The 284,869-nt window shown below is 38.1% G+C and overlaps 3 protein-coding genes and 1 pseudogene across 4 annotated transcripts; 1 reads left to right on the top strand and 3 right to left on the bottom strand.

The window, feature by feature from the left end:
* Window positions 1-10,658: 10,658 nt before the first annotated feature.
* On the bottom strand, window positions 10,659-17,576 carry LOC149832979 (NEP1-interacting protein-like 1). Its single transcript, XM_090012663.1, has 5 exons — window positions 17,313-17,576; window positions 15,005-15,186; window positions 13,102-13,185; window positions 12,704-12,865; window positions 10,659-10,903 (listed from the first exon to the last, which is right to left on the bottom strand). Exons 1-5 carry the CDS (start codon window positions 17,440-17,442, stop codon window positions 10,769-10,771), a joined length of 693 nt encoding a protein of 230 aa, XP_089868789.1. The 5' UTR covers window positions 17,443-17,576; the 3' UTR covers window positions 10,659-10,768.
* Window positions 17,577-33,697: 16,121 nt separating this feature from the next.
* Window positions 33,698-59,427, bottom strand: LOC149832978 (RNA pseudouridine synthase 2, chloroplastic-like; annotated as a pseudogene).
* A 28,873-nt stretch (window positions 59,428-88,300) lies between these two features.
* On the top strand, window positions 88,301-215,727 carry LOC149832977 (V-type proton ATPase subunit a2-like). The gene is made up of 18 exons (XM_090014817.1): window positions 88,301-88,620; window positions 89,719-89,763; window positions 118,134-118,256; window positions 118,341-118,448; window positions 123,491-123,601; window positions 123,693-123,866; window positions 148,505-148,642; window positions 149,001-149,108; window positions 149,300-149,407; window positions 149,558-149,706; window positions 186,581-186,734; window positions 213,185-213,345; window positions 213,428-213,634; window positions 214,367-214,550; window positions 214,632-214,715; window positions 214,796-214,989; window positions 215,062-215,121; window positions 215,210-215,727. The coding sequence occupies exons 1-18, from the start codon at window positions 88,474-88,476 to the stop codon at window positions 215,412-215,414; spliced, it is 2,460 nt and encodes an 819-aa protein (XP_089870943.1). The 5' UTR covers window positions 88,301-88,473; the 3' UTR covers window positions 215,415-215,727.
* Window positions 215,728-227,339: 11,612 nt separating this feature from the next.
* LOC149832976 (putative protein phosphatase 2C 60) lies at window positions 227,340-268,479 on the bottom strand. 2 transcript variants are annotated; one of them, XM_090014815.1, is made up of 4 exons: window positions 267,712-268,479; window positions 266,814-267,181; window positions 228,800-229,036; window positions 227,340-228,080 (listed from the first exon to the last, which is right to left on the bottom strand). In XM_090014815.1, exons 1-4 carry the CDS (start codon window positions 268,058-268,060, stop codon window positions 227,808-227,810), a joined length of 1,227 nt encoding a protein of 408 aa, XP_089870941.1. In that variant the 5' UTR covers window positions 268,061-268,479; the 3' UTR covers window positions 227,340-227,807. The 2 variants fall into 2 exon arrangements, with proteins under 2 accessions (XP_089870941.1, XP_089870942.1); XM_090014816.1 differs by lacking the exon at window positions 228,800-229,036.
* Window positions 268,480-284,869: the final 16,390 nt, after the last annotated feature.

Here is a 284,869-nt window from a genome sequence, read left to right as displayed (position 1 = left end):
ACGTTATTGAAACGTTGGAGGATAAAAGAGGAGTTGAAATGGAAGCAACGTGCTCGGGTGAAATGGTTGGAGGCAGGGGATGAAAATACTCATTTTTTTCCATTCATTTGCTTCTGATAGGTTTAGACAAAGTATCCTTCAATCGATCACAATTGACAGGGTGTTATGGGAAGGGAAAAATCTTGTGTCAACGATCTCTAACTATTTCGAGAAGCTTTATTTTGTTCTGCCAAATACGAGAGGTAATATTGGGCATAAGGTATTTCCTTCTCTTCAACCAGATCAGGTCTTAACCTTGCCACGTAGGTTTTCAGAAGTAGAAATCATGAACGCAATTAAAGATTTGTTAGGTTGGAAGGCACCAAGAGTAGATGGTTTTCCTGTAGAATTTTTTAAAGTTTTCTGGCGAGTAGTGAAGAGTGATTTGTGTACAGTGTTTGATGAGTTTCATCGTAACTCTAGACTGCCTAGGCAATGTCATGTCAGATTAATCTCTCTTATTCCAAAAGAAAGCATCGCCACAGATATTTTGCGCTTCCGTCCCATTTTCATAATGGGAGCCTTGTATCGTATATTCGCAAAGGTCTTAGCATCAAGACTAAAATTGGTGGCATCTAATCTTTTTTATGATTTTCAGTTTGCTTTTATTTCAAATAGGAGAGTTCAACAAGCATATATATCGGCTTCAGAGGTCATTCATTCCATGCACGTGAGTCGTACTCCTTACTTCGTGTTGAAGCTTGATTTTAATAAAGCATATGATTCTGTGTAATGGCCTTTTCTTTTGCAAGTGGTGAATCACATGGGATTCGACAGCCATTTTTTCATATGGGTGTCAGAGCTCCTTACCAATGCACAAGCCATGGTGTCCATTAACGGGATAAAGGGTGAGCAGTTTTCATTGCTGCGTGGCCTACGACAGGGATGTCTGTTATCTCTGCTTTTGTTTAATACAGTGGCAGAAGGACTTGCGGTGGTTCTTAGACGCACGCGTATAAGGGGCTTCGTACAGTCGGTGGATATCCAAGGTTTTTCTGGGCATATTATACAATATGCAGACGATATGCTAGTATTTGGAAGGGCTTCAATGCAACAGATGCTCCGCGTAAGGCTTATTCTCATGTTTTTCGCAGCTTTGTCCAGGCTGAGGCTCAATGAAAATAAGTGTTCGGTCACACTTCTAAATGGCGATCCAACCAGTCAAAATGCGGCAAAAAAAATTTTCAACTGCGCTTTAGGGTCGTTGCCGATTAAGTACTTGTGGCTACCCTTACAAGTCAAGGCAACCTCTAAAACATCATGGGCACCGGTTGTTGACAAGGTCAGTCTTAAGCTCCAATCTTGGCGTGCCAGATATTTGTCTCTTGCAGGCATAATTACTTTGATCAGGCATGTTTTGTCAGCGATTCCAAAATTCTTCATGTCAGTTTGTGTCATGTCAGTCAACGTTGAGCAACAACTTAAGCGCGTCTTGTCAATTTTTTTGTGGCGAGGTGTAAATGGATCTTATAAGAGGCACTTGGTGAGATGAGACTCTATCGTTATGCCAAAGACTATGGTGGGCTTAGGAATTTTCGCTTTGCGTAAAAGGAGTGTTGCATTGGCTGTGAAACAGTGTTGGTTGACTCATAATTCACAGGATGCATGTGCAAACTTCCTCCGACTGAAATATGGTCTAATCGATTCACTTGCTGTTCGTTGGGAGGCTCGTGGACCATACACATCGCATTTGAGGAAAATGTGGTTTAAGGCATTGCGTTTGTTTCTTGATAGAGATTTGGACGTGGGGGTGGACAGATCTTGGCTTCAATGGGCAGTCTCAATTGCGGGAGTTTTCCAAGTCCACAAGGTCTACCGTTCTCTTTTACCTATAGGTCTGGGCTGGATCCCCAAACATGCTTTATGGGCGAAGGGACCACCTCCGAGGACCAAGGTATTGGCTTGGTTGATTTTTCATGACCGGATACAAACCCATAACAATATCAAGAGGATGGGGTTTCAGTTTCCCAGTTGGTGTGTACTTTGTCGGCAGGCTGAAGAAACCACACATCTTTTTTGGTCGTGTGAAGTGTTTTAGAAATTGTTTTCTAAAACTTGGAGGGCTCCATCAGTTGTTGTGCGGGAGGGCTGTTTTGCGTTAGATCTTATCCTCGACTCTGCTATAATTAGACGCGAAAAGAAGTGGAGGACTATTTGGAGACTCTGGTTATTTACAGTGTGGTGGTTCATATGGATGGCCAGAAACGATGCTACTTTTCGAGATGTCCCGTTCAACTTTAACTGTTTGACTCATAGGGTCTTGGATGATGTGTATGCTATCTTATGCATATATATCAAAGACCTCCCTCTGCCTACAACCGATCCTCATCTAGATGTCTGCGGTCCTTGATGAGTTTTCTGTTTTGTGTTCAGGTTTTTTCTGTTTTTGTGTAAATGGTGTTTTCATGTAGTGTTGTTGTATTTGTGCTTGTGGGACTCAACGCTTTGTTGAGTTTCACTTTTAAGTAAGGTTGATGGCTTTTCAGCTCTCTCTCTCTCTCTCTCTATCTATCTATATATATATATAATCATTAAATATGTACTAATATATGAACCACCATTTTCATGGACATTTTGTTCTTTTCTCTTGAATTTAACCCTACCCATGTCTCATTTTCATGCATAAATGAGATTTTTTTAAAGCTTTAAAATCAATGGCTCATAATCTTCATAAATATCCAAGCATTCAAAAATTATATTTTTCATAAAAAATACACGATCCAATGATTGATTCGTAGCAAATTCACCATGCCAAGCCCATCCACATGGTTGGATTTGCAAAAAAAAAAAAAATTGAAAATAAGGATATTTCTAGTTCTCATATTTCAGTTCTTAAAATATATATATAGTTTTATTTTAGAAATCATAAAAATTTGTTTTTCTTAATTAACTACAACATTGGCTAACTAGGGCGGAAAAAGGAAAGGAGCCACTCGTGGCTTGGCTTGTATTCAGGCTTTTAAAGAGCTCATTTGAACTTGGAAAATATGCTCTGCAAGCCGATCATGAACGGTTGTTCAGCTCGGCTTGACTTGTATAAGCTGCTTAACTACTAATAATCAAGCTATATGTACAATCTAATTAAAAAATCATAGTTGCAGGCTGTTTTGACTCAATCTAATAACACAGATGTGTTCAGCGTGATGGGTTTGTTAGGAAACAACTATTAAACCGTGTTTATGGCTGTTGATTTTTAAATCATCAACACCAAAATCTGGCGATTTGGCAATCTAAATACCTATGTCAACTAAATGGACCATTTAGATATTGATCCAACTCTGTGATACATAACACAGCTTTGAATACACACATAAATAAATAAATATACTTACATTTATATAATTTTACATTAAACTTAAAATATAAGACTGAACCAACAAGGACACAAAATGTGGGTATTTCGGGGCAAGACATTAAAAAATTAATAATGCAAGTATGACCACAATTAGGGCCGATAAACCCGCTTAACGAGCCACAAGCTTGGCTCATTCTTGTGGTGAGCCAAGCCAAGTTTGAGCTCATAATGAGCCCGGGTTAAATTAACCTAGTTCAAGCTGGCTTGTCTATAGAAAAAATTGCATTGGTTTAGAGATGAAAGAAATAGGATTACAAAAAAATTACACATAAAATATATTTAAATATATATTTTTAATACCTAATGTGCATACAAGTCGAGCTGAGCCAAATACCTCTTGTTCATATTCATCTTGTCGAGCCTAGTTTACAAATTCGAACGAGCTCTGTACGAGTTGAACATAAGCCGAGCCGCGAGTGGTTCGGCTTGTTTGCCAGACATAACCACAATTTGTTTGTGTATGTGTATTACAGAGTCGACGGCAGATCAGGTGCCATGCCATTGCACACTTTAGTGTGAAGCCGCACCTGATCTGCCCTCCAACTTCTGTTAGCCCCACAACTGACAGGCTGTACCCGAGAGATGGAGGCCGGTTACACTCAAAGTATGCAATGTGATTTGCACCTGATCCAGACTCTACAAATTACAACCTGTTATTGAATTGATTGCTAATGGTTCAGAGTATTATACATTTTATGTACGGTTTTATAAATTATTGCCATCAAGTAAAAAAAAGAAGAAAAAAAAAAGAAATTTTATAGATTGGTGTATTCTTGCATGCCAGGAAACATGAAATCACATGGTAACAAGTGAAGGTCACATTAGGCTAATTGGAATAAGTAAACTAACAAAATATATAAACCGGTATGCACCAGATTTTTATATGTTTTTTTTTTGTTTTTTGTTTTAATTTTCACCGTATGAATGTGATCTAGATGCTTGGTTTTATAGAAACACTTTTAGATAATCCGATTATATAAGAAGGGATCTTTTAAGACTTGAAAATCAACGGCTCCTAATTTTCATAAATACTCAAGCATACAAAATCCCATTTCTTGATCTGATTAAGATGATATGCAATAGTTGATTCCAAGCAAATGGACCAAGCCAAATGCATTGGCAGGGTTATATATATATATATATATATGTGTGAGTAGACTATATACAATTAACTTGTGATCTTATAGGTGCAAATTGTTGACTTAATGCATCACTGTACATGTGTTCAGCATCACAGATTTGTTGGAGACAGACACTTTGGATTGCATTTTTCAACGAAAAAAATAGATTTTGTATATTAACAAATTTTGATGCATTTATAATGATCAAATTTTGCATCACAAGAAGAAACTGCAAGAATTCCGGCAATCTAAACGCTGATCTCCATTAAACAAAGCGTCTAAATGGCATTTGCAAAGTTAGATTTACCAAAAAATAAAAGCAAAATGACTTGCTAGGTCGATTATACACAAGATCATCAGTCGTAGAATGGATATATAGAGAGAGACAGAGTATTTGGGTCGGTCTTAAACCCATTTGGTGCTAAACCTTATGCTAAATAGGTTTTTCGGGCTTTTTTCATTTTATGTTTAAATTCTGACCGTACAGATGTGATATATGTACTTGATTTTATAGGGATCAGCTCTTGAAAAGTTTGATTCAACACATGGGTGGGTTTTTATAAATTTCGAAAAATCAATGGTCCAAAATCTTTGTAAATTTTTGAAGCGCCAAACATCATTATTTTCATCGAAAACACAGGACCCAGGAGTGGAGGGCCCGAACCGCATAGAAAGCACCAAAGCACCGGAGAAGCTGAGAAACCCATTTAGCATGCTGTTTAGCACCAAATGAGTTTAGCACGGACCCTTTACTCTATATAGACATTTTCTTGAAAACTAAATTTTTTTATTTCTTGAGAACAAGGTTTGTGACTACGACACAAAATAAATCATGTTTGGAGTTAACACAAAAGCTCTAGGAGATTATGGAAAGAAAGCTTGCCAACTTCAAAGGTAGCAGTCAACTTGTTAAAATTTAATTTTCAAGCCAAAAACCTGGTCAACATGCCATTTTTCATATTATTTAAGCCTTTGAAGAGTTGCTGTGGATGGAAGGGCATGCATATATATATATATATATATATATATTCTTATTAAAACATGTTCAAGGAGGACTGGAGATCAAGTGCCATTACATTGCACACTTTAGTGTACCGCTGCACCTGATCTGCCCTCCATCTTCTGTTGGATCCCACAGCTGAAAGGCTGTATCCTGGAGATGGAGGGCAGTCAGGTGCAGCAGCATACTCAAAGCGTGCGATGTGATTGCACCTGATCTGCCCTCGCAACAGAGCATGTGTTTTGAGCATAGAAATGGAAGGACTGATTAGCATATGCTTATGTTGGCCATGGCTGGGCTTTAACTTGCTGAATGGGCCATATCATAGCCTTATTATTTAGGTAAGATAGTGTGGTGCATTCTCTTAAGGTATTACTCAGAGTGATCATGCCAATAAAATCCATCTCTGGCACAATCTACGTTCAATGTGTTGTGCTTGGTGCTGGATCTGGATCCGATTGGATCTAACTCACTAGATCAGACTCATTGAAGGAAATGTGCCAGTTACTAAACTGATCAGATATTCTATGTTCCTCAACATGGATGACTGTTGCATGCAAAGATTGAAGATACTTGAATTACAGTCTGATCCAACAGTCAAGCTCCATTATGTCATTGTTGCTATTTGTAAAAGAGGAAAAACTGTCAGGGTTTGCATTTTGAACTCATCTCTTGGTTAGATATCTGTTATGCAAACCACAAAGCAAACCACAAGATAAAGAGAAAGGAGAAATGAGGGAAGTTACCAGATTTAAGAGCTTCATCCTGTTTGGAATCTCGGCGCTGGGATGGGAGTTTATGCATTTGGTGTTCCCGAGGCCAAAACTTGGTCAAACGCCCATGGTGGTTCCGTTTGGAATCTCGGCGCTAGGATGAAAGTTTGTTATGCATTTGGGGTTGGAAGTGATGCCCTTTCTCCTTTGTATTTAAACTAAAGGATGGATTTGGCAGCTACCACCTGCTAGAGGTGGTAGCCGGCAAAGCAGCAAACACTTGCTCAAATGCATAAACTCCATAAACGCCCATCTCAGCTACTGATCCCAAACAGGCCCTAAATAAGAATGAACTCCACTAGCAAGATGTAAAGAAATACAAGGACGAGATACAAAGCATTTAAAACCTTAATTCCCAATAGACCTAAAAGCTCTCCATCCTCAACTCCTAAAGGAAGTAGCTATATATATATATATATATATATATATATATATATATATATATATATATATATATATATATATATATATATATATATATATATGAAAAAAAGAAGAAAATTTTAGCTGGTTCGAGGGAAAAAAATTACAAAAACTGACATCAAAATGACAGGAATTCAATGAAGTCGAGATGGACATGGTTGAGTATGAGATGCTAAGGTATCAATTCCGTCTATGTTGGCTGATGCTGCTGCAGTTTATAAAGCTCTGTGTCTTCTCAAAAGATCAACTGTTGGACCATAGTTACTGAAACACTTGCAACGACTCATGCTTCTTAAGAAGCACAAACTAAAAGTGAATGGAAATCACGATTCCTTTGGATAAGAGTCTTGTCCTAAACATAAAAATCGTGATCCCGTGACTAAAAAAAAACCTCAGTTCCATTAAAAATCTTGATTCCTATGACAGGAGAATCTTAGTTTTCTTATGTGAGAATCCCGATTCTCGTAACTGGACTCGACCTTTTCAAGAATCATGATTTCTATGTTCAAAATTCTGATTCCTTCAACAATCTTCTTTTTGAATTATCAAGGAAAAAACCCTTCATCACCAACTGCACATTGGCTGGCCTCGGGTTGGTAAAACCTTTGAGGTCACCACTTACCCACCCGGGGGTACACCCAGCTTCGACCTTGCGGCAAGGGACACCACATGGGGTTTCGAACTTGTGACGTCCCCTCAACTTTGTGACATTAGCAAGCAGGGGCGTAGCTAGGATTCATGTGAGGGGGGGGGGGGGGGGCAAACAGGTGTGTAGCCAAAAAAATTATTTGTGTGATAGTTGGGGGTTCGGGGGCAGCGCCCCCGGAAAAATTTTTTTTGAGATAAAATAAAAAATGGCTACAATTATTAATAAAAATTAATTTCATATGGACAAATCAAACTATTTGCTGCAGTCAGGGCTGGGTTAGGACTGGGCTACAAAAATGGATAAAAATCTATTTCATATGGAATCAGGGCTGGGCTAGGACTGGGCTTTAAAAAAAATTAACTGTTTCGGGAGGCAGGACTGGGCTACAGCCCAGTCCTGCCCCCCCCCCTAGCTACACCTTTGTTCACAAGTCGCCCTTACCAGATAGGGGAGCCCTTGTGGGAGTTTTCTTCAAGAATATTGATTCCTATGTTCACACGTTGTCACATAATTTTTTATGCGATTTTCTGTACTACTTTCTACTTTTTGGATGTGTAACTCAGATCAGTGGCGTAGCTAGGATTCATGTGATGGGGGGGGGGGCAAACAGGGGTGTAGCAAAAAAAAAAAATTGTGTGATAGTCGAGGGTTCGGGGGCAGCGCCCCCGAAAAAAAATTGAGATAAAATAAAAAATGGCTATAATTATTAATAAAAATCTATTTCATATGGATGAATCAAACTATTTGCTGCAGTCAGGGCTGGGCTAGGACTGGGCTGGGCTACAAAAATGGATAAAAATCTATTTCATATGGAATCAGGGCAGGGCTAGGACTGGGCTTTAAAAAAAAATATTAACTGTTTCGGGAGGCAGGACTGGGCTACAGCCCAGTCCTGCACCCCCCCCCCCCCCCCGTAGCTACGCCTTTGTCGAAGATACTGCACCCGGAAGGAATACCTGGTCGCTCTGGCTCAGCCTGCCATACCTACTGTCATCGTGCCGGCAGCAGCGTAAAACTTCAAGGCTAGGACCATTCCCTGTTTTCCAAATCCTTTAAAATTTTGAAATAACCATGCTGTTTCTCAATCCCGATTCCCATGCTGTTTCTCAAGTCTGATTCATGCTCCTGCAAATGTGTTGAACAAGGACTTTCGAATGCACACTTGCTACTATGAAGAAGATATGTTATGAATTTCTAAATCTCTGTGTTACCATATTCACCACAGTCAATGATCGATGTTTGTTGTAACTGATTCCAGCTACTCTCAAGTTTCTCTTCTTCATATCAGGAGAATGTGACTGAATGATAGTAGATCTCCACTAGAAGGTTTAGTTTGGGGAAGCTCACAGGTGTCAACCTGAAATAGAACACTCATCAATTTGGTTTTGCCCCAAGAATAGGGATGACAATGGACGGGGGCAGCTCCACCCTCGCCCCGTCTCAAAATCCGAACCTCCATCCCCACCTCTATTTCTGCACGGGTTTGGATTTTAACCTCCATCTCCTGTCCACCATCCCCGGTCCAAACGGGGCAAGGCGGGGCGGGGTCCGTTTCCCCTCGGTCCATTGCCATTCTTAGAAGGATTGAGGACGGGGCGGGTGGGGAAAGGCAGGGATTGGGATGGAGATGGGGCGGGGCAAGGGAAAGCGTAAGTCCATTATCGCATGGGTTTTGATTTTAACCTTCATCCCCGGTCCAAACGGGGGGCGAGGCGGGGTGGAGCCCCGTTTCCCCCCGGTCCACTGCCATCCCTATGCAAGGACTATGCCCACACGTAGGGATGTGAACAGTTGGCATTCAGGTCGGCAACCAATACCAAATCCAACTAATCAAATGTTGCCTAAATGGATTCAGTTTCGAATTCATACTCGGATGGTAAAAAAACCCTGGACCGCATTTTTACATGTAAATGGATTCAGATATCCACTAAATCAGAATGTTCATCGGTAGCAAAAAATCAAAACCATATCTGCATCCGATTATAATTGGATATGATTTCAGTTTGCTAAATTTGACTAAATGAAGTCAAATTCGGTCCCATATCAGATAAAATCCAATCTGTTGACATCCGTATCCACATGCTTCCTCCTAGACCTATTCTGATCAACATCATTATGAGGCTTCATCATCCATGGGCAAGAAAATTACTTCAAGTGATGTAGGGTGGAGCTCATATTTTGTGCAACAGAAGTTGCAGCAGCTACAACATTTGGAATTCATCTCCTTGTTTCTCCTTCGGTTTACATTGTGACTGTCAAAGTTAAATCTTGTCTCTGACAAAGTCCAAATCGTCTCAAGGCTAAGGACGGGGTCAAGGGGTGGTTTGGATCCTGGTGGAACTAGACCTGGCACTGATTTTCAGGTATGGTATCGGGTCTGGACCTGAGTCTAATCTAAGAGAAACCTTACCCATACCCAAAAGAAATACATGAACCAAATCCGGGCCATACCTGGTAAAATACTATTTTTTATCATTTTTACATTGAAAAATTGCAGGTCTTAATCGGAGCTCGGGTTGAGCCCAGGTCTGGTATAAAATTTCACAAACTATACTCGGATCCAAGTATTAATCAGACCTTCAGGTCTGGACCCGTGTCTTAATCAGGTCTTATTATTTATCACCACACCCGAACCCTATAGGGTATGGTACGGGTCGGGTCTGAGTAAACCCGACCTGTTGACACCCCTAGTGGTGGGTGCAGGACATGCGTTGGAAAAATGGATTCGGTTTTGCCGATCTTTCTGGGATCAATAACAGTTGAGATTGGAGATGGGTGCTCAACCAGTTTCTGGTGGGACGTGTGGGAAAGTCTAAAATCTTTTCTTCAATGGGATGTTGAACCTTCTGAGTAGGATTATCCAATTGATCTGGATATTTAGGAAAACTGGGTCCACATATCCAGGAGACAACAAACCACTGATATCCACTGGATCTGGATCCATGCCCAGATTAACTATTGAAGTCCACCCCAATCCATTTACATCTCTAGCAGGGATAGACTATATAACTAAGCCTCTGCAATGGACGTAATATGATGACAGTCAGTGGATTTTTAACATTTGATCCCTCTTTCGATTACACGATGTTAAGCATCATTATTTAAACATTTAAACAGATAATTGCGGCCTTTTGGATCAGAACTGATTGGCTAAATGTCTTTATGTTAGTAGGTCCAGACCCAAATATTGTAGGGTCAGTACCAAGGTTGGGTAAGACCTGACCCATTGACAGGCCTTGTTTTCATCAGTCCACAAAAAATGAACATGGAAAGATAAAATGCTAAGTTCCACAAATAATAAAACAAAAGATACAATAATAAAATGATAAAATACACCTCAATGACCAACAAGGATCCGGGGTTCAAAATTTGAAAAAAGAGGTGATGGGCCTCATCCTCTGCAAATATTTACAAGTAGTGACCAAAATGTTGTCTACAAAGAGGGCATGTGCTATGCTTGACAAGCCAAGTATCTACACAAGGAAGATGGAATATATGGGCACAAAGAGGCAATATCCTTATGGTCTCTCCTTGTTGAAAGTCCTTCACATACACAAAAAAAACAGGTTTCATTAGCCACATAACACAAGCCACAGACATTGTATTATATATAAATTTGCAAAGTAACAATCACAGGTGTTTTGGCATGTATGGGGTAACCATGAACCATAGCAAAATGGTTATAAATGGATTAAACATTTATAGGATATTTGAATTTTAAAATTAAATCTGGGTCATAAGATGAAATTTAATTATGCTATTCAGATGATGTTGTAATTAAGGACTTCACATAGTGCCGCTTGCATGTTAACCATGCCCATAACTGTCATTTATGTTTACTCCCATACATCACAATCACTTGTAATCGGTATTTGTGGATTACCATTTATACTTTCAATCTGATCATGCGACTCATAATATCATAAGTGCTCATGTAGAGCTCTCTCTCTCTCTCTCTATATATATATATATATATATATATAGAGAGAGAGAGAGAGAGAGAGAGAGATGCTACGGTGCTCCTGCTCCCATATACTAGAAATCATAATTGTAGGTTGCATCTTCTCAATGAAACCTTATAGATGTACTTAACACAGTTTATTTGATAGGAATCATGTTTGGGACCACGTTTTTGGACTTCAAAATAGGTTTTTTTAAGTCAAGAAATTTTGGTACATTGTGAGCCGTTAATTTTTAAAGATCTTAGAAAACCTACATGCATGCTATAATCACATGATCCAAAAAAAAAATTACTAAATAATGATTGTAGATCATATCTATGCGCCCAACAAAAAAGCACTCAAATTTTGAAAATTTGAAGCGTATATGTATATATATATATATATATATATATATATATATATATATATATATATATATATATATATATATATATCAGGTCATCATTATGTCATAATAAATAATAAATAGAAAATTGTATCAAATACTTTTCAGTTTTTTTTTTTTTTGCAGGTCACCCTATGGACATGATCTGCATGGTTTGCTCAGTAAGAAACGGGTTCTGAGAAGTTTGATCTAAGGGATGTAAGCGGGGCAAGCCACCCCTCCCGGAGGGTGGATCTATGATCTATCTGCTATGGGGGCCGATTTCTCCGTGTAACAAATCAAAAAAAGGGATGTAAGTGGGTTTTCCAGCGGTCTAAAAAAAACATGGAAATCATGTTTTTATGTCGAAAAAATATGATCTAAGGTGTGTTCCCTAGCTAACAGACCATGCTTAAATCTCACACCTATGGTTTCCAGCTAGGTTAGATGGGCAGGTTGCCATGACCAAACATTTTCATATATATAGTAATCTCTGGTGCAGTCTAGGTTCAAATCCCATCTTTGCATAAACCTAAGCTTGGTGACTATGGGCGGTCAAGGGGTAAGCCCTCGGGGTTTTACGCCGACATGGACAGCGACCGTAAGTACGACAGGCTGAGCCAAAGCGGCTAGGTCTCTGCACCTGGGGCGGTTTCTCCGAGTAAAAAAAATCTCTGGTGCAGTCGAGGCTGGTAACCGGATTGAAGAAAAGGCAGCAAGAACCAAGCCATATTCATGTTGTCATTGAAAAGAGAGGTTTGCACAATTTGGTCATAAATCCTAAAACTTATCTAACTTTTGAAAGTAGGATGCGTCCATACCTCACCAAAACCGAAAAGTGATAACCCAACTTGGGTCAAAGACTCCCCATACAAATAGCTAATATGTCTAAGCCTAGTAACCTAACAATTTTCAACTTAAAAACATTGGATCAGTGCCAACAAATGATACATTCAATTCAACAACATAGCTTGGAAACAGAAGAGATTAGTGGATATTGGATTATTCTTAACCAACCTGCAAGCATATAGCACAAGTTGAATTGCTACTATCACCACCCCTTTGTTTTTCCACATCAAAGTTTGCTTTTCCAAGCCGTTGAAGCGAAAGCAAAGGCAACCCATTGGGATGGCTTTCAGTCTCGAATATGTCTCGGGCTTCCTCCTCCAACTCGTTCACCTGCTTTTGAGAATTCCATAATGTTAGAATTATACAGTTTGCAGAAAGAGCAGGGATCTCACAAGCCTCATTATGGCCGGACGCAGATTGTTAGGCCTTCGGTTGGTAAAACCCTTGAGGTCTCCCCTACTCAATGGCGAGTACACCCAGCTTCGACCTTGTGGCAAGGGACGCCCCCAGTAGGTTTTGAACCGTAGTTGCCTCACATCAGATTTACTATTTAGAGGCATGCATACCTGTCCTGGTAGCGTAGCATATATAGCTTGAGTAACTCGTTCTTGGACAATTTTTCTGCTTACGTAGCCACAAGAGAACTTAATCTGCACTTAAAGAAGGTAGTAAATTAGCTCATCTATGAAAATAGGAAAGGGAAGATAGTAAATAGCTACAGATGACCTGGGGGCGAGGGGTAAGCCGTCGGAGTTTTATGCTGTCAGGACAGCGACCGTAAGTATGGCAGGCAGAGCCAGCACAGCTAGGTCTGTGATCCTGGAGGGGTTTCTCGAAATAAAAAAAAATAGCTACAAACAAAAATTTAGAAAGATCCTAGGTCTCTGATCCTGGAGCGCATTAAAAAAGAAGAAAAAAATGGTGATAAAAGTGACCAATGCAAAGGCAATTGTAATTTAACCTAATATTGACTCATTTTTTTTTTCAAGTCAAAAGAATGTCTTGCTCTGCCAAATGGAGCTAACAAGAACCTACAGCAGGCTGATTTCTATCCTTTTTTTTTAAGAGCTTTTCAAAAATCTAGCATCCAAGTAAATTAATTAATGAACTTTAATTTATATTTCCTTTGGCGTATTAATTTACATCTGAAACTTTGTATTAAGGGTTTTGATCCTGCTAGTACTAGATGCAAACCTGGATAAAGCAACATTTGGTGTTATACATTGTCTTATTACAGAACCGATTAAACAGTTTTACATGATGGGATGGCAGTGGACCCCACCCCGCTTCGCCCCGTTTGGACCAGGGATGGAGGACATGAAACTGGGATGGAGGCGAGGATGAAGGTTAAAATCAAAACCCATGTGGGGGATGGAGGCGGGGATGGACTTAATTAAGCTTTCCCCCATCCCAATCCCCGCCTTGCCCCGCCCTGCCTCATCCCGTTTGGACTGGGAATGGAGGACATGAAACGGGGATGGAGGTTAAACTCCAAACCAGTGCGAGGATGGAGGTACCCTCAACAGTACCTTAATCTCTAACACAAACTCATGATTTTTCGACTTTTTTTTTTTGACAAATCAAACCCTATAGTCTATATGGTTTGTTTGGTTACAAACTTGTTTTAAGTTTTCTGGTTTGCATCATACATGCAGGATTTTTGACCTGCAAAAATCAACAGCTGATAATGCACTAAAATTTCATCATGATACCAACGGCTCCACTTGTTTGGTAAGAGCAGCTAGTGCAGGTCACCTTGTGTTGGGACATTGCAGGTTCAAAACCCAATGGTATAATTGTATAACGGTAGGGGTCTGCCTAACCTCAGCTTGCCTTTCAAAAAAAAAAACTCATGACAAAAATCATATATTTATGTGAAAATCACTCTAATTCAAAGTGTGAATCCTAATAAATGAACCATGCTAAACTCATCCATGGTGTCAGATTGAGCTATAAAACTTACACCAAGAGAGGCCAATATTTTCCCCTGCTCAAATTAGAGCCAGAAATTTTGAAAGGAAAGTCTTAATTTTTTCATTCTTTACTGTGGACAAAGAGGCAGTAGTTGGGCCCATATGCATAGAACCCTGCGGCGCCACAGGACTCACCCAACAGCCTCTGGTTTTGGAATCCCATAAATACATGGGGTAGGTGACAATCACCTAACTCCCAAAGTCTAACATCTACCAATTGAATAACAGATGGGATTAGGTAAGAGTGTTCTCTGGATGCCGTTGATCTATAGATGAACGGCATCCAAAACCTGTACGAATGAAATGCCCGTCACTTCACAATGAGCATATTCACTGTTTTGATGGGTGTCGTTCATCTTTAAGATAGATGACAGTGGTGCCTCTGACGTGAGCCTCTCTCATTGAATAATATCAAGAAACAATAAAGACCAGAAAGGCTGATGACATCAATGCTTGGATTTTCAATTTCCATCTACTAAAGAATTGAAATACTGACCACTAGGAGGAGGGTGCCCTTAGATTGTGAAGGGTGGGAGTGCAGGAATGGAAGGGCAGAGTCCAGTATCTCCATTGAAAGTATGGCACCAGAGAGGGCCCCAACCCCTACTCCATGAAGGAAGCCCATGTTTTCCTCTTTTCCTCCCAACATGATGATTAATGCCCCAATTATCGAGCCCACTGCATACATAAATGTAATGAGAAGTTAGCAGATTCTGAAACTTGAAAACTTGGATCAGTGTTTCCTAGCACTGCAAATGGGTTGAGGTCAAGATTAGCTCTTGTCAATAGGATTCAATCAACTGGGTCAGATTCACACTACTCAGATTTTCATTCATTAGCTATTAGTTTTATCAACCGACACTCAATAGGTTTTTCAAATTTTGTTTTAATGATGAGGAACCCTTGCCGAGAAATGGACTACTTAATGGACCCACCCCCAGCAAGGCAAATCATCGAGGTTTGATCTGGCACTTTCATTTCAATGCATTCATAAGCACCTGGTCATGTGGGCAACCCCCTCAGTGGTGACGCACAGTAGGCTCATATACATAAATATATAAATGAGGGTAACGTCAGACATACCCAGCGCGACTGTATATACCCTTTTTCTGTGTATTCATGACCAACGCTAAAGGTCTGGGTGGAAAAAGAAAGTTTTACACTATGTTATTCTCTTATATACCAGTTTGACACTATGTTATTCTCTTATATATATACATAAAGAAAGAAAGAGAGAGTACACCGGTAAAAGTGGACGGGCAAATCGTCCACTGTTGGGTCAGACGCGCGCCCGCTGCAGGTGGGCGTTTATGCAAAAAATAGGCTGTAGTGGTGGTCCTTGACCACCACTAAAGGCTGTTTGCGCAAAATCAATGAACGAGTGTAGCTCGACAAAAACCCATCCACTATTACAGGTATATATATGGTGAGTGGTAGCTACTTAATACATCTATGCTCAATGAAAATGCATTCACGTTGAGCATTTATAGTGAGGGTGATAGACGCTCAGCGTTCTTTTTGTGCAAAAAAATGCAAAAAAAAGGCTTTTAGCGGCACTTCAAAATGCCGTTAAAAACAATTAAAAAATGATGGGTGTGCTCCCACAGGGGCTTTTAGTGGCGTTTTGAAATATAAAGCATCTTTTTTATGTTTTAAAGCGTTTTTTCACATTGAGTGTCCATCATGCACATGCGATGGACGGTCAGCGTGAGTTTAGTTTAGGCAATTATGGATTAAGCAGCTACCGCTTTTCCTATATATATAGATAGATAGAGAGAGAGAGAGAGAGAGGGCAAAAAGGCTGCAGAACCCAAGAAGCATTTGAACCAAATAGATTGGCATATTGTTAATTGAGTCCTTGCATTTGCTTGGATGAACCAGTAGCTTTCTATAATTATTTTTGAGAACAAGCCTTAAAGAGGTGTTTGTCACATCCCCACCCAAGTAATGCCACTTTTCCTTAGGGATGCCAAGGAAGGAAAATTCTTTTCTTGGGAGCTGTGTGCGGATTTTGATGGGGACGATATTTTTTTGGCATTTATTATGTGGACCACGCTACACATTTATCAGGGAGATGTTTGTTTCACTCCCCTTAAAGAAAGATGCCATCTTTCTTATGAAAGAGGCCCTCTTTGATAGGAAAGGGCATGAGGAATGAAACAAGTGCCCAAAGAAGATCAGAACCATGTAGTAGGTACTCTTTAGTTATAGATTTTTATTCCTCTGTCCAGAAATTTAAAAAACAAAACAAAAAACAAACTACGCCTATCCAAAAAAGCGGATGATAAATTTTGAGAACATCAACAGAAAAAAAATGTATATGCTGCTGTTAAATTTTTAAAAACATTAACAGTGTTAATTTAACACAAAAAAAATGATCGCCTCATTATCACCTGTAAGTAACAGAGACTGTCATAACATACAAGGAAAAAAGAGACAAGCTCTGAATTGTCCTTCCTCTGTTCCAAAAAAGCACCAGCTTTGATGGATATTTCTTATATTCAAGAGAGAAAAATGTTTAACCAAAAGATTATGCTTATGACCACCGCTGTGGATTACCCATGTGGTCATCGGGGTCCTGTGCTGAAAGCCCAGGATCAAATCCCTCTGGCGTGTGGGATCGTTTCTTTATCATGGTTGGGGGCACCTAAGGCTGGATGGTCGTGTCCTCAACCCTGAGTTTTACCTCGTAGGGAGGCAGGTCCAGTTCTGGGTGAAGGTTTTCCTTGGTGGTAAAAAAAAAAAATGTGTTTATGAAGCAGAGAGCAGTACAAAAAAAGAAGAGAGAGAAGAAGAAGCCAAACCTGTAACGAAAACGCAAGTGAAAATGGCGTAGGTGGTCTTCTTCAGAAGAGCAGACAGAGCACCACTGTGGCCATCTCTCACTCTCTGAACCTCAAGAATCGAAGAAGCTGACGCAGAGGAACTCTCCATTGTTGCTTTTCAGATTGATATGCACAACAAGGTCATAGAAAATGGCCTATTTAGAGAGAGAGAGAGAGACGTCATAGAAAATGGCCTATTGAGAGAGAGAGAGAGAGAGAGAGAGAGAGAGAGAGAGAGAGAGAGGTTGGACTTGGCAAAGAAGGAACCAAAGTTTTCCTGCTGCTTTTTTCAAAGCAAACATTTAAAAGAGATTCGGTGCCGAAAAACACCCCAATCCCATTCCATAAAATATCGAAGGGGCCATCAATGTGGGGGATGCAAAAATATCAGTTGTGGGTCCCACCATGATGGGGGCATCATCACATGCAAAAGCCATGATCGACGGTTTGGGGCGGGCGGATCATGTGGTGAAGGCATCACGTGATCATGGTGATGATGGTCCCACAATCGGAAATGCAGGGATTAGGTGGTACAGGAGGTCAATTTTGATGAAGTCATGAAGCTTTTAAACAATAAAAAAGTCATGAGATTGGCTAATGAAGCCTCCTCTTTGTGGAGAGGGATACACATGAATTGGGCTGCTCAAAATTAATTTGAACATGGGGTAAGGGCTAAGCTCACGGAGTTTTACACTGACAAAGTCACCCTGGCTAGGTCTCTGATCTTGGGAGTGGTTTCTTAGTTAGTGAAAATATCAAAAGATAATAATTTAGATAACGTTTCAATGTAATCTTTAGATCCTTGTATGAATTGGGTATTAGGATGCAGATTATCTATGGAATTTATAAGTGATTATTGATGTTTAATGGGGTCTTGTAGAGAAAGTCCAACACAATTGTTGGAAATGTTGCTACAGTATAACGAATGGAAAAGCCCAGGAGGTCTGGACCTTTTACCAATTAGGGGTGGCCGTGGCTTGTCACCTGACATGGGATTGTTATGGTTTGAAACCCGCCATGAGTGTCTCTTGCCACAAGGTCAAAGCTGGGTGTACTGTCTAGTGAGCAAGGGTGACCTCAAGGGTTTTACCAACTGAAGGCTTTCAATGCGCCATCGGTGTTGGGAGGTCTCGTTGACCTAGCCAAAAAAGAGTCTGGTTTTGTTGAGTCTATCATAAACATGCTTGTTGGGAAGGTTTTTTTCCATGGACTTAATGTTGATGCTTGGCTTGGCTTTTAGGTCATGTTACTTTCAAACCCCAAAGAAGTGAAACATGTGGACAAGGGCACCATTGGATCCTAAATGGCATATAGCACCTCATTATGGTGGGGATTGAGTATAACCAATAAACTTGGTTATATATATAATATGACCGGACCTGCTTTCTCTTGCAAAGCTATGTCCGAAGAACATGGAATCTATCATTTGAAATAGAATGTGTTCCATCATAAATTCAATCCTAGCCATCCAATCACATGGATCTCATCATTTGAAATATGATGGGTTCCATGACACGTTCAATCCTAACCATCCACCATTGATTGGATGGCTATGATTGAATGTATGATGGAACACATCCTATTTCAAATGATGGGATCCGTGTTCATATCCGAATAAGTTCATGTTTGATAGCGTACATGAAGTATATGCAAGAGAGAGATCTACACGCCACTACTACCAGAATTTACTTCAATATTAGAAGGGTCACCATCATTATCACGGGCCTATTTCCTTCAATAGGCCAGCGCGGTGCGACGGTCCTTCCTTACCGCCGCAAGCATACTTGTCAGCTCGTTTGCCAATCGCGGAAGCTTGTAACCAGAGTGCAAGAGGGCAAAAGATAATAGATGGAGAAGAAGTGCAATCACAACGAGGGTGAACAAAAGAAAGCTCAACGCATTTAATTCATTCTCAATTTTGCCCCGAGGGTTATTCCAGTTCAATCATACGGGCTGCCCCTTCAGGGTATTGATTCACCTGAACCGGGCAGCTTATATCAGACTCAACAAAAGCAAAGCAGACTCTAAGCACTTTATAATGTAAGTCGCAAGGGAACATGCTCCCCCCTTCAAATCATGCGCTGTCCTCGGCGCCATCTGTTTCATGGTAAGCCTTAACTTCAACTGGGTAGCGGTTGTTCATTCGGAATGCAGACTCACACGTTGGTTTCGTTGTTTACTCTCACTGCACTAGATATTTCTTCACTTCGCCCAAGTAATTGACCTTGTGATGAAGGATCTTACTGAGGTGTTTCTCGGCCCATTGTGCTGTTGAGGCCCTCTGCATGATGGGAGCGCATTGTGGCACACCGCGTTCTGGATCTCCATCGTCTGGATGGAACTGCTTGAGGTTGCACATGTAGAACACTAGGTGCACCTTGAAGTCTGGGTCAACTCCAGCTTATACGCCAGCTTGTCCACCTTCTTTGTGATGGTGAAGGGTCCTTCATACTTTCTGAGCAGTCCGCGGTGCCATCCTCGAAAGATACATGTGCGCTCAAGATATAACTTCACCAACACTTGGTCTCCAACTTGGAACCCAGTGGGCCGACGATGCTTGTCCGCTCACTTCTTCATTCTCTTTGTTGCCTTGTGTAAGAATGCATTTTCCAACTCATTCTGCTCGTGTCAGTCGCAAACAAACTGATAGGCGAAGGATGACCTTCCATTTTCTTGTACAGCAATAGTGTACGAGGTTAGTGACTGCTGCCTCGTGGCTATCTCAAACGGGTTGTGACCTGAAGACTCATTTTTCTGCAGATTGTAAGAAAACTGTTACGTCAAGGAGCTTTACCCAATTTTTTTGATTGGCACTAACAAAGTGCCTAAGGTACTACTCAAGTATCCCATTGATGTGCTCTATCTGCCCATTTGTCTGCAGATAAAAGCTTGTTGAAAACAACAAATCATAGCCAAGTAGCTGATACTTCACGCCAGAACTTGCCCGTGAAGCGAGCATCACGATCACTCACAATGCTCTTTGGTATGCCCCAGTGCTTCACCACATGCTTTACGAACAACTCTGCAATCTTTTATGCAGGGGACTCCTTAGAAGCTGGGATGAAGGTGACATACTTCGAGAAAAGATCCACCACAACCAAAATAGAACTGAGACCCTCTACCTTTGACAGACTAACAATAAAGTCCATGAAGATGTTATCCCAAAAACGTTCTGGAATTGACAAAGGCTCAAGGAGACCAGCAACCTTCTGATTTGTCCCCTTATCTTGCTGGCAGATGAGACATGTCCGCACATACCCCCTCAACATCGTCTCTCATCTGTGACCAATAGTAGTTGCGCTCAAGGAGTGCTAAGGTCCGCTCTTGACCAGAATGGTCAGCCCATAGTGTATCATGGCACTTCTTATGCAGTTTTCGGCGGAGGCTTTCCCACCGCAGTACAAAGATGTGTCCCCCTTTTGTCATGAGGAGGTCATCCTGTAGCCAAAATCATCGAGTCTTCCCTCCCTGCGATAGAGAAACAAGGTGTTGTGTTATCGAATCCTGATACATCCCTTCGCGTATGCGGCTCAACAATGTACCCTCCAAATGTACTTCAGAAGGCTCCGCACACGCAGCTGCCAGTTCAGCCCTGCAGCTCAGGGCATCCGCAACAACATTGGTCTTTCCAACCTTGTACTCCAAAGCAAAGTCCAACTCAGCCAAAAACATCTGTCATCGAGCTTGTTTAGGCATCAACTTATTCTGTGTCTGAAAGTAGCTCGTTGCCACATTGTCTGTCTTGATGACGAACTCGGCACCCAGAAGGTAGTGTTGCCAGGTTCTGAGGCAATACACGATGACGGTCATCTCACGTTCATGCACTATGTAATATCTCTCTGCATCCTTCAGCTTTCGACTCTCATATGCAATCGGATGACCCTCCTGCATAATAACTCTGTCAATGGCAAAGTCTGAGGCGTCTGTGTGGACCTCAAAGGGTTTTGAGTGATCAGGCAGTCACAACACTGGCTCCCTCACTAAAGCTTTATTCAAGCCATCAAAGGCATCTTGGCATAATCCTGTCTAGAGTTATACCTGATTCTTCTTTAACAAATTTGTGAGGGGCGCAACAATGAGGGAATAACATTCGATGAAACACCGATAATAATTTGCCAAACCAAAAAATGACCGCAATTCTGACACTTTGCTTGGTGGAACCTATTCATGGATGGCTCTTATCTTCTGCTCATCCATACGCAGCACACCACGCCCCACAACGTGGCCAAGGAAATTGATTTTCTCCTGCCCGAAGAGACACTTCTCTTATTTGACACAGAAGTCATTCTCTTTCAATACCTGAAACACTGTTCGCAAGTGCCAGACATGTTCCTCCATGTTGATGTTGTAGATCATGATATCATCCAGATAGACTACCACAAACTTGTCTAAGTAAGGATAGAAGATCTAGTTAATTAAAGTCGTGAACGTTGCTGGAGCATTTGTCAACCCGAATGGCATTACTAAGAATTCGTAAGTACCATAGCGAGTGACACAAGTTGTCTTCGGCTCATCACCTTCAGCAATCCTCACCTGCCAGTAACCCGATCGCATATCTAACTTGGAAAAGATACGGACACTGCCTAGCTGATCGAACAAGTCTACTATCAATGGCAATGGGTACTTGTTCTTCACTGTGACCTTGTTCAAAGCACAATAATCCATACATAACCGTTTGGAGCCATCATGTTTCATCTAAAAAAGAACCGGAGTGCCAAATGGGGCTTTCGATGGACGAACGATGTTTGTGTCCAACATCTCGTCTAACTGTCTGCAGCTCCTTCAACTTAGTTGGCTCCATACGGTATGAAACCATTGTGGGAGGCTTCGCTCCCGGGGTCAACTCAATCTTATGGTCGACCTCACATCTTGGTGGAAGACGCTTTGGCAATTCCAGAGACATCACCCCTTGAAACTTCTCCAACAATGGGGCTAGGGTTGGCGGCACTGCTGCTTCTACCTTTCCTTTTTTTGTACGCACAACAACTAAGAATGTTTACTCCCTATGCTTGATACCATTTTTCAGTTGCATCGCTGATAACACTGAAGACTTACCTTTCTGCGTAAGGCATTGCACTGTGTCGAACAGGTTTGGCCTCATAATCTTCAACATGTTAAACTTTGGCAGCATCATAACATTCTGGCTTCGCAGAAACTCTATACCCAGAATCATCTTAAAATCGTCCAGGGGCACCATAGAGAAGTTGGCTTTGTCGGCCCAACTCCCCACTTGGATAACCACATCTCTTGCTTCACCGAGGATGGGTTTAGCCTTAGAGTTTACCGTTTTGATGGTCCTCTGTTTTCGCTCGAGCTTCAAGCCCAACCGCTTTGTCTCTTCCCGTGAGACAAAGTTGTGTATGGCCCCGGAGTCTACCATAGCTGAAGTAGACTTTCCATCCGTAATGACTTTGAGATATATCAGTTCTTTGCTAACTTGCCTATTCTCAACTGCGCAACTTTTAGCTGCGTTGATCGACCACATGGCTCCCATCCACGGTTGCATGGTCTCAGTGTCACTGCATTCAGTATCACTACATTCTTCCTACGTTGCATTGGCTTGCCCATCATCCTTTACAAGGCGCTTGGGGCACTGTCTGGCAATATGCCTATCGCCACAGAACCAGCATGTTATAATTGTACCCTTGTTGTTGTTGTTATGCTTTATGTAGTTTTGTTTCTTGTAGGATTGATGGCGTGTCGATGCATCACCTTTGTTGTTGCACTGCTCATCCTTCTTTCCTCCGTGGTCAGGCTTCTTCCCGACTTTGGTTGATGGGGTAAAAGGCTTTCGCTGAGTGTCAACTAAGCGCTCGATCGTCATATATGTATCTTTCAAAATACGGGGGTTGTTCCTTTCCACTTCAGACTGTGCCTATGGCTGAAGTCCCACAATGAACCAGTTGAGATTATCCTATTCTTACATGTTAGGCAACTTCAGCATAAGATTCTAGAATGTTCAGACATAGTCTTATAACGAACCAGTATGTTTAAGCTCATGAACCATCCGATATGTCTGCCTTTGCGCATTTCTCGGCATAAAGTAGTTATGCAGCTCTATTTTGAAGTCATCAAAGGTGTCTATCACGCATTGACCCCTCTCTATGTCGTTGCGCTTCCGCCTCCATCAAGCAATAGCATCCTCGTCCAATAATGTTGTTGCAGCCTTAATCAGGAGATATTTAAGCGTCACATTTTGAATATCCAAGTAGTCTTCTACTTGGAACAAAAAGTTCTCAACGGCCTTGCTGTCTCGAGAATCATTAAACTTTGCGGGTCTTGACACATCAATCTTTGATGACCTCTCACCATTTTCGCCATTCAGGGTCACTGACCGCTGTAATGTGTGGTTTTTCAACTGAAGCTCTCCTACTTCAGTCTGCAAGTCAGCTACTGTTGTCGTCAACGAAGTGATGTACCCCATCTATAAGTTCACCTGCTCTTGCAGGCTCGCCACCATATCATTCAGTCCACTGAATGATTCAACTGCGCGTGAAATCACTTTCTCGTGCGAAGTCACATCTTCCACCATCTTGTTGACAGTTGCAACCATCTCTTTTTGGCCTCGAGGTGAACCCATCTCCTCAGCTTCGGCAACTGCCTTGTCTTTGGTGTTGCGCAGATTTTGATAAGGCACCACGATATTTTGCTCACAAATTACAGTCTGTCGGTGTGTCTGTCGACACCGACTTCGAAGTCCCTTCCCCAGCATGAGAACGAGCTTTGGTATCACTTGTCACGGGTCTATTTTCTTCAATAGGCTAGCGCGGCACGACTGCCATTTTTTATCGCCGCAAGCCTACTTGTCAGCTCGCTTGCCAATCGCAGAAACTTGTAATCAGAGAGCAAGAGAGAATAGAGGAAGAAGAATTGCAATCACAATGAGGGTGAACTAAAGGAAGCTCAACGCATTTAATTCATTCACAATTTTACCCGAGGGCTATATTACAATTCAAGCATATGGGCTGCTCCTTCGAAGTATTGATTCACTTGAACCGAGCAACTTATATCAGACTCAACAAAAGCAAAACAGACTCTAAGCACAACTTTACAATGTAAGTCGCAAGGGAATCATAATGCATATTTTTTTTTAGAATTCACTATAAAGAAGGCCTTTGTTCACAGACTCAATCATTCAACCATGTGGCACTCACATTATTCAATGTGCCAAAACATTAGGCATATACACAATGGCTCAATCCCTAACTCATAATATTGCTGGATCTAGCAAGGTCAATACGTGCAGCACCTAGTATCCACTAATCCCATTTGCTCCCCTAGCTTTCACCTCTCAGTATCAGTGTCGGCCTAATGGTCCCATTGATCATATGGTATTCAACCAAGTAACTTAAGTTTGAACAAGATCTCCAACCATTGAGACCATTGACAGACTAACCAAAGTAGCTGAACTACTGTGCTGGAAGAGAGAAGAATCAAGAGGAAGTTTACTAAAAAGAGTATTGTGAGCAGGTTAGGTTTGAGATTTGTGGTTCTTCCTGCAGCTTGGTGTTGTCGGTTTCACTCATTTATTACGTGATGTATAATTGGTGTTAGATTAAGAGGTTATTAAAAATATGAATCTTTGGTGGTGGTTGTTAAATCTACAAAAGATTAGGGGTGGCAATTTCTGACCCGACCCGCCAACCCGCCTCTTAGGTGGGTTCGGGTTGGGCTTAAGCCAACCCGTTTAATAAACGGGTCGACCCGTGTAACCCGTTTATTAAATAGGTCGGGTTCGGGTTGGGGGTATGCCAACCCGGCTGACCCGTTTAATAAACGGGTTAGGCGGGTGGGTCAACCCGTCTGCCAACCCGCCAACCCGACCCGTCAACCCGACCCGCCAACCTGCCTACCTGCCAACCCGATCCGTCAACCCGCCAACCCGACCCGCGAACCTGAAAACCCGTTTACCCCACCCAACCCATTTATTAAATGGGTTGGCGGATCATGACCCGTTTATTAAACGGGTCGGGTTCGTGTTTGACACAGCCGACCCGTTTAATAAACGGGTCGGGTTCGGGTTGAGGTGTGCTGACACGCCAACCTGACCCGCCAACCCGACCCGATTGCCACCCCTACAAAAGATATCTTAAGATGGCCTACTTTCCATATTAAGGATATTTGGGACCTTGAAATTAGAATGACCGTTAAAGATGTGTACATCATTGTTTTTTTTTTTATCAAGGATTTCGAGTGCTTGAAATCGACGTTTTTGGTCGTGCAGATGTTTTACCAAGAAACCTAGGTTGTAGATTAGTCTTTAGTTCAAATATACTTGGCCTTGATTACTTCCCACAGTGATGGAATGCAATTACTGGTACTAGCAGAAAGTGAAAAAATAACTTCTTGTAACCATGGTTGGTTGACAAGTATTTTTTATGACGAGGAATCCTCGCCCAATCAAGGAAAACCCCAGGTGGGGCCACACGATTACCTGCCTTATATGACCCTAGGGATGGCATTACACTGGGGCGGGTGTGGTGGTGGTGGTGTGTGTGTTGGGGGGGGGGCGGCAAGGTCTCCACCCCCGCCCTGTCTCAAAATTTTGCCCTTCATCCCTGCACAAGTTTTGATTTTAACCTCCTTCCACATTTCATGTCCTTCATCCCAAGTCCAAACGGAGCGAAAGAGGGGGGGGGGGGGGGGGGTCTCCTCGGTTCATTGCCATTGCTAAAAACGGATTGGGGATGGGGCGGGGCCGGGGAAAGAATAAGTCCATCCCTGCTTTCATCCCCTCTCGGGTTTTGATTTTAACCCCCATCCCTGCCTCCATCTCCATTTCATAGGCAGGGCCTCATTTCCCCCGGTCCACTGCCATCCCTAGACCCACCTTTAAAAGCTACGGGCACACCCATGTGCTAGTGGGGTTTGATCCGGTGCCTTCATCTCAGATCTCTCACAGCCACCCTGCTGGCCACGCGATGGTTGGTTGACAAGTTGTTTACATTTTTTTTTTCCAAGAGGAATGGTCTCAATAAGGACTTTATGGTGGTCTAGACCATAGTGACGAATATCAGCGTTCTTTTCAAAAAATTCAAGAACTTGGGTAGCCAATATTTATCGATACCGATATTATCTCTAGAATTTATTTTCAAATTATTAATTTTTTAAAAAAATGCTGTGCAATAATTAGTTTTTATTTTTTTCATCTTTTCTCAAGAAAACATGAGAAAAATAAAAGTTCAATTTATCACGAGAATTTGGCTGCCAACATTTGCCAATATGTCTATACCATTATCCAAAATTGTCCAAATTGTCATTCCATCATTGTAAAACAATTTAATTTTTTTTCACTTTGTTTATTTTTAAGGGTTAAATATTGCAATCAGATAATCAACTCTAAAACCCTAATTAGCACGAATCAACATGAGATGTTGAAGTGTGAGACCAGCTAAACCAAAATATGTACACCTTGAATCTTAAATTTAAAATCATGTCTCCCAATTGAATCATTTGAGTAATTAAAGTACACTTTTTTTTTGTGTACCATGAATCTTGATGCAGACTCATGTCTCCCAAGTGAATCATTTGAGTAATTTGAAGTTCACACTTTTTCTACTCAAGCAAACATGTCCCCAATGAGATTGAATCGAATTAACAATTTATGAATAGTGCACATTAGAGTTCCAAATGTGGAGTTTGCCGTTTCCATGTCCAATAGGATCATACCGTGTCAAACAAGTCTGCTTTCCTAATATAACTGTGCATGTGCTCTGTTTGGTGACATTTACAAGTAGCCCCTATCATATGAGCAAAGCCCTTGTGGGCGAAGTCATGCAATCTTATGAGAAGGATATGACCAGTTTGTTGTTAGCATGGGAAAAGTATAACTGTGTATGTGCTCTGTTTCCTGTCAAAACAATGTGAATCAAACAGCCACACTCCACCTTAACCGGATTATCTGTATATCTGCCTTGATGTCTTAAGCCTATAGAAAAGGGCTCACATATGCAACTGCACTCTTCACACATTCAATTGCAATACAATATGAATGCTGATGTGCGTACAGTGAATTCCTTGTTCTCAACCAAATTTCCAGTGTCCCAAGTTTGAACATAGTGAGACTAATTAATGGCTGACTTAGGATGTGTTTTTGTGTCGTGTAAGAGACTTCTGTGTGTATCGAAGTTTATTCATCACCAGTGTGGTGGTGCCTTGGTTGCAGATACGATGATATGTGGAAAATCCATGTTGATGGCTATGGCATGCAGCACGAGGCAACGCAACATGCTCGTTAGCAGCTCAAAAAGCATACATTAGTGTGTGCTGCATATATCAAGTACATCGGCTCAACTATATGTTTCATGCCACGGGGTCTCTCCGACCACCTGCGGTCATGTGTCATGCTTTGGGGGCATCATGTGTCACCTGCGGCCCGTCTCAACTTCACGTCCTCAACCAAAGGCGTTTCATGCAGAATTCGTTAAACGTTGTCGAGTCTTCTATCGTACAATCATATATGGGGAACACGTCTATGAAGTATGAACGCAAAAAAAAAACAAATTCATTTTAGGGTGTCGTGTTGATGCCCATGCAAACCCGCCCAAACTTCAAGGCCGTGTATCTTCGTGTACGTTAAGAATTTTTTAGCCAAGGTCAAAATCTCACCAGTGTATTTATGTATGACTAAGACCCTGATACAATCGTTTCAGCGAAATACGAGACTTTGTTCGGGAATATTATTGGGGACAAAAACTTATGATTCCCTAAGTGTTTTTTGGGTTCATCCTTGTGGTGCTGGTCAGCGCCCATAACACCTATATACTGACCTTCATTTAGTCTCTATATGTTAACACCAATCATGCGGTCTTGGCTACGTAACCCAAATGCCTCGTGAGTAGCACATTGGAATGCACAGGGGTGCCCACAAGTATGCAAATTTTCTACCTAGGTATCTTTAGCATGCGTAGACCCGCAATCAATGCCCATCATACCGCCCAAACTTGCACCCATGCAATGAGTGCATGTCGAGCAACGATGATTCCTCTTAGCTAAGAAGCTTCATTATGTTAAACTAAAAACTGGCTTTGGCTCGGGGTCGAAAGACCTTCTTCACCAAGATTAAAAGCTCCCGTGGGGCCCTCTATATGCCCCACAAGGCCAGCAAGTTCTAAGACCCAATCTTTGCCCCATTCGATGTCACCTCAGAACACAATGTGTTGTTAAGTGTGTGATGTTCATTCGGACGCATTGTTGGCTCTACAACTCTCGACTGCTCATGTGTTCGTCACAAGAAGGCGATGCACCTACCCCTCCTCGTTGGCTTGGATGCTTATGCACTAAAAGATTTGGCTTCGCCCAGCTCAGCTTGGCTTCAAATAATTCAGTTGTCCTAATTGTGCATGGGATATGCATAGCTCCTCATGTGCTTCTGCATTCTCCAAGGTTCACGTAGCTCGTCGCCCCAAGGTTTTCGCACTTCAGCAAGGGTGAGTTGTATGTCATCACGGTGCAAAGGTTCCACCAAGTTCCCCCTAAGCGCAACAAAAGGAAGGGTGACTTTTTGCCTATGACAACTGATATCAGAGCAACTGGTATCACAACGATGGTGAAGTTTGACACTCAAAAATTTATGTTTCACATAGAGGGTACTTGCATAATTGTTGGAGGCAGATTATTGCATGATTGAGTCTCAAGATCTGTAGGTGACTCCTTCCATCCTCTACTCCCCGTTACTTGAAGTCATAATAGAGTGACTTGTGTATGCTACCTTGCCCCTTCTTCTATCGGTGGATGTTGCTACTTGGTTCTGTGAAGCGGTATGGGATGTTTCACAGTGCTTTGTGGTGATGTTCATTGTTGTAGCTACTCGTCATCGCACAGGATGTTCACTCATCAGTAGTGATGGCAGTGAACTGGGGCAGATGCGGGGAACAAGGTCTCCACCCCCGCCCTGCCCTGTCTCAAAATTTTGCCCTTCATCCCCGCATGGGTTTTGATTTTAACCTCTATCCCTGCCTCCATCCTCATTTCATGTCCTTCATCCATGGTCCAAATGGAGGGTGGGGCCCCATTTCCCCATGGTCCACTGACATCCCTAAAGAAGGAGGTTGAACCCTCGAAGAGTATTTTAGTTATTTTACTAACGGAGATCAGGGATGAGATGGGAAACACGAAAGTCCATCCCCGCCTCTTTCCCTGCACAGGTTTTGATTTTAACTTCCATCCCCGTTTTATGTCCATCTCTGGTCCACTGCTATCCCTACTCATTGGTTGGGCACCATGGTGTAGTGACCCTTCTCTCTTCAAGCGCATTAAGGAGATGTGTTATGCTTCAGCTTGATCTTCTCTTAAGCAAGTCTCAAGTCTCACAGGTAGAGCTTGATCGCTTTCATTGCTTGTGCGACAATGAGGTAAGAAAACCATGTAACATAATCAGTTGATTTTATACACCTTCTCAAGTGGAGGAGACTCGTAATCATGCTTCTCTTCTCCACGTTCACTTAATCTATTTACCTGGTGGCTTATCTTGATGTCGCGTTCATATTGATTGTTGGGTTCATGCAAACTTATCATGATCAACACCATTTATTGGTTCATCTTCACTCAGTCAATCTCTTTATTGTCCTTGTACTAGGACTTGGTGTCATACTATGACATTCGTCTCAAAGATATTCAATGCATCGTGAAGGCCACCCCTTCACTCGAATGATGCAAGCAAACCAGACACTCCATCACTCTCCTCATGTGCATAAAGCAAACAATCCAAACACTTCGTCTGCCACACCCTTCGAAGGTCGCCCCTTCGCTTCGTGGCATATATGAGTAAACCATTAAGACACTTCATGGTCACCTTGTTAGTTGTGCTCTTGAAGGACCAACTATTTGTCGAAAGACCAACTCATATTCTAAAATTTGTTTCGCTCTCTTGGTCCACGTTGCTACGTCGTAGGAGTCGTGCTGCTCGTGGTTGCATTGCTCTGCTCAACGGACCACCTCAGGTGCCAAACACTTGCTCTGCTCAGAAGGATTATATCACCTTCATCTCTAGCAGCCTTGCCTTAGTGGTAATCAGGGACTTCATGTCCCATGGCAACTTATCTATGTCATGTATCTTCTTGGGTGATGATTCCCACACTCCACGGTGGTCTTGCCTTGGCCACCTTGATGCTTCAACGATAGCTTCTCTACGCCACACTAAAAGGGGCTGACACTGATCTCTCTTTCATAACCCAACTTAGTTACTTTGCTGCCTTGCACATGGCTTATCGAACAATGCTTGTTTAACATCATCTTTTTTTTGTTCCGGCTTTAGCCTTCTCCTAATTGGTGAAGTGTCGACAAGGACGTCGACTTCATTCTAGTGGAGAAGAATGTGTCAAACTTTATTTGTCACTAGTGTGCCACGTCGCATGTGTTGAGGTGATGCCTTGATGACATGTGTGTTGCTATGTAGAAAACTCACGTTGATGGCTATGGTATATGGTGGTGGCACGAGACAACGCAACATGCTCATTAGCAGCTCAACAAGCAAGCATTAGTGTGCATCGCATATCTCTAGTGCATCTTTTCAACTTCACGCTATATAGCATGGGGGTCTCTTTGACTACCTGCCATGCTTTGGGGCGGCATGTGCCACCTGCAGCTCATCTCAATTTCACATCTGCAACTGAAGACATTCCATGCAAAATTCAATAGACATTGTCGAGTTATCTTTTGCACAATCATATGTGAGGAACACGTCCGCGAAGTTGGAATGCAAAAAATAGCAACTTTATCTAGAGGTGTCATGTTGGTGCCCACACAGCCCAAACTTTGGGGCGGCATATCTTCATCCGTGTTGAAAATTTTTGAGCCAAGATCAAAATCTCGCCAACGTATTGATGTATAACAAAGACCCATTGTCATTTCAGCAAAATGCAAGACTTCATTTGAGAGTACTATTGAAGACAAACTTTTGCTTTCCCAAGTGTTTTTCGAGTTCCTCCTTGTGGCGAGGTCAACACCCATAACATCTATATAGGAGACCTTTCATTTGGCCTGCATGTGCTACACCAACCATGTGATCTTGACTAGGCAATCCCTATATCTTGTGGGTAACACATTGGAGTACATAGGCACCCATGAGTATGCAAATTTCTTACCTTGGAGTCTCTAGCATGAGTGTAGCCCCAATCAACACCCATCATGCCGCCCAACCTTGCACCCTTGCGAAGGGCTCGATGAGTGCATATCGAGCAACTGTGATTCCTCTTAGCTTACGTCAAACTAACAATTGGCTTCGGTTGGGGGTCGAAAGATCTCCACTGTGACATGAGGCTTCTGTGGGGCTCGCTATATGCCCCGCGGGGCCAACAAGTCCTAGGACCCGATCTTTGTCTTATTCAGTGCCACTTTGAAACTCAATGCAATGTTAAGTTCGTGATGCTCATTCGAACACATTGTTGGCTCTACAATCCTCGACTACTCGTACACTCGTCTAAGGAAGGTGACACACCTGGCCCTCATTGGCTTGGACACTTATACACCAAGGCTTTGGCATCTCCCCACTATCAACCAGCTCAACTTGGCTTCAAATAATTTTGTTGTGCTAAGTGTGCATGAAATATACACGGCTCCTCATGTGCTTCCGCATTCTCCAAGGTTCACCCATCTCATCGCCCCAAGGCTTTTGCACTTTCGCAAGGGCAAGTTGCATGCTATCGTAACGCAAAGAGTTCACCAAGCTCCCTCTCTGCGTGACGAAAGGAATGGTGCCTTTTCTTCCATGACATGTGGCACCACCTACCGTGAAGAGCTGTCTTCTGCATAACACAAGCACGACCCGTTAGCATTTCCATGGTGGGCCCTGCAAAAACACATGGGTTTGCTGCGGAAACACACGTGGCTGCCACAGCACACAAACTCACCCTTAAGGGCTGGCCCTTATGGGAATCAAAAGATCATTTCAATGAAATCAAGACTTTGTTTTGCCACATGAAATATACTTCCACCAAAGGAAAGGGAAATTCCTAAAGCATATCTAAAATCCCCCTTCCTTTTTATTAGATGCATTTCATGCAATTGATAAACAATAGCATAAATTGCAAGCAGCCGCGAACAACCCAGCTATTTACAGAAATGCACCCAACTTCTAGTTTTTACATTTAAGCTCTTTTCATCATTGTCTGAAAAAAATCATCCTATTGACCACTGTTTTAATAAAACTGACCAACTCAGTTTATTTTAGCAACAAAGGACAAAAGATGACTAGATATTTTAGGTACGTATTTGGAAATCATTAGAAAAAAAGAAGGCAGTTGAATGCATTAATTCAAAACAAAACAAAAAAACTTGGATTTTTTTAAAATAGCTGATAGGTTGGGCAGCCTATTCTAATCCACAACATTATTGATTCAAAGGAACTGAGTTTCAGTCATAGTTAGCAAAACTCCGTTTTAGGTACGTCTTTTTCATATAAAATTTGAAAAATTAAAAAAGTGGTCTTAACATGGAGTTGGTTTGAGAGATGAAGAGTTCTTAATGCTACAAGTCTGATATGATGCACTAATCTCTATCCCTGGCGGCGACGAGTACTCATAGAGTTTAATACTGCAGAGTGCAGACACAGTCAGGTCCATGGACAACATGACAGCTCTCGACCTGCAATGGGAACCATAACGGTGGTTTCTTCACGCTAAATCGAAAAACAAAAGACTGGTCTACCAGATATAGATATCTTCATGTTGTTAGAATAGATTTAAACACATGGAATTATGCCTATAAAGTATGAAGGCTTACCCAATATCCAAGACATTCTCACATCTTTGTCCCTTGCCTAATCTTATTTGAGGGGTCTGGGTCTGGGTTACTGGTCCCATCGAGGGTTACCAAAGAAGTTTGATAGTAATGGCAGCAAAACTTTCTGTTGTTTGCCAGAGAGAGTGTAGTTCTGTAATTTTCTTCATCAAGCTCTAATCATTCTTTTCTATTTCCAATTCAAGTACCTGCATGATTACCAGTATTGGCCCTTTGTCACAATGCAAGTATTTCAGCATTAACAATACATGTGAAAAGGTTGTGTACCCTGTTCAACTCTTCCCATAAAAAGATTGTTGCTGCTTTAGAACTTACAATGACCAACAAGTATGGAATAGCTTAACCAACCACAATTTATGAAACTATGCAGGAGAAACTTCCTTCTTTGTACTGATGTTTCGAAGTTGGAATAAAATCTCTGTGAAGTCGGGTGGCGGGGGGGGGGGGGGGGGGGGCATGAGCATTTTACATCTTCACCACTGTGTGGATGTTTAAAACTGCGAAGTATTGGGTAGAATAAGTCCTCAATGTTATCAAAAGCAAATAAAACTAAATAATTGTCTTCAGAAATATCTCAAAAGTTCTAGATGATAGAGTAAACAGTAAGAAGAAACAATACCCAAGAGCTAATGCGTGCAGGCAAGGCCTTTTATGTTGGACACAAGCCGAGACAGACGGCCATGACAACTAGAGGCCGTTCTTGGCTGGAGCCGTGATAAAACCATACCCTCAGTTCCTCCATAGACTTCATCTCCCAGAAGAGGAATCCCCAAATATTTGGCATGGGCACGGATCTACAGTAGACATAACAGTTAGAACAAGAGAAAAGAATATACTCAAAACAATTGCACATAGAATGTGCATCATGGACTATGGCATCCAAGCCAATGATAAAAGCACTGGAGATTCTATAGAAATAACACAGCTTTAGCAAGAAAAAATGGAGTATTTGAATCACAGACTACAACTGGAGATATAGGAACTATTCACTATCAGTCATTTTCCTCAACACCAAAACATCCAGAAAATTTACAGCTATCTCATTGCTAGGGATTGTTCAGAAGGTAACCTTTCTTATTAAGCTGTTGATAATTACATCAGATTGAACCACACCTGAAGAAATAGAAACAAAACGACTTCAAGGACAATGTGCAGAGAAGAAATGTCATTATTTAAAATTTTCGACAAAAGTATTAGCAAACAAGATGAGTCACATTATCATAATAGAGGGGTCTCGGGTCAATTCCCACGGGGCTTATCCCCCAGATTGCCTATCAAAAAAAAAAGGCAAACAAGATGGATGATCAAAAAGCTTCCCAGTGTTGCTTTTTCAAAAAAAAAAGATAGTAGACTTGATGGTAAAAAAATGTCAGATGAAAGAAAACTAACACACAAAACAATGTTGAAGGAGCAAGCACATTTTTTTTTTCCTGAGAGCCTGGCTTGAGAGATGTTAAGGTATACTAAATTTAATGGGGATAGCATTACCACTATCCCCACTCAAAAAATAGATGCACAGCTTTCATCACATAGAAGTTTAACAAGTCAGCAACAAAAATTCATCACCAGGTCATTGTACCCACAACAATGCAATTTCACATTTGTACCTGAGAAGAAAAAAAATTGTCGCCCCTTCAGCATTTAAAAAAAAACAGAAATTTCATTTAAGACTTGTCACATCAGATACAAGCTGGGCACATCGCATGATAAAATATGGCCAGTCCTAGATGGGAAAATCCAAGAAATATCCAAAGTTGACCACTGTTTTTGCACAAACTACAATGCTGAATTTCACCTAGAAATGTAAAAAAATCAGGTTTAGAGAATTTCCTATTGAAAATCCAATGGTTTATTTATTTTTGTGAGAGCCACAAAGCTCAAAGAATCCACTATCTCCATATGCATCACCATTTTCTACCTTTGCAATTTTTTTCAGGACCCAGCAATAGCTTCCAGATGCATGCTTCTAAGTTGGTATGGACTGAGATATCTAGCCATGCTAATTGAAAAGGTTTCAAAAAGAAATCGCATGAGTTGAGTAGCATCTCTTCCTCTTGTCCATACATGATATATCAACTGGTGAGCAAGCTGAATCACTCTCTTCTTCAAACCATTTTGAGTGTTAATTTTGTCTAGGGAGACTGGCCATGCAAAATCTTTGGCACTCAGGAAGGGCCCATAGCTACAAATGGATAACCTTAAGCAACGTTCTATGAAATGACAAGACTGTGAATATGACAGATTTGCCACACAACCAAGAAATCTTATTTGAATTCATGTCCATGACAACAGCATAATCCATGTTATAATTTCCTCGTGCTTGAAATTTTCCCTAAGCAGGATACTCCACCCATCAGTTTGATGCCAACAGTCCTTGACCCTACTATTAGGATCCTTATCTAAACCTGAATAGACATGAAATTTCTAGCCAAAGAATCCCGATCATACCATCTATCTGTAATGAAATGAAGACCATTCACAAAAGCACAAATGCTCACAACAAGTGTCTATTAAAGACACCTTAATCATAACTCACAAAAGGGCACAAATGAGAGAACTCAAGAAGAAAATAATAAAATTATTTTGTTAACATAAAATGCTTAAAAAGCAATGTTACAATGAGAGGGGAGTTACCCCTATTTATACACTTATGAGAGAGGAAGAGAAATGCCTTTAAGGGGCTCTAAGGGAGTCGTTGGAGTTAGTCCAACGGCTCTATTTGTAGCTGTTGGACTAGCTCCAATGACTCTTAAAACTAATCAACATGAAAATGTTGACTAGTTTGTGTCTAGTTAAAAAAGAACTAGACAACCTAAAAAGATAAAAAAATAAATAATATATAATTATACATGTATTATATATAATTATATATATATATATATATACATTTATGTATATACACTTTTTAACATCCCCCCTCAAACTTATGGTACAATGATCGAATTTTTGTTTAAAAAGAAAAGAAATCTACGATCGGCAAGAGGTTTCGTAAAGAAATTTGTTAATTAGTATTCTGATATAACATAAGGCAGATCAATGGTCTCATATAGATACTCCTCTCTGACATAGTGACAATCCATTTCGATATATTTGGTGCATTCATGAAATGTTCGGTTGCTGGCAATGTAGATTGCACTCTTGTTGTCTAAGCACATGCGTAAGGCGTTTGTCACTTCAACTCCCATGTTAGCCAGTAGTCTTCTTAGCCAAACTACCTCCATCGTTGTGGTGATCATGACTCGGTATTCAGCTTCGGTTGACGAAAGAGAGACCTTATGTTGCTTCTTGCACCGTCTCAGAATCAAGGATTCACCTAAGAAAATACAAAAACCAGCGGTTGAGTATCTGTTATTGGGATCACCTCCCCAGTTAGCATCAATATATGCAATCAAATCTAATGAAGATGAAGCAGATAAGAAGAGGCCTTGAAAAATAGAGGACTTAATGTAACTAATAATACGTAAAATTGCTCTCATGTAAATAGAAGTGGGAGCGTACTGAAATTGACTAGTTGTGGGTACAACATATACTATATCAGGTCTAGTAATTGAGAGATAGGAAAGTGTTTCAATAAGATGTCTATAAGGAGTGGGATCTTCAAGAGGTTCTCCATCATCAATTCACATTTTGGTGTTGACAACCTTTGGAGTATCAACTCTTTTATCATTTGTGATTCTAAATCTGAAAACAATATCAAAAGCAAACTTAGATTGAGATAATAAATAACCTCGAGGGGAATAAGCAACTTCAATTCCTAAAAAATATCTCAATAAACCTAGATTAGTCATTTCAAGATGATTTTTAAGAAGTTTTTTAATATTTTCAACTCCTTGTTTGTCTCCTCCGGTGATGATCGTGTTATCCACATAAAAAAAATAATAATAATAATTGCATCAGAAATCTTAACAAACAAAGCAGTGTCAGTCAGGCAAGTTCTAAATCCAATATTGAGCACAACATAACTAAACCTGTCATACCAGGATTTTGGTGCCCGTTTAAGACCATAAAGAGCTTTTTCTAAACTAAGAGTTTTACCTTTATGAATACTTATACCAGGTGGTGCCTCTATATATACTTCATTAAATAGGTTTTCATTGAGAAAAACATTTTTGACATCCATTTGAAATATAGGTCATTTTCTAACAGAAGCTAAGGCTATTAAGGTCCTAACCGTGGTTATCCTGGCAACTGGAGCAAAAGTTTATTCGTAATCTATGCCATACTCTTGAGAATATCTCTTCGCCACTAATCTTGCCTTATATCTTTCATGAGTTTCATCACTCTTGGTTTTAATCTTATAAACTCACCTACAACCTATATGTTTCTTTCCTTATGGAATATCTTGAATAGTTCAAGTGTTAGCTTTTTCTAAGGCTTCTAATTTTGCTTTCATGGCTTCTACCCATTCAATATGTTCTTTGGCTTAAGCATAGGATGAAGGTTCTATATACGAGTATATTAATACAATGAATGCCTTATATTTGGAAGAAAAATATTCGTAGGACACAAATTTACCGGGACTCTAGATGACCTTTTGTTTTGTACTTCTAAATATTTTTTTAGTGCACATGGAAGATTTGATTCCTTACGTCTGGAATATTGCAAATAATTGGTGTCCCTATAGGTTTGTTCTTCATTAATTACATTTTGTTTTGTATCTATAATATATTGACCATTATCAAGGTCACATTCATAATCACAACTATCAGATTTTGAAGTCAAATCTATAAGAAAAGAATACTTGGTTACTTCCTTGGCCTTTTTAAAATCAAAAAAACTTTTTTTCCAAGAAGGATACATTTCTTGACACATAATTTTTTATTTTTAATACCAAAACATCTATAGCCTTTTTGGTTATCTACATAACCTAAGAAAGCACAAGGAATGGCACGGGAAGAGAGTTTATCATTCTTGTTAGTGAAGATAAAACCTTTACATCAAAAAAGTTATAATCTAGAGTAATCGGGAGTTAATTTAACAAGTTTTTCAATTGGGCTTATATTTTTCAAAAAGAAAAATAGCATTTGATTAATGAGATAGGTAGCAGTTAGGGTTGCTTCAGCCCAAAATTCTTTTGATATTTGGTTTGCTATCAATAAGGTCCTAATAGTTTTCATAATGTGTTTGTGTCTTCATTCAGCGAAATCATTTTGTTGTGGTGTGTGAGGACAAGATCTTTGATGTATGATGCCATGTAAATTGAGATAATCCTTAAATTCTTTTGATAAAAATTCTTCCCCTGAGTCATTATGAAAAATAAAAATATCATTTTGAAATTTATTTTTAACCATTTTGTGAAATGTTTGAAAATGCAAAAAGACCCCTGATTTATGTTTAAGGAAGTAGATTCAAGTATGCCTAGAGAAATAGTCAACAAAAATTACATAATATGTGTATCCGCCTTTTGATATGACTGGTGCGGGACCCCAAACATCTAAAATGTATTAACTCAAGTGGCCTAGATGAAACAAAAGTTCTATTATGAAATGATAATCTCTTCATTTTACCAAGAATACAATCTTTACAAGCAAAATTTTCAGAATTACAAAATTTTTCTAAACTTGAAAAATGTTTGATTTTGGACATATGAGGATGACAAGTTTTTTATGCCACGAATCCACGTCCAATTTTTTAACACTACAACAAAAAATATTATTGGGTAATTCCAAAAAAAACATATAGTAGAGTTCTCATTCTCTATGACCTTCTCCAATCAGCTTCCCTGACTGACAATCCTGTACCCACCAACCATGAGAAGAGAAGGAGATGTTACACCAATAATTAGATATTTGAAAGACAGACAAAAGATTTAAATTTAATTTAAAAATATATCTAACTTTTGGGATAAAGAATTTTTTTGAGTTTTAAAATTTTTTAAATTTTCTATTCCTTTTATTTCAAGAGATGTACCATCAGTTGTGAAAACATTTGACACACTTGAGTTGTTATGACATTTGGACAAACTATTACTATTTGGGGTCATATGAAAAGAAGCACCAAAGTTAAGAATCCAAAGAGAGTTATCGAGATCAGAAAAGGATGAAACAACTCTTTTGGTTGAGGCTTCAGTAGCGGAAGATGCTCCTTTGAAAACAGGTTGAAGAATTTACATTAGTTATGCCATAGATGCAGGTGCATCTTGATTGCCTTGTCTTTTGATTCTTGTGATGAACCAATTGATGCAACTTTCTTTTCATCTCTTCTTTTTAATTTAGGGCATCGAGGCCTATAATGTCCCGGTTCATGACAATGGTGACAAATCACTCTCTTTTTGTCATAATCATTGCCTTGTCTACCGAAATAAGGCAGCCTATAAGTGCACATATAATTTTTCGGTCTAGATATAACTAGAACGAAATCATCTTCATTCTTTGGAGTATGCTTTTTTAGCCTATTCTCCTCCATACTTATTTCTTCAACAGTGTCAACAATGGAATGAACTTTTCCTCTATTTAGAAGGGTCGATTTGGTTTCAAATTCTGACCTCAAACCATTTACAAATTGGTAAAAATATTTCATATCAAGTTGTTTTTGGCGAAGCTCGATATCTTTGGGACAATGTCACTTTGGCTCAAGAAGAGCCAACTCTTCTCAATGTTCATACATTTTATTATAGTATTTTCTAATTTGTCTCTTTGGGTCATAGTTCGTACCTTATCTTATAAATTGCACACATGTGTAATATATTTAAGGGAATACATATTTCTAGGGAATACATATTTCTAAGTTATTCCTAAGCCTTATTGGTATGTTCAAACTTTGCAAGACTAGAGCATTTCTTGATATCTACACTATTAATTAGCCAGGACATGATCTTGATATGCCCCATCCTCCATTATTTCCATTTTTTAATCATATATAGCTATTACCTTGGTTTTCTCTCCTTCCGTGAGAGGTACATCTTTCTCATTTTCTACTTTTGTAAAAATTAGTTTTAGTTCTAAATCATAACGGTCTACTAACCCCCACAACCTCTTCCACCAAATATGGTGCTTCATAATTGAAGCCCACATCACATAATTGGTATAATTTAGTTTTACAGGCATGATGGTGACTTTATCATTGTCATCCATTCTTACAAGAGTGAGGGAGAGACAAAGAAGATGAGAGAAAAAAAAAGAAAAATACGAGAGAAAGGAGAAAGAGCAAGAACACAATCACGATTCCACGATCTTTCAAACTACTTCTTTCTTCAACTATGCAAGCACAAGAATACTTGAATTACGAACAAGGAGACAAATCAACTTCTTGTTAAGAAAATAACACGGAAAATGAGGCAGCAACTTTTCAAGATCTAGAAGCTTTCAAGCTTTAATACCATGTAATGAAATGAAGACCTTCCACAAAAGCACAAATACTCACAAGTGTTTATTAAAGACACCTTAATCATAACCCACAAAAGGGCACAAATAAGAGTGTAATGAAAAGAGGCGGAAGCACCAATAGAGCAAAAGCACTCTTTAAGAGTGACCACAAGAGCCAAGAACACAAACACTAAAGGTGTACACACAAAACTCACAAAAGTAAAAAATGACTTAAAGTCATAAGTTGAATATTATTGAAGAAAGAAAGAGAAGGGTGAAAACCCCATACAATTACAAGTGAGAGCCTCCTCTATTTATAGAGGAGGAGAGCTAAAAAGGAGACCATAAAGGGGGGCTCCATTCTAGTAGTTGGGAGCCCCAACGGTCATAAATATGATCGTTGGGGCCCCAACGACTAGATGGATGGGGCCCCTTATGGTCCTACAAAAAGAAAAATAAAAAAGAAAAAAAGAAAAAAAGGGAAAAAGAAAGAAAAAGGAAAAATACAAAAAGGAAAAAAATACATGGTAAATTACCAAAACACCCCTATCGGGTTTTTGGTTGTACAGAAAAAGAAAATAAATTATGTATATATACATATATGTATATATATACTTATATATATATATATATATATACGAATGTATATATATAAGTATATGTATATATATATATATTAATATATACATAATTTAACATGCCCCCTCAAACTTTATGGGGAGAAGACCGAAAGTTTGCTAAGAAGAAACATAAATCGTAGAGTTGGGAGCGCCTTGGTGAAGAAGTCAGTCAGTTGATATTCTGAAGTAACATATGGTAATGTGATAATTCCTCTGAGATATTCGTCTCGAACATAATGGCAATCCATTTCGATATGCTTGGTCCGCTCATGAAAAGTATGATTGCTTGCAATGTATATCGCACTTTTGTTATCACAGCAGAGCTTGGTGGGAGTGAAAATGAGGACGCCCATGTCACCAAGGAGACTTCTGAGCCATACGATTTTCATAGTTGTCATTGCCATGGCCCGATATTCAGCTTCAGTGGATGATAGTGAGACCTTCTGCTGCTTCTTGCATCTCCACGAAATGAGAGATTCACCTAAAAAAATGCAAAGACCCGTAATTGAGATACGATCATTGGGATTTCCTCCCCAGTCAACATCAGTAAAAGCAGTTAACTCAAGAGATGAGGAAGAGGATAAGAAGAGTCCCTTGGAGATGGTATTTTTTATGTATCGCACACTTCTCATTACGGCCGCCATATGAACCGAAGTAGGTGCATGCTGAAACTGACTTGCTGCATGAACCGCATGAGCTATATCTGGACGTGTGATGGATAGATAGGTGAGGGATCCAATTAATTGACGGAAGGGGGTTGGATCCTCAAGAAGAACACCATCCTCAAGTCTCAGTTTTACATTGATAACTTCGAGAGTCTCAACTTTCTTTTCATCAGATATTCCTGATTTGGTATAAATTTATGCAGCTAATTTCATTTGAGAAAGGATGTATCCTCGCGCGGAATAAGCCACTTCAATTCCTAAAAAATATCTCAAGTATCCAAGATCAGACATATCAAAAGTTTCTTTTAACATAGACTTTACATCATTTACCCCCTTTTTGTCATTCCCAGTGATGATCATATCATCAACATATAGCAGAAGCATAACAATGGAGTCACCTGTCTTCTTAACAAAAAGAGCAGTTCAGTATAGCAAGAAGTAAATCCTAAATTGATTAATACATTACTAAACTTGTCATACCAAGCTTTAAGAGCTTGCTTAAGTCCATATAAGGCCTTTTTTAATTTTAAAATTTTTCCATTTAAATTCATACCTAGAGGAGGTTCCATATAAACTTCTTCATTTAAATTTTCATTCAAAAAGGCATTTTTGACATCAAGTTGAAAAATTGGCCATTTTTTAACAGAGGCTATAGCAATAAGAGCTCGAACACTAGTCATTCGAGCAACTGGGGCAAAGTTTCATCATAATCTACCCTGTACTCATGGGCATATCCTTTGCCTACTAACCTACCTTATATCTTTCTAATGAACCATCACTCTTAATTTTTACTTTAAAAACCCATCTACATCCAATGGGTTTCTTGTCATTGGGTGGATCAATGATTTTTCAAGTTTGTGCCATTTTAAGAGCATTAAGTTCTAGTTCCATAGCTTCATTCCAATGAGCATATTGTTTAGCATCATTGTAATGAGATGGTTCATGAAATGAGTGAAGAGCAAGTAGACATGCTCGAAAGTTTGGAGAAAAAGAATCATAAGATACAAATCTATTTGGTACTTTGGAAATACGATTTGATCTTCTTTGAGAGGTTTCTTCGATCGACTCACTTTGAGAGAACTTTTCAAGGGCACAAGGTGGATTTCTTTCATTCCTTCTAGAGTAGACTTGTATTTGTCTTGAAACATTTTCTTCTAAATTTTGATCATCATTTGGATGTTCAAAATGATCTTCAATGAGAGGTTCACTAGGATCAATATGATCATCTATGATGTTTTCTTGAGGCAACAAGTCAAATAAAAAGGAATAATCAATATTTTCATTTGGTTGGTGCGAAAAACCATTTTCTTCTTCTAGGAAAGTGACATCTTTTGAGATATAAAGTTTGTTTTTGAGTGTGTCAAAACATCAATAACCTTTTTGTTTTTCGCCATATCCTAAGAAAATACATTCAATAGCCCTAGGAGAAAGTTTATCATTTTTGTAAGTTAGAACAAAGCATTTACATCCAAAAATTCTTAGTCTTTTATAATCGGGAGACATATTGTAAAGTTTTTCAAATGGAGAAAGATTTTTCAAAGAAGATGAAGGGGTTCTGTTGATAAGGTATGTTGAGGTTAGAACCGCTTCGGCCCAAAAGGATTTTGGAATATTTTTTGAAATTAATAACGTTCTTGTGGTTTTTATTATGTGTCTATGCTTTCTTTTCGCAAGACCATTTTGTTGCGGAGTGTTGGGACAAGAACGTTGATGACAAATTCCATTTTCTTTTAAATAGCTTTGAAATTCATTGGACATGTATTCGCCTCCCGAATCGGACCTAAGAATTGATAGGTTTCCCAAAAATTGATTTTTAACCATCGCATGGAATTCTTTAAAGAAGGAGAAAACTTCGGATTTGCGACTTAAGAAGTAAATCCATGTAAATCGAGTGAAGTCATCAATAAAGACCACATAGTACGAAAATCCTCCTTTAGACAAAATAGGGGAAGGTCCCCACACATCGGAATGAACAAGTTCAAAAGGCCGAGTGGTAAAATAATTTCTTTGAGGAAATGAAGTAGCTTTAGATTTTCCAAAAATGCAATCTTTACAAGTCATGTGATTGTCTTTACAAGTATTGTTCAAAAAGGGAAAATAAACATTTTTACAAAATTTGGATGACCAAGTCTCTCATGCCAAATTCCAATACTTTTGTCCTTTACAAGATTGCAAGATGACTTAGATGGAAGAGTCAAAAATTCCATAAAATAGAGATCACCCCTTCTATGGCCTTGCCCAATCAGCTTCCCTGACTGGAGATCCTGCACGGTGCAATCTTTAGGTGAGAAAGAGACTTGGCATCCATGATCGGTGATTTGGGAAACGGAAAAAAGATTTAGATTAATTTTTGGAACGATTCTTACTTTAGGAACGATTCTTACTTTAGGAACGAAAAAGTTTTGAGAATTTTTAAAATCAAGTGTTCCAATACTTTCAATTTTCAAAGATGTTCCATCGGCCGTTGAAACATAAGAGGATATGGGTTCAGAAAAAACATTTAAAAGAGAGTTTTTATGAGATTTCATATGAAAAGAAGCATCGGAGTCTAGTATCCACATACCTGGAGGTGATAAAGAATAGGCGATGGCAGCTCCGGATGTTGAAGAAGAAGTCTTGAGAAAATGTTGGAGAACTTCGGAGATATGATTAAGAGTTTCTTTGATATCTCCCTCTTTGGCACTTTCTTCTTCCTTCTTTGGAGAATTTTCTCCAACCGCGGCTACTTTTCCCTTAAGTTTGGGACAAACCGGTCTAATGTGTCCCGGTTCATTACAATAATGACATATCACTCCCTTTCTAGGCCCATTATTTTTGTTAAAGTGAAGAGGTCTATATGTTTTTACATTTGATCCGGGCCTAGTAACGGCCAAAACTTCATCACTCTTAACGCTCAGGCCAAGTCGAGTTTCTTCTTGGCATATTTCGGCAAGGGCGTCTTCAATGGGTAAGGCTTTACTTCTATGGAGAAGGGATGCCCTAACTTGTTCAAATTCCGGTCGAAGACCATGAAGAAATTGGAAAAAGTGTTCTTTTTCAATTTGTTCCCTTCTTAACTCAATATCTTCCGGAGCCACCCATTTAGGCTAAAGAAGAGCAAGTTCATCCCAAAGAGGGGTTAGAGAGCTAAAGTAGTCCCGGACACTCATATCCATTTGTTTGGTGGAACGGATTTTTTCTTGACAAAAAAATTGTCGAGCAAGATCCTTTTGGGTATACATACCCTTAAGGAAAAACCATGCCTCATTGGCCCTTCTAAATTTGGCAATATTAGCACAATTTTTAAGGTCTACATTGTTCATAAACCATGCCAAAATGTTAGCATGGTTATTTTCCCAATCCTCAACTTTGGATTGATGGTCATTGATAGCTTTGATGCGCTCATCGTCATCTAAAGCTTTTTCAACCTCATTTTCGATTTTAGTGAGAACAAGAGAGGGTTCGGGAGTAGTTCCCATAACAAAACCCCAAAGTTTCTTACCTCTTAGATGATTTTCCATAGCGGAGGCCCACATAAGATAGTTTGACCCATTGAGCTTAAAAGAAAGCTCAACTTTAGAATCATGTTCCATCGGCACCAAATATTATTCATTTATTCAAAAGCTTGAGAGGCACACATCCCAAGATAACAAAGAGAAGCCCAATCACCAACCGAGCTCTTATACCATGTAATGAAAAGAGGCGGAAGCACCAATAGAGCAAAAGCACTCTTTAAGAGTGACCACAAGAGCCAAGAACACAAACACTAAAGGTGTACACACAAAACTCACAAAAGTAAAAAATGACTTAAAGTCATACGTTGAATATTATTGAAGAAAGAAAGAGAAGGGTGAAAACCCCATACAATTACAAGTGAGAGCCTCCTCTATTTATAGAGGAGGAGAGCTAAAAAGGAGACCATAAAGGGGGGCTCCATTCTAGTCGTTGGGAGCCCCAACGGTCATAAATATGATCGTTGGGGCGCCAACGACTAGATGGATGGGGCCCCTTATGGTCCTACAAAAAGAAAAATAAAAAAGAAAAAAAGAAAAAGAAAAAAAGGGAAAAAGAAAGAAAAAGGAAAAATATAAAAAGGAAAAAATACATGGTAAATTACCAAAACACCCCTATCGGGTTTTTGGTTGTACAGAAAAAGAAAATAAATTATGTATATATACATATATGTATATATATACTTATATATATATACGAATGTATATATATATATATAAGTATATGTATATATATATTAATATATACATAATTTAACAGAAGAGAACTCAAGAAGAAAATAATAAATTTATTTCATTCACATAAAATGCTTAAAAAGCATTGTTACAATGAGAGGGAGTTACCCTTATTTATACACTTAAGAGTGGGAGAGAAATGTCTTTAAGGGGCTCTAAGGGAGTCGTTGGAGCTAGTCCAACGGCTACAAAATAGTAGAGCCGTTGGACTAGCTCCAACGGCTCTTAAAACTAGTCAACATGAAAATGTTGACTAGTTTGTGTCTAGTTCAAAAAGAACTAGACAACCTAGAGAGACAAAAAATAAATAAAAAAAGGAAAAAATATAAATAATATATAAGTATGCATGTATTATAATAATTATATATATCTATACATTTATGTATATACACTTTTTAACACTATCCACCCTAGATTTTAGTGCAGTGTATAAATCAAAGACACAAAAAGTATTATTATGAAATGAGCGTTTCAAATACCTGGTGGGTCCTCCCAGTTTCTAATCTCCATTCCACAAGTGCAGAACCACCACAAACAAGTATTTCAATCACCTGGTACCTAAATTATTCAAAAAAAGTGTCATTATTGCTGAAATACTGCATTATTCCAGGATTTCTAAGGTTCTTGAAAAGCACGTGCCACATATCTTCACAACATGTTATGAGCAAAGTTTGGCAAAAACACACTCCTAAAAGAATACTACCAGTCTACCAGATATTCTCATGACGTGAGTTTGTATATCACAGAAGAAATCAATATCAGTGATAGTGATACCATGAACCCTGGTTCAATATACAATAGTTCTCACTAGGTTCCAAACTTGTATAAAATCAGCCCACTCTAGCAGAAAAGATTGTTTTCCTCCATTTCAGAAGCATGTCATCCAATTCAATTATGTTAAAAGTAGCACTTGATATATGAATATTGACATTTTTAGTTCTTTGTTCTTTCAACCTCATATATGTTTATAGAACTACACAATGATGATGCAAAATATGAAATGCTGAAAATGTACCTGAAAGCAAAGGAACCAGAGATAGAAACGGTGGAGAAAGGCTACTGTGAATTCTGTAGCAGCAAAAGCTCTCAATCTTTCATGGTCTAGGAAAACCATACACTCACACAACATGAAAATAACAATCAAAACCTTTTGGTACAGAAGGATTAGAAACTGCAGGAACAGATGGATCTGTCCATTAGGAAGTTAATAATAGATAGATGGTTACAGAAGGGTGAAAAATGGTGTATCACACACACACGTGGCAAATATATATATATATATATAAAAGACAAGCTTTAACCATAGAAACCTAAATAATTAAAATGAGCGCAACTGAGAAATGTAGAGTTACAATAAGGACAGACCTAGCTTTCCAGTTCATCCTCTATAAAGAAAGCATTTATGTGTCATATTTAGGGGCAAAATTCCAACAATCTTTGATTGATAAGTGTTTTTGTCACAGACATTGCAATGAAAAATTCAACAGACAAGTGAACAAGAGATAAGAAAAGTTTTGCATCCATGAAACTTAAAAAAATGCATGAGAACGGGAACATAAACAAAATCACCTACTAGCAGAAAAGTGAGCCCTTCCACTGTTATTCAGGCAAGGAACAGCAGTTATTCTTTGGAACCTCAACGCGTCCACTGCTTGGAGCAGGAACACCAGCTGTAAGACTGATGTACACTCTGTGAATCGTATGCTTCTTGAACTGCCCTGCTAAATGAGCATGAGAATGTGCATCCTGTTGGAAAGAAAAATGCAACTACTACACTTGTTAACAACCATTTCATGAATGGCAATGAATGAGGAAACTGCAATGTTTTGCAACTGATAGAAGTTCAATAAATTATTTAAATCTCTTTTCAAGAAAACCCTAATTATTCTCAGATGTGAAGATGCAAAAGAAAAATGTAAAATCAACTGTGATGAAACTCAACCAATTTCAAGCACTGGACCCATTATATTGAGAATGACACTCACCTTAGCAACAACAAGCAACCCACTTGTCCATTTGTCCAGCCTGTGCAGATGCACTTGTGATGGAATCATCATATACGACAGACTTTTGATCAGCCAGAAGGTTGTCAAATTCATCATCACTGCACATGTCATCTGCATCATCCTCTGTGCCAGAACTATCTTCATTGATCGGAAATCCAAGAGCTGTAAGGCCACAATGATGAAGAATGCCATTTACAAGTGTGCCATTTGGATGACCAGGGGCAGGATGAACAACCTAGAAAGCATCCAGCAGACAGAAGCCGAAATTAACGGCCAGTAAAGAGAAACAATATCAATTAGCTGATTATTTACACAAAGCATGTTAGCGAACACACCGATATAACGATATAAAATTTTATTGAATTGCAAATAGTTTGTCGTTGCAGTTATAGGTCATACACATGCACATGAGTAAGCTGCATGCACACAAAACACATGCACATAAAGAAACTGATCGACATCTGGTGGAACAAAGAAAATACTCAACTGTCACCTTCAATATTAGTTAATTTCCACAAACAATAACTTTAATAAGCTAAGATACACTACCTATCGTGAAATAGTAAAACCACAAAAGCTGTACTATACTAACATTTTTTCATGCAATCTGATCATCATTGTACTAAACTACCACTATAATTAATGACAAGTGATTATTAAGCAAGGACCATGAAAATCCCAAGGGTTCAACAGAAACCCTAGTGATACATATTTTGTGATCTAATAAATCGAACTATAAAAGATGTGTGTGTGTGTGAGAGAGAGAGAGAGAGGAGGGGGTGACGTGGTATTGGGCTTCCCCCAGATTTTATGCCTCATTAGCATGCGAGTGAGACCCAATGGCCACTTTGTTGGAAAACACTGGAAGAGTTTATAGCGTCCACAATATGTACATGTTCCTCCCATCTCCATTCTTCAGTGTCAAGATCCCTTTTGTGGCCTTGTTTGAGAGGAGGAGAAAATGGAATGGGAAGGAAATCCAGCAATCTCCACCTAGCTCCAAGAGAAGTTTTGGCTTTTATACAAGAGATATTTATCAATTCCTACTTTGGATTCTCTTCTTTCTCCATTGAACTCCATCTTCCTTCCGCTAAAGGGCCTAAACACGGCATGGTAGGAAACTTGAAGAACATCATATCTACTTTACAACATGCACCCTAAAATTTCTTCTTGAGCATGCAAAAATAAGTTTTTGCCAATGACAAACTACTATTTCAGGCCAACACAGAAAAAAAACTAAAATGAAGCATCTCACGTCATTATATAGATTAATTACCAATCAAGGCCATCAACATAACCCACATTTACATGCTAATGCCGATAAATTTCATTGTATCTGTTATGATAACAATTCTAAAACTTTTTTTTAATTTCATTGTACCTGTTATGATAACAATTCTAAAACTTTTTTTTCAACGCAACAAGTTGTCAATTAAGAAGCTTTAGCACAAAGTTAGAAGCATTAAACAGTTGCTCGTGCATTAAGCAAGGGATGTACCATATGTGGTGGCTTATTAATGACGAGAACATGCGCGTCTTCATAGACGATATTGAGCGGTATATCTTCTGGCAGAGCCTTCAGCGGTTCTAGCTCCGAAACGGTACAGTCCACCCAATCACCCATTTTAACGACATGTGATACCTGTTAAAAGAAACACCATTCAGCATAAAAATTATAGCTCAAAAGATAAAATTGTCTAATCCCTTTAACGACTCAGGATTCAGCAGCACATCCTCTTAACATGTCATGAACCCGGTCTGAATTTACATGTGCGCCGCTCAGGATCCAACAGACTACCGACAAGTTGTCTCCAAAATGTATAGTTAATAATCACGCATTGCTTGACGTTTCTTGCTAGTGGGATCTTAGTTCTCAGTGATTATGGTGCATGATGTATTATACTTATGAAAGGATTATTCACTTGTTTCAAACCTTTTTCAATGGACTCCTGACAAGCCGGCTCTAAAATGTATAGATGATAATCACAATTTGTTTGACGTTTTATATTATTGCGGACATGATTGGTAATGGGATTCTTAGTTCCTAGTGATTATGGTGCATAATGTATCATACTCATGGATGATTCACTTGTTTCAAGTTTCTTTTTCTTTAGGTAAATTCAACTAGTCCTTGTTGCTTTCCTTCTTGTTAACTCTCTTAAATAGAACAGAACTTAATGATGATCAGATATGACGATTGCTGACAAAAGGGACCCACTTATCCAGAAAAGTGGTACAAGATGGGAAATTGTGTAATCGTCCAAAATTTAATATCACAACTTTTTTAATCAATGGGGTGCATCCAAAACCCCACTTCTCCAGAAAACTAGGATAAGTTGGGATATCGCCTTGTGCTCCATAACGCAACATTATCCTACTTTTCTGGATAAAACGAGCACCCCAAAAACGCAAAAAGCTTCTTTTTCCCCATTTATACAAAACCCAGAACCAGGAAAAACGGGAAGACAATAAACCAAGAGGGAGAAGGAAGAAGGGAACCTTCTTCACAGGCTTGTCATTGACCAAGACGAGCCCTTTGCGGATGCTGGCCTGGATCCAAGCCCGGCTCACGCACTCCATGCGAGAAGCGAATTCGTGGAGGGTAGGCTTTCGGGCGCTAGAGAGCAGAGGAGGCCGAGAGTCCTCTTCCAAGAGGAGGAGGAAGACGGAAGAGGGAGAGGGTGACGTCTTGGTGGGTGCCTGAACGAGAGGACGGCGTGGAGTCTTGATGCGGCCTGGCCTTGGATTAGGGGCTCCAACAGCTATATGTTGCCCCCCCCCCCCCCCAAGGTCTCTTGTGTGTATATATAGGGGCTTTCCCTTTGTAAAGGCAAGGTTTTTGGGTTAAAGCCCAATAGTCATTTTTATGAGATTTTAATGTTCATTTGTATGCTTTTGAGCATTTGAGTGTTTTTGTATTGTGCTTTATGATCTCTACTAGTCAAGTGTAATCCTCACAAACTTACACAAAAATTACAAAATACAGAATGGAGAGAGTGTGATATGGATGAAAAGGTGGTTTATTAGAGTTGGTTAAATTTGAATGTCCAAATACAGATTAGAGGAAACATTGTACAATAGAGAGCATAAAAATGAAAACTAATTTCCTTGTTTATATTATTCATCTATATTTCTTTATGACTGCGATGGTCTACAAAACCCACCAATTACCTAAATATCCATTAGCTTGGCCACTCCTACATATTAATCACCAGCTTCATTTGAATCATGTTTTCTTCCAACTGGGCTTCTACTTCGTCACACGGGTGGTAGTCTTCAGCTTGGTGGTCGGGGAAAATGAGGGCGGATTCTATTGGGGAGGGCGTCCTCCCCGAAGACGCAGGTGAGGAGGAGGAGGGGGCACGAATCTTGGAGGAGGTAGCGGACAAAAGATTCGGGGAGTTGGTGGATGATGGTCTTGATGGAGAGGGATCTAAACTTTGGGTACCACTCTTGAAATTGTTATCGGCTCACTTCTTCTACCTCTTTGTTCCTGTCGTCAGCCTGTTCCGGGAGAGAGAGAGAGAGAGGCGTTACCACCCCCTTTGTTCCTGCCGATGGAAGGAGAGTGTGTTAAAAAAACATACAAACAAATGAAGTGCACTTGGATTGATTTTGCAATTTTTTTTTTTAAATAATAATTTAAAATATGTAGAACGCCTATTTCAAGTTTCGATCGTCATTTTTACAAGAAGGTGAAGCCAGCTCCAAATTCACTATTAAAAGAATTCAGATTCATAGTCCAAACATTCAACAAAACATTATAATATGCAATTCTGATAAAAAAAAAGTAAAAGTACTTATGCAACAAATAATGAAACATAAGTATAAAAACAAAAATAAAGAATAAATAACTTAACATATTTGAATATTACCTTTTTTCGGACTCAAGGTCTGCTAGTCTCAATGTTGTAAGTATCGGTATTGGCCCTAAATCGTTGGGCCACTTATTCAACTGTATCGGACCAATACTGATACTCAAGTGAATCGTTCTCTATCGGGCAAAAAAATAAAATAAAAAATTATGTGTCAACCATACGTGTTAAAATCATTGAAATAATATTAAAATAATATAATTTTATTTTTAATATTTGTGTGCATTTATTTAAAAATAATTGATTCAAGAGTGAAGCTTATCGATATCCTGCTCATACTATGTGTTGGCCGATATGCATTGACAACATTGGTTAGTCTTATAGGCTCCAACTTGCAAGCTTTTTCTAACAAAACCTCTTGTTGGGGCATGTAGGTGATCTAAGGGTGTGTTTGATGGTGCTTCTCTTGCATCGCTGGGGGATGTCATGAATGTGCGAGATGCATCACCCATTAAATATTGAACGCGATGGACGCATCAAACGCATGTTCTTAGAACGGTCCTCCTATTATGATAAGAATGGGATGCCTCAAGCGCCACTTAAAAAAATACTTGGGTAGAGAGGGGTCTAACCCCGACCATCTCCCTCTCTCTCTCTCTGCCTCTCCTGTGCAACAGTCGGGCAAGATGTTGGTGACGAGACAAGTCTCCTCTCACTCTCTATTTCCCTTTTTTCATTTCTTTCTTCTTTTTCTTTTCCTTCTTTTTTGTTCCTTTCTTTTCTTCTTCTTGATTAGGGTTTTTTATTTTCTTTTATTATAGTTTTTTTATTTTCATTGATCAGGGTTTTTTCTTGGGGGCTTTTGTTATTTAATTTTACTTGGGTTTTTCTATTTGATCAGGTTTTTTTCTTTGATTTTCATTAATTAAGTCTTTAAATCAAATGTTTTTAATTGGGGGCTTTTGTTATTTAATTTTACTTGGGTTTTTCTATTTGACTAGGGTTTTTTTCCTTTGATTTTTTTATTAGGGGTTTGAATCAAATATCTTTAATTAAGGTTTTTGATATTTCATTTGATTAGGGTTTTAAATCAATTTTCTTTAACTAGGGCTTCTTATACTTCATTTGATTAGGCCTTTTCTTGTATTTGATTAGGGTCATTTTTCATAAAACTTCTTTTGTTAGGGGTTGAGTTAGGGTTTTTTATATTTAATTTTATGGTTTATTTATGATTCTTTTGTTTTATGGTTTATTTATGATTTATTTTCTAATATTTTAGGGTTTTGTGATTTATTTATAGTTTTTACAATTGTATATAAAAAACTATGAATTCTTATTTTTCTCAAATTACCCAAAGTGTAAACATTTGTTTGTATTTGAGATCCATATTTGGAGCTAAAATCCATAATTTTTTTGATAAATGTTCATAATTAGATCCAATATGACATAGATTAAAGTATTTATATATCAAACAAATATTACTTTTTTTCTCAAATTACCAAAATTTTAAACATTTTATAGTTTTTAGATCCAATTTAAAATCCATATCTAGAGCTAAATCCATAGCAAACATGTTAAAACAATCATATGGTTGGGCGGATCAAGACGTAAGATCCAAAACAAAGTTATCCAACTCAGTATTCCTTTGTCCACACAACATAAAGGTAAAATGTTAGACACAATAAACACAACTTCTTGCCCAGTCCAAACAAAAGTTGGATGTATTGTTAAAGAACATATAGAGCATGTGTTTTGTCTATTATGTTATGTTGTTCTATCAAATCTTGGATGCACCATCAAATACACTCTAAGGGTTCACTCCTCCATGATCCGGCAACACATCTGCGTATATATGATAATTTGAGATGTAGATCCAACAAAATCCTTGTGTAATGGATCTGAATCGAACAAAGGTTGAGGCAAAACGAGGATAGAATTTGGTTGTTATTTACATGGCTAGCACTTAAATATGAGATTTTTCTGTGTTAGGTACTAGGGGTCACCTCTTCTTTATAGGTTTTTAGGTGAATCATAATTCTAATCTTATTGGGTTTGGAACATGACTATCTATTGCATAACAATCAGCATCCGTTTAGTCAAATAGTGGCATGGCTTCTGCTTATTGGTTTCAATTATAAGGTTGCATCCTATTGGTTGGAGTTATCTTGCTTTGAAGCTAAGCAACTTAGAAACTAACCAAGCTCAATCAATCTAAAATGAGAGTGGACTTGGATATTAGATTTTGGATCTAGTTAAATGTCAATTGGATTTGGATAGATCTTATGATCTAAATAACAATTGGATCTGGATCTAGATTTGGATCAAGTTCAAAGATTCTAATGATAATTGGATGTGAATTGGGTTCAATTATCCAAATGATAATTAGATCTGAATCAAGTCAAACAATCATTCAGATCTCCACTCGATCAAACATATTTTGACGTAAAAAAACTATTTTTGTTATGACTTTTGATTTGAGTGCTTGTTTGAAATGATATTTTGCTCGTTGAAAAGCTTATGAACCAAAAATCACATTTTAATGGTAAAAAAAAACATGGTTGATCTGTGGGTATAATTAATAGGACAAAGGTTTGACTTAGATCCATTTGGGGCTTCTACTTGATCATCTTGAAAATACTGTTGTTCACGCATTAGTTCATGAGCATATAAAAAAAATATTGGGAGTCTCTCTCTCTCTCTCTCTCTCTCTCTCTCTCTCTATATATATATATATATATATATATATATATATATATATATATATATATATATATATATATATATATATATATATATATTCGTGCTAGGTTCAAACATCAAAACATGGTGTGCAATACAAGGAGCTGCAGATTACTCATTTAAAGCACCTTACGATACTAACCAACTGACGTACCTACTTAATGGGTGATTGGATCGTTGCGGGTTAATGCATGAAGTCATGGACTTGTGTGAGTTTAAAAGGTTTCAACCTTTCAGGTATATTTTTTGTTGAAGTACATATAGATGCCACTTGAAAATTTTTGAGATGAATTTGTAATAAGCATTGTACATCTTAAAAAAAAAATTGAATAGTATTTTAGTATTCATTTAGATAATGATATGTACAAACATACATATCAATCACAGAAGTTTTAGCAATTACCATATTATATTTTGTAAGTCAAAATACTGTATTTGTAGTAAATGCATTTTTTTATTCTTAAGACTAATGACACTATTATATCCTAGGCATATTAATGGAAAACAAGTTTGATACTCATTAGTAGGACTTCACTAATCTATTAGGGGCGATTTTTTTTTCCTTTATTCAACAGTGAAAGCTGGGGTTAGGCAAACCCTACCAGTTATACAACTATACCATTGGGATTCGAACTTGCAACTTCCCAACACATGGTGACGTGCAGTAACAGCTCTTGCCAGACAACCCGAGTAAACACTGCCAAGTTGATAGCATGTGATGCGTTTGAAACCTATGAGTGTCTGTCCTTTGCCATGACTATGAAGCTGAGTGTACTCTCTAGTGGGCAAGGGGGGGCTAGGGTTTTATGCCAATAAACTCGATGAGCACAACAATTTTTTCATTAATATTTATAAAAAAGACTAGTTGCAAATCTTTTCTTACTTTTATTTATTTCTCCCAAGATTTCTTGAGAAACGCAACAAAACAAGCAGGGTAAGAATTCATCAAAAAACATGAAAAAAATTAAGAATTGTCATGATATTATACACAAATACATAAAATCTGTGATATTATACACAAATACACAAAATCTGTGATATATCAGTTGAAAAGATAATATCTCTTAAAACGGGTAGCAACTTAAATTGATTGGTCTTGCAAATATTTGTGACGGCGGCTTAGTGTATTGCATTATTGATGTAGTCTTTATTATAATGACCACCGCACCCAATGTTGGAAGAGCAGAATTTGGAGCCAGAGATAGGAGATAGGCATGTGACTGTCAGATCTCAAGGACCTGACCGTCCTGATTCACTGTTTTTTTTTTTCACAGCTCACGAGCAAGCTTTCAAGGTCATGACAGGCGCATACAGCTAGGGGTGTCAACAGGTGGGGTTTGGTTTGGATGCTGGTGGAATTAAACTTGGATCAGATTTTTGGATATGGTATAGGTCCGGACTTAGGTATAATTGAGCCTACCATAAGAGAAACCATACCCGGAAACTGATAAAAACTACATGAACCAGACCGGGCCATACCCGATAAAATAATATTTTTTTATCATTTTTACATTGAAAATTTATGGGTCATAATCGAAACTTGGGGTCGTTGCATCGATTGTAAGGTTATATCGGAAAAAAGTGTAGCTACACAACATAGAGTCTTAATTTTAGATCTTAAAATTAGATAATGCCGCAAAAGGTATAGACATAGGAAAGATCCTAGAATTACGTAGTGGGCACTAAAAGGAGCTAAATAAGGAATGTTTGTAGAGCAGGTAGTTAAGGAAGCTGATTGGTATCTCGAAGAGGATTCAAAATCAATGTAGAATAAGATAGCGGGTGGCATTAGAAATGTGACTAAGGAGGTATTGTGTGAGTCTAAAGGCGGTGCACCGCTAGGTAAGGATACATCATGGTAGAACGATGATGTCAAATTAGCTATTAAGGTTAAAAGAGAGTGTTATAGAAATCTAAGAAAGAGTCGTGATAATGAGATTTTGGAGAAGTATATGATAGCAAAGAAAGAAGCTAAAAAAGTAATTCGAAACCCTAGGGATAAGGTATATAAGAAGGTTTATGATAAGCTGGATACCAAAGAGGGCGAGAAGGATATTTATAGGCTTGCAAAGATGAGAGATAGGAAATTGAGGGATCTGGGTATGGTTAGATGTATCAAAGATGAAACGCAAAGGGTTTTAGTCAAAGATGAGGAGCTTAAGGAGTGTTGGAAAGATTATTTTGATAAGCTATTTAATGAAAGTCATGCTCAGGATCATAGGATCATGGAGACTTCTTCATTCCTTTTCATGAGATGAATCGTGACTTCATGCATTAAATTTAAAAGAAAGAAATTGCAAAAGCTTTGAAGAAAATGAAATCAAGAAGGGCAGTTGACCCAAATGGTATACCTATCAAGGCTTGAAAATGCTTGGGGAGAACGGTTTAGAATGGTTGAAAAATCTTTTTAACAAGATTTGGCGGACAAATAAGATGCCTAATGAGTGGAGGAAGAGTACTTTGGTGCCTCTGTATAAGAATAAGGGTGATATACAAGATTGCACAAACTATCGTGGTATAAAACTTATGAGTCATACTATGAAACTTTGGGAGAGGGTGATTGAGTCTAGGTTGAGGAAGGTTGTCATGGTATCGGAGAATCAATTTGGTTTTATGCCTGGAAGATCAAATATGGAAGCTATATATCTTCTTAGACAACTTATTGAAAGATATAGAGAGAGGAACAAAGATTTGCATATGGTTTTTATTGATTTGGAGAAGGCATACGATAGAGTACCTAGGGACGTTATCTGGTGGATAATGATGAAGAAAGGTGTTTCTCTCAAGTACATTAGTATAATTAAAGATATGTATGAAGGAGTAGTAACCAATGTTCGCACTTGTAGAGGGGTGACAACCAATTTTCCTATAACGGTTGGGTTACATCAAGGATCTACTTTAAGCCCTTTCTTATTTGTTATAGTGATGGATGAGCTTACGAGATCAATTCAAGCAAATGTGTCGTGGTGTATGTTGTTTGCTGATGATATTGTTTTGATTGATGAGTCTAGAGCTGGGGTTAATGCTAAGTTAGAATTATGGAGACAGACATTGGAAGCTAGAGGTTTTAAGTTGACTAAGAGTAAGACAAAATATATGGAATGTCGGTTTAGTAAGCAACGAAGTAGTGATGGGAGTGTAGTGAAGCTTGGTGAGCAAGAAATACTGGTGGATGATTGTTTCAAATATTTGGGATTTATCATTCAAAAGTATGGAAAAATTGATGAAGATATAAATCATAGGATAAAGGTTGGGTGGATGAAATGGAAAAGTGCAACTGGAGTGTTGTGCGACCGTAGAATGCCATTGCGGTTGAAGAAAAAGTTTTATAGGATGACTATTAGGCCCGCTTTACTATATGGTACGGAATGTTGGGCTGCCAAGAGACATCATATTCAAAAAATGAGTGTAGTTGAGATGCGTATGCTTAGATGAATGTGTGGAAATACAATAAAAGATAAGATTTGGAACGAGGAGATACGTAAGAAGGTAGGTGTTGCACCCATTGAAAATAAGATGAGAGAGAATCGTTTACGGTGGTTTGGACATATTCGACGAAGGCCTAATGATGCTCCAGTTAGAAGGATGGAGAAATGGGAAAATATATTAGTTAAAAGAGGTGGGGGTAGGCCTAAGAAGACTTGGATGGAGATGATAGGAAAGGATATAAATGCTTTGAACCTCACTGAGGACATGGCATTGGATAGAAATGTTTGGAGGAGAAGGATTCATGTGGAAGACCCAGAATGATTTTTTTTTTGGTTCATATCGCCGACCCCAATTGTTTTGGGATGAAGGCGTAGTTGTTGTTGTTGTTGTTGTTGTTGTTGTTGTTGTATTTTTACATTGAAAATTTATGGGTCTTAATCGAAACTTAGATCGGGTCGGAGTCTAGTATAAATTTTCACAAACTATACCCCAGTCTATGTATTAATCGAACCTTCGGGTCCGAACCCAGGACTTAATCAAGTCTTCTTATTTTTCACCATACCCGGACCCTATAGGGTTTAGTCTAGGTAACTAACCCGACCCGTTGACACTCCTACACAGCCAAACTTCACATATTCAACGGCTAGCAAGGGGTGCTCTAATTAATTATAAAATTTAAAATTTTTAAAGCAGGATTTGAGTTAGGATCTCGATAAGGGGTCCAAGGAAATCAACCCACAAGAAAACCAAGTTCAAAATATCTTATTGAAGAATATTGGATCTTAAAATTTATTTAATTTGGACCCAGAGAGATCTAGATTAACTAAACTCATATGACGGGATTTGGATATAGGGAAAAATCTGAATCAAATTAATACTTAGAATTGAGGTTTGGATTCAATTGGTAGACCCAAATTAGAGTAGAATTAATTTCAGTTGGATCTTGAGAGAGATTCAAACTGATTAACCCACTTGTTTTGGACTGTGAATTGAACCCAATTCAAAACCAAGAAATAAATAGGTAAATAGGTAAATAGGTTTTCAAATCCATTTGAGAGCCAAATGAATATATATATATATATAATAAAACAATAAATTGGATTTGGATGAGACTCAAATAGGTTTCACCAAATCCAACACATAACACCCCACTTACCTTTAACCCACGTAGGTTGGATCCAATTAGGATCCAACCCATGACCCAATCCTATCACACTAGACCTACTTTAGACCGATCCCCAAAAGGGAGCCAACCTAAATAGACTTGGGTTGGGCTCAGACCCAAAGCCAAATCTTCAAATAAGTTAGGGTTTGGATTCAAGTGGATCCAACCTATAAAAGCACCCATTTAAAACTAAGTGGGTTAGATACTTTTGGATCCAACCCCAAGGACCCCTAGAAACCACATTTTTTTTGGAGAGGGGGGGATCCAACCTACCCCACAACCTAATGACATGACCACCACCATGCCCCAAGACGGTGGCACTTCAGCCGACACCACCACCATGTCTCCAACATGGTGGCACCCCAGCCAATAAGCAGCGGCCACCATTATGGCCTGACCGACAGAACAACCTGGGTGTCAGGCATCGTTCGTCGAACCTAAGGGGATCGCAGCAGGTTATATGTCCCCCCCCCCCAAAGACGACCGTTAGCTACATCTCGTGTTCGGGGGTCTGAATGAGTGCCATGTATATAAGCACGTGGGGCTCGTATTCCCGTGTGTGTCGACATCACTTAGCATTGGAATCTGGTGCGATTGCAAAGACTTAAGTACCCTTTTTTGCTATGCTCGCCATGAAACGACGGTTTGAGAAAACGACAAAAATGCCCTCCATCTAGAAAAGTGAAATGTCGGTTCAAGAAAAGGACCAAATTGTCCTCGATCCAAAAAAGGGAGGATGATCTTAACTCTTAAAATAGTCCAAACGTTCCATTTTTGTCTGAAACAATAAATTTTTGCAACTTCTGTTGTAACAGGAGCTCCCTTTGACGATGCACCCTTTGTCATCGTCTGCTGCCATCAAACCCTCCTTTGTCGTCATCAGCTGCCATCGGACCCTCCTTTGCCATCGTTTGCTTCCACCGAAGCACCCTTTGTCGTCGTTTGCTATCGCTGGAGCAACCTTTGCCTTCGCTTGTTGTCGTCAAAGCACCCTTTGAGGTCGTCTGCTGCCACTGGAGCATCCTTTGTCGTCGTCTGCACAATGGCAGCATCGTTGCCACCATCGGTTGTGTCTCCCTTCTGGGTGTTTCTCCTCCACTATCGGATTACCAAAACTCCTATCGTTTCGGTGAGTTTCGTGTAAGGTTTCATTATGCAAACAAATCGATTTATAAATCTGAATGCTAAATCTTATAACTGGGTGGCCGTCTTTATGCTAAATAACACGTATTTTCATACTAAAACAAATCGATTTGTACCTATCCACCTTCTGGGCATCAAAAAACAATTAGCACAATTTGTTCTTATGAAGGCCAAACATTTCAACGATATGTACTTATGAAGGCTAATTTTTTACAACGATTTATACATTTGAAGCATGAACAATTTATATGTTTGAAGTAGTAACGATTTAATGAAACTACCATGATTTGTACTTAATTTTGATAAATCGTACAACAATGTATATGTATGAAGCCAAACGTTACAATGATATGTACGAAGGTTGCAATTTATACAACGATTTGTAAGTTTGAAGCAACAACTATTTATACATTTAAAGCATTAACGATGTGTATTTATGAAGTTACCTCGATCTGTACTTAAGTTTGTTAAATCTTACAATGATGTTTACTTATAAAGCCAAATATTGTAATGATTTGTAATGTTGGTGATTGTTTAACGAATAAGATAATTTATATTATTATATACTTGAGGAGGCGGTTGTAACGTATAATGATGCAGTTAAATTTATGTGTTGTGCAGGTTAGCAATGTCTACAACTCGTCAGACAAGAAATAACCCTTCGTTCTATGGGATGAATATTAGAAAAGTTAAATGTCAGTCCTATCTATATGAGCATTATGAAAGTAGGGATGATAATGGACTGGGGCGGGGGACAGGATCTCCTCCCCTGCCCCGTCTCAAGATTAGAACCTCCATCCCCGCACGGGGATGGATTTTAACCTCCACACCTGCCTTCACCCCTGTTTTATGTTCTCTATCCCCAATTCAAATTGGGATGAGGCGGGGTGGAGCCCCGTTTCCTTGTAGTCTATTGCCATCCTTTAGAAGGACTAAGGATGGGGCGGGGCGAGGCTAGGCGGGGATTGTTGCGGGGTGGGGAAAAGTGTAAGTCCATCCCCGCCTCCATCCCTGAACGGGGATGGATTTTAACCTTTTTTTCACCTCCATCCTTGTTTCATACCCTTCATCCACGGTCCAAACTGGACGAGGAGGGACGGTGCCTTGCTTTTTCTTGTCCACTGCCATCTCTATATGAAAGGTACCGAATATAATGAAGATTGAGAATGATAAAGACAGGAAAAAAGCGTTGGATTTGTATTATGTAGAGGATTATCCATCAGATATTGAGGCTAAAGACCAAAGAAAGAATGAGGAAGAATTAAAGATGAAGAAGAAGAAGGATGACGAAAAGAAGGAAAAGCAAAGGAATAAGGAGGAGGAGAACAAAAAGCAAAGGCAAAAAAAGAAGGCGGAGGAGAGGGAAAGGCAAAGGAAGAAGAAGGAGGAGAAGAATGAAAGGCAAAAAAAGAATAAGAAGAATGAGGAGAGGGAAAGGTAAAAAAAGAATAAGGAGGAGGAGAGGGAAAGACAATTGAAAAAGAAGAAGAAGGAGGAAGAGAAGGAAAGGCAACTGATGAAGCAGAAATATTTTGAAAAGCAAAGAAGGATAAGGCAAATGAAGAAGGAGACGGAGGAGAGGGAAAGACAAAAAAAGAATAAGGAGGAGTAAGAGGAGGAAAAAGAAAGGCAAAGGAAAAAGCATCAGGATGAGGAAGAGAAGGAAAGGCAAAGGAAGGAGAAGGAGGACAAGAAAGAAAACGAAAGACAAAGAAGGAGAAAGATGACAAGGAAGAGAAGGAGTGAGAAAGGAAGAAGCAGAAGGACGAAGAGAATGAAAGGAAAAAGAAAAAGCAGAAAGAGGAAGAGAAGGAAAGGGAAAGAAAAAATTAAGAGGAGGAAGAGAATGAAAGAAAAAGGAAGGAAGAAGTAAAGAAGGAGAAGGAGGACGAGGAAGAGAAGGAAAGGCAAAAGAAGGAGAAGGAGGACGAGAAAGATAAGGAAAGAGAAAAGAAGAAGCAAGAGGAGGAAGAGAAGGTAAGGGAAAGGAAAAAACAGGCGGAAGAGAAGGAAAGGGAAATGAAGGAAGAAATTGAAAAGCAGAGGAGGGAGGCGATGGAGCGAAGAACGGAAGAAGTAGAAAAGCAATGGGATGTGGCGGAGCAACAAGAAAGACAGAAGATGGAGGGAGGGGATGAAGAGGAGAAAATTGTAACAAAGGTACGTAAATCAATCTTGTTTGTCACGATTTACTGTAATAGGTATTATTGTGGTAGCGATTACTATGTATATTGATTATTGTGATAGCAATTCATGTATAGCGATTATTGTAATAGCGATTACTGTGAATGATTTACTGTGATAGGTATTACTATGTATAATCATTACTGTGATATCAATTATTATATATAGCGATTACTATGATAGTGTGTGTGCAACGATTATTATTTATAGCAATTACTGTCTACAGCTAGGTGTATAAGTACAAATGAGACTAATTTACAATTGATACAAATAATATGCTATTTTGTGTTACAGGGTGGTCAGAAGAGAAGTAGAGCACCAGGTGAAAAGCTTGGAGGGCGGTGTCAGTTGCCTATAATTTTGTCGTGGTATGATCAACTGAGTGCATATCAGAAGGATTGATTACGAAATATACACTTCGGTGGCCTTCTGGACCAGCATTATTTTGAAACGTGCTGGAACACCATGACCCATTTGGTAAATAAGTGAAATCAGCAGACAAACACATTCCAGTTTGATTCTTTTGAGATCACCATCAGCCTAGAAGATGTGGCACGGATTACTGGCCTTAAGTGCCATGACAATGTTGTCCTATTACGAGATTAAAACTATAACGCAAGAGAAAAGTGCATGGCTCTTCTAAGAATGTCAATAGATGACTGGAGTCAATGTATTTCTGGTGGAAACAATTTCATATCAATGAAAGTTTTTTTTTTCATAACAAATAGGAAGGTCGGTCTTCTACATGTGCATCTGAAAGAGCTAACCAAGAGTTGCGCGACTTCCTTCTTTATTTTTTTGGTCTTACTTTATTTTTTGATTATTTTGGTTTGAGAATAAGTTGCTTGTGGTTGCAGTACTTGAAAGACTTAGACAAAGTCGACAACTATGCATGGGGTGCTGCTATGCTCGCACACTTATACAATCAACTTTACCGTGCGAGTAAGGGTACGAAAACCGTCAGAAGGTTTTGGCCATTTGTTCAGTTGCTTGCAAGCTTCACAAACTACTTTTATACTTTCCTCTATTTTATTTGCATGTTCTGTTTCTGCATTTCGGCAGGAGGTTGTAAAAATATTCTCAAGGCCAACTGCTGGACCACTTCGACCCATTATTCATGGTCAAACCCTGAAGTATGATATGAAACTCACAGTTAGGAGAGGATTTTCTCTTGAGGAGCTCAAGGTTTCCCCCCTTGATTATTTGTTTTGTTGCAGTGGTTTGGGTTAAATGGGTTAAACAAAAATAATTCACCAAGTATTGATAAAAAAAAAAACAACACAGCTTGATCTTTTGTACAAACTTAAACACAAGTTGTTGATATTAAGAATTTAAGAAAAAAGGTGCAACCCCTTTAATAAATAATAGATTTTTTATGTACAGTGAAACGAAAATTTAGGGCCTCATTTGGAGGCTTCGCTTAGGGCCTGAACTTCTCTAGAGCCACCTTTGTGCCGAAGCTATATCACTGTTGGAGCACATAAGGCTGGATGGTTGTGTCGTCAACTCAAACAATTAACCTAGTAGGGAGGCAGGCTCATTAAGAGACTCAGTTCTCGAAAAAGGTTTTCTTCATCGTATAAAAAAAGAAACATTGAAATTAAACATTTATCATCTCCAAGTACATGATTTTGTTGTTGTTTTTATTTGCTAGGATTGAAAAATACCCCTCCAATCACAATGAAGAAAATTTGATCACAAAAGGCATCTTGTAATTGAGATTATAATTTAAATTTAGGTAATAGATGATAGTAGAGGGCGCCTTGTGTTTGACAGTTTCTAGAAAAAAATAAAAAATGGAGGGTTGTATCAAAAAATTTAGAAGTGCAAGGTTGATTTTTTAAATGCTGGGTCTCATTGAGATATTCCCTAAAAAGGAAAGCAAGGCAAGTAACTGATAATTTTGCAAAAACATGAGGCGAAAAAACAATTTTTCTGATTTGGTTGTGTAAGATAAGTCTTTATTGTATACATGCATATTGTATCAATCAGTTTTTTTTTATAACCCAAAGAAACATCACCCAGCAGAAAGACCTGGTCATACTGGCTCAACCTGTCATACCTATGGTCATCGTGCTCATGAGAATCGAACCTTGACTGCCCGTCTAGTAGCCAAGTTCCCACCCCATTTCGCCAACCCCCCCCCCCCCCCCTTAGGGCTACACTGTATTAATGAGTTGAAACACATAAATACAAGTTATTGTGACTTGATCTAATGTGTTCAGCAAGTGATCAACCCTTGGATTAATCTTATCAATATAGTTGTAAATCAGCCAAAATCCGCCCAAAATTGATACCAAACATGGCAGATTCGGTTTATTTTTTAAAGATGCTTGAAACTCATTAAAATATTTTTTAATATTTTAAATATTATTTTAATATTTTACTGTCATGTCATCCCTGGTTGAAAACTAAGGACATAAACGGTTTGGATTTAGGTTGGATCTAGGCATTATCAAGTCAGGTTTGGCTTAATTAGACTAGGATTTGGATTTGAAAAAACCAAACCTCGATGGAACTAAGTTGAAACCTGGTAATTGCACTCAATCAAGTCAAGGTTTTAGTTGGATTTGGGTTCAAATTTGAATGCAAAACTTAATACTAAACCCAAATCCAATTTATTAACCATATCCAAATTTGGCTACCAAACTTGCTTAGTTGACTCGGATTCGGGTTGGGTGTCGAGTTTCAACCAAACCATTTACATTACTATTGAAAATTGGCCATTTCAAAGTGATTTAGGTCAGAATTGAAATTGACCAATTCCCTAAATCATTTTTAAAATCGATTCAAGGTAAATACTAATACTAACAACATTGCCTTAGATAATTTCTCGATAAAAAATTACCTTTTGTTTGGTTCACCAAAAAGGCTTGCGCACACACACACTATGAACACGTTTCAAAGTGAGAAAGATATAGAAAAAATGATACAAAGTGAAAAAATTATACTATTTTCCTGATCCTTCCAAACAAGAGAAAATTTATCTATGAGAGAGTTTTTCTAAAAAATATACTTTTTGATAAGAAATATTTCTCCAGGGGATGTTTCTAAGAAAAATTTGTGGGCTTTGGTGTATACTTTTTAAAAGATATTTTAAAAGATATTTTTAATAAAAATCAAGTGTAAACTGCACACCAAATCTAAATAATCGGCTCACACAAAAGTGGTGAAGTTTGTGTTGAACAATAAGGAACGAGATAAGAACAATTATTTCAAATAAATTACACTCTTTATTGCCTCAAAAATAGAAAAAAAGTATGAAAGCAAACACGCACAAATCCTATTATAAAAGCATGAGCAAAATTAAAATTTAAATGAATTACAACCCAAAAATCATAGAAATTGCCTAATGCCCTAACTATAAAAACTCCAAATATAACCGTGAGCTAGCTTCCTTCAACCCGTGTGCAAGAAACTTTAGTGTGTCCACTTCAACCACTTTGCCCACCTTGGTGCTCGTCGAGGCCACCACCTAAAATCTCACAAAACGAAAATACAAAAGACAAGACTATTTCTATACTATATTAGTGACCCGACAAAGACTCAACTAGACTTAACTTAAGCACTCAAAACCTAATTTTAGGTTCTGATTTTTTAACAAAAATTAACACCTAACACTTACAAAGCAACTCAATTAAGATACTAAAAACTCACCAAATACACTCTAAAACACTCAGTCACCGAAAACCTGACAAAACTACTCTACCTGATTTAACTACTATTCAAAAAAAAACTAAACTAACTTAATCAAATTAAATGACACTTAACCTATCAAAGACCTGATCTTAACTTAAACTTAGACTCATGCAAGAACACTAAAAAAACTTACTCAAGACAAAGAACACAAACCAACAAAAGACTTAACCCACCTGGCTCGATCACCTTGACTAGACCGACCCATTGGACCTAGCTGACCTAGCTAGGCTAGGTTAGGTTGGATCTAGGTAGAAGACGACCCTCCCTTCCTAGAAGGGAGGCCTCTAGTTGCCTAAAACACAAAAGGGAACCTTCTGATTTAAAAAAAAAAATCAAATTTAGGAAGAGAAAAATGAAAGGATTACCAAGTTAGACTTTCCAATTTAGAAAAATGAAAAGTCCAAGAAGCCTTCTAAAATTGAAAATAGGCAACTCTAAAAATCAGACAAAAATATCTAGACACTTCCTAAACATGTCTAATGGCACCCAAGCAATAAAAACTTGACACTTAATTACAAAATAAATAAATAAATAAATAAATAATTTTAAAAAATTGCTGCAATTAAAACTAGAGGTTGGATTTCTGTAGGGCCAGAAAATCGGCTTCAGTAAAATAGTCGTAAAATCTGAACCCATGGTCGGATTGAGCTTAAATTTAGAGAAAATACTTTAGACACATACAACTAACACATACTAAAATTTCAATCTTAAACTTTTCCTGAATCGACCGAAACAGACTGTTTATCAGACCACAAAATTCAAGCCTAACACAGAAAATCCTTGCAAAGACAAAAAATTGACTTTGGTAAAATGACTGTAAAATCCCAACCCCTAATCGGATTGAGCTAAATTTTGAAAGGAATATTTTAGACACGTACAATTAACATATACTAAAATTTCAGTCTTAGATTTTTTTTTGATTGGCCGAAACATACTGTTTATCAGACCAAAAAATTTAGGCCTGACACAAAAAATTCTGCAAAGCTAGAAAATCAACTTCAATAAAAAGATCGTAAAATTCCAACCTCTGGTCGGATTGAGCTGAATTTTGAAGAAAATACTCTAGACACGTACAAATAACACATACTAAAAGTTTAGCCTTAAACTTCTTCTAGATCAGCCAGAACAATTTGTTTATTAGACCAAAAAATTCAAGTCTCACACAGAAAATTCAGCCGGTGAAGAAAAGAGTTTTTTGAACAAAATAAAAATTTTAAAACATAAAACAATGAGTCTAAACAATCCTAAAAATACTAATACACAAAAATCACAAAGAGTAGATCTAAATATGCAAGAAGAATAAAACAAAATCTGATATACATGAAAGGCACCCTAAAAATCTAAAGAAAAATGTAGAAGAAGAAACTTAATGGCAGCGGTTACCGATTTTGGATTGAATTGAGAGAAGAGTGGATCTTTCCTATGATGGTGCTTCATCCTAGAGGTTGACCACAACGTGAGGAGGGCTGCTGCACATGAAACTCATGTGGAGAGGAAGAAGGGATGAAAGACGAAGAAAGAATAAAAGAAGAAAGAGGGAGAGAGAGTTCCCTACATTGGGAAAGAAGAGGGGGAGGGGGGGTGCAGCTCCTAAGGAGAAGATGTCAGCCCCTAACCCTAATTCTCCTATGTATACTGCAAATTAGTCCTAATTTATTAAAACACTACAGTGAAAAAATAGTTTTTGAAAAAACACCTAAAACTAGAACTATTTCTAAAAATAAAGTTGACACCACCTAAGAGGGCTCTCTTTTTGGATTTTTTGCACTAAGGACAACTAGATCTTGGGTTGGATAGGCTATGGATCATATCCAAGATCCATTATTAGATGTTTGTGTTGGATCTGAACCCAGATCTTCTTAAGATTCACTCCAGTTACCTTAAAATGGCTCTATCGAGCATGTTTTTGTTCGATTTGGATGAAATTCGAACCACTGCTTCATCACACCTTGAGACAACACAAGCATGAATTTTAAACTACTTTTTAAGATATAAATGCATGAATTCATAATTAAAAATGATATGTATTTCATGCATTATCAAGCTCTCTCTATCTCACCACCATCACCACCCACCATCATTCATCTTCACTACCACCTACCATCACCCACTTTCTGAAAAACCATCCTCTCCATAATGATTTTTCACCATCTATCTCACCAAAACCACCACCAACTACCCCACCATTACCCACCTCCTGAAAAACTATGTCAGAGAAGCTCCATCACCACTATCACCACCCACGAAGATTTTTCACCACCACCATTACCCACCTCCCAAAAAAATGCCCTCCCTACGACGATTTTCACCATCCATCTCACAACCGCCACTACCACCCATCACTATCCACCTCCTAAAAAATCATGTCAAAGTAGCTCCACTACCACCACCACCACCTCGATGATGCTTTTTCACCCACATCCATCTCACCTCCCAAAAAAAACATGCCGAAGAAGCTCCACCACCAGCACCCCATGATGATTTTTCCACCACCACCATCATCACCATCCATCTCACAACCACCACCACTTCCTCCTCTCTCTCATTTTTTTAAAGATTTTCCATTTTATTTTTCTCGTGCTATCCAAACAAGTGAAAAAAATCCATTTAGAAAAATTATCATTTCAAAACTTTTCATAGGCAAAAAAGTCTTTTCCTCTAAGAGTTTTTCTTGCTTCCAAATGTGCCCAACGTCTAGAAGTGAGAAATATGTAGGAAAAGTGACATAAAGTGAAAAATTAGTACATTTTTTTAACCCTTCCAAATGAGTTTCTATAAGAGAGAGTTTTCTAAAAAGTATACTTTTTGATAGAAAATATCCCTCCAAAGGGAGAAGTGGAAGAATATTTTCTACCAAAACCACCTACCCATATTACTATCACCACCATCTATCTCACCACCCATAACCATCAACAAACCCTCCAACAACGACCATACCTTTGGCGAGCTGCCAGATCTGGCCACCCAACACCCATTCTAGACCTTTGTCCTCTCTCCTGCTACCTCTGCTCTTTCTCCCTCTCCCTATCTCCTTCCCTCATGGTTCACACCTCTGACAATGATGAGACCTCCATCTATCAAACCCACAGGCTCCAAAACCTCGCTCCACTCCTCTAGACTGCACCACCTCAGGCATGTTGTCGTACACTATAAAAAATCGGTGGCTTAGCGACAAACGCTATTCGTCGATAATCCATTTAGTGATTGATTGGCGACGGCTTAGCAATGGATAGTGTCTATAGCAATTTCCTAGTCGATAATTAGCGACAGAACAGATTTGTTGCTACTTCCATCGCTAATTTGTGATGGATTAGCAAATGTCATGATCTGTTGCTAATCCGTCACTAAATAAGGATTGATTTGATTTTGCGATAGATACATATTTTTCGCTAAAATTTCATGTTGGATACATTTTCGTCGCTAAATTCCATCGCCCAATTAACGACGGTGTAGCGACAGATTATATTTTGTCGCAAAACACCGGCTGATTCAGTTTTTGAGACAAGTGAATATCTGTCGCTATATTTGCAACAGATATTAGCGACGAAAAATATCCGTCGCTAATCCATCATAAAATTTTAAAAAATAAATAAATAAAATTTTTATTTGAAATAGAAACATTGAGAAAAAAAAATTCGTTATACAATTTATATAACTTGTGTATAAAAAACAAAGTACACATAAAAAAGACATATACAAAGCAAGGAAAACAAATTTAGCATAAACTATAAGTGAAACAAATTTAACAACCCACTATAATCCTCGTCAAGTACTAATGAGTTATAAGTGAACATATACAAAGAGTTTCGTTTGAAACAACAAGTACTTACTACAAATTCAACACATGGATCTAATCATCGCCAAGATTTGAAGCTTCATCCTCTTCATTGTCTCGATCTGTCTCTTCAGCCATGCCTGCATCAGCTCCTCTACGTTGATCATCTCCAACATCCTACAAGAGAACTAAAATGTTAGTATTGATAAATAAAATATAATGAAATAAATTATATGCAATGCACTTAATCTAAGGAAATCAAAGTAACATAGCTGAATGACACATAGACTAGCAATAAAGTGAAGAACATTAACAGAATTCAGATATGTGTTCTAAGGTTGACAAATTTTTTATAGAGATTCAATCATGCAGATATGTGTTCTAAGGTTGTCAAAAAAATGTCATAGTGATTCAAGCATGCATATATGGTTTATAAGGTTGTCAAATAAATGTGTTATGTATCACAATCATGTATATATGTACTCTAAGGCAGTAAAAAAAACTTTTATAACAATTCAATTATACATATATGTGTTATAAGGTAGTCAAAAAACTTTTATAGTGATGAAATCATTCTTATATGTGTTCTAAGGTTGTCAAAAAACTTTTATAGTAATTCAATCATGCATATATGTGTTATAAGGCAATAAAAAAACTTTCATAGTGATAAAAGCATGCTTATATGTGTTATAAGGTAATAAAAAAACTTTCATAGTGATGAAATCATGCTTATATGTGTTCTAAGGCTGTCAAAAAACTTTTATACTAATTCAATCATGCACGACGTCCCCAGATTTTCCGACTTGTAAAATTCTTTTAAATCCTTTGGATTTTTGGGTAAACTTTTTTTTTTGAAAACAAAAGCGCAAGTGTGGATGAAACCAAAACAAGGAGAAACAAGCGGCGAACTCTGGGGCGGGTCGTAAAAGTGAAACAACAGTTAAATGAAACAGCTTTTATTAAATACATTTGCAAAGACGCACAATTCTTTTCCCTTATACAAATCAAACAACTGTCAATATCCAACAAGGGTCAGAAGTGTGGGTTCAGAGTCCGTTGCAGCAGATCGAGCTCCATCACACGCCTAAGTAAAACACCTGTATCCCCATAAAACGGGGTCAGTACTCTTTCGAGCTGGTGAGACAAATCAAACACAATAACCCATGTGTGGAAAACGAAGCAGAGTTATTCATACAACACATAGCATGATTAATACTGTAATTGAGCAGTTACAACATGAGCAAGTGTACAAAGCTATACATGGTGCAAAATCGACAATTATTAGCTGTAAATACCCCAAATTTTCACTCACCTCCCCGACATTTCCACCCAGCATCATCATTCATCTTTTGAGATCAATGGAGGTCAAAATGGTCATTTTTTGAGCCTAGAACCTGTAAAAGTCCAAAATTTTATCTGAAACCCTAAAAATTTCTCTATTTTTGTTCAAAATTCTATTCCTGATAAGAGACGGGAATCTCCAAATCCTGATTCAAGATTACATTTCATAAGGCATGTCATTGCATAGCATTGCATGAACATTTTATATCACTGCACTGCACAACATGTCATTTCGAGGTCCAGAACTCTCGATTTCAAAATTTTCAATCCAGATTCGAATTTCAACTCTTTTTAAAATTGATTTCAAAACCCTAGGTCTTCAAAATTATCAATTCTTCCCATTTTACCCCCAGGACTCCGAATTTCAAAATACTTTCTCAGGAAAACAATCTGGATAATTTTCCATAAGGATTTTGATTCTAGTCATTTCATCTCAGATTTTGCCCTTTTGTCAACAATTTCAATTATCATTCTTTTGCAAAATCACCCTGTAGGGGCCAACTCTTTTCAAAATGTTTGTTTTGCCAATTAGTCTAGATTTTTATGAAAATTCCAAAAAAAGAGGTTTACTGTCTTGTCCTTATTTCAATAAAGAAGCAATGTGGGGGTCCACTCCGAGGTGGCGCCACATAGGCTTTTCTTTTGAAAAAACTGAATTTTGAAAAACTCAAAAATATAGGAGCCTTATGCCTGGATTGGCGCCACTTGTCTTTTTCTCTCTCCTCCAATTTACCTGCCATGTGTCAGCGTGGAGTTCACCTAGAGGTGGCACCACATGTCATTTTCTCTCTCTCTTTCCATTTTTTGCCAAGTGTCAGTGTGGGGCCTCTTTAAGATGGCGCCACATGTCCACCATCTTCACCCTGTGCCATGTGTCATTCCAAGGTCACCGTGAGATGCCAAGTGTCATGTGCTGCCCTGTTCAAAAAAGTAAAGCTTGTCTCCTCTGAGGTGGCGCCATTTGAAGTGTGTCTCCTGTAGAGGACACGTGTCAATCTCTCCCTTCTTCAGAAAAAGCAGACTAATACATGTCTCTCCTTACTTTTCTCAGAAAAGTAAGTGACACATGTCACTCTTAGCTCCCTTCAGAAAAAGTAGAGGACACGTGTCACTCTTAGCCTTCTTCAGAAAAAACAACCATAAAAAAAATTCAAACAAGGCCTAGGTGGCGCAAATGTTGATTTTCATCCATAAAATTATTTTATTTCATTTTTTTTTGAGGTGGCGCCACATGGTTCTTCTCCTCCTTCTCTTCCCTTCTGCCATGTGTCACTGCAAGATCTCCCAGAGATGCTGCCACATGTCCACCCTCCAGTCCTCCAGAACCAACCTTATTTGAATTTCAAATTTACCCTAAGGTGGCGCCATTTGAGAAGACTCCTCCAGCTAGCTGACACTTGTTAGAAGCAGAGCCATTCTGAACTGCCATGTGTCCAAATCCCCCTACATCAGAAAAAGTGGAAGCAGCCCAGCTCCTCTGAGGTGACACATTTGGCTTCCTCTGCTCCTGTTCTCCTGCCACATGGCAGTGTGGAGCCACTCTGAGGTGGTGCCACATGTCAGCCTCTGCTCCCTCCAAAAAAAGTAGAAATTTGAATGTTCAAACTCCTCAGAGGTGGCGCCATATGACATGCTCCCATTTCTTCTACCTTTAAATCTCAAACACCTTTTGAGGTGGCGCCATTCCAGAGCTCCCACTTGGCTTCAATTTTTGTTTTATTTTATTCAAAATAAAAATAGCCCACCATGAGGTGGCGCCACATGAGGGCTCCCTGCAAAAGGCAAACTTTGAATTTCAAACCCTAGGTAGCACCCTCTGAGGTGGCGCCATTTGGGAGACTCCTGCAAAGAAAATCAAGCTACATTTTAAAATTTTCAAAATCCTCTGCTGCGGTGTCTCACTCACAAAATTTTTATTTTTTTTTCTCAAAAATCCAAGTGGCATGCCCTGAGATGGCGCCACATGGAGGGCTCAGATTGAGCCTGTTTGAAATTCGAAAATCTTAAAGAATGCTACAAATACAAGGTCCCACGCCCAGCTTGAGGGAGCTCTTTTTGGATTTTGAACTTCAACATAAACTTCCTTCAGAACTCAATTTTGTTTCTCTGAATTCATGACCCCCTTGGGCTCAATTGAGAGGGTGCATTGAAGCACCAACATTGCTCGCACCACTTCCAGTTCGATCTAGGCGTGGATCAATTTTCGTGAACCCTCGGAAGCCCGGATCGAAGGAATAAAGAAACCGTTGGTAGCCATTCATTTCGGGAGTTCCAAAGCTGCAGGAAAACGCAAGGTGCACTTCTATCCCTATTAATTTCATTACATTAATGTCCTTAATCGATTCGCATTGTCGTTTTTTAAGAAAGAACTCATCCGAGGGATGGATCGAGCAATTCTTATAAAATGACACATATTAAAAGATGTTTTTCATGCTTTTTTTATTAGATTTTCGCATTTCATCATGTTCATGCATTAAAATAAGTTAGATTTATATTTTATTTCATTAAAATAGCATGTTCCATGAATTTATTTAATATTTCATGCATTCAACTTCATTTAGGTAATTCCATGTTTTTATTAGTCAGTCCACATGTCATTTCATGCCATTATTTTTCATTAAAAATGTTGAAAAAATTATAGTATGCGCCATTAGGTGTCTCTAACAATCTGCCAAAAATTAGGAATGATTTGAATTTGTTTATTGCAGTAAAAGTTCAAAATGGTAGGTCGAGTTTTGTTACCCGGGATACGTTTTAAAAATTTATCTCCAACTTGTAAAATTGATATCTCTCTCATATAAGGTCCGATTTTCAATTCAAAAAATGTAGTGAACGCGGGATGATGTATAGTATTTAATTTGATTTTCTCAGATTTTTTTAAATTTTGTTGACATCTGACAAAATCTGAGAGTTCAGGACACCTGTCAGAGCGTGATTTGGGCCTCTAAGACTTTGGATCGACTTAAGTCGATGAGTTCTCTTTGGGTATTGCTCCAAATACAAATCTGTAAAAAGTAAATGTCATGTCCGGAATGTCCTTTGTTTGAATCTAAAATTTTATTATTTTTAGAACAGTCTTGATATCGGTTTCGGATTTTTCTTGTCAGTCTCTAGTTTTGTTATATTTATCTATTCTGTTGATTTAGGCAAGTAATGTCATATTTGTATCTCTGTTCCTGTTGACTAAAAGCCAAGATCACAAAAAGGGAAGTTGTTTCTGTATGTGTCTTTAGTTCCTTATTTAAATATCAGAAATTTCTATGGTCGGATGCTATTTTCTATGCAATTTTACATCAGATCAGGTCGATTTTACCTCCATCAGAGCTAAATTCCCGTTACCGAACTCACCGTAGTTCAAATCCTGGGGCTGTAAAAGCCAAAAGTGTTAAATTTCATGTCCTTTATCAGTCTGAAAAATATAAGATGTTTCTATGGTGGAGTTTTTGCATTATTACATTAAGTGTTATATTTGGTTCGGGTCCGTAGGCGAAATTCACCCATTTTAGGACTTTCTATAAATTCTCGTGCCCAAACCATGTCACTTCGTGAGTTTTAGAATTTTAGGATGTTCATAAGGTCAAAGGGATGTTTCATACCGAATTTGGTGCGATTTGAAACTCGTTTGATGCTCGGTTTAGCCGTATCACCAAAACAGGCCCCGCGGGACCTTGATCCAAGCGAAAAATAAGCAAAATTCGTTAATTTTGATGAATAGTAGCATGTCAAAATTCTGATTTTACAGTCCTAATGTGTTTAGTAGCATGTCATCATGCTTCATACTGCATTTCACCATCATTTGGTTCAATTCAAATTTCAAAATCTTAATTTTACCAAGTTTTCCTTAAAAAAAACCTTGATTTTAAAGGTATAACCTTAATATTAGGGGTGTTCTGGTCATTTTGACCATGATTTCGAATTTCAAACTATTTCTTACTGGATTTTTTGCATTTACATCATTTCAAATGTCAAGGAAGCATAAGAATAGGGTTTATATCCAACTAAGTCCAATAATTTCATAATATTATTGGAAAAACTCACATATTTGAACTAACCCCAATTCAAGTTTTGCAGGGATGTTCAAAAGAAAGAGTTGAAGTCTGCAATTTTCTTTTATTTCATTTAATTAGTGTTGTAATAATGTAAATTTTGGAATAAGAAATTTTATTTTCTGCTTAGATTAGGATGCATATCATATAGTTTGAATTTCTGCAATATCCTGTTTATATGATTCATGCATTTTATTTCAAAAGCACTGTGGATGTACACGAATGACACATGCACCAACTCTTATGGAGTTGATGAACTCGGTGGAGTCCATATTTACGACCCTAGTCGGAATATGGATGAGACCCAGATCCATCATCTTTCTACTAGTCAAACTGAGCCTACACTCTTAGGCTATCTTCCAAAATTCCACTTCATATTTCCAATTCTACAAAATATTTTAGAATGGACTAAGTAAATTATAAACATATTCACAGCCATAGTCGGAATATGTGACAATTCTACTTAGTTTAATCCTAAAATAGCATATTTTCTGAAAAGAGACATTTACAAAATGTCATTCATAACATCTGCATCATGAAATCACTGGTTTTTCTCGTGATTTTCTCAAGAAAATTTCATTCTCAAGAAAATCGATTTCTCAATAAACTTTGAAAACTTTCAAAGTTGGATTTTCCAAATCAAGTTTCCCATGATCTTCCTTGGAAAATATCCCTTGCTTAAAATCCATTTCCAAAAAAAAATTCTCATCTTTCTCAAAATCGATTTTCAAGTGTTTCAATAATAAGATTCTCAGGATTTCAGTTTCCCGAGTTTCGATTTTTCATCTCCAATGAATTTCAACCATTTTCTAAAGAGAGCTTTCAAAATTTGAAGCTTTTTCTGGCAAGCATTTCCCCATCAAATGTTTACACCTTTTCTCAAGAAATCTTTCCATTTTCACAGGATTTTCGCACATTCATGATTTTGCCAAAATCTTCATTTTTTTCCAGATATTTCAGATCCTCTTATCAGAATTTCCTGAGAAATCAAATTTCATCTTTTTTCTGAGAAATGCTTTTCAGTTCCAAAGCTTTCCTAAACATACATCATATTTTTCCAATTTATATTTTACCAAATCTCATAGCATAAGCCTGAATTCCCTGTGCTTTTAGGATAGAACACGATTTTGATAATTTAGCTAAGTCAAGCACATTTTTGGTTCTTGGTTTGATTACCTCTGTTAAAGGCGGCAGGAACGGTCGAACCTCGTATCGACAGGTCGAGCCCCATCCCATGAATTTTTCCGCTATTTTAAAAAATGGATGCGAGTATTTCAAAAAAATAATTTCCAAAATCCGGTCAAGTTTGACTCACGAAAGCATTTTCCTCTTTCTCTCCCGCAAGGGAAGATAAGACGGGAAAAATTTAGCGATGAAGGGACTCGGCTCAAGGGTGTCACCAACAACCGAGAGGGGAAAAGGGCGCCCAGGCTGACCCGTTGGTGGTCGGCCTGGGGTCACCCAAAGGCAAACGTGCATCTAGAAATTTCTGGACGCCCAAACAGAAATCTAGAGTGGAAAAGGGAGAATGTGGCTCAGCCCGACCACCCCGAGCCAGCATTGCCCGAACCCAAGAGGGTTGACCCAGCTCGGCATGGTTGCTGGACAAAGGAGTCGGTCCAAGGCTTCCTAGCCAACCGAAACCCTGCTTGGAAGAAAGACTTGGCGGACATGAAACAACCAAAATAACAAGATGCACATCCACAAACAAAAACGCACAATATGGCTTCCAGCCATTGTGCAACAAAAAATTCCTCCACCATGCATGCATTAAAACTATAAATCTGAACATATCTACTAGTGGCTCATTAAGACGATATAGCAATTAAAAAAGGAACGCGAATATGGCCTCCCACGTTGTAGCCACTTGATTTAACAAAGAGAAATCAACTTCATTAGAGTATGCTCAACTCGCAAATCTGAAATAAATGCATATAATGGCAGCTCACAAAAAGGAAATGCATGAACATGTAAAATCTTGTTCAAAACGAAACCCATAATTGGTGAAAGGCAAACTCACGATTTTACACACAATGGAGGTGATGAAGAATCTCACCTTCGCGGCTTTGGGAATGGAGGAGAGGTGTTGCTCACGGTTGGGGCTGGAACTAGGTTCACACACACTCGCTATCTCCTCTCTCACTCACGGTTTTGGAGAAGGAAGGGGGAGATAGAAGCTCCACCCCAAAAATCGTCCAAGGGAATGGGCTCTTTCTCTCTCTTCAAAACTTAAATAGGTAGGTTTAATGAAATGGATGACTAAGATTTAATGGGGCAAGATGGAGGGCTGGGGTGCTCCACGGCCCCCCATAGCAAGCCCACGCCCAATGCATGTCATCCCTTTTTGAAAATTTCAGAAACCTTTCAAAAATGCCATTAAAAGGAGTTTCAAAAAAGCCTTTATTGTTTGAAAATTTTACAAGGGGGGTGCCCTTGGCTGTCGCCCCTTATGCCCAACCGACTTTAGCCATTTGAATGTTTTCAAAAATACCATGGGGCGCCAGCCCCATGCTCCCTCTTTGGAAAACACGCCCCTCATGATGGGCTTCAAGGCTCATCATGAGTTTTGAAAAGAGGAAATGGCCAATCGTGGCCCTCTTTTCTCAAGCCATGCAAAATCTTTCAAGGATGCCACCCAGGTTGTCTACCATTGATCAACTGGTCAACCATAGACAAATTCGTCCACTAGAAAGGACACCCAACGGGTTTGGGTTCTCTTCTAGTGATCCGGGTCAAAATCCAAAATCACCAATGTACATGTTTCAAAAACACGATTATTTAATGCATTAAAATATTAAATTAATTCCAATAAATCATTTAGTTTTCTTCAAAACCTTAATTAATATGGAATTCTCATTGCCTTTTAAGAAAATTACCTTTCGTTTGCAATAATTAGGCGTATTATGATTCGGGTCCAATCGTAGAGCAAAACTCGTAATTCACATGCACTGACAAGTTTTTTACGTCGTATAGGTCCCAAATTCAGGGACAAACTATGAAAATATATTATAAATTTACCCTTAAAATTTAAAAAATTAAGTCGTCAAGAATTAGGCTTTTCTTACTTACACAGTGTTTTTACGCGATTTTTGGGTCGCGCGTACAAAGCTAAAACACAAGGCATATTCAATCATAATCAATTACGCGATATAATCTTGTAATCACACAAAAACATATATTTCAACACTAAGTAAGAAATAAATTCCTCAGAAATTTTTGCGGGTCTTACATTCTACCCTCCTTAAAAAGGATTTTGTCCGCGAAATCACAAAGCAACAACAAAATATTCAGATCTCGTCTGACAGCGCCTACTCGGCAACAACTAAGTCTCTCGTAGACTTCTTAGGACAGAATTTGGAAATATGCTCGGGTTGTCCACACTTGAAACACTTGCCATCGAAACGAGGACAAGCTCCAAAAGCGTGATCTTTGTCACATCGTCGACACTTCCGCTGGACATTCCATCGCTGGGATCGCTTACGCTGGCGATTCTGAGATACTTTCTTACGCTTCCACTCTCTAGTAGGTGGCGAAGACTCCACCCTACTAAGTTTCTTCTCACATGTAATCGCAAACACTTGAGTCTGTTGCTCGGCTGAGTCTTCATCCAGAAGGGTAGCTACCTCAATAGCTTCTTCGAGCGACTTCGGCCCGCTAGTGAACACTTTGGTTCTCAAAGTAGGCCTCAAACCTCAAGCGAACTTCATTGCTCGATCATTCTTCGCAACGTAAACGTTCGGACAATACCGTTCCAAACAACGAAACTTCGTAATATAATCAGACAAGGTCATCGTTCCTTGTTGCAAGTCCAAAAATTCTTGCATATTCTTACTGCGCTCGTGCTTCAGAAAATACGCAGAGTAAAAAACTTCGATGAATTCTTTCCACGTAATAGTCGTGTCCTTGAATCTGACCGAAGAGACAGTGTCCCACCACTTCTTAGCGTGGTCTTTCAAACGATAAGTACCGAAATCTACTTTCTTCTCCTCTAGGACATCCAAAACACGGAAAATACGCTCTATTTCTCGTAACCACGATTCAGTAGCTTCACGGTCTGTCTTACCCATAAAAGCAGGAGGATCTAACTCCATGAATTGCTTATACGTAGTCGCACTACTGTTCTGCACACCTTGGGCTACGTGCTAAAGGTTCTCACCCATCTGTTGCATCGTAACCGCTTGTTGTTGCACAACCTCTGCAAGGTTGTTCACAGTGCCCATAATGTCGTTGCATCTAGTCTTTCAAGTCATCTATCATGACAAAAGACACCAAAAATTAATCACTAGGTCTTACAACCATGCTCATGAAAACGATAATCACAACAATCATGCAAAGATTATGAGCATACAACACACATAATCCAGACAAAAACCACATCACAATCATGCAACACATCACGATATATAAGCACGTCCTACGAACGAACTCAAGCGACACCAAACAAGGCCGCTATCGCTAGAAAATCACTATTCTAGATGACAAACGTTAGAGCATCACCACTCTAACAAAACACGAGAGTCATCATCACATGACATCATCAATCATAACATCGCTAATCACATCATCGTTAGGGAATCACCACCCTAGCGACATCGTTAGAGACTCACCACTCTAAACGGCATCATCAAAGAATCATCACCCTGATGGCAATGCTGAAGAATCACCATTCCAGTAACATCATTAAGAAATCACCATCTTAACGACATCGTTAGCGAATAACCATGCTAACGGCATCGTTAGCGAATCACCACGCTAACGGCATCGTCAGAAAATCACCACGTTGACGGCCTTGCTGGAGAATCACCATGCCAGCTACCTCATCAGGAAATCACCATCCTAATGGCATCGTTGGAGACTCACCACTCTAAACGGCATCATCAGAGAATCACCACCCTGATGGCAATGCTGAAGAATCACCATTTCAGTAACATCATTAGGAAATCACCATTTTAACGACATCGTTAGCGAATCACCACGCTAACGACATCGTCAGAGAATCACCACACTGACAGCCTTGCTAGAGAATCACCATGCCAGCAACCTCATCAGGAAATCATCATCCTAATGGCATCATTAGCGAATCACCACGCTAACGGCATCGTCAGAGAATCACCACATTGATGGCCTTGCTGGAGAATCACCATGCAAGCAACCTCGTCAGGAAATCATCATCCTAATGGCATCGTTAGCGAATCACCACGCTAACAGCATCGTCAGAGAATCACCATGCTGACGACCTTGCTGGTGAATCACTACCCCAGCAACCTCATTAGGAAGTCACCATTCTAATGACATCGTTAGCGAATCACCATGCTAACGGTCATCGTTAGAGAATCACCACCCCAACAGCATCGTCAGCGAACCACCACGCTAACGGCATCGCCGGAGAGCTACTCCATCCAGCGGCACAGTTGGCACTATGAGGAATCACCTCCTGAGTTGACACACCACCATCCTTCAGACAATGGTAGGGGAAACAAAAATTCTCGCAACGCTTTCGAACGAGCAAGAACACTCAGATGATCGGTGTTAACTCATGACCCTCTCAGAAGTCAAATGCCCTCACCCGCAACACAAACGCGACATGCAAAGCGCGTAACAACAGATACGTTCTCATCACCAAGAACGACAGGGGAATCAACAGTATCCACCAACGGGATATGTAGAGGCTCACTGGCACAGACAAGGCTTCCGCCTTCTGTCCAACAAGGATTACATCCGGCAAGATACCCTTCGTCAAAGACAGAGTTACGAACAATTCCAACGAAGTTGGGAAAAAGGGAAAACATCCACTCAGAGCCTCACACAACGATTCTCATCGAAGCCATCTCATCTTCAACATGATAAGGCTAAAAGCTCGATAATCGCTATGATGTATCGATGGTCTCCGCCACATGATGTGGAACGAAAAGGGCGAACTACGCAAGTAGTCCCCTAGGTCTCAGTCGAAAAATCTCCAATTCTCATAGGAGTTGACTCAGATCAGCTCGAGAAACTAGGTCCACAAGCGCGAACGAACCCTTAGGTTCCAACAATCGATGTCTTAAGCCCGACATACGAGGCTTAAGCACGAAACTGTGTCTCACATCGGAAGACACCCGAAAAACACAAAAAGTCATCAAATCAAGCATAACAAGTTAGTAAACGACAGAAACACAATTCTACTGAATTAAGAATACTTACAGTGCGATGGTTGATGCGTGCAGATACTTGAACCACACTTCTTTATCTCTTTTTAAAACACCGCTCTGATACCATTATTGCGATGCCCCCAGATTTCCCGACTTGTAAAATCCTTTGAAATCCTTTGGATTTTTGGGTAAACTTTTTTTTTTTTAAACAAAAGTGCAAGTGCGGAAGAAACCAAAACAAGGAGAAACAAGCGGTGAACTTCGGAGCGGGTCGCAGGAGTGAAACAACAATTAAATGAAACAACTTTTATTAAATACATTTGCAAAGACGTACAATTCTTTTCCCTTATACAAAACAAACAATTGCCAAGATCCAACAAGGGTCAGAAGTGTGGGTTCAGAGTCCGTTGCAGCATATCGAGCTCCATCGCACGCCTAAGTAAAACACATGTATCCCCATAAAACGGGGTCAGTACTCTTTCGAGCTGGTGAGACAAACCAAACACAATAACCCATGTGTGGAAAACGAAGCAGAGCTATTCATACAACACATAGCATGCTTGATACTGTAATTGAGCAGTTACAACATGAGCAAGTGTAGAAAGCTATACATGGTGCAAAATCGACAATTACTAGCAATAACATAGTATGCATCAAGAAACATAATTAAACAATGTATCAACATTTGTAACAAGGTATGCATCACAGAACATAAATTACTAAGGTAACAATACAATAGACTGTGATATGCAAACAGATGTGTCATCGTGAACTGTGCACAAATACAAGTGGACAAGTAAGTGCATTGTGTCATAAGTGCAAGAACTAGTCGAGTGACACTTCAAAACATTGCACATTATGATGAGACAGTTAGAAGCATTTTGCCACGGTAAAGCGTGACTCACAAACTGTGCCAAAGTTCTTAAACCATGTATTACAACCATAAGCGAGCTCATCTCGCTAAGTGGGTCCATCGCCCACAAACAACTCGCCAAGGAGTTCTAATTGTCGCATAAGTCTCACAAGACTGCGATTTCCATAAGTGTGCCTCAAGCTCCCTTCATACTTAGGGAAAATACACTAACTTTTGTCAAGCTGAAGCATTCATTTAATTATAACGAATATGATGATTGCATTAATTTGATGATATACGCCATGTGTTTCATAAATAAGTAAAACCTTATTTTGAAGGCATTCAAGAAGGCATCAATTGCAACATTTCGCATTCTTTGCAAAACAAGTACATGTACAGGGATATGCATTCACATTACCCATATTGATGGGTTTATCAATATATTACATAGTTCGTTATAATATCTTGCAACACATTAACTCATGATGATTGTGTATATAAACACGTAGTTTGGGCCCTGCCATGTATGGCAAGAGAAGTGCTATCAGCTTCTTACTATCGTAAAAACCTTAATTTACGAAAGGCATTAAACAAAGTGTCATAACAAAACTTTTTGCGTTTCTTTGCGAAAGCGGATACACGTTCAAAAGGGCTAAGTTCATACAACCTCTTATTGATGAATCTACTGATTCTTTGTGCATTCAACCGAATATATATATATATATATATATATATATATATATATATATATATATATATATATATATATATATATATATATATAATGTTGCTTTGGTCGGCGCACACTATTCGTTGTGACACAATGAGTCAAAACCATAAAGTTATTGGGGTATTGGACCCCGCACCAAATACACTTGCAGCCCCTTTGCTGTAGCTCGGAGGTTTGCTAACAACGCTAAAGGTGAAGCAAAGAAAAAGGAAATCCAACTGCGACTGGAGTCTGTCCAAAACAACCCTACAACACGCATCTAGGCACCCGGTACCATGGGGCACACACCTGCACATAGCAGACCCGAAAGGGCGGTCCTGCTAAAACAAAAGAAGACAACAACTGGTGTGATTTGACAGCAAAAAGCTTGTTGTTGGTGCTGCATCACCGGGACCAATAACGTGGGTCAAGGGGAGGCTACCTGCACGGGCTGCGGACATAGCGAAGACCCAGGTCTGGACCGGTTGGTCCAGACCCCCGAACGACTGCACTCAGACCTGACAAGGTCTGGGTCATGCGTCCAAGCCTCACAAGGCTCGACTACCAACGAGCAAAAAGGGGTGCAGGCCTACCAGTCTGCACCCGGTTGCAACCCAACTGTTGCAACACCCCAGCGGGTCCATGAGGCGCCAGCCAGCACCGAGGGGAGGGGTGCAGGCACAGCTGCCTGCACCCAGTTGTAGCTCAAACACGCCAGGGCTGCAGCAAGGTTTGAAACAAATCAGAAACCAAAGGGCTCAATGCCCCACCTACCGAACTGGGTTCGGCCAGGGCCTATGACAGGTCTGGACCGAGTTCGGTCTAGACCATGTCAGGCCGAACAGAGCGACATTACCCCAAAAGCCACCGAAGGGACTCGGCTCAAGGGTGTCACCAACAACCGAGAGGGGAAAAGGGCGCCCAGGCTGACCTGTTGGTGGTCGGCTTGGAATCACCCAAAGGCAAACGTGCATCAAGAAATTTCTGGACGCCCAAACAGAAATCTAGAGTGGAAAAGGGAGAATGTGGCTCAGCCCGACCACCCTGAGCCAACATTGCCCGAACCCAAGAGGGTCGACCCAGCTGGGCATGGCTGCTGGACAAAGGAGTCGGTCCAAGGCTTCCTAGCCAACCGAAACCCTGCTTGGAAGAAAGACTTGGCGGACACGAAACAACCAAAATAACAAGATGCACATCCACAAACGAAAATGCACAATATGGCTTCCAGCCATTGTGCAACCAAAAATTCCTCCACCATGCATGCATTAAAACTATAAATCTGAACATATCTACTAGTGGCTCATTAAGACGATATAGCAATTCAAACAGGAATGTGAATATGGCCTCCCACGTTGTAGCCACTTGATTTAACAAAGAGAAATCAACTTCATTAGAGTATGCTCAACTCGCAAATCTGAAATAAACGCATATAATGGCAGCTCACAAAAAGGAAATGCATGAACATGTAAAATCTTGTTCAAAACGAAACCCATAATTGGTGAAAGGCAAACTCACGATTTTACACACAATGGAGGTGATGGAGAATCTCACCTTCGCGGCTTTGGGAATGAAGGAGAGGTGCTGCTCACGGTTGGGGCTAGAACTAGGTTCACACACACTCACTATCTCCTTTCGCACTCACGGTTTTGGAAAAGGAAGGTGGAGAGAGAAGCTCCACCCCAAAAATCGTCCAAGGGAATGGGCTCTTTCTCTCTTTTCAAAACTTAAATAGGTAGGTTTAATGAAATGGATGACTAAGATTTAATGGGGCAAGATGGAGGGTTGGGGTGCTCCACGCCCCCCTATAGCAAGCCCACGCTTAATGCATGTCATCCCTTTTTGAAAATTTCAGAAATCTTTCAAAAATGTCATTAAAATAAGTTTCAAAAAAGCCTTCATTGTTTGAAAATTTTATAAGGGGGTGCCCTTGGCTGCCGCCTCTTATGCCCAACCGACTTTAGCCATTTGAATGTTTTCAAAAATCTTTCAAAAATACCAGGGGGCGTCAGCCCTATGCTCCCTCTTTGGAAAACTCGCCCCTCATGATGGGCTTCAAGGTTCATCATGAGTTTTGAAAAGAGGAAATGGCCAATCGTGGCCCTCTTTTCTCAAGCCATGCAAAATCTTTCAAGGATGCCACCCAGCTGGTCTACCATTGACTAGTTGGTCAACCATAGACAAAATCATCCACTAAAGAGGACACCCAACGACTTTGGGTCTTCTTCTAGTGATCCGGGTACAAATCCAAAATCGCCAATATACATGTTTCAAAACCACGCTTATTTAATGCATTAAAATATTAAATTAATTATAATAAATCATTTAGTTTTCTTCAAAACCTTAATTAATATGAAATGCTCTATGCCTTTTAAGAAAATTACCTTTCGTTTGCAAGAATTAGGTGTATTATGATTCGGGTTCAATCGTAGAGCAGAACTCGTAATTCATATGCATTGACGAGGTTTTTACGTCGTATGGGTCCAAAATTTGGGGACAAACTATGAAAATATATTATAAATTAACCCTTAAATTTCACTTTAAGCATGTTCTCATAATACAATTTCACATGAAAGGCATAATTAATTCGAAAATAACTTTATGCAAATATGAATACACGATACACACACACACACACACACACACACATATATATATATATATATATATATATATATATATATATATATATATATATATATATATATATATATATATATATATATATACCACAAGGATATTTAGAAAGATGAAATCTTATTTATAAACACAATACATTCAATTTAAACATATTTTCATAATACAATTTCACATATAGGGCATAATTAATTCAAAAATAACTTTATGCAAGCATGAATACAATCACATCAAACATTGCAATATATTCAATCATTCATATCACAATGATGTCAAATATGTATATGCAGCAAATACACTCCAATATCCCGCTAACTACTACCATGACTAGCATGGACTCCGAACTACAAAAACAAGAGCACTTCTATTTTCATATATTCAAATCATGCTTAGCATGATCTTCAAACTCCAGCAAAGCAATCTTAGATATTCACAACTAAGTGAGTGTGTGAACAAGAAAGTGTTGCATTCAATAAAGTAAATAACATGTGATGCGCTTGCATCACTTACTCACCATGGGTATTTACCCGATTTGCATTGCTTTTGCCTTTGCATTCTTTTCTTATTTCTGTTTGCATTGTAGTTTTAGCCTCCTATGATTCTTAGCACTAAGCATCGTGCAATTAACTCAGCTACGTACCTGCAAAGTATGAATATATAAAATAATACAATACCAAACGATCTACTCGTCCCACTCACAAGAGAGAACGCTACAACTGCACACACACACAATGATCAACTTTTCATCACCCGAACAAACCTTTATGATTGGCAGATACAAGTCAGAGGCCTGATGAGATGGATGGAGCTCGACTGGTACACGATCGCTCGCCGCTATTCCCGCACGAACAAGGGCAGAAAAAAAAGTAAGAAGAAAAAAAAAACACAAAGAAGGGCCAATGAAGAATTCAATACCAGCCGATGAGAACCGCGATAGTGGAGGGCCTCCGGGTCGGCACTCATTAGGGAGACGAAGTGCATCCCGACGACAACTGTGGTGCAGGGTGGACAAAAGAAAATAGGGGAAGAAAAGATAGGATGGGAGCTCGGAGATGGTTGGCTTGCGACGGCTTGGGCGGGACTCTAGGAGGGGGAGGAAGAAGAGGAGGTCGGCACACGACAGTGGTCTGGCGACGGGTTCCAATGGCACACGACGATGAGAGAGGAGTGAGGGAAGAAGGAGGAGGTGATGGGCGACGATGGCACAAGGCGACGGGAAGCGGGCGACGGTGGCACATGGTGACGAGAGAGAAGGAGCGAGGGAAGAAGGAGTTGGTGACTGGCGGCGGGCGATGGGCGATGATGGCACGCGACAGTGAGAGAGAAGGAGTGAGGAAAGAAGGAGGAGGTGACAGGCGACAGGCAAGGGATAAAACAAAAAGGGAAAGAAAGAGGCTCGCATTAGGGTTTTATAGAAAAAATTAGCGACGGCTTAGCGACAACAAAATTCTGTCTGAAAATCTGTCATCAATTAGAATGAAGTAGCGATAGAAAATTTTTGTCTCTCATCCGTCGTGAAGTTGCGGCGGAGTTTGAGCTGGATTACATTCCGTCGCTAAGCCGTCACTACTTAGCGACGGATTTTGAGACAAAATTTTTTCGTCCCAAATTTTGCAACTAATTCTAATTTTAGGAACGACTAATTTTCTCTCGCTGATATGTCACAAAATTGTGATGAATTATTTTTGTCGCAAATGTTCGTCGCTAATTAATGTTTTTCTTGTAGTGATATCTAGTGACCCAACAAATCCTCTATCAATTGTCCTCTATCTGTCTCTGCCATTTGGTTTGAACGGGTGACCCAACAAAGCCTATCCTATGCTTAACACCCAAACATTCATCCTTCAATACAACAAACTATCGTCTTTGAAGGTGTTGAGTGTCACACACATCCATTGCAAGCAAGAGGTGAGAAGTAAGGGTGGGCATTCAGCCAAGCCCGTTTAGAGCTCAGCCCATCAAGCTTTAAGTACGACCCGACCCAAAGATGGGCTGACCCGTTAGTAAACGGGCCAAGCTTTGACCTTGTTCTTAATGGGCTTATGTTTGAAGAGCAGCCCATGACTCAGCCTATTGGCCCATTGGGCCAATGTGAAGCGGGCTGGGCTTGACCCAAACCCAACTAATTAGTGCAACTAATTAGATAAATAATAGATTATTAACAAGTTCTTATGTACACAACTAATTATTATTTTTTTTTTAAATTAATGAAACTAATTAGGTAAATAATAATAGTTATCAAGTTACTATGCAATTAATTATTATCTTTTTTAAGTTAGACCGACCTGGACTCAAAGGCCCACAGGCTGACCCCGACCAACCCATGCATATAACAGGCCAAGTTTCGACTGGGTAGCTAACAAGCTTGGGCCTAAAACTTTAACCCAAACCCAACCCATGGCTTGGCTCATGGGGCTGCCCGGTCTGTTGCCCACTCCTAGTGAGAAGAGAGAGGGTTCGGGTTGCTGGAGAGTTTTTTCTCATACACACAAACAAAGGAAATTTTTTCATTTTAGAAGAATTTTCATATCAAAATTTCTCATAGGCACAAATTTCTGTTCTTATCAGAAATTTTCTCACTTGCGAACGTGTAGGCGTCGCACACGGCAAGTTAATCCGGTTATATATAATTATGTTATATTATTAAATAATATAAAATAACACAAAACATGTTACGTGACGTATTACCGTATCATACCGCTCAGTCGTACCCAAAACAAAAGTGTCCTTGTGACGTTAGATTCATGATACAAACAGCAGGCGACGCACACGGCAACGTCACAACAGAGTAAAACAAAAACCGATAAGAAGAAAGGGAGAAGAAAATCAGTGAGAAGGAAGAACTCTCGAGGACGAGAATATTGGCTGGTGAGTCGGTCTGTGCGATCAGGGGATTGGTTAAAGAGAGAGAGAGGGAGATGGAGATGGAGGGCGGAGGGTGTTGCCCGCCGATGGATCTGTTCCGGTCGGAGCCGATGCGGTTGGTTCAGCTCATCATCCCCATCGAGTCCGCCCACCTCACCGTCTCCTACCTCGGAGACCTCGGCCTCCTCCAATTCAAAGACGTAATCCCTTCCCCTTTTCCCTTCAATCCGTTTACTTATCTTGCTCCGACATGCGTTTTTTTCGGAAAATTGCCGATCGATTCGTCGATCTGCCATTTGGGTGTTCAATAGCGACGGCACCCATGACCCTATATCGAAGTCTGAATTGTTGGTCTTGAGTCTTTGATTGATTTAATGTTGGATTAGTGGTTTTTGCCGTTCCTTTGATCGTCTCCGCCGCGACACGGTAGAGGCAATGGCCTTGCGAGTTGTTATTTTGGTAGAATCAGGTGAAAAAGACCGTACAAACAATGGTTCGCATCCATGGTGATCAAATAGAACAGAATTATACAACTTGTGAATTGCATCGAATCATGACATGAAATTGATGTACCAGAAACGTATGAAAGATTTCGTCGAAACCTAAAAAAATTTTCGCACCTAAAACAACACCTTTGGTCTGTTTTAATGATTGTAAAATGTCATGACAGAAGATCTTCACCCGCCGCATTTCGTCGAACAAGTCTAGACCTATCTCCGTTCAACTTGTGAAACTGTTTCTCATCATTGTAGTTGAGATTGCTGATAATTAGGTTATTTTTCCTAGGTAAAAATAGAATACTGGAATCCTGAAATTGCATCTAATAGCCCATGCCAAGTATCATAAAGTTAGTCGTTGATAACTCATAATGGAGTCCATGTAGCAATGCTAATTAATAACAACTGACTGACAAGAAACCTGATCATCAAAGGTAACCAAAAAAGAGGGTTTCAACTTATGCGTTGTGCATCCATGATGCTGAAAAATGTAAGTTTCTATTGAAATACCAAACGAAAATTTAGAATAATCAAATTGCAAATATAACTCACTACAAAAGTCATGGTTTTCATGTTTGCCAAACTTTGCGTTGGGGCTTCATCAATTCTTAGAATCAATGTTTTTCTTCCATTTTTAATTCCATGTTTTAGTGGCTATTGCTGAGCTTGTATAGTTGTATTGGTTCAGATGGATCAAGTTTGGAAAGCTGTTATGTAACTCTGTGCATGCGTAAATTTTTTCTCATTCCACATCCTTAATTGTCCTTTGACGTACCCATATTTGAAACGTGTTCTTCACAGCTGAATGCAGATAAAAGCCCATTCCAACGCACATATGCTAATCAGGTAAATTTTCTCCTGCACCATATTTTTTTTTTCATTCCACTTTCATTGACCTAGTGCATTAAATCTGAAGATTCTTTAGTTCTTATATGGTTTTTAAATATTAGCTAAAATTTGCATGTTGCTTACATTTAAATTGAGAATTTTCACTTCACTGAATCTCGTTGGATGCGTTATTTTGCCATTTAGTTTTATGCTTTTCTAGGTTATATGTGACTGTCAGAAATAATTTGAAGGTAGTGGGTCTAAACAAGGGATCAGTTTTGGAGATGCTCATGCTAAATTGATTTTTTTTTTGTTTAAAAATAGTCAAATGTAGGATCCTAATTGGTTCATGGTGCCAATGTTGCAAATAGCGATTGTTGTGTTTAATTTGGTTCCTAATTATCACATAAAGTTAAAATAAATTAAATATGGCATTGGTCCATGAAAAGCATGTCTCGAGTTCTTAATGAGGGATGAAGTACTTACAAGGCATAGAAGAATATTTTTAATACTTCATAAGTTCATATGCAGTCTGTCCATGAAAGTAAGGGGCTGGGACAAGATATGCACATTTAGGCACAAATGCATGCACCTGAAGCAGGTGGAGAAGAGGGAAGAAGAGACGCTGAGAATCTATAATAGTTGGCCTATCTCACATTGGCTGACCCCTTTATTGAATATATTAGGGTTCTGGAACAAATGCTAGAAATACTTCTTATGTTTACATATATTGCATATAAGCCACTACTTTGAAATACTTGCAAGGTACATTACATGTATGCCACTACATTGAGATACTTACAAAGTACATTGCATTGATTGTAATACTACATGTATTTTGCTAAATACACGTTTGAAATAACATCCTCCCTCAAGCTTTGCATGACTAAATACCATAAATAGCTTTCTCTTCAATTCTCAGCGTCAGAAACAGGCAAAGATTTGCTGAACAAGTCTGCCAGTTGTCTTCCAAATACAAGTCTATGATCAAGCTCTTGCTTTTTCAGTCATCTCCGAATGAGATGTTTATCCAGTTCAATATGTTTTCTCTCATGATGATGCACTAGATTGACTCAAATGGCATCTGCACTTCTATTGACATATAAGATGTTTGAATTAAGAAATTTTTGCAGCTATAGTTGCTATAAAATTGTATTCTGCTTCAATGCTTGATTCCACAATAGTCTATTTTTTCCTTTTATAAGAGTCTGGATATAACAAAACTCTTTAAGCTTGTTTGCATCAGAAGATGCAAATTAGCTTCAATAGCCCAACAGCCGGATTAGGTGGAACTAAGCACACCAAACATCTTTACTTGTTCCTTTTGATGTATCTGCTTATTGCATTAACTACTTCAAGGTGATTGTCTTTAGGAGCATTTATGAATTCTGATGCTTAATTAACTTCAATTACTATGTCTGGTTTACAAGACAAATAGTATAATGCTACTGCAACATTTCTTACTTATCAGTTCAGCCTCATTATCCACTAAATGTTCGTCCATAGTCATTATCGTCCAGGCAGGTTTGCACAAAACTTCCTGGTTTGTGCAAAATGTCCATGCATACTTATGTGGAAACAATACTAAGCAATTTGGTCTGTCTTCAATCCCAATAAATTATAGCAGGCCGAGCTTTTTATTTCAAGCCTATCATATAAGAGTTGTGTTACTTTTAGAATATGGCTGGGAGAACTTTTTGTTATCACCATACTGTCCATCTATATCACAGGGATTCGGCCAGACAGGTACCGCACCCGCGTCGACGCGGGTGCGGGAGCGGGTGTGGCACCCGGTGCGGTCAACCTGACCCTGGGTGCAGTCAACGCACCCAGGGTCATTTTGATCCATTTTTTAAATTATTTTTTTAAAATTTTGCCCTATGAAATGGTATAAGGGTGATTCTTTGGACAAATAAGAGGTGCCGGAAAAATGCAAAGGGTGTTTTGGAAGGGGTGTTGTTTTAGAGTTGATACCTGGGGATTTGAAGGCAATAGGAAAAGGTTGCAGAGTCCTTGTTGCAGTATCTCTTGCTGCAATTGCACCACCAGGGACATCGTATAAATCGCTCGACCTGCCCTCACTGTTATAAAAGGTGGGGCTGTTGTCACAACGGGAGAAGGGAAGCATCCTAAAGGGGAACGCGTCGGTGCGAGACAACTTTTGAGGTGCCGGACTAATACCTTCCCTCTCTTCACCACCAACTCCTCTCTCCCCGTCCTCAAAACCACCACCATCAACACCAACACGAACATTTCTCTTGTCTACCATCTCAAGAACACCACCACCCACCTCCATTAAAACCACCCAAAAAAGAAGAAAAATACTACTTTTTTCTTAAGGAAAATACACAAAAAAACTTTGCCTTTTATTTTTTATCAAAAGTCAGGAAACCAGACCACAAGCGGAAAACAACTCCCCTCTGAAGCCACCAACCTAAAGGGAATCATTCACGGCCATGGCTGCTGCTGCTGCGCCTGCAAAGCTCCCTGCTGTGCCTGCGCTACTACTGCCTCGGTCTCTGATGCGCAACCAATCTCCCCCTTTCATCCTTCGCTGCTTCCCATGCTTCCAACATTCGGCCTTTGGGACAAATTAGTAAAGCTAACACTGCTGCCCCTTATTACTTCAAATCACATCACACTAACCCTTTACATGTCTCGAGTGTTGCACCCAACCAGGGTTGGGGACTCTAACCAAAGTTACTTCACGTGATGCACTAACTAATTGCCCCCAACTAGTCTCCCTTCCACTTTCAGAAGGAAAAAGCGCAAAACACAAAATCTCCCAATATCTTATTATATGTCATAAAGAAATCTAAAAATGTAAAGGAAGAAAAGATGGCTGGAGGAGGTACGGTCACGGAAACAGAGGTCAAAACTAATAAAATATTGACTGGTGATTTTAAAGCCCGAGTAATTACATCCTGACCAAGGAGATACAATGATATTCTACTTAAATTAAACTAATGGGTCTTGGTTTGATCTTCTTTATAATCATTACAATAAAAAAAATGACGTGAGCACTTGACATGGTGAAATGAGGTTTGTGGGTTAGAGGGGAAAGGGCGGGCAGCTAAGGTCAAGGCCTTGCCCGGCCAGTTAATTATTTTGCTAGAAAGTGACGTGAGCGTAGCTGGTGGTGGTATTGATTAGGCCTTGCTCGGAACAGAATGGCCTTGCCCAGGACCCGCGTCGGGGAACCCGGACCCCTTATATATATATATATATATATATATTTTTTTTTTGCCGCACCCCTGCACTCGGGTTTTTTGGAAGTGCCGAATCCCCGCACCCGCACCTGCACCCGCACCCGCACCCGCACCCATGTGACTTAGCTGTCCATATATAAGAATAACAGTCATGTGAGATTCTTCTCACTAGAAAAATAAGAGATGATCTGCCTAATTTTGAGAAGAAGCATGTTCACAAACTGCATGATAGAAGCTACCAAACCATGCACAAGGTGCTTGTTTTAGGATCCATATTGCTTTGTGAAGATAATATACTTCAGTATGAAGGCCTCAAATATATCCAAGTGGTTGCTCCATGTACACATCTTCATGTAAGTCACCATGAAGAAATACATTTAATGTCAAATTGCTGCAACTCCTATCCAAAACTAATGGTCGATAATAAATATCTTGATATGTATCTTGACAAATGGTTTAAAGGTCTTGGATCATCCAGTCCACATTCTTATGTATGTCCCTTTTTGAAGTGTTGAATGCTACCATCATATTTTCATTTTTTTTGGTAAACCCACTTAGAATTAATGATATCATTGTCTAGAGGGTTATCCACAACCTCTGTGCCACATCAATGTAAAAGATTTATTTTTTCATTCATTGCTTATATTCTTTGTGGGTTATGTTTAGCTTGAAATTCAGCAGAAATGTTTCATAATTTCACGAGCCTCCAATGTAACTCTTTGCTCTTGGGGATTTTGCTTCCTTTGCTAATTTTGATATGTTTGAGACTCATGTTTTTTAATTTTAGGACTCAATTCTGCTCTTCATGACTGAACACATTCACCAGAAATATTTCAAATTACATTAAACAATCACCAGAAAATATTTTAAAGATTTCGGTGGGGATGCATCACTAAGTTACGGCTGTTTCAATGTAGTAGGAATGTTGTTTCAATCCAACCTACATCATGTGTTGCAGACTTGCAGTGATATAAGCGCCTGGATAAGTGGTCTGATGACAACTCATGGTTGTTGTTTAAAGTTTTCAGCCATGAGTTTAGCCATGGCATCTGGTTTTTAGACATTTGTTAGTCATGAAGTATATGATAATATATTTAACATCAGTGGCATAGGACTAATATTAAAGAAATGGTTTGGACCTTTTCCCTTGTTTGCAAGAGAAAGCATGGGTATTGTGTTGCAACATTTTTGAATTCCTTCTAGGTTGATGTCTTAGAAAACATACTCTTGAGGCCTTAGAAAAGGGCTTTTTAATTTAGTATGAATGTTCTATGTATCTGTTTCTTACTGTGAAAAGCTTACACTGACCAGTTCGTGGATACAGTTGAATATGATTGCTTGCTGCTGCTTGCCATGTTCAGTTGACTTGAGTTTTGGAAGGGGAGTTAGTATACCTGGTTCTATGAAGTGTGGTGATGGAAGAAGGTAGCTGTCAATGTGAAAGTGTAGATATACTGGGGAAGAGTTGTACCGTGGAAGTTGAGAATTTGTCACCAAAAGCTTTAACAAGGAGACAAAATGCTGCAGTCTTTGGGCAATAAGATATCAGACTTCTCGATGAGGGAAGTCATGTGATATTCTATTTATATTTATACTTCTTTCTAATACAAGACAAGTTACAAAAGTACCCCCATTGTTAATGTACATATAAGCAACATAATCAGTGTAAAAGGGAAAATAATGATAGAAATCGTGGTTCCTTCTCTCATACACAAGAGCAAGCACCGAATGGGAGAGAGACGAGAGAGCTGCAGAATTCCCAATTGGGGCTGCGGTATTGGCTTTCCATTAGCTATATCCTGTTACAATTACTAGGGTACAAAAATACCCATTACACAATAAGTGAAATTTACAACATGCCATTAATGAGCATGTGCTTAAATATGAAACTAAATAAACTCGGATTGGGTTTGGATAAGATCCAAACCTAGTCGTGAATGATGACTTGACTTCTTTTCATCCTCCCTCAAGTTGTACAGGGTTTTGAACCATGAACAACTTGCCTTTCAACATTCAAAATCTGTCCTTGATAAGCCCTTTGGTAAACAAGTCAACAACTTGATCATCTGTCCAAACAAATTCTGGTTCAATTTCTTTCTCTTCGACTTTCTGTCTTACAAAATGTTGATCAATTTCAATATGCTTGGCACGACTGTGGTAGATAGGATTAAATGACATGTTGATGGCACTTTGATTGTCACATAAGAGAATACATTTAGATATCGATTCTCCTACTTCTGTCAACAAATGTCTAATCCATGTTACTTCAGCTGTAGCAGCTGCCATTGATCTATATTCAGCTTCTGTGCTCGATCTGTCAATAGCCCTTTGTTTTCTACTGCTCCAAGAGACAAGATTTAGGCCAATGAAAACACAATATCCTGAGACTGACCTACGCTCATTTGGATCTCCTGCCCAGTTTGCTTATGTGTAAACAAGAAGTTCATGCATGTTATGTTTATTCATACTCTTTCTGTACAAAAGACCATCCCCAATAGTTCCCTTCAAATATCGGAGAATGCATTTAACAGCTTCCATATGTCCATTACGCGATTCATGCATGAACTGAGATACTTGATTGACTGAATAGACAATATCAGGGCGAGTAAAGGTGAGATATTGGAGCATCCCTACTATCCTGCGATATCCTGTAGGATCCTCATACAAATCTCCATCTTGGGAACTGAGTTTCTGGTGAAGTACACTGGGCGTGCTTAGAGACTTGCAATCTTTCGTACCTGCTTTGCTGAGAACATGATGCAGCGAGAGATCAACGTTCTTAAGTGTTAAAAAAAAATAACGAATTACAATGAATAATGAAGAAAGGAACTTAGGAAATTGAAATAGCGGTTGGGCAGAAAGTCCAAAAAATGAAAGGCTGCTGTGGAACTGAACATGACAGAGGAAAACTCAGAAAAAAAATAAATCACTCTTCTCTACCCTACGTAACCCTAAGACCGGGTATTTATAGATTGCATAATGGATCTGGATCTCAGGTCCAGTCCCTGGACCCGAGATTAAATCGATGCCGCTGACGTGCTGGATCACCCATGTGTTGGAACGCTGTCGACGTGCGCGCTTCAGACCTTCGCTCACCTGGAATAGGTATGCAGGGGCACGTCCTTGAATCGAGGTACCATGCCTGAGGTCGGATCCATCACCTGGGTCTGATCGTCCATCCTATTGGGGCCGGGATCCCGTGCCAATTCTGGGTCGCTTGGTAGAGGTCCGGCCTGGTCCTGCTCTGGATCATTCTCCCTTGGTTGGGAAGAAGTCCGCTCTGACGACTTATTGTCACCACAATATGCATATAGATCAGACACATTGAAGATAGGCGAAATGCGCCAATCTTCGGGCAAATCAAGGAGGTAGGCATTCAGACCCAATCGTCGGAGGATCTTTAAAGGGCCATGTTTCTTGGGGCTCAACTTACCATAAGTACCCACTGAGAAACACTTAGGACACAGGTAAGCCCAAACTAACCGACCCGCTTGAAATTGGACATCACGACGACATTGGTCCACAAAAGGTCCACAAAAGCTTTGTAAGCTTCGTAGTTTTCCACGAGTTTGGCTTGCACCTGTCGGTGAATATCACACATATACTCTACAACGTCAAAAACATTTGGGGTTGGATCTTGGAGGCTAGTCACAGGTGCTAGATCAACTACATGCATCGGTGAACGCCCATAGACCACTTGAAAAGGGGATTTGCCGGTGGACCGGTTGATGGAATTATTGTAGGCAAACTCGGCTTGCGGCAAGACTAGGTCCCATGTCTTGACATTTTCCCCCATGAGACTCCTCAGTAGGTTCCCTAAGGTGCGATTCACAACCTCCGTTTGGCCATCGGTTTGTGGGTGGTATGCACTACTAAACTGAAGCTTGGTTTTCAATAAGGTCCACAATGACTTCCAAAAATGACTCATGAATCGAGTGTCACGATATGAGGTGATCGAGTGAGGCAACCCATGGAAACGTGCCACATCTTTGAAGTAGTACGAGGCTACTAGGGAGGCGTTAGTGGTTCGCTTACACGGGACAAAAATAGTCATTTTGAAAAATCGGTCAACCACAACTAATATCGAGTCAAAACGTCGCAAGGTCCTGGGAAGGCCCATGACGAAATCCATAGAGACGTGCTCCCATGGCCGCTCAGGGATGGGTAATGGAGTATAGAGACCGCTATTCTGACGTTGACCCTTGGACACTTGACACACCCGGCAACCCTGGACAAACTTGACAACATCTTTACGCATTTTAGGCCAAAAGTAGCGTTCATTTAATAGTGCGAACGTCTTATCATGTCCAAAATGCCCTGCTAGTCCCCCTTCGTGTAATTCAGAGATCAATTGCAACCTAAGAGAGAATGCCGACACACATAACTTATTACCTCGAAAGAGGTAACCGTGATCTATAGTGAACCGTGGATCTGCTGTGCTGGTGGAGGAGAGGCACCCTTTTCAGACCTGGTGAAAATCAGGGTTCGTCGGGTACAACTCCTTGCACTGTTCAAACCCAATCACGTGCATTGACATAGTCATTAAAAGACTATTCTTCTTGCTGAGTGCGTCTGCTACCTTGTTGAGAGTACCCGATTGATGATGAATCGTAAAAGTGTACTCTTGCAAGAAGCTGACCCACTTGGCGTGCCTCACACTCAACTTCTTTTGACTGTTTAAATACTTCAACGCCTCATGATCCGTGTACAAGATGAACTTCTTATAAATGAGATAGTGCTTCCAGTAACGAAGGGCTTGTACAATGACATAAAACTCAACATCATAAGTGGAATATTGGCGTCTTGTCTGAGTCAGTTTTTCACTAAAGAACGCAATAGGCCTGCGGTTCTGACTCAGGACAGCGCCAATCCCCACTTTAGAGGTGTCACATTCCACTTAAAAAACAACGCTAAAATCAGGAAGTGCTAGAACGGGGGCACTAATCATTTTCTCTTTGATGAGCGTGAAAGCTTTGCCCGCTGCCGAGATCCACTGGAAACTAGCACTCTTTAGACATTCCGTGATAGGGGCCATGAGGGTGCCAAAATTCCTAACAAAACAATGGTAGAAGGTGGCCAACCCATGGAAACTATAGATCTCTCCTATAGTCCGCGGGGTAGGCCAGTCTACAATCACTCAAACTTTGGCGGGATCAGCCTTCACTCCATCAGACGACACTATAAAACCCAAAAACACCACGCTTGACGTCATGAACTCACACTTTTTGGCATTCGCATAGAGTTTCTCTTTCCTCAAAATCTCTAAGACTTGATGCAAATGACTCAAATGATCAGACAAAGAGGATCTGTAAACCAAGATGTCATCAAAATAAACAACGAAAATCGTCCGATGCAAGGACGCAACACTTGGGTCATCATACTCATGAAAGTACTTGGAGCATTCGATAACCCGAAGGGCATGACTAACCACTCGTACGACCATCACGTGTCTTAATGCCGTTGGTACCCGCTTTTTAAATCGATTTTCGAAAAAATGGAGGCACCAACCAGCATATCAAACATGTCATCCAACCGAGGAATGGGGAAACGGTATTTGACAATGATGCGATTGATTGCCCTACTATCGACACACATGCACATGGACCCATCTTTCTTGGGAGTGAGAAGGGTGGGTACTGCACAAGGGCTACCACTCTCACGAATGAACCCCTTTTGCAGTAGCTCTTGGACTTGTCTCAACAATTCAGCATGCTCTGACGGGTTCATGCGATACACAAGTAGGTTTGGTAGATGCGATCCGGGGACAAAATATATGGCATGCTGCACCACTCTCATCGAAGGTAGGCCATCGGGAAGGTCGTCTGGCATGATATCACGAAACTCCTCGATAAGGGGCACGATTTCCGCGAGAACGGGCAAAGACGTACTCATAGTCGGTTTGGCTACCAGGGCATAGCAATAACCGTCCTCCCTGTAGTGACTCAAGAAAGTCTGGTAGGATAGGCCCGCGAGCCGGGGAACTCGCTCAGACTTATCCACAGTGGGAAAACCGGTCTCCTTGATAGGGAGGAGGATTATTTTATGCCCGAGTATGTGTTCCTACGGCCATCGTGAATAGTCTTACGATCAAACTGCCAGGGACGTCCCAAGAGAATATGACAGGCACTCATAGGGGCCACATCACACCACACTTCATCGTGGTAATGCTCTCCCATAGAGAATGTGAACTTCATTTCCCCTTTTGAACCACGCCATTTTGTATGGTTGAGTTAGTTTTTTCATTTTCAAATTCAGGGTGGACACAACGTTTTCAAAAACCATGTTTTCACAAGCTCCAGTGTCAATGATGACATCACACGCATGACCCTTACAATTGCACTTGGTTCTAAAGATATTATTTTCAGAGTTATCAGAAGATTCTTAGGTAGGTGGGAAGCTCGCTTCCCAGAAACTCGCTTCGGAAGCGCGATACTCCTCGCTTCCGAAACTTCATGGGAATCTCGATTCCCCCATGCTTCTTCTATGCTTCTCACACACATGGTCTATGCTTCCTATATGCTTTTCTCACGTTTCTTTTTTTTCATGTATTTTCTCTCACGCTTTTATTCACTTTCCATGTACTTTCTTTAAATTAGTAACCATCTTTGTTAGATTTTAACAAAAATTTAATTCTTTTACTGAAAAATCATGAAATATAAGAATGATCAATTTTATTTTAGTTTTTATTTGTTTCTTGTTCGATTCCTATTCAATTACCATATTGCTTCATTTTTTTTTAATATTTTGCTTTTAAATTGATACTTCGCTTCCCGCTTCCTATAAATTTTAAAATGCTTCGCTTCTCGCTTCCGCTTCCCGTATCGTTTCACGCTTCCTAGTTTGGCAACCTTGGTTATTTCACAACCATTTTGTGGGGGCCGACTCTCGGGGTACGGTTAGGACATGACGAATAGACAATAAATTCTCGACGTTACCATCAAACTCTACGACTTCTCCTTCATGCTCCCCCTCAACCGAGGACTCGCCCTCACTCTCACTATCTGACAATGACTCGACCACGGGTTCTATGAAATGGGTGTTCTTGGTCATGGTGGGGCACTTTGAGGCCACGTATCCTAACTCTTGACACCTAAAGCAACGGATGGTAGACTCACTAGGTTTGGACTTGGACCGGGTATGGTAGGCTGGTCTGGACTGGTCGGGCTTATTGGGATCTACTCTTGGGGTAAACTTTGAGTCTTCCTTCCTTGGGAAGCTTGCTCCCCTGTTTGGGAAACTCGACTTAGGTCGATTGGACTGATCACTCCGGGAAACCCTATAATCCTGCCTCCTCTTCAATTTCTCCTCCACATTCATGGCATAACTGCTGGTCTGATCCAATGACTCTACTGGACGCAACTAAAATCGTCAGAAATAGCAAGACGGAGACCAAAGATATACCTCGTGACCTGTTGTCGGGCGGTCTCCTCGATCTGCACTCACAGGGATAGGCGGTGGAACTTAACGGTGTACTCCGTTACGGTGTTAAAATATGATGTATATTTATATATATATATCTATATATATCGATTACGACACATATACATATATATGGTATATATATGTCTACGTGTCTATCTATATATATAAATATATATATATATATATATATATATATATATATATATATATATATATATATATATATATATATATATATATATATATATATATATATTTTGTAAAACCCCACAGGGGTATTTCTGTCATTTCACCTATACACGCATATCCTTGATATGCTTTTTCTTTTCTTTCTTTTTTCCTTTATTCTTTTTCCTTTTTTGTATTTTTTACTTTTTCTTTTTTACATTTGAGAGGGGTCCACATAGAGTCGTTGGACCCCTCCAACGGTCATAAATATGACCGTTGGAGGGGCTCCAACGACTCTATGGGAGCCCCTCCTTGGGTCCCTTGCTGTGTATAAATAAGGGGCTCAGCCCCATGTATTCCTTAAGCTTCTTTTGAAGCATTCTATGAAGTGAGATATATTTTTTATCTTCTTTTTGTGCTTGACCACTTTTGTGGTTTATTTTGCCCTTTAGTGGCATCTTGTGTATGTGCGTGCTTCCGTGCTTTCGCTTGGAGACGTTGCTCTTTTCATTTGGCACTTCATTACATGGTATCAAAGCCTTGGCTAAGAAGGCTTCATTGGATCCTCCATTGACAAATAATACCTCTCCTCTCTCTTGTCTTATAAATTTTTCTTCTAATGGCCAACAAAGATGCAAAAATCGATCTCTCATTCAAATTGGATGGGACCAATTATCGCATGTGGGCGGCCGCTATGGAGAATAATCTCAAAGGTAAAAGGCTTTGGGGTTATGTATGTGGAACCATTCCGGAACCACAACTTAAGTTAACTAAATTTGAAGGAGGTGAAGAAAAAGCCTTGAATGAAAAAGAAAAAGAAAAGGCTATTCTTGATTACTCTTCTAAAATGGAAGATTGGGAAAGTGAACATGCTAAAATCTTAGCATGGTTCATGAATAACGTCGAATTGAAGATTTGTGCAAATCTTGCTAAATTCAAGAAGGCTAATGAAGCATGGTTTTTCATGAAAGGTATGTACACTCAAAGAGACCTTGCTAGGCATTTTTTTCTTCAAGAAAAGGTAAGAGCTACCAAGCAAGGTGATATGAGCATTAGGGACTACTATAGTGCCCTATCCTCTTTATGGGATGAACTTGTCCTTCTCGAACCGCAATGGGAAGGAAGTGCTATTGCTATGAGACAAGAGCAAATGGAAAAAGAGAGGTTCTTTCAATTTATTCATGGGCTTCGTCCCGAATTTGAACAACTTAGAGGATCTCTACTTCATAGAGCCTCTACTCCTCTAAGCGATATTTTGGCCGATTTATGTCAAGAAGAAACCCGTTTGGCTTTGAAAAGGGATGTTGATGAAGTACATGCCGTGTCTAGACCCGGCAACAATGTAAGATCATATAAACCACCACATTTTTGGAAGAATAATGGTGGAGGAAGGAAAATCATTTGTCATAATTGTAATGAACCGGGCCATATTCGTCCCGATTGCCCTAAATTCAAGAAGAAGGTAGCTTCCGTGGGAGAAACTCCTCCAATCATCAATGAAGATTCAAAGAAGGATGGTGATATAAAGGATTCCATCGCTCATCTAACCGAAACTCTCCAACAATTTATGAAGATGAACACCTCTACATCATCATCCTCACCTTCCACTTCCGGTGCCGCCATTTCTTCATTCCCAGGTATGTCTTCTTGGATTCTTGATTCGGGTGCCTCTTTCCATATGACTCCAAATGCATCACTTTTGTCAAAACCAAGTCTCAATAAGTTTAAATCATATGTATCCACCGTCGATGGAACTTCTTTAAATGTTGAGGGTATTGGAAACCTTGAGAAAATTTATGACCAAAACAAAGAATTTTTTGTTCCCAAAATCCGAATCATCCCAAAACTTAATCTAAATCTTTTCTCCGTCTCTCAAATCACCGATTTTGAGTGTAATGTCTCCTTTTCACCAACCCATTGCTATGTGCAGGATCTCCGGTCCGGGAAGCGGATTGGGCAAGGCCATAGAAGAGGGGACCTTTACTATATGGATTTTTTGTCTTTGCCATCCAAATCATTTTGTAATCATGTTCAATCCAAAGATATTGAGACTTGGCATAAGAGACTTGGGCACCCTAGTATTTCCAAATTGTACCTTTTTCCATTTTTGGAAAAATTTTGTAATACAAATACATTTACATGCAATGATTGTATTCTTGGGAAAATTCACTCTCTTCCATATTCTCATAGCAATTTTGTGTCAAAAAGGCCTTTTGAACTTGTGCATTCCGATGTATGGGGACCGACACCCGTTATGTCCAAAGGAGGCTTCTCTTACTATGTTTTTTTTATTGATGATTTTACTAGATACACATGGGTTTATATTATCAAGAATAAATCTGATGTCTTCACTAATTTTAAAGAGTTTCACGCTCTTGTTCAAAATCAATTCCAACACAATATAGCCATTTTTAGATCCGACTCAGGAGGAGAATACATGTCTAAAGACTTCCAAAATTATTTTAAAACAAATGGAATTTTGCACCAAAGATCTTGTCCTAAAACTCGGCAACAAAATGGTCTTGCAGAAAGGAAACATAGGCATTTAATTGAAACCACAAGAACTCTTCTTGTGTCTAAATGTGTTTCTAAAAACTTTTGGGCCGAAGCTCTTCTTACCGCAACATATCTTGTGAATCGTATGCCCTCTTCCTCTTTGAAAAATGTTTCGCCCTTTGAAAAATTATTTAAAATTACTCCCGATTTTAATAGATTAAGAATCTTTGGATGCAAATGTTTCCTACTTAGTTTAGGACAAGATAAGTTGTCACCTAAAGCTATTGAATGTGTGTTCATTGGCTATGGTGAGAATAAAAAAGGCTATAGATGTTTTGATATTCGAAACAATAAATTATATGTGTCGAGAAATGTAAACTTTATTGAAGAACAAAATGGTTTCGATATCCACACATCTAAGGAAGACATCGATTATTCTTTTCTATTTGACTTAGCTCCTAGAATTGAGTCTCCTGAGGCTATTTCTTGTGATACTAGTTGTGATGGAATTTCACATTATAATGATATACAACAACATGATAATACCTCCCAAAATGAAAACCTTAATGATATAAATGTCTATACCCGACGGATAGGAAATGAACATCAACCTGCTATTGACAGATACTCTCAAGACTTCTCTTTAGAAGAATCTACTGGCAACAATCTACTTAGGAGATCTTCTCGTACCAGTAGGCCACCACAAAAGTTTGTGTCCTATGAATCTTTTTCTCCGAATTATAGGGCCTGTCTTATGTTAATACATTCGTATCACGAACCTACATCTTTTAAGGAAGCTAAAGATCACCCACATTGGATTGAAGCCATGAAAATCAAACTAGAGGCTCTTAACAAGGCCCAAACCTGGAGCATTATTCCTCAACCTTTAGGGAAGAAGGCAATTGGGTGTAGATGGGTATATAAAGTCAAAACTAAATGTGATGGGTCTCTTGAAAGATACAAAGCTCGTTTGGTATCAAAAGGCTATGCCCAAGAATATGGGATTGATTATGAAGAAACTTTTGCTCCCGTGGCCAGAATGACTAGTGTACGAACCTTAATTGCTTTAGCATCCATCAAACAATGGCCTATATACCAACTTGATGTTAAAAATGCTTTCTTAAATGGAACTTTATGTGAAGAAGTTCTTATGGATCCTCCGCCGGGTCTTGAAATTGGGAAAGGCAATATTCTAAAATTAAACAAAGCTCTTTATGGGTTAAAACAAGCGCCAAAAGCGTGGTATGATCTTTTTAGCAAAGTAGTTCTTGATAATGGTTTCTCCTCATGTTACACTGATACTGCTTTGTTTGTTAAATCCTCTAATGAATACATAACCATTTTGTTATTATATGTTGATGATATGATTATCACAGGTAATGATAAGAAAGGTATTGATCTTATTAAAAATATTCTTAAGAAAAATTTTGATATGTCTGATCTGGGTTTTTTGAGGTATTTCTTAGGAATTGAAGTTGCATACTCCCCCAAGGGGTATGTCCTATCTCAGATGAAGCTTGCCTCTGATATTATTGCTAGGTCTGGGCTAACAGATGACAAAAGGGTGGAGACTCCAGAAGTGATCAATGCCAAGATGAGAGCCAATGATGGCACTCCTTTAGCAGATCCCACGCCTTATCGTCAATTGATTGGATCATTAACATATTTATCTATTACCAGGCCTGACATTTCCCATGCAGTTCATAGTGCAAGCCAATTTCAGACTGCTCCTACCACCACTCACATGGCAGCAATAATGAGGATTATCAGATATCTAAAAGATTCCATAACTAAGGGAGTATTCTTATCCTCTTCTTCACCTCTTACTTTACTTGCGTATACTGACTCTGATTGGGGGGGTAACCCCGATGATCGTATTTCTACCACAGGTTATTGTGTGTTTCTTGGGGAGTCACTTATCTCCTGGAGGTGTAAAAAGCAGCGTAAAGTTTCTCTCTCATCTACTGAAGCCGAATATCGTGCGATGGCCACTACCACAACTGAGATTATATGGTTAAGAAGCTTACTTGAAGATATGGGTGTCTCATTCTCAACTCCCTCAAAGCTATGCTGTGACAACAAGAGCTTCATTTATATCGCTAGCAATCACACTTTTCACGAACGAACGAAGCATATTGAGATGGACTGTCATTATGTTCGAGATGAGTTCCTACGTGGCACCATTCAACTCCCATATGTTCCTACCGAATATCAATTGGTGGACTTCTTCACCAAAGCCTTGCCTTCGCCTCGCTTCTTTTTCCTCCTTAGCAAACTCTCGGTGATTTCACCGTGTGTTTGAGGGGGGGGGGGTGTTAAAATACGATGTATATTTATATATATATATATCTATATATATCGATTAAGACACATATACATATATATGATATATATATGTCTACGTGTCTATCTATATATATAAATATATATATATATTTTGTAAAACCCCACAGGGGTATTTCTGTCATTTCACCTGTACACGCATATCCTTGATATGCTTTTTCTTTTCTTTCTTTTTTCCTTTATTCTTTTTCCTTTTTTGTATTTTTTACTTTTTCTTTTTTACATTTGAGAGGGGTCCACATAGAGTCGTTGGACCCCTCCAACGGTCATAAATATGACCGTTGGAGGGCCTCCAACGACTCTATGGGAGCCCCTCCTTGGGTGTCTTGCTGTGTATAAATAAGGGGCTCAACCCCATGTATTCCTTAAGCTTCTTTTGAAGCATTCTATGAAGTGAGATATATTTTTTATCTTCTTTTTGTGCTTGACCACTTTTGTGGTTTATTTTGCCTTTAGTGGCATCTTGTGTATGTGCGTGCTTCCGTGCTTTCGCTTGGAGACGTTGCTCTTTTCATTTGGCACTTCATTACATACGGTACGGGTGCCTTGACACAGGGTCAGATACTCCTTGTAAGCTCTCTCGGCATGGTCCGATGGCACAAACTTGGATTTCATCAGTCTGCATCTCCTCCATGTCTGCACACACTCTTACCCCTATCCCTCCATCGATCTTTGTAGTTCAACCCACCAGGTCTGCACGAGGCCCCTCAATCGAGTGGACGCTAGAGAGACGCGATGATGCTCAACTATAGAGTGGTAGTAAAAGAAGAATTACACGGACATAGGCCCAATCGAAAAACTGCTCTGCGTCGAATCGTCCCGCGAACTCTAGCAGGTCTAGCTTCACCCCGTAGGTGGAGGGGTGCTCCGACATTCTTTGCTGACGAGGTTCCACCATTCCTACAGGGTACTCATTCCAGAAGACTTCATCGTCCATCATGGCAACGTCATCATCATCACGTTACTGCTCGACTAGAGGTTGGTGCTGACGTATTCCATGTCCCTGTGGTCGACGCTCAAGTCGCGTTTCCCCCTGTGGAAACTGCATAGTCGCTGTTGGAAGTTGTCGCAGTCTGACCCGCGCTTGGGTTGGAGCCGCTTGTTGCCGGCGCTGAGGCACTGGTATAGTAGGGGGTCCCGTAAATGGGGGAAGGACTGGTCGCCTAACTGGTTCCGGATTGGTAGGAGTGGGGTAGGATGAGTTCGGGTTAGGGGTTGCGTTATGGTAGAAGTATTGGGTTGGATATGGGACATGGTTTTGGATCGGGGACGGGATTGTGGATTGGGTTGGGTTCGGGTTTTGGTACTGGTACTGGGTATTGTTTGGGAAATATTAGGATGTCTCACTCGATTGAATCTGGATCGGGTCTAAACCTAAGCTATTCGTCGGACCCAGAATTGGATAGGCAGGATCATGGATCGAGTTGTGGGGAGCAAAGGCCTGGTTAGAACTCGATCACTGATCCATAACATGATGGATCTGGTTTTGACCCGGCTCAAAATCAAACTGGGGCTCCGTCCGGGTCCGATGCAAGACTGGGTCGGTATTGGATCGCACATTAGGGTCAAAATTATTGGGTTGGGTCAGATTCGGGATAACCCGCGAACCGGACCCCACTGGGTAGGCCAGGTGATGGGGCTCAAGGCTTAGACCCGCTCTCTGGGACCCAAAGGGTGGTCCCCGAGACCCGGGTCTGGGCCCTGCTACTATTGGCTCCGGGCCGGACCCTGTCGGGTTCAAACCGATCCACAAGGGGCCACCTTCTCCGGCTCGCGGGTGGGCTGTGACTAAACCCCCACGAGCGAGTTTCGGGAGGGGTGACAGCTCGGCCTCGTTGCGGACCACCGTAGTCGCGCTCGCAGCCTGGCCCAGGTCTGGCCTGCGGCACCTTCACCGCGGCCCGAGCACACGATGGGAGGCCCCTCAACGACCCCTGGTTCGGTAGGAAAACACCGCCCGCCTGATTCACAACTGCTACAGGGACAGGATTCAGGAGCGATACCGTTTGCGGGATGGTCGCACAACCGACATCCCTATGCAAACCCATCTCGACGCCTCCAGTTGCACGACAGTCGGCTGGACTGGTTCGATCGCCCTTGCACCCACAAAAACAGCATCGTCGCTCAACCCGACACTCATTTTCAGCGTGAACGTTGCGTGCGACTCCACCGTCGACTCGAGGACCACGATCCGACTTTCGATTCCATCCAAACGTTTTGACATTCTGGCTACATCCTTGCTTACACGTAGCATCTTTTTCTCGATCTTCGTCATCATGTCGATCATCCGCATCATGGGATCCTCGTTGCCGGTGTCCGATCTCTCTCGTTCCTTCCCGCTCGTAGGATCATCCCTCGCTTCTTGCGCCATGTCGTCGATCAAGGAGAAGGGGATGTGCTTTGATACCACTTTAATGCAGCGATAGATCAACGTTCTTAAGTGTTTACAAAAAAAAATAAAAAATTACAATGAATAATGAAGAAAGGAACACAGGAAATGGAAATAGCGGCTGGGCAGAAAGTCAAAAAAATGAAAGGCTGCTGTGGAACTGAACATGACAGAGGAAAACTCAGAAAAAAAATAAATCACTCTTCTCTACCCTACGTAACCCTAAGGTCGGGTATTTATAGACTGCATAATGGATCTGGATCTCGGGTCCAGTCCTTGGACCTGAGATTAAATTGATGCCGCTGACGTGCTGGATCACCCATGTGTTGGAACGCTGTCGACATGCACACTTCAGACCTTCGCTCGCCTGAAATAGGTACGCAGGGGCACGTCCCTGAATCGAGGTACCGTGCTCGAGGTCGGATCCATCACCTGGGTCCGATCGTCCATCCCATTGGGGCCGGGATCCCGTGCCAATCTTGGGTCGCTTGGTAGAGGTCTGGTCTGGTCCCGCTTTGCATCAGAACATCAATATTATACTTTTGTTGGGTAAGTGTCATGCCTTCAATAGTTATGTCAACTTCTACTCCAAGAAAATATCGTAGTTTACCAAAGTCTTTCATCTTGAACCTGTGGTTCAGTTCTTTGACCTGCTCAATATGTTCATTAGAGTTACCTGTAATGATTATGTCATCTACATATATCAATAACAAGGTAACTGTGTCTTTATATTTGAATATGAAAAGAGAGTGATCAAGAAGAGATCGACTAAAACCATATTTCTCTATTTCAAGAGAAAAACTGTCAAACCAAGATCGAGAGGCTTGCTTCAAACCATATATAGCTCTCTTTAATCAATACACATATTCTTTGGAGTTCCCTTCTGCAAACCCAGTGGGCTGTTCCATGTACACTTCCTCCTTCAGAGTTTCATGTAGGAATGCATTTTTTACATCCAGTTGACTGATAATCCACTGATGCTCAATAGCCAATGATAGTATGATTCGAATAGTGCCCATTTTCACAACCGGACTGAAGGTCTCATCATAATCTTGTCCTTGCTCCTGGGTGAATCCCTTGGCAACCAGTCGAGCCTTATATCGCTCAATAGTACCGGCCAACTTATACTTTATTTTATACACCCACTTGGACCCAACCACATTTCGATCATGTGGTATGGGAACAATCTCCCAAGTGCCACATTCATGAAGAGCCTCAATTTCTTCATTCATAGCTTCAATCCATCGCTTAGAATTTGTTGCTTGATAGAAAGTTGTGGGATGATCTTCCTCACCTAAAGAGGTTAAGAAGAGTTGAAAGTCCATAGTGAAATTCTCATAACTTACCCATCTATCAATAGGATGTCGGGGTCGAGTAGATCTTCTGGGAGCAGAGGATGGAACAAAAGCAGAAGAAGAATTCATCTCCTGATTAGAATTAGGAAGAATCCCCTTCTCACGTCGAGAGTAAACAATGCCTTTATACCTTTCGGGAGACAAGAGTGGATCTGAAATGACATTTTTCTGAGTCCTCTATACAACAGAGGACATGTTTCCCTCATCTCTTTGATTACATTCTGAAGGACAAACATCATCAACACTAGAGAAGAGATAAGAGTTCAACCAGGAGTGATAAACTTCAATTTCAGGAAGGGTGTTAACATTGTGATCAAAATTCAATTCATCAAATACAACATTCCTGAATATTTTGATACGCTTGCTCACGGGATCATAGCATCTGTACTCTTTATAATCATCAGCATACCCCACAAATCTGCACTTCAAGGCCTTATCCTGAAACTTGTGTCGCATTAAACTGTCAACATGAACATAACATACACACCCGAATACTCGCAAATCATGATAATTTGGATGAACACCATGTAAGGAAAGGTAGGGTGATTTGTTTTCCAGGATATTCATGGGCAATCGGTTTATGATATGAACGACTGAATGAAAAGCCTCTGCCCAGAAGGTAACTGGAAGGTTACTATCATGTATCATGCTCATGACACTTTTGACAATATGACAATGCTTTTGTTTAGTAATCCCATTCTGTTGAGGTGTATGAGGGCAAGATACCTGCCTACATATTCCATTTGTCTGGAGAAATTTAATACAGTCATTTGAGGAGAATTCACCCCCTCCATCACATTGAAAATAAAGGATATTATCAGAGAATTGATTTTGAACAAAAGAATGAAAATTCTGAAATAACTTGAATGTTTCAGATTTACATTTCATTAAAGAAAATCCATGTATACCGAGAATAGCTATCAACAAAAATGAGATAATATCTGATGCCAGACATGGAGGAAACTGAAGTCGGACCCCAGACATCAGAACAAATAATTTCAAATGGCTTTGAAGCTCTTTTATTAATAGAATGAAATGGAAGAACATGACTCTTACATTGAAGACAACTAGAACATTTCTTATCATCGACATTTAAATTTAGACTTGACTTGGGAATAAGACTACTTGAAACAAGCTTTTCAATAAAACAACTACTACAATGACCCTGACGACCATGCCAAAAATTCGGCTTATTACACTCAGAAAGACTAAAAACACTTTCAGAAGGAACTGAAGAAGATGATGATGTGAGCTTCAAGGTGGAATGATTCTCTTGGAACACATACATATTTTTTTGTCGTTTTCCTTCAGCGAACGTTTTCTCGTGTGAAGGTCCTTGACATGAACAAAAAAAAAAGTAAACTCAACTAAAGCATTGATGTCATCTACAAGCTTAGAGACAAACAATATTTTTCTTGATATTTAGAGCATAAATGACATTTGAAAGAGCAAGGGAAGAAGTAGACATAGGAATGACAAAGTTTTCAATGTGAGAAATACGATGGTGAGACCCATCTCCAATGACTACTATTTTTACCAGCATAAGGAATACGAGTTAGGAGCTTACCAGCATCACCATTGACATGAGTGGCTGCATCAAAATCGACATACCAAGTGCCTTGATCATTTTGTTTTAAGTTCAATTCAGCTAGAGCAGATAGTAACAACTCCTTGACTTCGTCACTGTTCTTCAATTGATCTGACCCCTTTCTTGTCTCTGGTTTGCCTCTATTTTGAGGATTAAACCAACAATTTGCTTTGATGTACCCCCTTTTATTGCATAGAAAACAGGTGGGTATTGATCTTTGCCTCTGCCCATTGGGAGGAATATTAGGTACAGGTAATATTCCATGACTTCCTTGTCCATTTCTTTCTTGACTCCCTCTTTCCCGAAAATCATATCTACCACGTCCTCGCCCATAGGCAACTCTTGTGACAAGAACATTGTGTGCTTCAACTTGAGGATGAGTATCTTCAGAAAATCCCTTTAAGGTCATCTCATACTGTAAAAGCCTGACACAAAGATCTTCAAATATAGGTAAATCTGACAAACACAATAATAAAGTAACCATTATATGATAATCCGATCCCAGCCCACTCAAAGTTTGCTGTACTATATCTTTGTTACTAACTGCGCATCCCATGATGGTCAACTGATCTGTAATGGTCTTCATTTTGTTCAAGTACTCTATGATAGTCATGGAGTCCTTTCTCTAGATGTCCAGAAAGGTCTTGACTTCTTATGAATGGTATGATTTGTCGCTTCCAAGTTAGAAAATTGGAATTGTTCAGTTTCTCAGACTCGAGTTGACTAAGAAAGTTTGAGGAAAGATCAGACTGAGAGTGAGGAAATGAGTCCATATTCTATCGAAACAAAAAATAAGAAGGGATAAGAAATAAAAAAATGACTTTACGACAAAGACCCAATTGCTGTTGAATTTTAATGAAATTCAGAACAAAAACTTAATATCAGAGAATTCTGCTGCCACCGTCCTTTTTTTTTTTACTATTGGTATGATAAACCTGAGGCAGAAAACCAGAACTATGTAGTAAGAATCTGTTCTGAATTAAAATTCAATAAAAAAGGCACGATACTTTGAAATTAACGTGTTTGGTTTCAGAATATGAGAGAATATAAACAAGCATTACAAAACAGAGAAGAGTATAGAGAATGATTAACTAATGTGATATTAGTTAATCAGGACAGATCTGGGATCACTTCCAGATCTGAATCTGATGTGCCGTCAACGTGTAAAAGCATTTGACATGATCCTATTCAAGCTTTGGAATCACGCAAAGATCAAATGATTTAAATCCGATCTTGCATGATTATTTGTGCTGTTAATATATAAGATCCCGTGCAACAATAAGACAATATGGAAACGTGAACATTAATATGACAATATGGAAAAGGATTTGCTTGATTAAATAGGTTTTGAAAAGAAGGATATTAGGCAAACAGAGAAACAAAAATATGGTAATGTGAATAAAGCCAAGTTTTTGGAAGAAAAATACGTTGGATTATGTAAGGAGGAACACGTTATTTTGGATGATTTGATTTGAAGACAAGAAAAATGATTTGAAGACGAAGAACGAAGAAGCTTTACCGGATGAAGGAAGAAATCAATAAGAGTAATCAGAAAAAAAAATAAGAAGAAAGAAGATCTTGGAGATGAAGAAGCTTTACCAGATGTTCATAAGAAGATCACGATCCTTAAGTTTGGATCTGAGGCTCTAATACCATGATAGAAATCGTGGTTCCTTCTCTCATACACGAGCAAACACCAAATGGGAGAGAGACGAGAGAACTGCAGAATTCCCAATTGGGGCTGCGGTATTGGCTTTCCATTAGCTATATCCTGTTACAATTACTAGGGTACAAAAATACCCATTACACAATAAGTGAAATTTACAACATGCCATTAATGAGCATGTGCTTAAATATGAAACTAAATAAACTTGGATTGGGTTTGGATAAGATCCAAACCCAGTCGTGAATGATGACTTGACTTCTTTTCAAATAAATAGTATTAAAAGTTTAACACAAAAATAATGTACAACTCTCCATTGTGAACTGTAATGGATCTGGATCTGAATCCAGATATGGACCAGTAATCATGTCTTAACAGCCTCCCTCAAGTTGTATGTGTTTTTAACCATTTGACAACTTCGCCTTCAAATACCAAGATCTCTGCTTTATGAGCCACTTTCTAAACAAATCAGCTTGTTTGATGTTCTGTATGATAAATCTCCCTTCAAGCTCTTGATCTTCAGGATCTGGATCCAGATATGGACCAGAGATCACGTCTCAACAGATGTTATTCTATTGTTTAAATGACTCATGCATATATGTGGTTTTGCTAAAGATGTACAAATATATTAGTTTCTTGGGTTATGCTGAAAACATGATGCTAGCTTGCATGACATGTTTGACTTGATTCTGATAATGGCTTTGATCAGTTCATTTTTTTTAAATCTCCTGCGGCTTGCATATGTCAGTCTGTCCCTACAATTGATGCACAAGAAGATTTATGTGATGCATGATGGATCTCATCTAGCAAATTCCACTAAAAGGGCCACAATTATGGAAGTTGTCAGGTATTTTCTTTGTGATGCTGGACATGGAGGAGCAGATTTACCCTTTCTTGTGCTTGGATAGTGGCAGTTTCATGGTTTTATATTGATTGAGATACTAAGTTTCACTGAATGGTGAAGGTGATTGTTGGCAGTGTAATTACAGTTTTGCCAGTTATCTTCTTTCAGAAATTTAGTCTTGCTAGTCATCCACATGTTGCTGTTAAGATAAGCTGAGCCTTCTCTCATTCTCTGGTAATAGTTAGTATCAGGTAAAAGATATCATGATCAGACATGATGGTTATGAAGTAAATATGGCAGGTCCATTATGATTTGTAAAATGTGTTGTGGCCGACCTTACATGGGTTTCCAAGGCCCTCGATTGTAAGGTTATACCGGGAGAAAGTGTAGCTACACAACATAGAGTCTTAATTTTAGATCTTAGAATTAGACAATGCCGCAAAAGGGATAGACATAGGATAGATCCTAGAATTAAGTGGTGGGCACTGAAAGGAGCTAAACAAGGAATGTTTGTAGAGCAGGTAGTTAAGGAAGTTGATTGGTGTCTCGAAAAGGATTCAGAATCAATGTGGAATAAGATAGCGGGTGGCATGAGAAAAATGGCTAAGGAGGTATTGCGTGAGTCTAAAGGCGGTGCACCACTAGGTAAGGATACATCATGGTGGAACGAGGATGTCAAATTAGCTATTAAGGTTAAAAGAGAGTGTTATAGAAATCTAAGTAAGAGTCGTGATAATGAGAATTTGGAGAAGTATATGATAGCAAAGAAGGAAGCTAAAAAAGTAGTTCGAAACGCGAGAGCTAAGGTATATAAGGAGGTTTATGACAAGTTGGATACCGAAGAAGGCGAGAAGGATATTTATAGGCTTGCAAAGATGAGAGATAGGAAATCGAGGGATTTGTGTATGGTTAGATGTATCAAAGATGAAACACAAAGGGTTTTAGTCAAAGATGAGGAGATTAAGGAGAGATGGAAAGATTATTTTGATAAGCTATTTAATGATAGTCATGCTCAAGATCTTGGAGACTTCTCCATTCCTTTTCATGAGATAAATCGTGACTTCATGCACAAGATTCAAAAGAAAGAAATTGCAGAGGCTTTGAAGAAAATGAAATCAAGAAGGGCAGTTGGCCCAAATGGTATACCTATCGAGGCTTGGAAATGCTTGGGAGAGAAAGATTTAGAATGGTTGACAAATCTTTTTAACTCGATTTGGCGAACAAATAAGATGCCTAATGAGTGGAGGAAAAGTACTTTGGTGCCTTTATATAAGAATAAGGGTGATATACAAGATTGCACAAACTATCGTGGTATAAAACTCATGAGTCATACTATGAAACTTTGGGAGAGGGTGATTGAGTCTAGGTTGAGGAAGGTTGTCATGATATCGGAGAATCAATTTGGTTTTATGCCTGAAAGATCAACTATGGAAGCTATACATCTTCTTAGACAACTTATTGAAAGATATAGAGAGAGGAACAAAGATTTGCATATGGTTTTTATTGATTTAGAGAAGGCATACGATAGAGTACCTAGGGACGTTCTTTGGTGAACAATGATGAAGAAAGGTGTTTCTCTCAAGTACATTAGTATAATTAAAGATATGTATGAAGGAGTAGTAACCAATGTCCGCACTTGTGGAGGGGTGACAACCAATTTTCCGATAACGGTTGGGTTACATCAAGTATCTGCTTTAAGCCCTTTCCTATTTGCGATAGTGATCGATGAGCTTACGAGATCAATTCAAGAAAATGTACCGTGATGTATGTTGTTTGCTGATGATATTGTTTTGATTGATGAGTCTAGAGATGGAGTTAATGCTAAGTTAGAATTATGGAGACAAACATTGGAAGCTAGAGGTTTTAAGTTAAGTAAGAGTAAGACTGAATATATGGAATGTCGGTTTAGTAAGCAACGAAGTAGTGATGGGAGTGTAGTGAAGCTTGATGAGCAAGAAATACCGGTGAATGATTATTTCAAATATTTGGGATCCATCATTCAAAAGTATGGAGAAATTGATGGAGATGTAAATCACAGGATAAAGGTTGGGTGGATGAAATGGAAAAGTGCAACTGGAGTGCTGTGCGATCGTAGAATGCCATTGCGGTTGAAGGGAAAGTTTTATAGGACGACTATTAGACCCGCTTTACTATATGGTACGGAATGTTGGGCTGCCAAGAGACATCATATTCAAAAAATGAGTGTAGCTGAGATGCGGATGCTTAGATGGATGTGTGGAAATACAATAAAAGATAAGATTCAGAACGAGGAGATACGTAAGAAGGTAGGTGTTGCACCCATTGAAAATAAGATGCGAGAGAATCGTTTACGGTGGTTTGGACATATTCGGCGAAGGCCTAATGATGCTCCAGTTAGAAGGTTGGAGAAATGGGAAAATATATTAGTTAAAAGAGGTCGGGGTAGGCCTATGAAGACTTGGATGGAGATGATAGGAAAGGATATGAATGCTTTGAACCTCACCGAGGACATGGCATTGGATAGAAATGATTGGAGGAAAAGGATTCATGTGGAAGACCCAAAATGAATTTCTTTTTTGGTTCATATCGCTGACCCCAATTGTTTTGGGATGAAGGCGTAGTTGTTGTTGTTGTTGTTGTTGTTGTTCTGTTTTCCATTAAATTACTAAAGAATTACGGTCTACATGTATAGGGTTGACATTGTTCTTGGTCCGTATTTTGCAGTATCAATGTTGGCCGTTTTGGTACATTTTTAGGTAGCCTTAGGCTCATTTTTTGTAGGAAGGCTGGTCCCTTGTGTTATTCTGGAAGAAAGGGTGTTTGAGGCAGTGTTCTGAAGTGATGAAGTGATTGTTAAAGGTGGGTAATGGAGCATCTTGATTTCTTGGAGGGGAGACGTGTAGGATCCTTGGTTTTTGTTATCTAAGCATTTAAAGATGTGAATATGGAGGTTTTGTCAAGGTTGTTGGACAGGCATTTCACTGGTTTGGAAACTAATGTGTGTGTATGATATGCTATCAGATATTGGCAACCAATCTTTTCATTTCATTGATGGGAGCAATTCTATCACATGCTGGTGTAGAGTGACAGAAACATGGTTTATCCATCCTCTTCTGGATTTTAGCTTATTGGGTATAGTTTATGTGCTGCGTAGATTACCAACTGGTTATCTTTCACATTTTATAATCTCTGTTTGAATTCTTGAAATAATATTTGAAAGATGCTAAATCAGATGTTAAGTACTTAATTTTCCATTATACTTGCAGGACTTTTTTAATTCATAGGGTTCTTGGGTGATAGCCATTTATGCTATAACTAAACAGTGAGATGTTGATTACCATCAGATTTTGTTGACTATCATTTGAATGCTAGCTAATATGTTGTTTTTCGTAGATTTTCTATAATATGGTTGTAAATGAACAAGAAACTTCCCTTCCTCTCATTGGCTTCTTGTGGCAATATGTTACAGTTTGTGATGTGGTTGTGCATGAGAGGACTGACTTATCGAGGTAATGCTCGAGTCGAAGAACACACTAGGGACCCGCTTGAGTGCAAGCACGAGTGGGTAATAGCCCAGTAGTGGGTATATCGACTAGAACCTCCTACGAAAGAGTCCTAATGACTAACCAACAAATGCAACGGAAATAGGATACAACTATAGGCCCTAAGTGGGGTGTCTAAATGCTGATATGAGGTTTAGGACATCGGCCCGCATTTGCTGTTGTTTGAAATAATTGTTTCTGTTGCTCCAATGAGGAAGTTCCACAAGGCGTGGATTGGGGCCTCCTAAAAAATGTTGTGGATCTGGATCTCGGATCAAAATAAAAACTACCCAGATACCCCCATAGACCCTCTAGTACCACAAAGTGATCTTAACAGATACTAGACCTATCCGGATCTGTAGAATCCGGTCCTACAAAATAACAATAAAGTAAAAATACAAACGCATTTTTTTGTAGTTCAAAAAATTCACAAAATTGGAACCAAATTACAAGAGGGATTTTCTGAGATATACATGACAATTCTCAGAAAATTATTGCATGTGAAATGGCTAAAATACCCTTGGATTCCGAATTGGCCCGAGTGGATCAAATTTGATTAGGGTATGTTTGGGCATGTATCCTAGATCAAATTTTTAGTTTTGGATCCTCCACCTTCTCCTCACATGTGGCACAAATTTCGATGCTCCTGCATCAGTTTGCCATCTATACCATTCAGGGATTTTTTTCATATATTTTTACAAGGATTATTTGAACGATCATCTTATGGTCTTCCAAAAGATGCTTATGTTCTTTTTCTCCTCCTCCTTCCTCTTCTTCAATCTTGTGTGCCTTGTGTTAATAACTAATGAAGAACGACCATGTGATGCCTGCTGACCAGGAGTCAGATGGGCAATGTTTTCTTTTTCCTTCTATCTTATTGAAAAATGATAAAAGGTTTACTGATAGATTTTCTTTTGTCCTACAAACCATTGTATTTTCTTCATGAAGTTGCAGTTTGTTCATTCTTGCTCACCTTTAAGATTTGCTATTTTTCTTTTAGAATCAACAATAACTTGACTTTTTTGTTTTAAAAATGCAGGGAACACTGTTCACTGTGTAAAATAGGGTTTCCCTGTGCAATGTTTTCTTTTACCTTCTATCTTATTGAAAAGTGATAAAAGTTTACTGATAGATTTTCTTTTGTTCTACAAACCATTGTATTTTCTTCATGAAGATGTAGTTTGTTCATTCCTTCTGTCCTTTAAGATTTGATATATTCTTTTAGTGTGGGGAACACTGTTCATGGTGTAAAATGGATTTCCCTCCGTTTCTCTTCCAAGTTTTTGTCTTATTTATCAAGTATTGCTAGCTTAGAAGAGAATCTTTTTTCCCAGTCACTTTTAATCATGCTATATGTGTTTCAAACTTCACTTTATAATCATGGTGCTAGATTCGAAGATGTGGAGAAATGGCCCGTAAATTGCGCTTTTTTAGAGATCAGATGACCAAAGCTGAGCTATCACCATCGGGAAAGACTCTTACTGGTTCTGATATTGACATGGATGACTTAGAGGTGATTTGGATTTTTTTTTAAAGAATAATGCTGATATCATTTTGTTGATGTATGTGAGGTTTGTTAATAATTTTTCATTTGCAGAAAAAACTTAGTGAACTTGAAGCAGAACTTGTTGAAATGAATGCAAACAGTGAGAAGTTGCTGCGAACTTATAATGAGCTTATTGAATATAAGCTTGTGATGCAAAAGGTACACATTCTTCTTCTTGATTTAGACCAATTGAACACAGAATCACCAGATGGCATATAGATTTGTGTCTATTTTGTTTTCTCTTTCCTTCTATTGGTTTTAGTCTTGTAGCATTCATTGGTAGTTGAAAGGATGATTAGGATCTTCTAAAGATATTATTCATGAACTTTGGGGTTTAGAGTTTACGAAGTGATTAAGTGTATCCCAGGAAATGTGATTAATAAAGTGAATTTGTTTGACTGAAAAATGCTTCCTGAAGAAATATTAGTGCAAAGTAAGCTATACATGGACAGCAAAGAGGAAAGGGACTAAGATTGTATGTTTGCTTCAATAAGGCCGGGTCTATGCAGACAATGAAGTTTGAGGAACTTCTTCAAATGTAACCTTGTTGGCAATCCTGTGATTTTGGTCACTAGAATTTGTCCCAAAAGTGCTACCAATTGCTGGCCCTTGAACTTTGATTATCTTGTGCAACAAACAGGTCCTCTGTGGGCTGGACATATGACTCTGCTTCCTTCTCATCTTCTGTGTTATTCTTGGGCGGTATTCATCATTTGGGACATCTGATCTAATTTGTTTATTTGAGTTTCGATTTCTTTTGAGATGCTAGAACACATGAAAAAAGTACGTGAAGTGCTTGTTTCATTTTAAACTCACAACTTCAAGTTTGATTGTCTTACTATATAATTAGTCTCCTAAAATAATAGTATTTTGGTCTTGAAGCGGATTTAAGATTATACTTTTAAGCTATGTCACATGGGTGCGGGTGTGGCACAATTTCAAAAAATTCGGACACGGGGACTCAACTATATATATATTAAAAAAAATATATATTTTAAATATATATAATTATATATATATAACAATAAATTAACACATAAAGATTGTAAATTTTAAAGCAAAAAAAAAAACAATTCTTAACAACACAAAATTACCAAAATATAACACATAAAGAAGCTTGTGAGTGTGATAAACAACAAAACTTATCATAAATTTGCCTCATCATCTGAATTTGAGGGAAAAACAGTCACCAACCAGTGCTGCTAAAGAATCAATTCTCCCAGTAGAAAACTTGCCAAACTCACTATTTACAACCTTAAACATGTGATGATCATTAAAAAGTCTTCCCAAACATGTCATTCTATTTTTTGATATCTCAGGATCTTCATTTGGAGAAACACGACCAACACCTGCTGTCAACCATTTTTTTGCATAGTATTTTGGATTGAGCTAGTGTGCCATGCAATGCAAAGGTGTATTGCTTTTATCCCATCTTATCACTAAAATTGAATGTATATGATTGTAAAATTCTGAATCATCAAGTGAAATATCTTTCTTCTTATGTTTAAAAATGATACTTTGAACTTTTTCAATCATATTGTCCCACATTTTATAAATTCTATGATGCATGGGTACATCTCTGTCAACTTCTCTCAACATTTTCCAAATAGGCTTTGTAAATTCAACAAAATATGTAATTTTATCCCACCAAAAATCATCACAGATGCATTTTTTGATAGTTTGAGCCTTGACATCATCTTCAGTACGATAAAAATTCCAATCTTGATCAGCCACCATCATCAATGCATTCTTGAGTTGCTTAATTCTTTTCATCATAACAATGAGAGAAACAAAACGAGTTTCAACAACTTTCAATAACTTGAGATCAGAATGCCTATTAAATATAGAAAGGGCATGATGATGGTTTACAACAAAATTTCTAATATTTCGAACATCATGCTCTATTTTCTCAATCCATAAGCACATTCCATGTGCATGTGCATCATCTTTTGATGGATTGCATATACTCTTAAGTGCCAAATTTAAACTGTGTGCTACACAAGGAGTCCAAAAAATATGTGAATATGTATCTTCACTTGCCAAATTCATTCCTATACGACTGCAAACTGGAGCATTGTCAGTAATGATTTGCACCACACTTTCTTCACCCACTTCTTTTATCACTTCGACAAATAATCTCTTTAAATATTCAAATATTTATACTCTTCAGATGCATCAACAGTCTTAAAAAAGATTGGCCCATTAAGTGAGTAAGCAATGAAGTTTATCAGTGGTCGCCTTTGTATATCAGTCCACCCATCAGAAACAATCGACACTCCATGTCGTTTTCATGCAATTTTTTGGGTCTCTAACAAGTCTTCAATTCTATTTTTTTCCTCTGCAAGAATGAATGTTCTTAGTTTTTTTGAACTAAGAGGCACATAACCACTCAAATTACAATTAGCCAAAGATGTAATCGTATTTTTCCAGTATGGACTTCTAGCTACATTAAAAGGAATTGAGCTTGAGTAAAAGAATCGACCAATCTTTTTATCAATTTCTGCTCTTGCCATGTTTTTGAATGACGCTTGTATTGTTTTATTGCTTTCCATCTTTCTTTTCTTTAAAAGCTCTTCTTGTAAATCACTAGCAATAGGAAAAGACAGATTAATCGAATCATTTCTGATCTCTGCAATTTTCTTCTTTTCAGCTTCCTCTTGTTCTTTCTTTAATTGCTTTAACATGTCTTTGTCAACCCCAGAATGTGCCCTAATTCCTTGACCACGAATATGCAAAAGATGTGCTTTCACACGCGTATAAGAACCTGTGCTTACATAGATTACAATGAAACTGCACATTCCCACCACCACCACCACCAACTTTTATCCCTTTTGTCACAAACCTCCAAAGTGGTTGAGAATTTTCTAATTCAGGGTTAGAACTTGAACCAAATGTATTGACACTACCGCTAGAACTTGCCATTATATCTGAAGTGAAAACTCAAAAGAAAATAAGTAAATAAAATAGAATCTTCTAATTCAAGCCCCTGCTCAACCTTGCCGAGCCCCTCTTCTGCGAGCAGAGGGTGCAGGGAGGGGGGGGTGTCGAAAAATAAGAACGAGGCAGGGGCAGAGCCCACTGCCTCGTTATTTTTTCTGGTAGGGGTGTCCGACAGGTGTAAGAAGGAGGAGTGGGGGAATGAGGGGGCTCGGCTCGGCCTGTCAGCCGAGTCCCCTCCTTCCCCCACTCCTCCTTCTTACACCTGACGAACAAAATGGAAACGAGGAGGGGCCGAGCCCCTCCTCGTTTCCCTTCTGTCCGACGGGGTAAGGCTCGACCTGTCAATCGAGCCCCCTCCTTCCCCCACTCCTCTCAGACCAATGGGAAACGAGGACTGGCCGAGCCCCTCTTCTGTGAATCGGAGGCATAGGGACCCCTCTTCTGCGAGCACAGGGTATAGGGAAGGGGGGGGGGGCTGCCAAAAAATGAGAACGAGGTAGGGGCGGAGCACCCTGCCTCATTTTTTTTTCCGGCAAGGGGCGGAGGCAAGGGGCTCCGCCACCTGCCGGAAAATGAGGAAGGGGGCGCCCCCTGCCGGACGAAGAGGAGAGAGTGGGAATGTGGAGCATACCTGTTGACGGAGGAAAGGGGGAGACGGTGGCTGGCGTCGCCTGCGGCTACGATCGTCGGAGTGGATCGCCGGCATGAGGAAGCTGCAGGGGATGGGGGAGGCAAAATCGACAGGGTATGCCCCTCCCCCTGTCGTAAACCCCTTTTAGGGTTCAAAAGAAAATTTGGATCTGGGTTGGGTCCAGATCCGGACCCGATCCATATCCAAAACATATTTCAAAAATGAACATTTTGGACTTGGTCAACGTTGACCGAATCCAAAACGAGGATGGACTCGGCCTCGACTCGTTGACCGAGTCCGACTCAGCGTTGATCGAGTCCGGGCCGTGTCCTAAACCGCACCCGTGTCGGGGCGTGTCGACTCGGGTGCGGCACCTCCCTAGCCGAGTCCGTGTGACATAGCTTTTAAGTCACTGTCAATTGCCTGACATGATTCTGTACGAGGGATCAAAACAGTCTTGGCTGCCTTGGTTGCCTAGGAGGGCGGGTCAGGCCTAAGTTTTAGACCAAGAAGGCATTGTTGACCTAATCTTGCCAAGTATCAAACACGGTTCTAATGGTTGAGCTCCTTTGGTCATGGACTTGATGCTGCTTCCAAAGTCATCCAGAATGCGAACCCAATCTATCCATAATGGTGACCATGTTTTTCCTGTTCTTTTTGCACCCCCTACTTTCAAATAGAGGGATCTCCAGCATTGTTCTGTTGCTGGGAGTGGTTGCAGCATAAACCTTCTCCTTTTTTCCTCTTGCTTCCTCACATGTGTAGGGCATGTATCCCATGGCAAAACTGATACTTTTTCATGCTTCCAAAGTTTTACGAGAAGCTCACTGTAAAAGGTGGAAAACTTGCTCCTCTTGGTATGAAGATTGACTCCCTTGATAATGAAAAATGTCTTTTTCGCACTGAAAGGGTTGTACCTTTTTTTAGTGTTATGTTTTCGTTATATATTTACATATACAAATATTCTTTATAAAAGAAGGCTTCAGACTCAGTTTGAGCAAACATCACAGGTTTTAAATCCATTTTTGTGTCATCTTTACTTGTTTCCATTGTTGTTTCTTGCTCACCCCTTATGCTTCCTAAATGCTTCATGCTTTATGCATGACTTCTCAGTGTTCTCACACATACTTAATCTGGTAACTGTGGTCAAAATATTTGCTTGCTGGGTAGATGGTATAGGTCCCCTTTTTGAGGACTATATCATTGGGGCCAATTCACACACCTGATTTCACTATTGGTAACTGATAGTTTAATGTGGAGTAACAGCTAGGCCAATCTTTCCAACGCTTGTTGGTATTTCATTAATTTTGTGACTAATATTTTAAGTTTTGTGAACCTGATCTTTTGTATTCTCTTGTTTCTTATTTAATTCTATGGATTCTGCAACTTTAAATAAAATTTCATTTATGAACTCTTAAAAAGTAATTCCATGTTATGAGGAAAAGTATACAAGTTCTCTAAAAATTGCTCGCTGCATAGAATTTCTGTCTGGTGACTATTATGCTATATGTAAAGCTGATAGCAACTTTTTGTTTAACCTTTCAAAAGTTTTATCATTGGTTTCAATTTCAAACCTACCTTTAACTTCATACTTTTAACATTTTGTTGTCTCATCATTTGTTTTTCTCAGTGCGGAGAATTTTTATACTCTGTTCGCAGCATTGCTACAGCTCAGCAGAGAGAAATTGAAGCACACCATGTCAGTGAAAGGTCTATTGACAGTCCATTGCTATTGGAACAAGTAAAAAATACAGCCTTGCTGCATTCTCTTCCACTTGTGTCACATTTGCTAGGAGCTATTGTATTTGAGTTTTTGGACGCTTCCTTTGCAGGAAATGCTCACTGATCCATCTAAGCAGATTAAGTTGGGATTTATCAGTGGGCTCATACGAAAAGCAAAGTCAATGGCTTTTGAAAGGATTCTATTCCGTGCTACAAGGGGCAATATGTTTCTGAAGCAAGCTGTGGTTGAGGAACCTGTTACTGACCCATTATCTGGAGAGAAGGTTTGCACTTTACCCACATTGTTTTCTACATTGCTATAGATGGCAACATACTTCTTTGGCTAGGAGTTTTTTTTAATGCACTGGCAACTGTCACATAGGTGTGGGTGTGGCTGCAGGTATGGAATTTCTAGAAGCGTGGGTATATAAATATATATTGATGATAGGGTTCTCCGGGAGCATCTGCACCCTCCTATAAAAAGCTATAAATTTTCATAGTTTTTGACTTTTGAGTTGTTGTTGTTGTTGTTGTTGTTGATCAGATCCTATAAATATGATCTACATGCATATCTTAGTGGAAAACCAATTTTAGATCATGTGATTATAACATACATGTAGATTTTGTAAGATCTTCAAAAATCAAAGCCCCACAATGTACCATAATTTTATGACAAAAAATCCTATTTTTATATCCAAAAAACATGATCCAAGGCATGGTTCCTGTCAAATAAACTAGACTGAATGCATCTATGAGGTCAGATTGAGAAGATGAAGCTTGCACCTATGTTTTCTATTAGGTAGGCGTAGGTCCTCCCGGAGCACCATACCAATACTCATATAAGCAACATTCTATACATCTTAAAGATGGATTAAAATGATCATACATAATAGGTAATGGATCAGGTCTGGATTTAGTCAGATTCAAAAGTAGGTTGACCATTGACCTGTACCCATGAAGCACCAGTGAAATACCAGAGTGGACACGGGTGTGGCACCATTCTGGAAGTACCCATGTTCCATAGTCTGGCATTATTGTATAAAAACATTAGAGTCAGTTTTCCTTTTTACAACAGTGAAGCTAATGTGTTCTGAGTAATTGGTAATATATGATGATGTTTGCATTCTAAGATCCCCCCATTTGGATTCCTGTTTCTGCTTATGAAGCACGTTCATAAACACTTGAACTCTTGATGGCTATCATTTCAGTAAGCAAATGCCATCAGCTTTCCATGGTCATTTTGAAGATTGTACTTTTTGTAAATCCTTACATCCTTGTTGGATTGGTACACTATTGCTCCTTGCCCGAATAACTTTTAAGCTGAGATATTTTGTTAAGCTTTCTTAAGTTGAGGGTAATTTAATTTGAATTTCTGTGTCTGAATTGGCATAAAGTGTATATGCTACCCTCTCTCTCTATCTCGTGTTGTAATGTTCTGTCATCCTTAATACACAAATTTGGTATATATCTTTCTGTTACTGATGTACTTCTTGGTAATAAGACTTGGTTGACAAGTTTGTTTTCAAAATCACAAAAACTAACATTTGATCACTATTACCAGTGACAGAACAACACAGCACTGTCCTTTCTCTTTCACTGAGGTTCAGAACACTTCTGGATGGCTCCTATCTATAGATTCTTGGAGCAATTATAAATAATTCTTTTTTATGATTCCTCCTGCTACTTCTAAGAATGCATATACATATAGTATGTGTAAGAAAACAAGATCTTCCCAATTGTATTTACCAAAAGAGACAGTCAAAGAGTTCCACCAAAACACCAAAAGAACACTTACAAGCCACAAAATGAGCTCACACACAAATACCCACTGAAGGGGCAAACACAAGGAATAAAAATAATATTTTATTGATCAAGACCATGCTAGAAGAATACATTTGAGAGGGGGTTTCACCCCTATTTATACACACAAAAGGGGTCTCCTTAGAAAGATGTTGGGAGAGGTCCCAATGGCTCCAATTGAGCCGTTGGGCTCTCTATCCAAAGCCTCTCTAGCTATAATGTAGCTGAAAAAGTTGAAGTAAAAAGATAAAGAAAAAGTAAAAAGAAACTAACCTAGTTACTATTTACTAGTTAGGTACTAACCTAACATGTATGTATATATACACAAATATGTATATGTACATATAAAATGTATATACATTTACATTTTTAACATTCCCCCTCAAACTTACGGTTGAATAACCCGTGTGGAAAAGAAAAGAAGATAGAGAAGGACATCTTATTTTTTCATATTAGGTCTAATCTCTACTTGTTTAAATAGAGATCAGCCATAAGAAAGAAATTACATATGGGTCCCTTATTATTTGGAGAATACCAAAAACAGACTTAAGTAAAACTTTAATAAGAAAAGCATTAAGAGGTCGACTTATTTTAACACTCCCCCTCAAGCTGGAGCATAAATATCAATCATGCTCAGCTTGCCGCAACATTTTGAGAAACTGGGCCTGGCAAGAGGCTTTGTAAAAATATCTGCCACTTGATCCCCAGAGATTACATGCTTAGTAGATATATGTCCAGCTTGAACCATATCTCTTATGTAGTGGCAGTCAACTTCAATATGTTTTGTCCTCTCATGAAATACCATATTATTTGTTGTATATGTAGCCGCCTTGTTATCACACATCATCACCATAGGGGATGAAACCTTCACTTGAAGCTCAGTCAACATAGTTCGAACCCACATAAATTCAGCTGCAGTTTGGGCCATAGCCCTATATTCAGATTCTGCACTCGACCTAGCGACCACAGTTTGCTTCTTGTTTCTCCAAGAGATTAAGTTATCTCCCACAAATACACAAAATCCTGTGGTAGATTTTCTATCCTCTACAGACCCAGCATAATCATCATCAGAGTAAGCAACTACCTCCAGAGTACCCCCCTTCTTGAATACTAACCCTTTTCCAGGGGAAGATTTTAAATACCTGAGTATCATCATGGTAGCATTCCAGTGTACCTCTGTCGGTTTGTCCATGAATTGGCTAACCTTTCTTACAACCAAAGCAATATCAGGTCTAGTCACTGTCACATACAATAACTTCCCTACCAACAAGCGATAACTCCTGCCATCGACGGGTTTTGACCCCTCATCCAATAAATGAACTTTGTAATCCATGGGAATATTTGTTGGTTTAGCTCCCAACATTCCTGTCTCTTTTAATAGATCAAGAACATACTTTCGTTGAGACAAAACTACTCCCTCACTGCTCCTTGCCACTTCTATGCCCAGAAAGTATCTAAGTGGACCAAGGTCTTTGGTAACAAAGTGTTTTTGAAGATAAGCCTTTGTAGCTGCAATCTCTTTCATGTTATCTCTTGTAAGAATGATGTCATCCACATATACCACCATAATGACTAGGTCTGAGTTAGTTTTCTTAATAAATAATGAGTGGTCTGACACTGACCTATCAAAACCAAACTTTGACATCACATAAAACAACTTTTGAAACCATGCACGAGGACTTTGCTTCAACCCATATATCGCCTTTCTTAATCTGCACACCTTCTGACACTCCCCCTCAACCTCGAACGAAGGAGGTTGTTGCATGTATACTGTCTCAGACAGATCCCCATACAGGAATGCATTTTTCACATCTAGTTGACACAAACTCCATCCATGGTGAACAACTACCGAGAGAACAAGACGGATGGTGCCCATCCGCGCGACAGGAGAGAAAGTCTCAAAGAAATCAACACCATATGTTTGAGTATAACCTTTTGCTACTAACCTGGCCTTATATTTTTCAATTGAACCGTCTGAGTTGTACTTAATGGTATATACCCATTTGCATCCAACGATGTCCGCATCCTCTGGAGGATAAACAAGATCCCATGTCAGTTGAGATAGTAAAGCATCCATTTCATCTTGTATAGCCTGCTTCCACTTACTATCGAGAATGGCCGTTTGATAACTCAAAGGAATAGTTTCAGCAGATAAGGCTAAGATAAATGCTTTCATCTGATTACCAATTCTGGCATCTGACACAAACTGAGACATAGGATATAAGGTACATTGTCGTGTCCCCTTTCGTAGAGCTATTGGCCTGTTATCATCACCATGAATGTCATTGCTATCAGGAATACTTACCTCAGGAGAAGAAGCGGATGAAGGCACTGGAGGAGGTGGAGCTCTACGTGCATACACCAATGGAGGATTGTGAAGACGAGAGGGAGGTGGAGTTGAAGGTGGAGTAGGACTCGGTAATGGGGGCACCGACTCCAACGGAAAAGGAGGAACGTGAAGAGGAAATGAGTTATCTTGATCAGTTTGCAACTGAGCCCCAGTACTGGAATAATATGGAATAGACTTCAAGAAGGATACATCCGCACTGACATACTCTCGACGAGAAATCAGATCATAACATCGATACCCCTTTTGATTCTTTGGATAACCTATAAACATACACTTAGTGGCTAATTTATCACGATCAGGTCCGAGTCTGTGCACAAAACAAACGCACCCAAATACCTTGGGAGAAAGAGAGAAAAGAGGTACATTAGGATACAGGATTTGCAAAGGAATTTGGTCTTCCACGGATGATGAAGGCATACGGTTGATTAAATAACAGGCAGTGATAACTGCATCACCCCAAAATGAAGCAGGAACATTGGATTGAATCATAAGGGTGCGGGCTATATCAAGGAGGTGCTTGTGTTTTCGCTCAGCCACCCCATTTTGTTGGGAAGTGTAGGCACAAGAGGTTTGTGGTTGAATTCCATGGTCTCGATAAAATTGCAATAGTGCTTTGGTTTTAAACTCAAGGGCATTATCAGTGCGAATAATCTTGACAATAGATTCAAACTGAGTTTTTATTTCAATAACTAATGATTTGAGGATACTAGGAACTTCAGATCTTTCTTTTATTAAGAACACCCAAGACAACTTAGAATAATCATCAACAATAACAAGGTAATAACGACATTGGGTCCTGGTAGGAATCTTACTGGGACCCCATACATCCGCATGTAGAAGTTCAAAGACCTTATGACTGGACTGACTCTGACTAGAAAGAAACGAACTCCGATGATGCTTGCCCAACTGACATGCTTCACACTGGAATGATGTAGTAGACGGAATTTGATGAATGACACGACGAAGCTTCGACAATGAAGGATGTCCGAGATGACGATGCCACTGAACAGGACTCGAGGAAGAATCAACTGCAGCATAAATATTTTCTACAGGGTGATGTAGATAGTAGACTCTATTTTCTTCATAGCCTCCACCAATCTTCTTCTCCGTCAGCAAATCCTGAAAATGACAGCACACAGGATCAAATATTACTCTACAATTTAGCTCTTTTGTAAGGCAACTCATTGATAATAAACTTTGAGGGAATGAAGGAGCGTGAAGGACATTTTTCAACTGCAAAGAAGAGGATATAGAGATATTTCCTTGACCAATAACCGGGGAGGAACTACCATCAGCTAATGAGACTCCCCGATGTGCAGTAATAGCCTTTAGATCTGAAATTTTTTTAGAGTTTCCACATAGATGTCTAGATGCACCAGAGTCAACAATCCACTTACTATCATTAAGAGAAAGATGGTCCCCAGTAGAGTAGGCCACACCAGCAACAGGAGAAGAGGAACTTGATGGACGATGAGAGACCAACTCCTCATATTCTGCACGGCTAAGAGTGATAGATTCACTAGGAGAATTTGTTTCATGCTCCACCTCTAGTTTTGTAACATTAGCTTTTGGAACATTAGGCTTCAATGGAGAGAATGCAGGCCGTCCATGTTTATCCCAGCAACGATCTTCTAAATGACCTAATTTTCCACAATAGGTACATTGGAGTTTGTCTCTACCTCCGATACCTCTTCCACGACCTCTGCCTCTAACATGCATAGTATTTCCTCATCCATAACTAGATGGTACAGCTAAAGCAGATGACTTTGATGCTGGTTGAGATTGTGGAAGAGAAATGGCAAGTCTACTCAATCGATTATATGCATCAGCAAGAGTAGGAACATCTGACCCGGTCAACATTTGAACTTTTGCAACTGAGAACTCTGATGATAGACCTCTGAGGAACCGAGCAACCATAGTTTGTTCTTGATGATCCTTCTATTTTGAGCAGCACAGAGGCCTATGAGCATTCAGTCTTTCAAAGGCCGCCTTAACGGAGGAATAGTACTGGGCCAATGATTGATCACCTTGTTGTAGATTATATATTTTTTGTTCAACTTGTAGAATACGACTCACGTTGGTCTCTTGAGAGTACGTATCTCGAAGGGTGTCCCACATCTGTTTAGCCGTATTGTAATAAATTAAGCCATCTGCAATATAAGATTCAATGTTATTCATGATCCATGACATAACAATGTCATTATCTTCATCCCAAGTATTATATTTTCCTGTTTTATCATTAGGTTCAGATTCCAATAAAATATGCTTTCTACGATGTCCAGACACAAACATCATAAAAGTCCCGAACCACCTTGCATAGTTAGTTTCATTTAATTTCACAGAAGAACCATAGGAGAAGGGATTGACAAAGGCTTTATATTCCCCAATAGCTTCAGTTTTATAATCAGATTTTTGAGCATCACCCATAATGAATAACACGAGCTAAGGAGCTACAACCACTGACGCTGCTGCAGTAGATGTCCACGTGCACAAAAAAAAAACTTGTCACAGTTAGTAACAGACATGCTCCACAATGAACCAATCCACTATAGTGATTTGCCTTCACCACAACACCTAGATCTTGTTAAAATGTATCTAATATATATATATATATATATATATACTTATATTACATCAATACCCGATAGGGGTATTTTTGTAATTTCACATAGTTGTTTTAGAAAACAACTATTTTCGTTTTTTGATAAAATGTAATTTTATTTTCTTATTTTTTTATTTCTTTTTTTATTTATTTTGAGGGTTAAAAGGGGCTCCGACCTTAGAGTCGTTGGAGCCCCCAACGGTCACAAATGTGATCGTTGGGGGCTCCCAACGACTCTATGGGAGCCCTCTTTTGGCTCTTCTTTTGAGGCCTTTTGGCCGTCCCTTTGCTCCTCTCCCTCTTGTATAAATAGGGGTGAACCCCTTGTATATTTCTCATTCTTGAGAGCTTTCTCTCTTATCAATAAGAGGCTTTTTATATTGTTGCCTTCTTAAAGGCTTGTGCTTGTATTGTCCCTTTGTGGACTTGTGATATTGTCTCTTTTATTCATTGTTGTAAGTGTTTGTATGCACTTTTTATATTTCCGCAATATCTCATTACAGATCTGTGGGCAGATCTGAACATACAATCAGATCCAAAGAAATATGCAGATCTACGACTATAAGAGTTCCCTTTTTTTTCAGACAGCATAAAAAAATTGGCTATATAGAATTTCAATCTTCACAGCAGCAGGAACAGACGATCAGATCTAAAAGAATATGCAGATCCAAAACAAAACGACGATATAAGCTTCACAACTCCAAAATAAAATGACGATATAGAATTTTAATCTTCATAGCAGCCTGAACAAACGATCAGATCCAAAGGAATATTTGGGTCCACGACATACGATCACGACAACCAGAACAACAACAAAAAAAAACTGAGTCACGACAAATCTGGTCGTCACCCACACCCACGACAAAAAAAAACATAGATGCACCAGAATCGTTACCCACTTCACTACACCATTACTACACAGTACCTGTATCCACCAGATTTGGTCAACCGAACCCCATACTTCCACCTCGACATTTAGATCTGATTACAGATCTGGTTCTTGACTTTTGTCAGACTGCAGATATGTTATCAGATCTATACCACTTGATTCCCCCCCCCTCCCCCCCAATTTTTTTTTTAACACACCTTAGGTCTGGTCCCCTTCACGCGATCTGGTACCTTTCACGCAAGTTTTTTTTTTGTGCAGACCCTGAAGTCACGCCTCTTCACGCAATATGGTACCCTTCACGCACGCTTTGTCGCAAATCCAGAAGTCACGACCCCAAAGGTCGATGGCTCTGATACCATGTGAAAAAGAAAAGAAGATAGAGAAGGACGTCTTGTTTTTTCATATTAGGTCTAATCTCTACTTGTTTAAATAGAGATCAACCATAAGAAAGAAATTACATATGGGTCCCTTATTATTTGGAGAATACCAAAGACAGACTTAAGTAAAACTTTAATAAGAAAAGCATTAAGAGGTCGACTTATTTTAACAACCCAAAGTTTTTTTAAGAGAAAGTAAAATCTAGGAGCTACGAGAGGTTTGGTAAGGAAGTCCGGCAAGATCAATAGTGCCATGTAGATATTCTTCTCATACATAGTGACAGTCCATCTCAATATGTTTGGTTCATTCGTGAAAGGTCCGCTTGCTGGCAATGTAGATAAAACTTTTGTTGTCACAACGCAGTCATGATGCTCCTGTACTTGGAACACCCATGTCAGCCAACAGTTTCCTTAGCCAGACCACCTCCATAGTGGTTGTAGTCATGACTCGATATTTTGCTTCGGTTGAAGAGAGAAAAACTTTTTGTTACTTCTTGCACCTCCATGAGATAATGAGTCACCTAAAAACACATAAAAACCAGTGGTTGAGTGTCAATTATTTGGATCGCCTCCCCATTCAGCATCATTATAAGCAATTAAATCTAAGGAGGAAGAAGCAGACAAGAAAAGTCCTCAAAAAATAGAAGTTTTAATATATCTAATAATACACAAAATTGCTCTCATATGAACAATGGTGGGAGCATGTTGAAACTGACTTGTTGTGTAAACTACATGTGCAATATCATGTCTCTTAATTGAGAGATATGATAGAGCTCTGACAAGTTGTCTGTATGGTGTTGGATTTTCAAGTTCCCTATCATCAATCTTCGTTTTGACATTTACAACTTCGGGCGCATTAACCTTCTTATCCTTCGAAACACCGGATCTAACAACAATATCTAAAGCAAATTTCGATTGAGTTAGTAAATAACCTCTAGAGGAATAAGCAACTTCTATTAAAAAAAAACTTTAAAAACCCCAAATCAATCATTTCAAAATGTGTTTTAAGAAGTCTTTTAATGTTTTTAACTCCATGTTTGTCACTTTCCGTGATGATCATATTGTCCACATGAAGAAAAAGAAGAATAATACCTGCATCATAAATCTTAACAAACAAAGCTGTCTTAGTTAAACAATATTAAAATCCAACATCAAGTATAACTTTACTAAACCTGTCATACCAAGCCTTTGAAGCTTGTTTAAGGCCATACAGAGCCTTATCTAAACGAAGAGCCTTTTCTTTAGGAATAACTATACCAGGCGGTGCCTCCATAGTCCATATAGACTTCTTCAACCAATTTACCATTAAGAAACACATTCTTAAGATCCATTTGGTATATATACCATTTCTTCACAGAGGCAAGGGCTATTACGGTTCTAACTCTGGTCATCCTAGCAACAGGTGCAAAGGTTTTCTCATAATCTATTTCATGCTCTTGGGAGTATCCTTTGACTACTAACCTAGCTTTGTACCTTTCAAGGGTTCTATCATTCTTGTTCTTTATCTTATAGACTCATCGACAACCTATGAGTTTCTTTCCTAGCTTTGTACATTGTTTTCATTAACATATTTTTCAAGGGCACGTGGATGTTCAGAGCTACTATGCTTGAAATATTGAACACAATTCTGATTTTGAGATTGTTCTTCACTTAGCTTATTGTCAAGAGATTTTTTTTCACTTACCATCTCATTTCTGATATCTTGATCTTTATCAAGATCAACGTCACAATCACTAAACTTTGGAATTAGGTCTAACAGGAAATGATACTCAGTTATATCCTTAGGATTCTCAATTTTTTTTTTCTTTTTCTAGGAAAGACATTTCTTTAAACATATAATTTCTTATTTTTAAATCAAAATCATCTATAACCTTTTTGGTTATTTGCATACCCCAAAAGGGCGCAAGGAATAGCACGAGGATAAAGTTTATCATTTTTATCAGTAAATACAAAACATTTGCATTCAAAAACTCGTAGTCTAGAATAATCAAGAGTAAGTTTAAAGAGTTTTTCAACTGGTGATATAGTTTTCAAGATAACCGATGGTATTATGTTAATAAGATAAACTGTGGTCAAAGTGGCTTCGGCCTAAAATTCTTTAGGTACTTGATTTGAGATAAGCAAAGTTCTTGTGGTTTCTATGATGTGCCTATATTTTCTTTTGGCCAAGCCATTTTGTTGTGGAGTGTAAGGACAAGATTTTTGATGTGTAATACCATTTGATTCCAGGTAATCTTTAAAATCTTTTGATAAAAAATCTCTCCCTGAATCAATGCGAAAGATAGATACATCATTTTGAAATTTATTTTTGGCCAAATTGTGAAATATTTGGAAATATAAAAAAACTTCGGATTTATATTTGAGAAAATAAATCTACATGTGTTTAGTAAAATCATCAACAAAGATTACATAATATGCAAACTCACCCTTAGATATAACAGGAGCTGGGCCCCAAACATCCAAATGAACTAACTCAAGCGGTCGTGTAGAGACAAAAGTTCTTTATTGAAATGACAATCTTTTCATCTTGCTAAGAATACAATCTTCACATATAAAAATTTTAAAATTAGAATTTTTTTTTCATATTTGGAAAGTGCATGATTTTGGATACATTAGGATGGCCAAGTCTTTTATGCCATAAATCTAAATCCAGTTTAGGAACATTGTAACAAAAGGTATTTTTGGATATTTTTAAAAAATTCATGTAGTATAATCCTCTTTCCCTATGGCCTTCTCCAATCAGCTTCCTAGACTGGTGATTCTGTACTCGACTACCAATAGAAAAGAAGAAAACATTATATCCATGGTCAGATAATTAAGAAACAAACAAAAGATTTAGGTTTAACTTGAGAATATATCTAATTTTTGGAATAAAAAAACTTTTTGAAACATTTTTCTCTCAGCAGAAAAAATATTTGACCCGCTTGAGTTATGACATTCAGATAAGATATCACAATTTGGTGTCATATGAATTGAGGCACCTGAGTCAAGAAGCTAAAGAGTCTTACCGAGGTTAGAGATGCCAACAGAAGAGACCACAACTCCGGTTGATGAAGCTTCTTTAAGCAGAGGTTGGAGAGCTTTTACGAGTTGAGTCAAAGACGTGCTTCCAATGTTTGATTCTTGTGTAGTTTTGATCTCACTTGACTCGTGCAACCGATGCTACTTTTTTCTCATAGAGTCTCTTTAATTTAGGACAATATGTCTTACATGTCTCGGTTCACGACAATAATAACAAATAATTTTTTTCTTCTCAAACTCGTTACCTTGTTTTCCATAGTTGTAGATTGGTACAGTAGAAGATTAAGAGATGAGAGAGAGAAAAGGGAGAGAGAGGAAGAGACGTTCTCACTATTGAATTAGGTCTAATCTCCTGTTTAAGTAGAGATTAGCCAAACAAATAAAATTACAGTTAGGTCCCTTATTATTTATAAAATATAAAAAACAACCTTAAGCATGGATAAAACTCTAAAGTAGTCGACTTATCTTAACACTCCCCCTCAAGCTGGAGCATGGATATCAATCATGCTCAGCTTGCAGCAATATTTTGAGAAACTGGGTCTGGCAAGAGGCTTTGTAAAAATATCTGCAACTTAATCCTCAGAGATTACATGCTTGGTAGAGATATGGCCAGCTTGAACCATATCTCGTATGTAGTGACAGTCAACTTCACTATGTTTTGTCCTCTCATGAAATACCAGATTATTGGCTATATATGTGGCTGCTTTGTTATCACACATCATTACCATAGGAGATAAAACCTTCACTTAAAGATCAGTCAGCACTGTTCGAACCCACATTAATTCAGCTGCTGTTTGGGCCATAGCTCTATATTCTGATTCAGCACTTGACCTAGCAACCACAGTTTGCTTCTTGCTTCTCCAGGAGATTAAGTTACCTCCCACAAATACACAGAATCCTGTGGTAGATTTCCTATCCTCTACAAACCCAACATAATCAGCATCAGAGCAAGCAACTACCTCCAGAGTGCCTCCTTTCTTGAATAACAACCCTTTTCTTGGAGAGGATTTTAAGTACCTGAGTATCATCATTGTAGCATTCCAGTGTACCTCAGTCGGTTTGTCCATGAATTGGTTAACCTTGCTTACAGCCAGAGCAATATAATGTCTAGTCACTGTCACATATAGTAACTTTCCTACCAATGAGCGATCACTCTTGCTATCAAGAGGTTTTGACCCTTCATCCAACAAATGAACTTTGTTATCCATGAGAATATTTGCTGGTTTAGCTCCCAACATTCTTGTCTCTTTTAGTAAATCAAGAACATACTTCCATTGAGACAAAACCACACCCTCACTGCCCCTGGCCACTTCTATTCCCAGAAAGTATCTAAGGGAACCAAGGTCTTTTGTAACAAAATGTTTTTGAAGATGAGCCTTCGTAGCTGCAATATCGTTTATGTTATCTCCTGTAAGGATGATGTCATCCACATGTACCACCATAACTACTATGCCTGAGTTAGTTTTCTTAATAAATAATGTGTGATATGACGCTGTTCTATTAAAACCAAACTTTGACATCACCTCAAACAACTTTTGAAACCATGCCCGAGGACTTTGCTTTAAACCATATATCGCCTTTCTTAATCTACACACCTTCTGACACTCCCCCTCAACCTCGAACACAGGAGGTTGTTGCATGTAGACTGTCTCAGACAAATCTCCATATAAGAATGCATTTTTCACATCTAGCTAACACAAACTTCATCCACGGTGAACAACTACAGAAAGAACAAGACGAATGGTGCCCATTCGTGCTACAGGGGAAAAGGTCTAAAAAAAATCAACCCCATATGTCTGAGTATAGCCTTTTGCTACTAACCTGGCCTTATACCTTTCAATTGAACCATCCGAGTTATACTTAATGGTATATATCCATTTGCATCTAACAATGTCCACATCCCCTGGGGAATCAACGAGATCCCATGTCTGTTGAGACAGTAAAACATCCATTTTATCTTGCATAGCCTGCTTCCATCGGCTATCGAGAACTGCCTTTTGATAACTCATAGGAATAGTTTCAGTAGATAAGGCTTAAATAAATGCTTTCATCTGATTACCGAGTCTGGCATCTGACAAACTTAGACATAGGGTATAAGGTAAATTGTCGTGTCCCCTTCCGTAGAGCGATTGACCTGTCATCATCAACATGAATGTCATTGCTACCAGGAGTACTTACCTCAAGAGAAGAAGAAGATGGAGGCACTGGAGGAGGTAGAGCTCTACGCACATACACCAATGGAGGATTGTGAAACTGTGAGGTAGGTGGAGTTAGATTCGGTAATGAGGGCACCGATTCCAAAGGAAAAGGAGGAACATGAAGTGAAAAAGAGTCATCTTGATCAGCTTGCAGCCGAGCACCAATATTAGAATAGTATGGAAGGGACTCCAAGAAAGATACATCCGCACTGACTTACTCCCGATGAGAGATTGGATCATAACATCAATACCCCTTTTGGTTTTTTGAATAGCCTATAAATATATACTTAGTGGCTTGAGTTGCTAACTTATCACGATCAGGTCCGAGCCTGTGCACAAAGCAAACACACCCAGATACCTTGGGCGAAAGAGGAAAGAGAGGTGCACTCGGATACAGGATTTGTAAAGGAATGTGGTCTTCCACAGATGATGAAGGCATGCGGTTGATCAAATAGCAGACCGTGGTAACTGCATCACCCCAATATGAAGCAAGAACATTGAATTAAATCATAAGGGTGCGTGCTACGTCAAGGAGATGCCTGTGTTTTCGTTCAGTCACCCCATTTTGTTGAGAAGTATAGGCACAGGAGGTTTGGGGTTGAATACCATGATCCCGATAAAATTGCAATAGTGTTGTGGTTTTAAACTCAAGAGCATTATCAGTGCGAATAATCTTAACAACTGACTCAAACTGAGTTTTTATTTCAATGACCAAAGATTTTAGAATGTTAGGAACTTTAGATCTTTCTTTTATTAAGAACACCCAAGACAACTTAGAAAAATCATCGACAATAATAAGATAATAATGACATTGGGTCCTGGTAGGAATCTTACTATGACTCCATACATCAGCATGAAGAAGTTCAAAGACTTTTTGACTGGATTGACTCTGACTAGAGGGAAACAAACTCCTATGATGCTTGCCCAACTGACATGCTTCACACTGAAATGATGTAGTAGACGAAATTTGAAGAATGACATGCGAAGCTTTGGCAATGAAGGGTGTCCGAGATGACGATGCCACTGAACAAGACTCGATGAATAATCGACTGCAGCATAAATATTTCCCACTGGGTGATGTAGATAGACTCCATTTTCTTCGTAGCCTCCACCAATCTTCTTTCCCGTCAGCAAATCCTGAAAATGACAACACACATGATCAAATATCACTCTACAATTCAGTTCTTTTGTAAGGCAACTAACTGAGAGTAAACTTTGAGGAAATGAAGGAGCACAAAGAACATTGTTCAAACGCAAGGAAGGGGATATAAGAACATTTCCCTGACCAATAACAGGGGAGGAACTCCCATCAGCTAATGAAACACTCCGATGTGCAGTAATAGCCTTTAACTCTGAAAAAATTTGAGAGTTTCCACATAGATGTCTAGATGCACCAGAGTCAATAATCCACTTACTATCATGAGGAGAAAGATGGTCTCCTGTTGAGAAGGCCACATCAGCTACAGGAGAAGAGGAACTTGAAGGACGATGAGCAACCAGTTCATCATATTCAGCATGACTAAGAGTGATCGAATCACTAGGAGAATTGGTTTCATTTTCTACCTCAAGTTTTGTAACATTAGCTTTTGGAACATTTGACTTCAATGGAGGAAAGGTAGGCCGTCCATGTTTATCCCAACAACGATCTTCTAAATGCCTTGGTTTTCTGCAATAGGTACATTGAAGTTTACCTCTACTTGCCAAACCTTTTTCACGACCTCTGCCTCTAACATTTAGAGTATTTCCTCATCCATAGCTAGATGGAACCGCTAAAGCAGATGACTGAGATGCAGGTTGAGATTGTGGAAGAGAGATGGCAAGTCTACTCAATCGAGTGTATGCATCAGCAAGAGTAGGAACATCAGTCCCGGTCAACATTTGGACTTTAGCAACTGTGAACTCTGACGATAGGCCTGTGAGGAACCGAGCAACCATAGTCTGTTCTTGATGATCTTTTTGTTTTGAGCAACACAGAGGCGTATGAGCATTAAGTCTCTCAAAGGCAGCCTTAACAGAGGCATAATACTGGGCCAAGGTCTGATAACCTTGATGTAAATTATATATCTCATGTTTAACTTGGAGAATACGACTCACATTAGTCTCTTGAGAATATGTATCTCGAAGATTATCCCACATCTGTTTAGCCGTATTATAATAAATTAGGCCATCTGCAATATGAGGTTCATTGCTATTCATGATCCATGACATAACAATGTCATTATCTTTTTCCCAAGTATTATATTTTCCAGTTTTATCATTTGGCTCAGATTCCAATAAAATATGTTTTCTACGATGTCCAGACACCGACATCATAAACATCCTGGACCACCTTGCATAGTTTGTTTCATTCAATTTCACGGAAGAACCATATGAGAAAGGATTGGCAAAGGCTTTATATTCCCCCATAGCCTCATTCTTGTAATCAGATTTGGGAGCTTCACCCATAATGATTAACAATAACTCAGAAATCACAACAAATGTTGCTGCTGCAATAGAAGTCCACGAGCACAAAAAAAACTGTCACAGTTTGAAAGTCAGATCGACTACAAAGAAAAAGGATCTACTCTCCAATCCACTATGAAATCAGATCTGAGTTCACTAAATAATGATCTGTTCCACAATACGCAGATCGACGACGATGATTTGTCTTCACCACGACACCTAGATCTGTATCAGATTGGAATCAAAAGAAAAAACGAATACGCACTCCACAATATGCAGGTCCACACTGCAGATCTGTATCAGATCTGGATAAAAAACAACTTGATAACAACGTCTGCACAACAACATAACATAGTCTGATACAATATGCAGTTCCACGCTGTCATTCCATCGTCACCAAAACATAAACACAGATAACGCCTGTCGCCCGCTTCACAACGTCTGCACAACACCCATACCTATACTCACCAGATCGAGTCAACCGAAAACCCATGGCTTCACCACGACTTTTAGATCTGATTACAGATTTGAGTCATGACTTTTGTCAGACTACAGATCTGTACTATAAAAAAAAATGAACACACCTTACTCGATCTTCTTCACGCGATCCACCTTCACGCGATCTCGAAGTCACGCGATCCACCTTCACGCGATCTCGAAGTCACGCGATCCGATGACCTTCACGCAAGTTTTGGCGTAGAACTAGAAGTCACGTTCCCAAGGACGTCCGCTCTGATACCATGTAGATTGGTACAGTAGAAGATTAAGAGATGAGAGAGAGAAAAGGGAGAGAGAGGAAGAGACGTTCTCACTATTGAATTAAGTCTAATCTCCTGTTTAAGTAGAGATTAGCCAAAAGAATAAAATTACAGTTAGGTCCCTTATTATTTATAAAATATAAAAAACAACCTTAAGCATGGATAAAACTCTAAAGTAGTCGACTTATCTTAACAATTGTCATTGTTTGGTCTCCCATAATGTCGTGGTTTGTAGGCATGGATATGGTTTATTAGCCCGACTATGACCGAATCATCATCTTCTTTAGATGTCTTCTTTTTTAGTCTATTTTTCTTCATACTTAGTTCTTCAATAGAGAAAACTTTTTCTCTATGAAGAAGAACCGGTTTGGTAGACTCAAACTCCAGTCTTAGAATATTGATGAATTGATAGAAATGCTCTACATCAATTTGTTTTTAACAGAATTTTATGTCTTTGGGACAATGTCATTGTAGCTCAAGAAGAGCCAACTCATTCCAAAGGTTGGACAACTCACTAAAGTATTCTTTAATACTTTTTATTCCTTGAGTCATGGTGCGTACTTTGTCTTGTAAGTTGCAAATGTGGGCAATATCTTTAAGAAAATACATTCTCTTGAGATATTCTCATGCTTTATTTGCATGTTCAAACTTAGCTAAACTCGAGCACTTCTTGATATTGACACTAATAATGAGCTAAAACATAATCTTGGCATGCCCCATTCTTCATTCTTTTCATTTTTTCTCATATGTGGTCATAGCTTTGGTCCTTTCCGCCTTCGCAAGAAGTACCTCTTTTTCTCCTTCTATCTTAGTAAGAATTAGTTTAGATTCCAAATCTGACCCATCAACTAATCCCCGAAGCCCTTTTCCCCATATGAAGTGCTTCATGATTGAAGCCCATATTACAAAATTTGTGTCATTGAGTTTGATGGGTTTTAGAGTGTCATTATCATTGTCATTCATGTTTACAAGGGCTAAGCGAAAGAAGATAGAGAGGATGAAGAAAGAAGATAGAAAAGAGATAGAAAGAGAGGAGATAAACAAGTGTCACGAGCACTCTACCACGAAGAGAGCACCTTCGATGAAGAACACGAACACACAAGCACTCCACCACCAAGAAAGCACTATGAACACACGAGTACTTGAATAAATTTTGCAAAAGAGACTTTATCTCTTCAAAATCTTGAGTGACACACTTCCCAATGTACCAAAAATCAGCTTGATCTCCAAGCTCTGATACCATGTAAAAAAACAAGATCCTCTAAAGTGTATTCACCAAAACAACAAGGTGGGCACTCAATGAGTTCCACCAATACACCAAAAGAACACTCACAAGCCACAAAATGGGCTTAGACACAAACACCCACTAAAGGGGCAAACACAAGGAATAAAAATAATATTTTATTGATCAAGACCATGCTAGAAGAATACATTTGAGAGGGGGTTTCACCCTTATTTATACACACAAAAGGAGTCTCCTTAGAGAGACGTTGGGAGAGGTCCCAACGGCTCCAATAGAGCCATTGGGCTCTCTATCCAAAGCCTCTCTAGCTACAATGTAACTGAAAAAGTAAAAGAAAAAAGAAAAAAGAAAAAAGAAAAAGAAAAAGTAAAAAGTAAAAAGAAACTAACCTAGTTACTATTTACTAGTTAGGTACTAACCTAACTGTTAAAATGTATCTTATATATATATATATTCTATATATTACATCAATACCCGATAGGGGTATTTTTGTAATTTCACTAGTTGTTTTTAGAAAACAACTATTTTCAGATTTTGTTAAAATGTATTTTTTCTTTTTTATTTTTTTCATTTATTTTTTGTATTTTTTATATCACAAAAGGGGCTCCAACCATAGAGTCGTTGGAGCCCCCAACGGTCACAAATGTGACCGTTGGGGGCTCCCAACGACTCCATGGGAGCCCCCTTTTGGGCTCTCCTTTTGAGGCATTTTGCCTCCCCTTCTCTCCTCTCCCTTTTGTATAAATAGGGGTGATCCCCTTGTATGTATTTCATTCTTGAGAGCTCTCTCTCTTCTCAATAAGAGGCTTTTTATATTGTTGCCTTCTTTAAGGCTTGTGCTTGTATTGTCCCTTTGTGGACTGTGATATTGTCTCTTTTTCATTGTTGTAAGTGCTTGTATGCACTCTTTATATTTCCGCAATATCTCGTTACATGGTATCAGAGCCACTCGATTCTTGAAGGAAAAGTGTGGTTCGTGTATTTCATATTTAGTGGATATCTTCTCACTTCTTGGCATCATCATGGAGACAAATATTGACCTATCTTTCAAGCTCAATGGAAAGAACTATATGATGTGGGCATCGGCAATGGAAAATAATCTCAAAGGAAAGAAGCTTTGGGGTTTTGTCATGGGTACCGTTCCGGAACCTAAGCTTATGCTCACAAAGATGGAAGAAGGTCAAGAAAAGGCTCTTGAAGGAGATGCTCGCCTCAAGGTCATTGAAAGTCATCAAAAGAAAGTGGAAGATTGGGAAAGCAATCACGCAAAAATCCTTGCGTGGTTTATGAACAATGTGGAGCTTAAGGTATGTGCTAATATAGCTAAATTTCGTAGAGCCAATGAGGCTTGGTCCTTTATGAAGGGTATGTATACCCAAAAGGATCTTGCAAGGGCTTATTTCTTGCAAGAAAAGATTAGAACCACCAAGCAAGGTGATTCTAGCATTCAAGACTATTATAGTGCTTTAAACCCACTATGGGATGAATTGGCTCTCTTGGAGCCAAAATGGGTTTCTATGGAAGATATTGATTTAAGGCAAAAACAAATGGAACAAGAGCGATTGTTCCAATTTCTTTTTGGGCTACGTCCCGAATTTGAGCAAGTGAGATCTTCACTTCTCCATAGATCTATTTTTCCTCCTATTGAGGATGCTATTGCCGAAATCACTCAAGAGGAGACAAGGCTTGGCATGAGTAAGCATGTCGATGAAGTCCTTGCCGTATCAAAACCGGGTAATAATGTTAGAACCTATAAACCTCCTCATTTTGGGAAACAAGGAAACTACAATGGAGGAAGAAAAATGATTGTTTGCCATTATTGCAATGAGCCGGGTCACATTAGACCCACTTGTCCAAAGCTTATTGGAACCTTCAAGCCTAAAGTGGCTTCTCTTGAGGAAACCACCACCAAAGAAGATGAAGGCAAGAACAATGACATCAAAGAAACTCTTGGACAAATATCCATGGCTCTCCAACAAATGCTAAAGGTTTCTTCCTCCACATCGGGTGCGGCTATTGCTTCATCATCTTCACCCGGTACGTATTCTTGGATCCTTGACTCCGGAGCTTCCTTTCATATGACCCCTCATGAGGATGCACTTGTTGATGTTTGCACCAATTCAAAGGACTCTTGTGTTTCTACGGCCGATGGAACCTTTTTAAAAATTTCAAGTATTGGCTCTTTTAAAGATTCACAAAATTTTTGTGTTCCAAAAGTAAGAGTTGTTCCCAAACTAAATTTAAACCTATTTTCGGTTTCTCAAATTGCCGACCATGGATGTGAAATATCTTTCTCATCTAATGGTTGCTTTGTGCAGGATCTCCGGTCCGGGAAGCGGATTGGGCAAGGCCATAGAAAGGGAGACCTCTATTATATGGACCATCTTGATCTCCCTACAAACTTTTTTTGTTCTTATGTCCAAGAGAAAAGCATGGAAACTTGACATAAAAGACTTGGTCATCCAAGTTATTCTAAAATGTATCTCTTTCCTTTTGGAAACAAATTTTGTAAGGAAAAAGAAATTAATTGCAAAGATAGCATTTTTGGAAAAATGAAGTCTACTCCATTTCCAAATAGAACTTTTCTTTCATCAAGGCCTTTTGAATTGGTGCATTCGGATGTGTGGGGGCCCTCTCCGGTTATGTCTAAAGGGGGTTATTCATATTATGTTACGTTTATTGATGACTTTACTCGGTATGTTTGAATTTATTTCCTTAGTCATAAATCAGAAGTATTTGCTTTCTTTAAAGATTTTCATAAAAAAGTTCAAAATCAATTTCAAAGTAACATATCCATGTTAAGATCCGATTCCGGTGGCGAGTACTTATCTCATGAATTCCAAAACTATTTAACCCAAAATGACATTTGCCATCAAAAGTCATGTCCTAGGACTCCCCAACAAAATGGCCTAGCAGAAAGGAAACATAGGCACATTATAGAAACCACTAGAACATTACTTATTTCTAGAAATATTCCAAAGAAGTTTTGGGCCGAAGCCGTTCTCACCTCAACCTATCTAATCAATAGAATGCCCTCTTCTAAGTTAAAAAATGTTTCTTCCTATGAAAAACTCTTTAAATTTTCACCCGATTTCAATCGTCTTCGTATTTTTGGTTGCAAATGTTTTGTCCTATTACATAAAAGAGATAAGTTATCTCCAAAAGCAATTGAATGTGTTTTTTTAGGATATGGTGAAAATAAAAAAGGGTATAGATGTTATGATTTTAAGAATGATAAACTATATATTTCAAAAAATGTAACATTTCTAGAAGAAGAAACCGGTTTTGATAAACTAGAAGAAACAAATGAAATTGACTATATATTCTTATATGATCTTATTGATGACATACAAGAAGATTTTCTTGAAAACATTGATCATTCTCATGAGGTATCCCCTCTTGACATAACTCCCTCAAATGATAGTGATTTGAATATAAATGTTCATGATAGTGATACCAATATAAATGTTTACTCAAGAAGAAATCAAGAAAATCCTATTAGTGCCCTCGAAAAATACTCTCAAATTTCGAAATCCACTGAGGAACCACAAGTTAGGCATTCTTCTAGAATATCAATACCCCCAAATAGGTTTGTATCCTATGATTCCTTAACTCCCAACTATCGGGCATGTTTGATAACCCTACATTCTTATTTTGAACCAACACACTATAATCAAGCTAAATCGATACCTCATTGGGTTGAAGCAATGCAAGTTGAACTTAATGCATTAAAAAAGGCCAATACTTGGGAAATAGTTACTCTACCCTCACACAAAAAACCTATTGGTTGTCGCTGGGTCTTCAAAGTTAAAACAAAAAGCGATGGCTCTTTAGAACGATATAAAGCTAGATTAGTGGCTAAGGGATACTCCAAAGAATATGGCATTGATTACGAAGAAACATTCGCTCCCGTAGCTCGAATGACTAGTGTCAGGACCTTAATAGCTATTGCATCAACCAAAAAATGGCCTATTTATCAACTTGACGTAAAAAATGCCTTTTTAAATGGAAGTTTAAGTGAAGAAGTTTATATGGACCCGCCACCCGGAATAAATATTAAGCAAGGTCAAACTCTTCGGCTTTTGAAGGCATTGTATGGCCTTAAACAAGCGCCTAAGGCTTGGTATGATCGTTTCAGTGATATCATGATAAAGTTAGGATTTCACTCTTGTTATACTGACACTGCTCTTTTTGTTAAACATGCAGGTTCTAGTATCGTAATTTTGTTGCTTTATGTTGATGATATGATTATCACTGGGAATGATCAAAATAGTATTATTGATGTTAAAAATATGTTAAAAAATAATTTTGATATGTCTGACTTAGGATTTCTCAGATATTTTCTTGGAATTGAAGTTGCATATTCTCCTAGAGGATATATTTTGTCACAGATGAAGCTTGCTGCAGATATATGTTCTAAGTCTGGGATTTCTGATGATAAGAAAGTAGAGACTCCCGAGGTTATTAATGCCAAATTGCGGTTGGAGGATGGGGTTCTTCTGGAAGATCCCACACCTTACAGACAACTCATTGGGTCTCTTACCTATTTAACCATCACCAGACCAGATATCACTCATGCGGTTCACTCTGTTAGCCAATTTCAGCATGCTCCTACAACTGTGCATATGAGTGCCGTTCTCCGAATCATCCGCTACATTCGAAATACCATCAATAAAGGGCTATTTCTATCCTCCTCTTCTTCCTTGAATCTTCTTGCTTATACTGATGCAGATTGGGGAGGTAATCCCAATGATCGAGTCTCAACTACTGGTTTTTGTGTTTTTTTATGAGATTCTTTGATTGCCTGGCGATGCAAGAAGCAGCAGAAAGTTTCACTATCATCCACTGAAGCTGAGTACCGGGCTATGGCAACCACGACAATGGAACTTGTGTAGCTTCGCAGTTTGCTTAAAGACATGGGAGTTGATATTACCGAAGCCTCAAAGCTATGTTGCGACAACAAGAGTGCCATCTATATTGCGAGCAATCATACTTTTCATGAGCGTACAAAACATATCGAAATGGATTGCCACTATGTTCGTGACGAATTCTTGCGAGGAACTATTGCTCTTCCCTATGTCACTTCAGAATATCAGTTGGCGGACTTCTTCACTAAAGCTCTTCCGGCTCCTCGCTTCATGTTTCTTCTTGGCAAACTTTCCGTCATTTCCCCGTAAAGTTTGAGGGGGGGGGTGTTAAAATGTATCTTATATATATATATATTCTGTATATTACATCAATACCCGATAGGGGTATTTTTGTAATTTCACTAGTTGTTTTAGAAAACAACTATTTTCAGATTTTGTTAAAATGTATTTTTTCTTTTTTATTTTTTTTCATTTATTTTTTGTATTTTTTATATCACAAAAGGGGCTCCAACCATAGAGTCGTTGGAGCCCCCAACGGTCACAAATGTGACCGTTGGGGGCTCCCAACGACTCCATGGGAGCCCCCTTTTGGGCTCTCCTTTTGAGGCATTTTGCCTCCCCTTCTCTCCTCTCCCTTTTGTATAAATAGGGGTGATCCCCTTGTATGTATTTCATTTTTGAGAGCCCTCTCTCTTCTCAATAAGAGGCTTTTTATATTGTTGCCTTCTTTAAGGCTTGTGCTTGTATTGTCCCTTTGTGGACTTGTGATATTGTCTCTTTTTCATTGTTGTAAGTGCTTGTATGCACTCTTTATATTTCCGCAATATCTCGTTACACTAACATGTATGTATGTATATATATATATATATACACACAAATACATATATGTACACATGATGTATATACATTTACATATATATACATTTGCATTTTTAACATTTTTAAATGTAATGTCAATTTTTCTGGCCCAAGTGATACCTGGACATGGAAATATTGCAGTTATTATGTGGCAATTGAGAGGTCCGTGGAGAATAGAAGAGTATTATCCTTGAATTGTTTTTATGGTGAGTTATTGCATATGTTGAGAGTTTGTATTTTTGGTTTTCAGATATAACCAAGTTTATTGTATTTCAAGTCATTCCCAAAGGCATGATTAAGGATTTGCTATGTGATCACTTATCTGGTGAATATTCAGAGCCATTATGAGGGCTAAAATCTCCACTACACCTGCATTGCTTTGGGCATATGCATTTTCTTTTTTTTGTTTCCTGGGGAAGTCTAAAAATTGCTGAATTTTGAAAACAAGTCAAATTGTTTGAAAAAACAGTGGCACAAATGTAGAACATGAATTTGGCATTGTGTTACTTGTTCGAAGAATGTGTAATGCATCGAGAAACAGGTAACTAATTTCCCTTTTCTCTAAAGTTAACATGTATGTTTATCGCTTCCACTACCACCATTTCTTTGGTCATAAGCTCATACTGCTATGCATTTGTCTTAATCCATTGATGGTGGTAGAACTCTGAATTTCTTTTGAAGGAGAAAACAGGTACCTCTGCTTTGCTCAGTAAGTATGACATTTGTGGTCGAATGAGATAGCTGGACGATGAGATCAGACTATGATAACTGAGGCGTCTTGGATTTGAATGCCATGGGGGTTATCCCCCTGCTTGCCTATCTAGGAAAAAATAAAAAGATAGCACGGTACATAATAGCTGGAGGTTTGATGCACTAGGAGTCATTTGATGAGCATGTCACCCCTTAATTTGTAAGTCTTGATTTTTTTAATATATAACATTCTTGATGGGATGACTTTCTAGAAGGTGACATTAACCAACTTTATTGGATACCTTTTAACCTCTGAGCCTGCTCTCTGAAATAATAAATAATGTTCACAGCTTGCTTCTTGGTTCAGAAGGATTATTTTGAGTGGTTATGTCCGAACTCCGAACCTCAGGGTGATAGATTAGTCAGTATTATCTTACATCAGAAAGGGCTGAAGACTTCTTTCTATGTGCTCCACGATTTTGTATCTTATCTATAAATATGTTTCTCCTAGTTTCTCTGTTATTTGATTGTGCACTTCCATACATCATTTAATGCCCGTAATTCTCATCTTAAAGTTACACTGATGGCTTAAATATGATATTTGTTTGAATTTTTAAATTACGAGTTATTTTGGACCAGAAATCTTCCACCTAGATGTTGAAGGAAATATTCCTTCTTTTTTTTTCTCATTCTTCCTTTTTAGTACGTGTATACTGCACTTTATGTTGGGGCAGAATTATGTGTTCACTTTATCCTTTTTCTCTTTGATACTTTGTTCTTACCAAATTTATCTTTTGGATATCAATCATTCACCTTCATTTTGCAGGTTCAGAAAAATGTGTTTGTGGTGTTTTTTTCTGGAGAGAGAGCTAAGACTAAAATTCTGAAGATTTGTGAAGCTTTTGGAGCAAATCTCTATCCATTTCCAGAGGAGTGGAACAAACAAGGGCGGATGATTGAAGAAGTAATTCTTTTTCTATATACTGGATTGCCTTCTAGGATAACATGTTTTAAAACTCGTGGTTCTAGTTGGCTCGGTATTTTTCATTGGCATATTTATTGATACTCCATGACCTTTTTTATTTTCAATTTATTTAAAAAAAAATTTAGGCTGCTTTTCATGGTTTTGTTTTTCTTTACTCATTTTGGGTTGTGTTCACTAATTACTTATGCCAGTGGACCCTGAAACTTTCTCCTTTTCTTTTTATTAGTATCAGATCATATTTTCATCATTCTATCTTTCATAGTATCAAATCCATTTAATTTACGTACAATTGACCCTTTTTACATCTCCTGAAGTCTTTTAAAATTTTCAAGTGTAGGTCTCAGGAAGACTTACAGAACTGAAGACCACCATAGATCTTGGACTAAGGCACAGGGACAGTGCTTTGAGCACAATTGCTTACCAGTTTGAGCGGTGGAGCCTCTTGGTAAGTTTGGCAATCTGCTACTTATATGCTCAACATGGTAGTAGAACCTTTTAGATGAAAATGTTTGACACGTCCAGTCATCTGGGCTTCCTCTCTTGAATGTAGGATATTCTTGGTTTTTCTAAAAAAATGAAGTGCATTCTTGGTGTTCCAGTCATGTTAACTCTGTTATTTTTTTTCCATCCCTACAGGTTAGAAAAGAGAAAGCTGTTTATCATACTCTAAACATGCTCAGTCTTGATGTTACAAAAAAGTGTCTAGTGGGAGAAGGTTGGAGCCCTGTGTTTGCGAAGAACCAGGCAAGATCTCTATTTATTTCCTCTAGTTGAGAACAATGTTACTTCTGCTTTCTAATTTAGAATGTTGTGTGAGTTCTGATCATTGCAGTCATAGTTAAGGTTTTTTTACTATTGTTGCTGCGTCTGAAGCAAAAGACTTGATGTATGCAGATTCAGGATGTACTTCAACGTGCAAGCTTGGACAGTAATTCTCAAGTTGGAACTATTTTCCAGGTTCTGCATACTACGGAGTCTCCACCTACCTATTTCCGGACGAACAAATTTACTGATTCTTTTCAAGAAATTGTTGATGCATATGGGTCAGTTATTAATTTTATGCCTTTGTTATTGCACTACAAATAATGGCATGCATATATCTGCTTTGATAGCTCTGCTCATGGTAACTCTGTCTTGTCTGTTGTACTTCACTGGGACTAATTTTCCTTGGATCTGACTTACACATATAGATGGTTGAACTGCTCTGAGTGTTAAAAGTGGTGCTATGTTTAGTAGAGTGAATGACAGCAATACCCACTTTTCATGCATGTAGTTGTTTCTGTTTCATTGCATCGGGGATCTTGGACTGAGCTGCTTTTTTTGCTAAAAATGATCTTATCTACACAAAGCCATATTATTTGTTGAATCAGAGAAGTATGTGAGAGATGCTATTATTCTGTTCTAGTGAGCTTTTTTCCTCCTTTTCTCTACTTGTATTTTGTTAGTAGCTAGTCCTTTGTTTAATTTTTCGTCTCTGGTATGCTAAGCACCTGCATACGATAACAGTAAATGGAAGCCCAAAATTATCCCAAGGCCTGACATTCATATTGTTTTATTTAGCTTAGTTAAATGCATGGAACAGTGTGTTAAAATACTGTATATATTACCTGACTGATATACATATATCAGTAAGGGGTTTTCTGGTCTTTTAACACTTTGTATTTAGTACAGTCCATTAGGGACTGAGATGTATTTTTCTTTTTCTACTTTTCTTGTATTAAATGCCAGTTGACTGTTGGGAGGCAGTCCAACTAGTCGTTGGACTGCCACCCAACGGTCATAAATATTGATAAAAACACCTGCAGAAATCGAGAAAGGGAAAGGAGAGAGAGAGAGAGAGAGAGAGAGAGAGAGAGAGAGAGAGAGAGAGAGAGAGAGAGAGCTCTGATTCCTTTTTCTTTTGTTGGGAATCGGCAGCCACTATTCTTCTTGATGGCTGCACTAAACATCATTAAAATAAATAGGTTTTACAATTCTTTTACAAGGACAAAACTGCCCTGGGTTAGTAATGTATATTACATTACAATATAACATACACGTGAACCATATGGATCCTCTACTGGATCCATATCCGATCCATATTCTAATACTCTCCCTCAAGTTGTGCATGAGAGTGAACCATGTGCAACTTGTTCTTCAGATACCAGAAACAGTTACTTGTAAGACCTTTTGTGAACATATCAGCGACTTGGTCTTCTGAAGACACATAAACCGGTTCAATCTCTTTGTCTGCTACCTTTTGTCTGATGAAATGTTGGTCAATCTCAATATGCTTGGTCCGACTGTGATGAACGGGATTGAACACAATTTGTATAGCACTTCTATTATCACACATGAGAGTCGAACTTGAGATACTCTCTCCCATCTCTGTAAGTAGATGTCAAATTTAGGTCACTTCTGCTGTGGTAGCTGCCATAGATCTATATTCTGCCTTTGTGCTAGATCTTGCCACAACTTTCTGTTTTCTGCTACTCCATGAGATAAGGTTGCTTCCAATGAAAACATAGTATTCTGAAATAGACCTCCTTTCATCTGGATCCCCTGCCCAGTCTTTATCTGTATAGGCCAATATGTCATGTTTCGGTGTTACCCATGAAGATTGTATATATGTGAGTCCATCACTCACCGTGCCTTTTAGATAGCGAAGAATACGTTTGACGGCATCCATGTGACCAGTCTTTGGTTTATGCATGAACTGAGATACTTGATTTACAAAATATACAATGTCTGGTCTAGTAAAGATAAGGTACTGTAACATGCCCACTAAACTGCGATACTTGCTTGCATCAGGGTATAACTCACCATCACATATACTGAGTTTTTGATTGACAAGACTGGGTGTAGGCACAGGTTTGCAATATGTCATTCCTGTTTTGGCCAGAAGATCAATAGTGTATTTGTGTTGAGTCAATGACATTTTTTCATCCTGTCTGTCCACCTCTACACCAAGAAAATATCTCAGTTTTTCAAGATCTTTCATCTTGAATCGCATACTTAGTAAAGCTTTAATGTGTTGAATATGTTCTGGAGTATTACCAATGACCACTATATCATCAACATATATAAGCAAGAAAATCATAGTGGTTCCATCAATGATCTAGTTGGGAACGAATGAAACCGTGGTTCTGAATCTCTAAGGAGAAACTTTCAAACCATGACCTGGAGGCTTGCTTTAAACCATACAATGCTCTGGTTAATTTGCATACATATTCCTTTGGGTCTCCTTCTGCATAACCTTGAGGCTGCTCCATGTAGACCTCTTCTTTTAAATCCTCATGAAGGAATGCATTTTTAACATCAAGCTGACTAAGGGTCCACCCATGTTCAATAGCCAGGTCAAGGATAATACGAATAGTTCACATTTTGACCATTGGGCTGAAAGTCTCATAATCTTGACCGTATTCTTGAGTGAATCCTTTGGCAACAAGACGTGCCTTGTATCGTTCAATGCTACCATCCGGTTTATACTTAAAATTATACGCCCATTTTGAGCCGACAATATTTTTATCTGGGGGGCGACCAACTATCTCCCATGTTTGACACTCATGAAGTGCCTCGATCTCCTCATTAATTGCTTCAATCCATTTGTTAGATTAAACAGCTTGACAAAACCCAAGTGGTTCCTCGTGTTTTTCAATCTTGGATAGAAAGATCTGAAAATCCATAGAGAAGTTATCATAACTCACCCATTTTTCAATAGGGTGCCTTATCCTGCCTGATCTTCTTGGTGCCTCTTTGTTGCTGGACAATGCTGCGTGTTCTCCAACAGGTGCATTGTTTGCTCTCTGGGTCTCTTGGTATAGACGTTTCTTTTGTATCTTAGACATTTTGTTTCCAATATCTTATCTAAAGCCGTCTCATCATGTGTGTTTTCAGGTGCCAAAGTGGTATGTTTAGCAGCATGTGAAATAAGTTCAACACTGAGCCATGGATCATACCAATTATCAGCTACGTCACCATGATCACGATTGTGATTTGCTTTATTTTTCAGAAAACTATTTTCATCAAAAACAACGTTTCTGGAAATTCTGATCTTCTTATTGACAAAGTCATAGCACCTGTAACCCTTGTGTTCATCTGCATAACCTACAAATTGACATATAGAGGCTTTGTCCTGAAATTTAGTTCTCATGGATTTGTCAATGTGTACATAACATGTGCATCAAAAAACTCGTAACTCATCATAATCAGGGTGTACACCAAAGAGAACATAATGGAGAGACTGATTGTCAAGGATAGGCATAGGAAGACGATTTATCACATGAGTGGCAGTGTGAAAAGCTTCTGTCCAAAGACTAATGGTCAAGTTACAACCATGCATCATACTCATTGCACTTTCTACAATATGTCTGTGTTTACGTTCAACAATTCCATTTTGTTGTGGAGTGTACGGGCAAGAAACTCTACGATGTATCCCATTATCTTGGAGAAAATCTAAAAATTCTTTGGAGGAATACTCACCACCTCCATCACATTGGAGAATTTGACTATTATTCGAGAATTGAGTTTTAACTGAAAAAGGTGAATAGTGTTTCGGGTCTGGATCTTGTACCAGACCCGAATTCACTCATGCATTAGCCCAGACCCGAGTTCATTCCTGTATAAGTGTATAAGCCTGTTTTTTATTTGTATCCTGGTTCGGATATTACACCAGACCCGACCCGACTCGACCCACTGTGTATACTTAAGTGTATTAATACAGGCATTAGGTCACGATTTCTGTAATGAAGAAATCGTGACAGCCGCAGTCGACTTTTGGATTCCTCTTCTCGTCTCTCTCTCTCTCTCTCCCTCTTTTTCTCTATTTTCTCTCTCTCAATGCAGGTACAGATGAAAATCTAACATGGTATCAGAGCGTAGATCCATCTAGAGGCAAAAAAAAATTTTCTGGCTCGCGACAACGATAAGGAATTTGAGGTTTTCGTTTCTCTCTCTTTTTCTGTTCTCCTTCGTCTTCTTTTTTTCTGTTTGTCCCTCTTTCTGAAACTTCCTGTGTACTCACACCTCACGTGAGTTTTCCCTTTGTGAATCTGTGATTCACGTGAACCCTATTCACGTGAACCCAGATCGTGGATTGACAACATTTCACGTGAACTGGTTCACGTGAAGCATCAAATTTCTCCCAGATCGTGGATTGACAACATTTCACGTGAACTCGTGAATTGATTCACGTGAGACATTAAATTTTATCTCTATTAATTATTTGATTCCCTTTTATTCTACCTTCTCCAAAGTTTATCTCTGCATATTCAGATGCTATAGTGTTTCCCTTGATTCCTTGTGTTTTGCTGTGCATTATAATCCTTGTTTATTCTTTACTGAACCAGTCAAAAAAAAGGGGGAAAGGGATACTTAACGTGTGATTTTTTTATCGCGTAAGCCTTCTTCTTGGTGCATAGAAAAGTTCAAGTTCCTTCATTCTCTGAATTTAACAGTCTGTGATCCTCTGACAGCCAAAAAAAAAAAGGGTGTTAGACGAGGGTTCAACATTTCTGTTGATTCTTATTCTCTATGGATCCCTATCACTCTCAATCAAATCTTTCTTCAAGTTTTCTCAACGAGCTTGTTTCTGAGAAGTTGAATACCTCAAATTTCTTGATCTGGAAGAGGCAAATTATTTCTTTCATTAGGAGTCAAGGTCTCTTAGTTCACCTGGATGAAACCACTCCAGTTCCACCAGAATTTATTCCGAGAGAAGAAAAAAATGATAAAGGGGCGAGTTCAATCGTGTATGTCAAGAATGCTGAATTTCTCAATTGGGAAAGAAAAAACCAATCAGTTGTTGCATACATCACATCAACCCTGTCTCAAGAGATCCTTCTTGCCATTCCTGACAATTGTACAACTCTACAACTCTGGGAACGACTTGTTCAAACGTATTCGCAGGTTTCTTAAGCAAGAGTAGTTTTTCTAAAAAGAGAATTTCAGTTGTTAAGAAAAGATTCCATGACCATCATGGAATATTTGAACAAGATAAAGGTCATCACAGATCAACTTGCAGTTATAGGGTGTGTCGTTAGTGACAATGACATGGTGCAACAAACCCTGATTGGATTGGGATCTGACTACAATATGATAGTCACTTCACTATTGTGCCTCCCTGTTCTTCCTACCTTTGATGAGCTACGAGCCCAATTGATCCAGTATGAAATGACTCTGAAGGGATTCTCTGAAGAAACTCATAATCATCCAAATTCTCAAGAAGTTTTTGCTACATGAGTGACTTATGGTAGAGGATGGGGATGAGGAGGACAAGGGCGAAGTGGACACGGAGGGCGTGGTTTACTTCACACTCCAAACATGTTTACTCATGCGCAGGGAACAAGATCCATCCCTAGCTTCCTTTGTAACAAAAAGGGGCACATCAAGGCGAATTGTTGGCATAATCCAAAGAATAAAGGAAAGAGTCCATAGATAGAAACCAAGAGAAAGTTCACAAATACCAGAGACAGTGTAGAGATTAAAGATTTGCTGATATCTGCCTTGTCAGAGTTAAAGTTGAAGCAGAGTGATAAAGGCACTTGGTTTGTCGATTTTGGGGCAACGACTCATGTGACAGGCGATGCAGGTAAAATTTCTAATCCTATCCTTTATTTTGGAAAAAGTTAGATTGTCATTGGAGATGGATCCCACCATCCTGTTTCCCATGTTGGAAAGACTGTCATTCCCATGTCACATTCCACTCTTACTCTTACTCTTTCTGACGTTCTTCATGCTCTTGACATTAAGAAAAATAGTGTCTCCGTCTCCAAACTTATTGATGATAATAATGCTTCAGTTGAATTCACTTCCTTCTCTCTGCAGGTCAAGGACCTACGCATGAGGGAAACATTCGCTGGAGGAAAGAGACGAGGCAACATGTATGTCTTTGAAGAAGCTCCATGTCATGATGTTCGCTCTTCTCACTTGATTTCGAAGCTTTCATCAGAGTCGTGTTCATCCTCTCTGCTAGTGTTTTTAGTATCTCTGAATGTAATAAGCCATTCTTATGGCATAGTAGGTTAGGACATTGTGGGAGTCATTTTATTGAGAAACTTGTTTCTAATAATCTCATTCCAAAAGAAAGTCTTAATGGGGATGAGAGCAGTCATAAATGTTCCAGTTGTCTTTTATGCAAGAGTCATGTATTGCCTTTCCATTCCATTAATAAGAGAGGTTTAAAACCTTTTGAGATTATTTGTTCTGATGTGTTGGGACCCGCCCCAATTGTCTCTGGGTCTGGAAGCAGATATTATCTAATCTTTGTTGATAGTTATTCTCGATACACTTTGATATATTTCATAAAAAATAAGTCAGAAGTCTTCTCTTTGTTTCAAAATTTCTTTTCCTTGGTCAAAAACCAATTTTCTGAGTTCATTCAGTTTTTCCAATGTGACGGAGGTGGGGAATTTTCATCTCGTGATTTTATTTCTTTTCTTCGAAATAACGGAATAGGAAGAAGGGTGTCCTGCCCTCACACTCCTCAACAAAATGGGATTGCTGAACGAAAACATAGACATATCGTTGAAAGTGCCATGAGTATGCTTCATGACAGCAATCTTCCCATCAACCTATGGACAGAAGCTTTTCATTCTGCCGTGCATGTGATAAATAGATTGCCGATGGTCGTTCTGGAAAATAAGTCTCCTTACCACTGCCTCTTTAGAGCTCATCCTAGTTATCATGATTTGCGTGCTTTTGGATGTGTTTGCTATGTGCATATTGATCGGTCCCTGAGAAACAAGTTTCAAGACAAGGCCCAGAAGTGTAGGTTTGTGGGATACGCAGATGACTACAAAGGATATAGGTGTTATGATCCCACCAACAAACGTATCAGAATCTCAAGAAATGTTGTCTTTGATGAACACAATTTTGATGACAAAGCTGATGCAACAAATATTTCAACTGAAGTTTACTATCCTTGGTTGAGTTCAGAACTTTTTGCTAGCTCCAGTGAAGCATGTTCATTAGATTGCGTGCAGCAAGAAGAAGAGATGTCTGAAAACACTGAGACGTCGGGGCCACAGAATTCAGAAACAATACCGGGCAGATACAAAGGCATTGTCTATTCTAGACAGAGACCGATAACATCAAGCCATTCAGATCATGTCTCAGTCAGCAATCCGACTCCTCCTCACACTCTTGAGGGTACTACCAGGCAACCACTTCTACCAAGTGGGTAGAAGCCATGAATGATGAAATGCAAGCTTTGCATGAATGTGGAACTTGGGAAGTTGTTCCCAGACTGCCTGACAAAAATGTTGTCGGATGTAAATGGGTCTACAAGATAAAGTACAAGCCAGATGGAACCATTGAACGATACAAGGCAAGGCTCGTGGCAAAAGGATTCACTCAAGAAGCAGGGCAAGACTATGATGAGACTTTTAGTCTGGTTGTAAGAATGAGAACAATTCAGATTATTATCTCTCTGGCTGTTGAACATGGGTGGAAGTTGAGTCAATTTGATGTAAAGAATTCTTTCTTGCATGGGGACTTGAAGGAGGAAGTGTATATGGAGCAACACCCTAGATATCAAGAACAAAATTGTAAAACCCATGTGTGCAGGTTAAAGAGAGCTATCTATGGATTGAAGCAAGCATCTCGCTCTTGGTTTGATAGCTTCTCACTAGAGATTCAGAAACATGGATTTTCACGTTCCATGCTAGACCACTCATTGTTCATTTTCAGAAGTCAGACTGTGACCACTCTGTTATTAATTTATGTCGATGATATTGTTATCACAGGAAACTCTGCGGTTCACATCCAAGAAATAAAAGACTTACTAGGTCAGAGGTTCAAAATGAAAGATCTTGGAGCTCTATGCTATTTTCTTGGTGTAGAAGTTGATAATCAGGCTCATGGCTTGACACTCACTCAGCACAAGTACACCGTAGATGTTCTCCGCAAGGCAGGCATGAAAAACTGCAAACCTCTGAGAACTCCGAGTGTGCTTCATCAAAAATTTAGCGTCCATGATGGAGATCTGTGTGATGACCCCACCAGGTATCGAAGCATAATAGGAATGTTACAGTACCTCACATTCACTAGACTTGATATTGTTTATTCAGTCAATCAAGTGTCTCAATTTATGCATGCACCACGTACTGGACATATGGAAGCTGTCAAGAGGATCCTTAGATATCTGAAAGAGACTATTGGGGATGGATTGACATACTCACCACAGCCATATGGCAAAGATGAGCATAGACTCACTGTATATTGTGATGCAGACTGGGCAGGAGATCCTGATGAACGAAGATCTACATCAGGATATTGTGTCTTCATTTGAAGAAATTTAGTCTCTTGGAGCAGTAGAAAACAAAAAGCTATCGCTAGATCAAGTACTGAGGCTGAGTATAGATCTATGGTTGCTGCTACTGCCGAAGTCACATGGATCAGACATCTACTGACTGAATTAGGAGAAAAGATCTCCCACACTATCTTGCTATGTGACAACCAAAGTGCTATAAATATGTCATTCAATCCAGTACATCACAGTCGTGCTAAGCATATTGAGATTGACCAATACTTTGTGAGACAGAAAGTTTAAGAAAAAGAGATTGAGCCTGAGTTCGTCAATACTGAAAGACAAGTTGCAGACCTATTTACGAAAGGGTTAACAAAGGATCATTTTTGGACGCTTAAAGGCAAGTTGTGCATGGTCCACAACCATGATCAACTTGAGGGAGGGTGAAAAAGGTGAATAGTGTTTCGGGTCTGGATCCTGTACCAGACCCGAATTCACTCATGCATTAGCCCAGACCCGAGTTCATTCTTGTATAAGTGTATAAGCCTGTTTTTTATTTGTATCCGGGTTCGGATATTACACTAGACCCGACCCGACCCACTGTGTATACTTAAGTGTATTAATACAGGCATTAGGTCACGATTTCTGTAATGAAGAAATCGTGACAGCCGCAGTCGACTTTTGGATTCCTCTTCTCGTCTCTCTCTCCCTCTCTCCCTCTTTTTCTATGTTTTCTCTCTCAATGCAGGTACAGATGAAAATCTAACATTAACATAGGCATGAAAGTGACAGAAGATAAGAAAAAACTTTGATTTGTGTTTCATAAAGAATATCCAGGTAAAACGAGAGAAACTGCCAATAAAAGATACATAATATTTACTTCCAGAAGAGGAAGGATTGGGGGCTGGGCCCCAAACATCAGAACATATTATCTCAAAGGGCATGGAGGCTCTTTTATTTATTTGATGAAAAAGAAGTACATGACTTTTGCAGACCTGACAACTGGGACACATTTTATCCTTCAATGAAGGTGAAACAAACTCTGAAAGAAAACCATCGGACACTAACTTTTCAATAAAGACTTGACTACAATGACCAAGACGAGAATGCCAGAGATCTGGCTTATTATATTTGGATATACTTATGACGCTTTTAGAGACATGATCAGACTTGGGCTTTAGGACACTGGAGGCTGGATCTTCATTGAAGACATACATGTTTCCACGTCGCTCTCCTTTAGAGAGCATCTTCTTTGTTTGAAGATCCTTGACAAAGACAGAAGTAGAAGTAAATTCCATAGATGAATTGGTAGAGTCAACAAGCTTAGAAACAGAGACAATATTTTTCTTTATATTTGGTGCATGAACAACATCAGATAAAGGAATAGATGACTCTAACAAAGGAATGAGGATGTTGCCTATGTTTGAAATAGGGTGGTGAGTCCCATCTCCAGTTACAATATTACAACAACAACAACTACGCCTTCATCCCAAAACAATTGGGGTCGGCGATATGAACCAACAAAGAAAATCATTCTGGGTCTTCCACATGAATCCTTCTCCTCCATTCATTTCTATCCAATGCCATGTCCAGTTACAATATTAGATTTACCAAAATAAGGAGTCAAAGTAGAGAACTTACCTGCATTGCCGTGCCACATTTATAAAAGGTGTTTCATCACCTTGTTCTTGGCTCAAGAAGATTTGTTTGAAGAAAGGCGAACTTGTGCTACAAAAATTTTTGGTTTTGTATCCTCTCTTATTCCTTTGTCCATGTTGTGAGAGGCGTACGCCTCAGTACCTGAAGCGTACGCCTCAGAGGCGAGGCGCACGCTCAAGGTACTGAGGCGTTGCTGTGATGCGCCCCTCATCAACCTCCGACCAGTTGTGACCACCGACCACCGGAGTTGCTGTGCTGCAGCTGCTGCTCAGTCTTCTCCGACCACCGGACGACCGGCATATCCCTCGCTTCCGTACCAGCTGGGCGGTGGTCCTTCTCTTACTGCCTCCCCTCCCACCGCTTCACTTCCATTCCAGTTGTGAGAGGCGCGCCTCAGAGGCGAAGCGCAGGCTCAACGCCTCGCTTCGCCTCATCGCATTTAACAACCTTGCCTTTGTCTACTCTTTTTCTTTTCTTTTTATTTTTCTCTCTCTCTCCTCATATTTATTCCTCTCTTACCCTTGTAAAAGATGGATGGCAATGATAAGATCACCATCATTACTATGAAGTTAAATGATACAAACTATGTAATGTGGGCTTCGATTATGAAGCACCACATTTGGGGAAAAGGTTTATGGGGTATAGTGGATGGTTCCGATTTGGAACCTAAACTATCTCTTACCAAGAAAGAGGGTGATAAAGAGGTTCCTCTAACGGAAGAAGAGAAGAGTAAGGCGTTAGCCACTTATGAAAAGAAATGGAAAGAATGGAGGATAGGGCATGCAAAAATTATGTCATGGCTCATCAATAGCATAGACATTAAAAAATACTCTAGTCTAGCTAAGTTTGAGCATGCCGATAAGGCTTGGGAATACCTCAAAAACATGTGTTCCCTTAAAGATATTGCACATGTATGCAATTTACAAGATAAAGTTCGGACAATGACTCAAAAAGATAAAACTATTCGAGAATATTATAATGAGTTGTCCGAACTTTGGGAAGAGTTGGCTCTTCTTGAGCCCAAATGGCATTGTGCCGAAGACATCGAGCTTCGCCAAAAGCAACTCGATATGGAACATTTTTATCAATTTGTTAATGGTCTAAGGCCGGAGTTTGAATCCACCAAATCGGCCCTTTTACATCGTGGAAAAATTCCTTCTATTGTTGATACTATAGAAGAGCTCACTATGGAGGAAAATACACTTAGAAAAGGTACTCCAAAAGTTGATGATGACTCCGTTTTAGCTATATCTAGACCGGGGAATCCTACTCGTACTTACAAGCCGCCTCATTTTGGAAGGCAAAACAACGACTTTGATAAAAGAAAAGTTATTTGTTATCATTGTCATGAACCGGGGCACTATAGGCCTCAATGTCTAAAGTTAAAAAGAAGAGAAGAAAAAAGAGTTGCATCTGTTGAATCTGAGTCAAAAGATCAAGATGCACCTGTGTCTATGGCTCAACTGATGGAAATCCTTCAACCTCTTCTCAAAGGGGTATCCTCCTCAACCGAAGCCTCAACTGGAGCGACAATTGCATCTTTCTCCGGTCCAGGTAACTTTCCTTGGCTTTTAGATTCTAGTGCTTCTTTTCATATGACCCCAAATGTTAATAGTCTATCTGAATGTCTTAAAAATAACTCAAGTGTGTCAAAGGTTTTTACAGCCGATGGCACATCTCTTGAAGTAAAAGGAATAGGATGTTTTGAAAATCTTCAAAAATCCAAAAGATTTTTTATCCCAGAAGTTAGATATATCCCTAAACTTAATTTGAATCTCTTATCTGTCTCGCAAATATCTGATTATGGATGTAATATCTCCTTCTCTTCTCATGGTTGTTGGGTACAGGATCGCCAGTCAGGGAAGCTGATTGGGGAAGGCCATAGACAAGGAGGACTTTATTACATGGACTTTTTGGAATTACCCAAGAATGCATTTTGTTATAATATTCAGAAATTAGAATTGGATTTATGGCACAAAATGCTTGCCCATCCTCATATGTCTAAAATTCAATATTTTCCAAGTTTGGAAAAATTTTGTAATTCTGAAAATTTTTCTTGTAAAGATTGCATTCTTGGCAAAATGAAAAGGTTACCATTTCTTAGTAGAACTTTTGTTTCCTCACGACCACTTGAGTTAATACATTCGTATGTTTGGGGCCCCGCACCAGTTATTTCCAAAGGTGGTTATACATATTATGTCATTTTTGTTGATGACTTTTCTAGACATACTTGGATTTATTTTCTTAAACATAAATCTGATGTCTTTGCTAACTTCCAAATATTTCATAAAATGGTTAAAAATAAGTTTCAAAATGATATTTCTGTTTTTCGCACTGATTCAGGGGGAGAATTTATGTCCAACGAATTCAAAGACTATCTCAATTTACATGGTATTACACATCAAAGATCATGTCAACACACTCCACAACAGAATGGCCTAGCCGAACGCAAACATCGGCACATTATGGAAACTACTAGGACATTGCTAATTGCAAATCAAGTTCCAAAAAGTTTTTGGGCTGAAGCGGTCCTAACTGCCACCTACCTCATTAATAGGATGCCATCTTCCTCATTAAAGAATACAACTCCAATAGAAAAGCTTGTTAATTTAACTCCAGATTATTCTAGATTAAGAGTCTTTGGATGCAAATGTTTTGTTTTCACCAACAGAAATGACAAACTCTCTCCTCGTGCAATCCCATGTGCCTTTTTAGGATATGCTGATAATAAAAAAGGCTACAGGTGTTTCGATTTTCAAAATGACAAATTATATGTGTCAAGAAATGTATCTTTTTTGGAAAAAGAAAGCTTCTTTGAATTTGAAAAATCCAAGGATGTCACTGAATACTCGTTTTTAATTGATCCAACTTCAAAATCCAATGAATGTGATGTTGGATGTGACCTTGACAATGATCAAAGTCCTATTGTTGTTGAAAATGATGATAATGAAGAGCAAATCCATAGGGATGTTAGTCTACAATATTCAAGACGTAGAGAGCAAAATCTTCCATGTGCATTACAAAAATACTCTGAAGTCTCACCTAGAAGAACGTCTAGAATCTCTAAACCTCTAGAAAAATTTGTGTCTTATGAATCTTTTTCACCCACGTATAGGGCCGCCATTACATTAATACAATCATATGTTGAACCATCATCCTATTCTCAAGCAAAAAATCATATAGAATGGATAGAAGCCATGAAAATAGAATTGGATGCACTAGAAAAGGCCAATACTTGGACGATACAAGATATTCCTCCGGGTAAGAAACCTATAGGTTCTAGGTGGGTATACAAAGTCAAAACCAAAAGTGATGGGACCCTGGAAAGATATAAGGCCCGTTTAGTAGCAAAAGGATATGCCCAAGAGTATGGCATCGATTATGAAGAAACATTTGCTCCTGTGGCCCGTATGACCACTGTTAGAACTTTAATAGCCTTGGCCTCTATTAGAACATGACCTATCTTTCAATTAGATGTCAAAAATGCTTTCCTGAATGGGAATCTCGTTGAAGAAGTATACATGGAAGCCCCACCTGGTATTAGTATCCCTAAGGGTAAAGCTCTTCGTCTAGAAAAAGCTCTTTATGGTCTTAAACAGGCTCCAAAAGCCTGATATGACCGATTTAGTCATGTTATGCTTGATATTGGTTTTCAACCTTGTTTAACTGACACTGCTTTGTTTGTTAAGAAATCTGATGCAGACATCATTATTCTTCTTCTCTATGTGGACGATATGATCATCACCGGAGGCGACAAACAGGGAGTTGCAAATATCAAATCTCTTCTTAAAACTCACTTTGAAATGACTGACTTTGGTTTATTAAGATATTTTTTAGGCATTGAAGTTGCTTATTCCCCTCGGGGGTATTTGATATCTCAATCTAAATTTGCTCTTGATATCGTTTCCAGGTCTGGAATTACAGATGATAAGAATGTAGACACTCCAGAAGTTGTCAATGTTAAAATGAAAATTGATGATGGAGAACTTCTTGATGATCCTACTCCTTATAGACAGCTTGTTGGAGCTCTTTCTTATCTTTCCATTACTAGGCCAGATATAACTCATGCGGTTCATACAGTTAGTCAGTTTCAGCATGCTCCCACCTCCGTGCACATGGGGGCGATTTTGCGTATTATTAGATACTTAAAATCCTCTTTTTCACGAGGACTCTTCTTGTCTGCTTCATCTTCATTAAATTTAATTGCATATACTGATGCTGACTGGGGAGGTGATCCCAATAATAGACACTCAACTACTGGTTTTTGTGTGTTCCTAGGTGAAACCTTAATTTCGTGGAGGTGCAAGAAGCAGCAGAAAGTCTCTCTTTCCTCCACCGAAGCTGAATACAGAGCCATGACAACCACCACTATGGAGGTTGTTTGGCTGAGACGATTGCTAGCGGATATGGGAGCTAAAGCAACGCAAGCTTCAAAGATGTGCTGTGACAACAAAAGTGCGATCTACATTGCAAGCAACCAGACATTCCATGAGCGCACTAAACACATTGAGATGGACTGTCACTATGTCAGAGAGGAATACTTACATGAAACCATTGATCTGCCATATGTTACATCAGAATATCAATTAGCAGACTTCTTCACCAAGCCTCTCGCTGCTCCCAGATTTCCCTTCCTCTTAGACAAACTTTCGCTCATTGTACCATAACTTTGAGGGGGAGTGTTAAAATGTAAATTGTAATATATATATATATATATTATTTAATATTATTATATTTTCTTTTATTATTTTCTTTTTTTTCCTTTTTAGCATCTAGTTTAATAGAAACTAGATATTTGATTCAGTCAAGTTCCTGTTGGAACTTGACTGTGCAAATAGCTGTTGGACTGTAGTCCAACAGCTATAATAAATGTTGTTGGACTATAGTCCAACAGCTATAATAATAAATGCTGTTGGACTGTAGTCCAACAACTATATTAAGAGATGTTGGAATCCAACGTCTCTTTTGGAGAGCTCAAAATGAGCTCTCCTCTCTCTTCCACTTTTTTGTATGTATAGGGGTGAACCCCTTCAATGTAAACCATCCATGCTTGTTAAGCATTTTGTTCATGAATAAAGTATTATTTATTTTTCAAGTGTTCTTCCTTTTATACCCTTTCAAGGGTCATGTTTGTAGTGTCTCCAATAGACACTTGTTTGTGAGTTATTTGTGCATTTGTTGAAGACCACCATTTCATTACAAGCACGTGCCCAGGGCATATGTCCCTATCAACCGAGAACCCAAGAGAACTCTAGGTCGATCGAGTTAGGGTTTCCTCAGCAACCCACCTCAACAAGACCGAACACAGTCAATACCCAAAAGAAAAATTTCAGAAATCCTATCTTGACCGGCGTTTGGGTTGCTATTGTTGCGATAAGGAGGTTGCCGACGGCGGTGTCCTGTTGTCACACCCGAAACGAGAGGGAGATGGGAGGAAGCTAGAAGAGGGAGGCACCGAGCCTAGCAGAGCAAGAGGTAAAGGGAGAAACGAGATAGCGAGAGTGGGAGGAAGAGGGGTTCGGGGGTCCCCATTTGTAGGAGGGTGGCCTCCCGAAAAGGGAGGAAACCTCGCCGGCGGCTGCGCTGTGCTCCCCCACCCCAGCAGTGTTGTGGACTCCTGCTAGGGTTCTGAAAAAACCCTAGCAGGTTCTTATCGGGCTTACCCTGTTACTTATATATATATTGTTTCACGAGGCGCGGCTCGGGTCCAAACCCGAAACCCGAGAGCCCCTTTTTGGGTTGGATCCGTGATGGCTTACTGAAGTGGGTCCGTAGGTCGGATCCAAATGGATCCAACCGCGGATCCACACGTTACCTTTCATTTATGTGATATATTATATATATATATGATATTCTATATGGATCCCTTTATGGATCCTGGATCCGAAACTTGGATCCCAGGCTCCAAATTAATAATTTCCCATTAAAATTTCAAATGGAAAGCAGGAAAAATGCGGGTTTTACAATATATGCATTAACTGTTAGTTTAAATATTGCTTCTAATTGATCCATGCCTATTTATATATTCCACTTTGTAAAGATAGTTTGTTATTGAGTTATTCCTTCATAGAATTAATAATGAAAAATTTATGATTCATTAATATGTCTTTTGGGATAAATATATATGTTCATGATTTTCATTGTTTTCATCTCTCGTAATATTATTCTATTATGGTTGAGTTTGATAATTACTATCATGTTTATAGTTAATGACAGATCAAAGTTCTTATTTTAAATGATTTTGAAAAATGTTAAAAATTGACTTATTTTGTACGTATCTTATGCTTATGTGCGCCATCCTCTCTCCATAATATATATATATATATTTAGTTATTTCTTGTTAGATTATTCTTGTTTTTTGCTCTCTTTTACAGGTTCTTCAAATATTGGCGGGATAAATGATTTTAATAACATTTCGAGAGTATCAATGATTGATGATATTGAAGATCCTTTATATAATAGAGCATATAATTGAGTACCCTTTGAAGAAGTGCCAAATGGACAAACTTGTTGAAGTCTACGAAGACATCTTGTGTAATGTGTTTCTTTTTTGTAATTTCAAACTGATAGTGAGACATTGTAAGTTTGATGGGGGGTGTTAAGATTATTGTAATATATATATATAATATAATGATATATATTATATATATTTTTAATATATATAATATATATATGTGAGAAGTCAAACTAGTTTTGACTTACTCCCAACGGTTAGAACTCTAGCTGTTGGGAGCTAGTCAAACTAGTTTGACTTGCTCTCAACGGCTAGAGTTCTAACCGTTTGGAGCTCTCTCTCCCATTTGAGAGCTTACTCACTCTTTTCTTCTCTATAAATATGGGAGGTTGTGTGCCTTTGTAAGGTGAGAGAGTGATGGGTAGTATTAAGGTTTTTCATTATTTTTCGTTGAGTGTATTGTAGTTAGGTTTGAATGTAATTTTACTTTTGTATTTTTTTTAATGTCCATTATGAATAAAATTATCTTTTTACATTTTGATGTGTCTTTCAATTCTTAAGTTTTGTATAATGTTTTTGAGTCTTGGGGTGCATCTTGGAGTGTATTGGAATCCGCATCATTTCGTGACAACAATAGCTCAAAAAATTTCTTTGTTCCAAAAGTGAGGGTTATTCCAAAATTATATTTAAATCTTTTTTCAGTATCGTAAATTTTCGATTATAGATGTAAAGTATTATTCTCATCTAAGGCTTGTTGGGTGCAGGATCTCCAGTCAAGGAAGTTGATTGGGCAAGGCCATAGAAGATGAGATCTTTAATATCTGAATTCCTTGTATTTACCTAAAAATTTCTTTTGTAATCATGTCAAAGACATTAATTCAGATCTTTGGCATAAAAGATTAGGACATTCAAGTATATCCAAATTATCTCATTTTTCATTTTTGATTTTTTTTTGTAAAGATAAAGATTTTGTATGTGAAGATTGTATACTTGAAAAAATGCAAATGATACCTTTTGGATCTAGAACCTCCATGTCTAATGAAAATTTTGAATTAGTGCATTCGGATGTACGGGGTCTCGCTCTCGTTATGTCAAAAGGTAGTTATTCATATTATGTTATATTCATAGATGATTTTAGTAAACATACTTGGATATACTTCCTCAAACTTAAATATGAAGTTTTTTCATGTTTTAAAAACTTTCATAATCTTGTTAAAAATCAATTTGAAACAAATATTAAAGTCTTCCGCTCTGACTCAGGGGTAGAGTTTCTTTCAAATGAATTTCAATTGTATCTAAAAATACTTGAAATCGTACACCAAAAATCTTGTCCTAGGACTCCTCAACAAAATGACATTTCCGAATGAAAGCATCATCACATTACTAAAATTACTAGGACCTTATTTCAAAAGAAATTCCATTTTTTTTTGGACCAAAGCAGCTCTAAATGCACTGTATTTAATAAATAGAATGCCTTTTCAAACATTGAAAAACAAATCTCTTATTGAAAACTTTTTAAAATTCCTCCTGACTTGAAAAGGTTAAGGGTATTTGGATGTAAATGTATTGTGCTTCTTGAAAAATATAACAAACTTTCTCCTAAAGCTATAAAATGTGTCTTTCTTGGATATTTTGAAAATAAAAAAAGGCTACAGATGTTATGATCAAACAAATGATAAGCTTTATGTTTCTAGAAATGTTATCTTTCTTGAAAATGAAAATGGATTTGATTTTGAAAAACCTAAGGAAGAATCCGATTATGCTTTCTTATTTGATTTGTTACCTAAATCAAATAATGAAATTGTTGATAATGGCATTGGTAATTTCGAGTCTATTAACGACTCAAGTGAAAAAAGAGAATCATCTCATAATCTCCTATAATGCTCTAGACGAGATAATGGGGAACATTCATGTGCGCTTGAAAGATATAATCAATCAACAAATGTTAAAAAAACTAGTGTTAGAAGATCTGGATGAATACATAGGCCTCCAAATAGATTCGTTTCTTATGAATCATTTTCTCCAAACTATAGGACTTCTTCTAGCCATTCATTCATATCATGAACTCTCTAACTACAACAAAGCTAAAAACACAAAAGAATGTGTTGAAGCCATGAAAATAGAATTAGATGCATTGCATAAGGCTCATACTTCGGCAATTCAACATCTCTCCAAAAGAAAGAAAACAATAGGACGTAGATGAATTTTTAAAATCAAAACAAAAAGTGATGGGTCCCTAGAAAGATATAAAGCAAGATTAACTGTGAAATGATACTCTCAGGAATATGGAATAAATTGTGAGGAAACTTTTACCCCAGTAGCTCGTATGACCATAGTTAGGGCTCTAGTTGCAGTAGCATCCATTAGAAAATGACTTATATATCAGCTAGATGTTAAAAATACATTCTTAAATGAAAATTTAAATAAAGAAGTGTACATAGATCCTACCCCTGGTTTTACTATTGAAAATGGTATGGTTCTTCGTCTTCAGCAAGCTTTATATGGACTTAAACAAACCCCTAAAATATGATATGATCGGTTATACTGTATTAAATCTTGGATTTAGATCTTGTTACACTGACACTGCTCTTTTTGGAAGATCTACAGGTACCTCACTTATCATTCTCCTGTTATATGTTGCTATGATCATCACTGAAAATGATCAGAAGGAAATTGAAGAAATTAAAATTATACTTAAAAAAACTTTTGATATGACTAACCTTGTTTTTTTGAGACATTTTTTAAGAATTGAAATAGCTTACTCGCCAAGAGGGTACATTTTGTCTCAAATCAAGTATGTAGCTGATATTGTTATGCGCTCGACATTCGCTGACACAAAATATGCCGATACTTCTAAAGTGATAAATGCAAAAATGAGAGCTGAAGACGAGGTGTTATTAGATGATCCAACTCTTTATAGACAACTTATCGGATCATTAATGTATCTATCCATTACCAGGCCAGACATTGCGCATGCTGTACACACTGCAAGTCAATTTCAACATGTGCCCACATCGGTTCACATGAGTGTAGTATTAAGAATAGTTCGATACATCAAGAAAACTATATCTAAAGGGCTATTCTTATCCTCTTCATCATCTTTAAATCTTATTGGTTATACTGATTCTGACTAGGGAGGTGATCTCAATGACCGCCACTCAACTACAGGTTTTTGTGTGTTTGTAGGTGATTTTCTCATCTCTTGGCGATACAAAAAACAACAGAAAGTGTCTTTATCTTTCACGGAAGCTGAGTATAGGGCGATGGCTACAACCATTGAGGTCATGTGGACGAGAGCACTACTTTCAGATATGGTGTTGATGTGTCAGAATCTTCAAAACTGTGTTGTCATAACAAAAGCGACATATACATAGCCAACAATTACACATTTTATGAGCGAACAAAACATATTGAGATGGATTGCCACTATGTTCGCGAGGAGTATTTGAAGAAAACGATTACTTTGCCATATGTTTAGTTCGAGTTTCAGATTGCGGACTTCTTCACCAAAGCTCTTCCTCTACCCAAATTCTTGTATCTTCTGGACAAAATTTTGATGATTTCACTGTAAGTTTTAGGGGGAGTGTTAAAATATTGTATATATACCTGACTGATATACGTATATCAGTTAGGGGTATTCTGGTCTTTTTACACTTTGTATTTAGTACAGTCCGTTAGGGACTGAGATGCATTTTTTTATTTTTCTACGTTTCTTGTATTAAATGCCAGTTGACCGTTGGGAGGCAGTCCAACGTACTACCGTTGGAAGGCAGTCAAACGACTGTTGGACTGCTTCCCTTATTCAAAGTGAGGCTCTATAGATAGCGCCTCACTCTACTCTTGTAAATCAATGCTCTTAGAAGCATTTCATGTGAAGTTATAAAGATCTTTTTTATATAGGCTTTTTGTACCTTTGTGTTAGTGTGTAGTTCATATTTCTTACCTCTTTTATGAGATTGTGATCGGCCCATTAGAGACCACGGTTTTGTTGTACACTTGTGTAGCCCTTTGTTGGTATTGTTGTAACGACCACAATCCATACCCTTTGAAAATGCAGAATATTTTTTTTTCTAAGAGTTGCGGAAACCTTCCCAGAGATCTGGGGTCCTCACAGTTCTAATTTCCATTGGATAGCCCAACCACCACAAACGAACTTGCAACCATCATCCATAAGAACCAACTAAAACTCTTTTATTAATGAACCAATAAAAGTCTCATACACAACTCAAAAGTGAAGTAACAACTGCAGAAATTAAAAAGAACTAAAAGAAACAAAAATAGAGCCACTCTGTCCCCTGCTGAAACTGACAAGCTCAAGTATCACTCTCATCTATCCCCAGTAGCCGGTCCAGCCTCACTGTTCACCATGTCCTGTAAAAAACCAACAAAGTAGGGTGTCAGAACCGAAATTCTGAGCACAACTACTTCTAAAGAAATCAGGTGAGACAAAGAACATGGATAATATTTCATGCAATGATTTGAGTGAGTGCAGATATAAAATTTGCAGCATTCAAATATCCATACCTACCAACATTTACATATGCTCACCAGTCAAGAACAATAAATCCGTATCATATATCAAGAACTAAATAACCAAACCTTGCAGCATGATTTCAAGAAGTAAACCATATGCTATCACCAAATCATGTCATGATATAGAGGATGATTCAAACATGCATGATCTAATGCATAACAGGAAAATGCATGATTATGTGCAATGCATGATTTCTTCTGTTATCTTTCATTTAAGTTTCATCTTTCCATATGCATGCCCTATTAAATGCACGCAGCTTTAAGTTCCTCTTTTTAATTACCGTTGCCCGCGGATACACCAAACGGGTACAATCCCCGAGGTCAAGTAGGTTCCCAGGGTAGCTTAGCACACAATTTGTATTTTATTACTGGGTTCCAACTTAGCCATCGACCGAATCACCTTCAGAACATTAGACCTCCACATCTAATGTCGGGGACACAAGGGACACCCTACGCCCACAAGTGCCACTTTCTTGGTACCATAAACAACAGCTGTGTCAAACACACCACTCCCGGGTAAAGTGGCGGACTCTCCCTAAAACCGTAGCCAGGAGAAAGAACCTCAATATCGGGTTCAGGGGACCAGATTACAACACACAAAGTTTTTGTATCCTCACAGTCGGATCTCTAAGATTCTCATACTCCAGATGAGATATCCCAGAATGTATATTACACTGTTTTTATTCATTATAATTTTATTGCAGTTTATTCTTTAAGTTTGCAACACCATATGCAAAAGTAAAGTGAAAACCCGCATCCTTCCTTGCGGGGGCCCTTACGGAACTCCAACCCGTATAATCAACTAGAACAGCGTAGTAGTGTGCCAAACCATCTTATGTGGTTCAAGTGATGTAGTTAAAACATACGTGAAAACAAACCAAACCCACGGCTCTCCAGGCCGGTGATGGTCCATTTAGGCCATTAAAGCATCACATAATAAAACCAAAGTAGTACTTATTCATACACTAAGCCAGAGTGTCAAATGCGTGTATATTCATGCAAATATAAACCCAAACATGTACATGTAATTACTCAACCATATGCACTTTTACTATGTTTGGTAGCTATATCATATACGTGTATTAACCAATGCACATTTCCTTTGAGTGTGAGTGTGCTCATAAATTACACATACTCATCAAGCATACATGCTTACAAAAATCTCAATAACTTGGTAGTTAAATGACAACGCATTCTCACACTAATGATAGCATCACCCGGACAATGAACCACTGCTTAGCAAGATAAACCACATATACATATTGCTGGGCAGAACTTATAATTTTCATACATGAACACATATGTCAACCTAACATGAATGAACAGTATTAGCGTTATGAACAACATACAAAAATAAATTCAATGAAGACTTAATCTATCTGTAACCCAACCATTGTTGATCAGTAAGTGATATATTGCAGCCTAATCCATGATAACAGTAACAGTAAATGTTGCCGAGCAAATTGTAGTCTAATCAAAAGTACATAATCATGTGTTTATATTTTTGTTTTTACCATGTAACGTAATCACAGTTCCGAACCCTGATTGATGAAATTATATACGTGTTGAATCGTAGTTAAAGATTGTCAAGTTGTCCTTACTAAAACTCATTCTACTTCAATTCATCAAATTGCACATTCTCAGACCAACACTCAATTCAATATTAACTTTCAGAACACAGACTGATGAAACTCAATCATGTCCATAGAACACAACATACCTAAACCGAGATTAAAAATAAAATCAGCCCCTGTGGATTTAACACCCATTTTTACAACAAATTTTTTTATTCCTATGTCGTAGTAATACAACCCAAAGATAAGTGGGTTCCTAACTAGTCCATTCCCAGCAAAATTTTTATTAAGGCTATTCAGTTAGGAAAAAATAGTTTTGTTTCTAAAAAGATACACAAGTTCAATCCCAGCCTTAATGTCAATTGCCATTCACTTTAGAATCAGTCAAGTTGGATGATAGTTAAGTTGTGAGACTACTCATTCATATCGAGTATTCTGTCTAAGGTGACAGAAGTATTGGATGCTATTATTAGGCTCAGAAATTTTAGTTCAAACCACTCCTTCAAGATTCCTTACATATAGACAAACTATTAACAGGAAAACAAACACACCTAAAAGATAAATGGATCAAAATCTATGAAATGTATGCAAGGACGTTGTTCCACATGGGTGAAGTATTGGATACGGTTCATTTTAGGTTCAATCCATTCAAATTTCTTATTCACATATAAACCTTAATACTACCAGTAAACGCATCCCAAGAGAAAGCATTTTCAGCAAATTCAAATGAAGCTTAAGAGAATATAAACAAATATTTCTGAAAAAAATACTTTGGTATGTTAAGAGGTGCGCTTCCAAGTAAGTTCCAGGAGAATATTTTACAACTATTTAATTTGTTGTGAAAAAGATGCATGTTTGGAAACAGTACTGCAGGAAGCCAAAAATGCAATGCAAACATAATAGTTTTTCCTCTTTTTTTTTCGCATGAATTCAATAGGCACCATGGGGTTTCTCGTTTCCTAACTAAGAAACCCCCAAATCTGGGAAATCTCTAAGGAACTCGGGACCTCCATGGCTGGGACATCCACTACCTCAGCCGACCCCTCTTCCCCCCCCCCCCCCTATCGGCCTGATTTGGGGATTTTACGGGTTAGGGTTAGATCAAAATAACCCCATCAATTCGTGAAAACCCAGAGGGTAGCCATCTAACGGACTTCCATGGCTTCTCATCTCAAACCCTTACTCGAAATCGAACCCCTGTTCGATCCCTCACCAAGATTCAACGAAGACCCGTACCTTTTTTATGAGATTTCCGACGATCGGAGACTGGGGACGCGAAAGCAGGGCCACGGCTGACGCTGCTCACTGCTGCCGTGGCCTTCGGTGGTTGCTGGTGGCAAAACTCGTCGGCGACAAGATCTCCCTCTGGCGTGCGCACACTGACAGAGAGAGAGACCGAGTGAAGAGGGCGAGACCCCCTCTCCACTCCCCCCTTTATCGGCCCCAAAACCCCTCCTCTACCGAGAGGTGCGGGGTCGGTTACGCCCTGCGTAACCCCCCCCCCCCCCCCCCCCCCCCCCCCCCTTGCCCCCCTTTCTTTTTCTGTTATGGCTTTATCGGGTTGCCCTTTTTTTTTCTTAAAAAGGCTGTTACACAGGGTGGGGCTCGGGTCCAGACCCGAGACCCATAACCCGACTCCAAACCGTATGGATCCACAAGTTGGATCCAAATGGATTCAACTGTGGATCCTCGGATTAACTTTTAAAAATTAAAATTTTATTTATTTATGATTATACATATATATATATATATAGATATATTAAAATATATATATGTATATGGATCCGGTATATGGTTCCCATACCCATCTACGCACCCCTATTAAATAATTATTCTCCGAATTATTTAATTAATTAAAAATTATTGTACTTATACATACATATCAAATTTACGAGGTAAATTTATTCGAAAAATCTCTTTATGGGTCCTGGATCTGAAATTTGGATCCCAGGCCCTAATTTAGAAAAATACCCGTTATTTTCCAATAAACTTAAACAATTAGTTGTCAAAAATTGAGGTTATTACAATTGTATTCGTGCACCATTAATTCATTACACAGTGGGTGTGGGAAAGGCTGGGCTATCTTGAACCTAGCTGTGCTTATCAGCGATTGTGTTGTACTTGTCTCTATTTTGAGGCCGAGGGAAGGTTATGACAAGACGATCAAATTATGACTCCTTTGTGCTATGCTGCAGAAGGTGCATGTGACTTCACTTGGCCGTCTAGATCATCATATTCTGAAGATGCTTGACATGGAGGCTCAATATCAAAAATCGATCTTGATTTTCATTATTCTTTCTTAACCAAGTGGTTGGGAAATCTAAATTTGGGTTTGATCCTAATGGAAACATGGAAGCAGGTTAGCAAGCCAAAGTCATGCTTTATAGTTTTGTTCAAGAAGGGGTCAGGATTGAGGGATGCATATTGGCCATTTGTTTCTCAAGGCCACTTGCAAACTGTGCTCATTTAGAAAACCATATTTGTGGAAGAATGTGGCTTTATAGTTGCTGGTGATACATTGCGAATATTGCCTAAGCTACATATCTTCTGTTCTGTTTCTTTTCAGCTATGTCACTACATGATTTTATGATAACAAGTTTTCTTTTGGCTCTCAGCTGAAAGAAAATCTGGGTTGATACTGGGTAACCAATCCGCCTTATGTCTTGATCTTAATCAATTCTTTTGCATTTTGAGAGGTCCGTCAAACACACTTTGCTGCTAGTTGTTTTGTGAACAGGATTTGATATTCCATGCTTACTCAAGTGCCGTTGAAGTGGGGCATGATGCTTGGATCACTCCATGATAAATATCGAAGAAAGTCTTACTGGTAGGTATTAGAATATGGATTGGATATGGATCTAATAGAAGATCCATATCATCCACAGCTATTCACGTGTATGTTTTATATTCTAATGTAATATGTATTACTAATACAGGGCACTTTCGTCCATGTAAAAAGAATTGTAACCCTATTAAGTCTAATGATGGATTACTGCAGCCATTAAGAAAAAGAAACACAAGGCTGCCGATTCCCAAGAAGGCTCTATCCTCTCTCCTTCCACTCTCTTGATTTCTTCAACAATTTTGTCATGGTATCAGAGCAGCGATACTTCTGGGCGTGAAAGGTCTTTCTCAGTGACGTCAACAGGTGACATTTTATTTATCATCTTTCAGTTTCTCTCTTGTTTCTTTTCGACAGGTTGCGATCTGTCACCTGACGTCTTCTCCTTCCTCTTCTGTCTTCGTCTGCTACACGATCTGTCCCCTGACGTCTTCTCCTTTCTCTTCTATCTTCATATGCTAAAGGTTCGCCATCCATATCGCAGATCTGAAACACATTCAGATCTGCTGCGTGTCTTCAACAGATCTGAAATAAATTCAGATCAGCTCTCGTTAGTCGTCGTTCTCCTATCTTCAGTTCTACTGCAGCCATAAAACAAAAAAATATATATATTTGTCTGTCGTTCTCTCTTCAGATCTGTTGTTTTTCTTTTAACCCTAAAGTAAGTTTCATGTATCTGTGTCTTTAGGTCTCATGTCCACCATCTTCATATATTCCTGTTTTTCTTTTGACTGAGCCCTACAACTAGCAACTGAATCTCCGTTATTCTTCACCAGCCGATCTTGACGTGTAGGTTATCTCACGTTTTCTTCTCCTTTATTCCGGTCTTATTTTTAATTTGAAGCCGACTTTGATGTGTAGGTTATCTCACGTCTCCTTCTTTATTCTGGTCCTATTTTCAACCTGAAATCAGTTACACAATCTTACTTCACTGATTTGATTTCAGTTTTCTCTTCAAAGTCATTATTCTTGTTCTTAATTCCTCTTAACTTTAAATATAAAATTTCCAAGGTCTGTAAATGTATACTTATGCCAATTCTAGTCTTTCTTCTAATTTCCTGGGGCAGCTAGTTTCTGAAAAACTAAATACAAACAACTATCTGACTTGGAAAAGGCAGATTACTCCTTTCATTCGAAGTCAAGATCTTTCAGGTCACTTGGATGGTTCAACTCCAGTGCCTTCAGAGTTTATTACACAAGAAGCAAAAGAGGAACGAGGGTTGCCAGACATCGTTCACAACCCTGCATTTGTTGCTTGGATGAAGCGCGATCAGGCTTTCGTCGCGTACATCACTTCCACATTGTCACAAGAAGTATTAGTTTATATTCCTGATGATTGCACAACTAAAGTATTGTGGAAGACTCTAGCTCAGACCTACTCTCATATATCAGAGGCTAAGGTGTTATTTCTCAAGCGTGAATTACAGCTTTTAAAAAAGGAGTCAATGACCATTATTGAGTTTTTAAATCAAGTCAAAAGCATCATAGATCAATTAGCAATTGTCGACTATCTAGTGTCAGATAAAGAAAAAGTGCAGCAGATGCTGAGTGCCCTAGGATCAAAGTATAATGTTCTTGTCACTTCTTTATTGTGCTTGCCTACGCTGCCCAGTTTTGAGGATTTACGTGCTAAACTGTTCCAGTACGAGATGTCTTTGAAAAGTATGTCAGATGCTTCAGCAGGGCAATCATCTACGCATGATGTTCTTGCCACAGGCATGACTGTTGATCATGCACGAGGAGATCCCTCCTATAGAGGGGGACGCGACAGAGGCAGAGGAGCACAAATCCAGCGTGGACGTGGGTAGCACTACCTACGCCAAATTTCACTGTCGGCCTTTCAAAGAGTGTTCCCACATGCTACCAGTGCAATAAATGTGGTCACATCAAAGCTAATTGCTGGTTCAACCCCCAAAATCGTAATAGAATACAAAACCATAGAAATGTTGCTACATCAGGAACTATGGGTACCTTTCGGGTCAGTGATGATGCCAAGGATCTTCTCTTGTCTGCAATGCCAACTTGAACTTGAAACAAAATGATGATGGAATATGGTATGTAGACTCTGGGGCAGCAACTCATGTCACTGGCAATGCAGGTAAGTTCTCTACTTTGACCCCATATTTTGGTAAATCTAATATTGTAACTGGAGATGAGACTCACCACCCTATTTCAAACGTAGTCAACATCCTCATCTCTTTGTCTGAGTCTTCATTCATTCCTTTATCTAATGTTGTCCATGCACCAAATATAAAGAAAAACATTGTCTTTGTTTCTAAGCTTGTTGACTCTACCAATTCATCTGTGAAATTTACTCCTACTTATGTTTTTTGTCAAGGATCTTCAAACGAAGGAGATGTTCGCTAAAAGAAAGCGACGTGAAAACATGTATATCTTTAATGCAGATCCAACCTTCAGTGTCCTGAAGCCCAAGTCTGATTATGTCTCTAAAAGCGTTCTAAGTATAACCAAATGTAATAAGCCAGATCTTTGGCATTCCCGTCTTGGTCATTGTAGTCAAGTCTTTATTGAAAAATTAGTGTCCAATGGTTTTCTTTCAGAGTCTGTTTCACCTTCATTATTGAAGGACAAAATGTGTCGTCTGCAAAAGTCATGTACTTCCTTTTTATCAAATAAATAAAAGAGCTTCCATGCCTTTTGAAATAATATGTTCTGATGCTTGGGGCCCAACCCCTAATCCTTCCTCTTCTAGAAGTAAATATTATATATCTTTTATTGACAATTTCTCTTGCTTTACCTGGATATTCTTTATGAAACACAAATCAGAAGTTTTTCTTATTTTTCGTCACTTTCATGCCTACGTTAAAACTCAATTCTCCCAAAATATTCAAATTCTCCAATGTGATGGAAGTGGTGAGTATTCCTCCAAAGAATTTTTAGATTTTCTCCAAGATAATGGGATACATCGTAGAGTTTCTTACCCGTACACTCCACAACAAAATGGAATTGCCGAACGTAAACACAAACATATTGTGGAAAGTGTAATGAGTATGATGCATGGTTGTAACTTGCCTATTAGTCTTTGGACATAAGCTTTTCATTACTGCCACTCATGTGATAAATCATCTTCCTATGCCTATTCTTGAAAATCAGTCTCCCTATTATGTTCTATTTGGTGTACATCCTGATTATGATGAGTTACGAGTTTTTGAATGCACATGTTATGTACATATTGATAAATCCATGAAAACTAAATTTCAGGACAAAGCCTTTATATGCCAATTTGTAGGTTATGCAGATGAACACAAGGGTTACAGGTGCTATGATCCTGCCAATAAGAAGATTAGAATCTCCAGAAATGTTGTTTTTAATGAAAATAGTTTTCTAGGAATAAAGCAGGTCACAATCGTGGACATATTGACGCAGTTGCTAATTGGTATGATCCATGGCTCAGTGCTGAACTTATTTCACATGCTGCTGAACATACTACTTTGGCTCCTGAGAGCATACATGATGAGACCGTTTCAGATGAGGTATCACAAACAATATGTCTGAGATACAAAAAAAATGTCTATACCAGGAGACCCAGAGAGCAAACAGATGTACCTGCTGGAGAACACGTGGCATTGTCCAATAACAGAGAGGCACCAAGAAGATCAGGCAGGATAAGACACCCTATTGAAAAATGGGTTAGTTATGATAACTTTTCTATGGATTTTCAGATTTTTCTATCCAAGATTGAAAAACACGAGGAACCACTTGGTTTTTGTCAAGCTATTCAATCTAACAAATGGATTGAAGCGATGAATGAGGAGATCGAGGCACTCCATGAGTGTCAAACATGGGAGATAGTTGGTCGTCCCCAAGATAAAAATGTTGTTGGCTCAAAATGGGTATATAAGATTAAATATAAACTGGATGGTAGTATTGAACGGTACAAGGCACGTCTTGTTGCCAAAGGTTTTACTCAAGAATACAATCAAGATTATGATGAGACATTTAGCCCAGTGGTGAAAATGAAAACTATTCGCATTATACTTGGCCTGGCAATTGAACATGGGTGGACCTTTAGTCAGCTTGATGTTAAAAATGCATTCCTTTATGGGGGTTTAAAAGAAGAGGTCTACATGGAGCAACCTCAAGGTTATGCAGAGGGAGACCCAAAAGAATATGTATGCAAATTAACCAGAGCTTTGTATGGTTTAAAGCAAGCCTCCAGGTCATGGTTTGAAAGCTTCTCCTTAAAGATTCAGAACCACGGTTTCTTTCGTTCCCAACTAGATCATTCTCTATTTATATACAGGGAACTACTATAGTTTTCTTACTTATATATGTTGATGATATCGTGATGACTGATAATGCTCCAGACCATATTCAACAAATTAAAGTTTTACTAAGTATGCGATTCAAGATGAAAGATCTTGGGGAACTGAGATATTTTCTTGGTGTGGAGGTGGACAGAAATGATGAAAAAATGTCATTAACTCAACACAAATACACTCTTGATCTTCTGGCCAAAGAAGGAATGACATATTGTAAACCTCTGCCTACACCCAGTGTTGTCAATCAAAAGCTCAATATTTGTGATGGTGAGTTATATCCTGATGCAAGCAAGTATCGCAGTTTAGTGGGCATGTTACAGTATCTTACTTTTACTAGACCAGACATTGTATATTCTGTAAATCAAGTATCTTAGTTCATGCATGAACCGAAGACTGGTCACATGGATGCCGTCAAACGTATTCTTCGTTATCTAAAAGGCACGGTGGGTGATGGACTCACATATGTACAATCTTCATGGGGGATACCAAAACATGACATATTGGCCTATACATATGCAGACTGGTTAGGGGACCCAGATGAGAGGAGGTCTGTTTCAGGATACTATATTTTTATTGCAAGAAATCTTGTCTCATGGAGTAGCAAAAAACAGAGGGCTGTGGCAAGATCTAGCACAGAGGCAGAGTATAAATCTATGGCGGCTACTACAGCAGAAGTGACCTGAATTAGGCATCTACTTACAGAGATGGGAGAGAATATCTCAAGTTCGAATCTTATATGTGATAATAGAAGTGCTATACAAATTGCGTTCAATCTTGTTCATCACAGTCGGACTAAGCATACTGAGAATGACCAACATTTCATCAGACAAAAGATAGCAGACAAAGAGATTGAACCGGTTTATGTGTCTTCAGAAGACCAAGTTGCTGATATGTTCACAAAAGGTCTCACAAGTAACCGTTTCTGGTATCTGAAGAACAAGTTGCACATGGTTCACTCCCATGCACAACTTGAGGGAGGGTATTAGAATATGAATCGGATATGGATCCAATAGAGGATACATATCATCCACAGCCATTCACGTGTATGTTTTATATTCTAATGTAATATGTATTACTAATACAGGGCACTTTCATGCATGTAAAAGAATTGTAACCCTATTAAGTCTAATGATGGATGACTGCAGCCATTAAGAAAAAGAAACACAAGGCTGCCGATTCCCAAGAAGGCTCTATCCTCTCTCCTTCCACTTTCTTGATTTCTTCAACAGTTTTGTCAGTAGGGAAGGGAAGGGAAGGTCCAAAATTGTCTGCCCATGGAGTTCATATATTTGTGATGTCATGATGCACCCACTGCATGTTTGGCGTTGTTAATTTTAATCTTCATAACGATGTCATAATGTACATGTTTCAGTATGCTAACAGAAACAGGTCCTAGTCTCAGGTGTCAATTGGCTGCCCAAATGTGTGAGATCACTGTAATGGATTGAAATGTGGTCAATAGCCCCATATTTCTGTTTCATAATACATCCAAACCAGTGTAAATCCTCCTTTCTGTTTCATAATACATCCAAACCAGTGTAAGTCCTCAAGTTTCATGATACATTCAAATCTGTGCAAGTCCACTTCCTTGCATGAACCTGAGCATCATACACGTCACATCTTATTACATGTCAATCCTGTTTGGTTGTTTCATCATAAACCCCATTATATAGGAGAAGGTTGTATGTATTTCATAGTCACCTATATCACCGCTCTTTTGAAAATATTTAAATATTATCAGCAATTTAGGGTAAGCTAATAATATTGTCAAAACTTTTCAAACTTATTTCCTTATATCTTTGCAAGAAAAATAATACAAAACCTATTATTTTTTTATCCTATTATTTTTTATATTTTTAATTTTTAAAATTACCAAGATTTTCTGAGAAAAACCACTTATTAAAAATCTCTCCGAGAAAACCCCTCGGAGAAATTACCTTGAGTGATACATTCATCTATGATTTATTTTCATAAATGGAGTTATCACTCACACTTTTTCTTGGGAGGGATGGATAAATGGCTTTAATGCTTCTCAAATATGGTAACATTTAATAGCAGGGAGGGGATTCAGAAGATGGGTCTTGGCCCTTGGGATATGTGCTGATTTTTCTAAGTTATTCCAACTGGGGGTAAGAAAGACATCATTTAAACATGAACCATTATAACTAGGGGTGGCAAAACCTGACCCGACCCGCCAACCCGCCTCTTAGGCAGGTTCGGGTTTGGAAAAAACAAACCCGTTTAATAAACCTAACCTGTTTATTAAACGGGTCGGGTTCGTGTTAGGGGTATGCCAACCCGCCTGACCCGTTTAATAAGCGAGTTAGGCGGGTGGGTCAACCCGCCAGCCCGACCCGTCGACCCGCGAACCTAAGAACCCGTTTACCCGACCCAACCCATTTATTAAATGGGTTGGCGGGTCGTGTCGGGTTACCCGTTTATTAAACGGGCCGGGTTCGTGTTTGCCACAGCCGACCCGTTTAATAAACGGGTCGGGTTTGGGTTGAGGTATGCTGACCCGCCAACCCGTCGGGTCGACCCGCCAACCTGACACGATTGCCACCCCTAATTATAACTTTATCAGAACTGCAGAAAATGACCAGATTTGGGACATTAGAGTAGAAGGGGTATTTTTCAAGTAAGAGTGATGCAGAGCATCCAGACCATTCTACACTTTACAAGGAACAGGAGGAGGATCCACCAATGGTTACCCGATCTTGGAAAGCTTACCCAAAACATCCAACCCAAATTCGACCCATTTGGGTCCAAATGGATCTTTAGGGCATTTTGGTAAATTCACTTCAGTGATTTTCTAAGAATTTTGATTCCCACATCTTAGAAAATTTACTCTTATTTTTTGTTCATATTTTGTGAATTTCAAAACCTCAAAATTTTTTGTATTATTATTATTTTTTATTTTTTTATTTTTGATAGGGGTTGGATCTTACGGATCCGGATAGTTCTAGTGCCCCTGTAGGATCCGTTTTGTGGTACTAGAGGGTGTAGTGGGTCCGTGGGTAGATTTTTTATTTTTAGATCGAATTCTGAATCTAAATGTGTATGTGAGTCCGCTTGACAAATGGTGTAATATGATTGGTTTTGAAGGGAGGTGGCCACTTACGTGGCCAACCTTATTGGGCTTGAGAGGAGGTGCCGCCCACTTTGGCCCATCCTTTTCTTTGGCTTGGTTCCTCATTGGCCGGCCAAGAGGAGAATGAGACAAAAAATTTAAATGTGGGATTCTCATTGGTCACCAAGGAGGTGTCTTCTCCCATGACCAATGAGAATCAAGGGGGCCTTAACTCCCCCATTTAAGGCTTCCCAAAAGTCGTGTAGGGATCTTTTGCTAACTTTGAAAAAAATCTGGAAAAGAAAAGAGGAAAATGGAGAAACTCGCGAGCCTTGGGAGTTAAACGTGAGCCTTTGGGAAGTGTCAAACTCGTGAACTTGGAGAAGGGGTTGCTTTGGAGCTACTTTGGGCTGAGCGTGAGCTGTGGGAGAGAACTTGTGAGTTCCAATTCGGTGAGTGAAGAAGTGCTGGACCGATTGGAGGTCCCCTTTGTACGTCCCTTCCTTAGCTGTGCTTCCTGCTGAACCATGTGAAGAACCGAACTTGTGGGTAACGTTTTTGGAGCTGCTGGACACCAACCTGATGCCGTGTGCATTGGAGACCTTGGAGTTGCCGTGAAGCTCATGTGGGAGCTGAACTCGTGGCCACACTTCCAGATATTTGTTCCTTGCGTTAAAATCCTTTTATCATTTTGTATGCTTGAATCGTTAGAGGTGTCAAATCCATGTTAACGTGTTGGTCGAAATTACTCTGTTATGAATGTGGGAAATGAGATCTGATTGAATAGGGTTTGATATTTCTATGCTAAAATCTTATGAGTGTTGTTGGAGTTTTGTGGACTAATTTGAAGGGTCATTAAAAAAAAGCTGTGTGGGATTCTTTTCCCCTTTCGTTCTCAATTTGTTGGTCGTAGTCTGAGATTGGACGGATCTGATTTAAGAAAATATTTTGTCCTTTTCAGCGAATTTTCTGTCTGATTATCTGATGCAATCTCTTGTTTGAGTCCTTTGGACAACACTAAGTAGATGTCCTTTCGTTGTAGTCATTTTTTATTGAAAGGCTTATGTGTGTTCTTGCTGGTATGCCTCCTTGATTTGATGTGTTAAGGTCTGAATGTATGACGTCTGAATTTTTTCCCTGAACTTGCAACAATCTGTCCATCGAATTCATGCTGTGATTAGGGATGGCAGTGGGGCGGGGCGGGGGACAAGGTCTCCACCCCCGCCCCGCCCCGCCTCCCTGGCGGGGATGGATTTTATCCTCCACCCCCGCCTTCACCCCCGTTTCATGTCCTCCATCCCCGGTTCAAACGGGGATGAGGTGGGGCGGGGCGGGGCGGGGAAAAGTGCACGTCCATCCCCGCCTCCACCCCCGGACGGGGATGGATTTTAACCTTCGTCCCCGCCTCCATCCCCGTTTCATACCCTTCATCCCCGGTCCAAACGGGGCGAGGCGGGGCCCCGCTTTCCCCCGGTCCACTGCCATCCCTAGCTGTGATTGAATTGGTGAAACCCTGATTATACATCAACTGATTGTGCGTCAGACTCTAGTTTGTGTGAGCTGCTGTCCCAGTTCTGCTGAATTAAACATGGTTTCTATTAATTTTCTGTTTCTGCGTTAACTGAGCGACTTGCTTGCTGTTGCATTACTTTAAATATTTTTGCCGTTATTGGAATATTTGGTGATTAATATTGAAGTGCCACTTTATTTTGAATCGTAAAGTTTGGTGGGAGTTGGAGAAGATATATCGGAGTGTTTGCTGCAGGTCACATTCATTTCCATATATATATATATATATATATATATATATAAATATATATATATACATTGGATCCTAGTCCTTAGTTGAACTTAGCGTGGGTAGTTTCTTATTTTTCTAAAAATCTAAAAAAATATTTGTTTTCAAAAATTATTTCCCGTTGAGAAAGTAGTTGCTTCTGCATCGTACACTTGACGTGTACTCTTGTGGCCGACTTCCATAGTCGTGCTACATCAAAGAGTTTCCAGAGAGCATGGGCCTCACAAGCCAAATTCAGTATTGCCATATAGTCAGCAACATAAGGGACATGGCCCAGATGAACAAAAGGTGCATGGAGGGAATTCATAGTCAAGATCTGATACCAAGTTTTGGTTGAAGAATGGGTTTAGTGCTTCCCTTACAAGGTTTTACTTGGTTTCCGGACCAAGGTTGTCAGACTAGGAAGCGGAGCGAGAAATGATATGGGAAGCGGAAGCGAGAAGGGATGCATTTTAAAATGTATAGGAAGTGGGAAGCGAGGAATAAAAAAAGGCAATAAGAATTGAATGAAAATAGAAATGAAACATAAATAAAAACTAAAACAAATGTGACTATTCTTAAATTTCATGATTTTTTAACAAAATCTAAAAATAATGACTGTCACTTTAGAGAAAGTACATGGAAATGAGTGAGAAGCATGAGAGGAAACACATAAAAAACATGAAAACTAGAGTGAGAAAACATATAAGAAGAATAGATGAAGTGTGTGGGAAGCCTCTGAGAATCGAGATTCCCATCAAGATTCGGAAGCGAGGAGTATCACGTTTCCGGGATGCAGGCTTCCCAACTATTTAAGAAGCTTCCGGTAACTCTGTTCTGGACCTACCAATGAGAAACTGCTAAACCTCCAATGTTTCGGAAAAAAAGAGGTTAGCACCTCACTAGTACATGTATGGTATGCAAGATGCACAAAAGGAAACAATTTGTTGCCCATCTGGTGACTTTTTGGCATCTTTTGGTATATTTATCGTTTGGCATGATCAAATGATTCAGAAGCATGTGGAAATAAATGGACTATAAGTCTAATCAATATTCTTGGTGCAATTTTGTACGGCAAGGCTAAGGGGGCAAAAAGAATGCATGGAATTAGCAAATGTCCTGCTGAACCATTTGGCTGAAAGGGGATGCAAGAAACGTTAAAGGGAAGATGCAGCATTGGCCTCCTTGATACCTTTTAGAACAAATGATAACCTTCAACATTATATCCATCAAATAGCTTAGCATACTCAAAACTTGGATTGACACGGGGACTTCAGGATGATGTTGTAATGCATGAGTAGTTGCTATTCCTTAGCTAAATTGCTGAAGAAAAAAGCCCTTCTGGTGAATGTATAGTAGATTTAATGTAATACTAGACTGATCAGGTTTGTACATGTGAATCATAAAAAAAAGGGTTTGTACATGACTGGAAAAGAAAAGAATAGTATGAACCTAAGTGAACAAAGTTGTCTATTAAACAAGGAATGAAAAAGGATGACTATTGCCCAGGTGATCTTACTGAGATTTCTGAACAGATTATCTTGCTAAGGTCTGGAAGCAATTTCTACTGTTCAGCTTTTACTGGCCTTGCAGATATCGTCCCAAACAAGTCAGCAAGACCGACATGGCCATTTCCCTAGAATTTTTTCAGGAAGAGATATGTGGTTTTTATCTAAGTTTAAACCTTTAACTAGCATACAATTATCAAATTGCCCTTAGGGTGACAGCACCATTTCTTCTCACAAAAATAGAAGACAGAACCTTTGAAATTGTGTTGCTACTTTTTTAAGGTAAAATAAAATTGCTTATACTTTCATTAAACTAAAATTATTACAGTACCTTTTTTACTTTTGCAAATCTTGTTTGACTTTTACCTTTCCCTAAAGAAAGGACCTAGTTTACCCCTTATAATGGTCCAACTTTCAAGAGTGCCACACTTGGGGTTTGTTTGATAATTAGTCGAGCACCCAGAAAGTAGAAATGGTTTAAACTTAGATAATAGATGGTAAAAGTTCCACTTGCTGGGGCAATCAGTGAATCCTTTGCTTCAACAATGTTTGTTAATTGCTGTGTTTAAGAGTTCAACTAGGCTAGGACTTACTACCTTGCCTCATGCAGGTCTAGCCTGCTTGGGTGGATTAATTACCAGTTATAGCCTTCAGAATGCTACAGAGAGAATGTTTAGTTAGTAAACATAGACCTCAATGAGGAAGGAATTGAAAGGTAAGCTTTTGCATCTGTATGTTTGTGTTTGTTTAGTATATCACCATTATTTCTTCTGGAATTTTTGATGAGATTATGCAGTCCACTGTTTTATGTGATTTTCCTGCTGTTTTTTTTTGCTTGGCTTAATGTTTTCATTATTATCTATTTCATACAAATAAAGTACTTGACCCACCAATTTGTTAGCTTACTAGTGTGGTAGTATCATAATTTTTGGATGAGTAACCAATCACTAGTTACACTTCTTCAACTCATGTTGTAAATTTCCTTTTGCAGTGTGGCTAAGTATCAAGAAGCCAATCCTGGTGTATACACTATTATTACTTTCCCATTTTTGTTTGCAATTATGTTTGGTGACTGGGGTCATGGCATATGTTTATTGCTGACAACATTGTATTTCATAGTCAGAGAAAAAAAGCTTGCTACCCAGGTGATCTTTTATCCATGCATGTCTGTCTGTCTATTCCTCATCATGTGTAAATGAGTATCTGTGTTTCATAAAGCACTGTACATGTCCTGGTTTTCTGTATAATGTGTAGGTTCATTCTATGTTCATATACATCCAATGCTTTTGTGTTTTAGAACTCTTATCTGTTTTGAATGTCTTTTGTATATGCGATAATTTTGGTCATAGCGCTATGACTTCCAACCTAGCTAGAAATCATGGGTGTGAGGCTGTGAGCTGTATTGACTCAGTTGGACTGACCTCAAGTAGGGGTGTCAACGGGTCGGGTTTATCCCAGACCCGACCCCTACCAAACCCTATACGGTCCGGGTATGGTTATAAAAAAGAATACCCGATTAAGACCCAGGTCTGGACCCAAAAGTCTGATTAATACATGGATCTAGGTATACTTTTGTGAAATTTTATGCCAAACCCGGGCCCGATCAAGTTCCGATTAAGACCTGCAATTTTTCAATGTAAAAATGATAAAAAAGTAGTATTTTATCGGGTATGGCCCAGGTCTAGTTCATGTAGTTCTTATCGGGTCCGGGTATGGTTTTGTCACGAAATATGCAGAAAAACAAAAGCAAGAACCACAAAGGGCTTACGATAACGCAAACACAACGTGCACATGCACAAGTCTACCATGGGATAATATAAGGTGCCAACATAGGCAATACGAACGGCCACTAAGGGCAATACCATGCATTAAATCATAAAAGCAAGAATAAAATAAATAACACTTTATTCATAATATACTTACAAAGTGAGTTAGAATGCATTAAAAGAACATTGAAGAACAAGAGGGGGTTCACCCCTATCTATACACAAGAGGTCTCAAATAAAGCTGTTGGATTGTTCCAACAACTTTATTGACTAGTCAACTCTATGTTGACTAGTCCAAAAAGAACTCAACTCTATTTGGTCTTTGACCAAATAGTCCCTACAAAAAGAACAAAATAAAGTAAAAGAAATAAAGTACCCCTAATGGGCCCAACCTATTACAATGCTATAAAATGACAAAAATACCCCTAAACGGTATTACCTATTGCATCACTATAAATCAAATATATATACATATACAACTTAACACTCTCCCTCAAACTTACTATGATATACTGACTGGTTGGAAATACAAAAAAGAATCAATGGGGAGGATCCACGTCTTCAAGTGTCTTTAATGAAACTTTTCATCTTTATGATACATCAGAGAATTTTGCAAATATAAGTCTTTGAATGTCTTCATTGGCGATCATCCCCAAACGCCTTCATCGACTGTCTCCATCTTCACGATATGATGTATCAAAGATATTCTTTTTTCAATCCATCACATTTTTAAGAACCTGCAGAGAGAACAAAACACAGGTTCTAACTACACAAAAAGAAGACATCTGTGATCATCGCAAAAAATTTTCCTCTTTATAATATTCTCTCTCTTTCTTCTCTTTTCCTTTTCCAACCTCTTATTTTCCTCCTTTTTGAAGGGAGAAAAATAAAAGACAGAAAAAGAAGAGAGAAGAGAAAAGAAAGGAGAGAAGAGAAGAGGAATTATTTTGCGGGTCTCACTTGACCTTGATTTTGAAAATATTTAGCAAATAATAACTCGCCTCCGTTTTGAAATATTTGCGGGAAAACTGGGAGACGGGATTCGCTCGTCGGTACGAGGTTCGACCGTTCCTGGCGCCTTTACCAGGGGTAATCGAACCAAGGGTCGAATTCATGCCTTTTGCTTTACCTTAATATTATCTAAGATTTTATCCGAATTCTAAATGCACAAAGAATCATGCTTGTGCAAATGCAAAGATGTATGCTCCTTTTGAAAAAATGTTTTGAAGAATTCCCAAGTGTTTCTGAGATGAATCTGATGATAGAGTGAAGAAAATGGTTTTTAACTCAGAACTTTTAAAGTTCTAAATTTTTAGAATAATCAAAGCTAGGGAAAATAAATTTGGATTTTGAGAGAAATGATCTTGAAACTGAGATAAAAGAGAAAAAAAGGAAACTTCAAAAGTCATAAATGGATTTTAAAATAGAGATAAAATGGAATTGAATTCTAACTTTTGAAGTTTGAAATCAAAATGAAATGTGGGAAATCTAAATAGAATTTGAGAAATAGAATTGATTTGAAAGTTGGAATTTTAAGATGGAATTTGAATCCAAAGTCTGGATTCTAAATAGAGTCCAAAGTTGAACTTTGGATTTTTAGAACCTGAAAATAGGAATCGGATTTGAAATCTGAGATAAAAAATGGAGTTGGATTTAAGAATCAGAATCAAGATAGAATTTGGATCTGAGATTTGGGGTCCAAGATAGAGCTGGACTCTCCTAAAATGGATTTGGATCTGGAGTCTGAGATCCAAAGTAGAATTGGGTTCTGGATTATAGAATGGATTTGGATCTGGAATGAGGATCTGGATCCTAGAATGGATTTTGGATCTAAAGTCTGAGATCCAATGTGGAATCGGGATCTAGATCCTAAATGAATTTGGATCTTAAGCCTGAGATCCAAAGTGGAATGGGGATCTGGATCCTAGAATGGATTTTGGATCTGAAGTCTGAGATACAATATGGAATCGGGATCTAGATCCTAAATGAATTTTGGATCTGAGGTCTGAGATCCAAAGTGAAGTTGGATTCATACTTGGAAATCTAGATCCAAGATGAGATTAGGATCTAGCTTTGGTTTTTGGAATTTCCAAAATTGATTTGAAATTTGAATTTTGAATATACAAATGAATTTCAAAGTCAAATTGGACTTTGAATCTGAAACTAAAAAAAATGAATCAAGAATTTCAAAGTTAAATTGAACTTTGAATTTGATTGTAGTTTTGAATATAAAATGAATTTGGAATTTCAAAGTCAAATTGAACTTTGAAATCTGATTTAAATTGGAAATTTTGAAATGAATTTGAAATTTCAAAGTCAAATTTGAACTTTGAAATCTGATTTGAATTGGAATTCTTTGAATATAAAATGAATTTGAAATCTCAAAGTTAAATTGGACTTTGAGATTTTGAAAAAAATGAAATAGAATTGAAAATGAAAAGATGAATTGGATTTTACAAGAATTGAAGATTGATTGAAGAAGATATTAACATCACTTGGAGTTTTTGAGAAAGGAATTTTGGAAATATGATGCAGTTCTATCCTATATTAGAATGAGAAAAGATTTGAAATTAGATTTTGAAAAAGCTATTCCATTCTTTAAATGAATTAAAAATGAGATTGAAGACATAATACATCCTTGACTATGGTCATTGAATGTATTATATAATAACCACATTTAAATTCGAGTGAAGAATAAAATACATTTTGGTGCTTTTATAGAATTTAAAATGAAATTAACCCTCAATATACCCTTACTATGGCCATTGGTATATGTGTTGACTTAATTTTAAATTATATTCTGATAAAAGAAGAAAAATATTTAAGAAAAACATGATGAATTTTGAAAATGATCCAGTGTGGATCCAGTGTTATTTTATAAAAGATAAGAATCCTAAGTTTTGTTTACATCCTGACTATGGCCATTGATGTAAATCATCAACTTAGTATTAATTACCTCTTACGAAATGGTGCACGTGCCATTCGTGTTTCACCATTGTGAGAGTTTGAGAAATAAAAGGCAAAAAGCATGAAAATGAGATATTTACAATGCTCATTCATTCTATCTAAAACAAGAAATGTAAATTTTCATTAAGGTCTAACTATTACAATACATAAAATTGAATTTACAACTCCTAATGATGATATTTTTCACATATTTCCTGCAAAAGCATCTGGGTTAATATGAAAATAGAGGGAAATCACACATATCATATGGAAATCAATAGTGAAAGGCTCATATGCCAAGATATATATGGCGAAAAGGATGAAAAATGATATATATATATACATACATATATATGTATATGGGTATATATATATAGGTACATATGTATATCAATAGCTTGTAAAAACATATGAATATATATATATATACATATATATGTAGACATATGTGGGTATAGACATATATACGTATATATATCTATGTCTATGTACAAAATATCTAAAAAAACAATGAGAAATTATATATGAAAAGGTGTTCAGAATTTTGCCTTGCTTGAATGATGAAATGTGTATTTACACATTTTATTTACTGTGTGATGAATGTCATACTATGCACCTGCATAGTAATTCAGCAAATGTGTAAAAATAATAGATGTACAAGTATTGGAAAAGGGGCCTGGGCATTGAGGGTGGATGAATTTGAGCATGCAAGTGAACATGCGGCTGTGGTGGATGTGTTAAATTATGTAATCAAACTTGTAATTTCGTATATATATTTTATATATATAAGGTAATACATATACATATATATAATATATGTATATGTATTTACCAATTATATATATATAATATATATAGTCATAGTAAGGGTAGTTTAGGAATTTTACACATTCTTTTTCAAGAATATGTTTTTTGTATTTTTCTTTTTTCTTTTTCTTTATTTATTTTTGCTTTTTCATTTAATGCATTGTACATGCATTGGGAGGGGCCCAACCCACTAGTCGTTGGACCCCTCCAACGGTCACATTTGTGACCGTTGGAGGGGCTCCAACGACTATGTGGAGCCCCTCCCAAGGCCTCCTCCAAAGCCCTATATATATGGGCAGCTCTTGTATTTCTTCAAGGGATTTGGGATTATAGCCCAACCTCTTTAGTGTTTATGAAACTTATGGGTGCAAGTGCACATTTGTGATTCGGTGTGTTGTGCTTGTTGTGCACAAGTGTTCTTGGGTGTGTATGTTCACACATTTATTCTTAAGGTTGTTGCGTTATCGACTAAAGTATCTTGTTGAAGATACTTTTACAGGATGCTGGTGGCAAATGTGCAGAAGTGTGTGGATAGGCAGTTTTAAATATGATGCTGTTTAGCAAAGTGTTGGATAGCAAATGATTGATGTAAAATACAAGTGATGTGAGATCTACTGCTAAAAAAAAAAATGCTAACAGAAGCTGCCTATGCTGAAGCTGAATTTGCGAAGGATGTAATGCCAATGATGACATATGTGAGTGTAACTATGTCCCTACTCCTAATGTTCATGATATATCAAATAACTAATGCAGCAGAAATCATCAAAACAGCATCAGATTTGGCGATTTTGAGTTACATACCTGTTAACTGAAAACCTCAAAACCTCTAGATCTTACAAGACCCTCCAGCAGCTTGACTTTCACGATTTCGCCTTTAATGACAGCAAATGCAACTTGACTTGTAGCACATCAATTATCCATAACTCTTCTGAATGGTATTTTTAAGGTGATTGACCGAATCCCCTGCAAGAGAGAGTCTGCTAGAGCTGATCATTGAACTCAAGACTCATTATATGACAGATCATTAGAACTGGTTCAACATGTTGTTGGTCAAGACAAAAAAATGCAGTGCGAATGAAATTACATTCCTCCCTAACGCAACGCTGCAATTGTAGATCAATGATTTTTAACAACCCAGAAATTCAGTATTGCTGGAATAATTGTGATGCTTCAATTGCCAACCACCCCACTATCTGCACCATCTCCTGGTGGTCCCATGTCAGATCCACAATGGTAGATGCCGCAAAATGATGGGTAAATGCTATGAGGATGAATACTACGAACTGATTCCTGCAAGGTGACTTCAGAGAGAGATCCTTTTAGTAATACACAGGATTATACATACAGGAAGGAAGGAAAAAGAAAGTATTTGTTTAACATTTGGAGCATAACCCAAGTGATATAGCAAGAATATGATATCCATCAGTTCCTCCTCTCTTAGACCTTCAGAGAACATATTATGAGCCTGTGTATGTTACATCGATCAATGCTCAAAACCAATCTCAGATTGACTACTTGAATTGGGTTCTTGGTTCAAATTGCCATTGTCGCATTCTGATGCAGCATGCATAAATCTCCCAACAACAGAACCACAATGAGCAGCGTCTCTGCTCTTCCATAGCTCGTGAATGCATATTTCCACTTTGATGACGAGTATAAGTGCGAAAGTATGAAGTTCATGTAATCACGCAGCTCATACAAAATTAAAATAAAAGAAAGCAACAGACTATCTAATCCTGTAACAATGATTTTAACGCAATGATTTTGATAGTCTGATCTATGGATCGGCAGTACATCAAATCACTAGTAATTTGGCTATTCAAATTCAAAAATTAACAAAAGAAGGAAGAAAAGAAAGAAAAAAAAAAGTAAAGAATATGTGCTTACCTTGATTTCCCAGTGGTCATTCTAGACTTCTGAATCATGAACATGTATCCAGACGCAGCTTCAAGCCGTGAGACATGTGTTTCTAGTTGCAGAGATGCAGACCTGAGGGTGCACAACAATAAAAGTGTGGGTGCTATTGTAACACTGCAGCCGGGAGGTGGAGACAAGTCAAATGGCTGCTGACGCCGAACACACAGGGGAACTGTGCACTGAATAAGGCAAATTCTCATTTATTGCTGATTCAGGGAATTCCCTGAACTAGCATGGCTTAGGGCTGGAAAACCCTACGGTCAGCCCCTTTCCCTGCATCGAACTTGGCATGCCACCGAAGATATGTTCCCAGGTCATAACATTGAACTTCATACCTTATATCTAGGTAAAGAAATTCCTTCAAAACATTTCAAGTCGACACCCAAAGTTTCAGAACCACTTGAGTCCTCAGATCGATTCACAACGAATCGATGGGTCACCTGTTATGCATGATGCACAGCCTCCAGAAGCCGACCCTGGTGTTTCCTCTATTATAGGAACACATTTTGCAAAAGGAATATCAGCTCCCAGCGTGATGAATCCAATGCCTATAAGCAAGATCACTTAAGGTATATTCTGTCAGGTCTTACAGTTGTTATTCCAGCACCACCGTAATGAATCTACAAGCAACAATCAATATTAACTCAGACTCACACTTGGAAGAACATAACAAAGCAAGCGTTACTACCTTTCTTTCATTTTCCATAAAGATGCCTGCTAGCCTAACCACTAAAAAAAAAAAAACTTCAGCTGAATTCATTTAGAAGGGTTTATTACAAATGAGCTGTGGCAGATACTTCACAACAACGAACTAAACTTTACCACAGCAGCATAGTGTAAGAAAAGTCAGTCATGAGGGCAATTATCCAGTAGATACACAAAACCTTTATCCTTTGACAAACTTCCAAGGCCACCCCATCCTTTGTTAATGATTCCTCTCTGCTGGGTCTTTTCCAGAGCTTCGACAATGATTTGGGTCATCTTGTCTGGTTCTTGAACAGGAAGGCTACCAAATTCAATATAGATGGGCTGTCTCTGGTTTTTCTCTATAAACTCCGCTAATGGCTCTGGGGGATTATGATTTGTTACAAGATCAAGAAAGCAAAATCTAACTACATCAACCTTCGGGCCCCAATCGAGGAGCCTTTTGCAGGAAATTTGCAGCAGGTGATTTAGCATGGTTCCATCATCTGAGGGCAGCTCGGGGAGAGTTCGAGAAATATTTTACCAGAGATTAAAACCCCTGAGATTCTGGTTTCGGATCACCAGAGATTGAATTCTCCTGTAGATCGAGCACCATTCAACAACATGACAGGTCAAACTTGGTTGTTCAATGTGCAACAGATCGATCTCCCAAGTTTTGGGCAAGTCGCTAATCATAATTACTTAGGATGCGGCATAAAACCCGAAAACATTGACAAACCGATCAAAGCCATAAATCAGGAATCAAAAGAAAACGTAAAGATCCCAATATAATGTAATGAAGCCATCAACATGAGGAAATGGGGAAAACAACAGTCGCACGTCTTGACATTCATCTTGGATTACCCAGAGTTTTCTTTGATTTGACTGCCATTATACACAGAGATTAAGTCCCATGAGCGACAAAACTTCATTACGTTAGGAGCTCCGCACCCAATTACCGCAGATGTTATAACTTTAAGCACAGAAGTAATCAAATGCTGATGCATGAAGGGTACCACAAACAATTTAATATGCAAAGCTTGAACCGTGGGATCTCAAGCAGCTCGATGAGAGCGAGCTCAAGAGAAGGATACTGAATCACATCAACAGCCAATAGGGCTGGATTGGATATAATACAAGGAAATATACATACAAATGAAATGTGTTACAAAATAAACAAAAGAAGACGATGAAGGATCATCGGATCTAATACAGAAACAGGGATTTAAAACAAGAGAACCAGAAATAATTCACAAAGAAGAAAAAAAAACCAAAAATAAAAATAAAAATAGAACTCTAAACAAAGGAGATTGTAAACAGGAAACCGAAGGAAAGGAAAATCGGATGTAGGAATACGCAGATTCCATCAATATCGCAATGCATAAGTCAATATTGCTAGTGACAAATCGATACTATGCATATTGCTTTTTGGTAAACAGTAACAGAGAAAAAGAAGAAGAAAAAAAAAAAAAGAGGATCGAAATATAATGGATGCCAAATCATAACAGAAAGGGGCGTAGATGGAGGATTTTCTTATAAAAGGAAAGGAAGGGCGATGAATAATAAAAATAAAAAAAAAGGAAAGAGGAATACGTACCGTGGTTTTGCAGAGGTCTTGAGGGGGGAGGAAATCAAAAGGAGCACATGGGAAGGTCGGAGATGGATTCGTAAAGAAAACACCAGGACAATGGATGCCCTTCGACGCTTCGAGAGAGGCGATATTCCTTCTGATGACCAGTGAGTCGCTTTGTTTCTGTCGGTGGGAAAAAGGATCCGAGGTTCTGTGGCTTCCCGAATCGCGATCGACCTCGGGAGGCTCCAGTGAAATGTAGAAATCAAAGAAAAAGAAGGAAGAAGGGATCGTGACGGAGATGGAGGATGCGAGGGCGAGAGTCTGCAGAAGGAGAGAGGGTGGAAATCAGATGGAAGAGAGGAAGGAGAAGAAACAAAAAGTGCGGGGGTGAAAGGCGGTGAGTCTAGGGTTCCTCTGCGTGCTTCTCTTAAAGGGGGAGAAGGAGGTTCGAGAGGGCGGGGTTCGGTTGAGGATTGAGGGTTGAGGAAGAGGCCATCCCCGATCGAAGGGTGGATTGTGCGAGATGGTGATCGGGCGGCAATGGAGGGGAGATACCAGAGTGAGGGAGGCGGCTCTCTTTCCCTTTTTCTCATTTACGAAGGATTTTCAAAAACCCTAAAAGAGGATTTTGCATAGCCCCCCCCTCTGATTTTTGAGTTTTTACAAAAAGGGGCTCTCAGGGCTTTTTAGCAAAAATTTGATTTTTAAAGTTTAAACTAATTCATTTTTTTTTTCAAAATTTTTCCAATTTTTTTGGTTTTTGGTGTTATCTTTCAATTTTTTGTATTTTTAGAATAAAATCCTGAAGTTTGCGAGAAACCAAAGATTAAAACTAATTTTTTGGTGTTTTTGTAAAATATTTACAAAAGGGGAATTTTCCTGAGAATTTAAAAGCTATTTTGAGAAAATTTCTTCAGAAATGGGTTTGGATCCGGGTTTTGAGGAAATTTGGATTTAAAACACTGGATTCGGATCCGGAACTGATTTTGAATATATTAATATGGAATTTAATTCAGAAAGTCTGAAGGATGACTGAAATTTAGTTTTGAAATCGCTTTGATTTTCTCAGAAGATGGAGTCAGGGGCAAAAGGGTCATTTTTACAAAACTTTGAAAAATTTGGGGTGTTCACAACATCATATTAATTAGAGCTATTTGGGCTTCAGCCCAACGACTCTTTGTGTACAGGGTCAGACTGTGTACAACAGTCAGTAGCTGACTCTTGTACACTGTACACAGTCAGCTACTGACTGTGTACAGAAAAAGTACAAAAAGAAGAAAAAAAATAAATTACAAAAAAAGCAAATTACAGAAAATAAAAACAAAAATACAAGAATATATGTATATACTTTAAATATGTATTTATATACATATATATACTCTTGTATTACGAAGAGTATGTATATGTATACATATATATATATATATATATATATTCAAGTATATACATATATGTATTATTTTTTAACAGTATTCCTCAAACTTATGGTGAAATCACTGAAAATTTGTTTAGTAAAAAAATGAATCTTGGTGAGCACAGTGCCTTGGTGAAGAAATCTGCAAGTTGATATTCTGATGTCACGTAGGGAAGATCAATAGTCTTCTTTAAATATTCTTCACGTACAAAATGACAATCCATCTCTATATGCTTAGTTCTTTCATGAAACGTATGATTTCGAGCAATGTATATGGAGCTCTTGTTGTCACAGCAACTCTTGTTGTTACAGCATAATCTTGTAGGATTCTGAAGATGAATTCCCATATCTGAAATGAGTTGTTTGAGCCACACGATCTCCATGGTAGTAGTCGTCATTGCTCTATATTCAGCTTCTGTGGAGGATAGTGACACCTTTTGTTGTTTCTTGCACCTCCATGAAATCAAAGATTCACCTAGAAATATATAAAAATCAGTTGTCAAGCGCCTATTATTTGGATCCCCTCCCTAATCAGCATCAGAGTATGCAATAAGATCTAAGGAGGAAGAAGAGGATAGAAAAACTCCCTTATTTATTGTGCCTCTAATATATTTGATAATTCTCATGACTGCACTCATATGAGCTGATGTTGGAGCGTGTTGAAATTGACTGGTTATATGTACAGCATGAGCTATGTCTGGTCTTGTAATACTTAAATACATAAGAGATCCCACGAGTTGTCTGAAGGGAGTTGGATTGTCCAAAGGAACTCTATCATCGGCTCGTATATTCATTCCAACAGTCTCTAGGGTGTCAACAATTATATCATCTGATAGTCCTGACCTGTCAATAATATCTGAAGCAAACTTTGTTTGTGACAATATGTACCTTCTGTTAGAGTAGGATACTTCTATACCAAAAAAGTATGTTAGGAACCCAAGATCTGTCATTTCAAAAGAATTTTTCAAAAACTGTTTGACTTTCTTGATTCCTTCTTTGTCACTACCTGTAATCAACATATCATCAACATATAAAAGTAAGATTATAATACCTGCAGAAGAATTCTTGATAAATAATGCTGTATCAGTATAACATGATTTAAAACCATATCTTGTAATAACATTGTTAAACGTATCAAACCAAGCTTTAGGTGCTTGTGTGAGGCCATACATTGCCTTTTTTAATTTAAGTCTAGGTGGAACATTCATGTATACTTCCTTATTAAGATTCTCATTCAAAAAAGCATTTTTAACATCTATTTGAAATATATTTCAATTTTTACTAGCTGAAATAGCTACAAGCATTCGAACAGTGGTCATCCTGACAACAGGAGCAAAAGTTTTTTTGTAATCCACTCCATATTCTTGAAAATATCCTTTGGCAACTAGTCTGGCTTTATGCCTTTCCAATGATCCAGCACTTTTGGTTTTTACTTTAAAAACCCATCTACATCCTATGGTCTTCTTTCCAATGGGTAAATTTAGAATTTCCTAAGTGTTAATGCTTCTTTAAGAGCATCTAATTCTATATGCATAGCTTTTATCCATTTGGGTAAATTTTTTGCTTTATTGTAACATGAGGGTTCAAAATATGAATGAATAGCTATAAGACATGCTCTATGTTTAAGAGAAAATGAGTCATAAGATACAAATTTGTTTGGAATTCATGATATTCGTTCAGAGCTACGAATGGTAGTTTGTTCTGAAGGAGTTTCTAATGCTTCATGGTTACTTTGATTTACACTTTCATTGGTTGCATTTTGATTTATTCTAGTGTATACTATTGGTTCAATTGTTGTTCTATCTTTAATAGGAGATTCTACATAACTATTTTCATCATTAGACAACAATTTAAACAAGAAAGAATAATCAAAATTTATGTCTTGTGACATGTTTCCTTCAAATCCACTTTTATTTTCAACAAAATTAACATTTCTTGAGACAAGAAGCTTATCATTTTTTATATTGTAGCATTTAAATCCCTTTTGTGTTTCAGAGTAACCAATGAACACAGAGGGGATAGCTTTAGAAGATAGTTTATCTCTATTATTTAAAACATAACATTTACAACCAAAGATCCTCAGTCTTTGATAGTCAGGTTGATATTTGAATAATTTTTCAAAGGAAATTTCATTGGACAATGTTTTTTAGGGCATCCTATTTATAAGATATACTAAAGTTAATGCAGCTCCAGCCCAAAGATTTTTTGAAACATTTTTAGCAATAAGAAGAGTCCTTGTAGTTTCCATAATGTGTCTATGTTTTCTTTCTGAAATTTTGTTTTGTTGTGGAGTTCTATGACACGATCTTTGATGTAAGATTCCCTCATTTTCTAAAATTTGTTTAAATTCATTTGACAAATATTCTCCTCCAGAGTCAGTTCTGAGGATTTTGAGTTTGCTTTCAAATTGATTTTTAATCATGTTATGAAATGTTTTGAAAATTGCGAATACATCGAATTTAAACTTCAGAAAGTAAATCCAACAATATCTAGTGAAATCATCGATAAATACAACGTAGTAAGAGAATCCTCCTTTAGAGGCAATAAGAGCAGGACCCCACACATCCGAATGAACTAATTCAAAAGGCATTGAAGAATAAAAAGTTCTTTGACCATAAGGCAAGGTTGTCATTTTACCAAGTAAACATTCTTTACATTCAAAATTATCTTTACAAAGATTCTTGGTAACAGGTACAAAATTTAATTTTCCTATACTTTGATGCCCAAGTCTATGATACCAAGTCCATATATCTTTTGTTTGGGCAGTGTTACAAAAAGATTCCTTTGGAATACAAAGGAAATCCATATAATAGAGATCTCCTTATCTAAAACCTTCCCCAATCAATTTCTCGGGTTGGCGATCCTGCACCCAACATTTACTTGATGAGAAAATAACATTATATCCATAATTCGAGATTTGAGAAACTGAAAGTAGGTTAAGATGAAGTTTTGGTATAAGTTTTATTTTTGAAATATAAAATTTATTATGTTTTGTCAAATCATTTTTAAAAATTTCAACACCCTCTATTTCCAAGGCAGTGCCATCGGTAGTGGAAACCAGTGTTGTGAGAGGCGTACGCCTCAGTACCTGAAGCGTACGCCTCAGAGGCGAGGTGCACACTCAAGGTATTGAGGCGTGCTGTGATGCGCAAATTGCCCCTCATCAACCTCCAGAATCCCCTCCTTCATCCCCAAGTCTTCCTCCTCCGCCCGATTCGCCGGTTGTGCTAACCACAAGTGTCGGTGGATCCACCGCCACGTGTCGGCCAACTGCTCCTCCGCCGCTCTCTGCCTCCCCTCCCACCGCTTCACTTCCATACCAGTTGTGAGAGGCGTACGCCTCAGTACCTGAGGCGTACACCTTAGAGGCGAAGCGCAGGCTCAACGCCTCGCTTCGCCTCATCGCATTTAACAACCTTGGTGGAAACAAATGATGCATTTGAATTAGGTTGACATTCGGATAATATAGACTTATGTGGGGTCATATGAAAAGAAACTCCTGAATCAAGAAGCCAAAAGCACATACCAGGAGTAGAAGAGGATGCAATGACCGCTTCTGAGGTAGATCCTTTGAGTAATGGTTGCAATGCATCCGTTAGTTGAGATAATGATTTGGTGAGGTCTTTGAGATTCAGAGTATCCTCATCTTGTTTTGATGGTGCAACGGCAACACGTTTTTCTTGAGGCCTATATTTGTATCTAGGACATTGAGGCCTAATATGACCCGGTTCATTACAGTTATGGCAAATGATTTTTTATTCTCTTCTATTATTACTAAAATGAGGAGATTTGTATGGCTTGATGTAATGTCCTGGTTCAGATGCGGCAAGTGCGCAATCCTTTTCTAAACCATTGCTAGAAGTTGCAAGCACACTAACATTTTTACTCATATTTAGCCTAATTTCTTCTCCACTAAGCTTAGTGAGAATCTCATGAATAGGAGAAGGTGACGAAGATGATAGTAAGGTGGCCCTTGTTTGTTCGAACTCGGGTCTCAAACCATAGAAAAAAGAAAAGTGTCTATCTTCTTCAACTTGAACTCTTCGCATTTTTATACACTTACCTTCTCATTTAGGTTCAAATTGGGCAAGTTGGGTCCATATGGAAGATAACTCCATAAAGTAATCTGTTACATTTCTATCTCCTTGTTTGATATTTCTAACTTTTTCTTGGAGATAATACTTGTGAGCCATATCTTTTTCGGTAAACATACCTCTAAGATATTCTCATGCTTCATTAGCCTTTTTGTAGCACAATAGGTTTGAGGCAATTTTTGTTTTCACTCCACTTAGCATCTATGAAAGAATTTTTGTGTTTTTCATTTTTCATTCATCCAATTTCTTATAGTATTCTTCAATGGCTTTGTCTCTTTCGTCAAGACTAGTCTCAATCCCATTTTCACCTAATATAATTTTGGGAGTAGGTTCAAGAATAGTACCTCTTACGAATCCTCACAAACCTTGACCCTTGATAAATGTTTCTAAGTGTCCCACTCAAATGTTGTAGTTGCTTCCTTCAAGTTTGAATGGCGGAATAAAGTTGGAGTTGCTTGTATTGTGTGAGAAAAATTCACCCATGGTGAATTAGAAGAGAAGGATCACCATCACTACGGAGAATAAACACACTTTTTGAGGCAGCCCACCAATGCACGTTTGATCATGCACCAAGCTCTGATACCATGTGAATTTACCTTACACACAATCAAGTTTCGAATAACTTTAAACACTCAAAATATATGACAGCACAAAATAGCATTCAAATGCTTTACACCACAAAAAGAAGAGAAGTGCTTCAAATGCACTATATTGATAAGCACAAGGGGACAAAAACCCCTTCAACTATTACACTGACAATGGGTTTAAAACACCCTTATTTATACAATAAAGCAGCTAATGAAGAGAAGTTGGGTTGTTCCCAACGGCTCTTATTAGAGCTGATGGGCTTCAGCCCAACGACTCTTTGTGTACAGAGTCGGACTGTGTACAGAAAAAGTACAAAAAGAAGAAAAAAAAGAAAAACTTCAGCCCAACGACTCTTTGTGTACAGAGTCAGACTGTGTACAACAGTCAGTACTGAATGTTGTACACTGTACACAGTCAACTACTGACTGTGTACAGAAAAAGTACAAAAAGAAGAAAAAAAAGCAAATTACAGAAGATAAAAACAAAAATACAAGAATATATGTATATGCTTTAAATATGTATATTTATACATATATATACTCTTGTATTACGAAGAGTATGTATATATATATATATTCAAGTATATGCATATATGTATTATTTTCTAACACTAACTAAACAAAAAGAAGACATCATAACCAAATAGTTATATAGTTAAAAAAAACTAGTATGTATATTTTGAATAAGAATAACACTCAAGTAGAACAAAGTAATAATTTAAAGATTTTTATAAACATTAATTACAATTCAAGCAAAATAAGAGGAGCATACCTTAGATATAAAATTTATAAAAACAATTTTATACAAGCATAAGCCCATAATCAACATGTTTTTCAAGAAAGCATAAATATTGATCATAAGATAATTTAATCACTTAAAGAACATTTAAATTATCAAGAAAAGATAAACAATCATGTATTAATAATATCCCAAATTTTTAGAAAAACACTTCAAATAAAACAAATCATCAATTTATACTAAAAACAATATGCATATAAAGTATAACACTTCAGAAAAAGAACCCTCAAGAAAAGAGGAGTTAATTAAATTTATGCATACAACAATATGGACAAGACTGTCACATAGGTGCGGATGCGGATGCGACGATGCAACACTTTAAAAAAGCTTGGGTGCAAGGTGGGTATATATATAATTTTTAACAATTTTAAGTTAACAATGTGTGTGTGTGTGTGTATATATATATATATATATATATAACTGAGCTTGGTTAGGGCTAATTGAATTTACTTTTAGATAGAAATGGACCTCAGTGTGGTTGACTTCACCTGTCACAAAGGAAGCCGTGTCTAAGTGTTGCACTCGTATGGGTGTGGGTGCGGTGCCCTGTTAGAAGAGTCTGTGTTACATAGGGACAAGATAATCAATTAGAAACATATATATATATATATAATGCACATAATAATAAATGAGAGTAATCCCATAAATCACGACCCTTTAAAATTCACTCACACATCCTAGAATGAGTTCAAGTACAGAGGACCAAATAACAAATTTATAACATATATATGTTATCAATTAAATGCATTATATTTTATCGATACGCATTTTTCCATACACGGAAAAACAAATAGTAAAAGTTTAAAATTTTCATAAAAAAGATTTAAAAAAATCTCATATAACAAAGAGAATGATATATGCAAATCAATACCAATTTGCGAAAGATATGAAGAGATTTAAAAATCTCACAAATATCAAGAAATGATATTTTGCAAATCTCAACAATAGTTCGATCACCACAAGCAATCGCCTCACTTGACCTCCAAACCTAAAAAATCAAGTGTATCAACGACTAGAACAAGAGCATAGACAGAATGTCATTAAAGGGCCAAAGATACACACGAAGGTGTGTATAAACATCTCTTGTCTGCATATAATGACACTCAAAACAAGTGTATTATCAACTAGAACAAGAGCATAATCTCAATGTCAACGATGAGATAAAATCACACACGAAGGTGTGAAACATTTCTTGTCTACGTATAATGACACTAAAAAATCAAGTGTATAAGCGACTAGATCAAGAGTATCATCACAATGCCAACAATGAGCTAAAAACACACACGAAGTGTGAACAAACACCTCTTGTCTACATATAATGACACTTAGATGAGAGGTACAATAAGAGGAACACACGAGGTAAGAGAGCTTGTCATGAAAACAAACTAATGTCATCAAGAAAAATAAGATTATTAATTTTAACAATCTTTCGAAACACCATAGTTTCAAAATAAATAGTCATCACAAATAAACATAATTATAAGCATCCATAATAACAATGGCTAAATAAATAAATGAGTGTTACAACATACCCACATAACTAGAGATCAAACAACCATCATAGAGTCAAACTATAAGCCAACAATCTAAACTGACAAAAAATTGAGGTGCACACAACTCATCCCAATGGACAACTCTAAATCAACAAGGCAAAAACTAAATGAGGCATCATATAAAAATCTGTGATGGACAAAACAAATGCCATAAGAAGGCAATACATACTCACAAAAATCAGTTTTCAAATAAGTGAGTTCATATATAAGAACCAATTTGAAAAAACAAAGTTTAAAATCAAATCCAATAAAGGTTGATGACAACTTTAGAATGAGTATAGTGCAATCATATGGACAACAAGATATCAAATGATGCAATCACATGCAATTATATGCATGATCAATATAAGCAAGTCTACTATGAGACAACAATGGCATACAACATTAAAGATGGCCAAAAACATATATAGAGATTTTTAAAGAACCATATGGAAAACTAAGAGTATACACAGGTACAACTAATCATGAATACTCACAAAGAGATCAAAATTCATGTATATGCAATAATCTAATAATTTTAAAGCCACAAAAAATTATGAAGGAACACATAAGACATGTATATGAACACTATGATTTCACATAATATACTAATATACCCAAAATATATTTTGAATTATCATGCTTACACAAGAGCCAATAAAACAATAGCTCACTTAAAAAAGAAATTTTTAAGATAAAACTCTAATTTCAATTTAATTTGAGACCATAAAACAATACCCGAAATGTCTAATTTTTCAACTCAAAATACAAAAAACAATTTTGAAATGGCGTATAATCATTAATGACACATAAAACATGCATAGATATATGTTCACAACACATAAATATGATGATTATGCTGATAGAGCAATCTCATGAGAGTATACAAAACATCCACGACATGACTAATGAACTTAAAATCTATGTCACACGGACTCGGCTCCAAGGTCGCCGCACCCGCGTCGACACGCACCGACACGGGTGCGGACACGGGTGCGGCTCGGACTCGGTCAACCCGACCCTGGGTGTGGTCAACGCACCCAGGGTCATTTTGGTCCATTTTTTGAAATTTTTTTTTTTTTGAAATTTTCTGGGCTACAGCTGTAAGGAAAAAACCCATCACAACTAAAAAACCTGTACACTTTCAAGTTTTAAGTACAGAATGAGCACAACTCAAGTTTTTGTGGTTTTTTCCTGTATGAAGAAAATGAATTATTCCTGTATGAAGAAAGTGTACAGAATGCCTTCACAACTCATCACCTGTCCCCTAATGGGCACAACTTTGACCGAGTCTTATATATATATATATATATATATATATATAGCCGAGTCCCCGTGTCCAAAATTTTTGAAATTGCGCCGCACCCGTGTCGCACCCGCACCCGCACCCGCACCCATGTGACATAGCTTAAAATCATGATGACTCAAGATATAAAGCATACAATAATTTAAAAATTCTTAATGAGCACCGATTAAGAACATGCTTTGACACTTGCATAAAGTCACCGATAATCATAATGGTGTCCAAGAAACCCAAAATAAATATATATACATACATGAGATCATAAAATTATATATTTTTTATATTAAAAATAATAATAACATGGAGAACTTACCATAAGGAGCTCAAGAGTATACTACTTATGGGTTAATATCAAAAGAAACAAACACAAGAGCCATTAAAATAATATTTCATTAAAAGACATTTCACAAAACTCTAATTCTAATTGATTTAAAAAACACATTTTACATACCCAAGAAATAACCATAATATTTTAAACAAATTTTGAAAAGAAAAGAAAGAAAATATATATTATAAATACCTTTTTTTAATTAAACAAGAGATACATACCAAAATATGAGAGCCTCAAGTTCAAGCCATATATATCAATCTAAAATTTCTTTTCAAAGCACGAATTCAAACAAGATACCAAGATAAAAAATCCTTTGCTTTGATACAATTGTAATAAAATACAAGTGCCAAAAAAACAATGTCACAGGGACTCTCCAACTAGGTGCTGCACCCGCGTCGCACGTGCCGCACCCGCGTCGCATCCACACCCGATGCGGTCAACCTGACCTTGGGTGCAGTCAATGCACCCAGGGTCATTTATGTCCAACTTTTAGACTATATATAATATATATATATATATATATAATTTTTTATATTTTTGCCATACCCCCGCACCCAAGTTTTTTGAAAGTGCCGCACCCGCACCCGCACCCATGTGACATAGTGACTATAAGAAGACATAGTCACATAAGCACAATGTCTCTAATGGACAAGATACAATATGCCACAAAGGGCAAACACCAAACACACACAAGGGAGAAGAGAGAACTTGAAATAATAATGGAACTATTATTGAAATGCTTTGAAAAACATTGTTGAGAAAAAGGGAAAAGTCCCCTTTATATACACCTCAAAAGGGGCCAAGGGGTGCTCCCAAAGGGGAGAGTCCCAACGACTCTTAAGGGAATCCCCTTTTACCCCTTTAATTAATAAAAAAGAAAATAAGAAATACAAAAAAGTAAAAATACAAAAATGTCCCTAATGGACATGTCTATTTACAATTATATGAAAAGACCAAAATGCCCTTAGTGGGCATTACAATATATATATATATATATAACATCCATATATTTTAACACCCTCCCTCATGGTGAGATCACAAAGAGTTTGCTTAGGAGAAAGTAGAAACGGGGTGATGGCAAGGCTTTGTTAAAAAAATCTGCAAGCTGATACTCTAAAGTGACATATGGTAGTTGAATGGTGCCTCATAAAAATTCATCTCAAACATAATGACAGTCCATCTCGATGTTCTTAGTTCGTTCATGAAAGGTGTGATTTCTAGCAATGTAGATAGCACTCTTATTGTCGCAACACAACTTCGAAGGAATAGAGATAATGACTCCCATATTATTGAGTAGACTTTTTAACCAAACAAGTTCAGTTGTAGTTATAACCATCACCCTATCCTCAACTTCTGTGGAAGATAGCAACACCTATTGTTGTTTCTTACATCTCAAAGAGATTAATGATTCTCCAAGAAAAACGTAATAACTTGAGGTAGAAATACGATAACTGGAGTTACTACCACAATCAAAGTCAGTATAAGCAATTAAATTAGGATATGAAGAAGAGGATAAAAATAGTCCTTTTGTTCTGGATTCTTTCAAATATCTGATAATTTGCATGATGACAACCATGTGGATAATAATAGGAGCATTTTGGAATTGACTTGCACTGTGAACGACATAAGCAATATTTGGCTTGGTAATAGACAAATATGTTAGTGATCCAATCAATTGATGATAAGGAGTGAGATCTTTTAAAGGAGTTCCATCATCAACTTTCATCTTGGCGTTGATTATTTCTGGAGTCTCAGCTTTCTTTTCGTCAGTTAAGCCAACCTTAGCAATAATATTTGATGCAAGCTTTATTTGAGACAGAACATATCCCTGAGAAGAATATGCACAACTTCAATCCCTAAAAAATACCTTAGAAATCCAAGGTCGGACGTATCAAAATTGTTTTTAAGAACATTTTTAATAAACTCAATGCCCTTTTTATCATTTCTAGTGTCATTCTTAACAAAAAGAGCATTATCAGTATAACAAGTAAAACCATTATCAAGAACAACCTTACTAAAGTGATCATACCAGGTTTTTGGAGTTTGTTTAAGACCATAAAGAGCTTTATTAAGCTTAAGAATTGTTCCTTTCTCAATCTCAAGACTCAGTGGAGGATCCATGTAGACTTCTTCACAAAGGTCCCCATTTAAAAAAACATTTTTGACATCTAATTGGTAGATAGACCATTGTTTAATAGATGCTAAGGCTATTCAAGTTCTTACACTAGTCATCCTAGCAACAAAAGCAAAGGTTTCTTCATAATCAATTCTATAGTGCATACCCTTTATCAACTAATCTAGTTTTGTATCTTTCTAATGACCCATCACTCTTTGTTTTGACTTTATAAACCCATCTATATTCAATAGCCTTTTTTTAAAAGGGAGACCTACAATTGTCTAAGTATTAGTTTTGTTGAGTACTTCTAATTCAAGTCTCATAGCATCAATCCAATACGGATGTTGTTTGACTTCTTTAAAGTTGGACAGCTCATGATTGAAATGGATCATCATTAGACAAGTTCTATAATTTGGGGAAAATGAATCATGTTACACAAATTTTTTAGGAGGTCTACTACTCCTAGAAGATCACCTAGGCATGGATTCTTTTACTTGGTCTTCTAAAGAAATGTTTTGTGAATATATCTGTCACATGGGTGCGGGTGCGGGTGCGACAAAAATATAAATATAAATATATATATATATATATATATATATATATATATATATATATATATATAAAGTCCAAAAGTTGGATATAAATGACCTTGGGCACCCAGGGTCAGGTTGACCGCACCGGGTGCCGCACCCGCACCGGGTGCCGCACCCGCACGCGCACCCGCGTCGCATCGACGCGGGTGTAGCACCCAGTTGGGCGAGTCCCTGGGACATAGGAATATATCTAAAAAGCATATTGATGTTTATTTTCCTCTCACCGAGTATATACATGGATATCATTGGGATTTTCATTGTGAGAATCATCATTTTGATGAAGCAAATCATCATTTTGATGAGAATTGCCATCACAAACATTATCACATATAGTATTATTAAAATCTTTAGACTCATTTCTAGGTAATAAGTCAAAGAGAAAAAAATAATCAACCTCTTCCTTAGGTTTTTGAGATTCAAATCCATTTTGTTCTTCAAGAAAAGTCATATTTCTCGAAGTATAAAGTTTGTTATTTTTAATATCATAACACCTATATCCCTTTTGATTTTCACCATAGCCAATAAATGTGCATTCAAGAGCTTTTGGTGAAAGTTTATTTTGTTGTTGAAAAAGAACAAAGCATTTATAACAAAAAATTCTTAATCTTTTGAAATCTGAAGATATTTTGAACAATTTTTCAAATGAAGAAATATTTTTTAAAGATGAGGATGACATCCTATTTATAAGATAAATTGCGGAAAGAGCGGCTTCAGCCTAAAAGTTCTTTAGAACATTTTTAGAAATAAGAAGAGTTCTTGTTGTTTCAATAAGATGCCTATGTTTTCTTTCGGCAAGACCATTTTGTTGGAGAGTTTTAGGACAATATCTTTGATGAATAATGCTTGTTTGTTTAACGTAGTTTTGAAATTCATTTGACATGTATTTGCCTCTAGAATCAGATCTAAAAATGAGTATATTGTTTTGAAAATAATTTTGAATAAGGATATGAAATTCTTTAAAAATAGAAAAAACATTGGATTTGCTTTTAATAAAGTAAACCCAAGTATATCTAGTGAAATCATCAATAAAGACAACATAATATGAATATCCTCCTTTAGACATAATGGGTGTCCCCATACATCCGAATGCACTAATTCAAATGGTCCCTTAGAAATAAAGTTTCTATGTGAATAAGGAAGAGTGCATTTTTCCAAGAATACAATCATTGCATGTAAATTCTTTATCCGTACAATTTTTTTCCAAAAAATGTAAAAGATATAACTTAGAGACACTAGGATGATCAAGCCTTTTGTGCTAAGTGACAACATCTTTAGATTGGACATGATTACAAAATGATTTCGATGGCAAAGACAAAAAATCCATATAGTACAGTTCTTCTCTTCTATGGTTGTGTCCAATCCGCTTCTCGGACCAAAGATCCTGCACATAGCAATTGGTAGGTGAAAAAGAAACACTACATTCAAAATCGGTTATTTGAGAAACGGAGAAAAGATCTAAGTTAAGGTTTGCAATAATTCTAATTTTTTGTCTTTGATTAAAAATTTTCCAAGGTTTCCCATCCCTTTAACATCTAATGATGTTTCATCGGTTGTGGAAACGAATGAGTTAAAAGAATTAAGATTTGGTTTGGATAAAAGATATGCATTTGAAGTCATATGAAATGAGACACTTGAATCAATGATCGAAGAGGACATACCGAGAGTTGATGAGACTGCGGCACCGAAGGTGAAAGGTGAGGAAGAGTTGATTCTCATGAATTGTTGGAGAGTTTCCGTAAGTTGAGCAATAGAGTCCCATCTTTTCTTGATTTTCACTTGAATTGCTTGAACTATCTCCAACGGAAGCTACATTCTTTTTCAGCTTATGACAATCGGGTCTAAGATGTCTCGGTTCATTACAATGGTGACAAATAATTTTTCTTACTCCACCATTGTTATTTTTTTAAAAGTAAGGAGGTTTATATGTCCTCATGTTATTTTTTGGTTTAGATACTGCATGAACCTCATCAAAGCCTTTTTTAAGAGTCAAGTGAGTTTCTTCTTGGCATAGATCGACAAAAAATTCACTAAGAGGAGTAGAAGCCCCATGAAGAAAGGATTTTCTTAGTTCAAATTCGGGACGAAGCCCATGAATAAATTGAAAAAATCTCTCTTCATTTGCTCTTCCCTCGTGGTAATAACACTTTCTTCCCATTGTATTTCAAGGAAAACATGCTAATCCTATAGAGGAGATAGAGTACTATAATAGTCTCTAATACTCATATCTCTTTGCTTGGTTCCTCATACTTTTTCTTGTAAAAAAAATGTCTGGCAAGATCTTTTTGAGTGTGCATACCTTTCATGAAGAACCATGCTTCATTTACCTTCTTAAATTTGGCTAGATAGCACAAATCTTGAGCTCTACATTATTCATGAACCATGTCAATATTTTGGCATGCTCACTTTCCCAATCTTTAACTTTGGATTGGTATTCTTCAATAACTTTGGTGTTTTCCTCACCGCCCAAAGTTTTTTATTCATTCCTTTCCTTTTTGGTGAGCTTTAATTGTGATTCTGGAACGGTTCCACATACATGTCCCCAAAGTTTCTTGCCTTTGAGGTTGTTTTCCATAGCGGTCACCAACATTCTATAGTTGGTGCCATTTAATTTGAATGAAAGGTCAATCTTTGCATCTTTGTCGGCCATTTTGGAAGAGTTTAAGAAGAGCAAGAGTGTAAAGCTTAATAACACTTAAACACAAAAGAAAGAAGTCCCAACAGTGTTCAAACACCTAGGGCCTCTGATACCATGTAATGAAATACAAGTGCCAAAAAACAAAAAAGACACAATCACATAAGCACAATGTCTCTAATAAACAAGATACAATATGCCACAAAAGGCAAATACTAAACACACAAGGGAGAAGAGAGAACTTGAAATAGTAATAGAACTATTATTAAAATGCTTGAAAAAGCATTGTTGAGAGAAGGGGAGAAGTCCCCTTTATATACACCTTAAGAGGAGCCAAGGGGAGCTCCGACCGTTGGGGAGATCCCGACGACTCTTAAAGGAATTACCTTTTACATCTTTAATTAATAAAAAAGAAAATAAGAAAAAAAGTAAAAATACAAAAATGTCACTTATGGACATGTTTATTTACAATTAGATGAAAAGACCAAATTTCTCCTAGTGGGCTTTACAAAAGATATACATATAATTATATATAACACCCATATATTTTTAACAACCATGATACAAAATATGCGGAAAAACAAAATAAAAAACCACAAAGGGCTTACAATTAAACAAACACAACGTGCACATGCACAAGTCCACCATGGGATAATACAAGGTGCCAACATAGGCAATATAAACAACCACTAAGGGCAATACCATGCATTAAAGCACAAAAGAAAGAATAAAATAAATAACATTTTATTCATAATATACTCACAGAGTGAATTAAAATGCATTAGAAGAGAATTGGAGAACAAGAGGGGGGTTCACCCCTATTTATACACAAGAGGTAGTCTCAAATATAGTTGTTGTTTCAACAGTTCTAATGACTAGTCAACTCTATGTTGACTAGTTCAAAAAGAACTCAAGAGCTCTATTTGGTCTTTGACCAAATAGTCACTAAAGAACTAAAATACCCCTAATGGGCACAACCTATTACAATGCTGTGAAATGATAAAAATACCCCTAGAGGTTATTACCTATTACATCATTATAAGTCAAAAAAAAATATATATATATATATATATATATATATATACACAACTTAACAGGTTTATCTTATGGTGGGTCCGATTAAACCTGGGTCTGGACCCGATACCGTACCCAAAAATTGGTGCCAGGTCTGGTTCCACCTGGGTGCGAACCAAACCCGACCTGTTGACACCCCTAACCTCAGGGATGCATTCAGCACAGTTTGTTTACTATGAATTACACCTTGGGTCCTAAAAACATGTCTTTTTGAGCCATAAAATTTTCACATATTGTGGACCTTCCAATCTTCAAGGGATTGAAAAACCTAATCACATTGTAATTACATGATCCAAAACCCATTTCCTACTAAATGAACGCTGTATATCACATTTGTAGTGTCCAATCTTCCAAAACAATTGAAAAATAACATAAAAAAATGGATCATTATGCCTTAATGGTGCTATGACCAAATATTACCCCTATATATATTTGTGTATCTGACCCTGCAGACTTGATCAACATGTTTCGTTTAGTAGATACCAGGCCTTGGATCATGTTTTTCTGATCTGTGTGGAATTTTCTGGGGGGTGAAAAATCCAAGGCCTACCAGATTTTCAACCCTCAATTTTTTTTATGAAAATAAAAACGATCTCAGGATCAAAATCTTACTATTTTGACCGTGCTGAACACATCCATGGGGTCAGATTTGATCAAAACAACCTTTCTCATGAGTTCTAACTAGGGCTGTCAATGGGTTGGGTTTGTATTAGGTACTCGACCTGGCCCATTCCCGAATAGGCAGGTATGGGCATAAAAAATGCTGACCAGAGTATTATTTGGGTTAACCCGAATCCAACCAGAGTAATATGTGGATTGGGTTTGGGTTATTATTTTTGTTCGATATGCGACCTGATCCGGCTTGGCTCTAGTATCTTATAATGTAATTTTAGCGAACTATGCTTCTTAAATTGTATGGGTTCAGATTTGGGATTTCATTTTCTTGACCCAACAAAACCTGAAACTGCAAGTTGAATCTGACAACTGGATTTATTTGGGTGTTTGGGTATAGCCTGATGGGTTGGATATCTGAGGCGACAAGTTGACAGCCCTAGTTCCAGCATGAGGGCAGAAAATGCTTTCCTATATATATATATATATATATATATATATATATATATATATATATATATATATATATATATATATATATATAAAGAGAGAGAGAGAGAGAGACCTCCACCTTTCTCTTGGCAGCCAGACAACCTCTCTCTCTCTCTCCAGGACTGCGTGATTCTCCATGATCGGAGGGCCCCTAGGCTGTCCATTCTATCTGCACTCCTGTCATAAATATACTATATTAATTAGTTTTTTCCCTTTTCCAGTTATCATCGTGTTTGGTATATGTATTGCATGTGTGTGTGCTCGTGCATGTGTGTGTGTTTCTGATCAGACTTCAACTCATTGCTGCTGTCCTCAATCTGCAGAAGCTTGGCGACATCATGGAAATGACATTTACTGGTCGCTATGTTATTCTTATGATGGCACTTTTCTCCATTTATACGGGATTGGTTTATAACGAGTTCTTCTCTATTTCGTTCAATCTTTTTGGACCCTCCGCATATGAATGTCGTGAACCTTCCTGCAGGTAAAAGGAAATCATTAAAACTTTTAGTCATCATTTTTTCTATTTATCTAATCAGATTCTGATGGAGTCTACTATTTCTCAGTGATGCTTCTACAAGTGGCTTGATTAAAGTGCGGAGTGCTTACCCATTTGGTGTGGATCCTGTTTGGTATGGTAGCCGTAGTGAGCTGCCGTTTCTCAACTCATTGAAGATGAAGTTGTCAATCCTTCTTGGGGTAGCACAAATGAATCTGGGTATCGTGTTGAGCTATTTCAATGCCAAGTTCTTTGGGAACAATCTTAATATATGGTACACTACATTGGTTGCTCAATCTTGTTCATGATGCTCTTGAAATTTTGTAGTTATTAGCATGCTTTCTACTCTCTTTGTGGTAACGTGCGGTGCATGCAAGGTTGCCTGCATGTGTACTTTTTCATGTGAGCACCAGAATCAATAGGATAAATGTGATTAAAATTTTAAATAGGGAAAATTTCAATCGATGTAATCTATAAAATAAAACAGAATATAAGATTATTGGGATGAAACAGAATATCCAAGAATTGTTAAGTATGTGTACATGTGTAATTTTTATGTGAGAAACAAAAAGTAGTGACTAAGAGCCTTTCATGGACACAGAAGGGACAAATAGTTATATATTTAGATTTTTGTGTGTGAAATGGATGTGTTGATATTTTGGAACGCACAGGGATGAATGTATATGCCAACACCATATCCACAAATTTAAAGCATTTTGCACTAGATCACACATACGATGTCCAGTGAATGGCTATTCTTGGATCTGTTCTTGGCATGCAAGAATGGAGTTTGTACTTTAAGTATTGCTTCATCTTCTTTTCAGCAATCTTCATTGTTTTAATATTCTTTCTGAGCAATACGTTGTTCCTGCATTTTCTTTCAAACAAATTTCCTCTTTCAATATCCAAAAGAGAAAGTTGATACTCTTTATTTTAGATTTCTGCACTATTTTTTCTTTTTCTGGTTTTAGTATATTGTTGAACCAAGTTATGATTGCCATGACAGGTACCAATTTGTTCCACAGCTGATATTTCTAAACAGCCTCTTCGGTTACCTTTCTCTTCTAATTATTATTAAATGGTGCACGGGTTCAAAAGCTGATCTGTATCACGTAATGATATACATGTTCCTTAGTCCAACCGATGACCTTGGTGAAAACCAGCTTTTTGCTGGCCAGAAAATGGTCCAGGTAACAGTTCTTCTTGGTTCATACTGAACATTTGATCATCATGGGTTATGGATATTGATTAGTTCTCTCTCTGCCTGGCAGATTGTATTACTATTATTAGCGATGGTTGCAGTCCCATGGATGTTGCTTCCTAAGCCCTTCCTGTTGAAGAAGCAGCACAATGAGGTATCTATGCACCACAAATTTATATGTTTCTTCCAAGTGACATACCCTTTCCTCCTTTAAAACTTGCGCTGTTATTACAGAGGCACCAAGGACATTCATATGCCATGATTCATAATTCTGACACCGATTCCTTTGAACCTGATATGGTTCATGATTCTCCTGAGCACGAGTTTGAGTTCGGCGAAGTCTTTGTTCACCAACTCATACACACTATAGAGTTTGTTCTTGGAGCTGTCTCTAACACTGCTTCATATCTTCGATTATGGGCTCTCAGGTACTTCTTAGTCTCTTCGTCTTTGAGCTTCTTTGTTTTCACCTAAACTTCTATCATGTTTACTTTGCACAGCCTTGCCCACTCAGAATTGTCAACTGTCTTCTACGAGAAGGTTCTGCTTCTTGCATGGGGGTGGGTTATTTGTTGCTTATTTTCTTAATATTGCTGCTAATTTGGCATTGTCTACGGGGCATTGATTCTTTGTGATGTGGGTCTACAGGTTCAACAACATATTTATCCTTATTATTGGAGCCATTGTGTTTATTTTTGCAACCGTTGGGGTGCTGCTTGTGATGGAAACGCTAAGTGCATTTCTGCATGCTTTGAGGCTTCATTGGGTTGAGTTCCAGAACAAGTTCTATGAAGGGGATGGTTACAAATTCTATCCATTTTCTTTCGCATTGTTGAGCGATGACGATGACTAGTGCTACATTCCTAAGGGGACCAGCATTAGCATGCAGCATGTCCGTAAACGTGAAAATGGAAGGTGAAAACAGTTACAGCTCCTTTTTTTTGTAGAGCAGGAGTTTCATGGTAGTTTTTATTTGTAGTATATCTCGGGGTCTAGTTTCTCTCTGTTTCAATTTTTTCGTTATTTATCGAGGCTAAGTTTCTAGCTAGAACCTGAATGCGCGATATAGGTACTTGTGTTGTAATTATAATAATCCAACTTCCGGGTAAATAAATGTGTTCATGCAACTGTTTTGATAAACAAACTAATGAATTATCATTCCGAGAGGGATCAGCCTTCAAGTGCTGGTTTTGCTTGTTTGAAGGCAATCCTTGTTTAGTGTTGCCATGTTCCATCAATGATTACACATGATCCATAACTATAGTTGTTTCTCATGACTCTTATTCTGTAATGGGCAGAAAGTGTCGAGAACTGCTGGATTTTTGTAGGTAATTCTTGCTATGCCTACCGCAGGCCCGCTCACCTGGCTAGAGGTGGATACGGTTGTCCAAGGCTTTCTGGATGCTGTGTTCTAAACCTGAGGGGGGACACCCGTGGCATTGGTGCCTGTGTTAAGGTCAGGATGGTGGCTCAAACAGAAGTGACTCACTCCGCCCCTGCTGTGCAGTACTTTTTGAGGCCTAATGCCTTCCCTTAGCCTCTCCTTCTACTCGCCATCAGGAGCCTTTGGGGCTGCTTTTTGTCCGCTCAGTTGAGCCGGTTGTTGGCCTTTGAGGTCAATACCTTGCTCTTGAGCTTTCGAAAGGATGTTCTTGATGAAAGTAAAATGAAAAATGATCTTACTGTATGACAAATACAAATACGATATTTTTTGAAATGCTGTACAATTTTCACTATCCTCTCTATGTTCAAAATCGTAAATCTCTGGGTTTAAAAAGATATTTTTACTTTTTGCATGAATAATTTTTTAAATATATGTATTTTTTTTCTTAAATATGTGATTATTTTTTTGGAGTCTTTGTTCTCATATGTGTATCTCTCTTCTAACATTGAAAACTTATGTTTTTATAGTTGAAAAGCTGAGACATTAGCCTGTAATTTTTTTGTTTTGAGTCCCTTTTACGGTTTTTATTTTTGTATTCCAAAATCAGAATAGAAGCATGCTTTATAAACTTGAATAAATGTAGATGTGTCTTTTTTGTTTGTTTTATGTTATTTTTCAGTCATATATGATGAAAATCAAGAAAAATATAAAAAAAAAGATAGTGATTAGGATGTTAGTTTTCTAATGTCACCAAGATCATCTCAATTTGAGGATAAACACCATTTGAAAGATAAACTGTTTTGTTATTCTTGTCTGCATAACATGCTTATATTTTAGTTTTCAAGTTAAAAAAAATAACAACCCTAAAGGGGTTTTCAGCTCTAACTCAAAACAGGAAAATTATGTAAGTTTTTGACGTCGGAATAAAGAGATACAAATCTAAGAACATAAACTATTCTGCAGAAAATATATATATGAATTTTGCATATATTTTTTGTGATTTCTTCTTAAATATATGCAATTTTTTTCTTAAATATGTGTGATTTTTTTTATATATGCGATTATTTTTTATATATATAATTTTCTTCTTAAATATATGTGATTTTTTTTATATGCAATTTTTTCTCAAATATGTGATTTTTTAAAATATATATATGATTTTTATGAACAAAAAACCACATATATAAGAGGAACTCTGTATATATTTAAGAGAAAATCACAGAAAATATATGTGAAAATCGCATATATACTTTTTGCAGAACAATCTTTGTTCTCAGATCGGTATCTCTTTACCTCGATGTTGAAAACCTGTATTTTTATAGTCGTTGAAAAGTTGAGACATAGGCCTATAACTTTCTTATTTTGAAAGTTGAGACATAGGCCTATAACTTTCTTATTTTGACTTAAAGCTGAAAACCTTTTTAGGGTTCTCATTTTTAAGCTTCAAACCTTAATAAATTCTTGTTATGCAGACATAAACAATTGAACAGTTTATCTTTCAGATGACATTTCTCTCTAATCGCTCATAAGATTAAGATGATCTTGGTGACCTTGGAAAGCTAACACCCTCATCTATCTTTGTCATTTTTTTTATTTTTTCAATTTTCATCGCATGTGACTGAAAAATAACATAGAATAGGTAGAAAAGGCGCAATTATGCCTATTTTAGTCTGCAAAGCATACTTCTATTCCAGTTTTGGAATGCAGAAATGGGAACTTTAGAGGGGTTTTCAGTTCTGACTTAAAATAAGAAAGTTATAAGCCTATATCTTAGCTTTCCAACAACTATAAAACCATAAGTTTTTGACATCAAATCAGAGATATACAAATATGAGAACAAAGACTATTCTGCAAAAAAATAGTCACATTTGAGAGAAAATTTGCATATATTTAGGAAATCACACGTGCGAAAGGTACAAAGGTCATTTTAAAATTAAATATTTACAATTTTGGATATGTGGAGAATAGCAAAAATTATAAGGCATTTCAGAAAACACGTCATGTTTGCCGTACAATATGATCATTTTCTGAAAGTAAAACACAACTTCCATGATAAAGATCCAATTAAGAGAAAAGGCAAGAAGAGTAAAAGTGAACCAGCAACATGAAATTTGTTTCATTTATTATATGACCTCTGAAAACTCCTGTACGAGTAGTTTAGGTATATAGTGGTTGTTTTCCTATGGAGAGCTTTTGAATGATCCTATAGCATGTCTGTACCATTAGTCATCATCCTACGAAGTACCGTTACCAATATACGAATCACAATGATCTGAATACTTTTAAAGTACTCGATCCTTTTGCAGGAGGGGGGAGGCGTGAGATGTGACCAGCAGTGATTGCAAAGTATTTGGTCGATCACTGAATCTACTTCCATACCATGTGGTTCAGTTCCAAGGAGGGTGGTAAATGCAAATTCCCTTGTGATCTTTAAATCCTGGTGTTTTTCTGTAAAAAAAAATACTCACTGTATACTCTTCATAAGACAAAAGAAGCGAGTTTCAAATTTGTGCATGCCCTTGCCCCAAGGGGGTGTTGGCGCAGTGGGGTGGGGCTAGGGGTCCTAGCTTGAGAGTTTTACACTTTTCGAATGATGACCATAGGCATGGCAGGCTGAGCCAGCATGACTAGGTCTTCATGTTGGGTGCAATTTCTTTGGGTTATAAATTCAAAAAAATTTATACGTACCTAAAAAGAAAGGATGAATTGAGAATATGAAAAATTCTATATCTTATTTTGCTTGAAAAAAATAAAGAAGGAATCGATACATATATACTGTTACATATACACGATATCATATTGAACATTAACTATCTTTCTTATATGAGATGATTCTCCTTGATATCATCTTCATTTCCTTTTGATATCAACTGATTCTCCTTGATATCAGTTGATCTTGCTTTCCTTGATTTTAGATAACTGAATACAACAAAATGGTAAAGATATACTTGGTAAACATGGTAAGTATGATAAGGATATATATGGTAAATATAGTAAGTGAGTGATTATGGTAAATGATATTTTTTTTCTTTTACTCCCTTTCAAGTTGGTGCGTGAGGGTTGAGTACGCCCAACTTGGTCTTCAGATGAGAGAAATGGTCGATGCCAAGCGCCTTTATAAAGAGATCTGCATATTATGAATGAGTGGGAACAACCTGTGATTGAATTAACCCACTTTGAATCTTCTCTCGTACGAGGTGACAAACAATCTTGATATATTTTGTACACTCATGATATACAGGATTGACGGTAATATGAAGTATTGCTTGGTTATCACAATGCAGTGTCATGGGTTGAGAATGATTAATTTCAAAATCTAACAATAGATATTTGACCCATGTGAGTTCATAACGTGCTAGAGCCATGGAGCGATATTCGGCTTCAGCCGATGATTATGACACTGTAAATTGCTTTTTTGTTTTTTAGAAAATAAGGTTGTCTCCAATCATGACACAATAATTGGATATGGATCTACGGGTCATTAGGCAAGACGCCCAATCCGAATCACAGTAACCAACGACTTGAATCTTACTGACGGATGACATCAGAATTTCTTGTCCTGGAGAACTCTTGATATATCGAAGGACCTTCATGGCCTCATCCATATGAGGTTGTCATGGCGTGCTACTGAACTGACTTAAAATGTTGACAGCAAATACTATGTTAGGTCGGGTTATAGTTAGGTACAACAACCAACCCACTAGGCACCTATATAACTCTGGATCCTCCAAAAAATCTCCTTCATTATTGAATTTGATATGTGGTTTCATAAGAAATTGATTTAGTTCTACTCTAAGATAACTCATATCCTGTAGAATATCGAGAGCATATTTTTGTTGGGATAAAAAAAATCACTTTTGGATCTTGCAACTTCAATGTCGAGAAAATATTTGAGTCATCCAAGGTTCTTCAATCGAAATTGCTGATTGATGTGGGACTTAAGTTGCTCTATGTATGCAACATCATCTCCTGTAATGATAATGTCATCCACGAAAATGTGTACCCCATTAGCAGCCTTCGAAAAAAAATGAATAATCAACTTTAGATTGAAAGAATCTTTCTTGAAGCAGATGAGTTGCAAATCAATTTCTAGAGGATTGTTTAATACCATATAAGGATTTGTGCAATAAAAAAACTCTACACTACCTCTGAACAGAAAAACCTGGTGATAAGTCCATATATACCTCTTCATCCAGGTCACCGTGAATAAAGGCATTGTTGACGCCTATTTGATATGAATGTCAATTCTTTATTGTTGCAATGGCTATCAAGCATTATACAATTACCAATTTGGCAACGAAGGTGAATGTTTCATTATAATCCAGACCTTCAATTTGAGTATATCTCTTTTCCAGTAGGCACACTTTATACCTCTCGATGGATCCATCAGAGTGATGCTTAATTTTGTACACCTATTTGCAGCCAGGGTGTTTGCCCACAGGTAGATCCATAATCAACCAAGTATGGTTATCTTGCAATGCCTTAATCTCTGAAGCTATAGCATCACTCCAACATTGAAACTTCATGGCATTAGAAAAGGTTATAGGTTCTGAGTGTTGGGAAATGGCGCTTAGAAAAAAATGATGTTTTGAAAAGCGATCATAACATATGACTTGGGATAGCTCATGTTCCGTGTTGCGAACCTTCTCTCTCGTGTCAGTTGATTGTAATATGGGGGCAACCGTGTAACAACTATAGTCTTTGAGATGCAATGGTAGTTGGCGGATTCTTTCGAATCTTCGGATATGGATTGAATGGGTTCAGGAGTACCATAATTAAGAGATTCAGGATTTGGATAATGGTGATTTGGATCATGGATCTTATTTTCTTAAACACCAATGTATTCTTGGATCTCACATGATTGAGGCTCGAATATGGATATGGGTAGGACTCTGCCTTCTTTCTTATCTGAAATTTTATGATCTTGAAACGGAAACACATTTTCATAAAATTTTACATCTCGACTAACAAAGAATTTTTTTGTTTCAAGATCATACAGACGATAACCTACTTGACCATATAGGTATCCTATGAAAACTCCTTTGCATGCTCGATTATCAAATTTATGAAAATAATGAATGTTGTGAGCATAGCACAGACATCCCAAAACTCGAATGTGATAATAAGCGGGGTTCTTACCATGAAGTAACTCATATGATGTCTTGCCCATTAAAGGTTTGAAAGGAGTGCTATTAATGATATATACAGTCGTAAGAACACATTCTCTCTAAAACTTAATGGGTAGAGAGGCTTAAAACCTCAAAGCGCTCACAATATTGAGTAAATCTCTATGCTTGCGCTCAACTACTCTATTTTGTTGGGAGGTCGAAACACAACTATGTTGGTATTCAACCCCCTTTTCTTTAAGAATGTTTTGCATATCATTTTAAAAGAATTCAATATTATTGTCTGATCTAATACTTAGAATCTTGCTATTGAATTGATTTTTAACTAGTAAGAATTTTTTTTTATCTAAACTATGGTTTCTAACTTATGCCATATGAGATGAACCCATGCAGTTCTAGAGTAGTCGTCTACTATAGTCAAGAAGTATTATGCTTCAGATAACGAAGTGGTTTGATATCCACTCCATATATCACAGTGGATCAATTGAAAGGATTTTGATAAAGAGATCAACCTGCTTGGAAAAGAAAGGCGAGTTTACTTGGATGTATGACAAATATCACAATGATTGTGAGGAACACAACGATGAAATTTATGAGAGTTTGTAATTTAGAATTTGAAAGGTGTACAAGCGTAAGTGCCAAATATTTGAATCAAAAGATGAAATACTTAAAGAAAAGTTGTCACTGATCTAAAAAACATAGAGTCCACCATGTTGCTTACACTCCCCAATCTTCTTCTTCAAGATATGGTCCTGAAAAACACAATGATCCTCATAAAAAAAATGTCACATTTCAGATTTTGAATTAACTTACTCACGAAAATGAGATTAAATATGAATTCTGGAATAAAGAGAACATTTGAAAGAAGAATGTTTGATGCCAATCAGACACTACTCATGTGGGTCGCATGTGTAGAGGATTCATTTCGTAATCCAATAGGAAGAAAAATGGTGAGAGTTGGAAGTATCAAGTTTGACAAAGAATTTGTAATGTGGTTTGTCGCATCCGTGTCTATAATCAAGTTTTTGAACGATATGGAACCAACAAAAGGAGTATAAAGATTACCTATTAGATTCACCACAGGTGCTGGTTTAGAATTATCTAGATTTATCGCAGCAACTATTTGATCAAGATGTTCCTGGATAAGTCGTTGAGAGGTTTGGATTCGGCAAGACTTGTTAATTTTGTAAGACACAGAGTTAGCGCTAGCTTGACTCCATTGACAGGCATTGGAGGATGTACTATATCGATTTGGGAACCCATGAAGATAAAAACATTTGGCTTTTATATGGTCGAGTTTCCTGCAGTGATCGCATTTTAGACGAATGCGATTCTGTCAATTTTTACTTGGATCCATGTTAATCTAAGTATTGGATCTATTAACGGTTGCTGCTATTGGTTCTTGGTTAGCCGTGATTCGAAGATCACACTGCCTTTCTTCCTGCACTAGTAGTGTGAATGCTCTTGATATATTCGGTAATGGTGTCATCAAGAGCAGGTGGCTTCTTATGGCAATATAACTTTCATTCAAGCTCATTAAAAATTGTATTAGTCTTTTCAGGTTCTTCTGCTCATGAACGACCATTACCGCTCTGCATGTATACAGAAGACTATCCATATATATGGACAACTCATCCTATAGGCCCTTCATTTTATTATAGTAGGTTGTCACGGAGGTCTGCATATGCTTGAGATTTTTTATTTCTTGTTTGATCTAATATATGTGCAGGGTATTTGATTGAGACAAACGATCGCGGAGTTTGGCCTATACTTCAGCAGCAGTTTCAACGTAGATGACACTTGAGGACATATCTGGATGCAACGAGTTGAGAAGCCATGATAGGATCATGTTGCAGAGTTCCTAGGCTGCAACAGATTTGATAAGAAAGGTTGGAGACTTATCTACGAATCCAAACTTGTTTTTTGCAGAGTGTCATAGTCATAGCACGACACTACTTGGAATAGTTGTTATTACTAGCGACATGCCAGGGTTGTCGATTTTGGCTTGATACACTTTTGTTTATGCTATTCATTAGATTAAAGCATCACTTGTGTGCTCTGATACCATGAAAGAAAGGATGAATCGAGAATATAAAAAATTGTATATCTTATTCTGCTTGAAAAAAATGAAGAGAAAATCGTTACATATATACGGTTACATATACACGATATCAGCTTGGAAATTAACTATCTTCCTTATATATGAGCTGATTCTCTTTTATATTAGTTGCTTTCCTTTTGATATCAATTTGATTCTTCTTGATATCATCTTGCTTTTCTTTTGATATCAGCTGAGTTAATCTTGCTTTCTTTGATTTTAGATAATCGACTACAACAAAATGGTAATAACATGGTAAGTGTGGTAAGGATATACATGGTAAACATAGTAAGTGAGTGATTATGGTAAATGGCATTTTCTTTCTTGCATTTTCTTTCCTTTAGTACCCTTGCCAATCTTTTTCTCTACAATAATTGGGTATGTATTTATGGTATGTTGTAGTTTTCACATTTCCATATTTACGGGAGTTTTCTTGACAACATCTTGAAAAAGAATGTATTTAATTTGTTTTGGCTTCCATAATGACTGTATGCATTAAGATGATCATTTCAAATATTAAGAAAAGGAGCATATTTTAGTTGACCATGTTAATTAGCAAAATATTGCAATATTTATGTTTTGCCATAGTTACTAGAAAACAAAATGGACACGAGAAGCGATGCATAAAGCTAATGCGGTGAGTGTTAAAAAGTAGTATCAAGCGGGAAGCACGACACTGTTATGAAGCGATTATGCAAGTGCATGAAAAGAAACCACATGGAAAACAATATGAAGCACAGGCGGAAGCAAATAAGAAATGATTAGATATAAATATAAAACAATACAAAACCAATACCTAAGCTCGTTACAAAAATATTAATTTTTTAATATGAAAAATATAAAAAGTAAGGAGGAAAAAGTTAAATAAGCGCAAGGGAATCAATTTGTGAAACAAAGAGGAAGCAAGCTTCCTGGAATCTGGTTTTTCATATTTCAGAAGCGGGTTTCCTAAAGTTTTCCATCTTATGAAAGAGTATCCTGCTTCCGAATAAAAGAGATTTCCCATGTAGCAAGAAGCTTTCGATACCTATGGTTTTGGCTGAGCTCTTGTCCACCAAAGCCAATGTTTGACCTACTCCATATGTAAACTTTGGGAAAATTACTATTTGCAAAAGAATGTCAGATTTGCAAAAATCTTTAATGAAAATGAGAAATGTGAGTTTTTACTTTTATCAATGTCACATTGATTGAGAGCTACTTTCGGATCCCTTTGGACGACACGCAAAACTATGTTTTTTTTTTTACAGAGAAAAGTGGGTTTAGTCAGACCCCTACCAGTTATACAACCATATAGCATTGGGATTCGAACTTGCAACGTCCCAACAAAAGGTGACATGCTCCTGCTAGACAAGCGGATCCCCCGTTGATACCAAAACTATGCTTTTCTTGCATAACAACATTGACTAGATTCAATAAGCAATGTCTTATCCATCAAAATGGATTTTGATCTCATTTAAAATAGAGAAATTCTATAATAGCTACCGCTTGGAGGTGGCCATAGTGGCCACCACCAATGAAGTTTATCCATTTGGGAGGCTCTACTGGTAGAAGAACTTTAGAGTCCCAAGGTGCTCTCTCTCTCTCTCTCTCTCTCTCTCTCTCTCTCTCTCTCTCTCTCTCTCTCTCTCTATATATATATATATATATATATATATATATACCTTTGATTCTTAGTGCAACAAGAAAGGTTGTTGCGAGTTTAACACAAGAAATTTTACCACAATAAAAAAACTCTCAACCTGTTTAGCCACACAAAAAAGTTTACCACAATTAAAAACAAAGAGAACCTCTTGCTCTCTCTGTCTGTCCACAAAAGGCAATCCTATTGTTTTTTTTTACATTGAAAATTTGTGGCCACACAGGAAAAGTTTACCACTATAAAAAAAAAAACCTCTTTCTTAACATGAATCTATAGCCACAAGAGGCAACCTTAACAATTGTCTTTGTTACATTGAAAATTTGTGGATCCTAATTGGAACCCAGGTCGAACCCAAATCTGATATGAAATTTAACAAACCATATCCCGCTCCATATACTATTTGGACTGTTTGGGTTTGACCTAAATTCCAGTTAGGCTTCCTTTATCACCAAACCCTGACCCAATAGGGATTGACATAAGCACCATCAGAATGAACCCGACCCATTGATAGCCCTATTCATATTACTATTTGTCTTTTGCAAGTTTGCCAGAGAGAGAGAGACTAACTTGGGCCTCTAAAATGGCTCTACTGGGTAAAGGCCCTCCCAAATGAATAAATTCCATTGGTGGTGGCCTCTATGGCCACCTCCAAGCTGTGGCCATAACTAGGGATGCACATGAGACGGGTTCGAGCCGAGCTTGAGCTGTCTTGTTTCGAGAAGAAGAACTACCTCTATGCTCTGGATCGGCTCTCATACTGAACACTTTTTATAAAAAGGATTTTTGAAATTTGCGTCAAGAGAGAGGAAGGTAGTGGATTTGAACTCGGGCCACTTTTCAAAAAGTCCATTGGACTGCCAATTAAGGTAAAACCACTGTTTATGTTCGTGTAAAGAAAACGTGTATAAATATATAAAATCTATTTTTTATATATAACTATGTGAACCGAGCTTAATCGGGCTTACTTAGCCTATCCGAGCTGGACAACCTGTTTAAGCACGGCTCGTTTACGTGTACCGAGCCTGAACCCTTGGCTCATTTATATTTTCAAACGAGTTCGAGTCGAGCTTAAACAGGTCGAGCTCGTGCTGAGCTTAAACAGGTCAAGCTTAAGCAAAGCCCGAACTAGCTCGTTGTGCATCCCTAGCCATAGCATTTTCTTTCAAATAACTCAAGGAATGGCTAATTAAGTGATAATTAATAATGTTAAAAAGTCCAGCCATCAGTTGATTGTTTGCTATATGCTTGAAAAAGCAATTCCTTGGGTCATGTGGTAAAGTGTTTCTCACTATTATTATTATTATTATTATTATTATTATTATTATTATTATTATTATTATTGTTGTTTTTCTATTGGCAAGCTGGGGTTAGGCCCCTACCAGCTGCAGGGAAGATAGTTGAACAATACACTGCATTAACGTAACCTATGTCACAGGGACACCCCGTTGCAGGTTCATACCCTTTGTTATTTGACTGGACACGCTGACACGGACCCAGACACATGGATATTATTTTAATAAAATTTATAAATTTTAATCATATTTCAATAACAATGTATTTTTAAATATTAGAAGTTTTTATTAATAAAATTTTGAAAAATCGTGTCCCATCTAAAAAGAAAGAAAATTTAACTTCTTGTCGAACCCAGCTCACGTGTCGGGTCGTTCCCATATTAAACCACTCGGAGGGCTTGTCTTTCCCGATTCTAGCATAGCCAATAACTGCAGTGTTGGACAACTTGCGAGCCATGAAATTTTGACATCTTATCAATCAAACAGCATCGGATTCGTTCAAATCTAATAGAAATGAAGTCTCATCATCTGTGGTATCCAATCTGCTCCAAGCTTTCCACACACAGTCACATCTAGAAGTGCTCACTTATCTCTAACCAATCCCATGCCATGAAGCTCTCTTGCTGGTCCCTAATGGTGAATCACACTCCATTTCAACTGCCCATGAAACTAAATGTTTATTTCGATCTAGCCATTTCCAAGTGAAATCCATCTGACAGAATATTCATTGCCAACCAGTTCATTAGAAAAGGTTCAATCCATTTGAAAATACTCCAGGCAAAAGATGAGGATCACAATTTGGAAGAAAACAGTTTTTATATCTTTCGCTCAAAACAAATGAAAGTTGATCACATGAGGATTCTTGTCTATGATATCCAAACACACACACACACACACACACACACACACACACACACACACACACACACACACACATCTTTACAGATTATTGATCTACTATACCACTAACGTATATCAGCCTTGCCGTTCGTAGATCTGGATTTCCTTGCCTTGATGAATGCTGGATTTAGTTTCATGCGTTGTGCTTCAGGGCTCAGCACCTAATACATGAGCAAAAGGTGATTAAGTGCAATTATCAATGTAAAAAAGCCATACCCCTCTGGCTGTAAAAGGCAACCTCTCAAACAGCATGCTCTAGATTCTGCATATCACCACTTCCACAGCATATGACATACATGCACGGCTGGCAACAAAAGAGAGAGAGAGAGAGAGAGCATCTGGTTTCCAAGATTTAGATAAAGAAATTGCAGCAAAAATAAGTGGCAGTAAATACAATGAGCAGTAAGCACGAAAGGCACCAAGCCAAACGTGCCAGCCAGCCAATCAAATTATCGAGGATGGTTCTCTGTGTCCAAGAAACAAGATGCTTTTCCATAGAAGAAGAAACTCTAAGAACAAGTTTCTCAACAAGATGTAAAAATACAACCAGAGAACAGAGGACAGGCCTAAGATGCCGGCAATGTTACACACAATATACAGACTAAAATCTCCAGAAATAGATAAATGCCACAGGTGTATGATGAAACTTTGAGATTCCTTCCCTGGTGCTCCCAGGATACTCAACGCCTTATCTCTAGTTAGAAGCTTACGAAAACAGGGTTATCGCTAGTTAGGCGTTGCAGCGTACATGAAAAAGAATTGGAGCCCATTCCATCCCCCATACTGGAGTCTGAACTTAGGCAAACTTTAGCAGGAGTTGCCATTTTCCATGGGTGTGGCACGAGCTAAAGAATGTGGAGGCACAGTTATTCCACCACCTCTGATGGACACAATTGAACCACCACGGTTCGAGCTTGCCTTGCTTATGAGATGGGGGTCAAGAAATACAACAATAACTGTGATGTCATCATGGAAATGCCGCCTCACTCCTCGTTCAATTTTTTTCAAATCAGAGTACCGCATCTCCCTCTTCTTAGCTGCTTCTTGGAGTGCAGCTTTGACAAGTCTCCTTGCACTTCCCTACATGTATCAACATTATAAAACCATGCTCCAAATCAGATAGTGCTCATGTAAAATAGACAAATATTACAATGAAAAGGAAAAAGCATCCAGATGGGTTCTAAATGAGAAAACAGTTCTAAATCTTCTTAATGTTTTTTTTAACATACTTCAAATAGTTAGAAACCAAAAAGAAGCAAACAACAGCCAGCAGCAGTAGATAAACCATAAAATCTGATCTTCCTAATGCAAAAGACTGCTTCTTATGTGCAAATCAGAAGTAGATAAACCATAAACTCTGATCTTGATCAGAACCAGAAGCAAGCTTCCAAAGGACACGGTTGGACTAGAAGTGGAGCTAATTTATAATGGATCTAAACATTGTTTGCAACCAAGCTCAGAAAGGATGAGATGAAAAATGAGAGCAGGTAGTAATTTGGTAAACAGATTAAAGTTGAAGGTGGATGTCTTCTTGTTCTTCTTCTCTATCATTTCTATAATGTAAAGCCTCAGCATTCAAGAACTGGGACAAAATATATCTGAATGTGTTCAATCAAGCAAACAGATACATCTAAACACTGGATCATGCAGCACTCATGATGGTTCTCCTTCAATTTTCTCCTTTTTTGAAAACCTCAGAAAAGGAAAGCTTTATAAGACCAAATAACGCAAGGAGTAGGTGGCATCAAGTGCAATGCTGAGCAAAAAGAAAAAGCTTCCACTTTAATACGACATCTTACACTGCGTGGATGATTATGAACAAGATCTACTGCTTCTTGGTTACTGAAATGCTCCCAAAGCCCATCAGAAGCAAATATGATAAACTGATCATATGGTTGCAGCGTGTGCACCTCGATTGATGGTTCAGCACTAAGTATTGGCTTTCTAAAAGGTTCAGGAAGACGAAATTTAGCATATAAAGGCTCCCTGTTGAATTCAGCCTTTTTCAAATACATGTCACCAATTGATCTAGAAACCTGCATGCAAGAGCTTTCAGTCAGAAGAGAAGCAAACATATATCTTATATGTCCAGTGATTTCCCTCACAACAGGATCCCTATAATCATAATGAATCAAATTGTGGAAACTCATAGCTAGAATAAATTCAGCATATACCAAATCAAATTCCAAATGAACTTCCATCGATTCTAGTGCAATGCTTATTAGATCTACTCATCCCTATGTTATTTCTTCACATTCTTTCTGAAATAACCTGGTAGGCCAAAGGCCGGTTTCCTGATGAACAAATACTTGACCATCTTTTTATATCATTATAAATCTTGTGTGGATCTTGTCATATGATAAGCTTATCATTTATAAGATTGCAGTAATCACCTACTGTATGTGACTGAATTTTGGTGTTGTGGAGCAGTAAGAAGTGATTACTGTCTACCATACAAAATTCTTTTTGTTGACATGGTGTTAGAATCAAAGATCTTAAAAAGGAAAAAAAAATCTCCAAAAGAAGTTGGCCCTGAATACCATGATTTCCCAAGTTGGCTAACAGTTTCTTTTCCTTTTTTTTCGCAGAGTGAGAGGAGCAGGACATAAAAAAAATTCAAATCATGATGGCACACGAGGTTCTAAATCAATAATAAAAGATACTATCATTCAACAAACACAATAATGAGAATTTAGATTTTTTCACTTAGATGTCCTACTTCTGGTCTCAGTTTCCTCACCAATATTGGATGCATACTAGGCGAAATACAGTCACTGTGTAGACGCCAACTTTTATAACACAATAATTCCAAGCTTTTGAAGTATAGCGTCATTGCAATATTCTAAAAAAATGGAGCATTTATATAGTTCTAGACAAAGACAAGAACTTATGTAGTAGACTATATTTTCTTCCATATGAATTCGCAATTTCCCTACTTCAACACTTCTTCAATCTAGCTTAATGCATGACCAAAGATAACATTTCAATCTAGGATGAATCTCAGAACTATCATTCAATTGACTAATTTGTTCCAGGTACTGAAAAACAAAGATTAGTGGGATCTTTTAAACTGCCTCAGATTATTGATTGAAGAACAATACCATAGACTGATCATGTGGGATCTTATTTTAACACTTGATTCTTGGCATTGGATCGGCCTCCTACAGCTTGACAAAAAAATTTGCAACTAAATAAAAAAAAAACTCGAAGACATATCATGTTAATAGGAAATTTTATACCAGAAAGTCTTATAATCATCTTAAGATGGTGGTAATACAGGGCAAGATAAATACAAATTCTAAGAGCAACCATTTATATCATTAGTATCAAAAGAACCAGAAAAGCATACATCACATCACTCAAGAGATCCATGTATGCAGAGATAATCCATTCAAATTTTTTAGAAAGGAATACTGTTAAAATATATGTAATTCATATATATGTATATATTTATATACATATATATTTGTATTATCTAAAATACCCGATAGGGGTATTTTAGTCATTTCACAAGTACCCGATAGGGGTACTTGTTTCTTTTCTTTCTTTTTTGTAAATTCCTTTTTTATTTTTTTACTTTTTATTTTTTAGTTTTTTGCCCACCTAAAAGGGGCCCCACCATGGAGTCGATGGGGCCCCCAACGGTCACATTTGTGACCGTTGGGGGCTCCCAACGACTCCATGGGAGCCCCTAGGTGGCTCTTCTTTTAAGGCCATAAGGCCACTCCTCCTCTCCTTCTTTTGTGTATAAATAGGGGTGAACCCCTCTTGTATTCTTCACTCTTGAGAGCTCTCTCTCTTTTCAATAAGAGACATTTATATTTTTATGTTGTGTTGTCTCTTGTGGTTTTGGGTGTTAGCCCTTTTGTTTGTTCATTAGTGGATGTTGTAAGTGCTTAATGCACTCTTTGTTTTTTCGCATATTTCATTACAAATACATCGTCATAAAATCATTAGATCCATAAACCCAGGAACAGATTCAATCAAGAAGAGACTTTGGCAGTTTTGCCACAACAGTTTGCAGGTTAACTATTGAAACCAAAAAGGACAAAAAAAAGTGCTGAAAAAGCTACTCATGTAGAAATGTTAAAATGTATATACATATAATATGTATATATACAATACATATACATGCATCTATATGTATACATACTTAAGTATGTATACATATTTGTATACATATATATGTATGTGTATACATATATATTATATATGTAAATATTGTAACTAGTTGTAACTATGTTTTCCATTTTTTCTCTCTTTCTTTTTTAGTTAGGTTCTCTTTGGACTAATCAACATAGAGTTGACAAGTCAAATAGAGTTGTTCGAACTTGGAACAGTCCTAACAGCTCTATTTGTAGCCAACAATTCTATTTGAGACTACCTCTTGTTAATAACTAGGGGTGAACCCCCTCATTATTTATAATGCATTTCTTTGCATTTTGGTGAATAATAAAATATATTTTTTATATTCTTTGTTGTGGAGAACCCCTTTGTGGGTTTTTGTGAGTGTCCTTGGTGACACTTTTGTGCTTGTCCATTTGATTTATTGGTGGACATTTTTGGTTTGTAATTGGAGGATCGCATTTCCTCACATGGTATCAGAGCTTGGTGCTCTTTGAGATTGAAGAAAGTTCATTGGCTCGGGAAATCGTGTCTCTCTCATGCTCGTGTTGGTGGTTGCAACACAAGATTGTTTTTCTCTTCATGAATCATCTCAAGTGTTCTTGTGATCAAGTTGTGCTCTTTTAAAGGTTGATTTGTTCGTCGTGCTCGTTGATCTACTCAAAGTTCGTGAAAGTGGCGCTCATACTTTGTGTTTTCTCTCTCTATCTCTTCTTACTCTTGTAAAAATAGATGACAAAGAAAGTGCCACCATCATGCCCATGAAACTCATCGATACGAATTATATTATGTGATCTTCAATTATGGAACATCACATTTGGGAAAAAAAGGTTATGGGGATTAGTGGATGGTTCCAATCTGGAACCTAAATTAGTTCTCACTAAGGTAGAGTTGTGGCCTCTTTGGTATATACCCTTAGTGCCTTAATCTATTACTTTCATAGATGCTTAAATGCATTCCTATGCATATCTTATGTGATTCTTCGTAGCTTTTGTATAAGATATGTGGCTTTAAGTTATTAAGATTATTGCATATAAATGAATTTTTGATCTCCTTGTGAGTATCCATGATTAGTTATACTTGTGTATGCACTTGGTTTTCTATATAGTTCTTTGAGAATCTCTATAATTGTCTTGTTGTGTCATAGTAGACTTGTAATCTAGATTGAGTTGTCTCTCTATATAACTTGCTTATATTAACTATGCATATGATTGCATTGCATCAATTGACATCTTGTTGCGCATATGATTGCACTATATTCATTATAAGTTTTCATCTACTGTTATTGGATTTGATTTGAAACTTTGCTTTTTTAAATTGGTTCTTATGTATGAACTCACTTATTTGGAAATTGATTTATGTGAGTATTTATTACCATCTTATGGTATTTGTTTTGTCCATCACAAATTTTTAATATGATGCATCTTTTGTTTTTGGCCTTATTGCTTTTGTTGAACCAAAGTTGTTTGTTGGGGTAAGTTGTTAAAAAGTGTATATACATATAAATATAATTATATATAATATATTTATATACTATTTATATATTATTTATATATTTTTTCTTTTTTTCTTCTCTTTATTTTTGTATTTTAGGATTGTCTAGTTCATACTGAACTAGACTCAAAACTAGTCAAATATTTGACTAGTTTTGAATAGCCGTTGGAGCTCCAACTACTCTCTTGAGTCCTCTAAACTCTCCTCTCTCTCCCTCTCTCAACGTATATAAATAGAGGTAACTCCCCTCTTAATGTATCAATGCTTCTTAAGCATTTTATGGGAATGAAATAATTTTTTTTTTAAGTTCTCTCATTTATGCCCTTTCATGGGTTATGATGAAAGTATCTTTTATAGACACTTATTGCAAGCATTTGTGGTTTCGTGAAAGATCCTCATTTCCTTATATGGTATCAGAGCTTGCAAGCTTCTAAATCTTGAAAGTTGTTACCTCGTTTTCCGTGCCATTCTAGCAAAGAGTTGATTTGCATCCTTGTTTGTGATTCAAGTGCTCTTGTCCCTACATAGTTGGAGAAGTGGTTCGAAGGATCGTTGACTACTTAAAGATCGTGATTGTGCTCTTGCACCTTCTTCTTTCTCTCATATTACTTTTTTTTCTTTTTATTCTCATCTTCTCTCTTTCTTCTTCACCTTTGTAAATGAATGACAATGATAAAGTCACCATGATGCCCATAAATCTAAATGATATCAATTATGTGATGTGGGCTTCAATTATGAAACACCACATATGAGAAAAGGGGTTGTGGGGGTTTAGTATATGGTTTCGATTCGGAACCAAAACTAATTCTCACAAAAATTGAAAATAAGAAAGCGATACCTCTCACAGAAGGAGAGAAAACTAAGGTATTAGCTACCTATGAAAAAACTGGAAAGAATGAAGAATGGGGCATACCAAGATCATGTCTTGCCTAATTAAAAGTGTAGATATCAAGAAATGCTCTAATTTTGCAAAATTTGAGCATGCTAATAAGACTTGGGAATATCTTAGAAATATGTATTCCCTTAAAGACATTGCACATGTGTGCAATTTACAAGATAAGGTGCAAACTATGACCCAAAGGGACAAAAGTATTAGAGAATATTATAATGAGTTGTCCGAACTTTAGAAAGAGTTGGCTTTTCTTGAGCCAAAGTGGCATTGTCCCGAAGATATCGAGCTTCGCAAAAAAAAAACTCGATATAGAACATTTTTACCAATTTGTAAATGGTTTGAGGCCGGAATTTGAAACAACCAAATTGGCCCTTCTACATAGAGACAAAGTTCTCTCTATTATAGACATTATTAAAGAATTAACTATGGAGGAAAATAGGCTAAAAAAGAATAATCCAAAGAATGAAGAGAATTTCATTCTAGCTGTATCTAGACTGAAAAACTATATGCGCACTTACAAGCCGCCTCACTTTGGTAGACAAGGCAATGATTATGACAAAAGAAAAGTCATTTGTCACCATTGTCATGAATCGAGACATTATAAGTCTCAATGTAATAAATTAAAGAGAATACATGAAAAGAAAGTTGTATCAGTCAGTTCATCACAAGAATCAAAAGATCAAGTCAATCAAAATGCACCCATATCTATGGCACAACTAATGAAAATTCTTCAACCTCTTCTTAAAAGAGCATCTTCCTTAACTGAAGCCTCAACCAAAGCAGTTGTCTCATCCTTCTCCGATCCCGGTAACTTTCCTTGGCTTCATTTCATATGACCTCAAATAACAATAGTTTGTCCGAATGTCATAATAATAACTCAAATGTGTCAAATGTTTTCACAACCAATGGTACATCTCTTGAAATAAAAAGTATAAGAAATTTTAAAAAATTTCAAAACTCCAAAAAAATCTTTATCCCTTTATCCCAAAAGTTAGATATATTCCCAAATTAAATTTAAATCTTTTATCTATCTCTCAAATATCTGATTATGGGTGAAACATCTACTCTTCTCATGGTTATTGGGCATAAGATCGCCAATCAGGGAAGTTGATGGAGAAGGACTCTACTATATGGATTTTTTGGAATTACCCAAGAATGCTTTGTGTTATAATGTTCACAAATTGGATTTGAATCTATGACATAAAGACGACCATCCTCGTATATCCAAAATTCAATGCATTCCAAGTTTAGAAAAATTTTGTAATTCTGAAAATTTTGCTTGTAAAGATTGTATTCTTGGTAAAATAAAGAGATTATCACTTCATGATAGAACTTTTGTTTCATCTAGACCACTAGAGTTAATACATTCGGATGTTTGGGGTCCCGCACCAGTCATACCAAAAGGCGAATACACATATTATGTAATTTTTGTTGATAACTTTTCTAGGCATACTTGGATTTACTTCTTTAAACATAAATCAAAGGTTTTTTTGCATTTTCAATCATTTCACAAAATAGTTAAATATAAATTTCAAAATAATATTTTCATTTTTCGCACCGACTCAGGAGGAGAATTTTGTCAAAAGAATTTAAAGATTATCTTAATTTACATGGCACCACCCATCAAAGATCTTGCTCTCACACACCACAACAAAATTGTTTGGTCGAACGAAAACACCAACACATTATGGAAACTACTAGGACTTTATTAATAACAAACTAAATACCAAAATAGTTTTGGGTTGAAGCAGACCTAACTGCTACCTATCTCATTAACCGAATGTCATCTTCTTCTTTGAAAAATATAACTCCAATTGAAAAACTTGTTAAATTACCTCGTGATTACTCTAGGTTAGAGCTTTTGGATACAAATGTTTTGTCTTCACTAACAAGAATGATAAACTCTCTCCTCGTGCCATTCCTTGTGCCTTCTTAGGTTATGCAAATAATAAAAAAGAATATAGGTGTTTTGATATTAAAAATGAAAAATTATATGTATCAAGAAATGTATCTTTTTTGGAAAAAAAATATTTTGAAAAGGTCAAGGAATTAACCGAATATTTTTTTTGAAAGATTTGACTTCGAAATATGATGGATGTGACTATAAATGTGACTTTGACGATGGTCAAGATATTATTGATAAAAAACATAATGATATTAATGAAGAGCAAACTCATAGGAATACCAATTGTTTACAATACTCAAAGATGTAGGGAATCCAATCTTCCATGTGCATTGGAAAAATATTCACAAGCACAAACCAGAAGGTCATTCAAAGTCTCTAAACCTCCCGGTAAATTTGTGTCCTACGAATCTTTTTCACACACATATAAGGCATTTATTGCATTGATACACACGTATATAGAACCTTCATCCTATACTCAAGCCAAAGAACATATAGAATGGGTAGAAGTCACGAGGGCAGAATTAGAAACCTTAGAAAAGGCTAACACTTGGACTATTTAAGATATTCCACAAGGAAAAAAACCTATAGGTTGTAGGTGGGTTTATAAGATTAAAACCAAGAGTGATGAAACTCTTAAAAGATATAAAGCCAGATTAGTGGCCAAGGGGTATTCCTAAGAGTATAGCATAGACTATGAAGAAACTTTTACTCTAGTTGCCAGGATGACCACATTTAGGACCTTAATAGCCTTAGCCTCTGTTAGAAAATGGCCTATATTTTAAATGAATGTCAAAAATGTTTTTCAAAATGGAAACCTAGTTGAAGAAATATATATGAAAGCACCTCTTGGTATAAGTATTCCTAAGGGTAAGGCTCTTCGTTTAGAAAAACCTCCTTATGATCTTAAACAGGTACTAAAAGCCTGGTATGACAGGTTTAGTCATGTTATGCTTGATATTGGATTCAGAACTTGTGTGACCGACATTGGTGTGTTTGTTAAGATCTCTGATACAGGGATTATTATTATTATTATTATTTATTTGAATGATATGATCATCACTGGAGAAGACAAACAGGGAGTTGAAAACATTAAAAAATATTTTAAAATTATTTTAAAATGACTAATTTAGGTTTGTTGAGATATTTCTTAGGAATTGAAGTTGTGTATTCCCCTTGAGGTTATTTATTATCTCAATCTAAGTTAAATTTTGATATTGTTTCCAGGTCTGGAATTACAGACGATAAGAAAGTGGATACTTTATAAATTGTCAACACCAAAATGAGAATCGATGATGGAGAACCTCTTGAAGATCATATTCCTTACAGACAGCTTATTGCAGCACTTTCCTATCTCTCCATTACTAGACCTGATATAGCACATATACACACAGCTAGTCAATTTCAACACGTTCTCACTTTTGTTTACATGAGAGCAGTTTTGTGTATTGTTAGATATATTAAGTCTTCCATTTCACGATACCTCTTTTTATTTGCTTCATCTTCATTATATTTAATTGCTTATACTGATGCTGACTGGAGAGGTGATTCCAATAACAGACACTCAACCACTGGTTTTTATATTTTCTTAGGTGAATCCTTGATTTCATGGTGGTACAAGAAATAACAGGTCTCTCTTTCGTCAACCGAAGCTAAATACTGAGTCATGGCCACCACAACGATGAAGGTAGTCCGGCTCATAAGACTGCTGGCTGACATGGAAGTTGAAGTGACAAAAGCCTCATGCATGTGCTGTGACAACGAGTGCGATTTATATTGCCAGCAACCGAACATTTCATGAACGCACCAAACATTTTGAAATGGATTGTCATTATGTCAGAGAGGAGTACCTACATGGAACCATTGATCTGCCTTATGTTACATCAGAATACCAATTAGAAGATTTCTTCACCAAACCTCTTGTTGCTCCTAGATTTCACTCTCTTAAACAAACTTTCGCTTATTGTACCGTAAGTTTGAGGGGAGTGTTAAAAAGTGTATATACATATAAATATAATTATATATAATATATTCATATATATAATAATTTATATATTATTTATATTTATATTTTTCTTTTTCTTCTCTTTATTTTTGTATTTTAGGATTGTCTAGTTCATGTTGAACTAGACTCAAAACTAGTCAAAGATTTGACTAGTTTTGAATAGCTGGTGGAACTAGTCCAACGACTCTCTTGAGTCCTCTAAAAGCTCCTCTCTCTCCATCTCTAAATGTATATAAATAGGGGTAACTCCCCTCACAATGTATCAATGCTTCTTAAGCATTTTATGTTATGTCACACGGACTCGGCTAGGGAGGCACTGCACCCGAGTCGACACGCCGCGACATGGGTGCGGACACGGGTGCGGCTTAGGACACGGCCCGAACTCGGTCAACGACGAGTCGGACTTGGTCAACGAATCGAGGCCGAGTCCATCCTCGTTTTGGACTCGGTCAATGTTGGCCGAGTCTATATCCGTCTATTTTAAGGTGAAAAACTAAAAAAATGATTTTTTATATATATTTTTAAATATATATATATATAAAGAGACTGTTGTGCACAATGCATAGTCACAGTGACTGTGCTGCTGTGCACAGTCACGCACTTTTTTTTAAATAAATAAATAATATATATAGCCGAGTTCCCGTGTCCAAAATTTTTAAAATTGTGTCGCACCCGCACCCATGTGACATAGATTTTATGTGAACGAAATAAAGTTTATTGTTTTTCTTTTAAGTTCTCTTATTTATGCCCTTTTGTGGGTTATGGTCAAAGTGTCTTTTATAGCACTTATTGCAAGCATTTGTGCTTTCGTGGAAGATCCTCATTTCCTTACGGTGTGCACCTCAATTTTGTCAGTTTAGATTATTGGCTTATAGTTTGGCTCTAGCTGACATTTGTTTGATCTTTGGTTCTGTGAGTATATTGTATCACTCATTTGAATATTTGGCCATTTGTATTATGGATACTTATAATTATGTTTACTTGTAATGGCTATCTATTTTTTAAACCATGGTGTTTCGAAAGGTTGTGAAATTTAATATTTCTGCCTTGATTTGCAGATATTTTCCCTACCTTCTTGATTACATTAATTTGTTTTTATTATAAGCTCTCTTACCTCGTGTGTTTCCTCCTATTACGTCTTTTATTTAAGTATCATTTTATATAGACAAGAGATGTTTTACAAATGTGGTGAGTTATGTACATCCATTAGTTATTGACATTTTTTTTTTGTTTGTTTTGCCCACATGTGGCATTATGATTATGCTCTTGTTCTAGTAGATGCCTCAAGGATAAATTTTTATGAAATCAAATTATAAACCTAAAATCAACATTTTTTTCAAGAAAAACATAAATATTGATCATAAGATAATTTGATCACTAAAGGGCATATAAATCATCAAGAGATAAACAATTATGCATAAATAATATCCCAAGGATTTTTATAAAAGCATTTCAAATGAAATAACAAATCATCACAAAAAACATGGATATAAAATATAACAATTCAAAAGAGCCCTCAAGAAAATAGGAGATAATTAAATTCATGCATACAACAATGTGAACAAGATAATTAATACAAAACACATATATATCCAACATACAATTAAAGCATATTTAATGCACATAATAATGAAAGAGAACAATCGCACAAATCACAACAGATTAGGATTCATTCACACAACCTAGAATGGGCTTAAGAACAAAGGACCAAACATCAATCTTAATATATATATATATTATTAATAAAATGCACATAAGATTCATAAAATTTATAAATTTATAAACATTTTTCTATGCAAGTAGAAAAAAATTTAGAAATTTTATAGAGCGATTTTAAAAATCCCACACAACAAAAAGAATGATATTTGAGAATCTTAATAATAGTTGGACCACCACAAGCAATCACCTCACTAGACCTCCAAACCTCAAAAATCAAGTGTATCACCTAGAACAAAAGCATAATCACTAGGGCACTTATGGGAAAAACAAACACACAAAAAAGTGTGTAACCAACGGGTGCACGTAACTCACTACATTTGAAAAAAGAACATCTCTTGTTTACATAAAATAATACTTAAATAAAAAGCATAACAAGAGAAAACACACGAGGTAAGAGAGCTTGTAATGAAAACAAACTAATGCCATTAAGAAGAATAAGAATATCGATTTTAACAATCTTTCAAAATTTCATGATTCCAAAAAAATAACTACCATCACAGAAAAATCAAGATATCAAGCATCCAATTCTGTAACAATGGTCACATAAACAAATGAGTGGTAAAACACACTCATAGAAACTGAGGTCAATCACCTGCCAGTTAGATACATACCTATATTGACAAGATGACATGAGGTGCACACAACTCACCCAACGACTAACTCGGATTTCCAACAACAATGAGTTCAAAGGTCAATCAACCATCAATCAGACCCAAGGCAACTGACAACACATCACTCACTCCTAGAAATCTAAACTGATAATATGACATGAGGTGCACGCATAACTCACCTCAACGGCTAACCCTAACTCCACAACATTGAGATGCACAAAAAACAAATGAGTGATACAACACACTTATAGAACCAGAAGTTAATCAACTGTCAATCAGAGCCAAATCATTTGGCAGTCTATACTGACAAGAAAACAGAAATACACACATAACTCACCTCAACAACTAACTCTGGTCTTACAACAGAGAAGTGCATACAACTCACCTTGATAAGGCCAAACAAATAATAATGGATGTATCAAAAGAAGAGTGATGGACTTACAAAGCCAAATAATAAAAACCTTGAAAGACACATTCCAAGGAACAAGAACTGATAAGACAAAAAATTTAAGTCAAGGAAATCCTTAAGTAATGCAATTATAGAGCCTTCAATCACGAACCAAAATATCAACCAATATTAAGTGGATAAACACAAAAAATGTTCTTTAAGGAACATTCTCACAAAACCCATAAAGGGGTACACAAGAAGGCTCACAATATAAAAATAATATTTTATTGAATATCATAAGTATGCAATAGAAACATAACACTTAAAACTCATATGAGGTACCAACGGGGGCTCCGCTTGTTTGGTAGGAACTGTTAGTGCACATCACCATGTGTTGGGACGTTGCAAGTTCAAAACCCAATGGTATGTTGTGTAACTGGTGGGGGTATGCCTAAGCCCAACTTGCCTTTCAAAAAAAAACTCACGTGAGGTATCATGATGGAAATAAGTTTTCATAAAAACATGTAATCATACGACAAGATAAAATGTCCACCAACGAGAGTCTTTAATTACGAAGAAACATGTCCAGCAATAATGGACAATTACTAAAGTGAACCATGAGGGAAACACTTATAACACCCACAAAGGGCAAACACAAAGAAGGTTCTTATAAGATTCAAACTAGATCTCATAAAAGCATGCACATATATAATTTCACAAGATCAAACAAATATTATAAACCTTATAAAATGTTTAATAAGAATAAATCCAACAACAATTAAAAAATAAAATATTTTAATTTTAAACAAAAATAACAAATAATTTTTCAAAGATAAGAAAAAATAGTGTTTTCTCATGCATAATATATGAGATAGAACTCAAGTAATACTAAAGATATAAGATACATGTCGGGTCAAGATTTCCCTTAAATCCAACCCACACAATGATCACAAATCTTTCACGAAGCACAAACTCAAACCAAAGAATCCCAAGACCCAAAAAAGGCAAAATACCAAGAAAGATTTCTTGGCTCTAATACCATGTAATGAAATATGAAGAAATACAAAATGAGGGTCTCTAAGGGCTTACAAGATCATAAACACAAAGTACACATGTACATACATAAGTACAACTAAAGGACAATACAAGAACACAAAGGCACAACACAAGCACTAAGTGCATTCAAGACATTAAAGAACTAAATAGAATAACACAAAACATAAAAAATATTCATCTTATTGAGCATGAATGCTTAAGAGAAGCATTAAGAAATGAAAGGGGATAAAAGCCCTTATTTATACACATCCAAGGGCGAGGGAGACCTCAATAGAGCTGTTGGACTGCTCCAACAGCTCTATTGACTAGTGAAAAAAGAACCCAACAACTTTATTTGGTATTTGACCAAATAGTCTTTATAAAAATAGAAAAAGACAAAAAAAAAAGAATAAAGTAAAAGTACTAATGTGCCCCTAATAGATACAACTTATTACAATGACTAAAATAACCAAAATACCCTTAATGAGTATTTACCTATTACATCATTATAAATAATATATATATATACACATGTACAACTTAAGAACATAAAGATAAAGACTTCCAATGAAGACACTTGAAGACTTTAAGCCTTCCTGTTGATTCTTTTTGTATTTTCAAACTTTCGGTATAACACAACATAAGTTTGAGGGGGAGTGTTAAGTTGTATATATATATATATATATATATATATATATATATATATATATATATATATATATATAATAGGTAAATACTCATTAGGGGTATTTTGGTCATTTCAATCCTTGTAATAGCTTGTGCCCATTAGGAGCACATTAGTACTTTTACTTTATTCTTTTTTTTGTCCTTTTCTGTTTTTATAGGGACTATTTGGTCAAATACCAAATAGAGTTGTTGGGTTCTTTTTTGACTAGTCAACATAGAATTGACTAGTCAATAGAGTCGTTGGAACAGTCCAATATCTCTATTGAGGTCTCCTTTGCTCTTGTATGTGTATAAATAGGGGCTTTTATCCCCTTTCATTTCTTAATGATTCTCTTAAGCATTCATGCTTATGTTTTGTGTTCTCGTTAGTTTTTTAATGTCTTGAATGCACTTAGTGCTTGTGTTGTACCTTTGTGCTCTTGTATTATCCCTTAGTTGGACTTATGTGCGTGCATGTGCACTTTGTGTTTATGATCTAGCCCTTAGAGGCCATCATTTTGTATTTATGCATATTTCATTACACCTACAACCCCTAGCATAACATCTGGAGAAGAAGAAGAAGATAATGATGATGATTGAGGTTATATTTTTAAAAAACTTTTTTATTTAATACTTATGTATTTATAAACTTGGTTATTTGGTTTTCGTTTATGTAATATAAAAGTATGAGTCTTGTGGCATGTTTTTAATTGCAAAATATTTGATAGTTTGCATTGTTTGTGTGAGATATGCATGCAATATTATCTATATTAGTTGATGTTTGATGATGTCATATGCGGCTCATAAAGACATAAATGCTTCATATGTGATTTTATGGTTGTATATTGTGTAATTCATTGTTGTTTCATGTGTTATGATTTTCTTAGATTTTTTGCTAGTTTTATATTATTTTTCTTGTTTCTTTAATTTTAAAAAAATTTATTAAAAAATTATTTAAAATTTTGTGATTTTTTAAGATACGTTCTAACTTTGGGCCCGACCGATACGGGTAACAATACGCTACCTACAACCTTGGTTTTCTCCTCAATTTGTCCCAAAAGAAAGTTACAAGATGTTTCTCCTGCAAATTTAAGTGTGACAGCTACATACTTTTCAGGCAATGAAAGGGGACAAAAGAATGCTATTACACATCATCATCAAGCGACAACCCAACTACATAATATTAGGGGTGTCAACGGGTCGGGTTTACCCAGACCAAACCCTATAGGGTCCAGGTATGGTGATAAATAAGACCTTATTAAGACCTGGGTCCCCACCGGAAGGTCCGATTAATACATGGATCCGGATATAGTTTGTGAAATTTTATATAAGACCCAGGCCTGACTCGAGTTCCGATTAATACCTGCAATTTTTCAATGTAAAAATGATAAAAATTATTATTTTACTAGGTATGGTCTGGGTCTGGTTCATGTAGTTATTATCGGGTCCAGGTATGGTTTCTCTTATAGTGGACCGGATTAGACTCGGGTTCAGACCCGATACCATACCCAAAAATTGGATCCAAGTCTGGTTCCAAGGTCCAAACCAAACCCAACCCGTTGACACCCCTAACAGATTTGATCACAGGAGATAAGAAGAGAGAGAGTGAGAAAGAGAGAGAGAAAGAGAGAGAAATTCACAAATGGCTGGGGCGGCACTTCAATACTCGACCTCCAAAACCCTAAACATTATAAAGTAAAAACATATACATTTTACAAGAATGCCATTAATGAGATCCTATTTAACATGTGTTGCATATAATATGCGTATGGATCTGGATCCAGATCCATACGCATATGCAGACTGTATTCTAACACCCTCCCTCAAGTTGTACGTGATTTTGGAGAATGTACAACTTGCTCTTCAATAGCCAAAATTGACGTCTTGTTAATCCCTTGGTAAAGAGGTCTGCCACTTGATCTTCTATTCGAACATGACGCAATTCTATCTCCTTCATCTCGACTTTCTGCCGTATGAAATGTTGATCAATCTCAATGTGCTTCGTTCTGCTATGCTGGATAGGATTACATGCAATGTTTATTGCGCTTTGATTGTCACAGAAAAGAAATGATCGAATAATTGTCTCCCCAAGATCACTCAATAAGTGTCTAATCCATGTGGCTTCTGCCGTGCCTGCAGCCATCGATCTGTATTCAGCCTCTATACTCGATCATGCCACTGCCTTTTGTTTTCTGCTGCTCCAGGACACTAAATTGTGCCCAATATAAACACAATATCCAAAGACAGATCGTCTCTCATCTGGATCCCCTGCCCAATCTGCGTCTGTATAAGTGATGAGTGCATGTCCTCTATGCAGATTATCGTTCATGTGATAAACAAGTTTGTCTCCTATAGCTCCTTTTAAATAGCGTAGAATGCGCTTCACAGCTTCCATATGACCCTCCGTTGGAGCATGCATAAACTGGGATACCTGATTGAGAGCATAAACTATATCAGGTCTGGTAAAGGTCAAGTACTGCAACATCCCCACGAGACTTCTATACGTTGTAGGGTTGATACAAAGATGACCATCTTCAGAGCTCAGCCTTTGATGTAATACACTAGGAGTGCTGACTGGTTTGCAATTCGTCATCCCTGCTCTTTCCAGAAGGTCAAGAGTGTATTTTTGTTGCATGAGTGTCAATGTGTCTTGTTGTCTGTCAACTTCCACACCAAGAAAGTACCACAACTCCCCTAAATCTTTCATCTTGAAAGTTTTCATTAGAAACTATTTCACGTCTTGCACATGACCATCTGAGCTCCCAGTGATCACAATGTCATCAACATATATAAGAAGAAGTATAACAATGTCTGCCTTTTGGTAAATAAAGAGTGAGTGATCTAGAGAGCATCTTCTAAAACCATAACTCTGAATCTGCATAGAGAAACTTTCAAACCAGGAACGGGACGCCTGTTTTAACCCATACAGAGATTTCCTTAGTTTGCACACCCAGGCAATAGGATCCTTCTCGGCATAACCAGGTGGTTGCTCCATATACACTTCTTCCTTTAAGGTTCCATGCAAAAATGCATTTTTAACATCCATCCGGCTAAGGCTCCAACCTTGATCGACTGCTAGGGATATGATAATACGAATAGTACCCATTTTGACTACGGGACTAAAAGTTTCATCGTAGTCTTCACCATATTGTTGTGTGAATCCTCGAGCAACAAGTCGCACCTTATATCTGTCAATACTTCCTTCAGGCTTATATTTTATTTTATAAACCCATTTTGAGCCAACTACATTCTTTCCTTCGGGCCGAGGGACTATTTCCCAAGTCTGGCATTCATGAAGAGCTTCCAATTCTTCATTCATAGCTTCAGTCCAATGACGGGATTGAAGAGCTTGATTAAAACAAGTGGGTTCATCCTGTTTTGTGAGCTGAGACATAAACAACTAGAAATCAAGGGAGAACATAACTCACCCATCGTTGAATAGGATGCTTAATGTGTGACGGCCTTTGAGCCGAATCATTGGCGATGCTTTCCTCCACATTCCTCGGCTCTGTATTTATGCTTCGTCTAGTGTATATCTGTCCAGAGAAACGCTCTACTGGGGTTGGCTCAACTGGAGATAATTCAACATGCATTTGTGAGTCATTCAACTCCCTACTCAAGCCGAAGGAAGAACAATTTGTTTGACATGTTTCTCCTGTATTAGCAAAAAGATTTGCGCTCATCCATGGATCATATACTTCTAATTCTCGATGTGGCAACACTGCAGAGTCATTGACCTGAAAATTTTGTTCGTCAAAAACAACATTTCTGGAGGTCCTAATACGTTTTGTAATAGGGTCATAGCATCGATAACCTTTGTATTCAATTGCATACCCAACAAATCTGCACTTGACAGCCTTGTCCTGAAACTTATTTCGCAGAGATGAATCAATATGTATATAACATACACAACCAAAAACATGCAGCTCATCGTAAGAGGGATGTTGCCCAAATAAAGTATAATAGGGAGATTTCCGATCCAAAAGTATCATAGGAAGACGATTTATGATATGAACAGATGTGTGAAAAACTTCTGTCCAGAGACTAACGGGCACATTGCTATCATGTAACATGCTCATCGCGCTCTCGACAATATGTCTGTGTTTCCTCTCCGCAACCCCATTTTGTTGAGGAGTATGAGGGCAAGAAACATGTCGGCTTATTCCTTTATCCCGAAGAAAGGCAATAAACTCGTTCGACGAATACTCGCCTCCACCATCACATTGTAAATGCACAATATCACAAGCAAACTTTGTTTTGACCATCGAATGGAATTCCCGAAATATTTGAAAAACTCCATGCTTGTGTTTTAAGAAATATATCCAAGTATAACGGGAATAGGAATCAATAAAGACAACATAGTAACGACTGCCAGAAAGAGAAGGAATAGGTGCGGGTCCCCAAACATCGGAACAAATAATCTCAAATGGCTTTGAAGCTCTTTTATTTATAATATGAAAAGGAAGAACATGGCTTTTGCAGAGTTCGCATGAAGAACATTTATTATTATTATTATCAAAAAATGAACTTAAACTAGACTCTGGAAGGAGACCATCAGATACAAGATTTTCAACGAAACCTCGATTACAATGTCACAAACGACTATGCCAAATATCTGGCTTATTACAATGAGATGAATTAAAAACTTCCAATGAAGGAAAAAACAAAGACTCTGAAGGTGAAGACATTGAAGAATGCTTGGACGACTTCAACTGGAGGACTGAGACTGAGGGCAAAGACACTGAAGGAATCTCCTTGAAGACGTACATGTTTCCTTGTCGCTCCCCCTTAGCGAATGTCTCCTTCGTTCGTAGATCCTTAACATAAACAGAAGAGGGAGTAAATTCGACGGAAGAATTCTTATCGTCAACAAGTTTAGCCACAGAAACAATGTTCTTTTTAATATTAGGAGCAAGAAGGACATTTGACAAATGAAGTGAGGATTTTGACATAGGGATATGTGCATTGCCAGTATGACTAATGGAGTGATAAGTTCCATCTCCCGTAACTATACTACTTTTTTCAAAATAAGGCAATAAGTGAGATAACTTACCCTCATTACCCGTAACATGTGTGGCGGCACCTGAATCAACATATCATTTACCTTGTTCATTCTGCTTGATCGTCATCTGTGACAATGCTGATAACAAAAGTTGTTGCACATCTGTGGATGGCACTTTTGTGTCCTAGTTGATTTATTCTCAATTTTGTTTATTTTTCCTCTATTCTGTGGATTGAACCAACAATCAGCTTTCACATGTCCTCTTTTGTTACATAAGAAACAAGTGGGCACTCTCCTCTGATTCCCTGTATTAAAAGCCCCTGAAATATTAGGTGTAGGCAAGATACCACGTCCTCCCTGCCCGAAACGTCCGCGGCCTCTGCCTCCTTGATGCCCTCCATTCCCTCGTCCAAATACTACAGAAGTGTCCATGGCCAAAACTGAATGAGGACGAGCTGATTCATTTCCTTCTGCCATTTGCTTCATAATCATCTCATGCTGAAGAAGTTTCGCTTGGAGGTCGTCAAAAGTAGGCAAGTGAGGGAGGCATGATAAAGCTGTGGTAAACATGTCAAAATCAAGACCCAATCCATTGAGAAGTTGTTGAACTTTATCTTTATCTGCAATAGCACTTCCAACAACAGCCAATTGATCAGTAATACTCTTCAAGCGGCCTATGTATTCCATGACTGTCATGGAGCCTTTCTTCAAACTTTGAAATTCATGTTTTAAGTACATAACTCGGGCTTCTGATATCTGAGAGTATGTCTGAGACAGCTTACTCCACAGATCTGCCGCAGTGCAATCATCTGAAAGAGTAACCAACACTTCTTGAGTGTTGACGTAATATAAGCAACCAAAGACTGATCCCGCTTCCTCCAAGCTGTATACTCTGGATTCTTAATAGAAATGGTAATTGTGTCACCCTTCTCATCCTTGGTTTCTTGCAAAATAAGTTGTGGTAGTATAGGAACTAAACCACCCAAATGTTCATCGAGATCCTGACTCCGTATAAAAGGAAGGATTTGCCTCTTTCAGGTCAAAAAATTAGAATGAGTAAGTTTTTCAGTAACGAGTTGACTCAAGAAATTGGCAGAGGGGCCAGATGACGAAGAGAAGTCCATAGCAGTGAAATGATGAATAAGCAAACAAGATGAATGGGAAGAAAATAAAACAGATTTTGAGATCACTTAATCAATCAGTAAACCTTGAATAAGGCATATACCTGTACTACCAAAAGTGTTGCACAAAGAACACTAAAACAGCAATAAAACAATCGTTGGTGTTTAGGAAAAGATGGAACCAACACAGGTCTAAAAACCAGTTGTTGATGTTGAGGAAAAGATGGAATGAAGAAGATAAAGGTACCAACTTTCAGAATATGAAATTTCAGATTCCGAAGATAAGATTTCAGATAAGATAAAGAGAAGATGTCACGCTGGGTTTGTTGTTCATGCTGGGTTTGCTGTTCACGCTGGGGTTGATGTGAAAGCTGAAGAACCACGATCTCACGCTGGCTTGTTGTTCACGCTCCTCACGCTGGAACTGTTCATGCTGGGCCTTGAAGAACCACGATCTCACGCTGTGTTGCTGGGCTTTGAAGAACCACGATCTCACGCTGGGTTGTTGTTCACAAGAACCACGATCTCACGCTGGCTTGTTGTTCACGCTTCTCACGCTGGAACTGTTCACACTGAGCTTTGAAGAACCACGATCTCACGCTGGAACTTCTTCACGCACAGGATTAACCTGAGCTCTGATACCATAACAGATTTGATCACAGGAGATAAGAAGAGAGAGAGAGAGAAATTCACAAATGGCTGGGGCGGCACTTCAATACTCGACCTCCAAAACCCTAAACATTATAAAGTAAAAACATATACATTTTACAAGAATGCCATTAATGAGATCCTATTTAACATGTGTTGCATATAATATGCGTATGGATCTGGATCCAGATTCATACGCATATGCAGACTGTATTCTAACAACCCCTACATAATATTGATGGTAACCAATTAATTGTGGTTAAGATTTAGACAAAGGTGAACATCTTTGTACTCTGGGATGTAATGTGAGTGGAATAATTGTTTAACAATTATTATTCAAAGATGAGATATACCCCAGCCATGATCTGTTAGCCAACAATCTTCCTACTTTACCTTGATAACTCCACTTCATATTGCCTAACAATGTTTTGAGAGGGGAAAACAAAGGTTTCATCTTGCACCACTATCATAGGTGCTACAGTTTATTGCAAAAGAAGGGCATATATGGGACAGCTCTGGTAATACATCATATTCACTGCTGGTAACTATTGGTTGTATATTTTGAATATATTGTGATCTAATACAAATTAAAAAGGTAAAATAGCCTGATGTTTTTAAACATTAAAAAATTGGAAATATTGTGATAACTATGTTACATGGACTTTTCTTAGAGCCCACACCCACATCGACATGACTCGACGCAGATTCGGTCAACTGCACCCAAGTTCAAAATTGTCCAAAAATTGGATTTGGTCAACAGTGACAGAGTTTTGTCAAATTTCAGAAGGTAAATTTTTTAAAAAGAAAGGAAAAGGGGTTAGGGCATGGCAATATCGACTCCAAACCCTCCCCTCTTACCTCTCTCTCCCCCTCCTTTTGCTGTCCCTCCCCCTTTCTCTGCCTCCCCTTCTTCTTCTCCTCCTCCTCCTCCTTATCCCTTTCTTCCTCCTTCCTTTTCTCCCCTCTCTCGCTCTCTCAGTATTTTGTAACACTTAGACTTGAGCCAGACCCAGATCTGATTGAGATATGAGTTGGACCAGGAATCAGACCTCGGTCAAAGATGACCCGGATCTGAACTAGACATCAGTCAAAGTATATCCAATCTAACCATGTTATATATATAGACATGTTTATATATAGACACACACGTATACACTACCTGCACCCACGGTTTTTGAAATTGCCTAGTCGCTGAATCCGCACCCTCACCTATGTGACATAGTGTGATAATATAGTGAGCAGTGTTGTTAAAATCGTGCCTCACCTTGAGGCACGGCCCTTTGTGCCTTGAGGCGCATGTCTGAGGCATAAATGACATGCGCCTCATATATATCGACCCAAATTTAGGGATAAATAGAGGGAGGCCTAATCTGAACAGAAATGCAATCTGAGCAGACTCTCCAAACGGCGTCTCCGGCAGAAACCTCCCCATGAATTCTTCGATAATCGTCTTCTCCTTCTTTAGAAGCATGGAAGGGACGAACCTGAGGAAGAAGGGGAACCAGATGGTTGGTGATGGTCGAAATTCTAGCTAAGGCCTTGAGTTCGGTTTCAGGAGCACCTCCCAGAGAGAGAGAGAGAGAGAGAGAGAGAGAGCACACTGGTTCAGCAGCAAGACACCAAAATGGTAAGCCTTTTTGTATGGTGTTCACATTAAAAACATCGCTGCATGGTGGACATGCAGCAACCCGTTTGATAGCCACCTATCTTAGCATTTCACGGACACGGCATTTTGGTGTAGATCTATCACAGGGACACGGCATTTTGGTGGTGTGTCCTAATGACATGAGTGGAATGGATAGGCTTGGACACGTGAACATGGACACCGACACGTATAGATAATATTTTATTATTGTTTATTATTTATTATTATTTTAAAGGTTTATTTTAATAAAATGCATTTTTTAACATTAAAATTATAAAAATTAGTTTTTTATTAATTAAAAACTTTAAAAATTTGTCCTCATATCTTATTTTTCAAAACATTTTCAAACTTACGAGTCGAACCTGCTCATGCGTCCTCCTGTCGACAACGTGTCTTTCTAACATACATTGAGATGGATGGTCATCAGCAGTGGAGCTGTATGCTAAACATGCAGCACCACTACATAAAAAATGAACTCGTATGCATAACCTGATGCCGTCAAAAGTGTGGCACGTATCCATGACACTTTAAAAATATCGCGAGAAAAATACAACATTTTAGAGTTGTTTAAACAATCAAAATATCATGATACTTTCAACAAGTCGTGATATTACCACTCAAATGGATGTTGATGGATCGAGTTTTGATGCAGCGATGGTGCAATATTTTCACGATAATGATGCCGATACTGCTGCTTCTCAATGCCACGGCAGACGTAGATGGTTGCTGATACAATGAAAGGATCGGCTCTGCACTACCGATGGGTGGCTGTGGGTGCCACTTCCCTTTTATGATGCACAGCTATGCACTATCAGACAACCCCCCGAAAAAAAAGTTTCGTTGAAGAGAATAAAAGGTAGGATCAATGGAATCCAGGGAACAATGTATTAAATGGAATGGCAGTCTTACGCTCTAGTAATACGAACAGATAGAAGTAAAGCAACAAGCTTAATAAAAAAAAGATAGTACTGCCGGAATGAAGACAAATGAAAAGGAATGAGCAAAACTTTGTAAAGGAAATGGCTGGAAGGAAAAGAAAACCAAAACAGAAAAGACGGTTGCGTTTTCAGTATTCTCCCCTCTCACTAAACTCTCACGAAACCTTAGGCAACTTATTTAAAGGACTTCAGTTTGGATCCAGGTCTCGGGTCTGGACCTGGACCCGAAACAACATCCGCGTGCTGTTGGGTATGTGATGTTTGGGCCTGTTCTGCATCATTCTCCTTGGGTTGGGAAGAAGTCGGCTCTGACAACTTATTGTCACCACACTGTTCACAATTCCATCTAAAAGTTTGGCCAAGTTTTGGGCATGAACATTTAAAAATTGCATTCTGCCTAAGATAATGTAGCACTCGGTGATATTCATTGCAACTTGTAAGTGATCGAAACTCCTCATAATCGCCACAAGGTATGTAAAGAGATCTAGTAGCTGCAGTGCCATTGAAGGTGCTTGAATCACTGTGGCTCCCCATAGTTGCATACTGTCCTCCAGAAAAAAAAGTTCATCAGCTGATTCACCCCATAACTTCTGAAAAAACTTAGCCAGCTCATTTGCAAATGGAATGATTCTGTCACCAAGATGTTCAACGATCAAAGATACCAAGTTTGAAACTACCACCTTCGATTCAAACATTTGCACCGCTCCAAACAACTTGAAACACAGACTCCAACACATTGGGAAACAATCAAAAGGACCTAGTTCGTAACAGTTATCATCATCAATAAGGGAATACAGCGACCAAATTGTTGCAAGTTTAACTGCTAGATTTCTATCCTGGAGCAAGATAATCAAAGCATACCACACTGGTTTCCTTAAGCCGCCTTTGATCTCTGAAACCCATTTTCCAAAAATACATGCAACTTTTCGATGTATAATTTGCTGATTATGATGGTTATTTGAGAGTTCAAGAGACAAAACCCCTTCATACCAAGTCTTGAAGCTATGACATTTTGACAGTTCGTGATATGTATGTCCAACAGAACCATAGGCAGCTTCCTTAAGAAACAAGGCAGTCAGTATTTCAGGTTTTGTTGCTGAGAATCCAATCATTGCTACATGAAGAGTGGAAACCACAAAAGGGCCAAGAAGATTACTATGATTTTCAAACAACGTAATGAACAGAGCTTCAACACAAGGCGTGAGCTTTTCAGTTTTCTGCAACAGATCCTGCTCTTGATGGAAGCTTTCAGGATCTCGATTCCACTCCTCTAAGTCATTTGTTTCAGGTCCGATAATGGCCTTACTTGATAGCTTTATTGGCTTCTTGAGGAAAGCCTCAAAGGTAAGAGATTGCCTGACTGATTATTTCAAGACCACCATTTTTCCCCTTGATATATTATCATGGAAGACCTGCCGCTTCTCGCACCATCTCAAGTAGAGGAGGACTGAGAGTAATGTTGCAGCCAATTCAGCAACAGTTGCAAAACGTTGTTTTTGTTCACTGATTGGTTGAAACAGTTGTTGATGGTCCCGCTCCCGAGGACCCAAAGGATGGTTCCCGGGCCCGGGTCCTGTTTCCACGAACTTGGGTCTGGACCCTCTTGGGTCCGGGCCCGTCCCCAAGGGTTCCCCTGCTCCCTCATGATCACTTCTAGTGGAGCATGTGCAGATGAAAGGTTGATGATAATTTGAAACAATATTTGTAGTTTTGTCACTACCACCAAAGCAATCTAAAACAAAGGGCAAGCACAGATGCCCTTATGAAGTTATCAACCTCACGTATTCTGTTTGTTGACTGCTTTGCCTGCTTTAGCCGAGAAAGCAGTACTTGTGCTGACAATGCAATTGCGTGCAACTCCTCATCCCTATGTGAAGATCCTTGATTCGGCTGGAGCGGAGGACTCGAATCAGAATATGGAGGGAGAATCGAAGGTATGGTGGTGAATCGGGCAAGCTGAGGGTGCATCGGCTGACCCGTTTCCGCAACGATAGGGTTGCCATGGGTTGCTGTCTTCTTGCTTCCATACGCAGGATCCTCGAAAATTTTTGCCTTCCCGGGTTGTGCAGCCACGCCTCGATCGGCAGCCAGGCCCAGCGCGATGCTAGGACCATGCTGGCATGACCCACCATATGGGACCATCCCAGAAGCTCGCGGCCACGGGCCTGGACCTTCAACAGGACCCAACGTGAAGTTGGGATCCTGCAGAGCAGGTCCGGCTAGTTGTGCAGCCGTAAGGGCTTGCTGCAGAGAAAGGGAAACACCTAGAGGAGGCGGCGTACCTACGTAGTTCCTCTGGTTCGCCTGGAGCGGAGGAGGCAACTCGGAATAGGGAGGGAGAGCCGACGTTGGAACTTCGTCTTGGACAGGCTGAACATGAATCGGCTGGCGACCCTAATTTGCCCCCTGCTTTTGGGTTGACACTGCACACCCCAAAGACTATAGGAGAGATCCGTAGCTTCCACGGATTAGCTACTTTTTACCGACGATTCGTGAGAAATTTTAGCACCCTCATGGCCCCCATCACGGAGTGTCTAAAGGGTACTAGTTTTAATTAGACGTCTGCTGCCGGAAAAGCCTTTACGATTATCAAAGAAAGAATGTGATGCAAAGCATCCAGAGACAGAAGCGAATTTGGATCCAAATCCAAATATCCAGACCGTTCTGGACATCGCTACCCAAGGTGATCCACACGCTTGCAGGACGTCCCTAGTCCTTGTGGATCTCTCAGTTAGCCGATGTTCGTCGTGCTCCTTTTATTGTCTTGATTCCGTTGAGGAATCGTATTTTGGACTTTGTTTTAGCAATAGTTATTTTATGTATTTTTTTTATTTTTTTTAGGAGTCGGATTCTACAGATTCAGATAGTTCTGGTACCCTGCAGGATCTTTTTGTGATACTAGAGGGTGTATGGGGTCCAAGGGTAGTTTTTATTTTTTCACAAATTCGCTTCTCTCTTGGTGTTGGTGCAAGATCCAATTCGCAGCCTATTTGGATCCGGATCTTGATCCGTCTTCATGAAGGGGTCCTAAGTAGCACCACTTTAGTATGGTCCATCTTGAACCTCATTTGAATTCATGTTGACCAGCCCAAAGTCAAAAATGGACTGTTGGTGGAGTTATTAGCATTTGACAAAATCTAAGTTTGCACACTTGTTTTTGGTGCAAAGCTTGGGAAGGCCAAGATCTCTTTATTGTGGCTCTTTCCAAGCAACCTAAGCCCTTAACTAGGGAGGTAGACCAAGGGGTGAGGGGTCTTGTTCAATTTCGAAATTGGTAGTGTGGCTGGTTCTAGAGTGAGAAAATTCAAGTTTTTGGTGTGGTTGGTGCTAAAAGGAAAGCTATCTTAGTGTGAAAGAAAAAACCGAACTTCGTTTTTGTGTGGAAGGTGCTCTTGTGAAGAGGTTCTATTCGTGGTGGTTGTTCTAAGTTTGTTCGTGGTGATTGTTCATTCATCCCTACTGTTCGTATCTCTCTTGTGGCGGCGGTTGCTTTCCAACGACGGCCATTATCGATTTCAGCCCGGATATCTCTATCGATTCTTCGTTCTATTTCTTTAGCTACTTTTATTCGCATTTGTTGTGATTGTTCATGATTTGATGTTGCTAAATTGTATTAGACCATTAAAGAGTTGCGAAGGCATGTTAGAAGTATTTTTTCATGTTAAAACTTGTCTCATTTGATCTTATGTTATTTCGGGTTGTTGATGTGTGTAAATGAACTCGGGTTCTTTCAAAAGGACCAAATCGTTGTTACGTGATAACAGAAACGTCTCTGCTAAAACATATGTGTTAGACTCAATACTGAACGGATTTTCGTGTTCTTTAGCTTCCTAGAAAGCTAAAACAATTTTCTACAACTTTGTAGTTGAAAGGTTTTTGAGATTCGTTCATTTGAACCCCTGAATCTGTCTCTCAAAGTCTCAGACTGATAGTCATCCACTGTCACCAGTTTGCTTCAGAACCAACTTAATAATGTTCGGTATTTTCTGATTATCTAGAGATTCCCTGAATGAAATTTCAATTTTTTTTATTCTGTGAAAAGTTATAATCTAAACCTACAACTTTCATGTTTTTGGTTTTGATTGAATCGTTTCTTAGTTACTTCAAAAATATTGATCTTTGTTTCTACTGTCGAATCTTTGAATTTTATTTTCTGAAACAATAATCCAAAAATTGCGAACTTTAGTGTTCTGGAAAGGTCTGGATCTAACCTTCATTTCGTCAGTTGTGAGTTTGTCCAAACTCCAACGTTTGAAGGGTCAAAATTCCCTTCAAACAGTCTACCCCCTGAATTTCGATAATCTGTGTTGGACTTGTTTAGCAGTCCCGGTGTCGAGTCCGTAGGGCGGTCGTTCTTGCTCTGAATCTAGTATTTTTGGATTCGTTGGAAAGTTGTGCGAATCACACATAACTTTCATTTGGATCTCCTCTGTCGAAACAGAGCGCACAGATCCCAAAAATCAGTTTTCCAGAGTTTTGTTCGGACTCTATATCATTTCAGCTTCCGCGTGCGTTTGGATCTTGGATCGTGGATCGGTGTGTACCGAGTCCACCGTAATATTGCATCATTTTGGTATCAGAGCGAGGGTTGTTGGATTTTTCAATCCGACACGATTCCTTGTATTGTGGGGAGTTCAAAAAAAAAATTAGGTACCATTCACCATGGCGAGTCGAATGGGCAGTCGAGGTCAAAATAATTTTAATAGGAGAAACGATGATCGTGACCATCGATATGAGGTGTGAGATCTGCAAAGACAACTGGCTGAGACTAATCGCCGAGTTGAAGATTTAACTCATCAAATGGCCGAGAATGTTAGATTTAACGATCGGCGTGAGGAAAGAAGTTTGCACAGTTCTCGAGAAAATCGAGAAACCCAATCATATGATTCTGATGATGACTTTGAGTCACACCGACGAAGTCCAGAGTGGAGAAATAACCTTCAGACTAGGAGATCCCATTGGGATTCAGGTTTGCGATTTGATATCCCAGAATTCAAGGAGATTGGAACTCCTGAAGAATTCTTAGATTGGATTCGCGAAGTTCGGGAAATCCTTGAATTTAAGGAGGTACCCGAAGATCGTCGTGTGGGATTGATATCCCTCAAATTAAAGGGTCGAGCTGCAGCCTGGTGGCGACAACTCAAACAAACGCGCAAACATCAGGGTCGTGCCCCGATTGAGCGTTGGGAGCACATGGAGCAGAAACTCCATGCTCAATTCTTACCATTGAACTATCACCGAGAACTTTATTAGAAATATCAAAGTCTGAAACAAGGAACCTGTTCGGTGGACCAATACACCGAAGATTTTTATGATCTCATTGCTCGAAATGACATTCGTGAGAGTGAAGAACAATTAGTTTCAAAGTATATTGGAGGACTGAACTTCCAATTACAAGATATGTTGAACTTCGTAGAGTGTTAGACTGTGTCTGAAGCACATCAAAAGGCATGTCAATGGGAGAGGTCTACCCAGAGAAAAACCTTGGTTAGGCCTAGTCCTGTGACTAGACCCGTAGCGCAGGCTCCTACGGTCCCCAGTGCAAAAGTTGTCCCACCCTACCGTCACCACAATGCTTCAAATCCACCTAGGGTTGCGAGCCAGAATGGTTCGATAGGAAACCAGATTAGAACCACTAGTTCGAGCACTCCCATCAAGTGTTATACTTGTGGGAAACCCGGTCATAAGTCCACAGAGTGTCGTGGCAAGGCCCTCTTCATCGAAGGATCACCAATTGAGGATGATTCGAGATTCGATCCAGAGTCCAATTCTGTTTATGATGAAGAACCAGAAGATTTTGAGGGAGATATTGAAGAAGAGTTTGTGGAAGAAGATGTGAGTTGTTGTGAGAACATGATTTTGATTGAAGCCATGATCAAGTTAGGTTTGAGTTGTAAGACTCATCCTCATCTGTATCAGATGTCTTGGCTCCAAAAGAGCATCGATGTTCGTGTCGACCGGCAATGCTTGGTCAAGTTTTCTATTGGAAATACCTACTTCGATCAAGTCTAGTGCGATGTGCTCCCTATGGATGCGAGCCATCTTATTCTCGGAAGACCTTGGCAATATGACCGAAATGTCATACATCATGGTAAGTTCAATGTCTATTCCTTCACTTTTGAGGGTAGAAAAATCAAGTTGCTTCCTTCAAAAGATTTGCCTCATTTGTCTTCCACTTCGTCATCTATGGTCCAAACCACCATTCCTGTTATGGTTCCTCAATCTCATGTTGTTACCCCCATTTCGCCTCATGAGTCCCTTAAGATCGCTGCATCTCAAATCAAGGGACCCAGTGTGTTCATCGTCAGGCATGAACCTCAAGATTTATTGAAATCTCATGATATCGCAAAGGATTCCCTAGCGGATCCTTCTCTCGAAGTCGGTAGTGATCCTATCGTTGAAGTGAATGAGGAATCCATGATTGAACCCTCACATGTATTTGAGAAAGTTTCGATGAGTGCGTTCATTTCTGATTTAGTCTTTGAAAAGTTGAGTGAAAGACCCATCCTTGTTAGAGAGTCCGATGAATTGTCCGACCTTTCTTCACTTTCTGACATAGAAGATCATGAAGAGTTGTCTCACATCATTTTTGACAACCCTTTATTCATGGAGAATACTGAAAGTTGTCCAAGCGGGTTCGAGGACAACTTCATCTTTGATAATCCACTCTATGGTGATGTTGATGAAGACATCAAAGCATTTGTGTGTCAAGATGTCATCGATGACTTCACACTTGTCATTCATAATTCTATTTGTGAGGCTGATGTCGAAATTGAAAAGCTCAATCCAAGCCTTGATGAGTTCATGGACATCCTTATCAGTGAACCCAACATTTTTGAAAACTCTCATGGTGAATCGATGGATGTTACAGTTTACCCCCGTGTTGCGTCTGACATGATTGTCGACATTGTTCTGACAAGTCTCATTAGTATATTCATTGTCGAGTCAACGGTCAAAAAGGTGAATTTTATTGATAAGAATCAACAAGACATGTGTGTCAATGAGCGCTTAAATGTTGAAACTCCTTTTGCGGAGTTGAATTTAGAGTCTCATTTTAGTCATGACGCAATAGGTCTAGTTGGCATAAAACCCCAAATCTTGTTTATGACCACCAGGGTTTAATGGATAATGTTGATTTTTTCTCTTTGATAAATCCTGATAGTACATTTGGTATGTTGTTACTTTATGTTGCTTGTGACTCATCATGTGATTTTCAAACCAATAGCGCAAAATTTGCAATTTTGAATCACATGCTATATAGTCAATTGATATATGTTTCTGACCCAAATTTTGGTATTATCTGTAGAGCGTTGATGCAAGGTAAAGTCATTAAATATAATGTCGTAGATGCTTTTGAGATTCAATTTCATTATTCTACTTTGTATTTGTCTGAATTACATTTTATAGAGCATATTGCATTGCATTGCATCAAATATTATTGTCATTCCAATATTGAATCTCTTGTCATGTTTATTTCACTTCTATTTGCCTTGAACAGTATCTACGTTGATTATATTTTGAACTTGTGCAGGGACTATGGAGGGATGCTTGAGCAGATACAGGCTCCGAGGACGAAGCCTTTCGACCCAGGGGGGAATGATGCAAAGCATCTAGAGACTGAAGCGGATTTGGATCCAAATCCAAATATTCAGACCCATTCTGAACATCGCTACCCAAGGCGATTCACACGCTTGCAAGACGTCTCTAGTCCTTGTGGATCTCTCAGTTAGCCGATGTTCGTCGTGCTCCTTTTATTGTCTTGATTCCGTTGAGGAATCGTATTTTGGACTTTGTTTTAGCAATAGTTATTTTATGTATTTTTTTATTTTTTTTAGGAGCCAGATTCTACGGATTCGGATAGTTCTGGTACCATGTAGGATCTTTTTGTGGTACTAGAGGGTGTATGGGGTCCAAGGGTAGTTTTTATTTTTTCACAATTTCGCTTCTCTCTTGGTGTTGGTGCAAGATCCAATTCACAGCCTATTTGGATCCGGATCTTGATCCGTCTTCATGAGGGGGGTCCTAGGTGGCACCACTTTAATATGGTCCATCTTGAACCTCATTTGAATTCATGTTGACCAGCCCAAAGTCAAAAATAGACTGTTGGTGGAGTTATTAGCATTTGACAAAATCTAAGTTTGCACACTCGTTTTTTGTGCAAAGCTTGGGAAGGCCAAGGTCTCTTTATTGTGGCTCTTCCCAAGCAACCTAAGCCCTTAACTAGGGAGGTAGACCAAGGGGTGAGGGGTCTTGTTCAATTTCGAAATTGGTAGTGTGGTTGGTTCTAGAGTGAGAAAAATCAAGTTTTTGGCTATGTCACATGGGTGCGAGTGCGGGTGCGGGTGCGGATGCGGGTGCGGGTGCGGATGCGGCGCAATTTCAAAATTTTTGGACACGGGGACTCGGCTATATATATATATAACAATAATTCTAGTAAACAATTAAAATTAAGTAGCCAAAACTATATAAGATAAAAGGATATTATCATTGTAAAGATATAATTTAAATTGACTTGTAATAGTAAACTTCAAGTCTGCAGTAAATTAAGTAGCCAAAACTATGACCTTAATTTTTTCTAAAGTTTCAATTTGGCACTCCCATTTCTTTATGGTAGTTCTTAAGCTAATACTTGTGAAACTAGTATTTTTTTAAACTGGAAAAGCATTTATTTAGCTACCTCAAATGGTTGGGTTACCTTTTATTGTGTTTTATACATATTTTTACATAAGTTGTGAAACAGTCACACAGACTGTGCACACAGTCTGTGCAATGCAGTCTGTGCACAGTCACACAGACTGTGCACAGTCACAGACTGTGTGCAGTGACTATGCAGTTGCACAGTCTGTGACTGTGCAACTGCATTGCACAGTCTGGTTATATATTAAAAAAAAAGATATATAAAAAATGTTTTTTTTGTCTTAAAAATGAACATTTTTGGACTCGGTCAAAGTTGACCGAGTCCAAAATGTGGACGGACTCGGCCTTGACTCGTTGACCGAGTCCGACTCGGCGTTGACCGAGTCCGGGCCGAGTCCGAAGCCGCACCCGTGTCGGGGCATGTCGACTCGGGTGCGGCACCTCCCTAGCCGAGTCCGTGTGACATAGGTTTTTGGTGTGGTTGGTGCTAAAAGGAACGCTATCTTAGTGTGAAAGAAAAAACCGAACTTCGTTTTTGTGTGGAAGGTGCTCTTGTGAAGAGGTTCTATTCGTGGTGGTTGTTCTAAGTTTGTTCGTGGTGATTGTTCATTCATCCCTACTGTTCGTATCTCTCTTGTGGCGGCGGTTGCTTTCCAACGACGGCCATTATCGATTTCAGCCCGGATATCTCTATCGGTTCTTCATTTTATTTCTTTAGCTACTTTTATTCGCATTTGTTGTGATTGTTCATGATTTGATGTTGCTAAATTGTATTAGACCATTAAAGAGTTGCGAAGGCATGTTAGAAGTATTTTTTCATGTTAAAACTTGTCTCATTTGATCTTAAGTTATTTCGGGTTGTTGATGTGTGTGAATGAATTCGGGTTCTTTCAAAAGGACCAAATCGTTGTTACGTGATAACAGAAACGTCTCTGCTAAAACATTTGTGTCGAACTCAATACTGAACGGATTTTCGTGTTCTTTAGCTTCCTAGAAAGCTAAAACAATTTCCTACAACTTTGTAGTTGAAAGGTTTCTGAGATTCGTTCATTTGAACCCCTGAATATGTCTCTCAAAGTCTCGGACTGATAGTCATCCACTGTCACCGGTTTGCTTCAGAACCAACTTAATAGTGTTCGGTATTTTCTGATTATCTAGAGATTCCCTGAATGAAATTTCAATTTTTTTTATTCTGTGGAAAGTTATAATCTAGACCTACAACTTTCATGTTTTTGGTTTTGATTGAATTATTTCTTAGTTACTTCAAAAATATTGATCTTTGTTGCTATTGTAGAATCTTTGAATTTTATTTTCTGAAACAATAACTCATGCCATTATAAAATTCAAAAATTCGTATAAGATTATAAAAAAATTCCAAAAATTGCGATCTTTAGTGTTCTGGAAAGGTCTGGATCTGACCTTAATTTCGTCAGTTGTGAGTTTGTCCAAACTCCAACGTTTGAAGGGTCAAAATTCCCTTCAAACAGTCTACCCCCTGAATTTCGATAATATGTGTTGGACTTGTTTAGCAGTCCCGGTGTCGAGTCCGTGGAGCGATCGTTCTAGCTCCGAATCTAGTATTTTTGGATTCGTTGGAAAGCTGTGCAAATCACGCACAACTTTCATTTGGATCTCCTCTGTCGAAACAGAGTGCACAGATCCCAAAAATCAGTTTTCCAGAGTTATGTTCGGACTATATCATTTCAGCTTTCGCGTGCGTTTGGATCTTGAATCGTGGATCGGTGTGTACCGAGTCCACCGTAGCATTGCATCAGAATGACTAGTGCCCATGTCTTAGCTCTCCCTGATTTCAATGCAATCTTTGAAGTTGAGTGTGATGCCTCTAAAGTGGGAATTGGTGTCGTCTTGAGTCAGAACCGCCGACCTTTTGCTTTCTTTAGTGAGAAGCTAACTCAGGCTAGGTGTCAATATTCCACTTATGATGTTGAGTTCTATTCCGTAGTACAAGCCCTTCGTTATTGGAGGCATTACCTCATTTATAAGGAGTTTGTCTTATACACGAATCATGAGGCATTGAAATACCTGAATAGTCAGAAAAAGCTTAGTGCTCGTCATGCCAAGTGGGTCAGCTTCTTGCAAGAGTACACATTCACGATTCGTCATCAATCAGGTACTCTGAACAAAGTAGCTAACGCTCTTAGCAGAAAAAACAGCCTTATGATGACCATGTCAGTGCAGGTCGTTGGGTTCGAGCAGTGCAAGGAGCTATACCCGACGGACCCTGATTTCCAGCAAGTCCGGGAAGAGTGCATCTCCTCTGATCACGCCGCCGACCACCGTTTTAGTATTCATAATGGTTACCTCTTTCGTGGGAACAAGTTATGTGTGCCTGACTTCTCTCTTAGGCTTCAGTTGATTTCTGAATTACATGAGGGAGGGTTAGCCGGGCATTTTGGGCATGACAAGACATTTGTTCTGCTAGATGAACGATACTTTTGGCCCAAAATGTGCAAAGATGTTGTCAAGTTCATTCAAGGTTGTCATGTGTGTCAAGTGTCCAAGGGTCATCGTCAAAATAGTGGTCTGTATACTCCGTTACCCATTCCTGAGCGACCGTGGGAGCACGTGTCCATGGATTTTATCGTGGGCCTTCCCAGAACTCCACGTCGTTTTGATTCAATTTTAGTCGTTGTTGACCGGTTCTCCAAAATGGCTATTTTTGTTCCGTGTAAGCGAACCACTAACACCTCTTTAGTCGCTTCCTATTACTTCAAGGACGTCGCTTGTTTCCATGGGTTACCCCGTACGATCACCTCTGATCGCGACACGCGTTTTATGAGCCATTTTTGAAGATTGTTATGGTCCTTATTGAAGACCAAGCTTCAGTTCAGTAGTGCGTATCACCCTCAAACAGATGGTCAAACCGAAGTTGTCAACCGCACCTTAGGAAACCTCTTACAGAGTTTAGTGGGGGAGAATGTCAAAACTTGGGATCTCGTATTGCCTCAGGCCGAGTTCGCATATAACAATTTCATCAATAGGTCTACAGGAAAATCCTCGTTCCAAGTGGTTTATGGTCGTTCACCCACCCATATAGTAGACCTAGCTCCTGTATCTAGCATACCTGACCCAGCTCCAAATGCCTTTGACGTTGTTGAGTACATGTGTGATATTCACTGACAAATCCGAGCCAAACTTGTGGAGAGCTATGAATCCTACAAGGCTTTCGTAGACCAAGGTCGTCGTGATGTCCAGTTTCAAGTCAGTCAACTAGTATGAGTTTACTTGCGTCCAGAGCGTTTTTCAGTAGGCACCTCCAGCAAGTTGAGTCCTAAGAAGTATGGTCCTTTTAAGGTCCTTCGGCGGTTGGATCTGAATGTCTACCTTCTTGAGCTGCCCGACGATTGGCACATTTCGCCTATTTTCAACGTGTCTGATCTATATGCTTACTGTGGAGACAACAAGTCGTCAGAGTCGACTTCTTCCCAACCAGGGGAGAATGATGCAGAGCAGGACCCTACTGGATCGGTACCACGTGACCCACACTCGGCCCAGGCACCACCCGATCCACTCCAAGGGACAGATGGTGGGATCCAGGAGCTGAATCCGATCCGGTCCACTGCACCACGACGAGGAGTTGATGTACCCTTACGTACTTATTCAAGAAGAGTGCAGGCACTTACGACCCAGGCCCAGTAGCAGCAGAAAGACATCTCGGGTCTGGTACTGGACCCGAGACCCGGATCTGATTGACCTCTTTAAAAACCATATTCTAGGGTTGCGAGAGGGGAGAGGATATTAAGAAAACGCAGCAGCCTTGTTTTGAGTAGTTTTCCTTTTGTCTTTTGTTTTTTTCTGTGAGAGCTTTCTTCATTTGATTTTCAAATTCTATCATTGTAGTTACTTACTTTCTACCCATTACTATTCAGTTTATTGTTTATTTTGAAAGTTCATTGGAATAAAATTCATACAACTATGTTATGGCGGTTGCTCTTTGTTTGTTTCTGCACCGTGCACGACGAGTGAGCCGAGTTCCTACCATTCAACACACAAGTGATGCAGCTGCATCAAGTTTTATCTGACATCCCACCGAATTCAACTCCGTTTGGTCGAATTCCGTAAGCCAAAACCACGCCCAATTACAATTGGATTCGGATTTGATCATATTTGATCCGAATTAGTTCTGACCTAAAATACTGGTCTGAATCACATCTGAATCCAAACATGAACCAACTAAGTGAATCGGAGTCCAATCTGAATGCATGTTTGGATCTTACTTGAATTATTCAAATATGGAAATAATATGCCAGACTTGGATTGGATATTTGATGATATCAGATCCATTTGCATCCCTAGTCCATAGGATGTTAGGTTGGTAAGTCTAAAATCAAACTGTGCATTGATGGTAGAGAAGATAGTTAGGGTAATGAATATCCTGTGTAGTTTTTTTCGTGGAACTCATTTAGAAAATAAAAATCAATAATTTTTTGTATAATTATGTGTTAGGAAAAAGTAATTATGTATAATAAATTTTTTGGTATTTATTTGAGATTTTTTATCTTATTGGTTGTTGCTTCATCAATAAAGCATTTTTTTTATTTGTATTTTTAGATATTTTTTAAAGTACTTTTTAAGTTTTCAAAAAAAAATTTGAGGCTTACGCTTTCCGCCTCGAGGCTTATGCCTCGCCTCAGTTTTTGGTGGAGCGCTTCGCTACGCCTCAACGCTTTTCACAACATTGATAGTGAGACTAGCATGATATTTCTATGTTCTCTACTTTTCTTATTTTCTATTTTAAAACATGATTTTTTATTTTTTCATGATTTAAAAAATTTATATCTTCTCTTTACGTTAAAAAACGTAAAACCTACTCCCTTTCTTATATTTTGCAATACTTCTACCAATTTTCTAATTTTTAGATTAAATTTCCTGATATTACTGGGAAACCCATAAAACCCCGACATTTTGACTTTGCCAAGGTACATCTGGGATCAACATATGTGGCTAGGAGTCATATACACCACAATGCCTTCACAATAACAAGGCAAACACAGACAATGATTTTACTTATTCACATTATCGAGTCTTGACATTGATGAGAGTTTTTACTACAAGACAATTTTCCCAACCAGACTCCAGTTTTTCTTACATCAAAGAACATATTAAAATAACACTATAACATTCTTTAGTCAATGCATCCATTGGAGAAATGTTGATAATTAAAAGGGGAAACTGCAACATGCCTTATCTTAATTATCCACACCCTTAGACAAAGATAGAGTTATGTGAAAATGTTTGAAGACAGCTATGAAAAAAAGATGGCAAAAATGCTTCCTCACTCTTGTTAAGTTGGTTGAGAAAAGCTCATCAAGTATATACACCTCCAAAAAGATGGGGGAAACAACCATTGCACTGCATAAGAAATACAAAACATGACACACAGTGCTGTCCAAGTCCTCTTGTTCAATGTATGATGATTCATTCAATTCGCTAAGATGGTTTGTGCTCTGAAGAAATTCTAGGTTCTTCATGCTACAAATTATACACTTACCATCACAATAAAAAGGAGGGGCATTTCAAATAGAAATTCCTGCCTATGAAACACTTCACTGAATTTTTAGCTGCAATTGTAAAATATTTAAGCAAACATGAGTTAGTTTTCACTTTTTTGTTTTTCTATTGTTTTCTAACCACCTGATCTGGAGTTAGAAATCGAAGGTTGTACCTTCCACTTCTTTTGTTTATCTGCTGTTTTCTAGTTCCTACAACATAAGTTATTCAGTCGTGAATCTTGAAACAGATGTATTGCTAGTTGTTCCCAACTGAAGCTAATGATGTAAAAGTTAGAACCAAGATTGTCATAAATGCCATTTTTTTTTACAATTTACTTTTCACTTTCTAATATTTATTAACATTTTTCCGTAAGTTTCCCACTTAACAGAAACTTACACTTTTTCCCCGTACAGGAACCTATAACAAATAGTTCCATCTGTAACAGAGCAAGTATCAGTTTTGTGATAAAAACAAACAAGGAAATTTCTCAGGAGACATATTTTTGAAGTATTTTATATATCCTTGGAAATTTTGGCAACTTCAGCAAGATATGACGAAAACTTTATAGAGTCAAGATTTTGAATTTCTCAATGGATCCAAACCATGACCGCAGAACCATGAAAAATTCTAAAAACAAAAAAAGAAAAGAAAACAAGATACTTGTAAATCGGGAAAGAAATATTTGATCAAGATAAATAGTTCTCCCTATTAATTGTGAAATACAAAGAGAGAAAATAGGATTTTAGACGTAGTTAATATCCGTAAATAAAGAAGAGTGTTTTCCAAATAGTATACAGAAAAGGTGTACTTCAAGTGCCCAGAACTAATACAGGAAATTCTAATGTGCAATATTACACTTTGATTCTCTGCACAAACAAACAAAACATTAAACTAGCAGCTTTGCTCTAATAGGAAAGAAAAGTCTTATCTCAATATTCTATTGAAAATACACCATTCTATAATGAGTTTCCACTGCATTTAACCTTCCAATATATAGATAGAAGAATGGAGAGTGAGGTAACCTCACCATGCAACTCAATAACTATAAGAACAGTTAAGTCAACAACTGTAAAAGGGTTATCGACTTATTGTAATAATACTGAGGCTGGAAGATGAACCAGGAAGATGAAATGCAACGTGCTACCATGCCTTCACTAGAAACAAAAGAATGGCATCTACTTGGTCCTGAGAAAATGTAAAAATTCCAAAACAAAAACATTTTCTGACAGCATATTTATGAACTTTGACAGTCATTCTAATCAAATAGACGACATGCATGAAGTTTATTAAGGAATGCAACAGGTAGCTGACTGCATGTTACAATGCCAAAATGATTAACAGGTAACCTAAATTCTGGACATACAATGTATCATGTATAACATGGAATAGCTAATTCTTGCATGCAAGTAATTCTGAATATAGTTCCAAGCAAAAAGCACACTGTCCAGAAAAAGAGGGCTCAAAAAATACCTGTATGATTCCCTTCACGCGCCATACGTTATGCTTCAAAACTACTATATGTGAATCATTAGGGTGCATCGAACGCAACTCCTGTCTTACAGATTCATTACTTGCATTGTGCTCTGTCGACAATTGGATGGGCAGGACCTCCCCTGTTGCCTTGACTAGCCTCCCCAAAACAGCACGAGAGTCGCCCAGGTTGGCAACATATAGCATGCCATCGCATATCACTCCAGCCAGACAACACGATCCAACTGCGGCAATCTGAGGGTTGGTAGGCCACTGTTTGCAAACAAGAGAGCAAAACCCTTCTTCCGTCGCGAGGAATGCCTTCCTTATGACATCTGCTGACATAGACTGCTGCTCCGACGTGAATTCTGCACATAACTAATCCCTTTCATTCACAGCGTGCCATCATTCAAATAAATCACTTTTACCGTTCAACTCGAACAAGAACCCCAAAAATTGTTTTCTCACAAAGCAAATGAGATTGGGATGATCAAAGAATTGAAAAGAAAACTAAATCAGACGAGCATAAATTCAGTATTAAACGACATACCCATGTAGTGAACCGATGATTCAATAAAGTAAGAACCAACAAACCGACGATTCACACTCGGGTCATAGTAGTATCAAATTTACCACCATGAATAGAAAACCATAAACATTAAGGAAAAAAACTAAAAGTAAAACAACTACAAATATGATTATCTCTTCTTACCAACAATCAGATCTATAAAATTCCACAAAATCAAGGAATTAACCCAACAACAATGAAAACGCCAAATTGGATCCCACTACTTTATGAGATACCCATTACGAATTAAGCCGCCAAAAAAGACACCCACATCACAAAAGCGTAATAAAACGTATTAATGCAGCGAGATTCCGCTCTGAGAAAACTTACTCTTTAAGTGGTGGAAGAGATGATCGTTGATGTACCGCGACGTCTCGGGGCCACCGTGGCCATCATACACCCCAAAGAAGGTGCCGCAGGGACCGGATTCGAGCGAGCTCAACGCCCCCGACTCGATCTGGCTCTGATCCTCGAGGAGGTTGTTGGCCTGGACTACGGCCATCGAGAAATCGCCATTCCAATGCTGGCCGGAGTCCTTGTACCAGAGTAGCCCGTCCTGCCGGCCGACAACGGCAGCAGCGTCCGCCCCTCCGGCACCGCCCGCCCTAGCATTGGCGTATCGATCGGTCGCCGATGGCCGGCAGCAGGCGCTCACAAACTTCATCAAATCTGATAACATCCCTCATCTCACCCAAATCGGCCTCCAATTTCTGTCTCTCCGCATCAAAAACGAAGGCGCCGAGAAGAAAACCAGCAAACGTTTCACCAATAAGCCCTAGAATGATAAGATGGGGGGGCGCCAACGGATATCCTTCGTCTCTCCTCCCCTCGTCAACGGATCACACCGGCAGCGAAGGAGGTGGAATTGTTTGCAGAGAGAGGGAGACGCTAAGTTTTTTTGGGTGGTGTTGTAGACCAATCTTTTTTGGGTGTTTTTGTATCTCTCGCTTTTCCTTCCTTTCTCTTTTAGCAGACAAAACCCAGAAAAACAAACACAGAGAGAGAGATCCCCACAAAACTTAACGCCTGTGGCAGGTTCACAAGAGAAGCAAGAGAGAGAGAAAGTGTAGAGAGAGAGAACTTTTCAAGTTGGACTTATCTTGAGGGACAGGCGAACTCTCCAATTGGGGTGATGACAAAAAAGATTGGTCTAAATATCATTTTTAACCTTTGGTTTGTAGAAAATGACTAAATGAGGGTAGTTTAGTAATTTCATTGTACATGACTGTGGTCGCTGTTTACCGTTTAAGTTAAAAGTAGGATTTGAAATATCTTTAAAAAAAAAATTTACTAAATGAGGCTCTTTTTAGGAACATCAAGCAAAAGGTGGTATCCTGAAATGGAAATTTTCCTTAATCTTTTGATTTACTTTTCCATTGCCATTGCCATTGCAATTTACAAGTGTGTAATAAATAAATAAAAGATGGTAACCATTATCATCATCAGGCTTTACCCCATTTAAATGGGTTCAATCTGGCAAATCCTTCCCTGACTTGTTTTGCTCGCCAATGGTCGAGGCAACATCTGTATAATCTGCTTGTTTTCTCTGAATAAAACTTTATCCTTTTCTCTCAAGAAAAAAACAAAGTACCAGCAATATAGATGAAGTTTTTTTTTTTAGAGAGAAAGCAATGTAGATGAAGTTAAAACACCTAAGCAAAAAGCCAGTGATGGGTCTCCCTAATTATTGCATTGTTGGCCATTAATATGTGCTTTTACTGTATTGACATAATTGATTGATTATGCTTCAAGATCATTCATTCATTGGTACATCTTGGTGTTTGCTTTGTGGTATTACGATGCATTTTCCGATCATGTCAAGTCTGACCACTATGAAGAGTTTATGAAACCTCTGCACTTTTCTTATGATTTCAAACAATCCTAGAGTTGATTATCAAGGGCATTGTGTCATGGAGTATATACAAAATGGTTAACATAAATTTTGTATTGAAAAGAGAGAAAATAGGAGAATGAATGGAAATATTGGAGTGTAAATAATATCATAGCGTTTGAATATGTTTTTGTTGACGATTAAAAGGGGGGTCATTGCAAAACTCCAAATCAGAAGGGAATGACAACGCCTTCACTGTCTACCTGTTAACATAAGTAAAATGACCAAAAATTGCCTCACTGACCGTGTTAAAGAACTATCATGGACGAAGAGAGACAGTTGTTACACACGCGCCCGCCTACTGTTAGATTTACCATTTGGTGGCCAGATCTATGCAAACAAGGGTGTGTATCACCATATGGTATCATGGCACAAAATCATCATATTAGGGGTGGCAAAACCTGACAGGACCTGCCAACCTGCCTCTTAGGAGGGTTCAGATCGGGCTTAAACTAACCCGTTTAATAAATGGATTAAACGGGTCAGGTTCGTGTTAGGGGTATGCCAACTCGGCTGACCCGTTTAATAAATGGGTTAGGCGGGCCAGTCAACCCACCAACCCAACCCGGCAACCCGCCAACCTGTTTACCCGACCCAACCCTTTTATTAAATGGGTTGGTGGGTCGTGTCGGGTTACCCGTTTAATAAACGGGTCAGGTTTGTGTTTGCTACAGCTGACCCGTTTAATAAACGGGTCGGGTTTGGGTTGAGGTATGCTGACCCGCCAACCCACCAACCCAACCCCATTGCCACCCCTACATCATATATTGGTATTAACGTAGGTAAGAAACTATTTTTTTTAAAAGGCAAGCTGGGGTTAGGCGGACCCCTACCAGAATAATAGCCACCCCATGTGGGAGAGGGATTCAATCCGGGGCCTTCAGCTTGACACAGGACCCCATTTATCACATGGGATACCACCTTGGTTGAGCTAGAGATGATAGTGCAAGCAATATCAATTCAATAGTTTTTTTTGCTTAGGATCCAACCATGAGCCATACTTCTAAAAACATGATTTTTTGAGTTTTAAAATTTTGGCATATTGTGGGCCATTGATTTTTTGGATCTCTTTAAAGACCTGCTTACTCACGTGATTCAAAACATAATTCTTACTAAATAAATCATGCAGATTGCATCTGATCAACAAAAAATTAAAATTGTTTGAAAAAAGGAGTGATTGCTAACGTACCAATTTTTTACCTTATATATGTAATATTAAATTATGCATATATATGTGTGTGGGACGCGCAACAATAGTTCGTATGTATAATCTAATTGAGATCTCATGGTTTTAGTCATTTTGAGTCAATTCGACATCATAGAAGTATTTTACATCCTTGATTTCATATTAACTCTTGAATCATGTTTTTATGATGAAAAAAACAGGCTTTTACGAGTTGAAAAAATTCAAAGCATTTATGGCCGTCCATTTTTGAATCACTGAAAAACTCACTCGGACCTCAAAATATGGTAATCCAGCTGTTGATCTTTGCAAACCCGACCTTATGGATCACATATACAGGGTCAGATTTACATAAAATGAAAAAAAGGTATTTAAGTTGTTTGCGCAGACAAATATCATCTCTCTCTCTCTCTCTCTCTCTCTCTCTCTCTCTATATATATATATATATATATATATATATATATATATATATATATATATATGAAAAGTGATAGCTACAGTAATCAATGAATAAATGTTTTTTTATTAATTTTCGCAAATATGATACTGAGATGCATTCAACATGGTCAATTTGCTAGGAAATGACACATGGACCATTTTTTATAAAAAAACATGATTTTTTAAACATTTGATATTTTTTAAAATTATAAACTTTTAATTTTTAAATCATATAAAAACCTACCTGCATGATCACATATGTATGGTCATATTTTAGAAAAAATAGAAAAAACCCTTTCAAAACCTGGTAAGATGGCGGTAGGCAAGAAAAGTAGTAGATAGCTACCACCTAATATATATCAATAGAGAGAAAGAGAGAGGGTAGTTGCCCACTCCATTTTGTGCCTACTGCAGGGCACCATGTGCAAATAGGAAGGTTTGTGGATTATTTTTCGCAAATCTGACCTCATAGATGCATTCGACATGATTGATTTTCTAGGAAACGACACTTGGATCAATTTGTTTTTTGGATAAAAAATCATGACTTTTTAAGGCTTAGATATTTATGATATTTATAACAATTTTACATTGTCGGTTTTCACACATCGGAAAACCTACCCGTGCCATAGAATTGAATGATGCAAGAGTTGATTCATGTAAAATCAAGCATATAAAACATATATGTATGGTCAAATTTGAGAAAAACATGGAAAAGAATCCTTCAAAAGGCATGTAGGCTATGGTAGGTATGGATCAGTGTAGGCATCTATCCTCCCTTGCCGACCAAAATTAGGAGCCTCACACAAGTGGGCGACGGTTTTTGAAATTTTTTTTTGCAATTCTAACCCGACACATGTGTTCAACATGGTCGATTTGCTAAAAAAAATACTTGGATTATGTTTTTTCAATGAAAAAACATGAAAATTTTATCTTGAGTATGAAAATTATATGCTATCAATTTTCAAACCTTATAAAAACCTACCCACATGTTGAAATTGGACCATCCAAGAGTCCATTCTTATAAAGTCAAGCATGGAGGTATAATTGGATTTGAGAAAAATATGAAAACACATCTATTGACAGTAGCCACCGATCGAAGGAGGCAGCTACCCCTACTATATATATATATATATTCTAGCCTACCACTCGCTTATTGGGCTTTTGAAGGGTTTTTTTAATATTTTTTAAATCTGACTATATATATGTGATCTACCTGCCTGATTTTATAGGAATCGATTATTGGATTATCCAATTCTTGCACGAAGATAATTTTTTATAAGATTTAAAAATTTATGTTTTTATCAAAAAATGATCCAAGTGTCATTTTCTAACAGATAGTCCATACCAAACACATCTGCAGGTCAAATTTACAAAAAAACAACCTAAAAACATCTATTCGTTGGCAGTAGAATAAAAAACTGGTAGACATCTACCACATATATATATATATATATATGTTAGTGTGTGCATGTAAAAAAAGAGCTATAAGGATATGATTGATATGGTTTTAGTCAAAAGCATGTTTTAGATTGTCCGAATGCATTGTACTTAGATTTAAGAGCTTTCAAATTCAATGATCTATTTCACATTAAATTTTTATGTGCATTTCTTAATAAATGGATTATGCCAAGTGGCTCTGCAAAGTTAGATTGATCAAATAATATTTGCACCTATGTGTTTTATTCAGAAGATTCAGTACTCTAGAGTGCAACTGATACTCTCGTACGTAGGCAGTGGTAAAATCATAGTTACTAGAAAACAAAATGAATAGCAGAACCAATGCTTGAAGCAGCAGCAGAGAAGCGAGTGTTAAAAATTACTACGAAGCGAAAAGTGAGATATAGCTGTGAAGCTTATGCGCATAAAAATATAAAAACATAAAAAAAAAATATAAGGCACAAACTAAAACAAATAAGAAATACCTAAACACAAATATAAAACAATCTAAAATCAACATGTAAGCTTGTTAAAAAAATTATTTTTTTAATGTAAAAAAATGCAGGAAGCCAGGAGGAAGCAAGTGGAAAGTGACAAGTGAGTGGAAACATTAAGGAAGAGCACGAGAATCGATTTGTGGAACAAAGATGAAGCGCGTTTTTCACTAAAGAGAATCGAGTTTTTCATATTTTAAAAGCGGGTTTTCTAAGACCGCTTCTCTTTTAAAGAAAGTGAAGAGTTTTACACTTCCTAAGCCAGTTTGGCTATGCTACAGGTAATTAGAGATAAAATTATCGGTTAAGCACACTATTGGTAGACTTCTACTTAATAAAGTACTCACATTATATGCAGCATCGGTGCATGGTGGGCAAGTAGCCACCTATCTTGGCATTTCTCGAGATGGGTGTGGTGCCATCTCCAGAAATGTTGAGATGGACGGTCACCAGGAGCTAGCTGTCAGAGGTTTGCCATGTGCACCAAGTTCATGGTGTGATGTATTATTACTTTAAATAATCCAAACATCCCACTCGATGTTTGTGTCAGTATCAATCCTCTTGAAAGAAAACTGGTGGGAGCCTCTTTCCCTGATATCAATGTTGTCAGTATGGGTATCCTCACTGAATCGTTGGGCCACCGATTCTCAGCTGAATCGTTTTGTATTGGCCCAAAAATAATAAAAAATTATTGCATCAATCTATGTGTTAAAACTATTAAAATAATTTTAAAATAATATCAAAAAATATTTTTTGGTGTATTTATATTTATTAAAAAATAACCGATTCAGGCCTGCAGCATATCGAAATTCTGCTTATACAATGCAGACCAATACACACTGATAGGGGTGTCAATGGGTCTGGTTTACCCCGATTCGACCCAAACCAAACCCTATAGGGTCTGGGTATGGTGATAAATAATAAGATCCGATTAAGACCGGGTTTCAAACCCAAATGTCCGATTAATATATGGACCAGGGTATAGTTTGTGAAATTTGATACCAGACCCAGTTCTGGCCCGAGTTCCAATTAAAACCCGCATTTTTCAATGTAAAAATGATAAAAAATATGGTTTAAACGTGTATGGTCTGGGTCTGATTCATGTAGTTCTTATGGGGTCTGGGTATAGTTTTTCTTATAGCAGACCCAATTAAACTCATGTCCGGACCCGATACCATACCCGAAAACCGAGTCCAAGTTTTGGTTCCACCTGGTTCCCAACCAAACCTGACCCATTGACACCCCTACACACCGATACTGATAACATTGCCTGACATCCCTTTTCTTCATCGTCACCAAAATCAAGTTAGTGAAAGAAGGGATGAAAGCTATGGATCCTGAAAATATTTCAGTCCCCCAAATTTTTTCCTATTTTTATGTATGTGAACAGACATGAACCAAAACCGTTTAGTGTCTAATTGCTAGCCAAATATACAATAAATAATTTTCAGGAAGCCTGTTTGAGTGAGGACATGGTTTGACACCCCAACTCCTGTTGTCATGAAATCGATGGCAGACACTGAAGTAGGATTTGTAGGGACCACCCTCACAAACATGAATGGTTGGTAAGACTCATCTTAACTCAAGTTTGTATCTTTTCTCAATGACTGACAAGGATGGGTCATATCCATGCTTAGTTTAGCTGTTTCGAGCCTACAATGATTCATTCATGAAAAAATTACAAAAAAAAAAAAACTTAATTTTTAAGCTATTTATAAGCAAAGATATTAGTGAAAATACACGCCTAATTAATTAACAAAGAAATTCTCAAATTTTGAGCGTGTATCAGGCAAGTATCTATAAATAAAGCAAAAGTTAGACATATTACATATTTTTGTAAAGTTTTCTTCATTTATTTATATGGTGAAGAGGTGGTCCAAAGCTTATTTGCTTGGTAAAGTGGTTTTACTGTTCAGCCGGTTCAAGGCACAGTCATGTGAGATGTTCAAAGAACCAATAACGATGGCCAGCACGGATCAGAATGGTTCTAGATCGATTTCAACTCCACTTCAAAGCGATTATTGGCCAGGACGGATCTCAGTAATGTCTATATATTTGCAGGATTGGTGTCGGGATCAGTAACAAAATATGATAGCGATAGCGATGAAGGTCAACAAGATGCTCCCACCAGAGATGCAACGAAGGACGAGATGGGGGTGTTTTCTTCGTCTCCCACCACGAGCCACCCAGGTGAGCTGTTGATGTGTTCTGGTGGTCCTAGGTTTAATTTTTAGGGGTTAGGTGGGCTTAAGTTAGGTTTGGTCAAGTCAAAGATCAAGTTTTGTTTACAGGTTCAGATTGGGTTCGTGCAGGGTTAAAAAAAAAAATCAGGTTCTCTTAAAATATAGTTCAATAAATGTTGTAAAAATAGGAGGTGTCTTAGGACACGTTAAGAAGCTTGGGTTAAAATCTTAGGCTCAAGGAATTCAAAGTTGCATAGATAAATTTTTGTAAAGTTTTGAGTTTATTTAGGAATTGGATTTTGTTCAGTTTCTAACAAACCCTAAGAGAGTGAATTATTTTTCTCATATTAAAAATAAAAAAATCACAGAAAATAGGGTTAGACTAAGGACAAGCTAGAGAAGGTCTCAGTAAAATTTTAGAGAATGAGTCGGTTTGAGAATTAAAATTAGAGCAAGTCAGGGCACGAGTTTGGATTAGCTTTGTTTCTGAACTGATTTTTGGGCAAAACAGGTTCCAATGTCATATTTAATTTTCTTTAACGAGAAAGAATTAGGATCCAATTTTTAGAGGTTAGGTTAAAGACACGTAGGGGTGTTTGAAGCTAATTTTGCTGGTCTGGACTAGGTGCAAATTGGAAGATACAATATTTTTAAGTTAGTTTATTTTTTAGAAATCACAACAGAATGTTGTTTTCAGAATTGAGTTTAAGAGATGTTTGGGCTTAGAAGGGGTTTAGGAAATGGTTCTAAAGACTTACACGATTTTGAGTTTAAGAGATGTTTAAGCTTAAAAGGGGTTTAGGGAATGGTTCTCATGAACCACGTTAGAGTCAGTTGGTTCAAATCCACTGCAAGTTGATATAGTCCGCATGAGAACTAAGTAGAGCTAGAGTTCTACTTAGCACTAAGAAAGCCCTAGACCTTTAGAGGGTTGGGACGACCTTAGTAACCAAACATGAGTCCTAAGATATGATGAACAAACCAGGAGATAGGGATTCACAAAGGTAAGGAGAAAAGAGGGCCTAGGGGCAAGGGTAGAAAAGAGAGAGAGAGAGTCGACCTCAAAGGAAGGAGACAATTTCTTGAGAGAGAGAGTGATGGCCAACTTGATTCAATTTCATATATCCTTTTTCTTTACAACAACATGAGTCTCTTTTATCAACCAAAGAAACTCTACTAGAAGCAATTACAAATAACAAGAATAATTAACCCAAATTATAAATAAAATAATAATAATAAACTACCTAAGTCTAAACTTAAGAAAACCCTTCCCCAAGCAACATAAAGAGGGCCCATCTCATAACGCCAATTAAAATACCAAGGAGAGAGCCCCAAGGGGTCACAAGAGTTTCATGAAGGGAGCTTGAATGCCCTTGGGTGGTGCCACATTGTAGGGCCCACACTCCCTTCTTTAGAGCCTTCTAGAATGGATGCCCCATGTAGGTCCCACTTGCAATCAATGCTCCCCAAATCTAGGCTCCCAAGGGTGGGTCCCACATGATGATATTGTAATACCTATAACTTTTTTATAATTACTAAATAAATAAAGATAAAATTTATGTCTCAAATTTGATTTGAATTTTTATTTGAATTTGAATTTTATTTCAGGATTTAATTTCAATTTGTAGTTGAATTTAAATTTGAGATTTAATTTTAATTTAAATTTGAGTTGGATTTGAATTTAATGTGTTATTAAATTTGGATTGGATTTCATTTTGAATTTAATTTAGAAAATTAATTTGGAATTAAATTGGATTTGGGATTTCAATTGTGACAATAAGTTAGACCCATAGGGTGGGACCCCCCCACGTGAGCCCCTCCTACTTACCCAAGATCTTTTACTTTAAATAAAGTCAAACTTGCAATAAGTTTTCAAATTCCTTAAGAATCCTACTTAACTAATGGGGTCAATACTTTCTTATTTCATATAGAAATCCTAATTAGCCTAGGATTTTATAAACTTACTTATAATGAAATTAAAATTTAAGAGAAATATGAATTAAAGAAAGCTTCTTTGTGAGGTTAGGAAACCTCACAAGGAGTTATAAAAAGGTGGCCTCAACTTGACTCCCCCCATCACACATCCCTCTCTCTCTTGCTTATTTTTTTTACTCTCTATTTTCCAACCTCTCTCTCTCTCTCTCTTCCTTCTCCCTCCCACATGCCCTACATTTGGAAGGACTTTCATTATTGCTTGTGTAACTGCATTTTGGAGGTGCATACGTAAAAGGAGGAATTTGGTTGGTGTCCACGCTTGTAGAAGATTCTTTTTTCAATTGATTTTTTTTATTTTGAGGTAGGTACTCCATAGCCATGCGTGTGTGTATGGGGTTTGATACATGTACATTTTGTGAGATGATTTTTAAATGTATATCGGCATGAATATCAGCCTAGATCCACCTAGATACATATATGAGTTTGATCATGTAGGTTTTCATAAACTTAAAATTCTTTTTCGAAAATCAGTTTTGAGAAAAACTATTTTCTTAAGTAAAAATATTGGATCTTGTGTTTGATTCATGTTATTAATTAGATCTTTGTATTTTCAGCATACTTAGATGTGTATATGCATGCATATGGTATGTTAGTGATTAACCAAAATTGTTGAATGCATGTTTTTGGTATTTTTGAGAAAAAACATAAAGTTTTTGATATATTTCTTAAGAATTATATGCTACTATGAATATTTTTCTTGGTCTGTTGTAAAAAAAAAATCTGGTTCTTTAAAATGGTGAACCCATAAATCCTGAAAAAATATGAAGATATTTCAGACATATAAAAATAATCCAAAAAAAAAAATTAGACTCAAATGAGTTATGGGTTAGGAGATACGACCTCTATAAGTCGACAGAGAATTTATGTCCTTAAAGAAAGTTTGTATATACTACACATTTTTGTAAAATTCATTGTTCCCAAATTATTCAACATATACTGCTAAAATTTCTATGTTATATTGAAGAATACATGATAAAAATCTTATAGGCCAATTTTTTTATATTTTGGAAATTGAAAATCATAGAAGGTTGGTCCAGATGCAATAATTTCTAGAAAATAGTCTGTTAAATAACAAAAATAGTTGATATCACAGATTTTTTAATTATTTTGGGGAAACAAATTTAACTCTAGGTTTTTAAGGACTTGTGTCAGACATATTAAGCGACCATCAATAAAAATCCTAGAATTTATTTCAGTTTGTGTGATGTGTGACTAATTTTTCATTGGAAACACCAAACCGAACAAGATTGTTTCGTGAACAAAAAACAGTCGGTGTTCTCAAAATTTTAATTCTCAGATCTAGAATGTGTTTAGGTCTTGTTTTTTTGTAGACAACTAACATGTGTATGAATCTATAGTAAAAATCTCAAAGCCAAAATCATTAGAAATTATGTCCAAATAGTCCTAAATTGAGAACTTATGTTGGAATGCATGTCATGGTTTTAAAAGTGAACCAAATGAACATATCTTGTTTTCAAAGATAAACCGGATGAGTATACCACATATTGGTGTACCGTATGTGGGCCTATTGAGGTTGTGTGGTTGTGCCATCACTTGCGAACATATTGTGAATGCTATGCTATAAATTTTTGTCATAATGCTATAGACAGTTGCATGAATACTTAGTGTGCAACATGATATGATGACATGCAACATGATATTATATATTGTTATGTAGTGCTATAAAACATGAATTGTATACATACACTTGTTGATACTCATGATTGAGTTTATGGTTTAAAAGAACCAATGTGGTACTATAAGTGCACAAATATGTATATGTGTGACATGTGATGGTGTGTTGCAAGGCAAGAAAAGCATGAAAGCACATGGGATCACTCATGAATGAGCAAGGGGTTGATGAGAACCCATCAATTGCTAGAAGTGCACTAAGTTACAAAAATAAAGAATACATACACACATAATATTTTGGTTATCGGCTTCACAGGCAATATGCTTGACTGGTTTAAAGATACCGAAACATACTCAATGGTTTATCAGCATAATGAGCTAATATAACTATTTAACTACCACGAATGAGTAACATGATGCTCATGCCATGAAAGACAATGTGAAAGTTACCCTGGAGGGGTACTTGAGCTATTGAGTTATGCAGTGTTGAATGATATATAGCATATATGATAAATGTAATGACACCCTTAATAAAGAGGACCAAATAACTCATCCAGATTGTAACTTACCTTAGAGAGGGTAGGTGGTACAAAACTTTGTTAGACCGTTATTTGTTTATGAAAGCAAGAGCATCTCATTGGTCCCCAGTCCTTAAATTTAGGGGTAAGACTGCCAAATTTATCTTAGGCGGTAGGTTCATGTCTTTTTTAAAAGTTTAGGATGCATCTTATTGTTGTTATACTACCACTAGTGAAAATTTCTTTCGGTCACAAACTGCCAACAGTGAGACTGATTCGTTGAGGCACTCGAGTTAATAAAATACATAGCATAATAAACCCCCATGTGGGCTTTTTGTCTCAACGTCTAACTCGGTGAGTACCCATAGGGATATATACAGGAGAGAAATAAAAGCCATACACTTAAACATATTTATTTTGTGAAAACTTGTATTGAAAACATGCTCTAATATTGCAGAAGCTCTATAATGCATACATTTATGTTTTATAATATGTTGCATTGAGTTGATTGCTAATGGTGTATAATGAAATATATTATGTTATGTTGTTGCATTGCATATGTTATGAAAAATGCATGTAGACTTGATGAGCTTGACCCATATATTACAATTATTCAGGTAATGCATGAATAAGTTGAAGTGATGATGGAATGCTGCCCGTGGTGGCCAACAACCACCAATTTTGGATATGAGATTAGTTTTTATTAAAAAGAGACTCATTAATTTGCTCTAACAATTGTTTAGAAATAATATATTTAATTAATGAATTATTTTAAATTGATTTATGACCTATATGTATCTTTTATGTTTTGAATTTGAATTCTTGAGTTGAAATCGAATTACGAGTTGGACCTAGACTCAAGTCCAATGCGAAAATTGAATTCAGTCCCATGATGAGTTGAAATATATGTAACCCGCCTAAAATTCTAAACAAAACAAAAGAAAAAAAATTGTTTTATTTTCTGTATTTTGCTTTGTCAAAGGGATCTTATCTTTTGTGTCTATTTCATAAACTTAGTTCTAGTGGGCTATTAAATGCTAGTACTTGTGCACAAGCTGACCTCTTAAAGCTTAGTCAGGTTGGAGCATGACTATGGATCAGTCCTGGCATCATTCACTTTCTTTTAAAAAAACTCACATATTTTTTGGTTAAAATTTTAGGGCATTACAAATTTGGTATCAAACCTTAGGATTAAAATTCTTGGTTCTCTTGGTTCATGGTCATCCAACAATCCAGCATCGTTATGTAAGTATGTTCCAACTTAATTATTTGACTTTGACATATATATAGTGATATTGTTCAAAAACTTATTGTGTGCAATTAAGAACTTAAAAACAATTAGTAGGGATGTCACACAATAGGTTATTCTGGATAATATTGTAGATGACTTGTCGAGCAAATGAGTGACAAAAACAGAGGGGCTTCGTAATGGATACTCTCAATAACCTGACCCAAACCATGAACGCCCACTTTCAAAATCAGACTGCTCAGCCCGTAGGTGCGAACCATAACCTTGGTGCGGTGACCTATGAAAAGTTTTTGAAGCTCAACCCTCCCACTTACTCGAAGAATGTTGACCCTAAAGTTGTTGAGTGTTGGCTTGAGAAAATTGAGTGTGCATTTCGACTGTTGTCAGTGCCTGAGGATAGGCATACGAACTTTGACACATATCGACTAAAGGGTTATGCCAAGAAGTGATAGGATACGATGCGAGAGGCTAGATTCTTATAGGAAGACTATATTTTTTGAGGAGTTTTTTAGGAGGCATTCTTGAATACCTATTTTCCTCACATGCACGAGACAGAAAGCATCAATAATTTCTTCAGTTGACACAGAGGAGCATCAGTCTGGTAGACTATACCACCAAATTTTGGAGTCTCTAACGTTACTGCCCAAACCTATCCGCTAATGACAAGACTAGAGTGACTAAGTACGTTCAGAAACTCAATGATAGATTAAGGTATCAGATGATGACCAGTCAGTCGATGACCTTCAATGAGGCAATCGAAGCAGTCACCACTCTATCTAAAGAGTGGGAGATATCCAATAGAGATCAATCCAAGAGGTCAACTTGTAATGGTGGGACCCGCAAGCAACAGTTTTGAGTGAAAAGAAGTTCACACTAGATGCCAAGAGGCAGAAATAACATGGAGGAGTCAGACCACAATAGAGGTTGAATCAAGTGTGTCTGAAGTACAATCGTTCTTATAATAGACAGTCATGCCCTCATGACACGGGCTCCTGTGTCTACTATGGAAGGATGGGTCATTACATCTGGCAGTATCACAAGAAGGAGGTTAACGATCAGAGGCAAACAACTGGAGGAGCCCAGCCTCAACAACAACAACAATAGCAACAAGTTGTTCAGAACAAGGTGACATGCCATGTCTTTGCCACCATAGTTGATCAACTATAAAAGAGCGTCTTGGTGCAAGAAATTTTGTTAATAGTTGGTCAAGCAGCTTTTGTTCTATTTGATTGTGTTGCTACTCACTCTTTTATTTCTGTGAATTTTGCTAAACAATTGGGGTTGAAAATTAAGCCCATGAATAATGCTTTAGATGTATATAACCATGTTGGTTATAACTCTTTGTGTTTGGCGTATGTACCAGACATAGATATAAAGTTAGATGAGCAAAACTTACTTGTTAATCTTGTTCTACTCTATATAACAGAGTATGATGTCATATTTGCCATGGACTGGTTGTATGAGCACTATGCCAGTGTTCTATGTCAGGAACTGAAGGTTGTATTATCTCAACCAGGTTTTCTGGCGATAGAGTTTAGGATCTCTAGACCCATTCTGAGAGATTGAGTCATCTATGCATTAATGGCTCAAAGGTATTTAAGAAAAAGATGCACTATATTTCTGGTCAATATAACCTTGGTAGAGCCTATGACTACGCTAATAGAGGAGTTGACGATAGTGATTTTTTGAATGTATTCTTAGAGGAGCTATCGGGACTTCCTCTACACCATGAAGTGAGGTTTGGTATTGACTTAATGCTTGAAACTGCACCAATTTTTAAGACACCCTATCGTATGGGGCTAACAGAGCTAGAGGAGCCAAAGAAATAGTTTGATGGAGCTTGGGGAGCATCAATATTATTTATTCGACCGAGTGTTTCACCTTGAGGAACATCAATATTGTTTGTAAATACGAATGTTGTTTCGATAAGGCTATGCAACGACTATAGAATGCTCAACTAAGTCACCATCAAATACGAGTATCACTTGCCTCGTATCGCGGACCTATTTGATTAGTTGTAGAAGGTAAAGGTATTTTTGAAGATCGACCTTTGATATGGGTATCATTAACTCAAAATCAAGCATGATGACATTTCAAATATAACTTTTCAGACGAGGTATGAGCATTATGAGTTTGTAGTGATGCATTTCGGACTCACTAATGCACCAACAACATTTATGAACTTGATAAATTAGGTATTTTGATCATACTTTTGTGATTGCCTTGAGAACAATATTAAAGATATTTTAATTCTAATCATTTGTGAATGTCTTTAAAACAGTGTTGGGAATTCTTTTGTGATTGTCTTTATAGATGATATTTTGGTTTATTCAGAGAGCATAGAGCAACATCAAGACCACTTGAGAACAGTGTTGAGAACTCTTAGAGAATATTGGCTTTATGCTAAGTTCTCAAAATATGAGTTTTGGCTTGAGAAAGTTGTGTTCTTGGGTCATGTGATCTCGAAGGATTGTGTATTTGTAAACCCTACGATGGTGAAAGCCATGTAGAATTAGGAACAGCCAAAGAATGTTGGAGACATCTACAGTTTCCTCGATCTTGCAGGGTATTATTGATGATTCACATAGGACTTTTTTGAGTTGCCTCATTAATGACAGCTTCTAAGGAAGTGAATCAAATTCTAGTGGGATGTTAAATGTGAAGGAAGCTTCCAGATGATGAAGGAGAAGCTCATGATTGTCCCTATATTGACCTTGTCATTTGGTCATAGCGATTCTTAGGTACAAGCTTGGGATGTGTCTTGATAGAGCATAGTAAGGTTATTGCCTATGCATCTCCACAGTTGAAGACTCATGAGCAAAATTATCCAACCCATGACCTAGAGTTGGCCACTGTAGTATTTGCTCTAAAAATATGGCAGCACTACCTATATGGAGAACAATTTGAGGTATTTAGGGATCACTCATAGAAGGAGTTCAATATATGATAGCGACAGTGGTTGAAGTTCATCAAGGACAACAAGTTTACCATCTCCTATCATTTGAAAAAGGCGAATACAATAGCATACGCTCTTAGCAGCAAGGTTGATGGCAGTTTGATCAGATTACTAGAGAAATTATGGAAGCTATTAGAAGATTTTGTTGATTTGAATCCCTTTGTCGATGATCGTGGTACTATCTGACTATCTAGCTTAACCATCTAGCCTGAAATTCTTTCAAGGATAATAGGTGGACAATAGGAGAACCATTAGTATGTGAAGCTTAAGGCACTCACTTAATTGGAAAACACCTCTTTTAGACTCAAAGTGGATGTGAGCATATGAATTGAGGAGTGACTTTGGGTGCCTAATGACCCTAAGTTGAGAGAAGAGCTACTAGATGAAGTTCATAAGACCAAGTACACCATTCATTCAAGAAGCATAAAAATGTTTAAGGACCTACAATGGAGGTATTGATAGAATGACATAAAGTGAGAAGTTGAAAGGTATGTCTCGAAGTACTTGACTTGCCAACAAATCAAAATTGAGCACCAGAGACTAAGCAAAATATTATAGCAAATAAAGACCTCACAGTGGAAATGGGAGGACATCACTATAGATTTTGTGGTAGGATTACCCATAACTCGTTGACAATATGATGTTATCTGGGTTATTGTTGACAGAATAACTAAATTGGCACATTTTCTACTCATTCGGATTAGTTAGTTCCTTGAGAGTCTAGCCAATTTGTACATCAAAGAGATCGTTCGATTGCACAGAGTGCCACTCAATTATATCTTACCGAGATCCATGTTTTACCTCTCAATTTTGGTGACAGTTGCATCATGCCTTGGTTACAAAGTTGAAATTCAGTATGACCTTTCATTTCCAAAGTGATGGTCAGTCGAAGAGAACTATACAAACTCTAGAGGACATATTGTGAGCCTGTGTTATAGATTAAAAAGGCAATTGGGATATGCACACGGTACTTGTCGAACTTGCATACAACAACAATTATCACGCTAATATTGGGATGACTCCTTACGATGCTCTTTATGAAAAGCATTGTCGATCACTGGTGTATTGGGACAAAGTTGGTGAGCATGTTGTAGATTCACTAATCATACTGTAACATTACACTCAGCATGTGCATATGATACAAGATAGGTTGCGTACAACCCTAAGTCTACAGAAGAGCTATGCAAACGTAGAAAAATCACTTTTGACTTGGGAGATTTCATTTTTGTCAATGTGTCTTCTACCAAGAGTGTGTTCTGATTTGGGAAAAAATAAAAATTGACTCTCAGATATATCAGTCATTTTGAAACTCTGGAACGGATTAGCTAAGAAACATATTGTGTGTCACTACATCCTTAGCACGCATAAATCTATAACATTTTTCATGTTTCTATATTGAGAAAATATAGCCAAGATCCATCTCATGTTATTCAATACGAATATGTAGATATTCAAGAAGACTTGACTAATCAAGAGAGACCAATGGAGATTATGGACCGAAGGAAACAAGT

Source organism: Nuphar pumila, chromosome 7 (genome assembly GCF_984573655.1).
Source record: "Nuphar pumila chromosome 7, dmNupPumi1.hap1.1, whole genome shotgun sequence".
NCBI lineage: Eukaryota > Viridiplantae > Streptophyta > Magnoliopsida > Nymphaeales > Nymphaeaceae > Nuphar > Nuphar pumila.
Note: the sequence above shows the minus strand (reverse complement) of the source record. Positions and strands in the feature narration are given on the sequence as shown.

What these genes read in the sequence shown, in the direction of transcription:
- LOC149832979 (XM_090012663.1), bottom strand. Translation starts at nt 17,442, where the DNA reads ATGGAGAGTTCCTCTGCGTCAGCTTCTTCGATTCTTGAGGTTCAGAGA. An exon ending in CACTTGCGTTTTCGTTACAG is followed by an intron (nt 15,187 to 17,312) that starts GTTTGGCTTCTT and finishes TTATGTATGCAG; the next exon opens with TGGGCTCGATAATTGGGGCA. An exon ending in CTTGTGCTATATGCTTGCAG is followed by an intron (nt 10,904 to 12,703) that starts GTTGGTTAAGAA and finishes GTGTATGTGAAG; the next exon opens with GACTTTCAACAAGGAGAGAC.
- LOC149832977 (XM_090014817.1), top strand. Translation starts at nt 88,474, where the DNA reads ATGGAGATGGAGGGCGGAGGGTGTTGCCCGCCGATGGATCTGTTCCGG. An exon ending in TTGACATGGATGACTTAGAG is followed by an intron (nt 118,257 to 118,340) that starts GTGATTTGGATT and finishes TTTCATTTGCAG; the next exon opens with AAAAAACTTAGTGAACTTGA. An exon ending in TTGAGCGGTGGAGCCTCTTG is followed by an intron (nt 149,109 to 149,299) that starts GTAAGTTTGGCA and finishes CCATCCCTACAG; the next exon opens with GTTAGAAAAGAGAAAGCTGT.
- LOC149832976 (XM_090014815.1), bottom strand. Translation starts at nt 268,060, where the DNA reads ATGTTATCAGATTTGATGAAGTTTGTGAGCGCCTGCTGCCGGCCATCG. An exon ending in TCTCTTCCACCACTTAAAGA is followed by an intron (nt 267,182 to 267,711) that starts GTAAGTTTTCTC and finishes AGTTATGTGCAG; the next exon opens with AATTCACGTCGGAGCAGCAG. An exon ending in GCGTGAAGGGAATCATACAG is followed by an intron (nt 229,037 to 266,813) that starts GTATTTTTTGAG and finishes TCTTGCATGCAG; the next exon opens with GTTTCTAGATCAATTGGTGA.